Source organism: Triturus cristatus, chromosome 12 (assembly GCF_964204655.1).
Source record: "Triturus cristatus chromosome 12, aTriCri1.1, whole genome shotgun sequence".
In the NCBI taxonomy this organism is placed as follows: Eukaryota; Metazoa; Chordata; class Amphibia; order Caudata; family Salamandridae; genus Triturus; species Triturus cristatus.
In genome coordinates this window covers 585,807,359-586,095,716 of record NC_140595.1, presented here as the reverse complement: position 1 = coordinate 586,095,716, position 288,358 = coordinate 585,807,359, and the positions used below count along the sequence as shown (strand labels likewise).

The 288,358-nt window shown below is 47.0% G+C and overlaps 1 protein-coding gene across 3 annotated transcripts; it reads right to left on the bottom strand.

Moving 5' to 3' along the window:
- Positions 1-61,228: 61,228 nt before the first annotated feature.
- On the bottom strand, positions 61,229-273,634 carry DHODH (dihydroorotate dehydrogenase (quinone)). 3 transcript variants are annotated; one of them, XM_085637375.1, is made up of 9 exons: positions 273,482-273,634; positions 240,505-240,717; positions 218,744-218,943; positions 214,389-214,471; positions 214,039-214,226; positions 213,603-213,716; positions 178,885-179,038; positions 122,298-122,457; positions 61,229-61,639 (listed from the first exon to the last, which is right to left on the bottom strand). In XM_085637375.1, exons 1-9 carry the CDS (start codon positions 273,518-273,520, stop codon positions 61,585-61,587), a joined length of 1,206 nt encoding a protein of 401 aa, XP_085493501.1. In that variant the 5' UTR covers positions 273,521-273,634; the 3' UTR covers positions 61,229-61,584. The 3 variants fall into 3 exon arrangements, with proteins under 3 accessions (XP_085493501.1, XP_085493503.1, XP_085493502.1); XM_085637377.1 differs by lacking the exon at positions 240,505-240,717; XM_085637376.1 differs by lacking the exons at positions 61,229-61,639; positions 122,298-122,457 and adding an exon at positions 135,336-135,512.
- Positions 273,635-288,358: the final 14,724 nt, after the last annotated feature.

The following is a 288,358-nucleotide window of genomic DNA, read 5'->3' as shown; positions in this document are numbered from 1 at the left end:
GTGTTCCACTCCTCTCTGATTGGATGTTCATTTGTTCTCTATTGGAATCCTATTGTTTGCTTGTGAGTCCAGTGTCAGATGGCTCTGCCTGGGCTCAATGGCTGTATTTGACTTCTTTCTGTGCACTGTTAAACTACTATTTACAACCTAAAGATGCTGTGTCATCGTGTTGCCTGACTTTACATTTGTCAACGAGTTGTTGAAGGGTTTTATGGACCTATAAGGATGGAAGTAAAGAAGGTAAAGTCCAGGTACTGTGTTTAAATATTTTGTTGCGGAAGAACATTGGAAGTTTATTCTAAAGGTGTTGTAGATACTCAGGAATCTGATTTGTTGCATGCAAGACAAGACTGAGACAAAAAGCATGGGGATTGTGGAACACTAGACAGTAGCAGCAGGGTTTTCCAGGTCAAGCAGAAAATCAGTACAACATAAGTACTGCATCTCGTCCAATTTAAGCTGCCAGGTAGCAGGAACAAGTTGTCTCGCAACTATTTGTGTGGTTCCCATACGCTCAGTTTGCTCACCATATTTTGCCTTCCCTGCACCTTTGTTTTGTTTCCTCTCTTTCCCTCATGTTTTATTACACACTTCACTTGGGTAAAATGCTCCTGCTTCCACCTCAGAACTTCATCTCTTGAATTCCTCTGTCCCCTTCAGTTACTTCGGTGTCTTCTGGTGCTCCTTAGCTAGAGGAAAGTCTCCAGTTACTTAAGGGGTTCGTTAACCGCTGTATCTTCTGGAGCGTAAGGCGAGTTACATGAGAAGGGGTACAATTGTATCTATCACTCTTTCTAAAGTCTAAATTTGTCATTCTAGTTAGACTAGCTGTACCACTGGCCTGTGCAGTCCATCATCATCATAATCTTCGGTTTAGCAAACCATAAAAGATACAATTTACATACTTAAAACATACCAATTAAATAGGATAACATGTGAATACATTGCCATAGATAAAATGATTGACATCTAAAAACATCTGATCATACTATAAAACCAGTTTACAAATAAGGTACAAATGTAAGCCATAAGGTTCGCAGGGAGAAAAACAGATACAGCTGGTGCAATATTAAATTCTGATTTAACGAATAGGGTACATATGTGATTCATAATAAAATGAAGCGTTTGCACATATCTCCGAGCGGACAGAATATCCAGAGAAAGTGCAATAGTGCCAGTTCAATTATAAATATAGTGCCGATTTTGACCGCTAAGGATACTAAAGTGCAGATGCAGCAACGCATGTCGAAAGGAAAATGCATCCAAAGAATGCGCTATAATGTCAATTCAATTACAAATTAAATGCAAATTTCAACCACTAAGACTACTAAAGTGCGAGTGCAACAGCCACAGCATTCTCTTCCCGATATAATAAATCCGATGCTTATAAAAGAGCAGGATGCAGGGGTTACAAGCTCTTCAGTTCCATTCTGCTCAATCTGGCATACATATCGTAACCCTAAGGACATCAAAATTACAGACCCTTTCCCTTACGTATAAGGTTCGCTGCAAATAAATATCTGCTTAAACTGAAGACTATTCTCTGGGATGTATCAGCTTTCAAAGTTTTCAATGCTTCTAAATATGACCCAAATCCCATGTTCCGACATATTGGTTTGTTCCACTTTTTCCTAGAGATGGTATAAGCAAGACAGAAAAATACTATATGGGAATCGTTTTCAACAGCATTTAGGGAACACAGGGAACAACAACCGTCCCTGTCATCTGTTTTGCTACCCGTCCACTTTGATGTACTGTGTTTTATCCGTAGAACATCGAAGCAAAACTTCATATATAACGATTTGGCCAACGGGGGTTGTATTTCATCTAGATATTACTCAAAGGCAGAAAAGGGTTTTATGGATAGAAACTGCAAGGTCAACCTTCCTATTTTTGAAGAGTGCTGTATACTGTTTCCTATGTACATCCAATATGTACTTTTTAAAACTGTTTTTGACAATTGTGTAAGTGAATGGGGAGCATCCCAACCACTATTCAAGCCTAGCTTATAAAACCAGGTTCGAATATATCGGACCCAAGGGAGCACAATACTTTGATCGAGTTTCAATAGCTCGATTAGCCCATCTTTATAATGTTTAAGTTCCTGCGTGGTACACAAGCCGACTCAGAACAACACAGGTCTTAACGTGGCTTGATGTTCAATTCGCCTGTTTATGTCAAGTAAGATGGGAATCATTGGTGTACATATTCGTAATTTCAGTAGCATTCTGAAAAATGTGTTTTCCTCTCTAGCAAGCATAATCTGGCTATTGACCCCCCAAGGCTCCGAGTCTGCACCATAAAGGGATGCAGATTGTGCCCTGTACTTATAAACTTCTAGGGCACGTGACACTGCCTTTGATATACTGCTCTGTTGTTTTTTTCACAATTGCTATGGCAGATTGTAACAAAACTAACTTAGATTTTTGTATATGTGCTCTCCATGACAACTTTGTGTCGAGTGTGATACCCAAATAATTAAAATTGGCCACATATTCCAATTTTTGTTTCTGTACAATGATATTTTCTTAAAGGATTTATGTGGATTAACAGCCATGTATTTGGTTTTATTTGAGTTTATTTCGAAGCCCTTTGACATACCAAAATCGTTAAAAGTATCTAGGAGGATTGTAAACCCTTAGGTGTTTGCGAAATTAGGATCGTGTCATCGGCAAAAGTAATGCTGGGACTGGCACCCCTCCCAGCTTCGGAGAGTCATGGTTACAACCCTGAAGATATTGCACAACATTATTCACATATAAGGAGAAAAGGGTTGGCACCAACACACATCTCTGCTTTACTCCTCTTTTATGGGAATTGCATCTGTCAATTCGCCCCTGGGTCCCCATCTAACTTTTGCATAATTATCTTTGTGAAGCCTTACGATCTGTATCCTTACGATCTGTATCAGGGGATCGTCGGGGACTCCCTCGGTTTTTAAGCAGTTCCACAAGGAACTTCTCGGAATGAGATCAAAGGCGGCCTTCAAATCTATAAAAGCTATATACAAATGTCCTCCCTTTAAGATATTGTATTGCAAGGCTATGCACCGTAATCTTAAAACCTGGTCTATTGTGCTAGTTTTTGTTCTGAATCCAGCTTGATATTGTGATAGGATATTATTTTCCTCCAACCTATCAGTTAGTTTTACTAAAATCGGTTTTGCATAGACCTTTTGCAAGGTATCTATTAAGCTTATTGTCCTATAGTTTAGAGGGTCTTGACGATTACCTTTCTTTAAAAATAGGAACTATTTCGGCCCCGTTCCACGAATCAGGTATTGGTGCCCTTGCGGCCAAGGCATTGCAAAGTAAATTTACATATGGTGCCCAAATTGTTTTGTCATGTCTTAGGAGGTCCCCTGGGATCTTATCAGGACCTGATGCCTTCCCTGGCCTAACACTTCCTATTGCTGCCACTGTCATCTAGTGTGAAGAATGGGATACTATTTGAGCCATGCCAAGCACTTTCCTGAAGATTTGTTCCCATAGTAAAGGTCCAGTTGACTACCGGATCTGCAGCTCCAGAATACAAAGTTGAAAAATGATTGCGCCATGTACCCGGATCCAAATAGTTGTCCATGCCATGATTTCCAATTTTGTTTCCTTGAGCTATTGCATTACCGAAACCAGCATGATTCTTCTTTTTTGCTTCTATGATCAGGTCATTCCAATTACAATCTTCCCAATCTTTTTTTGCTTGTGCAACAACTTTCTTATACTTTGCCCTATTACCTCTTATTTTTAATGTATTACTGGATCTGATTGACTCTAGCAATTGGAGCTTTGCTTCTCGACAGTTCTTGATGAACCAAGAGTTGTGAGAGTGATTTTTTGTTGGCTTCGACCGTTCATGCTTTTTGAAGTTTTTGCTCAGAAGCAATTTCAATTTTTCTTCCATAGTACAATGGATCTGTATGATTGGGATCTTACCTAAGGTAGTGTTTATATATGGCAAGAGGACATCAGAAAAGGTATTATAGATCTTTGTTATAATTTTGTGATTGCCTACAATAGCTGCCAATTTTAATGCTCTACGGTTATTGCTGACAATTGGTTGCAGTTGGTTCCAAAAATTGGGATCACCCCCTAGTTCCCAAGTTGCAAGAAAGGTTCCTTCCAGTGATAAACATAATGGGTAGTGATCACTGTCTTCTCTTGACTCAACTTTTTGGTCTGTTAGGCTACTCCACATGTTAACACTAGCCAATATATAATCAATTTTGCTCCTAGTGATACCTCTTTTAAAAGTGTACGCACTTGGGCTGTCTGACGGTAGCCTGCCATTGCAGGCCCTCAGTCCTTGCCCTGACACAAAACGAACTAACTGAATTGCTGCAGTTGTGCAAGGGACAGAGGTACCAGCCTCCAGCAACGAGATTCCTCTTGCCATGTTCTCCTCTTCTAAGATATTCTCCAGGCCCACAACAGGCTCGAACTTACAGTTGAAGTCTCCTCTTATGATTACTGATATGATGGGATCAGTGGAGCTCAAGAAATTATCCAATTGCTCTGTATCTGGCAATTCTATGCTGGATACTCTCGGTGTGTTGTAAACATTGAACAAGTAATCATCTGCTCTATTAGGATTCTTAATTTTTATGCCAATAAAATCTCGCAATTGTAAATCTAATTTCTCAATTTCTATCTTTAGCGATTTCTTAACCCATATCGCTAACCCCCTGATGGCCTGCTTCTAGTTGATGCAACTGCATTGGCACTAAACGTTTTATAACACATCTTATGTGGAGGTTCCAAAGCCCAAGTTTCTTGTAGTAGGCATATATCATATTGGTTCATGTACTCCTGCCAATCAGGGTCTATTAACTTTTTTTTTAGTCCTGCTATGTTCCATGATATTAAGCGCTTTCTTACGTGCTGAGATTCTTCTCCACTATGGAATGTGCTTGTCAGTATAGCATCAGGCTCTGTAACTACAGGGCTTGGTTCAGGCAGCTTTTGGGATTTTGGGTGGCAATTTTCTATTAAAGGTCTCCCTTCAGCTTTTCCCAGCAAATGTATGGGTATGTGGGAAAGCCTATCACTGCTGCCATTTGTGATTTTCTGCATCATTAGTCAATCGACTGCCTCAAGGTCATTTTGTGTCTGGACAGGCTTATGTATTTTTGTTTTGGACATATAGGCATCAGTTGTCTATTTCCTTCCTCTATGGTAAGTCTATTTAACTTAAATCTCACCATAGAGCTCGAGTTTAGGGGTGCTCTTAGTTCCAGTGAAATTAAATTGTCAATCAGCCTTTGAGATTGAAAGACAAGTAATACTGTGTCAAGAGGGTCACTTGTGCTCGATAATCTTTCCGCTCTTATTATCACTGAAAGGTACGCAAGTTTGCATCTGATCCGATGTATGACCTTATTTTTCAATGAGTTCTCATCTTCCTTATAAGAGGAGAGAGTTCACTTAGGTACATTGATCATAAAGATTTTATGGTCCGATGGTCTTGATCTGGGTTTGATGCTGATGGTGTTCTGCCTAAAATCAGTGTATCGGGGTTTGAGTATTGTGTAATTTGCGTTATCTGACGCGTATCTTCTCTGTTTCTATTTATGATAATCCCTGATGGAGGATTAAAATGTCAGAATTCGTTTTGTTATTATCAGCATGATTTTGTCCACCCTTCTCTCTTTTCCTATGTATGTCCCCACTCTCTAATTTCGCTCTCTCCATGTCTGGTTTTCTCCTCTCCCAGCTATTGTTGGCAATGGTTCCCCTTTCATACGGTGTCTCTTTGACATTCCCTGCCAAGTTCTCAATATGACTATAGAGTTGTGGCCGTTGTTTTACTGTTTTAGGATCGTGGAGATCATCCATTAACATCCTATTATGACCAAGAACCCCCTCCATGTTTCCATTAGAGGTAAGGTTCCCAATTATTATTTTTAAATTTACATCCTCTTCTGTTAGAACATCTAGCCTCTGCATTAACACTGCTATCAACTGGGCCTTGTTATTTTCGTGTGCCTCATCAGCCAGTTTTTTTTCTCAATTGAGGAAATAGGATTTATTTTTGTTTGAGTTTGCTGATTAGCTTGATGTGGGCACAGTGGTTGGTTGAGGTTTTGGAATGTAGATGTGGTAATGCCATCGTCTAACAATGTTAGTGTTAAGTACCTATTAGAACATACTCTTGTCGGAGTGCCCTCCTTACCCCCATTGCTACAGTATGAACTCTCAGCAGCTAAGTGATTTGTGTCCTGTGGCACTTGTGTGTCTCTATCAATGGGCTGTGTTAAATCTAACTGAGGAGTGATTGTTTTGGAGGGTGCAATTTCAATAGTTGCACATGTTTCACCTAATCTGAGAGTGTTATTTTTCTGGGGATAATCTTGGCTTTTCCTATAGAAGGCTATGATCTTAGATTTATGTTTGCTGGCTGGCTTGCATTTACTATTCAGTAGAGTCTCGACGACTTCTATCAAGTCATCAATTTTTTCTACGGTGCAATTCTCCCCTGCGTTTTTTCTAATTTTTTTGATTTCCCCTTATCTAAACCCTCTGTAGCTTTTTGCTTTCCCATGTTAACGGCTCTATAGCCAAAATTTAAGGGTACTAGACGTACTTCCCTTTTTTAAAACACTATCTATCTAACCCGTTTAAAACAATCTTAGACAACAAGAATTAATTACAATGGAAAAAAAATGTTTAAACAATCTTGGTAGCTATAATGGTTCGGTGCGGGCTCTTGTCAGAGAAAAAGGAAAGTTAAATATTCCTTGTTGATGGCGTGTTGGAAAGTTTACAAAATTCAATTAAAATCAACGGCCACCTCCAATCAAAGTCAAAGTCAACAGAAACAAATAGGAAGGGTGTAGGTAGGCTTACTGGTTAGCAACCAAAGCGTGCAACAAAAAATATCTAAGCCGGGGGGGGGGCCTACCCTGCCTCTTCCTGGCGTTGATGGGCGCAGGACTGGCCTACCCTTGGCCTTGGCTTCACCCGCGCTGCGGGAGTGTGAGGCGCCGTGTGAGGCGCCTTATGAGGCGTGAACAAGAGGCTCCACCTGTGTTAGCTGCAAGGGCTTTTAGGACATGTAGCCCTCAGCAGTGGCAGTCTCACCCACGACGGCTCCCCCTGTGAAGGCGGGATCCAGGAAACACCTCCTCACGCGTTGGGGCAAGCTAACAGAATACTTTGCCCTAAGGGACCACGGCATGCCTCCCAGATAGTCAAACAGTTGCTCCCGCACTGCGGGAGTGCAAGGCGCCTTATGAGTCGTGAACAAGCGGCACCACCTATGTTAGCTGCAAGGGCTTGTGGGACATGTAGCCCCCAGCGGTGGCAGTCTCACCCGTGACGGTTCTTCTCTGTGCAGGCTGGGTCCAGAAAACACCTCCTCACACACTGGGGCAAGCTAACAGACTACTTTGCCCTACAGGTCCATGGCAGGCCTCCCAGAAGGTCGCATACTCTGTGTCTCTACCGCTGTATGCAGATATTACTGAAGGATCGCTATATAAGCCACTAGCGACTTTTTATTTTGGAGGAAGGAACTGAGAGGAAGGTTATCATCCAGAACTGCCTTCCGCTCTCCACGAGAGCCTTGAAGGGACTGGAATCATCTAGTGTCATCCAGTTTTACTGGGTTTCTCTTCAGAAGGCTGATGGAGATTCCTGTGGCATTCGTGGCACAGGGAGACAAAGAAATTTTCCCTTCCTTGCATTAAGAAATGTTCCTATCGTGGACTATATATTTCTCTGGAATATTTTAAAGTGCATACCGGGATTTGAATTTTGGGAGCTGTTCTTTTCCTGAAGAAGGTGGTGGTTGAATAACAGTACCTACCGAAACGCGTCGATGCCTTGATAATAAAGCCCACCCTAGATCCTTGGGGACGACTGTTATTTGAGACAAATGATAAGAGAATATGCTATCTCTATATGTAACAAATGATTTGTGTCAGACTGGTGTGGTGCTTTTATGACTAGAAACAACTTTCTTGCTTGTTCTCCCAAATTGTATTGCTGCTGAAATATTGTGCTTTAGTAATTCTGAGTTTATGTTAATTTGGACGGTGTACTGAAATGTGTATGATCTTTTAACTGAACCTTTTTTTTTAAAAAGAACTGTAGAGTTAATTCTATTTTTTATACATATATATATATATATATATATATGTGATTTCACGTTTTTAAATCATTGAAAAATAAATATGTATTGTTCAATTGACCCATATTGAATCTCTGGGATTAGTGGGCTTAACGTTATTTATATTTTAGTGATAAAAGGTTCTTGTTCTGGTGACAAAAAGTTTTTATTTTAAGTATGGATGTGTTGGAATTGTAGCTACCCAAAGGGGATTGTTTTTTTGACTCCCAGAAGGTCAAACAGTTGCTCCTGCACTGCGGGAGTGCGAGGCGCCTTATGAGGCGTGAACAAGCGGCTCCACCTGTGTTAGCTGCAAGGGCTTGTGGGACATGTAGTCCCCAGCGGTCGCGGTCTCACCCGCAACGGCTCCCCCATGTGCAGGCGGGATCCAGGGAACACCTCCTCACGCAGTGGGGCAGGCTAACAGACTACTTTTCCCTACAGGCCTCCCAGAAGGTCAAACAGTTGCTCCCGCTGGTTTGTTCTAAGTATGGTACTCCATAATTAATTTAGTAATATTGTACTATTCTTTGTTACAGTGAGGGTAACAGGTGACTTAAAATGCCTGGTGACGTAAAATGTATTTTTTTTAAATATATTTATGTGGCGCAATTAATGGTGTTAGCTTTTAATGCAAACTGATACGTTTTATTTTCTGTTACAGGCTTGGTCATGACGTCCTCATTAGGAAGCATTTGTCTCAAGCGGGAGTGCTGCAAACAGGGAGACACTACCAGATAGCCAGGAAAACTGCTCAGTGCAACTGCACGTGCGACTTCCCATGTGCAGTCCCTTTAACACCTTTGTAAGAGTGAGAACATACACCAACCTGAAACACTGTGAGAGGAGTCAACAACCCCCAGTGTGTCTCTCTTCTCCTCCCTGTCCACATTTCCATCTAACAAGAACCTGTAGGCTGGAGTACCCTCACTTCTCAGTCTGCCGCTCTTATTAAGTTGAGAGTGGTGGATCTACAACAGAGCCCATTCAAATCATCTCAAACATGAGCCTCCCAGGTCCTGACACATGGGCATTGCGGTGTAAAGTGAGGCGTATGTTAGTAGATTCAATGAAACTCTCACTGATAACCTGTGGTGGAAATTATTAGGAAGCCTAAGTAATCCCTTGTCATCAGACAACGAATTAAAAGAAACAAGTTACCTACTTGTAAATACAGTTTTCCAGTGTTGGTATCAGTCATTCATTCACATGCTTGAATCATTCACGGTCTTTGAGCTGAGTCCCACAGTTATCTTCAAACAGCAGTCGTCTCTAAACAAGACATGAAAGGGCCAAAGACCAGGCCACCTTATTAGACAAATAGACTGAGAGAACGATTCAAACTTCATCCAATAAAGAGAAAGCATCCTACACACCACTCCCCCTAGAAGCCAATATTACACAAGCTTGATGGCAAAAGTGTGAAAGGATATATAGATGGGATGAGCCTCAGATGATGAGATGGGAACCCCAGATGGGCTGCGGCCACCCTTCTCTTAGTATGTGCCCACACTGTATTACCGAGGGTATGGCCACTCAGCAATTGTCCATGCGATCCACCATGCAAAGCCTTGCTTGGATAGAAGGCAACCCTTCTGTGTATGGCCAAAGGAGACAAACTATTTAATTTGATCAATGTAGAACTTGATGAATCTGCAGATATCCAAGGATACGAGTAACTGTTTGGCTGCTGTTGCTGGACTTTGAAAAAAATGTTTTCAAAATTAAGGATGAGCACTTCAAAACAGGATAAATAAGGTCATGAGCAACTGTTTATAGTGCCAGTTCTGCTGTACGCAGATGATGCTGTGCTTATAGCATGTACTCACAGGGTGCTGCAAGTCCTAATACATGCGTTTGTTTCTTTTATGAACGGGTCGGATTTGTACCCTAATTTCTCCAAATCATTTGTGATGGAGCTAGGTTGTCCTATATGGAAGGCACTTCTACCCTAGCCAAGGTCCCAGCATTTACATATCTTGGTGTCTTATTTGATGCCAAACTAAATTGGAACAATCTGAAGGAGGAGAAGCTAAGGGACTTGAAAAAATCCTTGGGAGCCATTGAAAATTATGCATATAGATTGGGCACATGGTCCCCAGGGGTGATTCTAAAATTATATCAGTCCTGTGGCATCTCCAAGGTCCTGTACCAGAGTGAGATTTGGGGGTACATGGCAGCCGCCAAATTACAGGCGGCGCTAAATAAATTTCTAATACGGATCTTGAAAGTCCCTCAGGGAACCCCCACTACTCTGTACATGAAGAACTTGGGACCAAGTACATTTCTGATTTAGTCACAGTTAAGCATTTGTTGTGTTGGGTGAATGTTTGGTCCAATGATAAGGCATCTTTTAATCAAGCAGTAATTTTGGATTGCCTCTCACTGGACCATGTTTTTTAAATCCCTTGGCTAAGATACTTAAGGAAACTTTCCTGGCCTTGGGAAGATCAGACATTTTAATTAAATATGACACAGTGAAGCGACAGGACGAAAAATTGATTAAAGATTTGTTTTGTTTTTAAAAAGCCATTGCAAAGCGTGAGGGCATGGAGCTCAGTAAACCCATGGTAAGAGCACATGCTCTATTCAAATCAGGGCAGGGCATGGAGCCTTAGCTCACTATTTTAACTAGTGCCCATGATAGATTTTTAATTACTAATTTTAGATTAAATATGTTCCATCACTTAGTGGCCTCTCCTTCAGGCTTTGTTCTATGAGTTGAGGATATGGGATCCTGTGGCTGCAACAATAGGTCTCCACAGGATATTTTCCTTTTTGTATTTTTATATAAATATTTTACTCATCCTAGGCGGTTGTATCTTAAACCATATTTAAAAGAATTGGGATCCAGGCATCCGAGTATAGCACTTTTTCACTTGTAACTTATGCAGAATGTTTCCACACTGTTTGTGGTTACGTATTTTTTAGGAGCAGTATTAAGATCAAGAAACTTGAGATAGATAGGGACCCCTGTGATTCTATATTCTTTTAATGGATTTGCTATTGAAATGTTAATCTATTGTATTTTTTATGGCTGTGAATACTGCTGAATAAAGATTATTATTATTATTAACTGGTATATATATCATTCTTGAGTGAAAAATTCACAGTTTAACACTGAGTTATGGTTCTGGCTCAAACATCAGTGAAATTTGCCAGTTATGGTTATGAACACACACAGCGTAACTCCTGATGCCTGCCATGATATTCTTCTGTGAACAGATTCTCTCTGTACCACAGGCAAATAGGTGTTTGTGCATTTGCAGATGGAGCGAGTTATGTTGTGTTGCGTGCATTCAAAACTGGTGAAATTCAGTAGTTTTACATGTTTGAGCCAGAACCATAACTATGTTTTTAATTGGATTTTGTTTCCAGTGAAATTCATAGGTTTTATTATGAAGTACTTAAATGTGATTGACTTGTGAATTTAAACAAATGAGATACATAAAGGTTTAAATGTAAATATCCCAAAAACTACTGAATTGATTTACACACAAAAATGTGGTTGGCTGTTTTGTGCAAATTCGACCACGGGTTCAAAAGCGATTGGCAAATCAAAAAGTTCCTTTTCAATGGAAAGTGTAGCATAACCATAACTACACAGTAACAACTACCGCTGTGTAAGAAATATATAAGCACACACTTTATTCATTCATACACAAATACGATTATTTATATTTTCATGTCTACATCATGATAGTTGACAGATGAGGACCATCAAATCCTACCCATTTCTGATGGATGGAATGCACAACACAGTAATTGGTGTAAAATGTTGAAATGTTGTCTTTGCTCTTATATTATGATGATCATACAGACATGTGAAAATATCCAACTCTCAACAGACGCTCTAACAGTGGAAAACACACTGCAAAGAATGTTGAAGTCACAGTGCAGCACTTTCTTTTTTCATACAGCATAACTTCTCTAACTATTCTACTTAAACAAGGAGTCTCAGGCTGGGCTGACCATTAATTCAATCCAGCTAACTGCAGCCCGTGTGGCCTGGCAGACATCACCGAGCCCGTATTCCCAATTGAACCCATCTGGTCCCCACAACAGAACAGATTAACACGCAGGAGAACAGAAGAGAACAAAACAAAATACAAACACCCACACCGCACTGTGGCTGACATGATCACCTTCCACCCTGCAGCAACACAGGACAAGCCACAGGTCACTCCCACTGCCACCGGTGCAACATGAGCCCCAAAATCAGGCTCAGACCCAAAGCAGAGGAGCAGTCATGCTCTGCCCTTCCCTCTAGTCGCATTCACATGAGAAAACAGCAAAAGGAAAGAAATCCAACAAAGATAGAGTGAGGGAAATGAGGTGGTCAGCCAAGGGGACCGCATGACGGGGACAAAGAAGCTCCATAAAGATGGGAACAGTAAGGAAGAGGGTCTTAGTGGAGAGAGATTTTATCGGCTTTATGTAAAGTGAGATTTAGGATGTGCCTTGATTGCATGTTTCTGCAAGAGGACAGACATTCCTTTCACCAAGATGGTCATCTGGTGCTTCGATGTTGTTGGGTTTGGTGGGGCAAGCAGTAATCTTGACTGGAAATGTAGGAAATATCCATGTATTACAATAGTCTGTACCCACTTGTCTGTTTTCCCCCCACTCTTTTAGACGATGCAATACCGCTCCCCTCTCAAGAGGGGAACAGAGTGGAGGTAGTAAAAAGACACAATGGCTATTGGATGAGGGTCTTCCAGCCGTGTTAGGCCATGCTTGTGTTGATTTCACCCAGAAAAAAATCCTCTGGTAGTGATAAGTCTGGTCTTGCTATTGATTTTGCTGATGTGGCCAGTGAGGGGAGTGAACCATCCATGGATAAGATCTATCTCTGACCTTGAACTGAGGCCTAAAGAACTTGCTTTCTTCAAGAACTAGTGTTTTTAGAGTCCCCCTCTTTTTAAATCCTCTGTATGTTGACCAAGCAAGACGTAGCATGAAAAGGGGAGGTTCAAAATTTTGAGAGGGGCGTCGGGCCTGAGAGTAGTCAGGAGCAATCAGGATGATCAACAGAGTGTTACTGCATGGCTATGACCAGCTGTGGCCCACTCAGCAGTATCTGCATCAAGGGGGCTTCCCTAACCATCTACTCAATTATTATTATTTTTTTACTTCATTGGCATTTTGCATTTAAAAACAGCAAATTACACAATAGGATTCATAATGTGTGGACCTCTTCCCCTCCCTCCTTCTATTATCCCCGTCCACAATCATACTCCTTCGTACCGTTACATTTATTGGTATTGCCATTTTCACTTTCATATCCTTGCTATAAGTTCCACGCCAACACAACAGTAGTAACTTCTCTCCCCTGTCCTGCCCTGTCCGTGTTGTGGTCTCAATTGTCAGTGTACGTGTCTTGGGGTGGATAAACTTTAGGGTGAATATTTTGCTCCCAATCATCTCTTCCACTCATCCTTCTCATCAGAAATCAACCATCATTCTATGTGCTCCCTCCTCCCTCTGCGCCAGAGGTATGTGGGTCGCGTAATTCCGCTATCATAGCTTCCCATGCTCGTACATCGTCTTTCAGTTTTTCATCTTTTCTGATCTGTTTCATACGGATTAATTCTGCTGTCGCCCATTCACACATATCTCTCAGCCATCTATCCATCTTCAGTGGAACTGGGCTTAGCCACAGGTTTGCCACCTGTCTCTTTGCCAATACTAGTCCTAGGAGCACAAACCTCTAGCTTATTATTTTTTCTTAGGAGTGGGCAGCAGACCCAACAGCAAGACTCATATATTCTTAGGGATTGTCCATCCCGTGGCTATTTGTAGTCGTTCTAATATACCCTCGCAGTATTGAGTTAGTGCCTGGCATGTCCACAGCATATGCACAAAGTGAGCCTCTGTCTCACCACATCTGGGACATGCGTCTGATCGTCCCTGGTATATTTTACTTAGAGTCTGCAGTGTTAGGTTTACTTGATGCACGATGTTATATTGTATTAATTTAAATCGCGCGTTAGAGCTCACCCTCCGTACCCCGTCATGAATCTTCGACCACTCATGGTTTGATATGGGTTCGTCCAGCACCTCCTCCCACCTTACCTGCACCGGGAGGGCTCCAGCGGGAAGGTCACCACGGAGTGCTCTATAAATGTGGGAAATTAGTCATCTTCCCCCTGCCATGTATAGCATTAACGTTAGCACTGATGTGGGAAGGAGCGCCACAGCTCCCGGGCAACAGCTGATATCTTCCCATACTGGAGAAACTGTCCGGTTCCCAGATGAAGGGCAGCCACAGCTTCCTCTCGTGATAGAAACTGCCCATTGCTATAAAGGTCTCCCATTGTAAGTCATCCACCGTCTTTCCATTTTCGGATTGACATAGAGTCCGCTATTCTTTGAAGGGTGTCACCATCCATAGTGGCATATCTGGGTTACAGAGTGCGTGCCGAATCCTTTTCCTGACTGCGGCCTCCCACACTGCAGCCACGTGTTTTATAATGTAAGGGTAATTTGGGGGAATTCCGGCTCCAAGCAGAAGTAGCTCTGGGAAGAAAACCCCACCATATGTGCCAGCCAAGAGTCGCTTTTTCCAGTAATCATTCTCATCTAACCAGTGGACTGCATGTTGGAGTTGTAAGGCCATATAGTACAACTCCAAGCGAGGTGCCTCCAAACCACCATCTTCCCACGTCCTTTGAATTGTTCCTAACCGTATATGTTTACGCTTATTTCCCCACAGAAGCTCCACCAGCAGACTGTCTAATGTTACAATATATCGTATGGGTACTCCATATCGGGGGTGCTGAAGGGTGTAAAGGCAACAACGCAAAATGATCATTTTTATAATCACCACCCTCCCTATTAGGGACAGAGGTAGGTCCTTCCAGAATCTTATAGAAGTACAGATACCCTCCACGCCTCTCCCTATATTATTCTCTAGATACGAAGGGGCTGTATACATCAGGCAAATTCCTAGGTACTTTATTCCATCAGACAGTTACCCATGGCAGGCCCACGTCAGGCAGATTGTCTCTTCTGCCAATTTCCCTACAGGGATTAGCTTGGATTTTCCTGGGTTAATACGGAGTCCAGAAAGTGCCCCAAATTTCTTCATCTCCGTGAGAAGGACCGGCACTGCCCGCTTGGTTGATGTAAGTACACCAATGGATCATCGTCATATAGGGAAACTACATGATTGCTGTCCCCCAAGGGAAAAGGAGCAGTGACAAGGGGCAGCCCTGTATGTTACCCCGTGTCAGTGTGAACTGTTACAACACCGTCCCCCGGAGCCGAACTCGGGCTGTTGGGTTTTAATACAACAGTTGAACCCATTGAATGAACCTCTGCCCCATACCAATTCTTCGGAGAACCGCCAAGACATATTCCCATTCCAATGAATCGAATGCTTGTTCAATATCAAGCACTGGGAACACGCATTCATCAGTCCTAAGGGACGGGGCATGCCAAACGTGCTATTCATCGCAAATTGTGTGTGGTGTTCCGCAGTAGTATAAATCCGGCTTGGTCCAGGTGTGTAAGTTGGGGCATATGGGGCAGTAGCCAGGACAACCAAAATCCCACTCAGAAGCTTAACATCTAAATTTAGGAGTGAGATCGGTCTGTAGGAGTCCATAAGCATAGTCACCACCGCCTCTTGCATGGATGCGGGCAGGGACTATCACTCTAAGGCCTCGTTATATACTTCTAATAGTCGATCTGTCAGCAACTGTGCGAACCGTTGGTAGAACGCCACCGGAAGTCCATCGCTTCCGGGGAATTTGGCCGGTTTAAGACGTCTGATGGCTGCTAATATTTCTTGTTTGGTAATAGGGGCCCCCAGCATTTCTACTGCATCGTGATCTGATCGCGCAGCTCTATCTGATATGGAACATTTTTGTATCACTTCTTGGGGTGGGGAGTGTTTGTTTTGGTAGACGGCAGCTAAGTGTTCGGCTAGTGTGTTAATCGCTCCTTGAGTGCATACTATGTCTCTGGTGCTAATTTGTAGTTGGAGTATCGGCATTGCTGAAGTCTCTGTATTAAAAAGTCTCACAAGGAGAGCTCCAGTTTTATCCCCCTCCATATGTAGGTGTTGTCGATACTCCATAAATGTTTTCAATCTGCCATTCTCCCATCCTCTGAGGAGTCGTGTGTAGGGCCGCCTCTAATTTATCCAGCTGCTGATCTTGTGTTTGGATATCTTGTTCTAGTTTGTGTCGTACCCCATATGATGTCTTAATACAAACCCCACTTATAACCACCTTCATGGACTCCCACTCCATTGACCTATTGGACGCTGTCCCCCAATAGTTCTCGAAGTACTGGGATAGGGCGTCTGAGATTGTAGCTGCATATAGAAGATCTGTCAGTGCCTCCAGCCAAAATCGCCACAAACGTATTGCCGGATAGCCCTTCAGGCTGAGCAGGGCCAGCGAATGGCCAGATAAGTAGAGGGACAAATAGGACACTCTTGTTACGTCAGTGGACAGTTCAGGTGAGAGACAACAGTAGTTCAGTCAACTAAAGGTATTAGTCGCAGGGGTGTGACAGGAGAATACCCGTTTCAAAGGGTTACGCGCCCTCTATTCGTCTCGGAGCTGCATGCCCTGCATAATGTCTAATAGTGTCGAAGTCATTCAGGGTTTAGTGTTTTGTTGAGGTGGCTCTCGGTCCAACGTTGCGCCGAAGACACAATTAAAGTTTCCTCCTAGGATAATCTCCGCACCCAGCTACGGGGTTGCTGTTTTCATGATTGCTGGAAAAAAGCCTGGACAGTCCGAATTAGAGGCCTAAACATTAATGAGGCTGTGGTCACGCAACAGAGGCTCCCAGACTTAAGGCTTATGGTAAGAGGATTTATTTATTTGTGTCGTTTGCTAGGCCGAGTGCGACAGGCCGTAATAACAAAAAGGCATCAAGGTTAGGGTAAAATGAGGAAGGGTGTTTGTTTCTGGCTCTTTGACTTAGTGTCCTTCTTGCCTCTTCTTTGCTTCTCTCTTGGAATCCCCTGGGGCGTTTTTCCTTCTGGTGTCACTCTACCCCTCTGTACAAAGAAGAACGCGTCAGTTCAGCCTCAGTATTCCTTGGTTTTACCCCTGTCACCACACCATGTGGTTTGTGCACTAGTCTCAAGCAATCAGTGTTTAGTGCCAGTTCCACCACAACAGCACTCGTGTTAGCCCTGAGGCAAATTTAACGGTCTCAGTGGTGCCTGCAATAGTAAGGAAGGGCCCAAAGGTTGCAATGTAGGTTCTTCAGGAGTAAGTCTCCACCTCTTCCTTGGTGTTGCAAATTTGGATGCCGTAGAGAATCTTGATGTCCATCTTGACAATATATAAAAATGGTGATTCCAGAGATGGAGCCTGCTGGGGCAACATTGTGAGAACTGATTGCATCAACAGCAAATGGGAGGGGGGCGTGGCTTGCAGGCTGATGGCAGCGGACGTGTGAGCTCGGAGCACCGCGTTGGCCCAATGAATTATCCGCTCTGACTACGGCCCTGGCATAGGGGGTGCTTCACGGAGACTTCCCGCCACGGAGTGAAGCCTTGGGGAGTTGATCGCAGCCCCTGCCTGTCCTAATTGGGGTATATAACTGCAGCGGCGGCCTCGGAATGTTTCCGGCTGAGGCACTCAAGATGGCGCCGAGGGGAGAGTCGAGCAATGGCAGCCCGTTGCGTTGCTGAAAGTTCCTGGGTGAGAAGCCCTGCAGCCCGACCGACGGAGACCAGGAGGTCGAGGCTGGCATTGCTCAGAGGAGGGCACACACCGGAGCGCTATGAGGTTCCTGCGGCGCTGACACCCATGGCGGATCCCTGGTGAGATCGGTGGGGGAGCTCAGAAGCGATCAGGCCATGTGACGCAGATTACTGGCACCGAGCTGTGGTGTTTTTTGGCTTGGATCGCGTCGGCCTAACCACCGTGCGGGAGGACCTTGAGCTGGACACTGGATCGCTGTTGGTGCTTGCGGGTGAGTGATATTCCACGCGCGCTGGGGAGAGCTGGATATTGAGTCTGGGGGGGGGGGGACGGGACTTCTCTCCTCACGTCTCCCGTAGACTGACTGTTGGCGCCGGCTGCTTGGGGAACATGCTCGGGCCCTGTGTTGCTGCGAACGGACCTGCCGGGAGCCAGAATTAGATTGTGCAGCAGGAGTGCGGGGTGACCTGGGACCCCCGGGCGCTCTCAATTACTGTCGGGCGGCTTGCCCGGAACTACCTGCACACTGGGACCGCTGTTAGTGCTGTTGAGGAGAGAGTACCCTGGGAGTCCTTGCAACCTGGGTAATGCGAGCTCCACAGGGTGCAGATGAACTTTTGCTGGTCACTGGCTTAGTGCCTGGGGCAAGGGGGAATGGTGCTGAGTGAAGTGAGTGGCCTGGACTTGAGGGGGTGTCATAGCCCCAAGCTGCACAATGGGGAAGCCCAGAGGGAAATAGAAGCTGGCTCCGCCGGATCAGGAAGATTTGGGGCAGGAGAAGCGGCAACCGGCTTCAACTGAATTGCCCGTCGAAGCAGGAGTGCAGCAGCAGCTGGCTCAAATACTCCAGGCTATCAAAGACACAAGGGAGGCCTTACACCAGGACATTGCTGCTGTGTTGGTGGGGTTGGGGCTGCTGCGGGCCGAGCATATCAAGCTGGCGGATAGAGTGGAGCAGGTCGAAACATCTCTGGAAATTCTGGGACCGGCACAGAAATCCCTTGCTGACCAGGTGGGAGACGTCTCCCATGGGCTCTTAGTGTTAGAGAAAATGGCTGAGGACGCTGAGGAGCACAACCAGAGGAACAACATCCGCGTCCTGGGTCTGCCGGAGGGAGTGGAAGGGGCCAATATGGTCCAGTATCTGGAGGACTGGCTCCGAGAAAAGGTGGCACCGGAGGGGCTGACCCAGTTCTTCACGCTGGAAAGGACTCACCGAGTTCCGGCTCGCCCGCTGGCACCGGGCGACCACCAAGGTCCGGTAGTGGCCAGACTCCTTCATTATAAGGACAGAGACCTTCTCCTGCAGACAGCATGCACCTCTGGGGCGTGTGCACCTTCAGAGCGGCTGCATCAGCGCCAGTGGAGGTCGCAACGGCACCGTGTCACTCTGAAGACACCCAGCTCTTCCCAGACGGAGAAGGAGAGGACTGAGGCGCTGCGGGCGGTGTCAGAACTACTCCGGGACCGTGAGAAGACATCGGGGGCTGGCACAGAGACGGATAAGACTCCTGAGGACATGGACACAGATGGGTCCCAAACTAATAGTGTACAGTTGTCACATGTCACACCAGGCACAGCTGACAAAATTGTTTGATGTTCTTAATTCATGCTTGCTTAATCCGCTTCCTATACAGGTCTTATTGAAAAGATACTTACCTCTTGTACTGTACAGTTTATTTTATTGCTGAGATATAGCTTACCGGTCGTGGGGGGGGGGGGGGGGGGGGGCGGTTATATAATTCTGATTGTGGGATGCCTCCCGGGGCTGGTTGATTACATGTTTTCTTGTTGAAGGTAACCGACAGGTTGCAGCCACTCTTCCCCATTGTTCCTCTGTAGCCGAGGGAAGTTAGCTTCAGCGTAGTTTGGATGAGGGCTAATTTCTTAGTACCTGTCCTGGGGTGGGGATGTTGGGGTTGTTATTTATATTGTATGGGAATGTTCAAGGGGTATTGGCGTAACTTTCTAGAACAAGCTGTTCATGACCAGAGTGGAACAATGTCATGGGGTCGATATCTGACTTAACATGTATATCTTGGAACGTCAGGGGTATGCATACCATGTTACGAAGGCATAAAATACATGTGTAATTAGTGCGTAGAGGAGTCCAACTGGCTTTCCTTTAGGAAACTCACATAGCGCCAAAAGAGGATGCGGCATTGCAGCGCAGATGTAGAGGGCAGGTTTTTTGCATGACTTATTCTGCCTTTGCGCGGGGCGTATTGATATGGGTCCGGGCGGGTGTCCCTTTCCAACCCACACGTCAATGGAAAGACCCAGAGGGATGATATATCCCAGTGGCAGGCCGGCTGAATGGCAGGGATGTGGTGCTGGGCAGTATACATGCTCCGAATACAGAACAATCGGCCTTTTTTTACACAATTGTCTGGGAAATTCGCTCCACTTTTGACCGGATCCGTACTCATGGGTGGGGATTTCAGTTCTGTTATGGATGTAATGATGGATAGATCTTATCCCCCTCTCCCTGATGCACCTATCCATAACCTCTCAAGGATCAGGCGGAATTGGCAGCATAGTTGGGAATTGATAGACACCTGGAGGGCGCACCACCCGACCTCTCTGGATTATTAGTTTTTCTCTGCACTACACGACCTCCATGTTTGGCTAGATGCGATGCTTTGCTCTCCTGACATACACGCCGATGTACAGCACAGCAAATATCTCACCAGAACCCTGTCAGACCATAACCGCTTTCTGTTACGCGTAAACTTGTTACCAGGGCGCTCCAAAATCCCAACATGGCGCTTAAGCCCAGAGCTGTTGGAGGATCAGGCATTTCGTGAGGTGGTGGGGACTGGCATTGCTAATTATTTTCGGGATAACACTGGTACCGTCTCGTCTATAGCGGTGGAATGGGATGCTTTTAAGAGTGTAATAAGAGGGCATTGCATCGCGCATAAGCTGGGAGTACATAGAGTATTATTCCAAGATTTAGAGAGGGCGGATCAGAGGCTGCGGGACGTGGAAAGAGAGAGGCCTGAACACCCAGATCGCAACAAGGTTTAACAGCAGCGCGGGAAGAGGTTGCCGTGCAGGTTGAGCTGCTGCGCTGCTTTGACTATAAAAAATATGTTACGCCGGCACATGCAGAGCGCGATATATCTAGGGCGTTATTGCGCTGGTTAGCTAACCCAGCACGAAGGGGGACGGTCATCCTGGAACTTCATGATCCTGATGGGGAAGTCCATTATTCGCAGCGGGGGATAAATGAGCTGTTCTTTGACTACCATACTGATTTATACCACAGCAAGGTGGCGCCTAGCGAGGAGGTCATTCAGGACTTCTTGGAGGCGGCAGATCTTACAGCGTTAGATAGGGAGTGGGCTGAGTTGTTAGGTCAGGACATCACCTTAGGAGAGGTCCACAGCGCGATTAAGCACATGGCCCGGAAAAAGACCCCCGGGGTGGACGGCCTGCCTGTAGAATTCTATAGCACGTATGTCGATCTCTTGGCCCCTAGGTTGGTAGCATTGTATAATACCGCAAGAAGGGCGCGCCTTTTGCCTGCTACCACTCGTGAGGCGGTAATAATACTATTGCTAAAGCCGGGGAAACCTCCTCATGACAGGACGGCCTATCGCCCGTTGTCAATGCTGACTAGGGATTAGAAGATTCTAAGCCGGATCTTGGCGACCCGATTGCTTTCATTTATGGTCCAACTGATACATAGATTTTAGTTGGGGAGATTTTTGGTTTCTTTGGCGCACAGCTTGGAATGACCTGTATATTCTTATATTATGCACGGTGTAATTGGTGGGGGGTGGTTGATTGCTCCTCAGGGATTATGCTGCTAAATATTGGGTGGGGATTTGTGGATGTTTGTATAAAAACTTAATAAAGTGCGTTTAAAAAAAAAAAATGGTCCAACTGATACATACGGATCAAGCGGGGTTTATACCGACCCGGAATATGGCCCAGAATGTACGGCGCCTTCTTAGTATTTTAGATGCCGATACCTACTACAAAGCCTCTGCTGCTGTATTGGCAATAGATATTGAGAAGGCCTTCGACAGCTTGGAGTGGCCATATCTGTTTCAAGTTATGTGGCAATTTGGCCTAGGGGATGGTTTCGTGGATTGGACGGCACTCTTGTATCGCTAGTCTACAGCGTGGTTAAAGACGGGTGGGATGATTTCGGATGCCTGCACCGATGGTCGGGGAACAAGACAAGGCTGCCCCCTTTCCCCATTGCTGTTCGCCATGGAGCCGCTGGCGGCCCGGGCCAGGACGGGCCTGCATTATTCGGGGTTACAAGTGCCCAAGCAAACTCATCATATCGTACTTTATGCCGGTGATCTCCTTATGTTTTTGTCTGAAATGGAGGGCGCCCTTCTTGGCGCGAAGACATTATTGGGGGACCTTAGCATGATTGCCGGCCTTTGGGTAAACTGGGCGTAGACTTGTCTTTTTCCTGGCGCGCTGACGTCCGAAGACCCATTAACTACGCAAGGCATACAATGGGAGCGTCAATGTATGACGTACCTCGGGACTCGTATTTACCATATCCAAACTGACCTACTGGAGGGCAATGTGGGCAGGGCCATTAGGGGGCTTAAAGGCTGTATCGCGTTTTGGGGCACGCTTCCACTCTCGGTAGCTGGGCGGTGGCCCTTCTTAAGATGATAGCACTCTCCAGACTGCTGTACTACTTTAGGACGCTGCCTATTTGGATTCCAGCCTCTGTTTTTAAGCAACTTCAGTCAATGGTGGTTGGGTTCCTTTGGGCCCAAGGAAGATGGAGAGTGGCACTTTACACACTGATGAGACCGAGATCGGAGGGCGGCTTAGCGGTCTCTGACTTTGAAACGTATTATTTAGCAGCGCAGCTGCAATGGCTTACTCAGACAGTAGCACAGACATTTCGGGGCCCTGACGGCGTAGAGGGGAATCAGGTTAATAGACAGACGCTCTCCAGGTTAATACTGCAGCTGTCGCTCTCGGCCTCCTCTCTCACTCGAGATATGGGGACGTTTAAACTCTGCTGGAACAGAAGTCAGCGGCGAGCACAAATAGCAAGGCCGTATGCCCCTGAGATCCCATTGGCGGTGTGCACTGTTCTGCCGCATGGTGGTAATTGGGTGGCACTGATTGACTGGGTGGAGAGGGGGTTGACCAACATGGGAGATCTCTATGAAGATGGTGTTGTAATTCCTTATGAGGTATTGCAAGACCGGTATGAGTTGGCCCGTGGGGATTACTTATTGCATTTGGCGCTTATAACGGCCATCCAAGAGCATTGGAAAGAGGGGCTCAGAGGACCACCACCTCAATGGCTTGTCAATACATAGTTCTGGCAGCTGGCACCATTAAGGCTTAGGTAAGGCGAGGACTCAGGCGAGGACATCCCTGAGCAATCGTGGGCGGGACTGGTGGAGTGCGCCTGGAAAAGCACCAGGAACGCGCGCTTTCAGTTGGTGCATTTTTTTATTCTTCACAGGGCTTATCTTACACCAGCAAAAATTCATAAATATTTTAATGTGAATTTGGCAATGTGTCCGCGCTGTAATACGGTGGGAGCAGATTTTTGTCACATGATGTGGGGTTGTCCTCAGCTTGGGACATATTGGGAGGAGGTGGTAACACTTTTGCAAGATGTCACAAATATAGATATAGAATCCACTGTAGGCCTCTGTTTGCTGCACTGGTTCCCCCACACCTCTAAGAATAAGATAACGAGTAAGTTAATAGACTTGCGGCTTTTGCTGGCTAAGAGGGCAATAACGGCTCACTGGAAGGCCAAGAAGGGTCCTAGTGCGCTCAGCCGCGACTCCCGCGTAATTGTGACATCAGGATAGCGACCGAAGGGTTTAAATATTTAGGCCTTTATATAACGTGCCAGGACACACATTTCATTGCAGAAAATCTCATGAAACCTCTGGAGCGATTTCGTAGGGATGTACAAAGCTGGCGTTCCCTGCCACTCACTTTGCTAGGCAGGGCAGCCCTCTTTAAAATGATGGCGCTCCCCAGGTTTTTGTATATCCTACAGAATACACCATTTCCGGTCCCTCCATCGTACTTCATAGCAGTCAATAATGAAGTAAACAAGCTGTTGTGGGATGGTAAGGCGACACGTATTGCTATGCACAAACTGGTGAAGGGCTGGTATGATGGAGGAATAGCACTCCCACACATCAAAGTATACTATTGGGCCTCCCAACTGGCGGTAATAAATCAATGGCTTCACGCTGACCAGGAAGACCCGGCGTATCGCATGGATAGATATCTCCTGGGAACAGACAGTATCATGGGAGAGCTCTACAACAGGAATAAAACTAAAAATCTTACAGGACCTACATCGCATACAATTAAGATCTGGCAGGAAGTGCAGAGGCACATGGGATGGGAGGGAGTCGTGACGCAGGCAACGCCACTATGGGACACAACAAAACTAGGTAGGCTAAGAAACACGAAAGGGTTCAGGCAATGGGACCTCATAGGCATCTCGAAGGTGGGGGACTTGTGGAAAAAGGGGAAGATTATCCTGTTCATACAATTGCAACAAAACTATGGCTTAGCAGACACAGAGACGTACAGATACCTGCAAATAAGACATGCACTGACGGCACTAAACCCGCAAGGCACGCAGTTGCCAGAATCATCACCCCTCGAGGACAGACTACTTAGCGATCATATGAAGGGAAAAGCCATCTCACTAACCTAAAAAAAAATTATAAATAACCAACCGGACCCGGCAGAAACCCTGAAAACTAGATGGGAGATGGACTTGGGCGAGCTAGATGAGGCGTGGCAGTGGCTTCCCCAAGGGAGGTAGCGATCCCAGCTAGATTCAAATTAATACAACTGAAGATGCTGCATCGCACATACTACACCAGGACACTACTATATAAATTGCACAGAGCAGATACACCGCTTTGCATCAGACAATGTGGGGACCCAGGCACATTCTGGCACATACTATGACAATGCGTAGAAATGAATAACTATTGGAAAGCAATCATGCGCACAATCTCGCAGGTAGAACGGTGGCGCCTGAACCAAAGCAATGCATACTAAAGATCTGGGAGCCCACAGACCTCAATCAGGCAGCGCAAACGTGGGTAACGCTTGGTATGGCATTAGCGAAAAGGGATATTGTGCAGCTGTGGGGAGCCAGGCAAGTTCCTACAATAAGAAAATGGAGTAATGGTATGGACGAATTAATGCTAACGGAAAAATCAGTATACGTCCATAGGAGATGCCCCAAAAAATGGGGGAGATTGTACGAGTATCGGGGTAACATTTACGATCCCCCACAGGAGGAAACGCTATTAGACGACTCCGACTAGCCAAGGTGTATACAGGAGATAGTAATAATTTGTATTTCGATGTGGGCAAAGAGATGGTTGCGAAATGTTATGACATAATTGTGAACAGGTCCTTGATGTACGAAAAATGGCTGAAATTATGAAGATGTTATGTATGTAATGATGAAATCATATGGTATTGCAGATATTGTTGAAATTGAAAATGTTAATAAAAATATTTTTTTTTTAAAAAGAAGGGTCCTAGTTTTCAGAGATGGTGAACCGAGTTTATTAAATGGGCGGCATGTGAGGGGACTACGAGATTGCAGTTGGCGACCCGCGCTAATAGTGACACGGCGCTAGAGATGGCGAGAGCCTGGGAGGCGCTCGTACAGTTATTAAAAATCCCAGATACGGACTCTGATGTGGAATCGGGCACGCCAGAATTCGATGTGCCACCTTGAGGGTCTATATCTCTCTAGGGGGATGAGCACGCTGGTTTTCTGTAATGGGAGCTACCTCTGACAGCAGAGAATTGTATCCTTACTTGATGTTTTGTATTTGTTTGATATCGACACAGCTGGCATTTGTTACCACCAATAATCGCGTACAGTTGTTACGCCAATGGGGAGGGGGGTGGGATAAGCGGGAGGGGAGGGAGATGGCATTTCGCAATGTCAGGTTCATGGCAAGAGAGTGAATATTTTTTATACGACATTGGCAGGCTTGTTTCTTGCAAATGGGTTAGCATCTTGTATTGCAGCGATTCATGTTTGGCAGCTCCTATGGAGTGTGGCTTTTATGATACAAATGCCTGTCAGATGTGTGAGATAATCCTCAAAATTACTTCAACCTCATGACATGTTACTCTGAATGCAACTATATCCTAATATTGCCTGCAATTGTGTTGTTTGCTTTTAAAACAATAAAAATATATTTAAAAAAAAAGAAATCAACAGCAAAGGGGAGATCGCCAAGCACTTGAAGCCCATCAGCGGCCACAGTGAAGGGGGTCACTGTGTCTTGAGAATCTCAACGTCAAGGATGTTGAAGATCTGTGGTTGGTGGGTCACTGTCGATATCAAACCAGCCTTTAACAAAAAGAACGTCAGGACTGAAGCCTTCAATAGGTGTCACGGTCTTCTATGCAGCCCAGGAATGTAGGGGAGAATAGTGAGGTCTGTGTCATCTTCCACCCTTGCTAGACCTTGTCTCTCTACATCTACCTCTGTGGGAGTCTTTATGAGCTGTTGGATCCCTCTCAATAGAGGCTGCATGGATGGAGGGCTTTTTCTCCTTTGCCCCTATGGTCTTCCAGCTTGCTTCCCAGTCTTATGCTCTCATGGTCTTTCAAAGTCCTCTTTGACATATTTGTGCAGAATTCACATACCTTTACTGTATGTGGAGATTAGGAAGCACACAACACACCTGATGTGGGCCTGAGCCACCTTCTTTCTCCCATGTGGGGTATCGGACAAAAAGGACTCCTGAAAATTCCAGAAGAAATCAGAAAAAATTGAATCACTCACTGGGAAGGTGTGAAATATTAAAAAATGAAATCCTGCGAAAAAATGCTTTAAAAAAAAAAAACAAGGTGTCGGACACCCAATGTGTTCTAGGATCCTTCTCAGATGAGCCGGAAAAAGTATTGACTTGGAGGCAAGTGACAGTACAAAGCATCAGTGGTAGGGAGAGCTCCTGGAGTCTTAAAAGCAAGTTTTTACTCCAGATTCTTCCCTGTAAACCTCTCAGGCTGGCTGTGCGTTTGCCTCTATGTTACACATGTACACAGCAATTTGGGCTGTAGATGGTGCAATGCAGTTCTGAAAGAATTAGTTAGAGTTTGGCAGTCTAAACCTGTCTTTGGAAAGCTCCTACAGGGTGCTTCACATCACATGGACATTTTGGACTTTGCACCCAATCTCTGGAAATATGAACAAGTAAATTGATATGTAGTGTTCCGCTGTCCATGCACACACCAGGGATATATTCTAACCTTCATGACTATCAACGAAGATCCTACACTATAAAATAATTGTTTTCTGACAGAATACCGGGTATGGATGAATTTAGTGCCAATTTTTTTCAAAGCTTATTTGCCTTTACTTTGCTTGCTTCAAAATGTGTGGGAACTTTCCAAGATGTTACTCCTCAAACTGGTAAATGGATCATATCGCCCCTTCCTGCTGTTTAGCACAGATACTAAGATACTGGCCACAATAACCACACACAGCCTAATTGTTGTATGTAGTTCCTCAACTGATCCATACCCATCGGGCTCGATTTTTGACTTGGCGCTCAACCACAAATACTTGAAAAAATAATAATTCAGAGGTCCGTTTAGTGCAATGAGTGGATGTGGCCCGACAAGCCGCCCTATGGCTACTCGCTAAACTTAGGAAAGGCCTTTCTTGAGCACAGCCATGGCAGGTACTAAGGCATTTTGGTTGTCGTCCAACGTTCATAAAAAAGGATCCATTTTATACAGATCCTGTGGCTAGAGTCCAGGTCAATGGTGTGCTTTCTTCCATCTTTAGACTGTGCAGTGGAACAGTGCAGGGGAGCCCACTATCGACCCTGCCTTTTACTGGCGCCTCAGCACCTCTTGTGTAGACTGCAGATAGTGGACACCGCAAATGTGGCTCACGGGGTGGAGTCACTCATATCTTTTCATGCTGATGTTATGCTCTATTTAACCGACCATAAAACATCACTGCACAGGGACCTGGTAATGGGCCAAAATGTTTGGTAAATAGCAAGGCTAAGAGTCCACAGTCACACACCTGAGGAGTTACTCCAGGCCATGTGTGTCCCAAGAGTAGAGGTGGGGAAGATGTAAGCAGTTATTAGCTTTTTGTACATCTTTGCTAACACCCCTTTCATCGCCAAGCATTTAATTTGTGAAAACTGTAAATCTTTGCTGAACAGATTGATTTGAGGTAGCAAAATCCCCACAGTGGCATACGAGAGGTTGACATACACACTCGGAATGCGGGAGAGATTAGGGCCCCAAATTGTTACTCATACTTCTTGGCTTCTCACTTGCATCAAATTCTTATCTTTTGATAAAAAAATGTATGTTGCCAGATGTGATGGTGAAAAGAGGACAATCCTGGTACTTAAGCTTTCTATCCCATCCCCTATCAGAATGTCTGTTGACTCCCCACTCTATGAGCACTAAGTATGTGGAAGATGGTGATCTAACCTTATGGATATTGTCAATTCTAATAGCCTTGCATTGAATTAAAGCGATAATCCATGGGATAAACCAACTAGAGATGTTTGGTGGTATTGTGCTTGGTCTGCCAAAGGGCTAGACATCATGGAGGACGTATTTTGGAACTCGAACTTAGAACTAGGGAATAACTTGAGCATACCCTTGGCTGCACTGCTAATTTTGTGTTTATCTATGGTTGTTTAAATTCACGGATGAAGGCATGATGTACAGATGTTCCCCAAGATCCTGCCACCAATGTGGTCTTCCACTGTTTACGAATGACGGTAGATGACACGGAGTGATAAATATTTACAAGCTATTAGGGCAAATTGTTACTTTATTAATACCCAACGAAACAATGTTTGCAAAAATTACAATTATGTATCAATTAGTATGCCCTTTAATCTAATACAATATGTATTTGCTTTTTTAACCAGGAGTTGTCATTATTATGTTTCAGCCCTAAGCAATTTTGCTTGCTCCAAGGTGTGGGACGTCTAAGGTGGATGTCAACTGCATTTTTGAGGCCTTGCTTCTCTTTAGAACTTTTCTGGTGCAGGGTATTGGATAACATACTTAAAATTACCAGTATCATGCTTTCCGGTGTAGGTTTGCTGAGAAGTCTAAAGTAGTTAAAAGCTTCACAGATTGTGTCACTTATTTTGGCCAAACATTGAACTGCAAACTGTTGGTTTTGCAATTTCATACCTAGGTGTGGGTGCAGGACTCAGCATTTTGAAGGCACATGAACAAACCTATAGTGGCTTTGCCCATCCTGCGCCCCGACGGCATTTGAGGGAATTAGCTGAACCATCCGACACAATCAGAAGGGGGCACAAGATCCTCAGGAGATGACGAGTCAGAGAGGTAATGGGCTACGCAGCAGTTGTAGTTGCCCTATCGGTTTTTGGAGGATGGGATGCTCTTACAGTCTATTTATGAGGTGCTTACTGCCTTGTACACTTGCATGTGCTGCTTAATTGTAGAGCTAGTTATGTTGCATTAAGTCTGTACGTGTTTATTCATTACTGTGTAGGTTATGAACAGATGAAGGTTTGCTTTTTAATTATTTTTCAAATTAAAACAAAATGAAAAAGATAAAGGGCTCACTGAGGGCAAAGATTGAAAGTACCAGCACATTTGCATGCAGAGGGAAATCTGAGAACACACACTTCCTCACTCAGCCTTTAATCCTACCATGCCATTGAAGGTTTGACAGGAATTGAAACAAGCATTGGCAAAGCCAATAGGTCTCGCTTTTGCCAGAATTAGAGCTATTGGTGTTGTAAATGACAATGTATTTTACCCATGTGTTATGGAGTGTAGTGGATGTATGTGGTGCGGAGTGGCATTATGTGGGTTGGATTGGAAAGCTTAGTTGTGGAATTGTGTGGTGGAGTTATGTGACATGGTGAGCAGTGGAATTATGTGGATAGGAATTATGTGGTACTTGGTATACTGGAATTAAGTGGGACTGTATGTCATGCAGTGTAATTATGTGGAATGGTATTTTGTGTTGTGGAGTAGTATGTAGTGGAGTTTAATTATGTGGTGTGCTGTTGAATTTTGTGGCGCGATATATAATTCTGTGGTGCGGATTGGATGTATGTGGTTGTTGTGCAATTGTGTTGTTAGGTTGAATTATGTGGTTTGTTGTCAAATAGCGTGGTGTGGAATCGAAAAGTGTAGATGTGAATTGAATGGCATAGAACTGTGTAGCGTTGAGTGAAATTATGCAGATTGGAAATATTTGTAAAAAGAACAACTGATGGACAGAATGTTGAACAATTTCAAACATTCACCCCAGTACAGAGATCTGGCCCTAAATCCATCGTTTTTTTGCTTCCCATGCCCCTCCAGTTTAAACCCAGCCATATGCAAATCAGTCTTGACCCTGCTCCCTATGGGAACAGACCAGCCCGAACTGCCAGGCCAGGTCCTCCCTGGACCGGAAACAAGCACCCTGGGACCGATTTCGGGGTTTTACCCCCCCCTCCCCCTCCCCTCCCCCCATCAGCCAGGCTAGCTTGACTCCAGTGGCATGGAGAGCACTGGACCCACGTCTGGGCATACCCATCCCACTCGGGGTGACAAATGCAAAAAGTACAATTGATGGACAGAATGTTGAACAATGTCATACATTCACCCCAGTCTGAATCTATTGTTTTTTTGCTCCCAAACTGGGGAGGCGTGGTGAGCAAAAGAACTATGGGTTAAACACAGATCTTTGTGACTGGGGGTGAATGTTTGCGTTCTGCACCACTCCGTCCATCTTTTGTTCCTTTTGCAATTGGAATTACGTGGTGTGGAGTGTACTTATGTGATTGTTGCTGTGTGGCATAGAGTGGTTTTATGTGGGGCGTATTTATGTGGTATTCGAGTAGAGTGTAATTATATTCAGTTGAATCCTGTTGCATTGAGTGTAGTTATGTTGGGTGGTGTGGAATTGTGTGGTGTTGTGTGTCACACTAAACACCCAGGTATGCCTGAGCGATTCTCTTCACTCCACATTTTCTTCACACTATTCAGAAAGGATTCACATTAATGAAGATTACAGGATTTGCCCAAGATTGCACAATGTCGTCAAGTGACAGACTCCGGATTAAAACCCAAGTCTACTGGCTCCACAGTCAACAATTTAAGCTCCAGATCTTTTCTAAGAAATCAAGCTTATATTTGTTTAGTAACTCATTTCTTGAGCAGTCTGTTTATTTTCAAAATTTGGATCTTTTTATTAGGTTTTATGAGACAAGCAAGCAAAAATAAAACAAAACATGGTAGACAAACTTGATACATCTTTATTTTACCAATATAACAGATCCTTATAGCACTGATGGGCGATGCGAACATCAGGTATAGCCCATTCTTCAATAACATTCTCTCTCATCGTGGTATAATGTCTCCTAAACCAAAAAGGCTATATCCACAGTAGTCAACAGCTGCTTGAGGGGAGAACAGAATTACCAGCAGAATAAATCTGAACATGTCCAACTGTGCTTGCATACCACAGCTCCCCAGTATGGGAGCTTGCGAGCTCCAGCAGTGGGTACAAGAGAGAAGCACATTTGTGTGCTTTTTAAGGTATCATTCTGCTGGAACATGATTTACTATGCTACATTCTTATTAAAGTGCACAGTCCACGTTTGTTTTGAATTTGTTACGGCGAACAATAATCCTATGTCTCTCAGGAGGTGGAGATTCGCTGCTAGAAATAGATTTCAGTTTCCAGATTTCTCATCTTCCTAATTGAGTTTGCTGCCTAATAAAGGAGTATTACTATGAGTGAGTGAAAAAAAAGCACATAGAGAAAATCCACAGCATGTGTGCATTTAGGAACATACATTTTAACATTCACTGCCTCCGCAGCAATGCTTCAGTGATCACCTCTCCAATACCTCCTCTCTAACCCCCAAACTAAAGGGTTTGTTAAAGAGGTACAAACATGCGCAGTTTCACAACGAGAGATTTTATGCCTGAAAGCTAGGAAGAAAAGCGCAGAACGGTTCGATCTAAAGGGAAATGCTTCCAGCAAAGCGCAATAGAGGGCTGTTTGGCATGACCATTGACGATCTGCAATATTTATTCTTATTGACCATCCCAAGATCAGATTAATACCCATGCCAACAACAAAAAAGCTAGAGACATGCAGATATTTAAAAAAAAAAAAAATGCTATGTGTGTTTGTAAACTAAAAATGGCATCAGTGGAGTGCATTTGTTTCAGAAAGACAAAATAATATAGCATTCCGAAAACACGAGCCGAGGCAATCAAATCAAATGCCGAAACTAACATAAATGACTAGCAGGGAAAGACTACATGCAATAGGGCTAGGCTCTATGGGAGGGAACAAAACAACAAAAGGAGGGACTCGTATAAACAATTCACCACAGAAAAGCAAGGATTTGCGAAGGGCACACAAAGGGACAAATGAAAAGTGATGGGTGTGCTCTAAACCCATAGAGTACATACAGCATGTCTCGAAGAGACAGCGCATGGACTGCCTAGGTGAGACCTTAAAAAATAAATAGGGAGACTCTGGTAATCCCCTAAAAACAAAGGAGAAATATAACACCAGTGATTCCAAAGGATTCTTTTACACAGAAGTCTTAAAATCGCTCTACCAAACATGCTATTCTATTCATATATATATCTGGCAGTCAGTGCAATAAACTATAGGTTACACAAGATGACAAGGCAACGAGAAGCCCCACAACATCACAGTTTCATAAATTAAGTTTGTTATATTCATATCATACGTGGCATGCATCAATACAGAAAATCTGGTTATAAATAGCGCTCATGGTGCAGTGCAACTTGAACAAAAGTGGGTAGGTATAAAAACTGCAACAAAGGTGAACAGCAGGCTGTCTGTAAAATCTCATTGAAATGAGTCTAATGAGTAGGTCATATTGAAATGAATAGAAAGCTATGTATTAGATTAGATAAGCATTAGAGTCTTGGTCCAGCACAAGCAGTGAAAAAGAGTAACTTAAAAACCGGAAATACAGCCAGTTCAGGTCTGAAAGTCCGATTTAATAGTCTGTGGAAAAATTGAAAAACCAGTAGTGGTGTGACTGTCACTTACAAAGAAGACAAGGGAATAAGTGGCAACTCCATCATCTTTCCCAAGCAGAGTAAAAGTCTGTCAAAAAGACCAGTGCGACTATAAATAATGAAGTTTATTTAATCGGTGACCCAAAGGGCAACAGAGTACTCTGCACAGTCAAAGGAGTCCTAAAACTAGAACTTGTCCTATTGGGCCAGATTTATGCTTATCATCAAAGGGGAGACCACCTCAACTTCAACACCATTCCCTAGGTTCACCCTTGTCCTGATGAGTTCCCGATATCTGAGAAAGGGTCAGAACGCCCTGGACACGAGAAAAAAAAAACCAGACCTTTTTCCTGTGTAAACTAACACTGGGACTTTACCCACTGTGTTTGAAATATATATGTATAGGAACCCCGAGGACCTGCCCTGCCTTCCACAAGAAAGACTTTGTTTCCTGTGAGCACCAGATTCACTCACTCACAGACTCTGACCAAATCCACGAGTCTGCACCACTCTGCACCCGACGCCTACGGGCCCAGTTCGAGTGGCCCAACACCACAAGGTCTCCCCGGCGATCCTGACCTGAGATCTGGTGATCTCTGACCTGCCTCGAATCTCCCAGCGAAGCCTGTAGCCTCTTTCTGGAGGAACCCCCTGACCGCGACCAGAGCTGGTAAGGAAAATCCAATGCCTTAAGACATCCCTGCACCCGAAGTCCCATGGCTTTGGGCGGCCCAACCAACGGTGTCCCAGCATCCCCAGGCATCCCAACTTACCTCTCCAACTGGTGGTCACCAGAAGATCTTAGTCTCCGAGCCTGCAGTCTTTGTTGAAACCGGAGAATTCCCATTTTAATCAACAGGGCACCCGACATCAAACCAGCACCCTGCACCCAGCCGCCCCTGCACCCTGCAGGTGTACTTTGGGTGCTAAATCGGATCCCCCTTGCCCTGAGCTACATTCCAGGAGCTTTGCTCCCCTAACCTTGTGGCCTGCTCGAGAGCAGCCACCAACCGGAGGCCCCCTATCCCCCATTGGATAACTTTGAGCCTCAACACTCTGCACCCGCCCAGCCGCCCTAGTACAGCTGAGGGTGTTTTGAGAGTGCATCCTTGACCCTAGGGGAACCCTGGTTCTAACCCCAGAATACCAACTCCCACAACAAAGTACTTACCTGTTAACCAATAACTTCATTCCTCTCCATAGGAATACACTGACTGTTTTTCCTTGGAAATATGTTCTAAGTGTGGAGTTGGTTTTGTATTGAACTTTGAAAAACTGCAAAGAACTAAAACTTGCTTACTTACCTTTTCACTAGGAAATGTCCCAGTGTGATATCTAGGTGTATCACACTGAGTAGAAAAAGTAATCCAGAAAATAATCTGCAAAGTAATCTAACAGTAATTTCCACTGTATTGAAAGCATTTACAAACCTGTAACAAAGTCATTTTCATTCAACTTGCTTGTATTGATCAACCTGCCTTGAAAATTATCAAATACACTTACCTGTGCCAGGCTTGCTTTGTTCTAGGAAATAAATACAACTAAATAATATTTGTATACAAATCAAACTGGACCGAGTTTATTCTTTGAGTGTGTGACATCATTTGCTCCCTGAGTGTGTACATCAAATGCTGAACACTACCCTCTGATAAAGCCTTACTGCTCGCCTACACTACCACAAATAGAGAATAAGGGGCTATCTACTTTTACCTTTGGGGTTTCACTGAACTCTGTGCACACTATACCTCATTTTGGTATAGTATATACAGAGCCAGCTTCGTACACCAACCCCATATCTGACAGCAGTGGGTGTAAAGTTCTCCCACACCTCTTCCAAGGGTGAGGAATAATGTGTTTTTAATTGCTCAGGATGTTTGCAATCACCTTGAGAGATTAAAACAAAAAGTTGCAAATGCAGTCATTTTTTAGGGACTCTGCAGCTTTGTCATCTAAGAACAGACAACTTACATTCGGTAACGCCTTAGTTGGTTAAGACTCTAGCTGCAGATTCCTCACCTTAGAATTATCCTGATTGGATCCAAGAAATCTTTTGTGAGCGGTACCCCTGTGCACCGGTAGGTGGCGTCGTTCGGCCCCGCGTGGAGTTGTCTGCGCCGGAAATGACAGACAAGTTACTTACCTTCGGTAACGCCTTATCTGGTAGAGGCATGATCTAGTCGCAGATTCCTTACCTTTGAACTCCCATGCATCAGGCTGGATCCGGAAGATTTTTGATAGCAGTAACCCAGCGCGCTGAAGGGTGGCGTCGGTTGACTCCGCATGACGCCGTAGGCGTTCGGATGTCTGTATCGTCTATATAGGCACCACCATGGCGCGCGGACGTCAGTTATTTTCTTTCTGCGCCAGGCAGCGGAGAGCCATCGAAGAAAGCTACCCCCTGTAATTTTTGTACAGACTTTTTTTCGACTTATGGTCAACTTCTTTTGGTGTGTAGGGATGTCTAGTAAAAAGACCTCAGGGCTCATGCGTGTGGCACCAGTCACTACATCATGTCGGCCACGGACCCCAATTTAGTGGGTCTCTGGTGCATGACCACAACACGAAGTCGTGCTCTGATTGTCGGGCCATGGCGCTGAAGGTTTTGAGGGAGTGGTCCCTAAAGCTGATCGTGGGCCAGCATCTGGCACCAAGGAGGTCGCCTCGTCGATCTCTTTCCCACTCGCGGTCTTGGTTGAGAGGAAGGTCCGAGCTTCGCGCCGGGGGGGTCGAAGTCTTCTTCCTCAAAGTCATTGAGGTCAGGTAAGAAGCATCATAAAAAGTACAAAAAATCAAAGCGTGCTTCGACTTCACCCCATCCATCACAGGACCAGACGGAGCGGCCTCAGCATTCAAGGCCTCACTCCGAGGAGCGGGGCTCTGTGTTTCCCACCATTTCTGGGGCAGGGAGCAACCCCCACCCAACAAAAATAAATTTATGATGCCATCTGTGTCAAATTTGGGTGGCCAGACTCGGCCGGGGTGCCTTTGGGCCCCACAGGCATGACTGAATGAGATCCCGGGGGTTCCACGCCTCGAGCTTTGGCCCCAGCACCACGGCCTCCTACTGGATCCATTCCTGGATCCAGACCAGCATCGGTCATAACCTTGCGGCCTTCCCCAGTGCTGCGTACAATGTCACTACCAGATATTCAAAGTACCTATATAGGCACCACCCAGGCGCGTGACATCAGTTACTTTTCCCGACCTTCCATGCCAGAAGCGCAGAGCCATGAAGTTCACGGACGACTGGTGTGGAAAACTAGAGCCCTAAAAGGAGAAAGCCCCGTCCCTCAAAATCCATTCGCAGAGCGGGGAGGATTGGTAAGAAATCTGAGGCTCAACAGATTCTCTACCATATAAGGCATTACCAAAGGTTAAGTAACTTTTTCATCTGATAGAGACTTCTAGCCCTAGATTCCTTACCTTAGAATAGACACCCAAGCAGTACCTCACCGGAGGTGGGTCTGCGGACCAATTTCACAGGAGAAAGTCCTGCAGGAACGAACGGGCAAACTGCCCATCCCTACAGACCGAACTGTCCTGGCAGTAGTGTTTGGTAAACATGTGCAGGGAAGCCGGCCTGGCAGATGTCTAGGGCTAGAACTCCAAGAGCTAAAGCAATGGCAGTAGTTTTAGCTCTGGTGGAATGAGCATGCAAACCCTCAGGGGGTTGCATCTTAGCCAATGCGTAGTAGATTTTGATACAGGGTATGATCCATCATGAGATGGTTTTCTTCTGTTCTGCCTGTCCTTTTTTCGCTATGAAACACCCCACAAAGAGTTGATCGTCCACCCGGAACTCTTTCATGTGGTCAGGGTAGAATAACAATGCTTTTTTGGGGTCCAGACTGTGAAGTTGCTCCTCTTCCTTGGAGGGATGAGGAAGAGCACTAAAAGTAGGCAAAGTGATGGTTTGGCCTATGTGAAATAAAGCAACCACTTTTGGAAGAAAGTAAGCTCTTGTACAAAGCACAGTGTTGGGTAGATGTTAAGATACGGAGGCTTGGAAGACAATGCCTGAAGCTCACTGACCCCTCCCCCCAGGCAGATGTTATAGCCAAAAGAAAGGCCGTCTTGCTGGTAAGGAACCTGAGTGGACAACTGTGCATAGGCTCAAAGGGAGCGCTCATATGTGAAGGGCAAAACTGAGGTCCCACTGGGGCATTACGAAAGGAGTGGGAGGAAACATATGTTGCAAACCTTTCAAAAACCTATGTACAATACGGGATTGGAAAAGGGAAGGTTGGTCAGACAACTGAAGAAAAGCAGAGACTTCAAAAGATATCCTTTAACAGTGCCCAAATCAGACCCCTGTTGGGCAAAGGAAAGAACAAACAGGAGAACCTGAGAAAGGGGGCAGAAAGGGGATCAAGGTGTCTCTGTACACCATGCCACAAAGTTTGCCCAATGGCAGGCGCAAACAGTCTTGGTAGAGGGACATCTGGCTGCCAAGATAACATTACAGACTTCGGGAGGAAGTTCGAAAGCTGTCAACTGTTGCCGCTCAATCTACACGCAAGAAGGCGTACGTTGACAGGTTTGTGTGGAGAACCCACACCTGCTGCTGCGACAGAAGAACCTCCGGAAGGGACAGCCTGATCCGAGGACCGATGGCCATGCTCAACAGCTCGGGACACCAGACAAGCCGTGCCCATTCAGGCACCACAAGGATGACTTGGGCCTGGTCAATCCTCATCTTCTTGAGAACTCTGGGCAGGAGTGGTATGGGCGGAAAGGCATACAGGAGGCCTGAGCACCACTCGAGACAAAAAGCTTTTCCGAGCCAGAGCCGCCTTGGAAATTCCAGCGCATAAAACTGTTGACATTGTGCTGGTGAACAGATCTAATCAAGGCTCCCCCACTGCTGAAAGAGATCTTGCACCACCTCTGGATGGAGACCGCATCGGTGATCTGCTAGGCAACTTCAACTAAGTTCGACCGCTCTGGAAACCTCCCAGATGTTGAACCACCAGGGATATTTCCTGCTGCTTTTCCAGCCATGTCCAGAGATGCGGGCCTCTTGACAAAGGATCCACAATCTCACCTTGCCATGCCCTGCTTGTTGCAGTACCACATGGCAGTGGTGTTGTCTGAACATGAGCACTAGCCTTCCCTGGATGGAGGTTAGAAAGGCTTTCAATAGCAATCAGAACGCTGAGCTCAGCTCGGTGCTCTTACAGGTTGATGCCACTGGAGACCAGAGTCCAGAGTCTTGTGATCTCCACCTCTCCCAGATGGCCGTACTATCCCAGGAGTGAAGTATCGCTACTGTCCGATCTGGTTGGGGAAGGGAGAGGGGTCTGCCACTGAACGAATCACAGTTCGTAAGCCACCACTGCAGGCTCTTTGCAGTACCCTCCGAGATCTGGACCATGTCTGAGAGATTCCCCTCATGCTGCGCCAACTGAAACTTCAGCTCCCACTGCAGAGCCCTCATATGCCAATGGGCATGTGTCACAAGCAGGATACAGAAGACCATGATACCCAGCAGCCAGTTTCACTGAAATCCAGGATAGAGGCTGAAACATTGGTATTATAGCCTGAATATCCTGGACTCGCCTTTTGGGAGGATAAGCCTCAAACTACACCATGTCCAGAACAGCTCCAATGAAAAGGAGCATCTGGAGAGGGAGTGTCTTTGGCACATTGATAGTGAACCCCCAGCAAATGCAGGTGGTCTGCTGTAGTCTGGAGTTGGTAAGACGAAAGCCTGGGCAAGCCAGCCTTCAAAAGTTAGTCATTGAGATAGGCGAAGACTGGCACCCCTGATCTCCGCAGATGAGCTGCAACCCCCATCATCACCTTAGTGAACACCCATGGGGCGATGGCAAGGCCAAAAGGGAGCACAGTGAACTGAAATTGCTCATGGTTCACTGGGAACGGCAAGTAACTCCTGTGGGCAGGCTGTATGGGAATGTAGAAATATGCTATTTGCAAGTCTAACGCTACCACCCAGTCTCCTGGATACAGGGCAGAGAGGACCTGAGCAAGAGTAAACATCTTGAATCTGTCCTTCTTGAGGAAGAAATTGAGAAAGCACATGTCGAGGATAGGATGATGGTCTCCTTCCTTCTTGTGAACCATAAAGTAGCAGGAATATCAACCACGACCTACTTCTGATGTTGGCACTCTGTCTGTCTCATTTGGCCAAAAAAGCTGTCACTTCCTGGCAGAGAAGAGAAAGGTGGTGCTCCATCAGCCTGTCATAAGTGGGTGGCATGGAGGGAGGGGTGACCTCGAAGGGGAGGGAGTAGCCCCTTGGGACAGTCTGCAAAACCCACCTGTCCGATATTATGGACTGCCAGCGAGACAGGTGACGGCGAATCCTGCCAACCACTGAGTACCCATGGCGGTAAACGGGCATAGTAGAAGGGTTTGGAGGTAGAAGCTGCTGCGGAAATGGTGGACTGACCCGACCGCTGGCTACCTGACCAAGGGGCTGGTAGGTACTACCTCATGAGAACGCAGTGGCTGGAAAGCTCCCCGCTGCAGTGGCTGGGCAGGTAAGAACGAGGCTCAATGTGGGTGACAAGGGGCCATAGAAGGGCCTAAAGACCTGACCGTAGCCCTGTACTTAAAGCACTCCAGCGCCAAATCCACCTTGTTTCAGAAGAGAGGGGAGCCATTCAAGGGCATGTCCATGTGTGAGGACTGGACATCTCCAGAAAAACCAGTAGTCCACAACCAAGCGTTGCATCGTAGGGCAACTGTCAACTAAACGGCTCTGCCTAGTGAGTCAGTGGTGTCTAGTCCACTGCGAATGGTGAACTTCGCTGCATCCCTCCCAACGGCAACAACTTGAGAAAGCACAGCCAGGGCCTACTCCGGGTCCATTGGCAGCACCTGCGCAACCATATCCTACAGGGTGTGGAAATAGCGTCCCAAAAGGCACAAGGTATTCATAGACTGTGGTGCTAGGCTGGCGAAAAAAAACATGTTTCCCAAACTGGCCAGTCTCTTGGATTCTCTGTCCGGGGGTGCGGTAAGGAATGCACCAGGATTTACATGGGATGTTGAGGCTTGGACCACCAAGTTCTCCGGAGTAGGTTGAGGAAGTTTGGGTCCCTTGGAGTGGGGCGGTGGTGGCGGGCAATCATCCTATTCACATAAGCCCCTATGTTGGGCTTGGACCAAGTCCCAAGTAGGATGCCTGGACTTTGTTGAATTGAAGTAGTGGTTCAGAGAGAGACACTTCCAATTGCAGTACCCCCGTCAAGACATTTGTCCAATGAGGGTAGACTAAGGTCAAGGGCCTCAGCTGCCTTCTGCACCACCATAGTGAAGGATGCTCTCTCATCCATAGCCGCGGTAAGGGGGGGGGGGAAGCATGTCAGTATCTGAAGAAAGGTCCAGTCCACTGGCTTCACCCAGAACCTCACCTCACACCAGTCCATATTTTCTTTCTCATAAGGCTGGTTATCCTCATGATCCAGCGACCCCTCCAATTCCTCCCAGAGTCCTGGCCCGTAAGAATAGGGCTCAGGTTCAGGCCTAGACTGCTCCCGTTGACGCCCCTCCAGCACCATGTCAGTCAGGGAGGAGGATGGGGCCGCCGCTGGCGCCAAGAGCGTTGGCCTCAGGACCAGGGACGGTTGGGATGATACAACTAGTGGGGGTCCAGATCCATCAATGAATCCCTGCGCCAGAGCCGCCAGTGTGAATCCAGAAGGGGCCCCTCCTAAACCTGTGGATCCTGAAGGCACGCCGGTGGGAAGGGCCACCCAAATATGAGGTGCATGGCCTCATATAATTCTGAGTTGGCCTGGGGTCGCTCCGGCTCCCAGAAACTCTGGGAGGAGTGGAGCTTGCCCAGGCATTGGCTCAACCACGAAGAATGACCATGCGAGGTGGCGCTCCCTCATCTCTTCAACAGAGGTGAATTTGAAGCACGTTTCTACGACTTCTTGTGGGACCTCAATTTAGCGGATTGGCTTGAGACTGAGTGCAACGACGACCTGGGGCTCTGCAACCGCTCCGGGGATTTTCTCCCTGACCAGGACCTTGTTCATCATGGCGTCATATGTCGAGCAGCCAGAAGCTTGAGGGATCGCTCCCTCAAGGCCCTCGGTGCATGATGTGGGAGTTGGGGCAGCCTTTGGGTTAATAGCCTCTGGTGCCTCGAGCGGGACAACAAGATGCGGGTCTGTCACAGACATCTAGGTGACAGGTGCTGCAGGGCTTGAATCCGGCCTTCTTGGATGACATTTCTGTAACCCAGGAGGCAAGACTTTAAAAGACGTACAAAATGTCGGAAAAACCTAGTTAAAAAATGACTGAGAGTTAGCTCTTCCTGAATCTGCACTGGCTGGGATGGAAAGAAAAGAACTGACGTCAGCACATCTGGGTGGCGCCTATATAGGCACCGCTGACGTCACTTCCATCGCAGATGACGTCAGGCGGTGCCGAACGACACATACTGGCAGGGGTACTACTCACAAAAAAAACATCCTGCATCCAGTCTAATGCCTGGAGATAATTCTAAGGTAAGGAATCTGCGGCTAGGAAGTCTCAATCAGATATGTTTTCTTCAATCTTATAATTTTGTCAAACGTGCTATAAGGGATGATTTATCTCTGTGCTCTGTCTTCGCTAATGGCTTGTGGGCAGTATTACTGACCTTATATCCAAACCTTGGTGACGATTGGGTGGGTAGTGTTAAATTACCTTGTACAATGACGTGGGGAAGGTATTATGGTTTGTAACCTCCACAAGTATTGCCCAAGGACAGAGACCATCCCAAGCAAGATAGCGACACAGGGGAGTGTGCTAACATTGGCAGTGGGCAGGACCTACTTAATTCTCCCAGCCACTTGCTGAGGCAAGGGTATATTTGTCATTATTCCTCCCACCACCACCAATCCAGTTTAGGTCAGATGCCCTCTGCCTGTATCGGAGAAGGAGCTTGACATTTTTGCCTGGTGATCATGTATAATTACAGATTTTATATATATATATATATATATATATATGGAAAATGTTACTTATCCTACTTGTAGTATTATAGTGCTCTATATACACCTACTTTGCATGCTCAAGTCGTCTTGTGTTGGACTCCGACATTACAAGTTTTTTTTTTTTTCCAAAGAAGCTTTGAGCCAGAGAATGTTGTGGGACTCTCCCTGTAGTCCAAAATGCGTATGGTCACCAACTGCACCTTCAATAGTTTTTTGCTCAGAGGGTGAAAGATGAGAGTGTATTGTAGAGTCAAAGTAAATATGTGCACCCTGTGCGTTATTTGGTACTTAATATGTACTTAGTAAAATAACAAACGTGTTAGGACTGCTGGCTCCCAGGAAGGAGGGTGGGTCCATGTGAATCTACAACACTACATGCTACAAACAAATGCTTACAAGGTAACATTTTCCAATCTTTGAAGGTGTGTGTGTAAACATGCTTTGCACAGACTGTAAAGTTTTGCTCTAGCTGTGGTTAGCAGGCAGATGAATGAAACAAACCTCTTAATAGAGTTTGACCAATCATAGCTTGTTGACAAGCTAGTATGTCCACACAGTAGTGCTTTGAAAAATGTGTGGTGTTGACAAAGTAGCTACTTTTTAGATACTGGGTAACAGGATGTTACCAAGGAAAGCCATAAGGGCTCCCTTTTTGTGTAGTGTGCGCCCTTGGAAGTGCGAGGAGTACACGTTTAGCCTTGGTGGAGCAAGTCTGAAAGCATTTGACAATCCACCTTGCAATGGCTGATTTAGAAATAAGGTGAACCTTACCAGCCTATTGTAGGAAGCTGTCTCTGTATATACTAGACCAAAATTAGGTATAGTGTGCAGAGTCCAGGGAGTCCCCAGAGGTACAGCAGCGGCTAAATTAGGTAAGTACTAACAGCTCTCTTTGCGGTAGTGTGAGCAAGCAGTTAGGCTTAGCCAGAGGGTGTATTAAGCACTTATTGTATTCAATCAAGGACTGATTATACACACACTCAGACAGAATCCAGATCAATTAGGTAAGTATAAAAAAGGTATATTTATGTTTTATTTTAGAACCAAGCAGGAATTGGCACGGGTAAGTAAATTATATACTCTCAAATGCAAGACTGTTCAAGGAAATGCAGTTGTGATTGAAGTTGCAATCGTTACAGGTTTGTATATGCTTTGGGAACAGTTCAAATTACACAGTAATTATTTTTAGATTACTTTTTAGTTAATTTTGGATACTTTGAGTACTGGGGTTGAATGCCTGGATACCACACCTTAGGATCTCACAATACAAGGTAAGACATTTCATACATTTACTGTTTAGTTCTCTTTAGCAGTTTCTCAGGTAAGTATGCGACTTACGAGCGGGAGTTTAGGGGTTTGGGACTAAGGTTCCCCGAGGTCTAGATGGGCACTCAAGTTGCAACACCAGCGGCATTGGGGCGGCCAGAGTGCAGGGGCCCAATGTTAGCCAATGAGGCTAAGGGGGCCTTCGGTTAGAGACTGCTGACGAGCAGGCCGCTCGGTAGTGGGAGCAAAGCTCTTGGGGTTTTGGTCAGCACTGCAGGAGCCAACGACCAGTGCAGAAGCTGCACCACCAGCGGCACTGGGGCAGCCGGGTGAAGGCGTTTGTGCGAAGACGCTTCAGGCTCAAGCAGGAGGACTTCCTGAAGGTGACCACCGGCTGGAGAGGTAAGCTGGGTTCTTGGTGGATTCCTGGCACCATCAGTTGGGCCACCCAACGCCATGTGGCGTCGGGTGCAGGGGTGTTTTTTTGGCATCGGGTTTTCTTACCAGCTCCAGTCATAGTCGAGGGACCCCTTCAGCTAGAGGCTGCATGCGCCATCTTGAAGCTTGAGGGAGGTTAGAGATCACCAGATCACAGGAGCGGATAGCGATCACAGGAGCGGATAGCTGGGGAGACCTCCTAGTGGTGTTGGGACACTCAAACTTGGGCCGTGGACGGAGTGGTGCAGAAACGCGGAGTTGCTGGAATCCAGATTATGTGGATGAGTCTTTGCTTGAGCAAATCCGGTGCTCACGGGAGACAGTCTATAAGAGGGTTGCAGGGCAGGTCCTAGGGCTCTGGGGGGTTGCTGCCTGCTGGGCTCGCTAGGGTTCTTGCTGTAGGCAGGTCATACATCAGACAGGCCGGTAGGGCTGGGGCCAAAGCAGTTGGTGTCCTCTTTTTCCTGGGTCAGGACGGCTCTTCGGTCCTTCTTTCTTCCTCGATTCTGCGATGGCAAGGTTCAGTGTTGCCCCAAATACTAAATTTAGGGGTGCTAAAGGGGTATGCAGGTCAGTACCAATGGGTCCCTTCCTTGGGGTGGGTACACCCCCCATTATGACACCCTAAAGTGGGAATGGGCCTGAGCCTCTCCCAAATTAGCAGAGTCCCATCTTCAAGATGCGGGGACTGAGATGTGTGCTTCACCTTGCCTCCCCCACCTGAGTGATGGGGTTGGCAAAGGTGGGCACACCTCTCTTCATAGTTTGGTTTTCCAACTGATTTCCCCCATTCAAAGTGGGGACCAGAACCGGTGGGAGCCAGTTGCTGGGGGTAGGAAAAGGCAGACACAGCTTCCAAAGGCGGTAGGCCTTTAAAGCTTCCCCTTTCGTGGACCCAGCCCATCCTGGGGAGGAAGCATGACACCTCTGCTCAGGATGGCCTATGTTTCTGGACCCAGAGAGCAGAGGCTCTCTGGTGGTGCCAAATGGCGACCAGCTATTCAGGAATCACACCAGAGCTGGTCAATTTTCAGAGGGCATCTCTAAGATGCCATCTGAGTGCATTTTACATTAAATCCAACGCTGCATCAGTGTGGGTTTAATGTGCGGAGAGGTTTTCTACCAAACTTCACAGTTTTTAGTAAAGCCATTATGGAGCTGTGGAGTTCTTAATGACCAACTCCTAGACCATATACTCTTTATGGCTTTACTACACTTACAATGTCTAAGAATGAGATCAGACACTGTAGGGGGTACAGGGCTCATGCCACTGTAAACTCACCTTAGGGCTAGGGCACCCTGCTAGAGGGGTGACAAACCTATTGTGCCTTAGGCAGTGGGTTGCAGGCATGGGACATAGGGATGTGTGCCATGTCGACTCTTCACTTTTCTCCGCACCCAAACACGCAGCCTGCAAAGGCAGTGTGTGGGCGTACAGGGCCTCTAAGGGTGGCACGACAGGTGCTGCAGCCCTTAGAAGCCTTCCCTGGTCACAGTGCCCTTGGTACCCATGGTACCTTCTTCAAGGGGCTTACCTGTGGCCAGAGATGTGCCAGTTGTGGGTAAAAAGGTATAGTCTTGGGGAAAAACACAGGCCCTGGGAACCTGATTGGCAGGGTCCCAGGGCACATCAAGTCAGGTTGCATCAGATGTCGGGCAAAAAGTGGGGGGTAACCATGCAAAAAGGGACACTTTCCTACACCCATCATTGTCAGTTTTATTGGCTTATGGTTCAGGTAATGTTTCACCCTTGTAGGGTTAAGCAAAAGCAACAAAAAGTTGGTTAGTCTTACGAAAAGGCTTAGTCCTGTCAAAAAGTAGGAGAGCCATTTTTCATCAAAAGTGCTTAGTGCCCTTTCCACTACAGAATCAGGTTGCGGAAAGACTACGGGCAGCTCAATAGGCTGGTTAAAGTGGAAAGGTGAGAATACCTTATGTGAGAATTGGTTCTAAGAACTACTCTGTCCTTGTGTACCTTAATCAATGGTTCTTTCATAGTAAAAGCTTGTAACTCTCTAATGCGCCTAAGTGAATTTATAGCTAAAAGGAAGGCCACCTCCAGGCGAGGAACTGTAAGTTGTATGAATGGAGAAACTTAGAAGGTGGCCCCATAGAGCCTTTTGGGAACCACATTGGAGGTGTTCGGGAGGGTATCACCCTTTTGAAGCTCTTCATTGACAACAGGAATTCTGAAAAGGAATGAGCATTCCCTGTTGTATTTGGTTACAGCTGCTAAATGGAGGTGTAGAAAGGTGTAAGCTAGACTTGCCTTTTGGAGAAGTTAAAGGTAGGAAATGACTTCCTGCGCCTTAACCTTGAAGGGATCAGATTGCTTGGATACAGTAGTAGTGGACACATCTTTTCCACTTCACTGCATAAGTGCATGACTGATAGGCCTACATGCCTCTTGGAGGATAACCATACACTCGCCTGGGAGGTTTAGGTATTCAAACTCTGAAGACGCCAGGAGGCAGATCACTAGGTTGAAATGCTTAGGGGCTGGGTGACTGATGTTGCCGTGTGAGATGGTCCTGTCCGCTCAGAAGCTCCTTGTGTGGCTGATGGACGTTTCTAGTGCTATTGAGTACCAGGGCTGTCTGGCCCACATTGGTGCCACTATTATGAGGTGTGATGTATATCACCGACCAGTTCATCCACGTTCAATGCCCATGGACTGTGGGTAACTGGAAGAGGAAGCTTGGGCATTTTGCTGGACTCAAAAATATTGATAGCTAGGCTCTCCTAGTGCTGAAAGTACATTATGAGGACTTGTGGGTGGAGGATCTCTCTCATGGACGTTTTGAGGAGTCCTGCTTAATGGGCTGCAAAGTCATTGTCAACCCCTGGAAGGTGCTCTGCCAAGAGATGACTATTCTGGCAGCTTGGCCAGTGCCAGATTTGTTGTGCCCAGGCAGACAGCGGAGGGTTGGTGGTTTAAGTGCTGCCCGTTTTGGTGTGCAATACATCGCTGTCTTGTTGGACTTTCCAAGACACTTTGAGGGCTAAGAGAATAGCCATCATCTTTAAGTCAAGTAGTTGATGTGCCTTCCCTGGTGAAGAGGCGTCCAGAAGCCTTGGTCAGTCATGTTGCCAAAATGTGCATCTATCCAATGAGCGATGCATCGGGGTAATGGTCCCATGCAGAAAAGGGTTCAATAAAGTCCTACCAAGCGATAGGTTGTTGCTGTTCCACCACTGCAGACACGGCAGAATGCTGGCCTTTATCAAAACTAGATCTTCATACTTACCCTCTGCTTCGGACCACTCACCAGGGAGGCACTGATGGAGTGGGTGAATGTAATCTTGCTATGCAAGAGGATATCATAACCAGTATCTTCATTACAGTTCTAACAGTTAACAGGCGAAAAAGAGGCTGCAGCTATTGAAAAGCCATCACCCTTTGCTGGTTGGGGTATGATGCCCCCATGACCATGTTTAAGATGGAGCATAAGAATGTTGGATTTGTTGAGATTCGAGGTTGTCTTACTTTGTATTTATGTTGAACTGTAAGCTGTGAAAAAGGGTTACAGTCATCAGAGCGTGTTAGACATTGCTGCCTGCTGCTACTGTTGAGAAGCCAGTCATCAGTGTGAGGGAAGATTTGCTCAGTCAGCATATATGAGCCTCCACAGCCCCCAGACCTTTAGTAAAGATCCTTGAAGCTGTGGGGACTCCAAAGTATAGTACTGTGAAGGGGTAGGAATGACCACTTACCACAAACCATTACCAGTACAAAGAGGTACTGGTGATGGGAAATCGGAATCATGGAGGTCCAACGTGATCATGAAGTTCATATATCAGAGCAGTGGGATGATGTACTGCAAGGCTGTCACAGGAAATGTTCTGACAGGATGTACCAACTGAGCAGCCTGAGATCAAGGATGGGCCGGAGGGTACCACCTTTTTGGGGGATTTTGAAATAAGTATGTACATTGAGTAAAAGCCCTACACCGTTGGTGATGAAGCACTGGCTAAAAAGTGCCCTTTTAAAGGAGTGCCTTGACCTACTTTTGCAAGGGAGTAAGGTGATGATGACTGAAGGCACACTGGAGTGGTGGTATGTTGGGCAGGGTGGTGTGGAATTCTCAGTAGTAACCCGGTTGGACTACCTCTAGCACCCACTGACTGGAGGCAATTTTCACCCAACAAAAGTGAAAATCCCTTAGTCTTCCCCCAACAGGTGTGTGACAGGTGAGGTAGCATGGGTGAGTCAGTTTTTCGGAGAAGAGGCTCCCTTCCCGGAGCCACCGCTACCACTTCCATTGCCAATGTTGCCCCTGTAATTTCCTCTTGAGTACCTACTACTGGACTGGGAGTCATGAAACACCTGCTACTGCTTATAGTATGTTTGGGGCGACTATCTAGTGTGGAGTTGCCCACCCCCTGGACAGTTGCCAATACAAATTGCACCTTGAGGTGTTAGACCGGAAGGCATCTATAGACTTAGCAATTCAGGTGTCTTTTTAATCTTCTCCAATATTGCATTCACTTGGGGTCCAAAAAGATGATCCTCATCAAATCAGTTGTGAAGGCGGTGTTCATTGGGCTCTGGTTTAAAGTCAGAGATGCTAAGTCATGCACATCTATGAAGGACATATTTATGCTGCAGAGGGGGTGCCCTCTGCGTCCATGGCACGTTGGATGTTTGCACTGGAGTTTAGTTTACCCTCCCTGCAGCCAGCTCTTTACTCCTTTTCTTGTAGGCATCAGGAGGGGTTGTACGAGTGCCTCAATCTCCTCCCAGAAAAACCTGCCACAGGTCAAAGGCAACTCCACCAAATTAGCAATGCATCATTGAGTGGATGGGTTGGCGGCTATTAGCTTGCCTGTGGCGATGAGACATTTACTGTCTTTGTCCGGGGGTGGGGAGTCTCCTGTTGCTTATGCTGAGGCTCTCTTTATGTCAATATGTACCGGGGAATCTGGGGGGACCAGACCTCTAATGTAGTGTTGTTGGGAGAAGCCTTGTACTTCTCCAAGCGTAGGGTTATGACTGAGTGGATCTTTAACATTACCAGGGCCGGACATGAGCATAGGTAAGAATTGCACACAGCAATCTGCCCTAGAAAGAGTCTCCACCAGGAAGTTTTCTTCGTCCTCTGCAACATGCATGGCCCCTTTATAGTGGTGAGCCCCTCTCTGAATGACGGTATAGTACACCTTATTATCATCCGGAGGAGATGGTTTGGCCTGGTAGGGCTCTAGATCTTGGTTATCAGGGGTTTGACACTGCAGTCAATCACTGCCCCCTGAACCAACGGACTGGCGGTATGAGTCTCCCTCCACTTATGGGCTGCCTGGGTCTGAAAAAGAATGTCCTGACCCTTCTGAGGATTCAGGTGGATATGGAGGCAGTGGCAAGATTGACTGTGGTGGTAGCAAGCAGGACTGTGGTGGTGGTGAAGGTGGTTTATGCTGGTGTGTGTGAGGTTGCAGAGGAAGACTTGTTGCTTGTATTTTCTCAGCACCTGGTTTCAAGGTGCCTCAAAGGCAAGCTCCTCCTCAAACGTTTGCCACCAAGGTAACGTATATTCCAAGGAGGCTTCATTTCTTTCCTCGCTCCATTAGTTTGCTGCCAGAATTTACTAAACCTGTTAAACACTCAAGTGTCCCAGAAATGGCAACAGGAGACACTTCTCCTCCGGTCTCCCTTTCTCACCCGAGTGCCAGTATTGCCAGAAAGCATCCATAGTTCTGCACGAGGGGCGAGCAGGACATGCTCCACAAATTTTAATCCAAACACAGTTCACCAATTTTGTTGGGAGCCCTCATCCCTTCAGCGGCTTTGTGCGGGCACGGAGAGCCCGCCATTCAAACACACAAGGAAGTATATATATATATATATATATATATATATATATATATATATACACACATACATACACACACACACACACCCACAGAGTGGCAGATATCCACAAAGCTTTTCAGAACTATTACTCGTAAAACATTAGTTGATGATGGAAAGTTTGGTCAAGAGGGTGCAAAGAAAAAAGGGCAGTCTTAAAATAGATTTGGACTCCAATACAAAAAATTTATGTAAAATGCATCGGACGTAGCGCCAATGCAGCAGCACAGATTACAATGAAAATTCATAGGGATGCAGCGTATACTGTGTAGATGATCCTTTTTTATATGGCACCTAAAATGTTTAAGTTATGGGTTAAAAAAAAAAAAAACCTTTGTGACATCTGTTGTTGTGCTAGTGCCGTGGTACATAGCACGGACATCACAAAATATGATTCACTACTGGGAGATTGCCTATAGTGGAAAGACAGTTATCTTGTATTTGAAACACAAGTTTGCTGTGTATTATTAAGAAAGATAGAGTTGGAGAGTTTAGAAATGTAGTATAAGTTGCCTTTAGAAAGTCTATATAACGTTAGTAGTGGTAGGACTACCGCAGTAGTTCCAAGGAAGTACTGCGTTACAAGTCAAATTAAAAAAAATATTTCACAATATTAAATTATATTATACATATTATAGGTGAGGCTCTTACAGGATCCTTTGGTTGTTTGAGAAATAAAAAAACTGTGATATGTTGGATAAGCCAGCATATCAGGTTTGAAAGGAAGATACGATTTCCATAGGTAGCAAAATGGATACCATTCGTGTCACTCCACTGTACGCCACTCCAGTGTATACTATTTCATTCTATGCCACTATACTCTACCACATTCCACAGTTTCAACTTCACTCAACAGAGAGGAGATCAAGGCTATGAAAGATAGAGAAAGAGAATACCAGGATAAGCTAGACACATTGGCAAACAGTCCCTTAAGAAAACTAAATGTACCGGAGGGAGCTGAAGGAAAGAATATTAAGGCATTTGTCATAGCTCTGTTCAAGTCCGGAGAAGTGTGAGAAGACAGGAAGGAAGATCTGGCCATGGGCATTCAAAGAATTCACAGAGATCCATTTAGAGAGAGCATAGTATAAACAAATCGCCAATGTTCCTACTGAATTTCCTCACATACTTAATAAAAGAACAGATCTCACCTAGGGCATTGAAACAGAAATTCCTGAAAGGAAGTGGCTCACTTTTGAGATCAGGTCTGATGTTTCTTGAGCCACCTTGAATAGGTAGTGGGAGCTGGGGAAACGGATGGAAGTGCTTAGGAAGCTAGCTGCCACTTCTCAGCTGAGATTCCCCACCACCCTCAATCAATCAGCATTTGTAAAGAGCAACACTATCACCCCTAAGGGTATATGGGCGTTGAGGGTGCTGTGTCTCTGTCAAAAAGCCAGGGCTTTAGCTTCTTTCTGAAATCCACTAGGGAGGGGGCTGTTCAGAGGTAGCGGGGGAGGTCGTTCTAATCTTGGCAGAGATGTAGGAGAAGGAGCGCCCCCTGCTGCCGCTGTGTTAGAAGCGGGGTGGTGTGCGGGGGCGAGTTAGGCAGAGCATACATGCCTTGAGGGCAGATGGAAGATCAGTTGGCGGTTGATGTAGGATGGTCCTTGGTTGTGAAGGGCTTTGTAGGCATGTATGAGAATCTTGAACTGGCATCTCTTCTGAATGCAGAGCCAGTGGAGGTTTCTGAGGTGTGGGGTGATGCAGGTTCATTTGGGAGGTGTAGTATAATGTATAATAATAAAATGCGTAATTTAAGGGAACATAAGGAGGCGGATGAACTGACAAAGCATACGGTAGGGCAACCCACCATCAGGATAAAAGCACACACCTTTTCCAAAAACATATTATGCTGTCACATAAGCGAATAAGGGCAGTGTAGACTGACAGTCAGTCTGGATTTGTTTTGCTTTATCTTTGCATTCCAACAAGCACTCATAGGGCTGGTAAGGTCATGAAGAAGCATGGGAAGGTTCACAAGGCGAAGGAAAGCTGTTTGCTCTCAAGAGGGGAGCACTGGGTGCAGAGCATTAAGGGGGAAAATAGAAAAAGGCCTCAGGAGTCTTGGTCAACGTTAATAGTTCTTCAGACCACTGTTTCGTCCAACAGCACGATCAATTCTATGTCAGGACTGGAGGCGAGGATTATGCCTTCTCTCTCCACTTATATTTTAACAGCAGCCACTATTAACACATAACAACTACATTTCCCATGAACCCTTGGGTAAAAAGTAGTAAGAAAACTGTCCAATCAGTAAGAGTCCTGTGGCTTCCAATCAGGGGCATTCCAACCCAACATATTCTGTCCCCACTGGCTCTCCATCCTCTTTCTTCGCAGCTGCGCAGCAGAGATAAGCGTTTCTTCTTTCATGCATAAAATGTGTGCTAGCTGATATTGCAATCGTGTGTAATACTTTTACTTTTGATATACTAGCGTATTGGTAAAGCGACCCTGTCGCGTGTACTTTTTCTGGGTTAGCAATTTAGTTTATTTTGTACAAAATTCCTGGTGTTGCACGTATCTGAACAAGCGGCCCTGCCACATGTATGCGTTTTTCTTAATCATAGTTTCCTTCGGTGACCGCAGGAGCATTTCCGCTCCTATGCGACCTTTCTCGGCTGGTTCTTTAGGTCAGAACGGACCTCCCGTCACCAGGGGGTGCCGGAGGACGAGTTTTATGATGCAGTAGATGCATCTATATATAAAGCTGCGGGGGAGGCCATGACCCCTCTGGAGGACAGACTGCGTATTCGCAAACCCCTGGGGAAAGAAGCCCGTAACTGCCTGAGAGCAGAATTTTTTCCAGGCCTGGACTTCCATTACAGGGGACTAATGGGTTCTTCAAAAGGTTCAGGGATTCCACATAGTATATGTCGGCGAACCCTTTCAAGAACTCAAACCCCGTCCCATCCACTTCTCTCAGCAAGAGACCATCTTGGTGGACTTGGAAGATACATCGCTTCTGGCCAAAAGTGCTTTCGCCCACTCAACTCCTCACCCCCAGGGGTTCATCAACAACATCTTTTTGGTGGACAAAACGGACGGGGACAAACAATCAACCTCAACGAGTTAAACGAGTGGCTGGTGTACCGCCACTTCAAAATGGAAGGAATTAATCTCCTCAGGGATGTCCTATGCCCTCTAGACTGGATGGTACAGCTGGATTTAAAAGACACCTACTTAGTTATTCCAGTCTTTCCTCCTCACCGCCTTTTCCTCCAATTCATTTGGAGGCATCAGATGCACAAGTTTACCACCCTTCACTTCGGCCTATCCTCGGCTCCCTGGTGCTTCACCTAGGTCCTCAGGCCAGCAGTAGAGTTCCTGAGAGCTCAAGGTATACGAATGATTGTATACCTGGATGACAAGCTCCTCATGGACGCATGCCCCCATCAACTTCTGAGCCACATCCTAACGGCGGTGGATCTTCTCCAGGGCCTGGGATTGGTGGTGAATGAGACTAAATCCGTCCTGACGCCTTCCCAGACCCTTACCTTTCTAGGCTTCGTGATAGACTCCACTTTCTCCACTCTCAGTCTTCCGACCAGGAAGGCTTCAAAGATTCGCCACAAATTGAGACGTTTCCACACCAAACGACAGGTGTCACTCAGGCAATTGGCCTGTATTGTGGGTCTCCTCTCCGCCTCCATCCAGGCCATCTTCCCAGGCCCTCTACATTATCGAGCGCTTCAACGCCTCAAAGTAACCTACTTACGCAGGGGTTTGTCTTTACTCTCACAAAGTGACTCTGCCCGAGAAGGCCTGGGAGGAGATCAAGTTGTGGTTGGAACACAGAGGCTTGGAACGGCCGGGGAATCTTCCCCCAGACCTGGTGATAGAACCCAATGCCAGCAGAGCAGGCTGGGGGGCCAGATGTGGAAAGTTTTCCATAGGAGGGTTGTGGTCTCTCGAAGAACAAAGATTACATATCAACTGCTTAGAGCTCCTGGCAGGTTCTTTTGCAGTCTGTTGTTGGACGAGTGACTCCATCCAGTCCTCTGTCCTTTTAAAGATGGACAACATCTCGGCAGTCCGATATATCAACCATCTAGAGGGCACGAGATCCAAAGCCCTCTCGGACTTGACCACCAGCTTTTGGCAATACTGCCTGGATCACCAAGTGTCGATCACGGCGGAGTATCTTCCTGGTTGGGAGAACCAGGTAGCAGACTTCCAAACCCGCAACTTCAGAGATTTCAGCCTCTGGAGGCTCGACCCGGAGGTCTTTCGGATCTTGAAATACCGTTGGGGTCCCTTTTCGATTGACCTCTATGCCTCGAGAATGGACAGTCATCTTCCACGTTTTTTCAGCTGGAGGCCGGACCCGTAGTCAGGGGCCACGGATGCCTTCTCCAAGACTGGAGTCTGGAGCAGGAGTACGCGTCCTCCCCCCCCCCCCCCTTCACAATGATCACGAGAACGAGGGCTCAGGTCAGGAGGTAACGTGTGGAGGTGGTAATGGTCACTCCCTTGTGGAGATCTCAAGTTTGGATTACAGAACTTTCTTGGGATTCTCCAATCCTACTCCCCCGGTTTCCGACTCTCCTCCCGAGCCCCGAATCCTCTGATTCTGGGGAACTCATTGTGGCTCATGGCATGGCGGATTATAGGAGACGATGGGAGGTCCCAGGCCTTTCGGAAAAAGCTGAAGTGTTCATGTCCAAGGCTTGGGCGGACAGTACAGTCAAGCGGTACAGGTCCGCATGGGCCAGAGGGTTCCATTGGTGTGTGCAACGGAATCTTAATACCCTGGATGCAGGTGTAGTCCATATTCTAAATTTTCTGGCTCATTTAGCCTCGGAAGGCCTTGCTTACAAGTCAATAAATACCTTTCAATCAGCCATCTCAGCCGGTCATGTGGCGCTTATCAATTCGGCAGTTGGGGAACATCCGCTTGTCTGCAGGCTTCTGCGAGGTATCAGACTGTCTCTGCCTCCGGAACCCCGGTACTCAGCCCTTTAGGATGTGAATCAGGTTCTCAACCTGTTCCTTTCCTGGCAACCTAATCACTTTTTTTTCCACGGAAGGAGTTGTCGGCTAAGCTAGCCATGCTGCTCTGCCTCATTTCCTGCCATAGCGTCTCAGACCTGAGAGCTTTGGATATCACGGGCAGGATGTTTACCCCTAATGGAGTGACTTTTACTCTACATAGGAGGACAAAGTACCACACAAGAGTAATCAGCTATCTGGAATTCCCGGACTTACTAAGCTATGTGTGGTCCGCTGCTTGAAAGCATATGAGTAAATGACTGAGAAATTCCGTCCCCCCGGAGAGCTGCAACTCCTTATTGCATTACGCAAGCCTTTTAAGGCGGTGTCTTCTCCCACGATAGCAAGATGGGTTATGCAAGAGGTAGGAATTAGCCTTAAAGATTTTGGGGCCCACTCAATGTAAGGGGCCATGACCTCTAAGGCTGACTGGTCCTCAGATTCTACTTTTAAGAGGTTCTACTTACAGCCAGTGCTGGCTATGGCTCACCTCGTGGTGAGCAAGCTTTAAACTAGCATAATCCTCGTTTCCAGGCCCAACATAGAATGAAAACTTTCCTAGCTAACGTAACAAAGTTTCAATTCTATTAAGGGCTTGGGGGTGAGGATTATCCCGCCCTAGGAATTTTAGATAAAGATTGCCCTCCCCTTATCAAAGTAGATCAGTTTTAACACTAAATTGTTTTGAGGCAATAGTGTGATGTGATTACTTAATGTCTGCTCTCACTGATTTTGTCCACAGGCTTTGACAGACGCAAACAAATAAGACTCATGAAAGTGATCCATCGGCTGACTTCACACTACAAAAGAGGATGGAGAGCCAGCGGGGACAGAATATGTTGGGCTGGAATGCCCCTGATTGGAAGCCACAGGACTCTTACTGATTGGACAGTTTTCCTACTACTTTTTTCCCAATGGTTCATGAGAAATGTAGTTATGTGTTAATATTGGCTGATGTTAAAATAAAGTGAAGCGAGAAGGTATAATCCTCGCCTCAGAGTCTTTAATAGAATTGAAACTTTCTGTTACATTAGCTAGGAAATTTTTCATTACATATGAGTCTTAAAATTACGGGTGAAGTAATACTGGTACAAATTCTGTCCTGGAATCTAAATGAACTCTGCATAAGAAGGCAATGAGCAAGAACATAGTACTTATGGGACTCAGCAGCTCAGATCATAGTCTTACAGGAAACACTTTTTGAGGAAAGAATGTTTGGAGCAGTGTAGTATGCAGAAGTGGGTTCAGCAGGTGGTATGCACGTATCAAAGTTGCCACACCAAAGGGGTGGCTATTTTGAATTAAAAAATAAAAGGCAGCGGCAATTATAAAAGAGAGTGTAATAGATAAGATGGGCAAATGTGTAACTGCTAATCTACAACGGACAGTAGGTACACTTTAGTGGGGTATTACAAATGTGAAAGATGTAAGGTCACTCAAAAAGATCTTTTTTAATTTGTTAGAATTTTCTTTGCCTATTATGGCAGATGATTTTAACTCCTTTATGGACAAAAACGTGGACAAGTCTGTCAACAGTATGGGACAACATGTCCACCAAAATACAATCATATATTTAAAACATGATGAGACTGTTAGGATTGTGTGACATTTGGAGAATAAGGGTGGGAAGGCCTGTGGATATACATTCCACAATAAAAAGTATGGCCACTCATCCAGGATTGACTACTTTTAGTCGATCAGGCTTTATGTAAAGATATTCAGGAGATTAAGCATGTAACTGCACACCTATTTAATCATGCATCGGTTATTTTAGAAATGAAACTCGTTAACAGGGAAGAGTTAAGGATGTGGACCTTAGATCATACTCTTATGTTAGACCAGGAGACAGTTGACAGCTTGAAGTCAGAGGAGTTAATGGAATTACATGTCGGTTCAACTTCCTTAAATATAGTCTGGGATGCCTTTAAGGCTTTTAAGAGCTGGAAGCTAATTAGTATATCTTCTCAGAAGCATAAGGCATTTTGAGGGGAATTGAGGGATTAGAGCTTGAGATGAATCAACTGGAAAGGCAACTACTAGATCAGAGGTTGTCAACTAACAACAACATATTTCATGAGAGTGAGTTACAAGAGTGGAGTGATGGGCTTATTTCAATATTGAAGAATAGAGTAAGATCCAGGTGGGAGGAGAGCAAGATGGCTCATTTTTAATATGGTGAGTATTCAGGTAAGTTGCTGGCATAGAGAACTAAAACAGAAAAAGCCAGGAACGTTGTGAGAGAGATAAAATGTGTGGGGACAGGATTCTTACCTAGCAAGCAGCTTCCATGTTAAAAATGCTTTTCTCAAATGTTTGGGAGATTTGTATACAGAAAACCTGGTAACCACAGAAGAGAAGGTTAATGAATGTTTATAGGCTGACCTATTAGACAAACTCTCAAATGCTAAGAAGGAATGTTTATATCAGGATATTATGCAAAGTGAAGTTTGACAGGCAGTCGGTTCCAGCAAGAGAGGGAAAGCAGCAGGCCTGGATGGCCTTTGCAACTAATTTTTGAAAATGTTGGTGGATTCAATTATACCTTTCTTGATTAGGTTGTTTGGGGAAATCTTTAGAGAAAAGGGCCCCCTTTGCCACACTCATGGTGGGAGGCTACGGTCACTCTAATCTTGAAACCAGATGAAGACCCCACCTACTGCGAGTCATATAGACGTATGTCACTTTTGATAGTCATTATAAAATCTTTGCTAATGGTCTAACTAAGAGGTTGAGTGAGGTGCTGGGAGATCTAATACATGAGGGTCAAAAAGGTTTCATGAGAGGAAGACCCCTGAGGTACTAAGTTCAACAGACCTAGCCATCAACGTTAAAGTTCCACTTGTCATCCTGACGCTGGATGCTAGTAAAGCCTTCAATAGGGTCAACTGGTCTTACTTGAAGACAGTTTTAAAACATTATAATTCAGGGGATACGTTTCAGAAGGTGTAATTCAGTTGATCTATAAGAACCCCTCGGCTAGAATTCTTTTAAATGGCAGGTTAACACCAGAGTTTCAAATAACAAGAGGCACGAGGCAGGGTTGCTCATTAACCACTCTTGTTTAATTTATATATTAAACCTCTGGCACATAAGCTTAGAAAGGAGAGAGCAATAAGCCCCTTTTGATATAATGTTAGGCAAAAAAAGTCTCTCTATGAAGATTACCTGATGATCTATGCTACAAACTTATGATCTGCTCTCTCTGTAATTGAGCGGCTGACTGCAGATTTTGGTGAAGTGTTGTGTTACGCAGCAAATCCCTCAAAAAACAAAATAATGGTGTGGAATGTAGAGGGGGAGACTAGACTAATAAAAAGGGAGATTAAATAGTTTGGAATTAAAATTACACAAGATTTAGACAGGATTCCAGAATCCAATTTCAAAAGCGTATTGGGGGAAACAAGCAAATTATTAACGAGTTGGTCTCATTTACCGTTAACAATTTTTGAAGAATTAGCATGATAAAAATGACCATCTAGCCAAAATGTACCTTTCTTTTTAACACAATACCCTACACATTAAGAAAGCGTGTTTGGAGAAGCTGCAAGAGAAAGTCAACTCCTTCATTTGGGAGTCATGGGAGCAAGGATCTCCCGGAAGAAACTTTATAGAAGATGAGACAAGGGAGGGGTAACATTGCCGGACTTCCAGCTTGACACATGGGCTTTTCAGATAAAAAATTGTAGGTGTTTACTTATCAATTCAGAGGATCCGGGAATCAGTTCCTTGCTCAAAGTAATGTTGAAGGGTGTAAGAAGGGGTGAATCCCATTTCCTGTAAAAGTTTGGGGACATGAAGTTTCACAAGAAGATGAAGGTAAAAGTCTTGCAGCTCCCAGGGGAACATTTCCAGCTACAAGTTTCTTCAACTAAAATATTGGTCACGAACCTTGAGGCGTAATGATAGAAACACCAAAAAGTTGGAAGAACCATTGTTGAAAATGCATCCGGGGAAGAAAGAGGACTCACTGTTACTTGCTGATGCTAGATATTATGGCCTACCATCCTGAGGAGTTATGGAGAGGATGCTTGCATAGGCTGCAGATCCAAGACTTATGGCAAGTTTCAATGCATACACTTTATAGCATGGTAAAGCCCGCCTATTTGAGAAGGTACCATCTTTTCTCCCGTCACAGAGCATTTTGGACACCCACAAAGTTTTTGAAACTGGGGAAAACTGATTCTCCATACTGTATGAAGTGTGGTTTAGAAAATGCTGACAACATTTACATGTTGATGGAATGCCCCAGGATCCAGCAATATTGGGATGGTGTGGGTAAGACTATAAGTAACATCCGCCAAGTAGACAGCAAGGTAAGCCTTGGATTGATTACTTTTGGACGCATGGCTGACACTGTGAAGCTCAGCAAGGACAACAGTAAAATGTTGTATCTGATATTTTTGTCAAGAAGAGAAATCTGTAGAAAATGGATATCTAAGGTACCCCCTACTAAATCAGAATGGTTGGATTCTGTAATGCATACTTTACAAATGCATGCACATACCACTTCTGCAAGAAGATCTAAGATATGGCTGCCTTTGGTCGAATGGAATGGGGTAGAACACCAGAGACAAACAACTAAGAGAATTATAATAAGGTTAAGAGCCACAAAGGACTGATGGTCTAATGTTCCCATGATTACCGCTGACTGCATCTTGAAAACTCTGCTTGGTATGGGTTAGATCTGAAAGGGTCGCTATAATCTTTCCAGGTTTCGTAAACTTATGGCTACCCTAACCAGATAAGAGAATGGAACCAGAGGTTGGCAGCCGGTGGTGAACGAGGACCACAAACAAAAAAAAAAACACAACAGCAAAAACTGTACTACAGTCTATGCCACTCTATGAGACTCTACTCCAGTCTATCCCGGGACACTCCACTGTACAACACTCTACTCCACTCTATGAGACTTTCCAACACAGCACTGTGTTCTCAGAAAGTTTGGGATTTGAGAAAAAGTGTTGTGATAAATACTATGATTTCAGTTGGTATAAGTGATGTAATATGAAAGGGTAAAAGCAGTGCATGATAGAGTGGAGAGTTCTAGTTATTGTTGTGTGGTTAGCGAACTGGAAACACTTTGTATGGCGGAGCACTAGTTATTATAATTAAAGGTGGTGCCTAAATTAATACATTTATGGTATGATGGTAACTGATATTTTTTAATGTTTGTGTAATTTGACTTTGGTTTGTGTAGAAAAAACAAATGAAGTTATAATAATTTAAATGTGATGCATACATTAGAAATGTAAGGTATAACTATGACTTTAGAATTTCTAATATTTGTGCAGTTTATATAGAAAGAATAAATAATTTTTCCAAACTAGAATTAACTTTTAACCTTTGCTTATATATATATATATATTTTTTTTTTTTGATGAACGAAGGCCAGCATGGCCGAAACGCATTGTCTGCCGATGGGAGCAGAATAAAATAATTTAAATACATTCCGAGAGTGTGCGCCACGCTTTGTTCTGCTTAGCGGTTGGAGAAATATATATCAAAATAAAATACACACATATCTAATTGGCATAAGTACTAATAGTCACATTTTCGCTTCTATCTCCAAAACAGCTGAAAAAGAATTAATTGCATCAAAAAGAGGCATTGGATGACGAAAAGACTGCTGTGCCATTAAACTTTGGCATATTTCTGTTCAATGGTTTCAGGGTTGAGTGCAGAGAATGTTTCCTTTGGAAAAAACCCAGGTCAGTTGCAAGTTCCACACATTTTGGGACACGTCTCCTAACTTTTGATCCATCTGAACAATGTGCGCCAAATAATGTGATCAGGGATTGTCTACTGAACAGTGTTTACCTAAGTTTTGTGCAAATTGCTAAAGGGACAAAATTATTAAGGGAGAGAATAATGTGATTTCTTATCATGTGAAGTGTCAACCATAACAGAAAAGGGACAACTGTGCCTCTGTAATATAAACATACACCCACACTGGGTGGCAGGAATCAGCAAAAACGAGGGGTCAACATAGAAATCTAAAATATACCTACAGAGAGAAGGGTTAGGTACAGAGATAAGAAGCCAAAGAGGTATGTCTGATTGAACCAGTACTGACAATAGAGGGGGTGGGGAGGGGCGGACAATAAAGAACCCAAAGTTATAGCACCTGTAGCTGGTAAAGGTGAGGAGTAAGAACTAGGGGGCATATGTATCAAAATCCGTTATTGCGATTCTCAAATAGCGATTTTTTGAGAATCGCTATTTGAGAATCGCAAAACGTGATGTATTTAAAAAATTCGCAAATATTTTGCGATTTCTTGTTATTCCTTAATTGCGATTAGCAAATTGCGAACTCGCAATTAAGGAATACCTTCCCATTCATTCCTATGGGCCAGGAGGCCGATAGGAATGAATGGGAAGTCATTCTCAATTTGTGATTCGCAATTAGAGAATCGCAAATTATGAATAATTTCAAGGGTGCAAGGGTGTCATAAGGACACCCTGATGCACCCCTGAAATGAGCATGTGTGCGCATATGGCGCACATACATGCCCTAAGGGCACTTTGAAAAATGCCAAAAAGTGCATTTTTCAAACAAATCGCAACTTACCACCAACTTGAAGTTGGTGGTAATTTGCGATTTCTTAAGGAGAAATCGCACAACTTGGGTGCTTGTTACATAGCATTTAAGGAATCGCAATTTGCGATTCCTTTCGTATAATTAAGGAATCGCAAAATTAGCGATTCCTTAATAATGCGATGCTAAAATGGCTCATACATCGCGTTTTGCGATTTTGTATTCGCAAACGCAGTTTTTTTGCGAATCGCAGCGTTTGCGACTACAAAATCGTTTGATACATATGCCCTCTGGTCATTCCTTTCCGTAGGGTGCCATCTAAAAACTGGAACTTTGACAAGGGCATCTCTGAACAAAGTATTTCACCACCATGTATAACAAAAAATACACCTTTATTAATTTTCATAGATTTATGTAGTAGTAAATTTTTGGTCCATCATTAAAATGACAAGAAACCTGCTTCTGAAAATTTCATACAATCAATTCTCTGGAGCTCCACTTCAATGGACATGATTATTGCAATGCTCAGTTCCCAAGGCTTTGTCTTTGAAGCACTGCTTGGCCGGATGTGGTCACTGAGGTAGCACAAGCAGCATTACCGAACCTGCTTGAAATGATGAGGAGAAAAAAAAAAAAAAGGAGGATGTGGAATAACCAAAGGCTTCCACAGAACACACCACAACAAATGGCCGGTTGAACATGAAGGCTCTCCTCAGCAGAATAAAGTGGTCATCTTCGGTGATCTGCTCCAATGGCTTCGGTCACATTACTAAAGCCTTGCTCCCTGCAAACAGAGAAGGAGAGAATCTCAGAATTCAACTTCCAGCTCTTCCAAAGTCAAAATCACTCAATAATGATAAGAAACCGATCACAAAATATTTGTATCCAATGTCACTATCCAGAAGATTGGCTACACACATCTATTATACAATGTCTCAGAGAAGCCTACAGGATACCAGGTGAATTTTCTAGGGATCAGAACCTAAGCTGAACTTAAACTGAAATGCCCTTAAAACCCTGGAAATTGAAGCTCAGCATGACCTGGCCATGTATACTAACCACAAAAAAGAAGATATAGCATTTGATATACATCATTAGGAGCTTCACTGTCACAAGCAAAGAACAGATTAGCCCCGAGTTAATTGTATGGTAGTTGCATTTTTATACAATTTATAACCCTGATGAAGCGCCAAAGTATGCTTGTAGATGGCTATCAATGTACTATGGGAAGTACTTATGTGGAAGAGTCTCCGTCTGTCAGGTGTTCTATGTAAGTGGTGTCACTGTTGGACATAAAGATCAGTGTTGTGAAGTTATCATATTTTTGTCAGTGCACTTTGTCGTGTAGGAAAGTGAAAGCAGGGAGAAACAGGATGCTTAAGTTTATAAACTGCTAGATTATGAATGAAGAGAACTGTGAGCAGTGCAGGGTATGTGGAAAGCATGTTGGTGTTGTGGGAGTAAGCAGACTAATAAATACAGTATCACTGTAAACGTACGTGTGCTTATGTATGGAGTGGAACAAAGGAGAGAAAAATAGCTAAGCATATGGTTAGACCTACCCTCCTTAGGGCTGTCTCTTCCAATTTGTGGCAGGAATCATCCTCAGCTCTGTAGTGTCCATTCTCTCCTACTGATGTCACTGTAGAATCATCTCGGAAAGAGCTAACTAAGTCTTCACTACCCTCCTCAATATCCAGGTCGTTTTAGATGTTTCTTCTGTTTTCCGGGAGAGAACCCCACATTTTTTTGGCTTGTACATAGAATGAGGTTTCAAATATCCATTCTTCTTGCAAGGAGGGATGGTCATGCAGAATGCTAGTCTAGGGAAGAGGTTTATTTACTAAGAACATCTTTGCAGCTTTCCTTGGATGAAGGAAGAGCCTTTAAAATTGATGTCGACCCTGTGTGTGATCCAGAGTGTCTACCAAGCACTGGCAATGCCAATAGGTCTGGTGTCTCTAAGGTTACTGATGAGTTTAAACCCGCTTTAAGTCATCACATGTTCACTCCATCACTCATCCCTGCACTCATACATCCCTTCATCCAGCCACGGACTCGTTCTTGCATTCACCTACTTACACGTCCGCAATAAAACAGACATAAAAACTCCTAAAAGCATATGGAAGATAAATTAAAGAATACAAGTAGAAAAAAGAAAACGTGCCGCCACCTAAACTTGACCGGCATATGCATAAACATTAGTGAGCAGCTGTTTTGCAGTGGTCTTCTTCATAGTGTATTCTTGCTTGAAAGTTCTAACCTAGCTGCTGCGTTCAGAAGCAGCCATCTTGGAACAGTAATACAATGAAACCCTATGGACAATACCATTCTCAGATAGCCACCCAGTTTCGAATTAGTGGAAACACAGGGTGCAGCAAACTGCAGATGAAATGAGCCACAAGCGAAAGACCCAGCAGGAGTGTCATGGGAACTGCAGAACTCTCTCAAAAGAACAAAGAAATCAGAGTGGGCTTAATAAACAAAAACATTGAAAACTAAAAGACTAGCCACCAGCCCAGACACTGAAACACACTCCTTTTAGGAGTATGTGCACATGTAATTAAGCAAAATTCATGTGTCTTTAGCTGTTCAAGAAAGGGACATTCTTTTTTTAAAACAAGAGGACGTTATAGAATTTAAGCCACTTAGCTCTGCTTTCTTCATAACCTAATTTTGTCACAAGCAAAACAGTTGATACTTATTATTTTAATAGGTTCCATGTCTCAGACTACATAAATATATTTTTCCACGTATTCTAAAAGCACAGAAAAAGTGCATCAATGGATTTTCCTATTGTTTCCCTCAAGAAAGTCTCATTAACAAGGACTGCCTCACCTACCTTGATCCTGCTAAAAAAAGATCCAAATCATTTGCTGTTTTTGTTGTCGATATTGAAGAGCTATTTACAGCATTATTCCTGGCTGGATCTGATGTCACTTGACAGACTGCCTACTAAAATACTAAATATATTTTAAAATCACACATGAAATCCTTCTTAATAAGAGCTGCCTTAACCACCTTGTGCCCCCAAAACCAGAACACATAGACATTGCCAACTAACTCCTGGAGTTACTCTGCAGCAATCTTGATTGTGTTCAACTGTCGGAGCACAGCACGACACTCGCATCACTCGACTGTTGTAATGACCACCAGACATCCCTTGTCAGGCATCAAAGAAGTGGTGCTGGAACAAATTTCAGAGTGGGGGTGCTGCCCTTAACCCCTTCAGTGCCACGCCCTTTCCCCCTCCTGTGCCGGGCGTTGCATTAGTGGATGGGGTTCATGACGAGATAGTCTCGTCATGGGCACAGCGCGACCGTGCTCCATGACGAGACTATCTCGTCATGGGCACAGAAGAGGTTAATGCTATATCCCTGAAGTCATAGGGATTGTGAAAGATCCAAGAGTCATACAAAAAACACATGTGTAGAAAATGTGCTATGTCCATTCAGCAGGAGAGTGGCATGGGTGTGTATGTATATGGTGCATTTTAGATAGGGTGACCAACCGTCCGTAAATATCACGGACCGTCCGTGATTTGGCCCGCAAGACCGTTGTCCATGACAATCCCTTTTACGGACGCCTTTTGTACACAATTTTGGGCATTAAGGAACAGCGCTGTTCCCCTGAGAGAAACCTCAGCTCCCTGATGGGGCCGCCTCGGAATCTTCATCTAAGCACATGAGAAGCCCCATCCCGCCCATTGTCATTCTGTATGAGGCTGATTACCGCATTCAGAATGACAATGGGCCAGTCTGGGCTATTACAGCATGTGGTGGTCCTCCTCTAGCCTCGGTCTAGGCCAGGGCATTCTGTCAGATGGAAGAAATATACAAAACAAATGTACAAAAACGCCCATCCTGCTATCTGCCAGTCCATGAAAAGAAGCTGGCGAAAGAAGTTTAAAAGAAGAGGTTATGGTTCTTTCACAGTCTCATCATTTCAGAGCTGAATCATTCTCAATATTATATACAACGAAGCCATAGTTGCTGCTTTTTTATTCTATGAAACTAACACCCATTGAAAAAGCCAATAGTCATGGCTTATTGTAGGTGTCATGTTACTGGATACAATGACAGAAACAGCAAAATACCAGTGAGGCAGCACACTATGTTAAGCACAAATGTTTAGCTTATGTGATTTAAGCCATGCCAAGAGTTACAATAGACAAGCCCCTTCGAGAGACCCCCCAGTTTTTGATCCCACTTAAAGCCCTGGAACCAACACCATGTCATAGTCACCTCACATCCTGGCACTGTGCATCATGCATGACTCATGACTTCCAAGGTTTCAGATTTCCTATATGCAGGGGCATAGTGAAGCCTCCCCCCACCCCTTGCTTTAGGAACTAGGAACTACAGCGGGGTGGAGTTCTTGATGGGCCTCTTCTGTCTGCAACTCTGCAGACAAACACTCAGCTCATAATTCATGAGAAAAGGTGGGTGTGTGAGTAAGTGAAGGAATGGGTGAATGGCTGAATGGATCGGGTTAGTGAAAGGGTGAATGGAGGATAATGAGAGAAAGGATGGATGAGGGTAAATAGATGGATGTATGGGTGGATGGATGGGTAAAAGGGTTGGATGGATTAGTGAAAGGATGGATGGATGTGTGAACGGGCGAATGATGGGCGAGTGAATGGGTGGATGGATGAGTGACATGATGGATTGATAAGTGAAAAAGGGGTGGATGTAAGCATGGATGAGTGAGTGAAAGGGAGGGTAGATGGACAAAAGGATGGATAGATGAGTGAAAGGGTGGATGGAAGAGAGAAAGGGTGGATGGAAGAGAGAAAGGGTGGATGGAAGAGAGAAAGGGTGGATGGAAGAGAGAAAGGTTGGATGGATGAGTGAAAGGATGGATGAGTGAAAGGATGGATGAGTGAAAGGATGGATGAGTGAAAGGATGGATGAGTGAAAGGATGGATGAGTGAAAGGATGGATGAGTGAAAGGATGGATGAGTGAAAGGATGGATGAGTGAAAGGATGGATGAGTGATGGGGTCAATGGATGATTCATGAGTAGATGAGTAGGTGGGTGGATGGAAGGATGAATGGCTAAGTGAAAGGAGAATGAAGAGAGAAAGGGAGGATGGATGGGTGAGTGAAAGTATGGCTGGATGACTGGCAGAATGGATGGGCGAACGGTTGCATGGATGAGTGAAAAGCAGAATGTAAATATGGATGAGTGAAAGAATGCATAAATGAGTGAAAGGAAGAGTTGAGATGGAAGGATGGATGAGTGGGTGGACGGATGAGTGAATGAGTGGGCGGATGAGTGAGTAAAAGGATGGCTGGATGGGTGAAAGGGTAAATGGTAGGATGGATGATGAATGGATGGGCGGAAGAGTGGATGGATGAGTAAAAGGATGGATTGGGTGAAAGGGTGGATGGATGATGGAACGGGTGGATGAGTGAAATGGTGGATGGAAGGATAGATAATGGTTAGGTTTGCAAATGATTGAATAGGTTTGGATATGGATGGGCACAGATGGAAGGACAGAATCAATAGTGGAAGCAATGATGGATGAAAGAATTAATGGATGACTGAAGGTAAATGTGAAATTGTGGATATCTGGGGTTGGATGGAAGGATGAATGGCTAGATCCTTGGATAAGAGAGCTCTTCTGGGGAGGGTTTGATGACTTACTTTGCTTTCTTGGTGCCATAAGAGCTTTAGCTCAAAGTGGGAGGTATTTTAATTTTCTGGCTACTCCCTTGCCTATGTGTGACTATTCTGTATTTGGTGTGTGCTTATGTGTGGGATCTATACATCATGCATGGGAGATTTTGAGTGACACCCAACTGCTACTTGAATGTTTCACTAGTAATTGTAAATGTTTGCATTTTTTGTTTTAAGTTTAAGGTTTTAGAAAGAGCCTCATAGTGCCATGACCTGTGCTTGGGATGTACATTATGTTTGTAACAATAGGCATGGCGTCAAAAATAAACTATGCAATAGTGTATCAACAGTGCCTTATTTAAGAAAGCTGCCGTGTAAAGCACCTTTGTGACTTGGGTCAACTAGTGCAGCTCTCTGCGAAGCCCTATAAGCAAAGTCAGATTCCATATTTTAAGTTCCACTTGATGAAACACCTATAATGCGTTCCCTATAGTGGGATAGTCACAGCAATCCTCCATTTAGTTCACCTATGCGTGCCGCCTTATATCTCACAATGGCACTCATATCTGAGGTGCTAGTAAGGCTGAGTTACTTACTTGTAATCCTAGTTCTCTTCCAGGGTATACTCAAAGTCATAAACACTGAATAGTCCTGCCCACGTGCCGGGACCCCGGAGCAATAACAAATGATATACATACATACATACATACATACATACATACACACACACACACACACACACACACACACACACACGCAGCCTAAAAACATATTACTAGGCTCAAATATGCCACAATTGCATTGTAAATCTTTTACATTTGAAATAATAAAGAAACATAAATCGTGATATTTTCATTATACAGAGAAAGAAAACTGCTTTCAGTTTGCTTTGAAAACACAGCCTTTATTTTCAAAGGTAAATAGGCAAGATCATAGAGGCAGATTAGCCTAGAGAGGCTGCATATAGAACAGTTGGAAAAAACTGGTGCCGTGCCTTTAAGACCTCCAGGAACCCCAAGGCTCCCATCATGCACCACAGGTGACAGTTAGGTCAGTTCTTTTTTCCGTCTCCTTCTGTGAGGATCCTGGAGCATTGAGCTCGTCAGTTAGTGGGTTTTTCTCACCAATTGTTGTTCTCAAGTGAATTTTCTTGTGTTTCACTCGACGTCTTTAGTACCTGGGGTACTAAATTTTGCTGTTTTTCTGAATTTGGTCAATTTTCCTGTCAAAATGCCGGCCTTATTTAATAAGTGCCTGGCCTGTGGAAAAAAGATGGCTAAATCAGACCCGCACTCTGTCTGTATTGCTTGTCTACTTTCATCTCACAGACCAGAAGAGTGCTACCACATTTTTCAAGAAGAACTCATGGAGAAAGGGAGAAAATTAAACTGCATGCTATGCAGCGGAGGAAAGGAGTCAGCAAGTGGGCGAGAAGAACATCTCCCGAAGAAGCCCTCCTCTCAAAAAAGGTTGGAGCGCAAAGACAAGGGTGAGAAGAGGAAACACTGGTCCCATACACCTTCGGGGGACAGATCGGCGTCGAAAGTACCATTGTGCTGTCCTTCAGCGTCGAAGTACCATTCGTCGGAGAAGCGAATAACTTCAGGTACGAAGTCCCATCACAAGCCGACGTCGACACCATATCTTAGGCGGTCTAGTTCTGGCTCGCCTACAACGGCGGGAGGCAGTCGCTCGATGTCGACTTTTCAACGTCGACAGAACAGCCCGCCCCCGAGAAGACCTGTGGCGACATCGAAGACACCGCCGACGTAGAGAGTGCCACAAGCATCGACGTAGAGCCGGACACGAGAAGCTCGAGGCCGGTAACACGCAGTCATTCACCGAGAAGTGCGACGTCGAAGCATCCGTCACCGAAAGTGCGACGTCGAAGCATCCGTCACCGAGAAGTGGATAGTGTCATGTATCATGTTATCCTAACAGCAAGCCAAGAGCTCATTCTACAAGGGGAAAAGCTGCTATGATAGCGATGCTTAGTAATATACCTATTCAGGAAATATGTAAAGCGGCGTTCGGTGCACACTTTAGCACGCTATTATTGCCTTGATTCTGACACTCAAGCTGATGCTAGGTTTGGACAAGCATCCTTGAGAAACTTGTTTGTGTAATATAGGTTTTGTTAGCAGGTTATGATATGCCTGTATTCGTCCGCAGGGTATGGGGATGGGCTTGCTACTCTATTCAGTGCTTATGACTATTGATGAGTATCCCCTGGAAGAGACGGCTTTTCCCCTTGTAGAATGAGCTCTCCTCGCTCGGGAGCTGTTTGTGTGCCAGCTGATAGGATAACATGATACATGACACTATCCATCTAGCAATGGACCTTTTAGAGGCAGAAAAAACAGTGTTCAATGGACCATAATTAACAAACAACCTGTCCGCATTTCATACACTCTTTGTTTTATCTAGATACAATTTTAACACTCTTTTCAGATCTAGAGAGTGGAAAGCTCTCTCAGCAGGAGTGACAGGGTTCTCAAAAAAAGTAGGAAGAGTGATTGACTGGTTGATGTGAAACTCCAAGACCGCCTTAGGAAGGAACCTCGGGTGATTTCTAAGCACCACTCTGTTCGCATGAAAAACGAGATAAGGTTCTAAAGAGCACAAGGCTTGGATCTCGCTCACCCTGCGAGCAGATGTGATTGCCACGAGAAATGCAGTCTTCCACGAAAGATGTTGCAGGGAGGCTTTGTGGATAGGTTCGAATGGGAGACCCATTAACTTAGAGAGGACCACATTAAGCTCCTAGGAAGGAGATGGAGACCTAACTGGTGGGTAGACCTTTTTTAGACCCTCCAGGAAGTCCTTAACAACAGGCATCTGAAAGAAAGAAGCCTGTGTGGGGGACTTTCTATATGCTGTTATCGCTGCCAGGTGAACCTTTATGGAGGAATATTGCAAACCTGCTTTGGCCAAATACAGTAAGTAGGGTACCAGTACCTGTTCCTGACCTCGAATATGGTCGCGACCCTCAGCAGTACACCACATATAAAAACGCTTCCACTTAAAAGCGTAAGACTTTCTCGTGCTTCTTCAAGATCTGCATGCAGTCTTGAGAGAGACCTAAATGTCCATATTAAATGAACTCAGGAACTCGGGGACGGCAGGTTGGGATGGAAAACCTTGCCGCCCGCCTTGGTCAGCAGATCCAGATGACATGGTAACCTCCTGTGTGGTACTTTGGACAGATGAAGGAGGTGCAGGTACCACCACTGGCAAGGCCACTCCGGCGCAACCTGGTTTGACTGGGATCTTCCCTGATGTTGTTGGGAAGACCACTGAGGGGTTTGAGCCCTCTGGTGGTATTGTCGTCGGTCATAGGGACGATAGCGTTGTCTGAAGTCTTTCCTCTTTTCCAGACCAACCTCCTTCACAGTGTCTAGTTCGGTCTTCATTCTAGACATGTTGTCAGCGTGAGTGCCGAAGAGCGATGTCCCATTGAAGGGGAGATTTAGGATCCGATGTTGATCCTCTGGCTTCAAACCAGTCAGTCTCAGCCAGGAAGAGCGGCAGGCACAGATCCCATGTGAATATCCATGGAGAGCGAGATCAGAGGCATCCGCTGCAGCACTGATGACCTGATTGGCCACCAGACCCCCTCCTGAAGGATCTCCTGGAAGTCCTGCCTGTCTTCCTTCGGGAGCTTCTCTGTAAAGCGTAACAGAGTTCCACAGAGAACGGTCATAACAGCCCAGTAAAGCTGAGGCGCTGGCCACTTTCATATAGTATGCTGATGTATTACACATCCTCTTGCTGATGGAGTCCATGGCCCTACTATCTTTATCTGGAGGTACCACAGATGATGCTGCCCCCCATCTGGTTCTTCCGTGCTGCTGATACGATGACCGAGTCAGGAGAAGGGTCAGCTCTCAGAAAGAGTGGGTCCTGCTCAGGAGCCTTGCACCTCTTGATGATCCGCGACGGAGCTGCTCCCACCGACACTGGAGTCAGGAATTTTTGAAGAGCAGGCTCTAGCAGACCCGGAACCAGGGGCAGCAGAGGCCTAGATGCAGACCTATGATGAAGGGTCTCGAAGATGTGGATGGGAGAGAGACAGGCATCTCAATATTGAGTTTTGCAGCCCCTCTATACAAGACCTCGTTGAAGGTCACAATGTCATCAATAGGCGACACTCTACTTGGCGGTGAAGAAGAGAGAGTTGGAGAGTAGTCTGCTTTCGAAGGTCTGGAGTCTAAGGACTACGAAGATGATCTGTGGCTTCGCCTTCTAGGAGAGCGGTGGCGAGTTCTTGAAGACAGACTCCTAGGCGATCTTGATCTATGCCTTCTCGAAGTTGGCGACCATTGAGGCGTGGCACGCCACTCGTGTCCCACAGACGAATGAACGGATTGTATGATCGGAGACCTTGACCTGCTAGTAGTATGATCCAGTTTGGAAATTCTCTGAATCTGCCACTCTCTTATGCTCCCCAGCCATCTCTGAGAGATGTTAGTTGGAGGGGATGCAGCCGTTGGCAAGGTTTCAGGAGTGACTTGTACTATCCGGAGAAGAAGAAACACTCCTGGAGGTTACCACCTGGACATCCTGCAGCGTCTATTTCTCCCTCGACGTCGCCCTAGGTCTCTTGGCAGGAGGAGACCCGTGACTGGACTGCGACTTCTTTGACATCGATCTCCTTGACATGGATCTGGACCGTAATGTTCTCCGCAGTGACCGTCTGTGCCCCGAGGGCGATCCATGTGGTCTCGACGTCAACCTTCCCGGTGACGGAAGCTTTGACGTCAACCTTCTCGGTGACGGAAGCTTTGACGTCAACCTTCTCGGTGACGGAAGCTTTGACGTCAACCTTCTCGGTGACGGAAGCTTTGACGTCAACCTTCTCGGTGACGGAAGCTTTGACGTCAACCTTCTCGGTGACGGAAGCTTTGACGTCGCACTTCTCGGTGACGGAAGCTTCGATGCAGAGTGCCTCGGCGGCAACTTCCTCATAGGCGACGTGGACCTCTTCAACGGCGATAGTCTGCTGTGACGCTCAGTTGGAAAATGACTGCGTCTTACCGGCATCGAGCTTCTCGGTGTCCGGCTCGACGTCGATGCTTGTGGCACTCTCGACGTCAGCGGTGTCTTAGACGTCGCCACAGGTCCTCTTGGAGGCGAGCTGTTCTGTCGACGTTGAAAAGTAGACATCGAGCGACTGCCTCCCGCCGTCAAAGGCGAGCCAGAACTGGACCGCCTATGATATGGTGTCGACGTCGGCCTGTGATGGGACTTCGTACCTGAAGTTATTCGCTTCTCCGGCGAATGGTGCCTGGACGTCGACGCTTAAGGACAGCACAAGGGTATTTCGACGCCGATCTGTCCCCCGAAGGTGTATGGGACCAGTGTTCCCTCTTCTCACCCATGTCTTTGCGCTCCAACCTTTTTTGAGAGGAGGGCTTCTTCGAGAGATGTTCTTCTCGACCACTTGCTGACTCATTTCCTCTCCTGCATAGCATGGTTTGATTTTCTCCCTTTCTCTAAGTGCAGGTCTGATTTAGCCATCTTTTTAACCACAGGCCGGGCACTTATTAAATAAGGAAAAAATTGACCAAATTCAGAAAAACAGCAACATTTTGTACCCCAGGTACTAAAGAAGTCGAGTGAAACACAAAAAATTCACTTGAGAACAACAATTAGTGAGAAAAACCCACTAACTGACTAGCTCAATGCTCCAGGATCCTCACAGAAGGAGCCGGAAAAAAGAACTGACCTAACTGTCACCTGTGGTGCATGGTGGGAGCCTGGGGGTTCCTGGAGGTCTTAAAGGTGCGGCGCCAGTTTTTCCCAACTGTTCTATATGCAACGTCTCTAGGCTAATCTGCCTCTATGATCTAGCCTATTTACCTTTGAAAATTAAGGCTGTGTTTTCAAAGCAAACTGAAAGCAGTTTTCTTTCTCTGTATCATGAAAATATCATGATTTATGTTTCTTTAATATTTCAAATGTAAAAGATTTACAATGCAATTGTGGCATATTTGAGCCTAGTAATATGTTTTTAGGCTGTATATATATATTATATATATATATGCATATTACCTATATATATGTGGATATATGTATATGTGTAGGTATATGCATATAATTTGTTATTGCTTCGGGGTCCTCGCACGTGGGGTGGGGACTATTCAGTGCTTAAGACTATTGATGAGTATCCCCTGGAAGAGAACAAAGTCTATCCGAGTAGATCTTCCCGACTACTTCTCTCACCAAACATGCCTGCTCAGGACCACGAATTGTAGACAGAATTTCAGAACAGACAACCCAGTGCAGCAACCATATAAATAGATTATCATATGAAATACCACAAAAAGACCTACACAGTTGCTCAAAGCTGCACGCATACTGAACAAGCATTTGCAATGCAATAGGTCTCGCACTATTAAAGTCTGAGCTATTGGCATTGCTATTAATAATGCAACACAAATAGCTCAAACATTCAGTAATGCGGGACCTATTGCATTGCAAATGCTTGTTTTCTTAAGACATGGTACGGGGCAGAGTCAGAAAGGGGGTAACAAAAACGAGCAACAACATCCTTCCAAACACTGCAGTTTGTTATTACAGTCTGGCTCCAAGGAAACATCTGAGATGTACCGAGGAAAAAGCCCTGAGCTGAATAAAAACATTGACACCTAGACGAGGTTTGTCCACTTATTGTCCGGGTGGAGGGCTCCGATCACCGCCCAAACCTGCCGCGAAGGCGACTTCTACGAGCCGCAGGCTCTCCGAGGGTGAAACATGTCAAATTCCAAAACCCTGGCCCATGTGGATTCGGAAACACTAGCCCATGTGGTCACAATGGACAACCTATCCGAGGGTAACACAGGCAGAATAGGAGACTGTGAGAACGAGTCAATTGGTGAACGAGTAGATGCATGCGCAGGTCACGTACGTACGAATGAATTAAAAAATGAATGACTGGGCACAAGGCTAAAGTATTAGTTAATGAGTACTGGCAGAGCGCAGGCACCTCTCACGAGTAGATGACACCACCCTACAACATCCTGGCCTCCCTCAGTCTTAAGCATTCATCCAGCCACACTGTCACTTGTTTTTCACTCATTCATGCACTCTCATTCATCCATTTGTGCATACATCATTCATCCATACATTCCCTTTTTCGTGCATTAATTCACACACAGCCCTCCATGACCTCTCTTTCACAGCGTTCGAGGCTCCCACCGTGCTAGTCGTCGCTGCCGCTCTCGTCGCTCATGAGCCCGTTGGAGGGGCTTTTGGCGCCGTTGGGTCGGGTCCTCCCCAGGAACTCAATCCCCTTGTCCATCATGCCAGGCATGGTGGGGCTGCGGTGTGTTAGGTGTGAGTAAGGGGCAGCCCCGCGCCTGGCCGGCTCTGGGTCTCTGGGAGGTGGGGAAAGTTAAACATGGAGTCGCGGTGGTGCTGCTGCAGGCGGCGCTCGGTTACGCTCATAAACGACGCCCCTTTACGCACAGCAGGAACGTTAGAGCAGAGGCGGGGTGGTGGCTGAGGTCCGTTTGCTTTCCGTTATGCTGTCTGAGTCTGAGGACAGTTACTGGGTGCCGCTTTTCAGTCCCTGGTTGTTCCTGTCCGTCGGTCTGTGCGCTGCTGTCGCTCATCGCAGGCAGCCGAGGAAAGGAGCTTTTGTCAGTAGTGCAGGAAACACCGAGGTTTGTTAGCCGCTTTCTATCTCCTAGGAGGAATCCCGCCCGCATGTGTGCTTGGACAGCAGCAGCCCTGCTCCAGGAGTGAGGGACACGGATGGGAGCGGTGGTGGGGGAAGCGGAGGGCACAGGGGTGTGGGGGTTTGGAGCAGGAGCACATAGTGGTTGCGCGGTGCCTAGGACGTGCGTGTTGAGAAACTGCATGCTGGCTTGCGAGGGAAGCGGGACAGGAGATGTGCACGCCGCGCGGCTGTAGGCGCGTACACCAACTCAAATCCGCCAAAAGCCTGCGCGTGCAAATCTGGGGGTTTGGAGCAGGAGCACATAGTGGTTGCGCGGTGCCTAGGACGTGCGTGTTGAGAAACTGCATGCTGGCTTGCGAGGGAAGCGGGGCAGGAGATGTGCACGCCGCGCGGCTGTAGGCGCGTACACCAACTCAAATCCGCCAAAAGCCTGCGCGTGCACATCTGGGAGTTTGGAGCAGGAGCACATAGTGGTTGCACGGTGCCTAGGACGTGCGTGTTGAGAAACTGCATGCTGGCTTGCGAGGGAAGCGGGACAGGAGATGTGCACGCCGCGCGGCTGTAGGCACGTACACCAACTCAAATCCGCCAAAAGCCTGCGCGTGCACATCTCCTGTCCCCCTTCCGAGGCAAGTCAGCAACAATAGATCTCGCTTGCGAGCAGCGCTTCGCGCTGCGTTCGCAGGCGAGACCTAAAAACTGTGAAGCGCACGATTGTATCAACCCAATATAAACTTATTTTGACTTGTACTTAAGTGGTTGTCTATTTACTTACTTATATACTATTCCACAACCACCTCTGATGGGTCTGTAAAACTTACCTTTTGTCTTAAAGTTTTGTCCTGAATTTTGACCTTCTGTCCTTAATTTTTGTCCTGAATTTTGACCCTTTGTCCTGAATTTTTACACTTACCGCCCTGAATTTGCATTCATGCCAGTTGGTCACCCTAATTTTGGAGCACTGGTGACGTAGCAAAATGTCATTTACAGATAGCAGATCTTCTTTTGATATGGCCACTAAATATGCACAAACATGCAGTTATACTGGCAAAAATATATAGCGGAAAAACAAACGTGAGGAAATCGGGTTTCAGTGAATATTTATCACTTGCGTATCACCAAGTAAAGTGTCTTGATTTCTTTTACTCCTAGTAAAATCTTGGTTTCCATCACACTTCTTTTTGACAAAAAGTGCTTCATTTATGGTTTCTCAAATGCTGATGTAATTTGAAATATTTGAAATATGTGTATAGTTCATGTTGCGGTATTTAAATGTGTTAGAAAAACTGAAATACTATTTTCTGCAGGACTGTCACCTATATCACTTTTACAAAAAAACTGAAATACTATTTTCTGCAGGACTGTCACCTATATGACTTTTACAAAAAAACTGAAGGAATATGCTACTTACCAGTATGCATCTGTTCTTGGCATGTAGAGCTGCAGATCTATACACTGTTCATAGATCGCCATCTGGTGTTGGGTCCGGATGTTTGCAGTTTGTTTATCCTCTTGGAAAGTCTTTGGAAGTCACTAGGTCGGTGACTCCTCCTTTGGATCGTATTGCGCATGGGCTTCGGCTCCATCCTCAGATTGTTTTTCGCCAGCAGGGAAAGATAGAGCGTAGTAACAACAGTGAAGAAACCCATGTGTGTTGTATCTAAATAAGATAGACTGGAACAGATACAGGTAGCCGGGGAGGCGGGTGGGCGTGTGTACATCTGCAGCTCTATATGCCAAGAACAGATGCATACTGGTAAGTAGCACATTCCGTTCAAGGCATATGAGCTGCAGATTACACACTTTTGCATAGACTATATAGCAGTTCCCAACCTTAGCGGCGACACCGGTATCTGTTGCAGTGGTTTGAAATAATGTTTTTAGCACAGCCTGGCCCACACTAGCTTATTGCTTGGTTTGCACATCTACACAATAGTGTTTAGTGAAAGTGTGCGGTGTTGACCATGTAGCTGCTTTGCAGATATCATCTAATGGGATGTTCCCTAGAAAAGCCATGGAAGCCCCTATCTTCCGTGTAGAATGGGCTTTAGGGGGAACGGATAGCGTTCGTTTTGCTTTGTGGTAGCAAATCTGGATGCATTTTACAATCCACCTAGCTATCCCTGATTTTGAGATGGGGTTGCCCTTGTGTGGTGGAGAGAAAGTGGCAAACAGTGGTTTGGTCTTTCTGAAAGGTTGTGTTCTTTGGATATAGTAAAGTAAGGCTCGTTTGACATCTAGCGTGTGTAGAGCCCTTTCTGCAACAGTCTGAGGTTGCGAGAAAAATACTGGTAATTCTACAGATTGGTTTAGGTGAAAAGGGGAAATGACTTTAGGTAGGAATTTTGGGTTGGTATGGAGAACAACCTTGTTCTGGTGCATTTGAAGAAAAGGTTCTTGTATGGTAAGTGCTTGTATCTCACTGACCCTTCTAAGGGAAGTGATGGCTACAAGGAAAGCTGCTTTCCATGTGAGGAATTGCAGTTCGCATTTATGCAAAGGTTCGAAGGGAGGCCCCATCAGCCTTGTGAGAACGATATTTAAGTTCCACACAGGTGAGGGTGGTACTCTGGGGGGAATTATTCTTTTGAGGCCTTCCATGAAGGCTGTTGGAAAACCACTTCCACACTAGAAGGGGTGGTGGTGGTCTTCCGGACACACTGTGGTAGCTTGGCTCGAGTGGTCAGGAATCAGGCTCCGTGCTAAGCATACAACATACCCAAACAATAACCATGCGTGCATCCGTTCCAAAAACGACTCTACACCGTAAAAATTATGAAAATAACTTTCTTTATCTGCTTTTTCTCTTAGTTGCTGATTGGAGAAAATAAATAACAATCACAATATACAAACTTTTTCGAAAGTGCAGGACAAATAAATACTGGCTTAATGATTCAATAAATAGGGGTGATCATAAATACTGAAGGCATAAATAAAAGTGCAATACAGACAGGCAATTAAATATTCTGAGGCAATAAATACTGTAACCAATAAATATTGTGCATCAATAAATACTGTGGACCAATAAATACAGTGGAACAATAAATAGATTAAATACAATAAATACAGTGCCCCTAATAAATACTTAAAAGCTGACAGTGACACTCATGGATTCAGATCACTTTTGAATTCCTAAGGGCTGATTTGGCCCAGGCACAGCTTGTGGGGATGTGGAAGGCTTGGGGGTGTCTACTCCCTGGCTTGGTCAAGGCTGAGGCCTAAACTGAGGTAGATAAAGGGGAAAAATACCAGAGACCTGGCTCTCTCTCTCCACACAACTTCTCTAGATTAGTCCCAGTTCACCCCTGGCACAGTCAGGTTGGTTCCAGCACCTCCCTAGCCCCTTAGAGCAGTCTCTCAGGTCTCCACAGGGCCTTAGGCGCCCTCTACTCCACTTACTGCCCTTTTTCTGATGCTCCGACGCCGCTGGAGTCGTATCGATGCCGTGAGGCGGTTCCGGTTCGATGTCGGCGGCCTCGGCACAATGTCAGTTCTTTGACGACGCCGGCAGGCAGATCCGGTCTCGATGTCAGCGGCCTCGGTTCGATCTCGACCTCCGATTCGATGGCGTCGGGCAGTCTTACTCGATGTCGACTTCGGGCGGCTCCGGTCCGATGGCGACCTCGGCTTCGATGACGTCGGCCGGCCTTGCCTCGATGTCGACTTCCGGCGGCTCCGGAGTGCGATCCTCACTCCCGACCTCCGGTGCTCCTCACAGGTTTCCGGCGACTCCGGAGTGCGACCTCCACTCCCGACCTCCGGCACGATTCTCACAGGTTCCGGCGACTCCGGAGTGCGATCCTCACTCCCGACCTCCGTTACCCTTCACCTCGGTCTCCGACGACTCCGGAGGGCGGACTTCACTCCTCCGATGACGCCGCTCACTCGACCTCGGGTGACTTCCTCCTCGACCTCTGGTATTCCTCACGACCTCTGACGGCGCCCTCTCTCGACCTCTGGCGGCTCCGGGTACGACGTCTGCTTTTCCAGTCAGCGCCGCTTCTCCACCTCGGGCTCCAGGTCTTAGGCTACTCGACGTCGGACTTCAGGGAAACCAGCTTCCAGGTCAGGTTCTTGCTGTTCTCTTGTTTCTAAGGCCTGTTCCTGCTGTCCAGGTCCTCAGGATGGTTTTTCTGACTTCTTCCCACACAGGGCTCTAGGCTGGGCTCCGTCAGTAGGGACTAGTATCAAGGGTGGGTTTATGGACCCCACTCCAGGCACAAGTTTCCACCCCTGCTGCTTCACTCCTTCCTCCTTCACGTTTTTGCTGCTCACTCCTCACCAGTCAGGTGCCAACTGCCAGCTCCAACTGCCAACTCTCTCTCTTAGCTTCCCAACATTCTAAACCGCCTCCAACTGTCACAGGGTTCTGGAATGTTCTGGAAGGTGCTGGTAGGTTCCAGTGGATGCTGGTGATGTCACAGGTGGCCACCATTTTGTGCTTCAGGCCCTCAGACAGAAGTTTCAGGGGTAGGTAAAATGGCTCCCTGAATCTGCAGCAACACTAAAAAGTCTGGTGGTTCCCAAAAAGGAAAAATTCAAACAGGGTTTGAGGCAAAAGTGGGACAAAATAAATAATGATGAGGAGGGACCACCCAAAGGGCTGACAGGTCTAACACGCGTCCCCCCCAGCTGAAAGTGGGGAGAGCTACCCAACCCCTTGGGAGTTCTCATCACTAAGGCGGAAATACCTTGAGAGACCGTCTGCATTGGCGTGGTCCACTCCAGGCCGATGTTCCACCTGAAAGTCCATTCCCTGTAGGGCAATAGACCACCTCAACAACTTGGGATTCTCCCCCTTCATTTGCATCAGCCAACGAAGGGGTCTGTGGTCGGTCTGAACTAGGAAGTGCGAGCCAAACAGGTATGGCCGCAACTTCTTCAGAGCCCATACCACTGCAAAGGCTTCACGCTCTATTGCACTCCACTTCTGTTCCCTGGGAAGTAGTCTCCGGGATAGGAAGACCACGGGTTGATCCAGACCCTCTTCGTTGAGTTGCGATAACACTGCCCCAATGCCATGTTCTGATGCATCTGTCTGGACAATGAACTCCTTGGAAAAGTCTGGGGCCCTTAAGACCGGGGCCTCGCACATGGCTTTCTTCAATCTCACAAAGGCCTGCTGACAAGCCTCCGTCCAGACTACCCGTCGAGGTTGTTTCTTGGACGTGAGCTCCGTGAGGGGGGCTACGATGGTACCGTACCCCTTCACGAAGCGGCGGTAGTATCCCGTGAGGCCCAAAAATGCTCGGACCTCAGTCTGTGTCTTGGGGGGTTCCCAGGCCATGATGGCCTCGATCTTCGCCTGGAGGGGTTGCACCGCTCCCCTACCCACCAAGTGTCCAAGGTACACTACCGACCCCTGCCCGATCTGGCACTTGCTGGCCTTGATCGTCAATCCAGCTTGTCTCAGGGCCTGGAGAACAGCTTGCAGGTGACGCACGTGATCCTCCCAGCTGTTACTGAAGACGGCTATGTCATCCAGATAAGCAGCAGAGAAACTCTCCATTCCGGTGAGGATCTGGTTTACCAGGCGCTGAAACGTGGCAGGTGCGTTCTTGAGCCCAAAGGGCATCACACAGAACTGGTAGTGGCCATTGGGCGTGGAGAAGGCTGACCTTTCCCTTGCTCCATCAGTCAAAGAGATCTGCCAGTACCCTGAAGTAAGGTCAAAGGTACTTAGATATTGGGCAGCTCCCAGCCGGTCAATCAATTCATCCGCCCTAGGGATCGGATGAGCATCAGTTTTGGTCACTGAATTCAGTCCCCGATAGTCAACACAGAACCTCAGTTCTGGTTGGGCACCCGGTGGTGCAGCTTTTGGTACTAACACCACCGGACTGGACCAGGGGCTGCTAGAAGGTTCGATCACTCCTAGCTCCAGCATCTTAGTGACTTCACTATGAATGCTGGCCTTCACCTTGTCTGACATCCGGTAGATCTTGGACTTCACAGGTGGGCTGTCTCCTGTGTCCACGTCATGGACGCACAGGTGAGTCCTACCCGGGACAAGGGAGAACAACGAGGAGTACTGCCCCAGGACCTGGCGACAGTCCTCCTGCTGTTCAGGAGTTAGAGATGGGGAGAGAATCACTCCCTCCACCGACCCATCCTTCTCTTGAGACGCAAACAGATCAGGGAGAGGCTCGCTTTCCACGTCCTCTCCTCCGTTAGTCACCATCATCAAGATGACTTCGGGCCTCTCGTGGTGGGGTTTGAGGCGGTTGGCATGCAGCACCCGCAGGGGCTGACGAGGGGTCTTCAGGTCCACCAAGTAGGTAGCCTTACCCTTCTTCTCCAACACCTCAAAGGGTCCTGACCAGCGATCCTGGAGGGCACTAAGCTCTCCCGGTTCGATCACCCACACCTTCTGGCCAGGCTCCAACTCCACCGGGTGAGCATTGTGGTCATACCACGCCTTCATCACTGCTTGGCTGGCTTCCAAGTTGTCAGAAGCTTGCTTCCACAACTTAGCCATTTGGCTCCGGAAGGCCAGCATGTAGCTCACCACATCCTGGGGAAGCTTTCTGGGAGTTCTTTCCCATCCGTCTCTCACCAGGTTGAGAGGTCCACGTACAGGATGCCCATACAGAAGCTCGAAGGGGCTGAAGCCCACTCCCTTCTGTGGCACTTCCCTGTAGGAAAAAAGTAAACAGGGTAGGAGGACGTCCCATTTCCTCCGCAGGCTTTCAGGCAGACTTCTGATCATGCCTTTCAAGGTTTTGTTAAACCTCTCCACCAGACCATTGGTCTGGGGGTGGTAAGGAGTGGTGAACCGGTATGTCACTCCACACTCCTTCCACATGGCCCGCATGTACGCTGACATGAAGTTGGTCCCCCTGTCGGACACAACTTCCTTGGGAAAACCCACTCGGGTAAAGATTCCCATCAGGGCCCTTGCCACCACAGGTGCTGTTATGGTCCTCAGAGGTATTGCCTCTGGGTACCGTGTGGCATGATCCACCAGAACCAGGATAAACCTGTGACCAGCTGTAGTCGGTGGATCTAACGGACCCACAATGTCGATGCCCACCCTTTCAAAGGGAGTGCTAACGACAGGAAGTGGTTCCAGGAGAGCTTTCAGCTTCACCCCTGTTTTCCCACTGGCTTGGCAAGACACACATGTCCGGCAGTAGGTATCGGACGACACTTTCATCTGAGGCCAATAAAAGTGTGGGACAAGACGGGCGAAGGTCTTGTCTTGCCCCAGGTGTCCTGCTAATGGTATCTCGTGAGCCAACTCCAGAAGGAAGGCTCGATAACGTTGAGGAACTACCAAGGCTCGTGACGATCCATGTAGGGGTGCCTTGGGTTCACTGTAGAGGAGGCCATCCTCCCAGTAAACACTGTAGTTCCCTTCAACGTTCCCTGCTGCCTGGGCTTCGGCCTGTCGCCTCAGCCCCTCAAGGGTAGGGCACTCCCTCTGGCCCTGGCAGAATTCCTCCCTGGACGGGCCTCCCTCCACGTGCCACTCGGCCGGGATGGGTAGGTCCTCCAGGTTGGTAACGTCCCCCACCGCAGACTCCTGGTCCACCACCTCCGGTGGCCTATCCGTCCTACGGGGTGGGGACGCCGAGGCAGGCTCCTTCTGTCCTCGGTTCTTCCCTTGACTGGCAGCTGGCTGGGCCTTTGTTCCAGGCTCCAGCCGAAATGAACTCCCTCTTCGGGTAGTCGCGGACCTTGTGCTAACACAGGCCCAATCAGGTGTACCCAGCATCTCGGTGTGAGTCCGGTATTCCACCTCCTTCCAAGCGTTGTGCTCCATGTCATTCCCCAGCAGACAATCGACTGGCACGGCAGGGCTTACGGCAACTCGAAGTGAACCTGCAACCCCCCCCCATTCAAAGGGAACCTCGGCCACGGGATAGTGGCCTGTTCTGCCGTCAGCCATCGCGGCTGGGTGGAGTACATCGGGAATTACCTGCTCTGGAGACACCAGTTGGCTACGCACCATAGTCATACTGGCTCCTGTGTCTCTCAGAGCCTCCCCTCTTTGGCCGTTGATGGTGACCCACTGCCCATACTTTGCGGTATTTGCGGGCACCTGGATCTTGGGAACCATCTCCCGTTCTCCCAGGGACACTAAAGTGACACCCGCCCACTCCCTTCCCTTAGTTAAGGGCATCTCCTCCCCGAGCACTACACTAGCTACTCCGGGGGTCTTTCCTCCAGTGGGAGGGGGTGGTCGTTTCAAGCACTTCGGATCTCCTTTATAGTGTCCAACGCCACCGCACTCATAGCAATGGACAACCCTTGGCTGCTGACTCTGGCCAGGATTAGGGTTTCTGGGTGGGTTAGCCTTAGGGGTGAATCCTGTTCCCTTCCCTTGGAAGTTATTTTGGGGGTCTTTGGAGAACTCCTTTTTCTTTTCCCCTCCCTCTTTCTTCTGGGGGGCGCCCTGTCCGGCCTTTTGAGTATCCCCTCCAGTCCCCCTTGTGGACACCCGGGTACTAGCCCAAATGTCCGCCTCCTCAGCAAGCTTCCGGGGACTGGTCAGCTTGCTATCCACCAGGTGTTGCCGCAGTTCAGGGAAACATTTCTCGAGCAGGTGTTCCTTCAGTACCAGGTCAAACAACCCCTCGTAGTTCCTCACTTCACTGCCCTGAATCCAACCTTCCATTGCCTTCTTCGCATAGTCCAGGAAGTCCACCCAATTCTGCGTGCCCAGTTTGTGACTACCCCTGAACTTCTGTCTGTACTTTTCAGGTGTTAGTCCAAACTTTCTGATGAGCGCCAGTTTCATGGTGGGGTAGTGGGTCTGCTCATCCTCCTCGAGGGCCAATAAAGCATCCCTACCCGCTGGAGGCATGTACTTGTACAATCCCCCTCCCCAGTACTTCTCTGGAACCCCATGGGCCCTCAATGAGACCTCATAGGCCGCTAGCCACTTGGCGATATCGTCGCCCACTCCATAGCTAGCTACTATGTCCTTTGGCAGGTATGGTTTAGGTTCCCTGGTGATCTCTTGGGTTTGGCTGCCACCATTAGGAACAGGTTGTGCCCCGATTCTCAAGATCTGAAGATCTATTTCTTTCAGTCGTAATTCATGGGCCATCCTCTGCTCCTCCTTCTCCTTTTCCAGCCTTGCTAAGTCCCATGTGAGCTGTCTTTTCTCCCTCCGGTCTGTTAGCTCCACTTCAGACAAGCCACCGCTAGAGGCACTGCTGCCCTTCCTAGAAATGGTTCTGGGCCCTGCTGACAGGTTCCCCACCTCAGGTTGGTACATCTCAGCCCCCTCGGGGTCAGGCTCTCCATCCCTGTCTTCCTCCTCAGCCTTGCTTTCTCGGCGTGCCTCCCCCCAAGCCCTTAAGCTGGTTTGGAGTGCACCCTTCTTTGCTCCTGGGGGACAGTACACCCCCTCCCGCTGGCAAAACTCCCTGAGTTGGGCCACAGTGTACGTTTCTAGATTTTCTAGTACAAACTCCATCTTGCCCACTCAGGTTAGAGGACAGGTTTTGTGCAGTAACTATGCAGGGGGGTACCTTTAATAATACCTCCTCCCACCACCAGAGTAAATTTGGAAAAAACAAAAACCCACAATTAGGAAGGCCGCTTTGAGAAAACTCCCGGTGTAGGCCTATGGACTACCCACAGTTATTGTTGAGTATACGTAGGCACAGCTCTATCCCACCACTGAACACCAATTTATGTTGGAAAACCACTTCCACACTAGAAGGGGTGGTGGTGGTCTTCCGGACACACTGTGGTAGCTTGGCTCGAGTGGTCAGGAATCAGGCTCCGTGCTAAGCATACAACATACCCAAACAATAACCATGCGTGCATCCGTTCCAAAAACGACTCTACACCGTAAAAATTATGAAAATAACTTTCTTTATCTGCTTTTTCTCTTAGTTGCTGATTGGAGAAAATAAATAACAATCACAATATACAAACTTTTTAGAAAGTGCAGGACAAATAAATACTGGCTTAATGATTCAATAAATAGGGGCGATCATAAATACTGAAGGCATAAATAAAAGTGCAATACAGACAGGCAATTAAATATTCTGAGGCAATAAATACTGTAACCAATAAATATTGTGCATCAATAAATACTGTGGACCAATAAATACAGTGGAACAATAAATAGGTTAAATACAATAAATACAGTGCCCCTAATAAATACTTAAAAGCTGACAGTGACACTCATGGATTCAGATCACTTTTGAATTCCTAAGGGCTGATTTGGCCCAGGCACAGCTTGTGGGGATGTGGAAGGCTTGGGGGTGTCTACTCCCTGGCTTGGTCAAGGCTGAGGCCTAAACTGAGGTAGATAAAGGGGGAAAATACCAGAGACCTGGCTCTCTCTCTCCACACAACTTCTCTAGATTAGTCCCAGTTCACCCCTGGCACAGTCAGGTTGGTTCCAGCACCTCCCTAGCCCCTTAGAGCAGTCTCTCAGGTCTCCACAGGGCCTTAGGCGCCCTCTACTCCACTTACTGCCCTTTTTCTGATGCTCCGACGCCGCTGGAGTCGTATCGATGCCGTGAGGCTGTTCCGGTTCGATGTCGGCGGCCTCGGCACAATGTCAGTTCTTTGACGACGCCGGCAGGCGGATCCGGTCTCGATGTCAGCGGCCTCGGTTCGATCTCGACCTCCGATTCGATGGCGTCGGGCAGTCTTACTCGATGTCGACTTCGGGCGGCTCCGGTCCGATGGCGACCTCGGCTTCCATGACGTCGGCCGGCCTTGCCTCGATGTCGACTTCCGGCGGCTCCGGAGTGCGATCCTCACTCCCGACCTCCGGTGCTCCTCACAGGTTTCCGGCGACTCCGGAGTGCGACCTCCACTCCCGACCTCCGGCACGATTCTCACAGGTTCCGGCGACTCCGGAGTGCGATCCTCACTCCCGACCTCCGTTACCCTTCACCTCGGTCTCCGACGACTCCGGAGGGCGGACTTCACTCCTCCGATGACGCCGCTCACTCGACCTCGGGTGACTTCCTCCTCGACCTCTGGTATTCCTCACGACCTCTGACGGCGCCCTCTCTCGACCTCTGGCGGCTCCGGGTACGACGTCTGCTTTTCCAGTCAGCGCCGCTTCTCCACCTCGGGCTCCAGGTCTTAGGCTACTCGACGTCGGACTTCAGGGAAACCAGCTTCCAGGTCAGGTTCTTGCTGTTCTCTTGTTTCTAAGGCCTGTTCCTGCTGTCCAGGTCCTCAGGATGGTTTTTCTGACTTCTTCCCACACAGGGCTCTAGGCTGGGCTCCGTCAGTAGGGACTAGTATCAAGGGTGGGTTTATGGACCCCACTCCAGGCACAAGTTTCCACCCCTGCTGCTTCACTCCTTCCTCCTTCACGTTTTTGCTGCTCACTCCTCACCAGTCAGGTGCCAACTGCCAGCTCCAACTGCCAACTCTCTCTCTTAGCTTCCCAACATTCTAAACCGCCTCCAACTGTCACAGGGTTCTGGAATGTTCTGGAAGGTGCTGGTAGGTTCCAGTGGATGCTGGTGATGTCACAGGTGGCCACCATTTTGTGCTTCAGGCCCTCAGACAGAAGTTTCAGGGGTAGGTAAAATGGCTCCCTGAATCTGCAGCAACACTAAAAAGTCTGGTGGTTCCCAAAAAGGAAAAATTCAAACAGGGTTTGAGGCAAAAGTGGGACAAAATAAATAATTATGAGGAGGGACCACCCAAAGGGCTGACAGGTCTAACAAAGGCTTTAATGGCAGGTACTCTGAAAAGTGATAGGTGCTGCCTGTTTTGTAGGTAAGCTGCAATTGCTGCAAGGTGTAGCCGAATGGAGGTATAGGCTAGATTACACCTTTGTAGGTGGAGTAAGTAGCATATGATGTGTTGTATAGACACGTCTAGAGGATAGATTGTGTTATGGCAATAAACAACAAATCTTTTCCACTTGGCAGCGTAGCAGGCTCTAGTGGTAGGGCGTCTAGCTTCTCTGATGACATTCATACAGTCTGGGGGAAGGTTTAGGTATCCGAATTCCAGGATTTCAGAAGCCAGATCGCAAGGTTGAGCTGAGCTGGGTCCGGGTGCCTGATCTCTCCATGGTTCTGGGTTAGGAGGCATGGTGAGAGGTGTAGCTTTTGGTGTGGTACTACCGAGAGTTCCAGCAGCGTGGTGTACCACGGTTGTCTGGCCCATGTTGGAGCTACTAGGATCAGTGTGAGGGAATGCTGTTGTAGCTTTCGCACCACTAATGGAATTAGTGGGAGAGGTGGAAAAGCGTACGCAAATTTGCCTGACCAGTTCATCCATATCGCATTTCATTTGGACAATGGGTGTGGGTATCTGGCGGCGAAGCTTGGGCATTTTTTGTTTTCGTGGGTGGCGAAGGTCTATCTGTGGATGCCCCCACATTTGAAAGAACGGGTGAAGAACCTGCGGGTGAAGTTCCCACTCCTGGATCTGTTGCGTCTGTCTACTGAGCAGATCTGCCATGGTGTTTTGGACTCCTGGGACATGTTGGGCTAGGAGAAAGATTTTGTGTGGAATTGCCCATCTCCATATGCTCTGTGCTAATTGAGAGAGCTGTGGAGAGTGTGTGCCGCCTTATTTTTGAATATAATACATGCCAGTCATGTTGTCTGTGCGAATGAAGACTGCCTTGCCTGAAATCCGTGGTTGAAAGGATTTTAGGGCTAGAAAGATTGCTAGTAACTCCAGATGGTTGATATGGAGCAACTTTTGTTGAGGCCTCCATGTGCCCTGCACTGTGAGGTGTAATAGGTGAGCTCCCCAGCCGGGGAGCGATGCGTCCGTTGTTAGTATTATCTGGGGAACCGGGTCCAGGAACGGTCGACCTTTGGAAAGGTTTGTGGTGTTCCACCACTGCAGAGAGCAATGGGTACGACCGTCTACCAACACCAGATCTGTCAGTTGCCCCTGGGCCTGGTTCCATTGTCGCGCTAAGCACTCTTGGAGTGGACGCATCTGGAGTCTTGCGTGAGGCACTATGAAAATGCAAGAGGCCATCATCCCGATCAGTTGCATAAACACCCTTGCTGGAAGGGCATGTTGAAGTACAAATTTTTGCCACAAAGCCTGAATGCTTGCAATCCTGGCTGGATTGGGGTAGGCTATTGCTTTTGGAGGTGTCTATGGTGGCACCGAGGTATTGTTTTATGTGGGATGGTGTTAGCTGGGACTTTTGGTGGTTCACCGTGAAGCCTAGTTGGTGAAGTAGTTGGATTATAGTGGCGGTGTGGTGTACACATTGGTTGCATGAAGTGGCTTTTATCAGCCAGTCGTCCAAGTATGGGAAGACGTGAATGTGCTGTCTTCTGAGGTGTGCCGCCACTGCCGCTAGGCACTTGGTGAATACCCCTGGTGCTGTTGTGACTCCGAATGGGAGCACCTTGAACTGGTAGTGTTGTCCGTCCACTACAAATTTGAGGTACTTTCTGTGAGCATGGTGTACTGGAATGTGGAAGTATGCGTCTTTCAAGTCCAGTGTGGTGAGAAAGTCGTTCTGGGAGAGGAGCGGAAGCACCTGCTTAAGCGTTACCATGTGAAAATGGTCTGAGTGTATGCATGTGTTTAGGGGTCGGAGATCTAGAATAGGTCGTAGAGTGTCGTCCCTTTTTGGTATTAGAAAATATAGGGAGTAGACCCCTAAATTTTGTTGATTGACGGGAACGTGTTCTATTGCCTGTTTTTGTAGGAGGGAGATTACCTCCTGCTTTAGTAATGTGGAATGTTCTTGTGACATTGGGCGTTGCCTGGGTGGAATGTTTGGGGGGGTAGATGTTAATTCCAGGCAGTATCCTGACCGAATAATTTGGGTCACCCATTTGTCTGAGGTGATGGTCTCCCAGACATGAAGGAAATTTTGAAGTCTGCCCCCGACCGGAGTGGGATGGTCTGGAGGGAGTGGGGGGGGGGGGGGGGGGGGGGGGTATGGGGGGGGGGAAGTCATTGGGTAGGCGGTGTGGAAGAGCGGGCGGTATTTGTTTTGCCTCTGCCTTTATTATTGTTGCCCCTATAACCGCCTCTTTGATAACCCGTTGTGAAGGTGGACTGAGTGGGGGATTTGTAGGAAGTGGACGCGTTATCCGAGGGTAGCATCTAGATGTACTCCGAAAGGAAGAGCGGCGAAAAGAGCGCCTAGGAGGGTGTGACTGTAGGGCTCCGATGGACTTCGCCGTATCCGTGTCCTTCTTCATTTTTTCGAGGGCCTCATCTACCTTTGGGCCGAATAGGTGTTCCTGGTCAAAGGGATGATTAAGGATGGAGGCTTGTACCTCTAGTTTAAATCCTGATATTCTTAGCCACGCATGGCGACGGAGGAGGACGCTAGTATTAATGGCCCTGGAGGCTGTGTCTGCTGCATCTAAGGCACAGCGTATAGAGGTGTTAGTGATTGTCTTACCCTCTTGAATTAATTCATTGGCCCTAGTTTTATATTTTTCAGGGAGGTGGTGCATTATGTTTTCCAATTCATCATAATGTGCCCTATCATATCTGGCGAATAGCGCTTGGGTGTTGGCGATACGCCATATATTGGCTGCCTGTGACGCAGTGCGCTTTCCAGATGCGTCCAGCAGCTTCGACTCTTTGTCAGGCGGTGGTGCTTCGCTTGACGCCTGGGAATTTGTTCTTTTTCGTGCAGTGGAAACCACTAGGGAATCTAGTGGCGCTGGCCCTTTGATATAGGCGGGATCTTTGGGGGCAGCTTTGCATTTTTTGTCTATGTGTGGGTTAATGACCCTGGCCCTAACTGGGTCTTTAAAAACCTCTGGCGCATGCTTTACCACCCCCTTAAGCATAGGTAGTATGGAGGTAGACCTATGTGTGGTATCAAATGTGTAGAGGAGGAAATCCTCCTCCACTGGGTCAGTGTGTAACTTTACCCCGTGACAGTGTGCCGCCCTTTTGAAGTAGATGGTGGAACCCTAATGAGTCTTCCGGTGGAGATGGCCTGGAAGGGTAAAGGTCATCTTGTGGGACGTCGGGGATATCTGGGTTATTGTAGTCGTCCCATGGGACTGGGGATCCTGTAGGGTCAGTGTGTAACTTTACCCCGTGACAGTGTGCCGCCCTTTTGAAGTAGATGGTGGAACCCTAATGAGTCTTCCGGTGGAGATGGCCTGGAAGGGTAAAGGTCATCTTGTGGGACGTCGGGGATATCTGGGTTATTGTAGTCGTCCCATGGGACTGGGGATCCTGTAGGGGTGGGGTCTTGGGGCACATCCCCTATATCGTGATATGGGTCCCCCTGATCATCATCATCTGGAGACGGGGTCGGAGAGCGATGATGTGGGGGTGGAGAAGGCGGAGGTGGAGAGGGTGGAGGAGGTGGGGAAGGTATTCTGAAAGGAGAGGTAGCAGAGTCCTTCCTCTTTGGAGGTGGAGGCGGCGCCAGTTTGCCCAAATGTCTCTTTTTGGAAGAGAGTGCCAGATGTCCAGTTTTTGGATCCCTGGTGAAAGTTTGCCAGGGATCCGGTGTAAATAGTTCCTGTGACAGGGTTTGGTCCGTCGGAACCGAAGGCTTCGGGGACGATGACTTTTTAGGCTTGTCCGTGCCAGTTTGCGTAGCACTGGGCTTGGGAACCTCCAATTTCTTGGTTGCCGTCGAGATGAGCTTCGGCTTGGAAGTGTCGGTGCCAAGGGCCTTATGGGGTTTGGTCGGTACCGAAGATGGCGTCGGTACGGAAGCGCCGGGTTTCGACCCCGAGGGCTTCGGTGCGGAGCTCGGTGTCAAGGTAGAGGCCGGTTTCTTTTTCAGTGCCGAAGTGTGTTTCTCGGCACCGCTGGCAAGCTGGCTTGAGCCAGAGCCGCCAGAAGGCTTACTTGGCTTCTTCACCGGGCCCGAAGGTGGGGTGTATGAAGCAGTGTCTCTGGTCTTGCCTAGGCCCGGAGGCAAAGGCGTGACCAAAGCCTTTTTGGGTGTTGGCGCTGGTGTGGGGGGGAGGTATGGTACTCCCGACCCTCTGCGCCGGAGTGATGTCTTCCACATCTGAGTCGTCGGTCTCGGAAGCACTGACGAGGTCTTCTTCGGTGCGCTGCTGTCCCGGATCTTCAATGTCTTCTCCGAAGATATCGACTGGAACGGAGGTCGAGGAGTGTGCCATGTTTCTTCTGGCTCTTCGGTCCCGAATAGTCTTTTTCGATCGGAAAGACTTACAGGCCGGACAGTCTCGAGCCTCGTGTTCAGGGGAGAGGCAGAGGTTGCATACCTCATGAAGATCGGGGAGGGGGAATTTGGACCCACATCGAGGGCACTTCTTGAATGGAGTTCTTTCCATCAGCCGGGACCGGAGCTTGAGTAGGCCCGAAGGCCGCCGTCGATGACTGGAACCGAAGATTTGTCGATGAAAAGGTGCGTTGATTGAGGAGATCGCGATCGAAACAATACCGTGATTTGAGGTGAGGATTCCGCTTCGATCGTCGACCTGGAAAATGTTCGGAACCGGAGCGCGAAGATTACATCCGAGCCCGATGGCGGAAAAAAACAATCTGAGGATGGAGCCAAAGCCCATGCGCAATACGATCCAAAGGAGGAGTCACCGACCTCGTGACTTCCAAAGACTTTCCAAGAGGAAAAACAAACTGCAAACATCCGGGCCCAACACCAGATGGCGATCTATGCAAAAGTGTGTAATCTGCAGCTCATATGCCTCGAACATACTATTTTCTGCAGGACTGTCACCTATTGAATATGCTACTTACCAGTATGCATCTGTTCTTGGCATGTAGGGCTGCTGACATTCATATCTGTGCATAGATCGCCGCCTAGTGTTGGGTCCGGATGTTTGCACGTTGTTGTCCTGGAAGAGTCTTCGAAGTATCTTGGGATAGGTGACTCCTCCCCTGGACTACAGTGCGCATGGGCATCCTCTCCATCCTCAGATTGTTTTTCGCCATTGTGGCAGTGATGGAGTAGATACAGAAAGTGATGACCATGCTTACAGTAATTCTGAGAGCTGCAGCTGCTACAGGCGCCGGGGAGGAGGGAGGGCGATATGAATGTCAGCAGCCCTACATGCCAAGAACAGATGCATACTGGTAAGTAGCATATTCAGTTCGAGGCATGTGGGCTGCTGAATTCATATCTGTGCATAGAATACATAGCAGTGCCCTCTATTAGCGGCGGCTACCAGTGCCAGCTGCAGCGGTCTGAAAAAGAGTTTTGAGAACAGCCTGTCCTACAGCTGCCTGCTGTTTTGATTGCACATCTACACAATAGTGTTTGGTAAATGTATGTGTAGTGGACCAGGTGGCTGCTCTACATATATCATGCAAAGGAATGTTTCCTAGGAAAGCAATGGAGGCCCCTAACTTACGTGTTGAGTGGGCTCGTGGGGAAATAGTTAATGTGCGTTTAGCCTTTTGATAGCAAATTTGAATACATTTAACGATCCATCTGGCTATACCTGCTTTGGAGATAGCCTTACCTTTGTGGTGTGGGGCAAAGGCAACGAAAAGTTGTTTTGTTTTCCTAAAGACTTTAGTCCTGTCGATATAGTACATGAGGGCCCTTTTTACATCTAGTGTATGGAGTGCTCTTTCTGCGACAGTTTGTGGGTTTTGAAAGAAAACAGGCAGTTCAATAGTTTGGTTCATGTGGAACTGCGATATCACCTTGGGCATGAATTTGGGGTTGGTACGTAGTACGACCCTGTTTGTGTGAACCTGTATGAATGGCTCTTGAACTGTTAGAGCCTGGAGTTCACCAACTCTTCTTAAACAAGTGATTGCTACTAGGAAAGCTACTTTCCAGGTGAGGAATTGAATCTCGCATGAGTGCAGAGGTTCGAAGGGTGGACCCATCAGGCGTGTGAGGACCAAGTTGAGGTTCCACATTGGAGCCGGTGGGTGGCTTGGAGGAATTACTCGTTTGAGTCCTTCCAAGAATGCTTTGATGGCAGGCACTCTGAATAAAGAGAGGTGCTGCCTGTTCTGGAGATAGGCTGATATTGCGGTGAAATGGACACGTATAGAGGTGTATGCCAGATTGCATCGGTATAGGTGTAAGAGGTAACAGATTATGTTTTGGATGGATGCGTCTAGCGGGTTAATGTCATTATTATTGCAATAAATGACGAATCTTTTCCATTTGGCTGCATAGCAAGCTCTGGTAGTGGGTCTCCTGGCCTCCTTAATGAAGTCCATACAGTCAGGTGGCAGGTTAAGGTAGCCAAATTCTAGGACTTCAGGAGCCAGATTGCCAGGTTCAGCTGTTGCGGATCTGGGTGCTGAATCTCTCCATGGTTCTGCGTCAAATGCGCGGGTTTGATCCGCAGCCTTTGATGCGGCACCACGGAAAGTTCGAGAAAGGTGGTGTACCATGGCTGGCGTGCCCACGTTGGAGCAACCAGGACGAGTGTCAGTGAGTGTTGTCTGAGTTTGCGTGCCAACAGCGGTATCAATGGTGCTGGGGGAAAAGCGTACGCAAATCTGCCGAACCAGTTCATCCATATCGCATTGCCCTGCGACTGCGGATGTGGGAACCTGGCGGCAAAGCTTTGGCATTTTGCGTTTTCGCTTGTGGCGAAGAGGTCTATCTCTGGATGACCCCACTGCTGAAAGTACGGTTGGAGTACTGATGGGTGCAACTCCCACTCGTGCATCTGGTGGCTGTGTCTGCTGAGCAGATCCGCCATCTGGTTGTCCTTGCCGGGGAGGTGTTCCGCCATGAGGAACATGTTCCTCTGAATGGCCCACTTCCACATGCTCTGAGCCAGATGAGACAACTGTGGAGAGTGTGTTCCTCCCTGTTTCTGTATGTAGTACATGGCGGTCATGTTGTCCGTCCGGATCAACACGACTTTGTTGCACAAGTGTACTTTGAATGCTTTCATAGCCAGGAAGATTGCCATCGGTTCTAGAAGGTTGATGTGCATCTTCTTTTGTTGTATTGTCCATAGTCGCTGCACTGTGTAGTTGAGTACATGAGCTCTCCATCCCTGGAGAGACGCGTCCGCTGTCAGTATTATTTGTGGAACTGGCTCTTGGAACGGTCAGCCCTTGCAAAGGTTTTGTGGATTCCACCAATGCAGAGAGTTGTATGCCCGACCGCTCACCAACACTAGGTCTTTTAGTTGCCCTTGAGCCTGATTCCATTGACCTGCTAAGCACTCCTGAAGCGGGCGCATATGTAGTCTCGCGTGTGGGACTATGAAAATGCAGGAGGCCATCATACCTATCAACTGCATGAACACTCGCGCCGGAAGGGAGTGTTGGGGTTTGAACTTGGAAATCAGCATTTGCATGCTGTTGATTCTCACTAAATTTGGCTGAGCTGTGGCCGCCAGAGTGTCTATGGTCGCACCTAGGTACTGTTGTACGTGTGCGGGTTGGAGATGTGATTTTGGGTAATTTAGTGAGAACCCCAGACTGTGAAGAAGGTGAATGGTGCGGGACATGTGGTTGGCACATTGCTGGGCTGACTTTGCCTGAACAAGCCAGTCGTCCAGGTAGGGGTAGACATGAATGTGTTGCCTCCGTAGATGTGCAGCCACAGTAGCTAGGCACTTTGTGAAAACCCTGGGCGCCGTTGTCACGCCGAAGGGAAGAACCTTGAATTGGTAGTGCTGCCCTTGAATAGTGAACCTGAGATATTTCCTGTGTGATGGGTGAATGGGTATGTGGAAATACGCATCTTTGAGGTCTAGTGTGGCCAGGAAGTCTCCCTGTTTGAGCAGTGGGAGGACTTGTTGCAGGGTGAGCATGTGGAAATGCTCCGAAAGAATATAGCGGTTGAGGGGTCTCAGGTCTAGTATAGGTCTGAGTGACCCGTCCTTTTTTGGTATTAAAAAGTACAGGGAGTACACCCCTGTACCTTGCTCGTGGACGGGTACGACCTCTATTGCGCCTTTTTGCAGCATACTTAGCACTTCCTGCTGTAATAGCGCTAAGTGCTCTGAGGACATAGGACGGTGTTTTGGGGGTATTGTGGGTGGAGTCGAGGTTAATTCTAGGCAGTAACCGTGTTTGATAATATCTTTGACCCACCTGTCCGTGGTGATGGAGTTCCACGTGGACAGGAACCTTTGCAACCTTCCCCCGACAGGTGTTGTGTGGTCGGGAGGAAGGGAGAGGGCGTCACTGTTTGTTATTGGGAGAGGATCTGGTATTGCCGTATCCGCGTCCTCTGCCCTTTGTGCTTGAACCACGATATCCACCCCTGGTGTTTTTATCGTAGGTACTTTGGGTGTTGCCCTTGTTGTAGGTTTGCTGTGACCCCTGTCCTCTACCTGCTCCTCTATTGCCGGGGCGACGAAAGGAGCCACTCCGAAAGGTCTGCGTTTGGAGAGCCCCCATGGACTTTGCAGTGTCTGTGTCCTTTTTTATTTTTTCTAGTGTGGTGTCAACCTCTGGCCCGAATAAGTAGTCTGGGTTGACCGGCTGGTTGAGGATGTTATTTTGCACCTCAGGTTTGAATCCGGAGATTCGTAACCAGGCGTGTCGTCGTAACATGACGCTAGTGTTTATGGCTCTGGCAGCTGTATCTGCGGCATCCAGTGCACACTTGATGGATGCGTTTGTGAGGAGTTGTCCCTCTCTGATGAGGATCTCTGCTCCCTCTTTGTATTGGTCAGGGAGATGTTGTAGTAAGGTTTCTAGTGTGTCATAATGCGCTCGGTCGTAGCGAGCCAGGAGCGCCTGAGTATTGGCAATACGCCATATGTTAGCTGCTTGGGCTGCAACCCGTTTGCCGGAGGTCTCTAACACCTTGGACTCTTTGTCCGGGGGAGGAGCATCCCCAGTCGTCTGCGAGTGCGCCCGTTTACGAGCATTCGCGACTACTATGGAATCCAGAGGCAACTGTCCTCTAATATAGGTAGGATCCCCAGGCGCTGACCTATATTTTTTGTCGATTCTGGGGTTTATTACTCTTGCCCTGGTGGGTTCTTTGAAAATGTCCTTTGCTGGTTTGAGGACACCTTTCAACATGGGTAGAGTTTTAATATGTCTTTCTGAGGATGCGAAAGTATCCATGAGAAAATCGTCCTCGATGGTGTCAGAGTGGAGTTGAACACCATGATTGGCCGCAGCACGTTCAATGAGGGCGTTGAATGCGGCAGTGTCCTCCGTGGGAGACGTTTTTGCACCATATAGCTGCGTGTCCTGCGTATCCATAGGTGCGTTTGAGTCTACAGGGTCATCCCAAGCTTGGTCAGGGTCCTGTTGGCCTTCAGGGTCCATTTCTCCGGGGTAGGGGACGTGGTCACCTATGTAGTCCTCCAAAACGTCGGTTTCGGAGTGTGTCGGAGAGAAGGACTGTGGATCTTGGTGAGAGGTATGGAGAGGCTCGTAAAGAATTGGTTCCGAATCCACTGGCAGCTTTTTCTTTAGTGGGATCCGGTAGGAGTCCAAAGCTGGCTCGGAAGTTATCTTCCTCTTGTGAAGCATCATTCTGCCTGGTGCGGCATCGATGATGTGTGATGGCGACGTCTCCGTAGGAGAGTGTTCTGCAGGTGTGATCCTGGTGTGGGTGACACGTGTTCTGATTTCGAACAGTTTTGGCGCCGTGGATGGTGGCAGGCCAAAAGTGATGTTGGCCGGTGCCGGAGAAGCTTTTTGAGCCTTTTTCGGCTCGGAGCCTGATGTGTCCTGGAGGGCCGCCTTATCTTTGATGCGTTGCAAGGATGCTGAAACTTGCCGCACCTGGAACGCCGACGGTTCTTTGGCGCCGACCGGTTCCGATGAGGCAGGCGTGGACTTCTTCGGTGCCACGGGGTCATCGAGTCGAGGAGAGGTAGTAGCTGTCGACGGCGTCGATGATTGTGCCTTTGGTGCTGCTTTCGAAGTGGTGTGAGGTCCAGCAGCCTTTTTGACCTTTGTGGTCGGAGCCGATTGTTTCGGTGCCGGGAGCCGAGGCGGTTTGGCGGTACCGATGGTCTTTTTCCTTGCGTCGGCGCCGACGTCGGCTGCTGCAAGCTCGGCACCGAAGTCCCGTTTGGTGCAGACGGGTTTGGCTGGCGTCGAAGGTGTGGTGGGCTTCGATCCGACCAGTGTGACTTTCAGTTTCGGTTTCTGCTGAACCGATACGGCTTTCGGTTTCGATGAAGGGAAACCAGCCGTTTTGGGTAGTAAAGGCTGCCGCTGAATGTCCGAGGCCGGGCCAGAGGGCGGGGCCGAATGGATGCGGGATAGGTCTTGGGTAAGGCCCGAAGGCGATCCCTCGACCGGAGCCATAGACTGACGCACTGGGATATCCACAGTCTGTACGGGTAGGCCTTGCTCGTCACCGGAGCTACTCTCTTCGGCCCCTAAGGCCTCATTGTAGTCTCCTACCTCGGTGTCGGCTTCGTCTCTGTGAAAGAGTTGTTCTTCGACGTCTTCCGATCCGGAGTCGTGTTCGGAAGCGGGGCTGGAGGGTAGGTTCTCCACGTCTTCCACATCTTCGTCCTCGGCGTTGAAGATGTCGGTCGGGGCCGGTGCCGCTTGCTGCGCTTCGAGCCTCGCTGCTCGACAATTCCGGAGAGTCTTCTTGGATCGGAATCGGGCACAGGCCATACATGTGGACTCGTCGTGATCCGGTGAAAGGCATTTGTTGCACACCGGGTGGACGTCGACATGGGGATATTTCGCATTGCATACAGGGCACCGCTTGAATGGCGTCCTCGATTCCATCGTCGATGTCGGGTCGATGGTCGGGTATGATGCGAAAAAGTTGGTCTGAAAGTTAGTAAACTAACAAATAACTATCGATACCGATCGGGAACAGTACCGACGCGAACTAAAGGCCTTTTGGCCTGTAAAAAGTTTTTCCTAACTTGAGTCAAGATAAGCACATCCGAACCCAATGGCGGAAAAAAACAATCTGAGGATGGAGAGGATGCCCATGCGCACTGTAGTCCAGGGGAGGAGTCACCTATCCCAGGATACTTCGAAGACTCTTCCAGGACAACAACGTGCAAACATCCGGACCCAACACTAGGCGGCGATCTATGCACAGATATGAATTCAGCAGCCCACATGCCTCGAACATCACTTTTACAAAATCCTCTTGCTTTGTAGTGAGAGAAATAAAGTACACTCCACTTTCTTAATAAAAAGCAATTTTGTCTTTGAACGAGCAGTAAGTGTGACAGGATATACACAAAATTTAAAGGCATCTTTATTGCTTACTCACCTTCTGAACTCTTGCATGATTATTTTCCCCCTTCCTCCCTCCTTCCAGCACCTATGCATCAAAGTATAGTGCAAGAAAGACGAATCCCTCCCTTTCTTTTTTGTAGTCATCCAGTGCCTTTTATTGGGCAATCTGTCTCACATCCCAAATAAGGAATAATAATGTGCCTAAAACCAGCAAGACTATATTCCATTCTCAAAATCACTCACAAATAAACCCTTCAGTCCCTCACCACACAGAATCAACACATCTAGCTAGCAAACAAAATCGGACTCACAAGAAACAAGAGTAAAGGTATTGGGTTCAGTAGCGGTCGCTCCACGACAGAGAGAAGGAGAAACTGTATAACATTATCTATGTTATATCTGAGTTACAAGGAGGTACCCTGGAGCACCGAAGGAATGTATCGAAAAGCACACGTGTTTGTAGGCAGGGATTCACAGAGAAGATCTGAAGATCCTAACGTTTAGGAGACACAGGTTTTGAGATTTCTGTTTAACCCCAAACACACACCATTGATGCAGCACATAAACCATGACAACCAGGGTCCTTATATATATATTTTTTTTAAGAAGGTGTTACTTGCTCCTGGAAATTTAAGAGAAAGGCGCAAGGAAGTCACACCTGGAACTGAAGAAAGGTTTTTGAGTCAGCCTGTAGATTTACCGCTTAGCCTAGCTAATTTCTAGGTTTCTTTCTGTTCTGAAATACCATGATATCTGCTTCATCTCCAGCTCAGTCTTTGCTCTTAGATTAAGATCACTCTAGTTTGTCTGCCCCGTACAAGAGGAAGCTGTACAATTAAGACTGATGAGAGCTGCCTAAATTTGAATTCTGTATATTTTGGAAGACGGTGAGAGCGCAGTCAAATGTGCAGTGGGTGGCAAACTGGTGGACAACTCCAAGCTCCCACTGGCACCCTGTGTGATACAGTGCAAATTTATTTGGCTCTGTAGCTGGCTCTCACAAGGCCCTTCACACTAAGGATCCCTTAAAGATCTGCTGCCTAACCTAGACCTTTTGTATCTTGTCCAGGTAATGGACTGCCTGATCAAATGTTCCTGAACTCAGTACAAGACATCTGGTTATTTCACTTTATGGGCCATTCAATCGAAAGCCTGAAAAATATTCCTGCAAACGCCTGGGTTTTGGTAAGTGAAAACTGCAAGATACAACACCGAACTGTGTTTGCTTGTTCACATTTCAGTTTTCTTGGACATATTTTATTTTCTGCTGGCTGATATAAATCAGTGGATCTCACATTAAAAGTGCTGAGAGGGCCAAAGCATCTCAATGTGTGTATGGTCAGACTTCTCTGGCTGATTCCCAGACACTAAATATCAACTGGGTTCGAGTTGATTAAAAATGATTTACGTGCAAAATCAGACGCTTTAGGGTCTGGTGCACTAAGTGAGAATGTTCAAAAAAGTGGTCGACATGTTTCAACCAACGTGTTCAATTTGAACCTTGTTTACTCTAGTACAGGATACCTTCAGGGACAGGAGGCTAGACCCCGCTCTTGCGCTGGGGCGTTTTCGACTGGTTCTGCCGCTGCCTCTCTTTCCCCGGGGAAATTGAACACGTTGGTTGGACGATTCACTCCACCCTCTTCAAGGAGTCCTATGAAATTTAGATTCCTCCATAAAAACACTAGGTCTTGATGAAAGCCCACCTGACCCTTAGGGGCACAAGATAGGGCTGAAACATGTCGACCACTTTTTTGAACATTTTCACTTAGTGCACCAGACCCTAAAGCGTCTGATTTTGCACGTAAATCATTTTTAATCAACTCGAACCCAGTTTTATTAAAACTATTGACTGGTTTTACGAGTATTTTAACCTACACTCACTGGGATTCTTTCACCACACACGGCTGTATATTCTCACTTCTATGATCACTACTGAAAAAACCAGAGGTAAGAACCTCCGGGTGGAGGAAGCACACAGTAACCCAATGATGATGCTGTCACGTTGTTAAGCACCAGCGGATAACCGAACATACCGCTACAACACCATCTTGCGATAAAACGTGATTGAGGGTTTCTTAACAGTTCATGAACTGTTGATGCTAACTTTGGTTCTTTCAGGACCAGTGATCCACTCTCAACTTGATATTTAGATACTTGTTAAAGAAGCAGAGTGGGTCGCAACTCCTTCTTTCTCCCTCCCCTTGATTTACACTGATTCCCAGACACAGCATGTGTGCAGTGATGTCCTCATAACAGGGTGGCCTCATGACAAGAGCCCACACTGCACAAAGAGGCTTGAGGTGTCTGCATTTGGCTGTGATCAAGAAATACAAAAGGCTGGTCCTCACCTAAAGGTCACCTACATCTAGCATAAACAGACTCTGCAGTCCCACCCTGCGCCCTACCATCTACCAAAGGGTGGTGCTCCAGGACACTTTATCAGCAGCCTATTGCCAACAGGGTCTTTATTTCCAAGGGGAGCCCAGTCACCATCCTCCAGACCTCTGTGTCTGGATCTTTACTCTTTAGCCACAGCAAAGAAAGCAATATACTTCCGCTTTCTAGGGACGTTGTGCTCGCCCTCCTATGCCATGCTACAATCAGGGGTATCCACTTTAGTTTTTATAATTAATACTGTGAGCCAAACGTGAGGAAGGCATCCACCCCAGCAGCTACACTCTCTCCTTTTCATTTATTTCCATTTCATTTATTTTCTCACATTGCAATGATTTTGAAGTTACTTCACTCTCTGAGCACAGCCTAAAACTCTTGATAACTCCCAGTTTTTACATCTAGTGATTACTTTATGCTTCCAACCTATGAACTGATCTGCTGTCCTTGCTGTAGCGGTGGTCTACTGGTAGCCTTGCAGCAGACAGACTGTTCGCCTCATTTTAGCGCCTGTCAAATGTACCTAAATTAACACTAGGTCACAAGCAAGCCTTGCTTCTTTCTACATTTTTGCATCTTCAAATGACATGCTATATCAAAAAGCATTCTCTAAGTTTCTAAATCAAGCATGATACACTGACCTTTATTTGCAACTTCTGAATGTCGCATCTTGTTTTTTTTTCTTTTTCAAAGTGACCCTTACCTTCCCTTCCATGTTCAGCAAGCTTCCTCCCTTGGCGTACAAACATCTCAAAGTCACATGCATGTTTGCCTTAATCTATAGAATTGAATTTCTGAAAATTGCCCAAAATTCATATTAAAGATCAGAACCTCTCCTTTGAAAGTCGCACCTCTGCAACCTAACAATACCAAATCGCCTCAAGTTCATCTACTAACCCCACCAACCATCTGCATAAACTCACATACCCACACCCTTCCATTAATGATCCCACTTAAACACCTATTAACTTAATCCACCAGAAAAGAATGCTGTAAATACATGAAATGGTTTGCTTGAGTATACAAGCCTATTCCTAATAGCCAACAATAACTATTACCACCAGACTACCCACTAACTTTGGATTCTGGAGCAGCATGCTGCCTGGCGTACAGCGATTCAATGCCTTTGGGTAGTTAGCGCTATGTAAGGATTACGTTACTTACCCTGTAAACATATGTTTGTCACATGTAGTGCTCTAGATTCACATGCTCTGCATACTCCTGTCATCTAGTGTTGGGCTCGGAATGCTGCAATTTCTTCTTCTTAAAAGAAGTCTTTTGAGCCATGAGGTATAAGGGACTCCTCCTCTACTAGTGAACATGCATGGCACTGAATTAGTTTTAGATTGTTTTCTGCACAGCGGGTGATAGCAGGTAATGAGTAATGAGTAGAATAGTATAGTGACTATGTGTGTTATGTAAATAATTACATAAACTGAAGATATCTGTAGCAAACACTGGCTTCAGAGGAGACGTGTGGGCCATGTGAATCTACAGCATTACATGCAACAATCAGATGCTTACAGGGTAAGTAACTTAATCTGTTCGTAGCCTGTTTAGCTGTAGATACACATGCTCTCAATCAACTGTAAAGCAGTACTCCCCTGAGCAGTGGCTAGCCAGCAGATGGTGCAAACTTTTAAAATAGAGTCCTCAAGCCAGTTTCACTAACTCTAGCCTGTTGCTTTGCAAGATTATCCACACAATGTTTTGTGAAGGTGTGTGGAGTTTCCCATGTGAAAGCTTTGCAAATGTCAGCTATGGGTAGGTTCCCAAGGGAGGCCTTAGTGGTGCCCTGTTTACAGGTAGAGTCAGGTCTGCGGGATGGGCGAGGTAGGGTTCTTTTGGTTTTAAGGTGGCAGGTTTGGATGAATTTGACGGTCTACCTGGCTATACCAGGTATGGTTTGACCTTTTTGAGGTTGTGTAAAGGCTAGGGGGTTGCTTTAGTGGCCTCTACCTAAAAAAAAAAAAAACACGAACAAAAAAAAACAAAAAAAACTCTTGCACCCAAAAACAAGGAATCAAAAGGACCCCATCCACAGAAAAAGTCCCTAGGTGCTCCACTTGTCACCAGTGTCTGGCTGAGTGACACAATTTAGTTACTGCTGTCCATATTCCAGTTGCTCAACTGAAACCTATGATGGGGACAATAGATGACTAGTGTGCCAGAGCATGCTCGGTGTCACTTTAGTGATGTTTTTGGTGTTGGACTTTTTAGCTCGGTATTCATTGGTTGCAATCAAGATTAATCACTGGCAGGGGCACCTATTGGTCAAGGGTATCCACAATTGACACCACTGGAGAGTCCAGTGGATGCTGCCTGGACAAAGGAGGTCTTGCTTGGTGCTTCAACTGGCAAAATCTCTGGAACCTTAGCAGCGAGAAAGCAGATTCTAAGAATTTCAGAACTATGCAACAGTCAACACAACTGGACTGCAAGCCAGGGATAGAAAACAAAGTGATTCCAAATTTCAAAGAGCAAGGGAAGCAGTGAGTAAAGGCACCCCATGGACAGAGAGGGTAGTGGGTTATTCAGCCTCATTCCCCCAACCCTCGATTGATGAAGGCAATGGAGCAGCAGCCCGATTAAGTCATCCATGTGCTCTACCCAGAGCCTACGTCAGTCATGTGCTCCCTATGCAGGTTCTTTGTTGTCCTCTGCACATTCAGCCAATTCTCCAAGCAGATGGAGTCCAACTCCTTTTCACAAGTATCAACATCAATGCCGTTCAACCCAGTTCTCGATTGTAGGGCTAGTATGGCTAGAGAGAGTGAAATACGTTATCCTCAGAGTCCTCTATCTGGATATGTGTGCCCTAGATCTCCTCAGTGAGATGTATCTTTGAACAGATTACTGAATGGTGAAACCAAACCATTAATTCTACTACTATAATGGCAAAATTGGATGCCCCAGCCATTCCTTCAATTCTGGAGGCACAGGTCTCCTGTGCTGCTGTGTCGAGATTTCACAGCCTCCATGTCCTGGTGGCCATCCTGAGAGTAGTTTAGCTATCTCATATAGTTATGTAATTGCCTGCTTGAACAGCCATTTCACAGAGGATATTAGTCACAAAAACAGAAAGGGGCAAAGGTGTTCCACCAAGGCAGGGGAAACTCTTCTCCATCAAAGGCCTGGGGTTGGCTACTGCCCATTCCCACAAAACGTATGCAGTTTCAGGAAGGGAGTTATGTAGGTTGGCCTGGCTTGTCTAAAGGCCAGTACCAGAGCTGCACAGTGAAGAACTCCATTGCACACTGTACAGAGTCCAATGGACTCCAGAATTCACCTGTCCAGTTACACCGAAAAACAGACAAAACTAAACCTCACTCACCAACCCTTCCTTTATGCATGTGGAGGAAGGCCAACAGGCAGTTTCCCTCCACCCCCCCCCCAACAAAAAGTGCTGGTGAAAGGGACCATGCACCCAACTAAAAATCACAGTGACCAGATTCAGTGGCTGTTTAATCTCTATTCACGGTTTGTTTTGTAATGATTGCCCATCTGGGCTCACTTTGGTTCTCCCTTAGTTTTGAGTCTTAGAGATTTTAGGCTGCCTCTGCGTAGCCACATTTATACATTTGTTTTTGAGACATCATTCTAGGAACACGCAGTAAAAGTTGTTTGTTATTCAGGGACTCTTTGTGGAAGTTAGTCATAACATTTTGTACAAGTTTGCTTGGAATACAAAACATAGTGTACTGTTTTCTTTGCTAGTTCAGCAACAGCTTCTAATGTTTTAGACAGAACATGGTAGCACATCTGCATCTTCAGCAGTGGTGGCTCCTCTGCTATGGCAGATGAGCGTCGCCCCACTGTGCAGTGAAAGAAAGAACAAATTACAATGATAATAACGCAAGGTTATTATCATTTTATTTGTTCCTGCTTGGAAGCTTTGCTGGTGGGCAGGTCTGCTCTGCTCTCAGAGAAGGAGAGGAGTGGTTTGGCCACTCGAAGAGCGCAATGACTGTTTGGCCAGCCCTCTGGGGCTGTCCAAAGATGTCATGCGTACTTCGCATGTTCTCCATGGGGGCTGCATTACAGCCTGCGAGGAGAATAAGCCCAGGCCCCCAATCACTGGCTGAGCGCCTATCCACAGCACTCAGACCAATCACAATGCTGCAATGCAGCGTTGTGATTGGCTTAGGGAAGGGAACCTGGCTGAGAGGAGAGGCTGAGATGACGTGCAGGAGAGCGGCAAGAAGGTAATTTTTATTTTACTTTAAAAAAGATAACTTTACTGATTTCCAGCACAATCGTTTTTATTATATAAATGTGCTCCGTCCGCTGGGAGGCCAGAGCGTAGAAGGACAGTAGTGGAAGGACAGTAGTGCCGGACATGTAGCCCTGCGTAAATTAAGTTGACACTCATGAGGCGGACCAGCTAACTGCATACACCAGGTATGAGGTCCAAGGCCAATCCCAGAGATCACAAATATGTTCCTGTGCTCGCATAGTAAGAATAGATCGAGATAGATCTTTGTGCTATGGATCGGATGTTTGTCCTATATAGCCTGTTAGTAATGCTAATTACTTTGTTTAGTTGTTGATCGCAGCACATTTGCTTCATAATCGACTACTATAATAAACGTATTGTAAACTTTCTTCGCGTCTTTCTTCCGTTTACTATGGACATGCATGTGTGAATAAGTGAGTAATGAAAGGGGGGGATCTGTTTCCACGTTTCCCCTGGGGACTAGAGGGTCATGCTTGAAGATGCCAAAATCACCTGTTACTCTGGGAAGGTTAGGAGTTAAGATGAGGCACTGTGAATTTGCGATGCTTGGGCTGACAGGCACCGACGTAGAAAAGAGGCTCAAGTCACTACGCTGTGACGTCCTGTCGTCCTAACACAGGATAAGGTTAAAACCAGCTGGACGTTGTCCATCTCTTACCTGCTTTTTAAGAATCCAGATTGGGCTGCATGCAATACCAGGGAACATACGTTTTGTACGCATGTTAATGTTTTTGAATAAATCTTAACATCAGTGTTCAAAAGAGATAGAAGTAAATAGGACCCACAATCTGTTGGGTCTTTGTAGGCTTTTAGGATCAAAATAGTTTTGGATTCCATTATAGTCTTTGTAACATTCCCCGTTTGCCCCAAATTAGTTGAATAAGCGAATGGCTCAGATAAGAGACTTTTTTTTTTTTTTTTAAACTTTATTGTGCAGAGAATCAAAATTACAGACATGGGCCTACAACCACCAGGGCCGGCCGCTAGTTTGTGCCAGTCAATCACAAAGCGTCGCAGAGCAGCAACTGATCTCCAAAGGCACAGCAGGAATATAGAATTATTCTCGGCAACTCAAAAATTAGACAGAATACAGACATTTTTAAATTTTGAAGAAAACAAAAAAAAAAAGAACAAACAAAAAACAAAACTCAAGGCGAGAACCAATCTAAATGGTGCCGAGCGCCGACGGGGGGACCCCACCATACCAAATGAAGAATCAGGAGGTCCATAAAGTCAACCCGGGGGGGAGGGGAGGCAGCGGGGAAGTCAGAACCATCCACATAACAAATACAATATTCCGGGAACCCCAGGATCAGGGGGAAGGAGGAATGTCAGCAGTTTCTTCAAAAGGGGGCGTACAAACGTTACCTCGGTAGGCGTTCCATTGACCCCAAATTTTACCCCACGCCCCAGGCTTGCCCCGAACCAGATATACCGTTTTCTCTCTGAACATGCACCAATCCATGTTCTCCTTCCACACCGACACGGCGGGAGGCCGTCGGGAACCCCAAATCTGCGCGATATCCCTCTTTGCAATCATGTTCCCAAGTGCCGCCCACCGGGCCTGGGCAACATTGAAATCATTAGGCTCCCATACATTCAGCAGACATCGACGAGCCTCAGGCAACAGAGCGACCCCAGTGACATCTGCCATCACCGCATGCACACGGCGCCAATAAACCGCGACCTCGCGACACTCCCAAAGGATATGAAAGAAGCTGGCACTCAATCCACAGCCGCGCTTACACAGCCCATCCGAAGAGAAACCCATCGCAACCAACCGGGGACCCGTCACATACACACGGTGAAGAATTTTCAGCTGAACAAGACGGAGACGGGCCGGAATGGCGACCTCCTTCGGGGAGGACAGTGCAGACTGCCAGTCCTCGTCGTCCAACTCCAACCCGTCTCCGGTCCAGGCCTCCCGAAGATGCACAAGGAGGTCTGCCCGATTATTAATTAACTTCTTATAAATTAAGGAAATCGTACTATCGGGCAGATGACCGTCAAGTATACGGTCCTCGAGTGGGGAAGCCGCGGGGATCGCGGTACCTGCCCCAAAGGCCGACTGCAGAGCGTGGCGAACCTGTACGTACCTGAAGAACTCCCTCTCACTCAACTCATACTCACTCTGAAGCACCGCAAAGGATTTGACCGCACCTTTCACCCAGAGGTCACCCACTCTGCTGATGCCAATCATATCCCAGTTCTCAAAGCCTTTCGTTGTCCAGAGGCATCCCAATCCATCCGACGCAAACAAGGGGGTCGCCCGGGTCAAGCGCTCATTCCAACCCATGGCAACATTAGCATCCCTCCACACACGTACTGCAATCTTGGTGGGTCCCGTTAGGTTCCTCCCAGCCGCCCGAGAATAGAGTGCTCTGTTGAAGTCGCCACCAGGCAACTGATATTTATCCATCTCGAAGGCCGGATTGGGACCCGGTGCGTAAGTATCATGGTTGATAGGGGACAGCTGGGAAGCCCAATAATACCTCCTGATATCCGGGAGCGCAATGCCCCCGTCGTACCAGAGGAGAGTCAGTTTTACGAGAGCTATACGAGCGCGACCATCCCAAATAAGTCTCCTCTGCAAACCTTCTACCTCCCGGAAATAAGCCGCCGGAATAATGTCAAAGGAGTTCTGGAGTGCGTAGAGAAATCGGGGCAGTGACATCATTTTAAAAAGCGCCGCTCGACCGAGTGGCGACAACGGCAACCTACGCCAGCGGGCCACATCCAACTACAAGCGCCGAAGAGGAGGAAGGAGATTCTGCTCATAGCGGACCGCCGGGTCCAACAATACATAGACCCCCAAGTACTTGAAACCGGATTGTGAAATTTGGATGGGAAACCTATCGCAGGGGGGGGGGAAGGCCACCGGAAATGACATACACACAAGATTTGGACCAATTAATAGTCAACCCGGAGTTTTTGCCGAAAGAAGTGAGGACATCAAAAAGGACATTAAGGGATTCACGCGGGGAGGTGAGGTACAAGAGAATATCGTCGGCATACAACGAGACTCGGTCCTCAAAGCCAGGGGCCCACTGAATACCCCTCATCGACGGTTCCCATCGGAGCCAGGCTGCGAGCGGTTCTAAAGCAAGAGCGAAGATCAGGGGGGACAGCGGACACCCCTGCCTAGTGCCCCTGCCGAGAGCGAAGGGCTGGGACACCCTCCCATTGACAACAACCTGGGCTAGCGGATCCGTATATAAAAGTCACCCAACCGATAAATCCCGCCCCGAAACCGAACTTCGCCAGTGCGGCCCAGAGGTATGGCCATTCAATCGTGTCAAAGGCCATCGTGGCGTCCAACGAAGCCAAGATGGCCGGCTCGGAAAGAAACTCCGCCCTGGCGAGAACGCCATGCAAACGCCGCAGGTTGAGAGCAGTGTTCCGGTGGGGAATGAAACCGGACTGATCCGGATGAATCAAGTCACAGATAACAGCGAGCAAGCGATTAGCGAGGACCTTGGCAAGAATCTTCGGTTCAGCGTTTAATAGAGAAATGGGCCTGTATGAGGCACAACGATCACGAGGCTTGCCCTCCTTAGGAATCACAACTATAGTAGCCAGACGTTGGTCACTAGGGAGGGAACCGAGCTCACGCGACTCCAAAAACATATCGCGGAGAAACGGCGCCACTTTATCAGGGCATAATTTGTACAATTCAATGGGCAAGCCATTGGGGCCCATAGCCTTACCAGTACGAAGGGAACGAATCGCGGCCGCGATCTCGTCGGCTGACAACGACGCATCCAGGCATTCCCGATCCTCTTCAGACAGGCAAGGCAGCGCAATATCCCTCAACAGGGAACAAGAGTCAGCCACATCTCTGTCGGACACCGGGGAGTAGATCGCACGAAAATAATCAGCAAAACACTCCACAATCTCGCCAGGGTCAGTCACACACGTCCCATCGGGGTTCTGAAGCACAGGGACCACGCGATTCACTCTCTCTTTCTTATCAAGCCAAGCAATCAGTTTACCCGCCTTATCCCCGACATCATACAGTCTACCCTGCTGTTCCCTGTACAATGTCTTGGCGGCATCAGTGACAAGGGATTTGTATTCAAACTGTTTCAAGCTAAGGGCATGAAGCCCCTCATGAGTAACACCCGAGTCTAGCCCAGCCTCCAACTCCAGTATTTCAGCCTCAAGCCCCGCGACCTCCCCAGTCCTAGCTTTCTTGGTCTCAGCTATTAAAGAGAGGGCCTGGCCCCGTATGACCGTTTTAAAGGCTTCCCACAAGGACACTGAGGACAAGACAGACCCCTCGTTCTCCAAGAAGTAGTGGTCGAGCGACTTCAGGAGGCTATCGCGAGTCTTAGGGCTACGGAGATGCCAAGGGTTAATGGGGGCAATCTGCCCCGTGGCCTGCATCCCTGTATCGAAATGCAGCCACACAGTGGAGTGGTCGGAGATGCCCCGGGCCAAGTGTCGAACCTCACCAATGTGGGAGGCCTGGGCCGCGGGCATAAGGAAGTAATCAAGCCTGGAGAGACTCCCGTGCGCCCCGGAGTGGAAGGTGTACTGACACTGCGTCGGGTGCATCAACCTCCAACAGTCCACCAGACCAAAAGTGTCCAAGAACCCACCAAGCCATGATTGGGAAACAGGAAGGGCCCTGGGGGGATGCCGATCCAGGTCGCCGGATAGCACCGAGTTAAGGTCACCACCCATGAGGAGAGGACTATCCGGGAGTTCCAGCAACATCCGACCAACATCAGAGAAAGTGGAGGTCTGGAGGCCCGGGGGGACATATATCGTAACTAAAGAAAGGGTCCTCCCTCCCAGTTAGGGCGGCATAACGCCCTCTGTCGTCCAGGATGACGTTGTCAATTTCTAGTGGGAGGGAAGACCGAACAAGAATACCGACCTCCCTGGAACCGGTGGTGAACCCGGAGTGTGCAACCAGTCGGTATCCCCACCTATTCATCGCATGACACACATTGCCAACCAAGTGCGTTTCCTGCAGGAGTACAACATCAGGCGCCAGACGACGCAAATATTGTAGTACAACACCCAGTTTGATACGATCCCCCAATCCATTGACGTTCCAAGTTAGCAACCTCAACCCACTACGCCCCCCCATCCCCACAAAAGTAGCAGGAGTCTCCCCACAGAAAGCAGGACACCGGAAACAAAGAAAGAACAAATATGCCGCCTTGAGAGAAAAAGAAACACCCCCAAACACAAACACCCCCACCAAAACCCGGTACAACTCGCCCCTCCCTGCACCCCTGCAAACTGTAAAACCACCCCAAAATGCAGTGTGCCTGTCGCCCTAGCAATCCCATTCTACAAAAAGACCCCGGAGGAGGAGGAAGGCCAGCCACCACCCGCCACCCAGACGAGAGCTACTATAAGACAAGATATACAAGAGAGGTAGAACCCAACTGAGTAATGTCCGAGTATCAAGGTTAGGGACCGAAAAGTCAATTCTGTAGAGGCTCACCACCCTCGGCACCGCCAGAGTGCCCCGCTCGATCGTCCCGACCAGGCAGGGAATCCAACCAGTCACTCACATTGTCCGGTTGTTCAAAAAAGAAGGTCCGCTCCTCATGTTCCACACGAAGCCTGGCAGGGAAGAGCATCGCATACTTCAAGCCCAGGTCCCAAAGACGTCGCTTAACCCCCTGAAAGCCCATCCTCTGTCTCTGAACGAGTTGAGTGAAGTCCGGGAAAAAATTGACTGAGGAGTTTTCGAATTTCACCGGGCCGTGTACCCTAGAGGCCTGCAAGATTGCATCTCGGTCCCTGAAATGGAAAAGCTTGGCGATGATAGGCCTCGGGGGAGCACCAGGCCCAGGCTTACCGCCCGGGACACGATGTGCGCGCTCCACAGCAAAAAACTTGCTAAGTCAGACGGGGCAAGATGGGTGAGGATTAGCTCCTCAATCAGGAGGTCGACAGAACGAGTCTCGGGATTCTCCGGAACACCTACGACGCGGATGTTGTTGCGTCTTGCCAGGTTCTCAAAATCATCCAACCGATGGGACATCAAGTCGTTTGCCGATTTCAGGGCGCCAAGGTCTATTCGAAGTTCCGACACATCGGCCGTGATGCTGGAGGTCGTCAAATCCAACGACTACACCTTCTCGTTGGTTTTGGACAGGTCAGCCCTGATTAAAGTGACATCGATGGCGACCGTGTCAAGTTTACGAGCCAGGGCCTCATACTGCTGGCCGATGGTCTCCTTCATACCGGTAATGGCACCCATAATGTCCTGCAGGGACAAGTCGACAGGGACTGATGGGCCGTCTCTGACACCCTCCGGGGTATGGCTGGAAAGCCCTGGGGATCCCTTGGCTTGAGTGTAGCGGTCCATAACATTCGTCTGGAACTGCCCCCTGCGAAGAGACGTCTTGGTCTTCCGCTTCTCGGGTTCACCCCTTCCCGTCATGGTGGAAGATGCACCCCGGAAGGGCCCGCAGGACCGAGTGAAAATCGCCGCCGGTCGGCCGGGCACCAGCCGGCCGAGAAGCTGGGCAGTGGGGTCCGAAGAAAGTCCCGACTTGACTCAGTACTCCGTAGGGAGAAAGCAGTGATGACACCGGAATGGACTGGTCCCCGGCAGAGCGGAACAGACCCCCAATCAGACCGTGCCAGAAACCAAAAGCGAAACTGAAAGTGGGGGTACGCCCACTGGTGAGGTCCCAATGCCGTTGTTATTCAACTACGTCCCGGATCCACAGCTCGCCAAGTCCCCGGCACTGCCCCGAGATGGGCCTCGAAAGTTCAAAATGCTGTAATTTCGGTCCCCCAAGTCCGATTCAAATTCTGAAAGGAGTTATGGACTCAGTCTAGGCTCACCTTCAAAAGTCCGTCCAAGAAATCAGGATATCATCAGGATAAATTGCGAGGAGTGGCGAGGGTCCGGGGAGCCCTGTGCTCACGCGACCATCTTGGATGCGCGCTAAGCTCCTCCTCCCAGATAAGAGATTTTTAAATGTTTTGTAGAAGAAAGGTGAATAGCTAACTAGAACAGGAGCCATAATATTTGGAAGCTTTGCAGAGCTAGTGAAGACCTTTCGGGTGGTTGTTGGGTCCTCTAGAACCTCTGCACTTCAATCAGTATTTTCAGGACTCTAACATTTGCCACATAGTCTGTATGGATGGAGGTCTTGATGCAGCATATAGGGTAGCAAAATAATTGTCAAATTCTTGTGCTAGTCTGGTGATTAAGTAATCACTGTACAGTTGTTTCTAATAAGTTGGTTAATATAATTACAGTTTTATAATTCATTAGGACTGAGTGTAGTTTCATCTAGCAAAACTTGATCTAATTTTCCCCTTGACTTCAGTAGACTGCTGTATGTCACACAGTAACAAGTTAATGTGTGTTGCCCTTTCAGGAATGGTATGTGTTGCTCCAGGTCTATTTTATGGGCTTTGTCTCTATGGAAAAAAGTTGTGGGAAGCATCAATTTACTCCTATTTACTGTCGGTGCATTCCATCTATAGCTGGTTCAGTTTTTATCATTTTCCCTGAAACAATTTAAGGATCTCTCTGACTGTGTGCTTTACAAGTGGGTCACAAAATGTTATTTCATTCAATTACTACTGTCCAATGAGGCAGGTTACATCCTTTTCTAGCTCATAGTTTATTGTTATTTGGGCGTGATCTGATAATAGCGTTCCTATGGTGCTAGAGGTTGTTAAATGGATAGCAGGGCAATGCACCAGGAATAATATCTCACTATCTGGTTTCATTTCAGCAGCAGAAAAAATATCAAAACAGAGCAAGAACTAAAGTAACTTTGCCCTCAGTAACATAAAACGGAAACCCCAGTGTGGACTACAAGTAGTATTGCAGGGGAAAAATGTGTTCTATTTAAGACCATAACACGTCATCTCCTCCTCTTTTATGCTACTGTACAGCCAGAGAATTTCTATTTTCTTTTATAATTTCATAATGTTAAGCTGCTTGTGTTAAGGGTCCTTTGTTGTGCTTTTTAAAAAGAAATCTGTTTGCCGACTGCCACTTCATTTTTCAGAATGCAAAGGTTAGCTGGGGTTACTGTAGTCATACTGCAGCTCTGCACCAAGCTCACCTTCACACTGTAAGAACCTCACAAGGCGGTCTCTCAGAACTCCTCAGGTTCACCCTTGTTCTTTCGCGTCCACTGACTTAGACACTGCCTGTTTTTCAGTGACACTTAAGGGGGCATTACATTCAACTAATACTTGTAACTTTGATTTAATGACAGTGCCTAAGATATCTGGCATGGCAGATCAGGCCAAAGAGGGCACAGGCTCTACTGGTACAAATGAATTATCTAGCTTGATTCAGGGAGTGATAGGTTTTATCAGCAATTCTTTGCAACTTGCACTCATTTTAAGATGGCGACCATTCTCCATTTAATGGATTGCCTGCAACCACAAAACTGGATGGTCTGCTTGGACCTCAAAGATGTATTTCTAGCAGAACAAGTCGATCCTCTACAACATCTTTAGCTGTCAATTTTCTTCCTGGAAAGTCTGGGTTCGGTTTTAAACCAGCAGAAATCTTTCCTTTTCCCTGCTCAATCATTAGAGTTTGCAGGTTTTCAAGTCAATTCCCTTTCATTCATTCCCGAATTATCAGTTAATAATGATTCAGAGGGAATCTCATTTCTCAACACTGTCCCACATTTTTTGGTTCAGAAATATGGGTTTACTGGCGACTTCAGTCTAAGCCCTCTTCCCAGATTCCCTTTATTATCAAGCCTTGAAGGGCATAAAAGTTTGTAATCTGACACAAGGTCTTTCGAACAAAGACACCACAATTTGTTTGGATTTAGAAACAAAGCAAGAACCTTTATAGCGGCTGAAACCTCTCCATTACTGGAATGGCAGAGCCATCTGCAATTTTCCATAGATCTTCTCAAATTCTGATGATGCAAGTTTGTCTGGTTGGGGGGCATGTAAGTGCAGCAAGATACAGGAACCATCTAAGAGGCACTTGCTCAAAGGTTTTATCAGAACTAGCAAAATAGATGTCTCCAACACCACTTCGTTGTCACAGCAGAGTACAATTCTCAAAAACGTGAAGCAGATTGGTTCTGACATCATCGAAAAGACGAGTAAAAGGTAACTTCACACCCCTATTTTTCACTACAAGACCTGTGGGAACCATTCTTACAGTTAGAGACCTAATGTAATGTCCTGGGAAAATGTGTTTCTTCATCTTTACAATCAGTGTCTGCTTAAGCATTTTCTCCTTTCATACTGATCTACTGTTGTCTTTCCAAACTCAGGAAGGAATTGAGGTTGCTGGTCATCTCAATAGCTTTCTGGCCTACTCAAATATGGTATCTGGATCTCCTCTAGATGTCCACAGATACTCCTGTTCTTCTTATCCTCTTCAATCATCATCTTATTAGCCCAGAAGGCCGGCCTTACGAACCAGTCCTGTCGGGAAGCCTCAGACTAGTAGCCTGGAAGTTCCAAGCCACTTTTTAACGGGCCCAGGTGTTTCACAGATTCCATTAGATCCTTCAAGGGTTACTGGGCACCTGGCACCAAGAGAGCCAACAAATCTGCATGGGTTTCCTGGGACTGCTGGTATATAGAATTACATATCAATGCCATTTTAGCACGTCTCGGTTGTGACAAGTTTCCTAAGATCAACAGCAGCTGCAGGTAAGTGCTATAGGACAGGAAACACTCAGATTGTCTCTTTCCCTGCAACATAACTTGTCTGCCTGCAAAAGGTAATAATGATTTTGTGCTTATTTCTTAGACAAGGGTGTCTGAAGTGAAAGTTCTGGATTTGTCTGCTAGACCGTTTGCTTCCTCTGGGGTTCTTTTCTCCATTTCTAGAAGTACAAAAATCTAATTTCTTCAATTATATATTTAGCTTTTCCAGATCATCCAAAGCTTTGCGTTGTTCGCTGACTAAAATAGTATGCGGATCATATGTCAACTCTCAGATCATTTGCCCTGCAACTATTAACTTCCTTTAGACAGCCTCATTTATTGGTTTCTTCTGCAACTCCTGCTGGATGGGTCAAATGGAAAAATGAAGCAAGCTAGTATTGATATTTCAGTGTTCAGGGGTCACTCTTCCAGAAGAAAGCGTTTCGCCTGGGTTTTAAAATTGGAGGACATTCTGGGAGTGGCCGATGAGTCTTCGGTTTCAATATTCAAAACATTATATTAAATGCCGGTAGCAAAAGTAAGATGTATGCTTTCAACCAGCATAATTGGAGACTCTGGTCTTATAATAAAATCTGGATTTTCCATGATGTTCATGTGGGAAAGCTCCAATTTTCTTAAAGTCATAAAATAAATACCAGTATTTGTAAAGCGCCACAATTACCCTTAAGGGTGTCAAGGCGCTGGGGGCCGTCAGGGAGATTAAGCGAACAATTGCCCAGAGTCACATGGTGCTGGGCTAACCTGCCGCCGGCGCTGGGGATCGAACCGTGAGCCCAGGTGTTCCGGAGTCAGCCGCCCTGGCCGCTGCGCCACACCTCGGAATATAAAACCACAGCTATGTTATTATATCACAGAGGAATTCCAAGACTTGAGTTTACTTTTTTCCAGGCTCTACAGCTGCTGCTCTGCTTTAAGAAACAGGAGGACCTAACACGCTATGGTCTTAAAAGGGACTAATTGTTCACCTGAGATATTGCTTGTAGTCCACACGTAAAGGGCTCTGGAAACTGTTGTGTTTTATGATACTGAGGACAAAGCTTTGTAGTCCTTTCTCGGTTTTAATATTTTTTCTCTGGCTGCACTTTAAATAAAGCAAGAAAATTAAGCATAACACTCACCTCTGTGTCTGCTAAAAAACTAGACTTCCTAGATTAACAACTTTTAAAATATGGATTCTACAGTGGAAGGTTAATTTAATTTTTATTAGGACCGGTCGTCTATTCAACTACTAGTTCCCTTGGCCCTTTTAATTGGAAAAAAATAAATGCTCACCAGTTCAACCTCCGGGAAGGCTGCCATCCCTAATGTGAATCTTCACAGACAAATGGTATTGAAATAGATGATAGGCCTGAGGAGAGATACACCGGTGCATTGATGTATGTCATTCTCTAACAATTAGGCTTCTCATAGATGGAAGAGCGAAGTAGTAGATAGACTGAATTGGGACTGAAGGGAAAACACACTGCAAGGCAAAGAAAGCAATCGGAGGGAGCTCAGGTCCACTTTCGTCTATTTGTCTTTGGACACTAACTAGTTACAAACCTGGAACCCGTTTCTTGGTTGATGACAGTAAAAGGAGTTATACCTGCCCGGAAAAAATAAACAGCAGGCAAAGTCACGTTTAAAATGCACATATGTAACTTAGGTTACTTTTTCTAGAAACTGTGATGAAATACTTTTAATGTGACTTTAATACATTTTAGAGGACAAAATAATTAACACTGATATTTCATGCAAATTAATACTTTATTTTACTGTACAATTACTCGGCGAGTTACTCACTTGATTGCAGAAGACTAGAGCATGACATATTCCTGACTGCTGTATGTTTGTGTTTTATCACTGGGGCAAAATAGCAGAGCATTTTTGTCATTTAATGGAATTTGCTTCATTGCTACTTTTTGAGATAATTTCAACTGATAATATCCATATTATTGGCTAATTAACAACAAGGGAAGGCCTACGGTTTCTTCCTGATTTTGCAAGGAACCTAGAGGCTCATGAAGCAACACACTAAAAGAAAGGGAATCTGATGATTGTTGGCGAGGGATCAATCAATCAATCAATCAATCAATCAATCAATCAATCAATCATTTATATCGCGCACTACTCACCCGGAAGGGTCTCAAGGCGCTTGGGGGAAGGGGTCTGCTACTGCTCGAACAGCCAGGTCTTGAGCTGTTTCCTGAAGGCAAGGTGGTCCTGGGTCAGCCGCAGGTGGATGGGCAGGGAGTTCCATGTCTTAGCCGCCAGGTAGGAGAAGGATCTTCCACCGGCGGTGGCTCTCTGGACGCGAGGAACGGCTGCGAGGGCGAGGTACGCGGATCGTAGCTGGCGGGTGGGCGTGTAGAAGGTCAGGCAGTCGTTGAGGTACCTTGGGCCCAGGTCGTGGAGGGATTTGTGTGCGTGGGTGAGGAGTCTGAACGTGATCCTCTTGTCGACAGGGAGCCAGTGCAGGTCTCTCAGGTGGCCCGAGATGTGGCTGCGTCGGGGGACGTCCAGGATGCGTCGGGCCGAGGCGTTCTGGATACGCTGAAGTCTTTTCTGAAGCTTGGCTGTTGTTCCGGCGTAGAGGGTATTTCCGTAGTCCAGTCTGCTGGTGACGAGGGCCTGGGTGACAGTTTTCCTGGTTTCGGTCGGGATCCATCGGAAGATTTTGCGGAGCATGCGGAGGGTGTGGAGCATGATGAGGACACGGCGTTGACTTGTCTGGTCATCGATAGGGAGGAGTCCAGGATGAAGCCCAAGTTGCGTGCGTGGTCCGTTGGCTTGGGTGCGGTGCCTAGAGCCGGGGGCCACCAGGAGTCGTCCCATGCGGAGGGTGATGGTCCAAGGATGAGGACTTCTGTCTTGTCCGTGTTCAGTTTCAGGAGGCTGATGTTCATCCATTCGGCGACGTCTTTCATCCCTTCGTGTAGGCTGGCTTTGGCGGTGTCGGGGTCTCTGGTGAGGGAGAGGATCAGCTGGGTGTCGTCGGCGTAGGAGAGGATGTTGAGGTTGTGTTGGCGTGCGATGGCAGCGAGGGGTTTCATGTAGACGTTGAAGAGGGTGGGGCTGAGCGACGATCCTTGCGGGACGCCGCAGATGACTTCGGTGGCCTCAGAACAGAACGGAGGGAGGCGTACTCTCTGAGTTCTGCCGGCGAGGTATGAGGTGATCCATTCCAGAGCCTTCCCTTGGATGCCGGTGTCATTGAGGCGTTGGACTAGGGTGCGGTGGCAGACAGTGTCAAATGCTGCGGAGAGGTCTAGGAGGATGAGTGCCGCTGTTTCACCGTTGTTGAGCAGGGCCCGGATGTCGTCGGTGGCTGCGATGAGGGCGGTCTCGGTGCTGTGGTTGGTTCTGATGGGTCGAGGGATCCGTATGTCTCGAGGAAGGCGGCCAGTTGCTTGTTGACTACCTTCTCGATGACTTTGGCAGGGAAAGGAAGGAGCGAGATGGGGCGGAAGTTCTTGAGGTCGGTCGGGTCCGCTGTTGGTTTCTTCAGCAGTGCGCTGAGCTCGGCATGCTTCCAGCTTTCCGGGAAGGTGGCTGTGTCGAAGGAGGTGTTGATGATGTCTCGGAGGTGGGGTGCGATGGTGGAGGTTGCCTTGTTGAAGACATGGTGGGGGCACGGGTCGGTCGGAGATCCGGAGTGGATGGTGTTCATCATACGGGCCGTGTCTTCGGGGGTCACCTTGGCCAATGTCTGGAGGGTGGCGGCGGGGTGCGTAGGTTCGACCGATGGGTGCGGGGGTGGAGCGCCGAAACTGCTGTGGATGTCGGCAATCTTGCGGTGGAAGTACGAGGCGAGGGAGTCGCAGAGGTCCTGTGAAGGAGTGATGTCGTTGTTGCCGGTGCTGGGGTTGGAGAACTCCTTGACGATGTTGAAGAGCTCCTTGCTGTCATGGGCGTTGTTGTCTAGTCGTTCCTTCAGAGATTTCTTCTTGGTGGTGCGGATGAGCTGGTGATGTCTGCGGGTGGCGAGTTTGAGTGCGGTCATGTTGTCGGCGGTCTTGTCGAGGAGCCAGGCTTTCGAGGGTGCGGCAGGCCTTCTTGGAGTCCTTGAGTTCGTCGGTGAACCAGGGGGCCTTCTTGCTTCTGGGTCTGGTGAGTGGGTTCTTCAGTGGGGCGAGGCCGTCGGCGCAGGAGGTCAGCCACTGCATGAGGTTGCGGGCTGCTGTGTTGGGGTCCGTTGTCCTGACAGGTGGGCTCTGGCCGAGGGAGGTGGCGAGCTGGTCGGCGGTGATCTTGCTCCAGTTTCTGTGGGGAACCTGCTTAGGGTGGTGGTGGATCGTGTTCTTTCTGAAGCTGAACTGGACGCAGCTGTGGTCAGTCCAGTGAAGTCCGGTGGAGTGGCTGAAGGTGATGTGCTTGCTGGATGAGAAGACGGGATCGAGCGTGTGGCCGGCGTAGTGGGTGGGGGTGTTGACCAGTTGCTTGAGTCCGAGGTTGGCGAGGTTGTCCAGCAGGGCGGTGGTGTTGCGGTCGTGGTTGTTCTCCAGGTGGAAGTTTAGGTCCTCGAGGAGGATGTAGTCGGTGGAGGGGAGGGCGTGTGGGCTGATGAAGTCCGTGATGTCTTCGCAGAACTGTGTGCGCGGTCCCGGGGGTCTGTAGATGAGGGTGCCTCTGAGGGTAGTCTTGGGGTCGGTGTGGATCTGGAAGTGCAGGTACTCGGCGGCGTTGAATGCGTCGATGGAGTCAGTCGAGATGCGAATGGTGCTTTTGTGTACGATGGCGATGCCTCCTCCGGTCTGGTTGATGCGATCCCTCCTGATGATCTTGTAGCCGTCCGGGATGGCTATGGCGATGTCGGGGGCTGAGGAGGCGTTCATCCAGGTTTCCGTGAGGAAGGCGACGTCTGGAGATGCGGTGTCGAGGAGGTTCCAGAGTTCCACAGCGTGTCTGTGGACGGAGCGGGTGTTGAGCAAGATGCACTTGAGGTGGTTGCTGTTGTCCGTCTTGGTGGGCGCGGTGCCGGGTCGGAGGCAGGAGAAGTTGCAGGATCGGCAGACGAAGGGTCCATGGGTGCGTCGCGGGGATGCTCGGTAGCATCCGGTGGTTCGGCCGGTGTTGAGTGCGTTGAGTGTGGCGGCATTGTAGGTCCTACGGGGGGGGGGGGGGGGCGGCGGACGCGGGGGCCTGGCGCTGGGCACGGTCCAGGCGCAGACGGGCTTACATTTGGCGCTCCTTCGGCGCACATAAGGCGCTCCCGCTGCGCGCGTCCGCTGCGCGGTCGCTCAGGGGGCGTCATAAGTAAGGAGCCGGGAGGGAGGGTCAGCTGGGAGGCGGGGTGGCCAATGGGTAGCGAGGGGAGGCGGGTCTGTGGGTCAGCGGCAGGAAACGAACTGACCAGGGGCAGCGGCGGTGGAAAAAGGGCGAGAAGGAGGGGCAGCGGCACCTACCAGGAGCAGGAGACGGCACCTACTGGGAGGCGAGGGCAACGGCGGTGAGGCGGTATGCGGCGTCAGGCAGGAAGCGGCAGGCAGCAGGAGGCGGCAGAGCAGGGGTGAGGAGCGACCGGCTGTGGGGGCACAGGGGGTCACACTGACCAGCCCACCGCGGTCCCCTTAAGTAAGCCGGGAGGGAGGGTCAGCTGGGAGGCGGGAGGCCAAAGGGTAGCGAGGGGAGGCGGGTCTATGGGTCAGCGGCGGGAAACGAACTTACCAGGGGCAGCGGCGGTGGAAAAAGGGCGAGAAGGAGGGGCAGCGGCACCTACCGGGAGCAGGAGACGGCACCTACTGGGAGGCGAGGGCAACGGCGGTATGCGGCGTCGGGCAGGAAGCGGCAGGCAGCAGGAGGCGGCAGAGCAGGGGTGAGGAGCGACCGGCTGTGGGGGCACAGGGGGTCACACTGACCAGCCCACCGCGGTCACCTTAAGTAAGGAGCCGGGAGGGAGGGTCAGCTGGGAGGCGGGGTGGCCAATGGGTAGCGAGGGGAGGCGGGTCTGTGGGTCAGCGGCGGGAAACGAACTGACCAGGGGCAGCGGCGGTGGAAAAAGGGCGAGAAGGAGGGGCAGCGGCACCTACCGGGAGCAGGAGACGGTACCTACTGGGAGGCGAGGGCAACGGCGGTGAGGCGGTATGCGGAGTCAGGCAGCAGGAGGCGGCAGAGCAGGGGTGAGGAGCGACCGGCTGTGGGGGCACAGGGGGTCACACTGACCAGCCCACCGCGGTCCCCTTAAGTAAGGAGCCGGGAGGGAGGGTCAGCTGGGAGGCGGGAGGCGGGGTGGCCAATGGGTAGCGAGGGGAGGCGGGTCTGTGGGTCAGCGGCGGGAAACGAACTGACCAGGGGCAGCGGCGGTGGACAAAGGGCGAGAAGGAGGGGCAGCGGCACCTACCGGGAGCAGGAGACAGCACCTACTGGGAGGCGAGGGCAACGGCGGTGAGGCGGTATGCGGCGTCAGGCAGGAAGCGGCAGGCAGCAGGAGGCGGCAGAGCAGGGGTGAGGAGCGACCGGCTGTGGGGGCACAGGGGGTCACACTGACCAGCCCACCGCGGTCCCCTTAAGTAAGGAGCCGGGAGGGAGGGTCAGCTGGGAGGCGGGAGGCGGGGTGGCCAATCGGTAGCGAGGGGAGGCGGGTCTGTGGGTCAACGGCGGGAAACGAACTGACCAGGGGCAGCGGCAGTGGAAAAAGGGCGAGAAGGAGGGGCAGCGGCACCTACCGGGAGCAGGAGACGGCACCTACTGGGAGGCGAGGGCAACGGCGGTGAGGCGGCGTCAGGCAGGTAGCGGCAGGCGGCAGGTAGCGGCAGGCAGCAGGAGGCGGCAGAGCAGGGGTGAGGAGCGACCGGCTGTGGGGGCACAGGGGGTCACACTGACCAGCCCACCGCGGTCCCCTTGAGCGAATGAGCATTGAGGGACCAGTGGTTAAAAAATATAAGTGATAGACTATGAAGTTAGCAAGTCAATACATAGAGCTTGGAGATATAAGTATATGTACTGTATGATACATGCAAAACAAAAGAACCTGAGGGATGCAACCTCCAAGTATAATATATTTGGCAGGAGATAAGTATTGTGGATGTAATACGTGTTTGTCATTATGGGATTATTAACTCAAACCAGGAAATAGACATGGTATCTAGATTACCACTACTGTTGCATTATTATTACACAGAGCGAGTTTGGCTACATAAGAGGTAAATCAGTTGATTCTCTGGAATTAATTAGTCTAGGCCGGGACTATATTTTGTAGTACATTGTTGAGTATTTTATAAAATATAAAATGAACAATGCATAGATAAAACATTAATTCCTGTTTACCAAAGTGTGTTTTTATACTTATTCAATTGTTTAATAATTCTTTCATTAGGTGACCTTTAGGGTGGCTAAGATGGCTGCTGACTTAGATTGCTTCTACCCAGGCCGCTCTTATCCTGACCCACCGTCCTATAATGAGGCATTTAACTATCTTTAACGTGGTTGTCTGCATTCCTCTGTGCTTTTAAGCAGGCTGATGGGTCCAAGAACCAGACATTCTGGAGTTAATTTTGATGGTGCAGCAGACACAGATTGCCAACAAAATCCAAAGTGTGGTGATATATCAGTTGCTGCAATACAGTCCTCTAATATTTTACAGCCTTTTTATACACATCCAGGAAAAAAAGAAAAAGACACCTGATAGGAATTTGGAATGGAAACCTATGATTACATCCATGGACAGAGACTCTTACACTGCTGCTTTCTATGAAAGACAGCTTTGTAAAAAGGTGTTCCGTGGTCCACGAAACATGGCAGAGAATATTCTACTGTTTACGCCCATCAAAGATCCTACAACGCAGTACTGACATTTAAGGAATATTATACCAAGCATGTTATTAATGGTATATATTTTGCCAAATTATATATTTAAAAATTTGGAGACAAAGTAAATGAAGATGGAGAAAGGGTTCTCACAATGAGACCATGGATTATAATTGGAATGAACAACCTAATAAAAGGAGGAAAGTTCTAGATCATCTAAGCTGACTCAAGGCTGGTGTGTCTTTTGTACAGGAGACCCACTTTTTAGATATATAAGCAACAAAAATAAAATGTTTTGTGAAAGAAATACATACCTGCTTCACATCCAGTGTTACAGAACTGAAAATCTTTTTGGAAGGTTTTTAGAGATCCTGAAAGGAGGATACAGGACTACTGAATTTGGTCTGAATGATGTGCATGGTTTGTTGTTCATATAAGGGGAGGAGACCCAATTAAATTAAGACATGGGAGGTGAAATTAAAATAGTTGGAAGGCCAGTGCTCTCAAACTAATACAACTAGTTCTGAAGCAATATAGAGGGTGTTAATCGAAGCAAACTTTGGCATACAGAAGTTCATTAGGCAACTTCTAAAAGCAGATGACATGCTTATATTGATTTCAAATGGAGATAATCAGTGGCAAATATCCTTGATATGATTCAACTCTTTGGAAAAATGTCTGGCTAATCAAATCGACAATCTACCTGGGAATTGTGATATATAAAGACGACTACAAATCAACATCCCCTAATATCACTAGTGATACAGAAACTGAACACTGGTAATTATTATGAATGAAATAGAATCAGTTAGAGATGTTTACTATACTATGCTTTAATTGTTCTTACACACGTGTATTGTTGGTATACAGAAGGTACAATGGTGTTTGAGATTATGTACTGTATAAATATATCCTACACTCATGTTATGGATATCACTACTGAGTCAATACTATTTGTACATATGAACTGTGATCTTGTTATATATAATAAACAATTGCAAAGATTTAAAATAAAATTAAAAAAATGAAATTGATGCAACTAATTTACCTCTATGGTAATTGGTACTAACTATGTGTTTAAATTCTCCCTATCAGAAATGTTATCCCAGCTCACACTTACTTCAGCAAGTCCTCCAACTCCCGTTTCACTCTACTCACAAGTGGAGGACCTTCATATGTGAGGGCGGTGTATAACTGGACCAGTGATGCTCCAGCTCTTATCTTTTCTAAGGCATCCTGGCCACTGCGGACTCCACCAACGCCAATTATAGGCACCTTTCCTGAAAGCAATGCACAAACACAACGAAAGGAGTGAACTAATCACAATTAAGCACTTACGAAAAAGACTAAAATTAAATGAATGACAAACGGTAAGCATTAAATTAGTTGGCTGTCTACATACCTGTATCCCTCACTTATTCAAAGAGAATTGGCAAAGTCAATAGGTTTGACGTTTCCATGGTGAATATTGAACTAACGTTGCAAGTGATAATTCCGAAAAGGGTGGAGAACAGCAGCTTTGTCACTGCAATTCTCATTTAAACACCCTGATGCAAAGTCCGAGGGTTATGTAATGAATTTTTGAGTTTTTAAACATGGTTAGCTATTTCAGGCTTTTTGCTACTTAGGAGCATGGAAATCATAAGCACAGATCATGCGAACTACTTCCTATTGGTTGCTGGCAGATTACTTGCTAATCCAGAAAACGTCCTGAATTAAGAGCATCTGATCTATGTAGCCACTCAACCCTCTAGTGACAAGTCTTGCATAGGGAGTTGAAATCACCCTATGACAAGTGTAGGAGCAAAAATAAAAAAAAAGAAACTGACGGGGGGGTGGGGGGGGGGGGGGGTTAATAATACCCTACAGGACTATTTAAAATTGATTTTTTTTTGCAATCAACAACATGCAGTGCGCTTTGTACCATACTTATTACTTCCACATTAAGTGCATTCAAGTCTCTTGTATGTGCTCGAAGGAATGAATGGAAGCTCTAGGGTGATGTACAGGGCTAGGAAGAGTTAGGATTTTTACAAACCTGCCCCATGTACTCATAGGTGAGGTCTGTCTCTTTGTGAACAAGGTAGCTAGGCAGGTCCCATAGCTGCCATATTTACACTGTCCTACAGGCTTGCAGAATGAGTACAGCATACTGTTTAAATGGCACCTTTGTCCTTGCAAATTTCCAAATAATCTCACTTAATAGGTGAGCAACTTTAGAAGGAGGTGTATGCTGCTTTGCGCAATACAGAGCACGTCTAGCAGGCTTGAAAGACATTTTTAAAACTACTGTTCAGTCCCAGTACAGCATAGAAAGAAGCAGCGGACGATTCTCTCACAATACAGTTACAGCACAAAAAGCATCAGTGCAGATATATCTCTCTCCCTCTCCATGGGCAGGCACAGTGCAGGCTCCCTCGCTCAGAAAAAACAACAGCACAGCTAGCTGCAGTGTGCACTTTGGTTAACTGCATATGTGGAAGTAAAGTAACTCGCTTATAATCCTTGCTTCTCCCTTTGACCACATTATGTGACATGGTGTAAGTCACGTCGCTGGTTAGAGAATGTCCTCTGCATAGTCAACATGTGTTTACCTCTGGCCTGAGTGACCAGGCAGCGTGTGAAACTGGTATCCAGACTTTCTTCTTTTGCCCATCTAGCACACAAATCTAGTTTTAGTGCTGAGGCCTAGGCTTGTCCAGGAACATTCGGAGGCCCAGAACCCATTCTGTAACCTGGAGTGACACATCAACCATGCCCTTTAGCTTGACATGGAACTACTGCCTATGCCCTAGGCTGCTGACATAAAGGTGTGGTGGCAGGATAATAGTTTTGTAGATTACAGCATTTAACAGACTTTTTTCCTGGTTCGGGTGGAGTATGAGGACAACTGCCCCACTTCAATAAAGTTCTGCTCATATGTGATACACAGACCCTTGCATGGACATCCAGTGTGCATGTCAAGTGAGCTTTTGTGAGGTATGGAGGGTTTTGGTTGATATTGGGGTGAGTATGGTTGCTGGGACCAGCAGTATCCACTATGGAGCACCCCTGATTAGAAGTGGTTGAAGATGTACATTGGAGTAGAGTTTCACCACAAAGTGGAAGTGCATAATGGAGGAAAGGCTACCTTTAGGAGTTCTAGGACAAACTTGTAGCAGGACTGGGATTAGTCCTTCCTCTGCACTGCTATTTTTCCGACGTAGGAGAATGACATAATCAGCAGATTAGGTTGCTAGAGGGAGCGATGATTCTAGGCAAGGCCTGACCTTTTGCCTTTTACTCAGGGCTACTTCAGGAATGCTGGTGACAGCCAGGTACTAAGTGTTTGCACTCTAGTTTTTGTTTTTTAGATATCCCTGCTTGGAATCGGCATCATCACTACCTGACATGAGACCCATCACCTGACAAAAATGCTATATCCTCACTGCATTCAAAAGGTAAATTTGAAAACAAACTGACCCAAACCGGTCCACACAGTGGAACATCATCCCCTGTGTGGCAAATTAATATAAGGGTCGAAGTTCATGCTTATCAATGAAAGGAGTGCTCTGCAAAGTGCTTAATTGGCTACTGTGATCCAGGGCTGGCGTTCATCTGATAGCCACTTTCCCAGAGGTTAGGAGTCGCCTTATTTTGGCGCAACTTGCTGGAGATTTTTGGTTCTGCCTAGCGCCAAGAAACGTAATGGCTGTTCATGGAGGGATGGATAGTACCTTGCCCTGAAGAAGGAGAGACCATCCAAGAAAAGACTCCTAGACAGATTTCTGCAGTGCGGAGAACCCAGAAGAGTGGATTTCTTATAGGAAGTGTAAGTAACGTCAAACCAGCTGCGAGGGTTGCCCCAGCCTCCGTGTGTGCTCACGCAGAACACGGTATCGAGAACCCCATCAAGTGGCATTGTGCTGTCTGGGATCATAATACCAGATGGACCTGTTTTGCCACTGTCCCGATATGCTGAGAAACCTGCGAGGCCTGCTAAAACCTCTGTAGCGAAGAGTCCCTAAAGGCTGAAACTACCGAAGACCTGTGACCACTGCCGAAGCCATCCTTGCTGTTCTTCCCTAGTGACAAGATCTAAGTGGGAGCTGCTGCCTGCGATTACATGCCTATTAGTTGAGGTGCTGACTGTGTAATCATGAGGGGCACACCAACAATCTCTGCGATGAACTGCATTTCAGCAAACAAATAACACAAGACCTGAAATGAAAGACTAAGACTGTGTTGTGGACTCAAAGATAATCCTGAACACTAGGAAGATCAAGAACTATGATCCGTTTATTGCTACTAGATCTCCGTTGTTGATGTGTAAACTGTACAGCTAGGCTAGGATCTCACAGGTGTACACCGTAGAACAATGTGCCATTAATATGTGTAAGATTTTGTTCTGCGGTGTACTTTTGTTTTACTAAGACAAGCATTGGGCTGGATACTGGGTTACTGTGTATGATGGTGGACTGTTAACTTCTGCATCTCTACAGAACACACCACCCTCTCTAAGAAGCCCCTGACTGCTAACCCTTTCTACCCTAAGAGTCAAGTGCGCAAGATATGTATTTTTCCCAGTTTCCAGAGCCACAGTATGAAAGAACCCTAGGACACAGGAGGCAAATAACACAAACATCGACAGTTGATGCCTAATAGACCATGCCTGCCCTTGGTCCCTCTCGAATGTGGTCTGTTAGTACCCCTCTGTTTCAGTTCAGCTATCTACTAAAATTAGGAACAATGAGAAGCAGGTTAACACCCACCCAGTATTAAGGGAAAATTGTGATATAAATGGAGATGGACAGCAAAAATTGAGACCCTGTGCTGCACTATATAGTGTTTTTGAGAATAGTATCAACTTCATTTGTTTTAATGGATATCCTAAAAGTGATGCCGCTCTCAAGAGTGATGCCAAGCAATCAAAATGATGGACTTTTCAGATGGTACAATCAGTTTCTAGGAGACAGTCCCCATTGAACTGCCTTTCACTTATTTGCTACACCATTAAATAAATTGCGATTGTGCCCTCCTAGTTTTAGAACCGTTTTATGAGAGTAAATGGTTAAGTGGAAACCCAGGAAATCAGAGTTCCTATGCAATTGACCACTTTGTGAAATCTTGAGGAAATAAAACCTCACTGAGCCTCCCAGGCACTTTCTCTTTTCTGTTTTTCTGCCGCCCTTTCTGCCTCAGCTGGTATGTCCCAAAGTAGAAGCTTGTTTTCGCAATAGCCACATTGGATAGTAGAATCCAAATTCGTTCTATATACCATAAAGTTGAATACACCAACGCAGATGTACACATACTAACTTTAGCCAAAAGAAAGGGATGAGAGTGATCCCAAAAAAATGAATCTGAGGAAGTAAATCTCCCCATTAGTATACAATGAAGTGGAGAAGTTTTAAGGAGACCTCTCAAATAAAGCATGCTTTTAGCTTTAAAAACCAGGACTACTCCTAAATCAAGTGTGCTGGCCTTTGTTTTAAGGATACAAATATGCAATATTACTGTTTTAGAGGATTGTGCATGAATGGGTTACGCTGGTTATAAAACAAATGGCGTATGTCGGCCGGCCGGGTGTAAAGGCCCTTTAAAACAAACTACATTAAAAACCAACCTTAAGAGTTACTGATCACACTCTCTTTTCCTATCAGCTAGATACATAACAGGAAAGGAGGAGATCGACCTTAAGCTTCCTGAGGAGCAGGTTCTGTTCATTAGAAAACGAGATCTATGTGCAAAGTCCCCCCCACCGCTTGTTGAGGTAATACATGGAAGTCGTGTTGTCCATTTGAACAAGCAGGGAGTTGGTCTTGAAATATGGGTGAAACACTTTCACAGCAAGGTTGACTGCTTGGAGCTCGAGGAGATTGATGTGATATGACATCTCCTTCAGAGACCATATGCCTTAGATCTGGAGACGATCCATGTTGGCTTCCCACTCCAGTAACGACGGGTCCGTTACTAATGTTTGTGAGGGAGCCTGTTAGTGGAAAGGCATCCCTTGAAGTAGAGTGGTCGACCAGCACCCCTTGCCAGAGATTGCTTCACATGAGGTGGGAGAATGATCTGGTCTTCCCAGTTGCCTGTCGTTTGGTCCCACTGGTCCTCGAGACATTCCTGAAGGGGACGCATTTGGAGGCATGCATTCGGAGAGAGGAAAATACATGAGGCCATGGAGCAGAGAAGGGAGGACACTGGCCTCACCGTGGGATACAATACTTTCATTAGAGAGCGTCATTTCTGACAGATTGATGAAAATCTCTCCCCCAAAGGACACACTTTTGCTTGTTGTGTGTCGATGGTTGCCCTCAAGTATTGCAGAGTCTGAACCGAAGTGGAGATTGACTTGGTGTGGTTGATGTGAGGACCCAACCATTGAAGGACATCACATGGCCAGTTGAAATGTTGTTGAGCTTCCTGAGACGTTGATGCCTTTATTAACTACTCATCTAGATCGGGATAGACGAATATTCGGTGCCCCCTAAGTTATGCAGCAAGTACAGCCATGCACTTCGAGAAGGTTCTGGGAGGAGACTTGTGGCCGAAAGAAAAGACCTAGAATTGGTAAGGGTCTTGCCCCACTACAAACCTTAGAAACTGGAGATGTTTCTGGCAATGGGCACATGGAAATATGCGTCCTGAAGGTCCATGGAGCAAAGCCAATCCCTCTGGTGTAGCTGGGGGATAGATTTGATGTAATGCCAGCATCTGAAACTTTTCTCGCCGAATCCATTTGATGGTTATTTTTAGGTCAAGAATGGGTCTGAATCCGTCCTTGTCTTTTTTTCTTCACCAGAAAGTATTTTGAATAGATGCCTGTGCACGGTTGTTTGTGGCAAGATGTCTACTTCCTCTTGAAGCATATGCAGATGATGGTTGGATGGTTTTGGTGGAATGGTCGTAGGTGGTCTGGTGAATCTGAGAGTATAGCCATTTTGAACAATATTCAGAACCCTGGAGTTTTTTGTGCCACTCTGCCAGAAAATGAGTAATGCTTCCCTCTCACTGAGTGAGGGGGGAAGTGAAGATTCAGGGTTTGGCACCAGTAGTGGGTTTAACCCCTTGTGTGGGCTGCTGGAAAGAGCACCCCCGGGATTATGGTCACTCCTGTTGTTGATATGGCCGCTGTTGTTGTGACTGGTCATGACTCCGATTGAGGGGGTTTGAACTCTCTCAGGGAAATACAGTCGCTGATAAGACCTGAAGGAGCACGCTTGATCTTTAGGTCTTTCCATGCAGACTGCTTTAAGGGTCTCCATTTCAGCTTTCATTGGAGCCATCTCATTGTCAGTGTGGCTGCGGAAGAGGGTAGAACCTGAGAAAGGAAGATTTAAAGTCCTTTGTTGTAACTTTGGTCTCAATTACATGAGACGGTGTCAGGAACACAGTCTTAAAGTGATACCATGGCAATACTTGTGCTTTTAAGAGAGGAGTCAGCTGCGATGCGGATTGCTGGATTAGAAACCATAAGACCTTCATTCATAATCTCTAGGAAATCTTTTCTTTTGTCTCTATGAAGATCATCTCCAAAATGTTGGATAGAGCTCCAGTTCCCTCCATCATATCTACTCAGGAGGGCCGTAGCACTGGCTGCTTTCCTAGAAGTGGAGGCAGAGTTACAAACCTTGCGGCCCATGGAGTAATCAAGTTGTTGTTGCTCTCTTCATCTGGAGGGCCTGAGGAACCTGGTGTTGTAGCATGTGGTTTCTTGGCCACCAGAATGACCACGGAATGAGGTGGTGGATCAGATCTGAGGAAAAGAGGATCCTGCTCATGCGGTCTATATTTTTAGTAGCCTCCGAAGGAGCTGGTTTAGTTAAGGTCAGGGTCAGTAAAAGTTCCACTGATGGCTCCAAAAGACCAGAGATAGAACCAGAGGACTTGAGAAGGGCCGCTGGTGTAGAGTTTAGAAGATTACAGATGTGGTAGGTGTGGCAAACGGCATCTGAATGTAAAAAACTTTGCAGCCCCTCTTGAAACGTGGTAATATCATCCACCGAGGGGATGCGAGGTGGTGGGGAGATGAGAGGTGGTGGGGAATCAGACAGTGTAGGAGAGTATTGTCCAATATAGACGAGGATCTTATGTGCCTAGAGCGATGTCTGGATGACGTCCGAGTTCTGGACCATGATCTATGGCTGGGTGAGTGCGGCTAGATGAATGCCTCGAATGACAACTGTGATGTTTTGATCTATGGTGCATTTTGGAGCATGATCTAGGCCTTGGCGGTGCTGCAGGTGGCACTGGCGCTGAAAGAGGAGCCGCAGGTGGGAGAGGATGAGGAGGCGGCAGCAGCAGCGTTGGGAGGTGGTGAAGGAAGAGATGAAGAATCTGGGAGTACTATCTTAGAGGAAGGAGAGTGCCCTCAAGCACCCTGGAATCTGGTGAGGAATAGATTTGCATATTCTTTCTCTTCTTTTCTTGAGTCCTCATGTCAAGATGGATTTTTGATGACGACTACCATCAACGACTGGACTTTCTCCTCGACGGTAATCTGTTAGCCGCCTCAACGTTGACGTGCTCCACAACGTCGATCTTGCAGAGTGTGTCAACAGTGTAAGTCTACCTTGCCTCGAAGTTGATCTGCGTCTCTTCCTCGACGGTGACCCAGTCCTAGATGATGTTCAACTCTGTGCAGTACCTAGTCTCAACGTTACAGGAAACGTGCTGTTTTCTGGATGCCACTCTTTTTGGACCTTGCATGATCCGCAGAGGCAGATGAAAGAGCCCTGGTACAGGACTGACCCTCTCCTCACGCTGAGGCCTCAACCTGAGACTGGACATGCTACCTGTGCCGTTCTTCCATGCTATGAAGGCACATTTTCTCTCTCTCTCCCTCAGGGTATGGCAGGAAAACTTCTTGCAGTGTTGGCACTGCTCAGGAACATGTGTAGGTGGAAGGCAGAGAATGCAGACGTTTTGAGGGTCTGATTTGGCCTTCTTCCTGCCACAGGCAGGGCACTCATCAAACGAAGAGTTTGATAAGAATTCTTAAGAAAATGCCTCAAAATTCTTGTCAGGAATAGGCTTAAAACCTTAGAGGATGATGAGACGTTCAGTGAAACAAAGAAAACAAAATATCCACTAGTGAATTTTGAAGAAAAAAAGCCTAAAAGGCCGAGCTCAATGCTCCAGGATCCTGTCACCAGGTGCCGGAAAAAAAAACTGAGGCAACTGCCACCTTTTTAGCATTATGAAATACTGGTGGTCTCAGAATCTTTAAAGAGCAGGCGCCGTTTTAAAACTCACATAATGGCAGCCTATGGGGCTACACTGGCCTTCATTTTCTACCTTCACAAAAAGAGTTTGTGAAAGATTTCAACTGGATTGAATATATTTTTATCATCATAAATGCCATTGCTAGAGGTGCGTCGATTCCAGAAACTTGGCGTGGGGCCGAAATCATCCCCATATACAAAAAGGGGGACCGTGCCAGACCAGGGAACCACAGGCCGATAAGCCTAATTGATACCCTACAGAAAATAGTTGCCAGACTTGTGCAAGGTAGAGTAAATGAATGGATATTAGATCAGAACGTATTATCTACCTACCAAGTGGGTTTTTTCGACCCCATGTCAGTACCATCGACCAAGTTTTTAGATTTATGATGACATATTGGAGCACAGTGATCCTAGCAGGGGGAACCCTATATGCAGAATTTGTAGATTTAAAATCAGCTTTTGACTTAGTCCCCCGCCACAAGCTATGGGACACACTAAGAGAGGCCGGGATGCCCATAGAAATTTTAAGTTTTATCATTAAATTGCATGAGGCTAATTATGCTCAGGTTAGGTGGGGACAGCAGGGTGAACTAACAGACCGCTTCGCAGTTAACAAGGGAGTGCGGCAAGGATGTGTCCTTGCTCCTACCCTATTCTCCTTGTTTATAAACAAGGTTATTTCGTATTATACTAACTTTCCAACTGATGCTCCAACTCTTGCCGGCTCAAGGGTTCCGCTTCTAATGTTTGCAGACGACACTCTAATTTTATCTAAAACTCAATGTGGTCTGCAACGAGCCTTTGATAGATTTATAGAGTTTTGCAACGACCATGAACTTGTAGTAAACGTTGACAAAAGTAAGTTCATGGTGTTGCATAAACAAACTTATTAAGGGGAGAGTTGAAATGAATCAAGCACCTTTGGAACAAACTAACACCTTCACCTATTTAGGAGTGACAATGGGTAGGAAGATGAACTGGACTCCCCCAGCTAGATGTTTAAGTCCTTAGGCACAACCAGTTAGCAGGTGCCCTACTTAAAGAACATCGACTCTCAAACACTAAACCGGTGGGGCCCGCTTTATCGATCTATAATGGGAAAATCAGAGCTTCCATAATTTATGGTGCAGAACTCTTGGGGATTTGAAAATTTATCACCCCTAGTTCTTGCACAAAACAAGTTTCTGAGAACATTGACTGCCCTTCCCCAATCAACTCCCATCAAGTCCCTGTTGTCTGATCTGGGATGCACCTCCTTCGATGAGGTTGCAGGATTTAGACCCCAAGCATACTGGAGGAGGCTTTGGACTACTCCTGAATGGACGTCTTATGCCAATGCACTAATGCATATCAGGAATGCCGATCTGTCCTCTAAAATCAAATGGCTCCAGAAACTCAAGGGTAATATATTTGAAATGGGGCTTCGCCATTTGTGGGAAGATCCTATAGGGAACTTATTTCCCAATAAAAATGAGTACAAAGAACTCTACTGGGCTATGATTACTAAAAAGACACTGTCAGGGGTGAGCAGTAGTTCGCTCACAGGTATCTTTCTGGAGCATAAGCCTGTAATGGAAGCAGAAGCTTACTGGAATCTGATTACAAAACCTGGTGATAGGAAACTATATCACCAATTCAGAGTGGGCACTCTTCCTATAAGATCATTCACAGCAAAGTGGAATAAGGTTTATGATACCAATTGCCCATCGTTTCCATCCCAGGTTGAGTCGATAACTCATGTACTGTTTGTGTGCCCTGCCTATAATGGCCCCCGTCGAAGGTGGCTTAAGCCACTGTGTTCCAATCTAGGTACCAGATCGTGTATGACAGCTCTGCGTATCTTGGTAACAAATACAAGTCCAGATATTGTGATCGCGATGGCGAAATTTCTGAGCTGGCTTTGGGCACCGAGAAGGAAAAATCTGGAGGCCGGTCTGGTATCTGTACATACTATCTGATTACCTTATTGGTATGCAGGCATCCCCTGGTCAAAATGTGTAGGAATTGGTTCTATGGATGTACTTGCATTTTTCACTTAGTCAATGATGTTAGAAAATTCGATATAGTAGTTATTTAATTCTCTTTAAGGAATGTAAGTTCTTAGGGGGTCATCGCTTTTATGATATTTTATGACACTTATGTTTGTATTGTGTCTTTTATGGTTGTAAATGATCGAATAAAGACTAATTGATGATGATGATTTAAGCTGGTTTATGACATTTTCACTTCAAAATTATTCATACTCCGGGGTATTCTAACCCTGAAATCTAAACTATTCCTCCAATGTAGCCTGTTTCCTAGGCTGCACATTACGCTCTTTCTTAAGTGTTTCTGCAGACCTTCCTGAAGAACGTAGGCAGAACTTTTCAAATGCTTATGACTATCAATGGAGATCCCCTAAGAGAGAACAATGTGATTACTTAACTGGATGCTTTAGCCGATGTATTTTCCAGGGACCGTTATTAGTCGTGGCCGTGTGCCACCTACTTGGATTTTGGGAAGGAGGCGCAGCAGGAGCTCCGACAAGAGCAGATCTAACCAAGATTCTCCCCAATCTCTGAAGAGACCTTGCACCACTGCCGGATGGAGATGCCCTTCATGATCCACGAGTCACTGACGGCTGAGTTTATCTGCTCTGACATTCAGAGAGCGCCCAAGGTGTTGAACCACAAGGAAAATGTCCTGATGTTCTAGCCATGTTCAGAGACACAAGGCCTGTTGACACAGGGTCCATGACCCCCACCCCACCCTGCATGTTGCAATACCACATGGAAGCGTTGTCCTTGAACACCTAACCTAGCCTTCCCTTGATGAAAGGAAGAAAGGCTTTCAATGTCAGGAGAATAGCTCTCAGTTCCAACACGTTCATATGGATTTCATACTCGGTCAAAAACCATAGCCCTCTGATCGCCACCTCTCGCAGATGGCAGCCATAAACCAAATAGGACAGGTCTGTCACTAAGGAGATCTCTGAAGGGGGAGAAAGAGGTCTGCTGATAAGCCACCACTGCAGATCTTTTGCAGTTCCCTCCGATATCTAGATCAAGTCGGAGAGACTGCCCTGATGCTGTGCCCACTGGGATTTCCATCCCACTGCAGAGCATGCATATGCCAATGTGCATGTTTTACCAGCAGGGTGCAGGAGGCTTTGAGACCCAGCAGCTTCAGAGTCAGTCTAACTGAAATCAATGACAGAGGTTGAAACATCAGAATCATAGCCAGAGTCTGAAACTGAACTGTATACAGAATAGCTCTGATGAAAGGGAGTATTTTGAGAGGGAGTCAGTTGTGACTTCAACACGTTGGTAGTGAACTCCAGTGAATGCAGTAGATCTGCCATAGTCTGGGGGTGGGAGACAACTGCAAGTAGTCAAGGTTGGGGGAAGACTGGTACCCCTGACATCCGCAGATCTGCTGCAACCTTTGCCATCACCTTGGTGAACACCAGAGGGGTGCTGGTAAGGCAAAAGGGGAGCACAGTGAACTGATAATGCTCTTGGCCTCCTGTAGGAGGCTGGCTTAGTATATGGAGCACACTTATGTAAGTGAAGCACCCTGCACTAATCCAGACAGCTTTAATGGGGATTTTAGTGGTTTTAGACAACCTAAGACAGCTTTCTAAGTGGTAGCTGTGGAGAATCGCCTTCAGGCTTAGTTCAGAAGGAGTGCTAAGCAGCTTGTTTTACCAGTACTAATCATATAGTGTAGGTAAAGTGAAAAAGAACCACACAGCGTAGTTATAAAAATATGTATTTATTATAAACACTTACTAACACATTGCAATATCTCCTCCCAGGAGATATAATCACAATACACACAATACTTCAATAATAGAACACAGAAGTAGCACAAATACATAGTAGTCTCCAGGGGAAGACCAAACCATATACTAATAAAGGGGAATGCGAACCACAACCTAAGTCGAGACTGGTCCCAGAAGACTTGAAAGAGCTGGGGACCCAAGGAACCACCCATGGTAAGTACCCAGGAACCCCACGGAGGCAGTGTGCAGAGTGGGAACACGACCGCGTACTCAATATAAGTCAATGGGTAAGTAGTGGTTGCAGTTTCTAAGAAGAAGGACCCTTCCCAGAGGACCCTAAAGAAACCCCCTGGAAGATGGAAGGTTGGAGAGTCACCCCACCCATGCATACCCCGGGAACCAGGATACCTACACCAGGGAAGCCAGGTGCGTAGGTGCAAAGTGACGTCGGAAACCGCCGCAGACCACAATGGAGGACATCAGTGAACATGCCACTGGCGAAGAAGGCGAAAGAGTCCGGTGGAGCCCAAGGGTGGATTCAGGAAGAGAGGTAACTGCAAGCAGAGGGGACAGAGTCTATGCCACTCAGGAGTGACCAGGAGGCATGGAAGACGAATGCCCACCTATGTCGGAAGGTGCAGGAGAGTGGACGATGACTATGGCGCTGCACCTGTGCAGGCGACGCTGTGGAAGATCAGGAGAGCTGTTCACGAGCTGTCCCACATCGGATGTCAAGAGCCGTTGGGGAGGGGGGGGGGGGGGGGAAGGAGGTGTCCGGTGGGAGCACCAACAAGCCTTGGCAGCAGCAACAAACATGGCACACGAAAAGGGTACAGTGTCGGGACCAGCAAGGTCTAAGGGACTCACCTTGAGCAGGTAAGTCAGAGTAGGCCCTGCGCAAACAGTGGAGCCCCACTGGAGGCCAAGAAGACCGCAGGCACAGAAGTCGCAAGAGGGCCTCGAGCAGCTCACCAATGATGCAGCACACGGTGCAGAGGATGCGGTGAGGACGAAGATCTTGTTAGCAAGAGATGCTGGAGGCTGGAGCTTTGCGGAGCCAGAAGATCTCTGGAGGAGACAGTCAACAAGCCTTGGCAATGGTAAGTCAACGCAGTGCACACGGGTACTGCTCCAGCGGTTCGGACAAGGGATACAGGCTTCAAACTTGCTAAGAAGACAGTGCAGGCCTCGAGGGAGTTGCAGAACCACACCTGTGTTGCTGAACCTTTGGGAGTTCGCGGGAGCTCAAACGGCAGACCGGTCAGCTTTGTTGCGGTGCCTGCAGATGCAGGGGAGTGACTCCTTTACTCAAATGGAGATTCCATTGGTGTCTTGGATGCCCACAGGCCTGGAGAAGAACCTGTATGGAGCACAGGCAGACAATGCATTAAAATGACAGGAAGGCGAGACAAGGGGCAACAGCAGTCTTCACAGATAGTCTTAGCTCCCAAAGCAAAGTCCAAAGTGCCCAGACAGTTGAAGATGGAAGTAGTTTTGGATCTGGATCTTGTTCCACGATGAATCTGAAGAGACACCCATAGATCAGCCCTTAAGTACCCCAAGGGAAGGGTTTGGACAATTCAGGTGTCCCTCCCAGGAGGGGTTGGACAGTGGGGAGGATACGCCCATGTCCTTTGCCCAGTTTTGCACCAGAGCAGGAGCCAACGGCTCTCCGAACTGGTTCTAGGTGGAGTATACAAGGAGGGAACCAAATGTACCCATCAAAGCAGTCTACTGGGGCTGGCAAGCGCCCCCGCCCCCCCCCCCCCAGCCCAACACACTAAATCCTGTCTGGAAGGTGGTCACACCTCCCTGAGACAGGAAACCTACTGCCTTACCTTCCACTGCTGAGCCATGCTCAAGGAGGGCAGAATCGCGTCTGTGGTCGGCAGCAGACATAGCTTGCTGTCACTCTGGAAGACTGGTACAGAGCGCATGGAGGGCTTTTCCGAGGAGCCCCACAGTGCATGAAATCATACCTCCAACACCGTTTACAGTGTTGAAGTAGGATTCCAACATGTTTAATACCAAACATGCCAGGGTTCGTTACAGCCAGTTGAGAGTTAGACATCGCGTAATGATGCATGACCACTCTCTGTATTGTAATGGCTGACAAACTTATAACGCCTGGAGCATGGACTCCGGGGTTTGTAGAAGTGTCTTGCTCATGCAGAGACACCCACACACTTATAACCAAGTACCCTGCCTTTGGGGTTGAAAGGCCTGCCTTAGGGTGACTTCTAGGTTTTAAATGTAGTGACCTTGGATACAAGTAAACTTATATCTGTCGCAAGTGATGCTAGCACCAGCTTACACAGGTTGCAATGGCAGACCTGTAGTCACAATTTGAGTGTTAACACGGGGTTTGAGAGGCAACATGTGATAAGTCAAAAGAATGAGATACAAAACACATAAGAGTTAGGTACAAAATGAGTCCACGATGTTGCTTGTAATTTCTAACGCGATCTTTATTCAAGATGATGCCAAAGTTCAGTACAGCCAACGCGTTACGCCCAAGCATGGGCTTCTTCAGGGCAAAGTACTAAAGAGGTCTTTGTGGCCAATGGTAGATCCAATAAAGTTCACTCAGTAAGTAACGTGGATGAACGAAAGTTCTCCCAAGAAAAATAGTAAAACTTATCTGGGTGAATGAAGGAGTATACGTAATTATTCTCCTACGATGTTGTTCTCAGTGGTAGATTAAATACTTTGGTACGGTGATCCGTGTTCGGATAGGGTGCCAGTTCTCCCTTATTCGGTTTGTGTTTGAGTGGTCTCCCATGGGTGGCATAATACATGCTTCAGCCCATGGGGGATCCCTGGGGTACCTATACCCTGGGTAACTTCGTACCATATACTAAGTACTTACAAGAGTACACCAGTAGCCAATCTGGGGGGTATCCAAGTACTCACCATGGTCTAGTTTAGGAAGGAAGCATAGAGACTGGGGTGCCTATTGGCAGGATCCCAGTCAGACTAGTCAGAAAAAACACGACACCAGCGAAAAGTGGGGGTAACCATGAAAGCAGATCCTATTTTTCTACACCTACCATGAACCACAGGTAATGCCTGTGGGCAGGCAGGACGGGGATGTGGAAATAGGCGTTCAGCAAGTCTAGCGCTACCATCTAGTCTTCGGGGTCAAGGGCAGACAGAACCTGAACCAAAGTAAGCATCTTGAATTTTTCTTTCTTCAGGAAGTAGTTGAGAGGGTGTAGGTAGATGACAGGGAGGAGGCCTCCATCCTTTTTCAGCACCAAAAAGTACTGCGAATAGCAACCAAAACCTACTTCTGATGCTGGCACCCTCTCAATGGCTCCTTTAGCCTGAAGAGCAAGTACTTCCTGTTGTAAGAGCTAGAGGTGGTCCTCCTTCAGTTGATTGTTGGGCAGTGGCAAAGGTAGAGCATAGCCCTGCTGGACAATTGGAAGGACCCATTTGTCAGAAGTGATTTCCTGCCACTTGGGCAGGTATTGCCGAATACTGCCACCAACTGGATGCCCATGATGGTGAGAGGGCAAATTAAAGCGGCTTTGAGGCTGCAGATGCCTTGAGGGTGGATTGGGTTGACCTCTGGCTCTGGTTCGCACAAGGCTTGTGGGAGCTACAGTCACAAATGTAATGTGATGTCTGCTGGCCCTGGTGCCTGGAGGGTAACGGACGCATCCGATAGCCCCAACCATAGCCAGCTAAAGGGGCAGAAGGTGGAATGGGGCTGTCGAGGGGCCATGGTGTGCTCCAACAACCCAGCCGTGGCCCTACTGCTTTGAAACGCTCAAGCGCAAAATTTGCCTTGTTGCCAAAAAGGCAAATCCCATCGAAGGGCATCTCCTTAAGAGATGCCTGGACATCCCCCAAAAACTCATTACTCCTTAGCCATGCATGATGTCCGAGCAGCACCATAGAAGCAATGGCTCCGCTCAACAAGTCGGTCATATCCAATTCGCATCTTATGGTGAACTTTGCTGCATTTCGCCCATCAGCAACAGCCTGGGAGAGTATGGCCCGTGCATCTTCTGAGACCATAGGCAGCACTTGCGGAACCGTATCTCACACAGTGTGGGAATAACAGCCCAATGAGTATGCGATGTTCACAGACCACAATGCCAGGCTTCGGGAAGAGAAAATCCTCTTTCCAAAGATATCCAGCCTCTTCAATTCCATATCCGGTGGTGTGGTAGGGAATGCACGAGAATTTATCCTGGAGGTTGAGTCCTGGACCACCAGGCTCTGAGTGCGATGCTGAAAGAGAAAGGCAGTCCCCAGGAGCCTGGTCAAGGCAGAGTGAGATAGTCCTGTGCACAGCAGTGCCTGTGCAGGGCTTGGCCCAAGCCCTGAGCAGGCCATCAGTGAGGACTTCATTAAAGGGGAATAGGGGTTCTGAAGAGGATACACTGGGTTGAAGCCCCTTTGTCAAGACATTGGTCTTGACCTCAACCGTATGCAGTTGAAGGTTCAGGATCTCAGCTACCCTTCGGACCACCATCACAAATTAAACCCCTTCCACCGCAGCCACTTTGAGGGGAAAGAGGAAGACAGAGACTGGATTGGCATCCAGAGCAGTGTTCCCTGTAAAGTGCGTGTGTACCTCTGTGACCCCGAGCGTGCAGTGCCCTGTGTGAAGCACGCGCACACACAGCACATCTTGTGAGAGCGTTCGCACTGCTACTTTCAAAACGTGAGCAGCGCGAAAAACTCATTTCCTGGTTGCAGGAAGCGGTAGTAAAGTGGAAGAGGAGAACACGATGGAGCGGCAGGTAAGTGTACTTTTGTACGCCAGCCTGTGCACGCGGTCAGCAGCAAGTGGCTCCTGCACTTGCTGCATTTATTTTCCTAATGGAGTGCGGCTGCGGTTTATTTGTGGGCCTTTGTGAAAATAATTATGCTAATTGCAGCGAATGACAGTGCTGAGATTAACAAAAATACTTTCACATATGCACACAATCAGCCCACAGTCGTGCACTATCAAGAAAAGAAAGCAGAAAGTTCAAAAGCACAACGTGTGCTTTACACGTCGTGTTTTTGGATTTGATGTATGTCTTTTCTTAATGGAGCACGGCTGCGGGCTTATTGTAGGCCATTGTGAAAATATTCGTTAATTGGAGCGTAGGACGGTGCTGTGATTATCAGGAATACTTTCACAAATGCCCACAATCAGCAGGCAGCCACGCTCTATTAAGAAAAGAAATGCATCAAGTCCAAAAGCACAACATGTGCTTTACAATGCAGAGACAGAAAGAAGCACCAAAATACCAGCCGGGCGGCACACTAAGCAGAGATTTCTTAACTTAGGTAAATGAAGTCCAAAAGCACAATATGTGCTTTGCACGTCTTGCTTTTGGACTGGTTGCATTTGTTTTGATTAACACAAGCTATGCTGACAAACATCTCACTCATTTGGTACAGTCAAAGTCCTTTGCAGAGCAGAACGAAGCTTCTGGGGTGAGGGATGGTGTTTTCTGAATAGGCCTTAGAAAACAGATGGAATCATCTGAAAGTACATGTCGTGCTTCTACACTTTCTGAATGCCTTTTGTTAATAGGGGCACAGCTGCGGTGCAGATTGTGTTCCTTTTTAATAGTATTCATGTGCAGCGCCGTGTAGAAGTATGACAGGCGATGCGATTAACATACATACTTTTAAAAAGGCACACAATCTGCCCCCAGCCATGCTCCTATTACCAAAAGGAAGGCAGGCAGTCCAGAACCACGACAGGGGCCCTGGGTCAAATGTATTTTGGGGGGCCCTGTTCGAAACCACTTTGATTTTATGATCCAGTTTCAGCTCTATCATGCCCTTTCTGGTCAAATCCTAAATGGGTGTATATCTGATATAAATCATATTTTTTGTAGGTCACTTGCTGCATCATTTCTATGTGGGATCTTTTGACGGCTTGTATGCGGCTCAGTCCTGAATTTCCTAGTTCACCTTTTTTCTTTTGCAGGTTTGTGAGACCGTACTTTCGATATAACTGCACAGGCAGACGTGAGTACAGGCAGAACTAACAGGTAAATGTTTGGTAGAGTAAAACTGTGGTGCATCCTGTACATTGTAGTATAATAACATACCTAACCTATGTTTTCTTCTGTTGCAGGTTTTGCAGACAGTACCACATGCACACTTGAACGGGCATACGTGAGTACAAGCACAACAACAGGTAATTGTTTTAGTAGAGTTGCCTTGTGGTGCAAATGGTATATTGCTATATCACAATGTGCCATAACAATCTTTACTTCTATTGCAGGCTGTACGTACAGTGCTAGATATAGGTCTAGAAGGGAAGGGCAGAGAACAGAAAAATCCAGGTAATTACACTCTACGTTTTTCAGGCAATGCCTCACTACTGTGGGACAGATTGCATTCATGAGCATAGACACCAACTTTAGCAATGTTCCTTTTCTTTTGCAGGGTTTGTGGCATAGCAGGCTAAAACTGGTAGGCACAAAAATGTTCAAGAGCAAAACAAACTTTTGCAGAGTGCGGTGCTTCACAATAAAGGAAGAAATGTTGCCTTGTATTCAAGGAAGAGTGTATAAAAGAAATGGTGAAGGCTGAGACACAGAAATCACAAAGCAAGGTTCATGTGCAACTCGGGGAATTATTTCAATACAGCCCAGACCTGGGCTTGATTTGCAAAGCATATGCCGAAGCCAAGATTGTTGGGGACCTTTCTACAGGGAAGAAATGGAATGATGGCTGGAAACTGGATTACATGAAACGCCATCTAATTAGCAAAGTTCACAAGTCAGCTTTGGTGATTTTGAGAAACAAAAGTGCTGCTGCCAGGTTTGGTTATGGAGTGCAAGCAATGCTGACAAACTGCCACCGACAAAGCAAACAGAATCGAAGTGGATGAATGACAAAGATCCCTGCCTGAGGAGATAAAGATTCTCATCAACGTGTTGCTGGCTGTCAAGTTGTATACTTCAATGTTGTCTGTCCAAGACATCTATGACCACCGAGCTTTGTATGTGAAGATACCAGACAGCTGGAGGAGCCTATGCCTTTGAGTTGCTTGAGGCCATCAATAGCGTGATACACTGCAAAGCAATGGCAGAACTTCGAAACGCTCTATCACAAATTGATAATTGATGAGAGCACAGATATTTCTGTTACAAAAATGCTCATCCAGTACTTCAAGTTCCGACCTGTAACATCAACAGAGCACAAAACACTGTTAGGGCATAGTGAATCGGACTAGTTGTAATGCTGAGGCTATCACTACTGCTGTGAAAGAATTCTACACTGCCAATGAACTGGACCTTATGAGAATAGTCATGTTGGCATCTGATGGTGCATCTGTGATGCTGGGCAAGAAGAATGGTGTTGCTGCTTGCCTTAAACAATCAATTCCTCATCTAGTTGAGCAGCATTGTGTCACCCATCGGGAATATTTTGGAGTGGATGATGCCTGGAAAAGGGTTCAGTTGATTAAAGAGATGGAGACATTATTGAGGACTGTCTATACTGTGTTCTCCAGATCTCCTGCAAGGAACTCCAAGTTGAATAAAATCGCATCGGTCACTGAATGTGAAGTGGTCGCCTTTTGACCATTGAATGAAGTCCGGTGGCTTTCAAGGCATTTTGCATTTGGTGCACTAGTTCTGAATTACGAGGCTGTTCTTAAGTACTTTGAGCATGAGAAAGTGGAGGAGAATGATCCAGTTGCTAAACATGGTTACAAAAAGCTATCAGACTCAAACTACCATATTTCCCTTGCAGTACTTAATGACATTCTGGGTGAATTTGCATCTTTGTGCAAATTGTTCCAAAAAAGTTATTTGACTACTGTTGAAGCTGTACAGTATGCAAGAGCAAAGATTGGCTAAATTAAGGAACAGTACTTGGGAGACACTGTCTTTATGAGCAGCACGGTAATAGATCTGATGGTGTTGTACAAGGAAGGACAAGAGTTTGACAGTGGGCCTATTTTGTCTTTTGTTTCCCTTCTTTGTGAGCACATGCAAAAAAGGTTCCCTGAAAGTGAACTGAAAGAATGGGCAAGTTTTGAATTCCGGACAACAGCAACACAATCACATTTTGATTTTGGGACTGAGAATGTACAAAGACTTGCTGAAAAGTATAAAAATATCTTGGTCATGGGTGATTGTGAAACACCGGAAGATGTTGTTCGACAATACAGAGAATATAAATATGTGGTGGTAGAACATGTAAAGGGTGGGTTATTTACCACCTTTCAAGACATGGTCAATTTCACTGTAGGCAATGCTGCTCAGTACAGTGTGGTGTATCAGCTTGCTGATGTCTGCGCAACATTTCAAGCATCTAGTACAGATTGTGAACAGGGATTCAGCCCCATGAACACTATCAAGAGTAAATTGAGAAAGACTAGAGCAGATGCGTTTGGAAATGCGGAAGAGGACAACGGCCTACCTCCTGAATGGGACAGTTGACCTCAATAGAGTTTATCAGCACTGGAAAAATGTCAAGGATCGACGTGAGAAGCAACCAGGTCACCCATCTAGTGATGGCACTTGACTTGTGTGAACGGCCCTCTGTCACAGTCCATATTTGCCTGCATGTCACACATTTCACAAACTATCTCCGACGGGATAGCCCAATATTACTCACATGCACATCAAACTGTAAATATGTTATGTAATTGTGTAACTTACTGTGTATATGTGATCCTGTATAGGCTCCCAACATTTCCACACCCTAAGAACAGTGCTCCAGTTGAGAAACTTTAGTAAAATCTCATGATGGTACCACCGTTGGGAGTCTTGTGCTTTTCTAAACCCGAAGTGTACTTGCCTGTGTAACCAATTCATGTCATGGCATGTGCATTCAAATTGCAAACCTGCCTTAAGACCTTTAACGTTGTACTCTATGTGTGGAAATGCACTGTCTTATCACTTTTTTAAGCATGAGTTTGGAGTGGTATTTTGTGCTGCTACACATGAGCGGTCTAGTTCCTGGCGCACATAGCCGTGGCTACAGCGCATAGCGACCCTACACTGCCACACACAGAAAAAAAGAAATAGAGGGGACATTGATCCAGATCACTGGAGTCAGCTAGGTCATCATACCAGATGTCACCAGCCATGGACTAGGGGGTCTGAGTAGCCATAAGTATCCTAAGAACCCCTCCATTCAAGTTCCTCAAAGGGCCCTTCAGGGAAATAGGTCTTCGCTTTAATTCAGGACTTGTGGGCCTGGTTGATGCTGGTCCGGCTCTATATCTGAGTCAGGAATCATAATGTGGTCAGCGGTGCCAGGAACGGCGCCACTGGATTGGTCACCAGATAGATTGCAAAGCCACGCCGGGGCCGATCCAGTTCAACTAACGGATCATGAGAGCCTGACTGGCATTGAGGGCAGACCCACCAGTCAGAATCCCTTCCAAACCCATGGGACCTAAGGTGCTCCAGAGGGGGTTAAACCGCCCACAAATGAGGCTCACGACCTCAAAACTCCAACAGTTAGGCAGGACCCGTTCTAGCAAACTTGGGGAAGCGCAGAGCAGACCCTGTGTCAGACACCAGCTCCACAGGAACAACCTGGTAGCAAGGTCTGGATTTGTGGCATTGTTCCCTCGCATCATCCGATGAATAACCGACACGAAGAACTCGAAGAGTGCTTCGACTTCTTGTGGGACTTAGCAGAAGACGTCCAGGATTGCGACGATGACCAGTGTGAATGACTCTGGGAGCAACCCAGAGACTTCCCTCGCGAACTGGACCTGGCGCAGTTGGTGGCAGGAGGCTAGACGCTTCATGGTCCGTTTGCAGATGGCCTTCATGTTTATGGTCCTGCAATCAACGCAGGCTGAGGAGTCGTGGACCCATTCTAGGTACCACAGACACACCAAGTGGGGTCTGTCACAAACATCTGCCTCTGACGGGCATTACAAGACTTCAGCCCGGTTGCTTTTTTCCCCAGGGACATTTCTCAGGAAAAAAGGCACACTAATCCAGTTTGAAAAAAGGGTTGAAAAAATTCAGTCAAAATGTAACTAAGGGGAGCATGTCCAGATCCAGAAGGAACTGAGGTCCGGGAGCTGGGGTGGCACCTATTTTTAAAATCTTTTTTATCTTTATTGGGTTTTTAAACAAACAAAACCATAAAGCACAGGTACAGTTGACAAATGAATTCAGTGAGAGCTTAGTTCATATGCCGGAAGGAATAAACCTAAGAGATTCCTCAGGCGAGTACAGCAAGGATCATATGGTTCATTACTCATGTTTGTGTACTTGCAGGAGAGCTTGTCAAGTGTACACGACAAGAGGGAGGGTAAATAATCTCAGAAAGTGTGGGGGGGGGGGGGGGGGGGGGGAGGGAAACGGATAGGGTTGGGGTGGTATGTTGTGAAGAAACGGCATGACTGACCTAGACAGTATGAATGGGGTAGTATAACATTTTGTAGATGAGCGAAGAGGAGAGGGGGAACAGCAGGTGCTGCTTGACGCAAAGGCAGCCACTACGGGGGAGAGCTGATCATTTCTAGAGCAGAGCAAAAACACTTAGGGAAGGGTGAACCAGTGAGAAGAAATGGGCTGTTTGCGGAGACTCCGGACTTCCTCATAGCGAAGGGCGTCTTTCTCTGTCACACCCCACTTGTGGACTGCGCCTTGCCAGGCGTCGACAGGGGGTCGCTAATGAACACCAGTGCAGGGTTAGAGTACGCTTGGTGAGGAGAAGCGAGCGCACACCTTGTGGGACTTGTGATGCCTGAAGATGCAGCGTGAACACGCCTCCCCAGTGTGGATATCAGTGAGCTCCAAGACTTGTTGCAATGTGTATTGCACTTTTTTCCAGAAGTAGTGTAGAGCTGGGCAGGACCCTATCCTGTGCTCTAGGTCAGTTCCTGGAGCCTGAAAGTGCAGGCAATGACCAGTTGCTTGTGGGAAGAAGCGATTAATTTGGGCTGGGGTGAAGTAGGCGCGCTGTAGCATGAAGAGTTGAAGGTTTCTGAAACGCGAGTTACGGGATACTTTTTGTGGAAACTCGAGGGCAGTCTCCCACTCCTCATCGTGCAGTGTTCGCCCAAACTCCTCCTCCCATTTGTGCGATGCGATATCTAGGGAGTGTATCTTCAGCTCACGGATAGCTTTATACAGCCAAGTGATAAGGTGACGGCCAAGACCCATCAAGAGGATCACTTGCAGCACAAGGTGTGTTAACGGTTCTGATTCTGTTGTCTTCTATAAGGTATGGCACGTGTGAGTGAGTTGCCTGTGGATGAGGAATTGCCCTGTAGGCAGACCATAGTCTGCTACTAACTGGTCGAATGTGAGGAGCAGCCATCAAGAAACAGGTCCCCAGATGTGAGGATTGAGTGTTCAGTCCAGGGGGCTAAGCCACATTAGGTGAAAGTACCCGGAAATTTGGGGAGTCCAACTAGGTGCAGTGCAGGAGCATATACCGGGGACAAAAGATGTATTCTAGCCATGCAAGCCCATGTCACTGCCACCTGAAGGGGTGGTGGGGGAGGGGGATGCTATTTTTGAAAGGAGTCTGTGTATCCCTGGAGAGGGCAGGGTACCGCCCACACCAGGGGTCTCTGCGACGTGCCCCTCAGATGTCTAGCGCAACAACCATTGTAGTTGTGTGCAGGAGCGGATCGTGCACGTAAGAGCGGTGTGGAAGGGACTCAACAGATGACGAGGGGAAAAAGTATTACTTATTTATTTCTTTGTCAGTCTGATAAGGACCCCCACCAGCCCCACCGCCCTTACCTGCACAAGCCGCTCCTGGTTGTGTGCTCACTAAATATGCCACGAATGGTGGGGTGCACATTCCACCCTGGTACATCAGGAGCTGAAGTTAGGGAGGCACCTATATAGGCACTGCGCATGTCACTTCTAGCGCAGATAACGTCCTGTGGAGTCAAACTACGCCAGCTACCGGCATGTAAAGAGATTGTTAAAAAATTTCTGAATCCAGTCTGACTCTGGGAAATATTCTAAGGTAAGTAATCTGCGCTTACAAGTCTATCAGATATTCAAGTACCTTAGACTCAAAGCCGAGAAAATGTGATCCTTCGAACTACAACACTGATGTTTAGGGAGCTTCTTTCAAGGTTGATCATTGGCAGCTCAAGGTATTAATTAGAAGTGAAGGGCAGGGAGTTTATGAAAGTCAGTAATTTCATTTTGCATTTACTGACAGAAACCAGAAACTGAGAAAACAAGGCCACCTGGGAGCTACATCTTCTGACAGTTGCATAATGGTCAATTCTAAAACACTTGTTAGCAAGCCAAATCATTTGGCAGCATACTAGCTTGCCTTCTCACAAAAAGGTTTAAGCCTATTTAATGTTGTCACCTGACAGAAAAGTCCAAGATCCAGAACATACTGTGCTATGTCCCATAGCTGCCTGCGACACAACATTACTGCCACGTAGTCATCCGTGCTAAGACCTGGGGCGTACATGGAACATAAAAGACAAATTGTCTTTTACAATGCCAAGAAGCCAAGTCATGGACAAACATAACGCCTTATAAATACCACCCAACAAAAAGAACCAAATAAGCTGGCCTATACCCATCTCTGGACACAATAACGGAAATGTCGGATTAGTGCATCTCAATGACAGTATAATCCGAGACTGGCAGTTTATTCTGCTTCTCTGGATGACAGCAACATTTTAAATCAGGAGGAAGCAAAGATCACCCCAAGGGGTCAAAAACGGACCCTATTATAGAGACTGTTTCTAAACTAGAAAAAGTATCAAGTGTCTGAAAACAGAAAAATTCGACTTGCGTAGTTTCAAATTTTCGTTTCCCTTAGCAGTTGCAAGAGGTTTGAAAAAGGCACTGCATTATCCAAGCTCAGGCTGTGGATAGAGCAGGCGAAGAAATTATTTTTAAATGAATAGAGTGATTATGGGGTCGCTCCCTTTTTCAGGATTATTATTCACCCCATATTTACCAGACGAAAATTAGCATTAAAAACAGAATGGAAAGAACGGCTCAGCTCTCAGACATCAACCTAAAATGTGCACTTAATTTTCCCAGCATTAAGATGCCTCTCAAATAATCTGTCTCTTTGGTAAGCCTCCATATGTCTATATGTCAAACGGTGAGTTAAAATAAAAACACGAATAGAGTAAGGACTGCACTCAGCTACTTAAAATAAATTCCTGAAGTAACTGAAAGCCGGAGTACTTTTCTTTGATTTTTTCTTTTTTCTTTACACGTGATTGAGGAATCCATGTTCGTTCTACTCCTTGAGGCAGATGTCTAAAAGTACTTAGAGAAAATGTTTTTTTTTCCTTGCATTTTGTTTTCGTTGAGGAGCCTCTGGTGATTTGTAACATGTGAAAATGTTATTGCATTAGGCATTTGGGTAGAGGAGTTGAGGCAGCAGCTTGAGGGCCTCTGATAGGCAACATTTTCCTTTTCTTGCATTTTGCTTTCCTTGACAAGAGTCTGACTCTTGAAGATGTCATACATTACCAGAGGCAAACATGAATTATAGGAGGAAGCATTTCAACATGGAAGTCAGGGTGCCCTCCTCACCCTATACTATTCATGAGCACAAGCCACTTCATCTTTCGCAGCCACAACCTGGATTCCCCTCTCACTTGGGAATCTAGGCTTCAATGACATGAGGTATAAGCAACTGACAGAAGATTGAACAATGGCATTGGCAGACAACACCTCATGACCATCTCCATCTTCAAAATACATCTAGGGCAAAACTTGTCGAGTACGAGTTCCATAGCTAAACAAGGAAAAAAACATTTGGTTTTACAAAGAAGCACTGAGAAAGGAAACATTTCAAAACAGCGTCTTGGTTACAACCAGTCAAAGAGAGGCACGATAGGAGATTTAAGATGTATTAAACGTTCTTTAAGGAAAACAAATAGGTACCTAAAAAGAAACACATCAATGTTGTTTGATCTTAACAGTGGGAATTAACCTGCTTAGGAAATTGGAAATCACTACCTTAAACATAAAACATGGCTGTTGGGGATTATGATTAAGAACTGGTCAGTCGAGCGTATTGGGATTCCATGGATACTCCTGAACATATACATAAGCCCTCAGGAAGCAACAACAACAAAAAAGATGGTTCTTAATATGCTTGAAGATACCAGAACTAAATTAAAATAGTTATGTCCAGAAGCTTTCTGGCTTCTAACTGGCGACTAAAATCTAAATTTATTGTCTGCCAAAATATGTAACAAAACAAAACCAGTTGTGGAGTATACCTTCATCCATCTATTCCTTACAAACCAAGAAATAAGATCACGTAGGCAAGCTACTCCTTGGCCTGTAACAGGCGGCAGATTTGAGAGTATTAAATGGCCAATTTGAAGAAGCTCAACCTGCAGCCACTCTATTAACTCCTTGTACAGCATCCTCTATAGATTATACCCCAACAAGTTTACATTAGTTAAGGGATTTAACATTTTTTAGTATTAATTCTAAATAGTGAGAACTCGCTTGACTCAGCAGATCTTGACAAATTAATCCTTTGTTAGTTCTAGAACAATTGGACGTTACTTACTTTTGGTAACACCTTATCTGGTAGAGACATAATCTAGCCGCAGATTTCTTACCTTTGAACTTCCAGGCGTCAGGCTGGATCTGGAAGATTTTTAAATAGCAGTACCCCTATGCGCCGGTAGATGGTGTTGGTCGACTCCGCGTGACGTCGTTAGCGTCATGTCAGCCGTCGTGGTGACGTCCACGTCATCAAAATAACCGCCACTCTGGCGTGCTGAAGTCAGTACTTTTAACGACTTTCCACGCCAGGAGCCATGAAGTGATTGACCATGGTGTGTTAAAAAGAAGACAGCTAGGGCCCTGAAGGATAAACAGCCCTGACACTAAATACAATTCAGCAGTGGGTGGAGGATGAGTGCGTTGGTAAGGAATCTGCAGCTAGATCATGTCTCTACCAGATAAGGAGTTACTGAAGGTAAGTAAATTGTCCATCTGATAGAGACATCTAGCCGCAGATTCTTTACCTTTGAACAGATACGCAATAGTGTCTGGCAAACGTGAGCAGAGATGCCCATGTGGCCGCTTGGCAGATATCAGATATGGGGACACCACGGTGGAGAGCTGTGGTGGCTGCTTTTGCCCTGGTGGAATGGGCTCGAACCCCTTCAGGAGGATCTTTTTTTACCAAGGAGTAAAAAACTTTGATACAGAGGATAACCCAGCAGGATATAGTCCCCTTTTGGACAGCTTGCCCCTTCTTTGCACCCACACAGCCTATAAAGAGTCGGTCTTCCACCTGGAACTCTTTGGTTCGATCGAGGTAGAACGATAACGCTCTTTTTGGGTCCAGAGGATGGAGACGCTCCGCTTCCTTGAAGGGGTGCATTGAAAGTGAGCAGAGTAACAGACTGTCCCAAATGAAAGGGTGTTACCACCATAGGCAGAAAAGATGCCCTTGTACAGAGCCCTGCTTCAGACGAAAGACTACCAGGTAAGGAGACTGATGACAGTGCTTGCAGTATGCTCACCCTCCTAGCAGAGGTTCTTGCCACTAAAAAATGGTTTTGAGCAAGCAACCATAGAGGGGAGTTGTGCAGCGGCTCAAATGGTGCGCACATCAGAAAGGTGAGGACCAAATTAAGGTCCTACTGTTGCATGATAAAAGAGGAAGGGGAAAACAAATGGGTTAACCCCTTCAAGAATCTCTGCAACAGAGGGGATTTGAAAAGGGAAGGCTGATCAGGCAGCCAAAGAAAAGAGGAAAGGACTAATAAGTAGCCTTTCAGAGTGCCCAGAGCAGATCCCCGCTGAGTCACAGAGAGAATAAACATGAGAATGTCTGACAGGGAGGCAGTAAGGGGGACCACAGACTGCTCTGTACAATATTTACAAAACTTGCTCCATCGGCAGGTGTAGTCCGACTTTGTGGAGGGATACTTGGCTGCCTGAATAACCTCACAGACGGGAGGAAGGTCGAAAGCGGTCAACTGTCACTGCTCAATCTCCATGCAAGGAGGCGTAAAGTGGACAGATTCGGGTGGAGGACCCTTCCCTGCTGCAGCAACAGAAGATCCTCTCTAAGGGGCAGCCTGATCAGAGGATCAATGCTCATTGCCAAAAGCTTGGGATACCAGACTCTCCATGCAGAGACCAAAGCCACAAGAAAAACTTGTGCCCGGTCGCTCCTGATCTTCTGGATCACTCTTGGCAGGAGTGGTATGGGCAGAAAGGTGTACAGGAGACTGTGTTGTCCGTGAACACCTGAACTAGCCTTCCCTTGATGGGCGGCAAGAAGGCTTTTTGTGTCACTACTGCGAGGTCTGGATGGGAAGGGAGAGGGGCCTGCACTTGATCCATTTGTGGTTCAACAGCCACCACTCCAGGTCTTTTGCAGTGCCCTCCGAGATCTGAACTAGGTCGGTGAGATTTCCCTGATGCTGCGCCCATTGGAACATCAGGCCACATAGCAGTGCCTGCAAGTGCCATTTGGCATGGTCAACAAGTAGGATGCAGGAGGCCACGAGGCCCAACAGCCTCAGAGCCATTTTCACCAAAATCCAGGATAGAGGCTGAAACATCGATATCGTAGCCGGAATATCCTGGACTCACCGCTCGTAATAAGGCAAAAACTGCACCGCATCCAGAACTGCTTCAATGAAAGGGAGCATCTGGGAAGGAATCAGGTGTATATGGCATGTTGATAGTGAACCCCAACGAACCCAAGAGGCTTGCTGTAGTAAGGAGGTGGGAGATGACTGCTTGGGATGAGCCCACCTTCAGCAACCAGTTGTGGAGATAGGGGAAGACTGGAAGCCCTAATCTCCGCAGATGAGTTGCGACCACCGCCATCACCTTGGTGAACACCTGAGGGGCACTCGTGAGGTCAAAGGGGAGCCCAGCAAACTGGAAGTGCTCTTGGCCCACAGTAAACTACAGGTAGCAGCGATGGGCGGCAGGACGGGAATGTGGTAGGAGTCTTGCAAGTCCAAAGCTACCATCCAGTCTCCTGGGTCCAGAACAGATCGAACCTGAGCAAGGGTGAACATCTTGAATTTTTCCTTCTTGAGGAAGTAGATGAGGGCTCGAAGGTCGAGGATAGGACAGAGGCCTCTGTCTTTCTTTGGAGCCAGGAAATAGCTGGAATAGCAACCACAGCCTATTTCTGGCCCAGGAATCCTCTCTATAGCTCCCTTAGCAGAGAGAACCTTGACTTCATCGCGGAGTAGCATGAGATTATCCTCAGTCAACTAATCATGAATTGGAGGCATAGAGGGAGGAGTAGTCTCGAAGGGGAGGGAGAATATATATATTTTTTTATACTTTATTTACCATTTTAGCACATTATGGCAATACAAGCATAGTTGTGCACTGTCATTATCATAGAATTTGAAAAAGAAGAGAGGGATGAAATGCATCAATGCAGGAGTCGACATGCCATGTATCTAGTAAACGAAGAGACCCAGCAACACATGAAAATACAGTCCCGAAGGCCAGTCCCCTTCCCCGGAGTGTAGACATACGCCGTCCCGATGCCGATCACCTGGCCCACCCGTACCCAGACAGTCGCAGGTGCAACAGCATAATCAAAGAGTCACGAACACTGTAGGGCTCAGTGGAGCATCGGTAAACAAACATTTGAAAGTAACAAACAGATTACCCCACCCCTTTGGGGACCTGTGCCCCAATCTAGTTGTGAGTCCGAGGCTTGTCGCACAGATTCCACATAAGTTTTGAATGGCCCCCAAATATCTTTGGGATGGAAGGAGCAAGGCAGTGGGCTGGAGTATACTTCGCTGTTAGTGTTACAGAATGCCATACTATTCAGCGAACCTTGCAAAGTGGGAACGGTCTTGCAGCCCCAGTAAATAGCTATTTCTCGTTTGGCAAGCAGCAAACTGAGGAAGACAAATTTCCTAACGCTTCTGGGGAAGTTTACCATGTAACCCAAAAGTGTCACTTCAGGTGTGGGGATGAGAGACAGATTAGGTCATGTCACCCAGTGTTCTCTGTACCATCTCCCAATAGGGCTGTAGTTTGGACAAGACCATGTTAAGTGTGCAAAATTGGCGTGTGGGGCATCACATTTACAACAAGTATAAGGTCTGGACGGGTCAAGCCTGTGGGCTCTGGCAGGGGTGATGTATATTCTACGCAGGAATTTAAAATGGAGTAATTTAGGTCTGCGGTTTAGGGAGACTTCTTTCGTCACTGCGCAGCATTTAGCCCACTGATCGTCTGTAATGGGGCGGCCTAAGTCATCCTACCAATCTTTGCGAACCCTGTCATCGTTGACCGGTATAATCCCAGAGCATGCCTTGTACAGTTTAGATAACAGGTGTACCCATTTCTCACTCTCTATGATCAGGGAGAGTGGAATGAACGAGACCGGTTCAAATGGGAAAAGCAGGCAGGGTGGCTCGTAGAGCCGAACGAATCTGACCTAGAACGAAGCGATCCATGAAGGTGGCGTTGTGAAAGCAGACGTCGTCCGTCACAGAGAAGGTATGCCCATCAGGGTACAAATCTCCCAATTTAGTGACTTCGAACTTGGCCAGTGTGCGCTGCACTACTCTTTCACCAGTAACAGGCAACTAGTGCACGTTGGGGATCGGTAGAGCCGAGGAATACAGTGTGGCTGTGCCAGTGACACGTCTCAGCTTCTCCCAGGCCCAGCTGGTAGTGGAAACTGTCTTTATATCCTTTGGGTCTGGGAACGCCCTTGGGTAATACTGTGGATAACTGCTCAGGAAGAACGAAATCCACCTTGGGACGGAGAAATGGGATCCTGGTGTCGGGATGCAACCAAGAAAAAGCGAAGCTGCATTGGGCCACTAGATAGTACAAGTGTAGGTCCGGTACCCCATACCCTCCCCTTTCATACGGTAGTGTAAGCACTTGCCAACGCACGTGCGCCTGTTTGCCCCCCCAGACCTGTCTGATAAGATGTTTGGAAGGGGTATGAGAATGGAGTATCCCCTTCGGACTATTTGCAATGCCCACCTCCGAGGTGATGGCGCACTAGTGGTGGAAGTGATGGCATATCCTGCCGCCCACTAGACGCTCGTGATCCCGGAGGACCAGACTAGGAGGGTTTTGCAGTGGAGGAGGGGATGGTGGCTTGGCTAGACTCTGGCCTCTTGACCCCCGAGGGCAGGGTAAACCGCTACCAAGGCCCCGCAGAGGTTGCTGAACTTGCGGTGCCCACTGGGTGGAATAGAGTTGGCGCAGTTGGAAGCCCCTTCCGTAGCCACGAAAGGAGCGAAAAGCAGACACAGGCCAGGGTGTGGAAATGAGGCACAAAGATTTGGCCTTAGCCTGCGAATCCTTAATGGGCTCAAGCGCTGCGTCAGCCTGGTATGCAAAGATACGCGAGCCATGAAACGGCATGCCCATGAGGTCTGCCTAGACATCTCCTGAAAATTCAGACGTACTTAGCCAGGCAAGGCACCTGATGGCCACCGTTGAGGAAATCGACCTGCCTAGCGCGTCCATCGTGTTCAAGTTACAATGAATGGCAAACTTTACCGCATCTTTACCGTCTAAAATTGTTTGGGAGAGCAGGATCTGGTCCTCCTCCGGGACTCTAGGCAGAACTTGCGCAACCATGTCCCATATAGAATGGGAATTACGGCTCAAAAGGCATGCAGTGTTCAGACTGCAATGCGTGGCTGGTGGAAGAGAAAATCTAATTACCAAAGGTCTCCAGCCGTTTGGATTCCCTGTCCGGTGGGGCGGAAGGAAACCCACCACGGGAAGTGGAAGCCTGGACCACCAAGTTCTGTGGGGTGGGATGGGTAGTAAGGAAAGCTGGGTTGGCCGGTGCAAGGCGATGGCGGCGGGCAATCGTTCTGTTCACAGGAGCCCCTGTGTTAGGCTTGGAGCAGATGCCCAGAAGAACATCTGTTAAGGCCTAATTAAAGGGAATCAAGGGTTCCGATGAGTAGACACCGGGCTGCAGGACCTCACCCTACGCACCACCATTCCAAACAACGCCCCCTCCTCCGTAGCCATGTTAGGGGGAAGACAGCATGGCAGAATCTGGGGAGGTGTCCAGGCCTCTGGCATCACCCAGTTCCTCATACCAGTCCATGTTTTTTGAGGTTGCGGGATTTCGAATGGATCCTGCTCCCGTTCTCAATCCTCTTTGTCTAATCCTAGCCCTTCAGAATACGGATGGTTTGACGGCTTTGTCGGCGCCGGCCTCGGTGGACGCCAGACCGGCTCTGTGACATCTGGGATTAGACTAGGGACAGTGGCAACAGACACTTCGGCGTCGGACAATGCCGCAGTGACGGTGCGACCGACGCCAGTCCAGACCTGGGAACAGGTCCGGCAGGAAGCTGTGGCGCCGGAGCCGCCGGCACGGGACCCATGGGATCGCCTTCTCCCAGCTGGACCTGGAGGCCCGAAGGTGCGTCGGCAGGATCAGGCAGCCCAAATACGGTGCACATGGCGTTGTAAAAGTTCTCGAGCTGGGCGGGGGTAGCTACCGGAAAGGGATGGAGACGCAGAGTCGACCCAGGTGTCGCTCCACAGAGCAGGCCTAGAAAGCAGAGGCTCCTCCGTCTCGCCACACGGTGGATGGGGATAGGCTGAAGCATACTTCGACTTCTTGCGCTTTTTGTTGTGCCTCTTACAGGACGACTTCGATGAAGAGTACTCCGAGCCCCCAGAGCGGTGCTTGGACCTTCCTCTCGACCAACAGCGAAATAAATGAGGCAACCTTGTGAGAAAGTGCCCTCTTTCTGCATGGTTAACCCCACTTTTTGCTGAACAGCTGATGTGCTTTGACTGAGTGTGCCCTGGGCTCCTGCTAATCAGGTACCCAGGGCCTATGTTCTTTCCCTAAAACTGCAATGAAACCCAAACCTAATTGGCATCTCTGGCCACAGGTCAGCCCCAGGGCACTGTGACCAGGGAAGGCCTCTAAGGGCTGCAGCACTTATTGTGCCACTCTTAGAGATCCTGTACCTTTACACTCACACACTGCCGTTGCAGGCTGCATATCTTGGTGCAGAACAAAGTGAAGAGTCAACATGGCAAACACATCCCTGTGTGCCATGCCTACAACCCACTACCTTGGCATAGATCAGTCACCCCTTTAGCTGGGTGCCCTATACCAGTGGTGAGGGTACAGGTGCATGAGCCCTCTACCCCTACAGTGTCTAAGCTCATTCTTAGACATTGTAAATGCAATGTTGCCATTAAGAGTATATGGCGCTGGGAGTTTATTACGAACTCCACAGCACCATATTAGCTACACTGAAAACTGAGAAGTTTGGTATCAAACTTCACAACACATTAAACGCAGACTGATGCCAGTGTGGGATTTAATGAAAAATGCACACAGAGGGCATCTTAGAGATGCCCCCAGAAAAACGACCTACCACTAGTGTCCAGGCTGGGTGGCTGCTTTCAGCTGCCACCACCAGACATGTTTCTGGACCCCTGGGTTGAGAGCCTGCTGCTCTCGGGGGCCTGAAACAATGCATATCCTAGGACGAGGTGCCAAGCCTCTCCCCCAGGATGGGCAGGGTCCACGAAGGGGAAGCTTTAAAGGCTTGCCGCCTTTGTGACCTTCCCCAGGCCACTTGCTGCATTCAACAACTGGTCCCCACTGGTTCTGACCCCCACTTTGGGCGGGAGAACTGGCCGGAAAAACAAGTGAGGAAGAGAGGTGCGCCCACTTCTGCCAACCCCACCCCTCAGGTGGGGGAGGTGAGGTGAAGCACAACTCTTAGTACCCGCCATCTTGCAGATGGGAGGACCCAGCCAAGGGGGGTGTGGCCTGACGCCGATGTAGAAGGTCGAGGATCCCGAAGCTTCTCCGTGGCCTCCCTCCGTTCGCATAGATCCTGCGGACTCATGGGGGTCCCTAACCCCCACAATCCTGACTGGGCATACCTGGTGGCCCGGTGGGTGCTTCCTCAACAACGGGGGCACTTTGGCGACAGAGAACAGCTTCCTTCTTTCACCCGCCGTGTGTCTGACTGCGGCACCCCAAGACGGCGACTGCGATCTGCTGGTGAGAGCGCTGCGGCCTGCTGCTCTCTGTGGGCTGACCATCGGTCTGAGAGGTGTTGGGGGGCCATGGCGCGGGCCCTGCTACGGAGACTGGCGGTGGCTTGGTTGGCCCAGAGGAGACCGGAGAGAGCGAGGTGCCAAGATCGGGCGCTGTTGCCTGGCCCCAAGATGGCAGCCCGGTGATAGCCTGGAGAGGCGGCCTACCTGACACTGTGCCCGATGTGAGGACGCTGCTGGGGGGCCGGCGGAGCGGACCTGCTGCCTGCCTCCTGCTACGGCCTGGTGTGCTGGTGGACCCCTTCTGGTGCGGTGAGGGCTACGGACTGGCGGTGAAGAGGCCTCGACGGCGGTGAGTGGCTGCCCCCTCTGACATCGGGCCCTGCTGCTGGTGGCGGAGCTTGGCCGTGCGTCCACCGGGGCTGCTCGCCCTTGCCTTGGTGTCTCGCTGTCCCCATGGATTGCCTCTCCTCCTTGACCCCTGTACTGCATTTGCCATTTTCACGTGCTAAACTGCATGTTGACTTCGATTCCATGTGATGCTCTGATCCTCCATTTTGTTGCACTGCATTTCCATTTTGTGCTGCTTTGACCTGTAGTTACACTTCAGCAGTAACATAAACATGTTTTTCACGTAAACCAGTACGAGCTGGTGCAAGACATACCTCGTGAGGTTATTTTGTACCTTGAGCTGCTTATTTTGGTGCATTCTATGCTAATCTCTAGGACAGAGGGAGGATGCGCTGTGCAAGGCTCTCCAAGGCCGGAGACAGGGAAAGGAATGTCTTTTGCCTCGGCGCACCCAAGCAGAATCTGGCCAGGTCTGTATGGGTGGATCTGACGAAGAGATGCGGCCAGCACCTATGTTGGATAGATGGGCGAGAACGCCTGCTAGAGTGTTCTCGAACGTGTTGATTTAACTATAAAAAGCGGTTTCTGTGGGGTGGAGCTCAGGAACTCAGTCTTGGAGTGGACGCACTCGCGGGACAACTTTGGGGCCCGGAGAGATTACTTCCTGTGCCCCAATCTCTACAGGGTTCCCGACTTGGTGTTTTCGGTGTTTGGCCAGGGATGTTGAAGACTCCGGTGCAGATGCATCTGGTGAGGTGCTTTGTACATTAACTGTTTATATATCTATATTCAAGATCTCATATTTGTCTGTGTGTGTATATATAACATGGAAATCGACGAACTTGATTACCGGACAAGAATTCAAATTCCTAAAAAACGACTTTCCTGTGGTACCTACCATCTACTTTATACCCAAAATCCACAAAGACCCCATCAACCCGCCGGGCAGACCCATCATCTCAGCGAGAAATGGTTGTCTGGAACACACATCACAATATGTGGATTTCTTTTTACAAAGTATAGTGAAGGCTTTGCCTTCATATGTGCGGGACACAAGTGACTTCCTACGCAAAATTGATAACGTAGTTTGGAAACCCAGCTTTGTACTAATTGCCCTTGATGTAAGCTCACTATACACTAGTATCCAGCATGCAGATGGCCTAAGGGCAATGGAATACTTTTTGGATAAATCAATGGGTAATCTGGTTGGTCACAAATTGATGTTGATAGAAATGGTTAAGTTCTGTTTGTTCAACAACATCTTCATGTTTAACAATCTTCTGTACAGGCAGTTAAGAGGAGTTGCGATGGGGGCCAGCTTCTCCCCAAGCTACGCATGTTTACACATGGGCTGGTGGGAGGAGCTGGTCCTCATGACAGAACACATTGAGGCTATGGAAAATAATGTTAAGCTATGGCTACGCTACATAGACGACCTTTTTATCATATGGGATGGTAGTCTTAGCAGCGCACAGGATTTCCTACAGGCCATTAACATAAACAATCTAAACCTACAATTCACTGCTAACATTAGTGCCACCTCAGTGAATTTCCTGGATACGGAAGTGTACGTCAGCAATCATAAAATCAAAACCAAACTCCACCGTAAGGAAACTGCTGGAAACTCAACACTACATGCTAGTAGCTCGCATGTTAAACATTTAATAAACAGCATTCCCTACGGTGAGATGCTCAGACTCAGAAGAATTCACAGTGAGGACAGTGACCTACAAATAGCCCAAATAGACTGCAAACAAAGATTCTTAGAAAGAGGCTATTCTGATAAAATTGTAACCAATGCCATCACAAAATCTATGTGCATGAACAGAGCGGAACTTCTCAATAAGACAGAAACAACAACCACGACCAACACCTCAGTGACTAGTACAGGAACCAACACTAGGATAAATGTAAAGGAATTCAGAATCATCATCCAATATAGTCTACAACACAAAAAGGTTGAGTCTATCATAACCCGCAATTGGCCTCTAATTTTAAGTGACCCAGTGATAGGCCCAACTTTGCCGAAAAGGCCCTCAATCACATACAGCCGGGGTCGCTCAATGAGAGACGAACTGGTTAAAACCAGTCCGGAAACTATAGAATCCACAAATTGGCTACAAACACATACTGGCTTTTTCCACTGCAAAACATGCAAGGCTTGTCAGCAGGGTGAAAATAAAACCACATACATCACCCCACTTGACCAAAAAAAGCACAAAATAGATAAACTTCTTACATGTAAAACTGAATATGCGGTTTATGTTTTGTCTTGCCCGTGCAATCTACAATATGTAGGAAGCACAAAACTCCAAGTACACAAGAGGGTTTTACAACATCTAAGGGCGATAAACAATCAAGACAACACATACCCAGTGGCCCGGCATTTTAAAGCCAAACATGATTCTAGTAGTAAAGAACTTAAATACTTTGTCATTGACTCTGTTCCGGCGAGTAGGAGGGGTGGTAACAGGGAACAAAAACTACGCTCCATGGAAACGAGGTACATCCTTGAGCTTAACACCAAACAACCTTTCGGCCTTAATATCACTGAGGACCTGTACACATGCCTCTAAATATGTCTCCTATACCTTATGTCCTGAAGACAACAAATTTTCATACACCTTTTAGCCCTTTTATGTGGGATTTTAGAAATGGGAGATTTTATCGTATTTATTAAAATTGTTATAATAAGATAGATGGTAATAACACTATTTGCCTTTTATACATATTTATAAGACGCATAATTTATTTTTATAAGCATATATACATATTTTATCTATTTTAGATTGAATTCTTAGCTTATTTAATATTTATATGCTGTCATTTCATCTATTTGTATAAGCCTCTGACTTGCTTATAAATATAAGTATGATATTGTCACTCCCTTCTATTTTGCATTCCCCACATGTGGCTATTTTGAAAATATCCCCCCGGGAATGACTAGTGAAACCATGTTTTCAAATCACCGATGATGTGAATTATTAGCCTAGTCACCATTTGACATCTTACAATCTATGTGTGTTGACAAACATAGAGAAAGGGAATTGCAGGGGCTCCTAGCAATTAATTAAAAAACCCCCGGCTCAAATTGTTTTGAGTACATATCTCTAATACTATTGCAGTATAAGTTTCAATATTTGTTATGTCCACACACTCTGTTTCATGGTATTTTAACTTGAATTGATTATGCCCCCATAATATTTTTGGCATCAAAAATGTGTCGAATACTTGTCATAAAATATAAAAAATGAAAAAATAAGAAAAAAAGATAAGCAACTAGCTCTCTTGAATTTTATCATTCACTTTTGCACTAATTTTGCACTTTATCTTGTGTGGTTTTTAAACATGAAAACTTGCAGTATACATGTCACTCTTGAAGGACTTGAACTTGTTAAGAACTCGGTTATTTGACATATAATGTGCAGTTATTTTACACTACGTGCCTAGACTAGTCATAGATTTATCTTGTTATATTTAGGCATTACATGTATGTTTTACAGCAATTTTGTTATGTAATTATCTTTTAACCGACGATTTTGTAGTTCTTTTACCAGTCTTTCTTCTATGTCATTTGCTGTTGTAGGCTTACATGCTCCAATGACTACGTCTGCAAGTGTATGCTATATAAACCAATGCAAATTCACACACTGTGTCATGTGATCAAGGCCCGTGGAAAGGGCTGAAACGCGTCATGGCGACCTCTTACACCGAATAAATTCTATTGCACCGATTTGTGGTCCGTATCCGTTTGTTTGCCTGAAGGAGTACGCAGTACGAACAGAGCATCTAAATATTTAAAGCCGGCGAAGTCTCTTTCCAGCGTTCTACGGACCCCCTCTCGTCTTGGGCCACAGCACTTGGAGAGACGTGCCTTCTACTTGGAAGCTACAAGTGTGTTCCTGAAGGAGCTGCGCTGTGGAACCCCCGGAGACCGCGAAAAAACAACGAGCCCAGAGTGGACTGGGGACTGACCGTCTCGGAGGAAGCGGCCGTCCTTATCGTCAGCTCAGGTACGTGTCAGTAGCGGTTAAGGGGTGAGAGGAGTGCTACTACGGAGCTGGGACTGAATTGTCAGTTTACAACCCCCGTAGTTTGAATTCAATATACACGGTGCAATGTCGGCTGACACAGTGAAGGAAAGGGAAGCGGCAGCATTATCCATGTTCAAAGACAACAGAGCCGCAACTGATAAGGAAAGTAATACGAACACACAAGCAAAGGAGACAAGTACGACACTGAGGGACAAATTCAAAATCTTAGAAAAGAAAAGTCGATCGGAACAGAGCAAGTGGTGGGAGTCGCGCTCCCTACAGATGTATTTAGACGTGGACAGAGTACCACGAGGTCTGAGAATACTGTTGGCACCGAGTTACGAAGCACCAAACCCACTCATGATGAGAGAGTGGGCCGAGTGTAACCTGGACTCTTCCAAACGCTTGATGCAAATTCTAATAAAATATGCAGACATTGACCGCACTGCCCTACTAGAAGAAATAGCTAAAATTAACGAGGAAATCGATGCAATGGACCAACCGGAGGAAAAAACCAAACTGCGGCAAGAAATGTCAATAAGACTCAAGAAAGAAGAAGACAAAATAAAGGAAAGGAAAACGTACAAGTTTTTCCGTGACAAAACGGATTATGAGGTCGGACAAATCTTCACCTTTTCCAAAAAATATGAAATGCTCAGGTCCAACAGTGACAACAGAAAAGCTGGAAATGCCAGAGCCAAAATGACTAGAACAGACGCAGCATCCTCAAGCACATCGAACTCCGAGTTAAGCTCAGCACCAGAAAGCGATTCCGAACGCGAATCTGTATCCAACCAAGGCAGACAAAAACGCACATTAGACGAGGAACTGTCTTTTTTATGCGAGGACAGACGACAAACTCTTCGTCCCAGAACTCAGAAAAACTACGGCCAAGCAAAAACTGGAAGCGACGACAACGTCGCAAGGCAAAACGCAACAAGTACGTTTCGGAAAAAAAGAGGAGGGTGGAGGAAATAAAAGAGAGTATACCATCATGCACGAATAAAACAATTGTGAACCTTTCTGAAGTAACACTGACTGACAATGAAATAACAACATTAAGCTTGGGTTTAACGTATTGTCCTGCCAACAATTTCAACTACGTAAAAACACGATTAGACATTTTCAAGAGTACTCGAAAATTAAAACTCAAGAAATTTCATTTACTTAATCCAAAGCTTAACATGAACAACTCCAATGCAGCCACTATGACCACGACCTCAACAGATGCTACTCAATCAGATGACACTTTTCTTCATGAAATGCAGGAACTATGGGATCCTCAACAGAATGAAAATTCGCAAATCCCCTCGCAGGCTGACTTGAACACTCTCTCTACCGAACTGAACATGATGATACTACCAAACAAATGTCCTCTAACGCAATTCAAGCCAAAATCAACATTCAATCCCATCATGGTAAAGGATTCAATAGATTTGTTCCACGAACAAATAACGGACCAATTGAAGGAGTTAAAAACGAGGACATTTGCTGGAAAACCCAAATTCAACAAAAACAGGTCTGATTACACGACTTTGATGTCCAAACTGAAGAAGAACAATCAAATTGTAATACGAGCCTCGGACAAAGGTGGCAATATTGTATTGATGACCAAAGAAAATTACATGAAGGAAGCTTACAATCAGCTCAATGACAGAACTTGCTACATTAGATGCAATGGAACTGATCTAAAAACAATGTATACGACTTTTAACAAGAAATTGGCAACATGGAAATCGACGAACTTGATTACCGGACAAGAATTCAAATTCCTAAAAAACGACTTTCCTGTGGTACCTACCATCTACGTTATACCCAAAATCCACAAAGACCCCATCAACCCGCCGGGCAGACCCATCATCTCAGCGAGAAATGGTTGTCTGGAACACACATCACAATATGTGGATTTCTTTTTACAAAGTATAGTGAAGGCTTTGCCTTCATATGTGCGGGACACAAGTGACTTCCTACGCAAAATTGATAACGTAGTTTGGAAACCCAGCTTTGTACTAATTGCCCTTGATGTAAGCTCACTATACACTAGTATCCAGCATGCAGATGGCCTAAGGGCAATGGAATACTTTTTGGATAAATCAATGGGTAATCTGGTTGGTCACAAATTGATGTTGATAGAAATGGTTAAGTTCTGTTTGTTCAACAACATCTTCATGTTTAACAATCTTCTGTACAGGCAGTTAAGAGGAGTTGCGATGGGGGCCAGCTTCTCCCCAAGCTACGCATGTTTACACATGGGCTGGTGGGAGGAGCTGGTCCTCATGACAGAACACATTGAGGCTATGGAAAATAATGTTAAGCTATGGCTACGCTACATAGACGACCTTTTTATCATATGGGATGGTAGTCTTAGCAGCGCACAGGATTTCCTACAGGCCATTAACATAAACAATCTAAACCTACAATTCACTGCTAACATTAGTGCCACCTCAGTGAATTTCCTGGATACGGAAGTGTACGTCAGCAATCATAAAATCAAAACCAAACTCCACCGAAAGGAAACTGCTGGAAACTCAACACTACATGCTAGTAGCTCGCATGTTAAACATTTAATAAACAGCATTCCCTACGGTGAGATGCTCAGACTCAGAAGAATTCACAGTGAGGACAGTGACCTACAAATAGCCCAAATAGACTGCAAACAAAGATTCTTAGAAAGAGGCTATTCTGATAAAATTGTAACCAATGCCATCACAAAATCTATGTGCATGAACAGAGCGGAACTTCACAATAAGACAGAAACAACAACCACGACCAACACCTCAGTGACTAGTACAGGAACCAACACTAGGATAAATGTAAAGGAATTCAGAATCATCATCCAATATAGTCTACAACACAAAAAGGTTGAGTCTATCATAACCCGCAATTGGCCTCTAATTTTAAGTGACCCAGTGATAGGCCCAACTTTGCCGAAAAGGCCCTCAATCACATACAGCCGGGGTCGCTCAATGAGAGACGAACTGGTTAAAACCAGTCCGGAAACTATAGAATCCACAAATTGGCTACAAACACATACTGGCTTTTTCCACTGCAAAACATGCAAGGCTTGTCAGCAGGGTGAAAATAAAACCACATACATCACCCCACTTGACCAAAAAAAGCACAAAATAGATAAACTTCTTACATGTAAAACTGAATATGCGGTTTATGTTTTGTCTTGCCCGTGCAATCTACAATATGTAGGAAGCACAAAACTCCAAGTACACAAGAGGGTTTTACAACATCTAAGGGCGATAAACAATCAAGACAACACATACCCAGTGGACCGGCATTTTAAAGCCAAACATGATTCTAGTAGTAAAGAACTTAAATACTTTGTCATTGACTCTGTTCCGGCGAGTAGGAGGGGTGGTAACAGGGAACAAAAACTACGCTCCATGGAAACGAGGTACATCCTTGAGCTTAACACCAAACAACCTTTCGGCCTTAATATCACTGAGGACCTGTACACATGCCTCTAAATATGTCTCCTATACCTTATGTCCTGAAGACAACAAATTTTCATACACCTTTTAGCCCTTTTATGTGGGATTTTAGAAATGGGAGATTTTATCGTATTTATTAAAATTGTTATAATAAGATAGATGGTAATAACACTATTTGCCTTTTATACATATTTATAAGACGCATAATTTATTTTTATAAGCATATATACATATTTTATCTATTTTAGATTGAATTCTTAGCTTATTTAATATTTAATATTTATATGCTGTCATTTCATCTATTTGTATAAGCCTCTGACTTGCTTATAAATATAAGTATGATATTGTCACTCCCTTCTATTTTGCATTCCCCACATGTGGCTATTTTGAAAATATCCCCCCGGGAATGACTAGTGAAACCATGTTTTCAAATCACCGATGATGTGAATTATTAGCCTAGTCACCATTTGACATCTTACAATCTATGTGTGTTGACAAACATAGAGAAAGGGAATTGCAGGGGCTCCTAGCAATTAATTAAAAAACCCCCGGCTCAAATTGTTTTGAGTACATATCTCTAATACTATTGCAGTATAAGTTTCAATATTTGTTATGTCCACACACTCTGTTTCATGGTATTTTAACTTGAATTGATTATGCCCCCATAATATTTTTGGCATCAAAAATGTGTCGAATACTTGTCATAAAATATAAAAAATGAAAAAATAAGAAAAAAAGATAAGCAACTAGCTCTCTTGAATTTTATCATTCACTTTTGCACTAATTTTGCACTTTATCTTGTGTGGTTTTTAAACATGAAAACTTGCAGTATACATGTCACTCTTGAAGGACTTGAACTTGTTAAGAACTCGGTTATTTGACATATAATGTGCAGTTATTTTACACTACGTGCCTAGACTAGTCATAGATTTATCTTGTTATATTTAGGCATTACATGTATGTTTTACAGCAATTTTGTTATGTAATTATCTTTTAACCGACGATTTTGTAGTTCTTTTACCAGTCTTTCTTCTATGTCATTTGCTGTTGTAGGCTTACATGCTCCAATGACTACGTCTGCAAGTGTATGCTATATAAACCAATGCAAATTCACACACTGTGTCATGTGATCAAGGCCCGTGGAAAGGGCTGAAACGCGTCATGGCGACCTCTTACACCGAATAAATTCTATTGCACCGATTTGTGGTCCGTATCCGTTTGTTTGCCTGAAGGAGTACGCAGTACGAACAGAGCATCTAAATATATATATATATATATATATATATATATATATATATATATATATATATATATATATATACATAAAGTCCAATGCTCACTCGTCACCACAAATGAGCCCGACATATGCTGGAGTTAACAACAGGATTTATTTCACATTTAACAGCACGGGTTATGCCTTCAAACTGAAAACATTGTGGCAGACGCGTTTCAGCGGTAGTGCTTTCCTCAGTGCCGGTTCCCAAGTCGAATTTCTCACCTGGCGGTCTTTAAATACATCTTGTGACGCTGTCATAGCCACACCCAATGAAATGCTGGTGCCCCGCCTCGACTTGTACTCTGTGGTTCCCTCGCGCTCACCGGGGCCAATTGCATGCTGGTTGTTGGAGTTCGCTGCGAAGACCCGTAAAGTGAAGGGCCTCCAAACACCCGGTGGTGTCTCAGCAATGTGGCTTGCCGAGCTCCGCAAACTTGCAGCTTCCGGTCCCAATGTAAAATTGTTGATGTTGCTGGAACCTGGTGTAACTCCTGTAGCTAATGCTACATCCTCACTCCCAATGCGGTCACAGTCAGTACTAATGATCCTCAAAGGGGGGCACCGCGCTGTACTGAATCTACAGAGTCCAAAGGTTTTGCTGAAAGCGCGTTGCACCTGACCGTGAGGGCATGCCGGTAGCCAGTGTCAGCAATACTGGCTTCACATAAAGTCCAATGCTCACTCGTCACCACAAATGAGCCCGACATATGCTGGAGTTAACAACAGGATTTATTCCACATTTAACAGCACGGGTTATGCCTTCAAACTGGAAACATTGTGGCAGACGCGTTTCAGCGGTAGTGCTTTCCTCAGTGCCGGTTCCCAAGTCGAATTTCTCACCTGGCGGTCTTTAAATACATCTTGTGACGCTGTCATAGCCACACCCAATGAAATGCTGGTGCCCCGCCTCGACTTGTACTCTGTGGTTCCCTCGCGCTCACCGGGGCCAATTGCATGCTGGTTGTTGGAGTTCGCTGCGAAGACCCGTAAAGTGAAGGGCCTCCAAACACCCGGTGGTGTCCCAGCAATGTGGCTTGCCGAGCTCCGCAAACTTGCAGCTTCCGGTCCCAATGTAAAATTGTCGATGTTGCTGGAACCTGGTGTAACTCCTGTAGCTAATGCTACATCCTCACTCCCAATGCGGTCACAGTCAGTACTAATGATCCTATATACATACATACATACATACATACATATATACATATATATATTGGTGCATTCATTGTTTCACTTGGTGCCCAAGAACTTACTAGCTTCAGTGACTTATTGCCCTTGTCTACAATACTAATAAAGCTCATTTTACCTCCAGAGGAGAGTTGGAGTTTCTGTGCAAGTAAGGGGTGTGCGTAAGTTTAGATTACGCAAGTGGGCAAGGCAACCCCCGAGGAGAGACGGATTGCTTGGTGGGGAGTGCGGGGCCAGCGTGTGGGGGCTAGTGAAGACGGTGGGCGCTGGAGGAGTGGCCGCGTGCTTCTCGCCTATGGACTGGAGATACTTACCTGGGGCGGTTGTGACCTGGAGGTCTGCCCGTGGGCCGCTGGTTCCCTGAAGCGCGCCACTGCACTGTGGGGACTCGTGGAGGTGTGGAGGACCGGAGAGCATTGGCATGTTATTGACTATCCCCTGTGAGGTGCTGGTTGTACGGAACTCCCCCGTCCATCCTTCTCGCTGTGACCGTGGAGATACGGGGCCCAGCCCCCGGACTCCTCTGGCCTGTTTGGCACGAAGGTAGCTGACCTCCCTACTTGCGCTTCCCTGAGGTTGCCTCTGACTATCACTTGGGAGCTGCTGGAGTGGAAGGCGCCTTGAGGCTGGGGGTACTGGGTGTGCACCCGAGATGGGGCGAACGTCGCGGAGGCGGGGATTTGCTGTCCTCCAGGACGAAGATGGGGGCACCAATCTGAAGACTAGGACGTCGCGACGAGCACCCCCGGGGCGGAGACTCCGAGAAGCCCTACCTTGGTGGATATAATGCAGGCCATCACAACGTCCCGGAAGGCCCGCGAAACAAAGAGGCACTATAGGAGTGGACCTTGCTTTATTAAAAGATGATCACAAGAAGTTGAAGGAGCGGGTGAAGGCGACTGAGAGGACACTAGAGGAGGTACCGGACAAGGTGACCACCTTGCAGCATTCCTTGGAACAGATGGAGAAAAGGGTGCGGGTACTGGAGCTGAGAGCAGAAGACAGCGAGGGGCGCTCTCGCCGGAATAACCTCCGCATAGTGGGTGTTCCAGAACGTGCAGAGGGGAATGATGCAGTCCTGTACTTGGAAGGCTGGCTCCGGTCGGAGGTTGCGCCGGAGGGGTTATCCCCATTTTACGCCCTCGAGAGGGCCCACAGGGTCCCGGCTAGGCCTCCTAAGCCGGGAGCGCCACCGCAACCCATGGTGGCCGGTTTGCTGCACTACCAGGACAGAGACCACCTTCTGCAGCAGGCTCGAAAGAAGCAACACCTACAGATTGATAACTCCAGGGTGATGCTCTTTCTGGATTATACCCGGGAGGTCCAGAAACAGCGCGCCTCCTTCATTGCTCTCAAGCGGAAATTGCACCAACTCCACATTTCCTATGCGATGCTTTCCCGGCACGGCTGCAGGTGGTGGATGGCCCCAGTACCCTCTTTTTCACCACCCGCAGGACACGTTGCACTGGCTGGAGACACGACAGGCAGGGTCGGTGCGGAGTTTGCCGGCGAGCGCTGCGGAGAGGCGATCCCCCTACTGCTGTGAGTCCGCCGGGGGCTCTACCGCTGCCGGACTATCGACTTGAGCGAGACAGAGCTGTACAGGCGGTGGTAGCGATCAGTCAAGGTGGCTCCAGCCCGGCTTCTGCTTCTTCTAGCTGAGTGTTGGAGGGCTCTGGGTCTTCTCTGGCTGCCAGCACGAATGGGGACTCCAACGCTGAACTTCAGGAGGTCACTCTGCAACGGTGGACTTGTTTGGCTGATCTGGGCCTGGATTGCAGAGTAGGACGTGCTTGTACTGCCACCCAGGTTTGACTATTGGAGGGGCTGTGTCCTGTGGGGAGTTGATCTCACTTGAATGTCATTATAGGGGCTCCCGGAGGGCGGGGCGAGTGCCGGGAGGGCCTTGGGTCCCTTTGTGTCGGCACACGTCTCACTATCCATGTTGGCAAGGTTGATGGTTCTTTTTGTTTGGATGGGGACTAGTTTTAGGGTGCCTATCCTGGGGTGGGGGAGTTGGGATGCTGGGGTGAGGGGAGGGTCATTAGGGATATGCACACCATGGCTCACCGTCACACGATTCATGCTTATCTTCGAAGACAGGGGGTGCAGATAGCACTATTGCAGGAAACGCACTTAAACAAACAAGAGGGGCTGGCACTGCAACGGAGGTTGCGGGGGCAGGTGTTCTGTACCACATACTCGGCATGTGCACGGGGTGTGTTGGTTTGGATTTGTGCGGGGGTACCGTTTCAGAGCACTGGGCAGGTGATCGACCCGGATGGTCGCTATGTGGTGGTGACGGGGCGACTAGATGGCAGGGACATTGTTTTAGGGAGTGTCTATGCTCCGAACACAGATCAGGCTTCCTTTTTTGCGCACCTTTCTGGGAAACTAGCCCCCTTGTTGACTGGCTCGGTGCTTCTGGGTGGCGACTTGAATTGCATCACTGATGTCTCCCTAGATCGATCTCATCCCCCCTTGCAGATTCTCCGGTCCATCGGTTGGCTAGGGTGTGGCAGGACTGGCAGCTACAGTGGGAGCGGACTGATACCTGGAGGGTGCATCACCCGGTTGACAGGGATTATTCTTACTTTTCGTCGTTACACGACCTACATGTTCGGCTGGACTCGATCCTTAGCTCCCCAGATGTCCACGGGGCGATGGTCCATAGCGAATATTTAGCTAAGATATCGTCTGATCATAACCCCCTGTTGACAATCTTGCATTAGCTGCGGGATTGCCCCACCATCCCCACGTGGCGACTTCGTCCCAACACGTTAGAGGATCCAGTGTTCAGGCTACTATTGGGTCGGCCATTGATGAATATTGTCAACTTAACACCAGCACGGCATCGTCTCGGGTGGTTGAATGGGATGCGTTTAAGTCAGTAGTTCGGGGGCGCTGTATAGGCGAGGTAGTGGGAGCACACAGAGTGTTGCTGCATGACGTCCAGAAGGCAGAACAGCAGTTACGCGTGGCAGAGAGGGAGCGCCCGGAACGCCTGGACAGGCACGCAGGGTTACTTGAGGCACGCGAGGATCTTGCAGTCCAAATTGAGAGACTGCGTTGCTTTGACTTCAAGGCCTACACAGATAAGGCGCATGTGGAGGGGCATTGCTAGCTTGGCTGGCAAATCTGGCGCGCAGGGGAACCCTGATAATGGAGCTGAGGGGGCAAGGGATGAGGTATTTCACACCCAAAAGCGCATTAATGATTGTTTCTTGCAGTATTACGCTGAGTTATACCGGAGCAGGTTGGGTCCCAGGCGATGAGGAATTTTTGCCTAAGGCGGAGTTGCCACAGCTTGAGACCGACGACGCCGAGGCTCTGGGCCGGGATATTGAAGTCAGAGAGGTACGCAGCGCCATAAAGCACATGGCCAGGAACAAAACGCCGGGGGACCAACGGGCTCCCTGTTGAATTTTATGCAGCTTACACGGATGTTCTAGCTCCCTATCTGGTGGCACTCTAACACGGCGCGTCGAGAGGGTGCCCTCACTACCTCCACGCGTGAGGCCCTCATAGTCCCCCTTCTCAAGCAGGGCAAACCTGCTTGGGATCGTTCCTCGTACAGACCCTTAGCGATGCTCAATCTTGATTACAAGATCTTAAGCCGCATCTTGGCCAGTCGTTTGATGCCATATATGACGACATTGATCCATACGGACCAAGCCGGGTTTATTCCCTCCCGCAACACTGCGATGAATGTACGCAGACTCCTGCGAATTTTGGGGTCCAACTCCTATGACAAGGAGGAAGCCTGCATTTTCACGGTCGATATCGAAAAAGCATTCGATAGTCTGGAGTGGCCCTACCTTTTTAATGTACTGCGAGAGTTCGGACTGGGGGAAAGCTTTGTACAGTGGACGGCGCTGCTCTACAGTGCTTCTACTGCACTGGTAAGGACGGGGGCTTGATATCTGATGCCTGCATGGTCACTCGGGGAACGAGGCAGGAATGCCCGTTATCCCCTTTATTATTTGCCCTGGCAATGGAGCCCATGGCTGCTCACGCCAGGTCAGGGCTGTTTTTCCCAGGGCTCTTAGTGGAGGGAAGAGTGCAGCACATAGCATTGTATGCAGACGATCTCCTCATGTTCCTGACGGACGCTGGGGATGCCCTACGAGGAGCACGAGACTTGCTGGACCTTGGGGAGGGTGGCGGGCCTTAAGGTGAATTGGACCAAGTCATGTCTGTTCCCCACCAGGCCGGGCGAGATGGATCAATCGAGGCAGGGGATGTCCCGTGGGAGTGCCGATGTTTGCCATACTTGGGGACTCAGATTTATCATGATCCCGCTGATCTTCTGGAGGGCAATGTGGGGCGGGCAGTGTGCGGAGCGAAATCCTGTTTCGATTTCTGGGGGACCCTCCCGCTATCGGTGGCCGGTAGGGTTGCCTTGGTGAAGATGATCATCTTGCCTAGGTTTCTCTATTATTTTGGACCCTCCCCGTCTGGATTCCGAGTAGACTCTTCACACAGCTGAACACCTTGATTACGGGGTTTCTTTGGGGAACTGGGAGACGGAGGGTGGCGTTAAACACCCTGTAGAGGCCCAGGGCAGAGGGGGGCCTTGCGTTGCCAGACTTGGAGGCCTACTATCATGCCGCGCAGCTTCAATGGTTTACAAAGTGGGTGGCAGGTCACATTAGGCGTCCGGAGGACCAGGATGGGTCGGATCCGAGTTGGCACCTCCTGTCCTGTGTGCTGCTACGAGTCCCGCTGAGAGGCGACTCACTACCGCTGGATTTGGGGACGATTAGACAAGGCTGGGCACGTCTGGCCAGGACGACGCATGTGGGGACGCCTTATGCTCCTGAGATCCCGCTGCGGATGTGCAAGGTGTTGCCTCATGGGGGAGACTGGAATCAGTTGTTGGCCTGGGAGGAGGCAGGAGTCACGGCCATAGGTGATCTCTATGAGGACGGTAGTCTTCTCCCCTTTCATGACCTCCGTGAGCGCCATGATCTCCCGCGGGGGGGATTTTCTCTTGCATGCTGCCCTGAGTGCGGCCATAAGGAAGCACTGGTGAAAGGGACTGGTGGAACCGGATAAGTCTCTCGCTTGCCAATATGTAGTGATGGCGGCGGGTACTTTTAAAGCGGTGACCTGCCTTTATCGACAGATCACTAGCGACATGCGCCAACCACTGACGGCGCTGTGTCTCAAGTGGGAGGCGGACCTGGGAGAACCCATTGCAGAGAAGCCTTGGGAGGCGAACGTGGAGCGGCCGTGGAAATGTTCTCGAAACGCGTGCTTCCAGCTCATCCAATTGTATATCTTCCATAGGGCCTAACTCACCCCTAGTAAAATCGCTGAGTACTTTGGGGGGGGTCGGGCAATTGCCCCCACTGTGACCAGGGTGGGGCGAATTTCCTCCACATGCTCTGGGGACTGCCCGCGGGTGGGAGACTTCTGGCGGGAGGGGATGACTGCCCTGCTGACTGACAGAGAGGGAGCTAACGGTGTCGCCCGGACTCTACTTGTTGCATTGGTTCCCACACACTACCAAGACTAAGGTCACCAGCCGGTTTATAGATCTGGGGTTGATCTTGGCTAAACGAGAACTTACTTCCCACTGGAAGGCGAGGCAGGGCCCTAGTCTACTGCGATGGAATAGGGAGAAATGGGCAGAGAGCGAAGGGAACTACAGACTGCGGTTGGCGCGGCGTAGTGGCAGCGAGAAATCACAGGCAATGGCACGAGCATGGGTGGCATTCCTGGAGCTGCTCAAGCATCCCCCTGTAGACGACGAGGAGGCCCTTGAGGAGGGGGACATGGCAGGGGGCCCTTGAGAAACCCTTCCCCCAGGTGGGAGTACAGGGCGGGGAGGAGGCCAATGGGACCATGTTAGGCAACTTCCCCCGATGTTCCTGATCCACTCACTACTGCGTCCTGTGGGATGGGGAGTATGATAGGTGGTATGAGAGTCGTATCTGCTCTCTTGCACAACTTAGTGGCTGATGATGTGCTTGGGAGGGGTGGTTGGGGGGGGCTCTGTTGGGGAAGTTTTTGAGCAGGAGGGGGGGGGGGGGGATCTTCTTGCTCCACATCATTGAACTGGATCGACCATGTAAGACGGACTGCAGGGTATCGTGGACACCTTATGGGACATTGGATGTGGGTCTATATTGAGATTGGCGGGATGTCTGTGTTATTTCCTCCTGGCTTTCGCTGTTGCCCAGTCAGTGGGCTGTGGGGTTGAATGTGTATTTTCATGAAAATTAATAAAAGTCTGTTTAAAAAAAACAATAAAATGGGAGGACCCAGCCAACCAGAGTGAGGCATATGCACCCCCTCCCACTGAAGGGTGGCATAACAGGAGGTGCACCCACCGCAAGGAAGGGACCCATTGGTACCAACCTTTACTAACCTGTAACGTCCCTAAATCTAGTATTTAGGGGGCTCCCCGAACCTTGCCTCCTCAGACAAGAAACCAGAAGAAGAAAAGAAGGAGGACCGAACAGCCATGCCAAAGCTATCAAGAGTAGGACACCCACTGACTTGGCCCTGGCCCTACCGGCCAGTCCCCACCATTTGCGAGTCTGCACCACTTTGCACCCAAAGCCCACAGCCCGAGTTCCAGTGGCCCAACACCACGAGGAGGTCTCCCTGGCGATCCTGACCCTAGATCTGTTGGCCCCTGACCTGCCTCAAGCCTCCAGTCGACGCCTGCAGCCTCAAATGGTAAGGTTCCCCCAACTGCGACCAGGAGCTGGTAAGAAGTTCCGATACTAAAAGGCACCCCTGCACCCAACGTCCCACGGCCTTGGGTGGCCCAACCGACTGTCCCTAACCAACCCCTAACATACCTCTCCAAGTGGTGGTCGCACCCAGAAGACCTCCGTCCCCTAGCCTGCAGTGTGTTTGCAAACCGGAGACTCCCCATTGAAAGCTACAGGGCGCCCGCCAAAACAGCACTCTGCAACCGGCCGCCCCAGTGCCACTGAGAGTGCACCTTTTGTGCTGGCTTGTACCCCCATTTGCCCTGCGCTTAAGTCCAGGAGCTTTGCTACCACAACCCAGTGGCCTGCTCGTAAGCAGCCACCAACCGGAGGCCCTCTATCCCCTATTGAATAACATTGGGCCTCAGCAAAGTGCACCCAGCTGCCCTAGTGCCACTGAGGGTGTAACAAGAGTGCATCCTTGACCCTGGGGGACCCTTGAGTCTAGCCCCAGAATACCAACTCCCACAACCAAATACTTACCTTTGAACCGATAACTCTATTTTCTCCGTAGGATAACATTGACTGTTTTTCTGTGAAAAGTTTCTAAGGGTAGAGTTGGAAAATCTAAGAAACCCTTTAAAAATGTAACTAAATAACAAAAACCCTTTTACTTACCTGTTTACAAGAAATGTCCCAGTGCAGTATCCAGGTATACTGCATTGTGTAAGAAAAGTAATCTGTAAAGACATTCTACTAAAAAGCCAATGCAAAGTATATGTACAGTAAATCAAAAGCATTGCATTACAAGTAGCTCTACTGTAATCAAATCAAAGTGCATATACAATTGCAATTCAAACGGTTTACAAACTGCATTACCACTGTAAAGTATTTATTGCGTACCTGTGCCAGGCTTGCTTGTTTCTAAAAAATAAAATAACTGAAAGAATATTCTTAAACAAAACAAAACCAATTGGCTTGAAGTTCAGTCTGAGTGTGTGAAATAATTTGCTCATTGAGTGTGTACAACAAATGCTTAACACTACGCTCCGATACCGCCATACTGCCCGACCACACTACCACAAATGGAGAGTAAGGTGCTACCTACTTTTACCTCAGCCTACAATTGGGGTTCCACTGGACTCTGTGCACACTATACCTCACTTTGCTATAGTATATACAGAGCCAGCTTCCCACAGACCTCCGCTGCTCCTGCCAGGCCACAAGCAGCTTTATGGACCGCTCCCTCAAAGTATTCAGCACCAGGCCCGGCAATCTGAGCACGACTTTGTGCCGTGGTTAAGCTCAATACACCAGTGACACACAAGGTAGGGGGTCCGTTACGGACATGTCGCGGTGGCAGGACCCGCATGGCTTGAACCCCGACATCTTTCTACTGGACATCCTATCACGCCAAAAGGAGTTGACAAAAGTCGAAAAAGTCTGTCAAAAAATGACAGGAGGTAGCTCTCTTCAACAGATCAGCGCTGGCTGGGGGGGGGGGGGGGGAGGGGGGGGGTTGAAGAAAAGAACAGACGTCAGCACACTGGAGTGGCGGGGGTGATTCAGGTGCTCTATAAGTTACAAATAATAATCTCTTCCCCTTCCCAACTGTTGCACCTAATAATATGGACAACGCGGACGTCACGGCAGCGGCGGATATGACATCTACGTCATCACGCAGAGTCTAGCCTAGAAGTTTAAAGGTAAGGAATCTTTGGCTAGATATGTCTATTAGATACAGAGGATTGGTGAATCAATCACTTTTAATAAAAAAAATAAAGGTGGCAAGGGTCTACTCCGGAACAAATCAGACTGTACTCATTTTTTTCCCCACTGGGGATGCTTTTAAAAAAGAATGCAAAAGATCGCAAATAGACCAAGTTAATATTGTGACCTGGTCTAATTTTACAAATTCTCTATTGGCAAAGTTTAGTAACTCACATAAGACCAGTACTCTACATATAATACCCTATGCAACGAATAGTCTGTGGTTCTCAAAATCATTGATCCTTCAAAAGAGGAAACTGAACGCTAAGATAAGACTTAATAAACTCTTCTTACAAGGAAGGCTGGACCAACTTAGACGAATTCCAGACCTAAAAGCCTCCTATAAAAAAAAAATTAAAAACTATTTGGGAGGTGAAACATGCTGCACTAAATTAAAAGTAGTTCTTATTGTCCTTTTATTGCACCTCAAATAAATCTTTAAAAAGTATGGAGTCTTGTGACCATAGCATTTGGAATCAAAAGGGTGAATAATTCAAATACTCGAGAGAAAGACTGGATCAATCATGCATACAACCAAGTCTGTATGGTTATGAAGATAACAAAACAAGATGTTGCTGCTGGTCAAATGACTTGCCTGCATCCTCTTTAAGGAAGACCCAACATTTGGGAAGAGCTCTGACTTCACTATATAACCACTGCCTTCTTTTAAATTATATACCCGATTCTCGGAGAGTTGCAGTATTACATCCAATTTTAAAGACCAGTTATGTAGGAGATCCAGCGAACTTCAGGCGAATTGCCTTGACAGACCGAAGCAAAAATGTTAGCATCCCTCTTACTGAAGCATTTACATGCTTAGTCAGAACAGCCGAATTTTATCCGGATGAACCAGCTGGGTTTCCAAAAGGGGTGTGGTACAATTTGATTGCTTTAGCCATCCAAACTGGAAAGTTTCACAGTGAAAAACCTGCCCTTCATGCCTCTTTTACAAACTTAAATACATCCTTTCATAAGGTCCCAATACAAAGGCTGTTGTCAAAGCTTAAAGATTGTAACATCCTGCCAGCATTGCTTTGGGCAATTGAAATGTTATACGTAGATACATGGCGTGTTGTAACGTTGGGCTACGGAGCTACAGTAACAAAGAAAATGAAGAGGGACTTTGGTCTTAAACAGGGATGCATTTTGGCGCTCTTATTATTTAATTTGTGCATTAATGATTTAACTGGTGCACTTGCTGATCACCCTTTTAACCCGCCACAACTTAATTCTTAACCACTTTCAAATCTTCAATAAGCAGATAATAGTGTACTTGTAAGTAAGACCCCCAAGTGGGACTTCAGAGAATAACCTCTTTTGCCGCATATTTAAAAAACAAAAATAAAATAAAATTTAAAAACAAAGAAAAAAAAACAAAACACAAAGTTTTGACTTTTGCAAGTTAATTTAATAAGCCAGCTACTCGTCACCGGGAAGAGAAGCTGGAAACAGTTGTAAAATATATTTAGGAATCATATTTGACAGTTGGGGTACCTTCAAGCCCTATATGCAAGGAATTAAGATGAAGTTAAAATCCTTATTCTTTGCATTGATCACCCTACAAAAAAAACGTAAGCTGCTTCTCACCAGATCCCATTTTTAAAGTTATTAGTACCAAATTCCTTTCATCATTGATTTACGGTTCTCAAAACTTGTAGAGGTAAAGATGCAAAATTATTGCATTCCATACACATTCATATATTTAACAACTGTTCAGACTACCAAGGACAACAATACCAGCCCAGGGTATGCCTGGAGTTTGGCCTTGTGTCGCAACAATTAGGCGTGCATATCAACACTTGAAAAGGATGAAGGAAGCTTCAGAAAGTACATTAAATTATCACATATGGCAGGAAGTTGGGCATTCCAGACTTGATAATCCATGGTGGAAATATTTAGAATCCTTATTGATTAAATTGAGTTTTAACAGGTTGTGGCCTACAGCAATTTCAACTGCCATTTTTTTAATGCTTGGTGAACAAGAGTATAAAAATCAGTCTCGCAATTATCTGACAAGATAGCTTTAATCCAAAAAGCACAAGACTGGATTGTTTTAAATTCACAAATCTCGTTTTCTTCTCAACAACATCTTAAAATTAATTTCTCTCTAAATTAAAAGCAGAAGTCTTTTTTTACTCAGAATGGGTAACTTACCAACAAAACATTTTGTTCAGAGTTGGAAATCAATTTGGTTTGATGCAAAATGTAGACTTTGTGGTTTTAAAGAAGAGACATTGCAGCATATTGTATGTATATGCCCAGCTTTGCTGGAGTGTTGTAGGAAATGGTTAAGACCAGGTTTTAATCAATCAATTTCATAGAAGGAAATGCAGGTAGGCCCTAATTCCGAGCTTAAATGGTCATCACTTTAAACTAAGCTGTAACTTGGTTATTTTATTTTTTTAACTGTTAAAATAACTGATTTTAGACTTGGATTGTATTGTTGCTTCTATTGTTTTTGTACAATGTTTTTTGCATGTACTTTTTAATTAATGTGAGAGTGTTTTGTACCATATATTGTAAGGTTTTTAATTGACCACATGCCATAAAATTCACTTGAATGCACTTCCTTAGCCAAATGATTTTTGGAAGTTCTAACACAAACTAACAGGGAGGATAGTTGGTGAATTTGAATCAGTACAAAGGTAAACAACTACTCTTAAGCTGTCTGGTACCATTGGTTGACATTGATTATTCAAAAAGAAAAATGTACTTACCTTTGCAACACTCTTTCTTGAGGATACTCTCCATCACCATTGTCAACCCGAAAAGCTGGTTGTCCCTTACAGAGTCTGAACCGAAAAGTTATTGGAGCACAGCTTGGCCGGGTACATCTGTATGGCATCAAGACATGAACTCGGTCGGGTCGAGAAGGATTAAACACAAAGTCAGAGAGGGCTATAAGAACAGAGTCCCATGCTGGCTCCAGTGGTGTTGGTGACAGCATCGATGTTGTAGGGACTAGTGTAGATTTTAGTGCCAAGATGGAAGTTAGCTCCAGTGTTGAGTGGAACCAGAGTCAAGTTCGGGAGGCATAGACTGCGCCGGGGGCATACCCACTTGCAGCATTCTGCCTGGGGGAACGCGGATCCCTGGGACCCAAAGGAATGCCAAAAGGAACATGAAGGGTGCCGTAAATTTGCAACACAGCCAATCTATTGAAATGTAGGATGGACCCGGAAACTCAGGGTGCATAAGAATCAGTTGTGGAACTAGCTCCTTGGTAGGAGACTTGGAGTAAGGCACCTAGAAGTCCTTTTAATTTTTTAGGATTAGAGTAGTGGGACTGGGGCAAACATGCTTGGTTTTCTTGTGCTTCCGCTTTGATTTTGACTTACCAAAAGACTTGTATCTTGAGGATGATCTGATGCAGGAATGCCCTTCCGGAGCAGACATGGGCCTGCATCCTCAACTTTGAGTAGGACTGCCGAGGTTTCTTTCAGTTTTTGGCAACGTACAGTTTGCGTTCCCTGACTGCCTTCAGCTTCTTAAGGGGGTGCACTTTGCAGGACTTGGAACCCACACACCAGATGCAGACCTCATGGGTATCTGTTATAGACATCGGTTTGCGTCAGTCTATAGGACTTAAACCCTGTAGTTTTAGGAGGGGGACAGTTTTCTTGCACAATGGAAAAAAGGATTTCAAAGAAAAATGTCAACTAACGGGGAAAAAGTTGCGAGTTCCAGATCTGCATAAGAAGACGTGGAAAGAAAGTAACTGATGTCAGCACAGAGGGGTGGCTATTATATGCATCACCATTCGTGACTTCCTGGGGAACAAAGTTTGCACAGAGTTGAAAAGTGCCACCTACTTGTGCATGACCAAAATGCTGTTTAAACCTTTCGATACAGTCTGACACCTGGGAATATTCTAATAGAGAGGATGCAGTTAGAAGTAACCATCAGAAAAGTTGCACACATGATCCCATGCTGGATAACAAATCATCTAGCTATTTACAGTACAGACAGCAAAGAGTAATATCAATGCCATACTGTAAGGCATCACTGACTGGCAGATTTGAACAGGTGCTTGTCTGAGCTTGTAGCTATTCTGAGTAACGAGTTACCTTTGGTGAGTGAGTACATCTCCCGGACTGTCTGAGTAGCCATGTTCCGGAGCGGGACCCCACTGAGTCCTCCAATCTCTTCCCGATGGGCACTCTGTAGGCTTGGTGGCCGACTGATGGTCGTGTTCGTGATAACCATGCCGTCAATGCCTAACTGAGGAAGAGAGACAGGAATTGGATTAAGTCTGCATTGGCAAGCACATATGAATATGCATGTAGAAAATCTAAACCATTCATTCAGTGCCAAATGCACATCAAATGCAGGCTTGCTGTGCAGCACAAGGGTAGTTTGGAGAACAGGAGTGCAATCCACAGTTTGGTACATAAGGAAACACAAAATTTGAATAGCAAATCCTGCGCAAAATAGAAACTAGGTTAGATAGTTCAAGCAAGAGCTCTAAACAGGATCTTTTTGATCAGGCATGGTTAGCAACTAATCATTCATACACAACAGCAAAGGCAAGTGAGTTGGACATGCCCTCTAATTGTGGTTCATTCTCTAGATACAGAAAGACAGCAAATGACCAGCCCTAGTTTGCATTGCATGCGGCAGGAGGGGTCTGTGCTTGAAGTGTTGCTACACAATGCTCCCACTTCTGGGCATTCGAGACATGGTGTTATCCCAAACGTTCTCTAAAAGATTTATTTCTTACATACAGTCCAATAAAGTTTGTTTGCTTTCTTCAACTCACAAAATGTCCTGTACACAATTGAGACCTGCTGTTATTGAAACTTGGCTGTGGGAGTTATGTCAGCCCAATTACTTAAAGCATATAAGGATCTTTATATGAACTATAAGCATTTTAGTTTCCACCTGGTCTAGATAGCATATAAACATATTTTTTTATGGAATTTGGGTTAGGGAGTGGGTGCATTGTTGAAAATGGCTGTGCATAATTTCTACCTCCTTTTACTGTGCCTTTCCTTCTTTGACAATGAGCAGGATGTGCGTCAGAGTACCATGCAGGACACAAGCATGTGACAAAATGTACCCAAAAATAATAAAAACATTTGTGCTAAAATTGCTCAATGCATGAGCGTATATTGTTGAACTATAAGCGGTAGAGAACATTTAGAAAGTTCAGATAGGAGGTGTGGGAGGCTGGCTCTTTATATAGTATATCAAAAAGAGCTATGCTGTGTAAAGAGTTCTGGTATCCCTTGAGAGTGCACAGGGGCTCCAAGGTGCTCTATCTTGCGTAGTTTCTTCTTTTTAAGTCAGTGGAATCTCCAGTCCTGGATTCAGGCAGCCCCCTAAATACTAAGTTTAAGGATATTAGGGGAGTGGAGAGTATTAGCCAATAGGCTACCTACTCTTGGGGTAAATACGCCCCATATATGACCACTTCCTGTGGGAAGTGGGTATAACCCTGGCCCAGTTTCCTAAATTCTGTCATCATCAAGATTGTGGAATTTTCCTAGAGTGGGGCACATCAGGCAGCTCACCTCAGGGGTGGGAAAGACCTGGGGGTGCTCCACCCCTCCTTCACATACTAAATGCCCACCTGTCCTGGTGCAAAATGGGCCTAAGGGCAGGGGGTGGCATGGTTTGCGGTCAGCCTTTGGTGTAATCGCTGTGGGGGTTTGTTATACACAGTCCTGGTTAACCTGCTACTAGTTAAGCTAGGATAGTTAAGCCTTACCACCCTGAAGGTGTCCGACCTCGGAAGCTAGGCAGGGTCAGGCCTGGTTAGTACTTGGATGGTGATGGTCTGGGAATACCAGGTGCAGCAATTTGGTAGTACAGTGGCAGTTCACAAGGACTACGAGTACTTTTTAAAGAGTCACCCTGGCCTAATGGTTAAGGTCTTACTCTCTTACTCTGAAGGTTAGGCATTCAATCCCTGGTCTTGCAATGTCACTGTTTGCTCAGTCTAAAGTGTAGGCAATGGTATTTCCTTCAGTAAGGTCGGGAAATATTTTGGCGTCAGCGGCATTAAGTGAAAGCTCTTCAATATCAGACACATGCCCAGTGCTGCGTATTTTCCCCAGGCGACCAACAACCTGTGACAAAGCCATGAAGCCTGACAGGTGCAGGTTGATGCTCTGGCTTTATCAATATAACTGGAATGCAAGGGTGGAAACAGCATCACTTGGTGTGCGACACCACTGCCATGCAAAGAATTTTGCTTGCACGGGTTAGCCATACCCTTTACCCTCGTTACGGAGGAGAGAAAGTTGCGGTAACTGCTTCCGAGGGGCTTTTGATGTTTAGTTATCGTATCACAGCAGATGTTATGGGCGGCTGGGGAAACAGACGTGCCTGGGGTTGCCGGGGGGCACATTGGTTGATTAACACCTCCTCCCTGTGGGCATTGCACCGCCTTCTTCAGGATGCGTGGGGGCCTATGGCGCGCTAAAACGGCTCGTGCACAACAGCACATGCGGTAGTAGCAGCTGCCCTTGGTAGAAACTTATCTGGGGTCTCCTGTTTGGAACAGCATTGTATTTGATACAGTCCAGCTTTTTATGCCCACACGGTGACTTGTGTTCAACACGGTACCACAGCAGCAGCTATTATTACCATAATAGTAGGCCACTCCACCTCTTAGCAGATGAGAGGTTCGGCTCTGATCACTAGAACCCCCTTTTAGTGACTTTGTAAGTGGGGAACAGGCGAAGGCAGCGTATGATGAAGCTGTGCAGGTAGGCATACCGGGGTCGGTTACTGGAGTGCTGTGGGTCGGTAGTGCGACCATTGCTGTTAGTTTTGCACCCACCGTTTGAGAGGATCAAAAAGGAACTAGTTCTTGGTTGGCACCAACTTGATAGGGACTGTGTTCTTTGCAAACACATGGAGTTGGCTAACCGGTGGGTGGCTAACATACAAGCTAGGGACCATTCCCAAGGTGGGCAATTGCAAAGGTGGTCTAAGCAGCCTTATGCAGCATAGGTTTAAAGCATTCAAGAAGGATATTAAGGGATCATTTGGACAGGCTCTGGTATCCAGACGTGTCGTGTCCCATGACTCCAGCTTGCGAGTATAAACTCCTGAGGTGTTACCTCGGTCACTGGCTTCAGTTAATTAGCTTTCATGGCTGCAGTTTCAGAGTTTTCATTTCCTGTTAGGTTCAAGGATAGCTCTTCACCAGTCAAGGTCACATGAACGCAGATTATGCGTAGGCAGGTAAAGAAAGCACCTTACTTGTGGTTTCCTTGTATAGCAAGAGCCTTTGCAGCGCGGGGAGCTGTTACAGTGTTATGCCTTCTTTAAGTCACCTGGCATGCGGTTAATGGTATCGAGCTTCAGATAGAAGGGACAGGTTGTCTAGTATCGGCTGCGTCCCCAATGCCCCAGGTAAACTGCTGCCTTGGTTTCGTCTGGTGGCTGGGTCCACACACACCACCGGTTTACAGTAGGGTATGGTTGATTTCCGTTGATAGGTGGTGTTGCTTAGTGTAATGGTCCCACTTGCGCTTGCTATTTGATGAAGGTGCCTTGGTGAGTGACTTGCGCAGGGGGTTGGGGGCCTTTCCTTTAGAATCGGGTTGTTCGTTGTAAACCTCGGTGTCCTGCCGGCACCTGGGTGGCGTGCGCCGTATTATAGCATTTAGTGATGATTTCGCTGCTTGGCCAACAAGGTCCTTTGGCCACCAGGAGTTATGCATGTGGCCCTTAGCAATGTCTTATTGAGTTATGTGCTACCGTTGACTAAGGGTAAAAGGGTTGTCGGTTTTGGCAGAGGATCGGCAATCATGGTTTCTTCTTTCTCTCTGAACGTCCGGTGCATTATCGGCCTAGAACCCAAGTACACTTCCCGGGGCTCTGGTCACACCAAGGTGGGCCAATATCATACAAAGCACAGGGGGAAGAGTGCGTTAATGACATCACAGACTTGATCAGTGATATTATCTTGGTTCTTCCTTTGCCCATTATAGACCAAAGTTACGGACTGGCTCTCTGTTGGCAAAGGATAGTTATGTTGTCTCCGCATGCACGTCTCTCGCAGTTCAATGAGGGCAATATTGTCTCCAACGCGGGGATTGCGTGCCACTATTCCTTTTCCAAAGGGCTCCCGCTTTCCGCTCCTGGACCATGGGCAGGTGACCTGCCTGGCTGTTGCGGAAGCTGATTAGTGGGTTGGTCCCATTTGCGGCTGAGCTCACTATTCTTAGAAGCGAGACATTTGAGGAATGTTCAACACGTTAGGTGACAGTCCCACGAAATCAGAAGGGAAGCATCCTCAATATGCTAAGCAGGGAAGCCAGAATTTTGGCTTCAGCTATCTTATACAACCAACAAGCATTGTTTAAGTGAAGGGTACTGGCATGTAGTGAGGTACGGTGGGTGGTATATACCCGGAGGCAATGTCAGGAGTTGCTAAATAACAGCCATCCTCTTGTTGACAGGGAGCCAGTGCAGGTCTCTAAGGTGGGGTGTGATGTGGCTGCGGCGAGGGATGTCGAGGATCAGGCGTGCGGAGGCGTTCTGGATGCGTTGGAGCCATTTCAGGAGTTTGGCCGAGGCTCCTGCATAGAGGGCGTTTCCATAGTCCAGTCTGCTGCTGACAAGGGCCTGGGTGACCGTCCTTCTCGTGTCAGAACAAATGTGGCCTTTTATTATGCATGCCCTTCCCTAATGCCAAACAGTAAATGTGGAAGAAGGTGAGTTTGGGGATGTAGCCTAACCGTTCCTAGCTACTTGGAGTGTGGGGAAAGGGTACAATGTGCTCTAGGAGTCCTAAGGTGGCAAAAAGAAGTATTCAGAACGAAGAAACTGCCTGGAGATTAAAAGAGATGCTGCAGTTGGTGGCAAACATTGTGCTGAGCTAACAGAGACTAAAGAAAAACTCTTTCAGTTACCAGCTGCAGAGGACTACCGACAAGTTCCTGCTTTCCAACCGGTTACACTACCAACAAATAACCAAGGAACCGGTCTCTTCACCAAGGTTTAGGGGGTGGGGAGGGTCCCTATTAACAGTGGCCAGAGACAGCAGCATTTACCCAGGGCTGTGAGCCCGATAAACACTATTAGAAGTATGGCAGGTGCTGGCTCTACTAATTTAAACTTGCTTGCTGAATTAACAGATACACACTTCCTATTGAGACTATATTCTTTCTACTAATCACTGGAAAACAGGGATGTACGCCAAATTCCCCCAGGCAACCTTGTTTTAACCTCTCACTCTTCAGCATTGGGCTCTACAAGTTAGACTCCAAGGACTCAAATAAAAGAATCATGCACTTCCCAGTCGTTCATCTATTGCCTATGGACCCAGTCTTTTGGAACCTTCCTTTTCCAGAGTGCATATGTCTACTAGCATGCTTTTCCACTGTTGCGAGGTAGACGTTTCAGGACTCTGGTAGCTTTCCTACGTAGAAGAAAGCATTGCATCAATTAAATGTAGTAGGAAGCTCTATTTCTAACAATGGCATTCATAATAGATCACAATTTATGGTGCTACTGGTATATGTTTCTGAATTGCTTTGTGGATAATTCGAGTAAATTTCAAAATTTGAGTTTCCGCACATGATAATGCAAGCAGACTCATTGCTTGTGATCATGAGTGAGGCTACCACGAAAACAACTTGCTGAGGAGACCAGGACTACTGCATGTAACTTAACCATTGGGACATATTAGCCAAGCAGTAGCTTATACTACATCTCCCGATTTTGGGCACTTAAAGAAAAATCAAAGATCCTATCCTAGTAAGACACCAGATTGCAGCTTCAACTTGAACGATGAGACAGGGAATCGTACACATTTATTAATTTGTATGGTTACATTCAACTTAAGAGAAAACATACTTGAGAGCAAACATACTTTTGCAAATCCGTTCTTAGTTTCGTTGTTTCCACTTCGACTGTCTACTTTTTTGGTGAGGGGCATGCTGGTGAGGAACTCGTTATGCAATGGTGTGCTACGCAGACGGCACAGCATGTTGAAAGTGACGTTCAGTCTTGTTTTATTTGATTTCACTGCCCTTCCCAGTTACTTCTCAAATGGCGAGAATACTTAACTCACCATTGGGCAAAGCAGTCATTTAATTTAACTGCTTCCTGGTGTTGGAAAACACTGTGAGACTAGAATATCCCTCAAGATCTTTTTTGTACTACAATCAGCATCTAGATAATAATCACTTCAATAGGTCTCCACTTATCTCTTTCTCTTCAATGCGGCATGCCATCCGCTCAGCCACGCCGCTCCCCTGCCGGACTGTGATTGCTCAAGGCGGCGCAGCAGGATCAAGAGTAACTGCTACTGGTGAGTGGAGAGAAACACCACGATTCAGCACCACCTCTCCCTTTGAGCAGCATACTAGGCGGCCAATGACGTGCTACACTGCTTGAGGAGCAGACTCAGGTTACGTACCAAAGCAGACATTTTTGCACATGCGGCAGAGATCGGCATAAGTGACACAGAATGGGTTGGACAAATGCAGTAGCATCAAGTAACGAATTAACGAATCACGCAGTGCGCCTGGCTTGGGGTGTTAAGGACACCCCATTTAAGTGTTGATGTTGTCAGTGTCACCAGGGTGAGGCACTATGCCAGTTCACGCACGCACTTTTGGAGGACTAATGAGAATATAGCAATCAGGACTAAACACGGTGTGCATCCCGTTCATATAACCATTAACCATGAATCTTCACCCTAATTACGGTTTGCACCCACCATTGACATTGAGAAGATGATGAACAGATTTATGAAGCTTGATCCACACTTGGCAATTTACATCGTGTTCTTTTGAATAACAGGGGTATTGTCGTAAATGATGTGGATTTTTCATTACAGAACATTTTTAGAGCATTTGCGTACAGCAACGAACAACGCACTGATGTTAAATTAGATTGGTTTTGTCTGTTGTATACAATATGTACATGCATATTTATGTTTAATTCAGAGAGCGGGTTTTAGAAACATAAGGTATGCTGGGAGTTGTAGTAGAGATTAGGTTTACAGCAGTGTAATTACAATCAGGTGTTCAATCTTAACTCGTGACTATGAGGGAGGGCTTACGTGCCTGGTTTAAAAACCGAGCTCGGTTATGGGCGGGTGAACTTTCTTTCCGCAACAAGGATGTGGACTTGATTAAGCTCTTGGGCAGGTATGTGTTGAAGGCATTAAAAGACGTTTGTTTGTTAAAAGATCAATACGCTTAACCCAGTTGTGACGGGAGGGCAGGAAAGAAAATGACGATTACTAGCACTTCAGGTTACGTGGGTGGTTTTTTTATGTAACAACAAGGAGTTTAGAAGGGTGATAACTTGCAAGGGCCAGGTCTTGGGGAGTGAAAGACAGAAGGGGACTTAGTTATTAAGCGTAACCATGCATATCGTTTAGGATAATAGTGTACCAGTACATAGTCCAGCAGTGCAGTCGACTAAAATATTCAATTCTGTTGAAAACTTGAAAGCATCATGAGATTGTACGAAGTGGTAATTAATTGTACAATGTTTTAATTGTAGTTACCCCCGAAGAAGGACTCATGTAGTCCGAAATGCATTGGGTTTCCAATAAAGAACTTGCCTGAGAAGAATTATGCGTCTTTCGTATTTATGACAGAAGTCCGGATGGTCGCATCATAAGTATAAGAAATTTGGCAAATGGCATCATTCTTTGTGTGGATCAAACGGCGTTAAGCAGAGACAAGATTACCTGTGATTAATTGTGCAAGATTGGACAAATGCAGTAGCATCAAGTAACGAATTAACGAATCACGCAGTGCGCCTGGCTTGGGGTGTTAAGGACACCCCATTTAAGTGTTGACAGAATGGGTTGTCACCACGCAACAACAACAAAAGAAAAACAACAACAATGGAGGAGTCTAACCATCTGTAATTAGCAGCACCCATTAAAAACAAAATACAAAAATATTTACTCGAAGTACTGTAGGGGTAGTACACAATATGAGCATACTACTGTACTTGAATATTTTTGATGTAGCTATTTTTCATACACAGATTTTCTTTAAAAAGTAAAAATATCGACAAGCATCATTGTTCACAGTTATACTTAGTTAGATCATACTTTCAGTAAACATTTGATTGTTGTCCATGTGTTGCTTCTGGAGGTCGGGGGGGGGGGGGGGGGGGGCGGGAAGAGTTCATTTGGAAAATACTTGCAAGTTCACAAAATAGTAACAGGTATGCTGAAAAGAATGCATTTCATGCATTGCAACTGAACCACTACTAGGAACAGTAATAATCATAATAATAAACCCAATTGAAGGACAGAGAGAATTACTCATCTGCGTGATTGGCATGGTCTCAAAGAAACATCTGAAGCGAGGCAATATACAGAAATAAATGGATGAAGAGACTTACACAAAGCTCAGTCTCTGTACATTTTTTTCCTTAAAACAAAATGCCTTTGACTTTCACATACGGTTAAAAAAAAAAAAAAAAAAATACAGAAGACCACAACACAGATGTGGTCTACATGAATAAGAAGCTGAAATGCAAGGCATGTCAGATGAACTGGTGGCTGGGAGATATGACCATTTTCCTTGGATTTGTTTGCCACTTCTTAGGATTTCAGATTTGCCTTAATGAATATTTATTCAAATGAACTGCACGAGATTCTCGGACAATGCACAAATTGCTGACATACTGATAATCACTCTAAGATTTAAGAATTACTCATGGAAATGAAGGGGAATCTCATGTTGAACTCACGGACTACCCTTGAGAGACATTTGCAATCATCCTACGAGCTGCTATCTATTTTGTTGAGTTTGCTTTAAGTGTCAATCTGAATACAAATACACACCGTGCATTCTGTGAAGTGTTTATACTTCGGGTTACAACTTAGCAGACCCGGCCTGGTAATAAGGAGAGCAGTCTGCCGGTAACCTGTGCATGCTTCGGGGTGGATCCTGAGGGCATTTATTATTGGGTCTGTATCCAGCACTTTCTTTGGTCAGCTTCCCTTCCTCTAAGGTTACCATATAGAGCTCAACTCAGGCTGCCTATCACCAGTGTACTTCTGTAGGTCGCGCCTCGGTAGTACCTAAGGAGCACTTATTATAGCTATATTTCCACTGATTATGCTGGTGAGCTACCCTTGATGGATGGATTACGGTTGGATGTATACAGTGGATGCCCACTGACTGCTCACAAGTCGCTGTGGGGGTTAGCGAGGCCATCTGCCAAGACTGCTTGTATTTAGTACATGGTCTCTCCTGGATGAACTGCACAGACCAGCTCCATCAGACACAACTTTAAGTTAATTTGAAGTGCTTGGGTTTTCCTCTTTTCGCCATTACAAGCCTTGGAACAGAGACCCAAGACAGACAAGACCTCAACTCTCTGCACTCAAGCGTGACACAAAAACACCTTCTACAGGGGCCACGCTGCTGTAATTCAACACGGTCTCCATGAAACTAGTCAGAATGCAACAGGTCTACTAAATAAAGCGGGTTGATTAACTGTTAAAACCAAACAGGAGAATTGGTGTGTTCTACAAAGTGAACATCAATGGAGGGCAATATATTCAGACCCAGACTTACTCCTATATTTATACCCAGACCCACACAATAGATAAATTCCACTTTCCGAGTACCCAAATTTAAGAAGCCATGAGCTCCTTTAGGCAGTGGTTAACTATACTGAGAAAGTTTCTTAACCTTCCAAGCCTTTTTAGTGCTATGCCCGTGTTAGACCTGTCAGCCCTAGGGTGGTCTCCCCCTCTATTTTTGATTGTGCCTCATTTTTTCCACCCTCATTTTTATGTAGGACTTATGTCTCGCCTTTTCATTGCCAATCAATGTTAAGGTGCAGGTGCTCCCTTCTCCCAAGATGGCTTTCACAGGTGCCTGCTACTGCAGAGTGGCCTTTCTAGTAGCACCCTAGCTGCCAGGACCTGGCTGGAACCCCACAACAATGTTGCGACACCAGCCCGCCTTTTTTGTCCCAAAGGTAGGATGGGGAAGCTCCTGGAATGTGCTGGAACCTTCTAGAAGGGAGGTGTGGTTAACTTTTTGCCGCCTTGGATAGTGGTCACCTGACCTAGGGCTACTTAACAGAGGGAAGGAACTTTTTCTAGTTAGTTGGCCAGTTGGAGTAAAGCAGACCTGGAGGATCCACGCAGGAGTTGTAGGCGGGAGGGCCTAGCCAGGGACTTATGCCTCTGAAAGTGACAGGACTTAGGTACTGCCTTTTAAGTGAGTGAGGGATCCTGTACAGCCCCCTGATCTAGCCCAGCGATAGGAGAATCCAGGGGCCATCTGCCAAGCTTGACTAGGAGGGAGCTAGTCACCAACTCAATCCCTTTCCCCAAGGAACAGAACCCCCAAGGGCGCCAGAGACATCTGCGCCATTAAGACTGCTAAACCTGCAAGCTGAAACTGAATGCTGAAACTTCATGCTAAAACGGAATGCTAAAACGGAATGCTGAAATCGAATGCTGAACCTTCAAGCTGATACTGAACGCTGAAATTGAATACTGAAACCCAAGCTGAAAGTGACTGCTGGGGATCAACCAGGTACTAGCGCTGTGACCTCTGCGCTCCTCGACCTTGCCTGGGATCCCCTGAGCCAGTCCCCCGTGTAGCGCTGAGCGCTCCTTCATTCCGCTTAATTCGTCACCCCCCCCTGGTGCGGGGACCAGAAGCCTGCCCCCATCGATCCGGGGCCCGCGGTGAAGCCCGGGGCCCCGTCGCTGCGTCTGCAGGAGTCGTGAGAGGCCGTGAAGCCGCCCCCCGGCACCCATGTGACGAGGGCGGACTGCGCGTCGCCGCCCCCGCCGCTGAGCGCACTGACTGCGGGACCCGAAGAGGTGAAGAACACCCGAGCGACTGCCCGACCCCAAGGACGCCGAGATCAAGGTAACCCCCGGGGGCTGGGAGGTAGCGTGGCCGTGGAGGAGGCCTGGGACTCACCCCCCTGCTCCCCGGGAGGCTGGGGAGAACCCGGTGCGCCCCCTGTCGATCGGGAGTGGCACCACACTCCGAGACGCTGGTTCCCCTCCGTGGGATTCCCCCCTTGCATCGGAGACTCTGATTCCCCAGCGCTGTGTTCTCAAGTTCTGCTCAGAAGTGGTTAATGCTTTATGATTACAAGTATCGCTATGTTCTCAAGTTCTGCTCAGAAGTGCTTAATGCTTTATGATTACGAGTAGCGCTGTGTTCTCAAGTTCTGCTCAGAAGGGATTAATGCTTTATGGTTACGAGTAGCGCCGTGTTCTCCAGTTCTGCTCCAAAGTGTGGAATGCCTTATGACTGCGAGTAGCGCTGTGTTCGCAGGTTCTGCTCCGAAGCGCTAGTAATGCCCAGGGTAACGATATGATTGCAAGCCCTGCCTTGAAGCACTATTAGTTTTCTGAGGTGGCGCTACGTTCCCAGCCCTATTTCGCAGCGCTGATCATTGCTGGATACCGCGCGTGGTACCCACGGCAGAGGGAAACGCTAGTGGTGGGAGGGGCGCAGCGCTCTGGTTAACCGCTGTGTTTACCGCTCCCCCAGATTCGCCAGGTATTGCCACTGGAGCTGTGGTGAAGAGCTTTTGAATCTAACGCTAAGGTATACAGGAGTGGCCTACTGCATAGTAATGAAGTACTGGCGAATCGGACGCTAAGGTATTCAGGTACTGCCTATGTGACCATAATGAAATGCTGGTGAATCCACTGCTAATGTGTTCAAGTGATGCCCATTGCCATCTAAGGAACTGTGCTTGCCTATCATTTGATTAGATAAAACTTGATTGATTTGCATTGATCCTACTGTGTGGCGTCCCTTATTGTGTGTGTTTCCTGCTTCAGGGGATGTGTGTGTTGTATGGTCGCTTTACACATAAGACTTCGGGTGCCCAGCCGCTCGAGTCACGTTACCCCCTTAGGGCCCGGTGACCCCAGGTCTTACATTGTTGGCGAGCGGTGGGATTAGGACCCGTGACCATACAGCACCCTTCCGTGAAGCGGAGGGCGCCACAATTAAACGCCTATTGTATTTAAGCTCTGCAACTGTTTATTGCTGCATTTATAACATTCCACTGTCCAGACTGAGGGTGTAAAAATCCTGGTTAGCTTGCAACTGTCACCCGTATCCTAGAATTTTTTTTTCTTCCTTGGTATCTAGGGCCTCACCTGTCACGATGGAGTTCCGGTTAGCCGACCTCGAGGGGTACACTGTAAGGCAGCTGAGAGAATTCGGGCAGGGGATGGGGGTGCCTGGGGTGCGGAGGGCCAAAGGACCGGAACTCCGTACCGCCTTAAGGGCATGGGTAGAGGCCCACCCAGAGGGGAGAGAGGATGAGGGACAGGAGGCGCCAGATGCACCTCAGGAGGAGAGCGCCCAGGAAGTACTAGACATACTAAATGTAGATGCGTCTGAAAATGTGCCCCCAGGGAGACGTTCTGGGGCCAGCAGTAGGACAGGGTCTAGGAGGAGCGCGTCTCCAGAGGAGTATGAGGACCGGAGGGAGGAGAGGCAGTTAAAGTGGGAGCTGGCCAAGTTGGAACAAGAGAGAGAAAGGGAATTGGCCAAATTGGAACAAGAGAGAGAAAACAAGAGATGGGCAATGGAGGAAAAGAAGCTGGCGCACAAGCTTCAGCTGAAGGAGTTGGAGCTGCGCGCCTTCCAGTTATATGCGTCCAATAAAGACAATGGTGGCAGCGTACCAAGAGATCCCCAAGAGTCAAAATGTTATTTGCCCAAAGAAGTCATTGCCAATTACACAGTGGGGGATGATATTGCCAAGTGGTTGGAGGCATACGAGGTGGCCTTGACAGCCCATGGGGTACCCGAGAGCAATTGGGGAGGTGGCCTGTATCGCTATATACCTCCCAATGTCAGGGACACCCTATTATACTTAGCCAAGGCGGATCAGGTCAGGTATGCCCCCATGAAAGAGGCCTTACTAAAGAAATTTGGTCTCAACCCCGAGAGGTATAGGCAGAAGTTTTGTGGCAGCCATAAGCTGTCCACACAGAATTGTGTGGATTTTTTTGACTATGCCCGTAAGGCACTAGATGGTTGGGTGCGTGGCAGCGAGGTGCAGGACTACCAAGGGTTGTACAATCTTTTTTAAAGGGAGCACCTCTTGGATAAGTGCTTTCCGGAGCTGCGCCAACATCTGGTGGACCGCAAGTTAACGGATCCCCGTGAGCTTGCGGAGGAGGCGGATATTTGGGTGAGCACCCGGGTGTTTCACAAGGGCCCCGGGGGAGATGGCTCGAAAGGCGGACAGGGTTTCCCCCAGAAGAAAGAGGGGGGAGATAAAAGGTGGAGTTCTCGAAAGGCCCCCAAAATAAGTTTGGGAAGGGAGTAGGAACCCCACCCCCGTCCAATTCCACAAAGCCCACTTACCCTGACAGGAGTCAGCAGCCAAGGATTGTGAGGTGCTACGAATGTGGGGAAATTGGACACTACAAAGGAGATCCCAAGTGTCGCAAGAGACCCCCAGCCCCAACGGGCGGGAAGAGCCCCGGGGTAAGTAGTGTAGCGCTTGGGGTGGAGCTGCCCTTAGATAGGGAAGGGGAGTGGACAGGCCTGACCCTGGTTTCACTCGGAGATAGAGAGATGGTCCCCGTAGTGTCCCTGCCCCCGAACACTGCTAAATATCAGCAGAGGGTGAGAGTTAACGGGGAGGAGGTGGAGGCTCTGAGGGACACAGGTGCCAGCATGACCACCGTAGTGAGGCGGCTGGTGTCCCCAGAGCAAGTAGTCCCCGAGGAGTTCCATCCGGCCGTATTGGCTGACGGCAGTGAGAGTCACTATCCAGTGGCTCGTGTTCCATTTGAGTGGGGAGGAGTCAAAGGCCTACTGAGAGTTGCGGTGAGCCCTGCCTTGCCTGTGGGGTGCTTGCTAGGGAACGACCTGGAGCACACCAAGTGGAAAGATGTCGAGTTTCGAGCTCATACCGAGATGATGAGATTACCAAGGTGGACTTGTGTAGTCACGCGGTCCATGGCTGCCCTGCATGGAACTCAACCCGGGTTGGAGCCTGGAATCATGGCCCAACCCAACGCCAAGTGTGGAGAGGAGAAGGTGGTAGAGGACACGCCCCGTGAGGTGGATGGGGAATCCGCAGAGGTGCCCCCGGAGGTGGATGTTGTTCCCGTGGGGGACTTGCCGACCCTTGCTGACTGGCATGGGAAAGGAGGACCTACCCGGGAGGAATTTTGTCAGGCACAAAGGGCGTGCCCCACGCTTGAAGGCATGTGGCGACAGGCCGAAGCCCAAGTGGCCAGTCAGGAGACGGGCGGGTATCATGTGTATTGGGAGGATGGCCTCCTGTACAGTGAGCCTAAGGTACCGGTGCATGGATCTTCGAGGGCCATAGTGGTCCCCCAATGCTACCGGGCCTTCCTGCTGGAGTTAGCGCACGAGATACCCTTAGCCGGACAGCTGGGTCAGGACAAACCCTTTGCGCGGTTGGTCCCACATTTTTATTGGCCCAGGATGAGAATTGCCTCAGACACCTTTTGTAAGACCTGTAAGTCTTGCCAGGCAAGTGGCAAGCCTGGGACCAAATTGAAGGTCCCTTTGGAACCGCTCCCAGTGGTCGGGACCCCTTTTGAGAGGGTCGGCATAGACATTGTTGGGCCGTTGGACCCTCCGACCTCTGCGGGACACCGGTTCATTCTGATATTGGTGGACCACGCCACTCGGTACCCAGAGGCTATTCCTCTGAGGACCATCACTGCAACGGTGGTGGCGCGGGCACTGTTGGGGATTTTTACCCGAGTGGGATTCCCCAAGGTCGTGGTGTCGGACAGGGGCACGAATTTTATGTCGGCCTATATGCAGGCCATGTGGAAGGAGTGTGGAGTGACCTACCGGTTCTCCACTCCTTACCACCCCCAGACTAACAGGCTCGTAGAGCGCTTCAACAAAACCTTGAAGGGAATGATCCGGAGCCTGCCAGAGGGCTTGAGGCGTAAATGGGACGTCCTCCTCCCCTGCTTGTTGTTCTCCTACCGGGAGGTACTGCAGAAGGGAGTCGGGTTCAGCCCGTTTGAGTTGCTCTATGGCCATCCCGTTAGGGGGCCCCTCAGCTTAGTGAAGGAGGGGTGGGATAGGACTTCGCAGAAGCTTCCCCGTGACATTGTCAGCTACATGCTGGCATTCCGCAGCCAGATGGCCAAGCTGTGGAAGGCGGCCTCAGAGAACCTAGAGGCTAGCCAGACCGTTATGAAGGAGTGGTATGACCGCAACGCTCGGACGGTAGAGTTGGACGTTGGACAGAAGGTGTGGGTCATGGAACCTGGGGAGCTTTGTGCCCTCCAGGACCGGTGGACTGGTCCGTACGAGATTGTGGAGCGACGAGGCCAGACCACATACGTTGTTGATCTGAAGACCCCCCCCCGACAGACCCACAGGGTGTTCCACGTCAACCGCCTGAAGCCGCACCATGAGCGATCAGAGCTTGCTCTCCTTATGGTGACGGCTGGGAGCGAAGAGGAAGAGAGTGAAGCTCGTCCTGACCTTCTAGCGGTACAGGAGAAGGATGGGTCAGTGGAAGGTGAAGTCCTTTCCCCATCCTTGACCCCAGAGCAACAGAGGGACTGCCGCCATGTTCTGGGACAGTACGCCTCGTTGTTCTCCCTCACGCCTGGAATCACTCATCTGTGTACCCATGATGTGAACACAGGGGACAGCCCACCGGTGAAGAACAAGTCTTACCGGCTCTCTGACCGAGTGAAGGATAGCATCCAGCGTGAGGTAGCCAAGATGTTGGAGCTGGGGGTGATAGAACCTTCCAGCAGCCCGTGGGCTAGTCCGGTGGTGTTGGTGCCGAAAGCGGCCCCACCGGGCACCACACCAGAACTTCGGTTCTGTGTGAATGTGAGAAGTTGGCCTGGTATATGATGCTCACTAGTTAAAGTGATCACCTTGTACCATGCCAAGCAACCCTTATGGTGTGGTTGTAAGTCAACCTTTTCGGACTAGCTGCCCTAGTGGTAGCGTAGGCTAAGCAGTCTTTGAGGCTAAACTCGTGAAGCGTGTTAAGCCTGCTGTTCTACCAAATGCAACCCCCTTTTATACCAATGAAAGGACACCACACAGATATATATTCAAAATATATATGTATTTATTTCTCAAAGTAACCCCTAGTCTCTTTATGAGCACAGGAGCACAAATCGTCAAACAAGATTACAGTAGAATACACAGAAGTTGCACTTTATATGGATAGGCCCTGGTGGCCACTCAAACCATATACTAAAATAGTGGTATAAGTACCACGAACAGAAAAGGGAAAAGGCCTAGGGCCTCTAGAATCGCTGGGCCTACAAGGAGCTAACTTCAGTTAGTGACCAGGAGGTCCACGGGTGGCGTGTGCAGAGCAAATAGTCACACGCGTGCTCCCATAGGTTTCAATGGGTGCGTAAAAAGTACAAAGTTACTGCAAAGAGGATCTTCCGGATGGACTAGGAACTCAAGATTTGGAACACAGGCACTAGAGATGTAATACTACACTTGGGCACAGGAGTGCCAGCTTTACCTCACCCACAGGAAGCGGGTGCATAGGCCTCGAAGTGCGTCGGGTTTCTTCTATCTGTTCCGTGGAGCCTGAAGACAAAGATGCTGCAGGCGGTCGGTCCGGGAGAGATGCGGTGGATCAAAGAGTGGATCGGGGATGTTGAAGACCTGTAAGCAGAGGGGACAGTGTTCACAGTCACTAGCCAGTGACCAGCGTGGCACCAGGTGGGTACCAGGCAATGTCGGGTGCAAACAGGAAGAAAGGTGTAGCTTGTCTCTGCAGCCACGTGGTCCCTGGAGGTCGACGACGTCCAGGAGTCGGTTCACGAGCTGTCCCACGCAGGCTTTCGCTGTCGGCGGTGTCGGCGACTTGATCGAAGCAACCAAGCCTTGGCAAAAGCAATTGTTGTAGGAGATGAAATAAGCTGATGGTTCTGACCAGCAAGGTCAGAGGGACTGCTCCTTTGGAGGGGAGCAAGGGCCAGTCTGGAGCAACCAGACCAGCGGTGTATTTCGTGAAGTTCGTCGCCAAGATGGCTACTAGCCAGCGGGCCAGCAACCGGTTAGGCGCGTCGAGTGGCAAAATGCAGAAGGGCCCCACGCAGATCGTGGAGATGCTGGAGGGCTCACCTTTGGTGCAGATGCTGCTCGGGTGTTGGGCTTCTCAGATCCCAAAGCACAACTTGGAGGGAGCCTCGGTTGTTGCACTTGCAGCTTGTCGTTGTCGTTTCCAAGATGGCTGGCTCCACGTGTCTCGTTGCCTCCACGGGTCTCCTCTTTTCAGGGACTGTGGATCGGGCGGTGAGAGGTCTGGAGGTCCAGGTCTTGTCAGTCTCTGGGCTCGGGGGGAGGCGGCGGCAAAGCAGACGTTGATTCGCTGGATGGTGCTTGCATTAGCAAGGTGGTCACTCCCTGACCACAGGGGAGATTTCCTTCAGTCTTCTGTGCAGCAGAATGTCGAAGTTCCTGTCTTCTTCTTAGTTTCAAGTTGATTCCAGGATGTCTGAAGTCTTAGGACACAGCTCCTACCTTTAAGCGGATTCTAGGGGCCGGACTACCTGCTAGGTCCCTCCCTATGGGTGGGACCAGGAAGGGGAGTGGTTACCCCCCCAATCCTTTGTCCAGCTCACCCCAGGCCCGGGACTGGTGTGCCCCAGGACCGGTTTGAACTGGCATATGCACCGAGGCTCCTTGTGAGCCACAGGCATGTCTGGTTTCTTTCAAGCCCTACCTGACCAATACACAAAATCCTGTCTGGGGTGGTGCATGCACCTCCCCTGGCAGGAAACCCTTTGTCCACACCTCCCAAGCTGGAAGGACTCCCAGCAGCAGGAGGGCAGACTTGTGTCTGTGGTGGCAGCATCCATTTTGTGGAGCTGAGGCTATGTCTGATTTTACCCGGGTTTCAGGTACTGTACATGTCGTGTCCCTCTAGAAGGGTGGAATGCTAACCCCGTCGCCAGAATTGGCGAGGGGTTAGTATTCCAATTCGTATGACACCTTACTCGACATGTTTTGATAAAGCCAAACCAAAGATAGCATTTAACCGCGAGGTTCATAATGCACTTAAGAGTATATGGTATGACGATATCTGGAAACAGTAGAAGGAAGTTGTTCCGACCACTGCAGACAGGCTCAGCTCATGCCAGAGCACCATCTCACATGGAACCAAGCACTCTGCCTTCAGGATTGTTAAGGCCTGCCATAGGAGTGACTTATAGGTTAACATGTGTCCCACTCAAGGTTAGGTATAGGCATACTACACCTAAGTAAGAGGTGATTACACCAACTTACCCCAGCTGAGTGATCAGCTAGTTGTGTCAGATTGTTAGGCCAAGCCTGGGGTGGCATAATACATGCTTCAGCCCCTGGCAGGCCTTGGGTACACCAATGCCCTGGGTACCTAGTGTACACTGGTACAGGGGCTGACAGGGTGATCCAACCAAATTGGGTATGTACCTAGGGTACATGGAGTCCATTTTAAAGAGAACAGCCAGGCTGAGATCCTGAATAGCAGGATCTCAGGCCAACTAAGTCGAAAAACCAGCTAGACACTAGGCAAAAATTTGGGGGTAACCATAGTCAGATATCCACCTCCCTACACAACCCCCCCCCCCAAACGAAGGGAGATAAGGCTGACCTTGACCAGGTAAGCCTATATTGCCCAAGTGGCCATATAAGGAGGAACCAGCACTGGCATGGTTACCCCCTGTCTCATGGTCCACTAAGCAATCCCTCACCCTAAGGGTATCAGAGGGTCTCCACCATAGGGAATCTCTACCTTTGGTGTGTCTTGGCAAAGTAAAAGGCTGGTGTTGAGATGGAGTACTGAAGTGAGTGTCCTCAAAGTGAGGCCTCAGCTTCCTCCAATCCCCCTCCACCATGGATGCCTTTCTTTCCTTAACTGAGTTGCACTGTGCTCTCAGGGTCAGCCTCTGGCTACCTAAAGCTGGAGGCTGGGTCCCTTTTGTGGGCTTACTGGAGGGACAGGTCAGGTCTGGGGCCCTAAGGTCCCATGTTTGCCTGTACCCAACAGAATCCCTCTGGGGGAGGTCCCTAACTACCTGTAAAGGAGATCCCTCAGGAATGTTTTTACCCATCACCTGACTAGGGCTACTAGCCAGGCAATCCTCATTCTTTTGATGGGGGGGTTCTTGTGGACAGGGGCCCTCTTGGGGTCCACTGGCCTCCCTGACCTCTGCAGCCCTGGGCTGACTGAGGCAGGGTAGAGAGAGGCAGGCTACCTGCACCAGACTGGGTCCCACCTTGGAAGGGGCCACTGACATCAGAGGCTCTGCCAGGCCAGGCCTGGCTACCTCTGGGGCAGTGCAGTTCCTTCACAAGGGGTGAGGTCAGCTCCCTGAGGAGGCTGACTTTTTCCTACTGTCTGGGGAGAGGGAGACTTTTCTTCCTCCCCACTACTCTCTGTTTGTGTGGAGTGATCCATAGTTTCAGGCTTCACTACACCTGTCAGTCTGAGTATAGGCTGAGACCATTACAGCCTTGCCAACCTTTTCAGGGGGGCACTCAGTTTGTTTTTGAGCTGTGACTGTCACAGCTCTGCCAGTCTCTACAGGGAAGTCTGTCTGTACCTGGGCTGTGGCTACCACTGCCCTTCCAACCTTTCCAGGGAGGAAATCTATTTGGACAGGGGTTGTGAATGACACAACCCCACTACCCTTTTGTGAAAGTCCTACCATTTTAGAATGGGTGTCTTGTTCAACTCCAGCCCACGCTGAGAGTTCTAAGTCATTCCCCAGTAAGCAGTCTACAGGCAAGGTTGGGGACACTGCCACCCTTTTAGGGCCAGTGACACCTCCCCAGCTGAGACATACCTCTGCTATGGGATGACTGTTCTGTTTGCCATCAATGTTGGTCACCTGGTAGGAGAAACCAGGCAAAAGCTGCTCAGAGGGAACTAGCCAATGGGCCACCATTGTGATGCTAGCTCCAGTGTCTCTGTAGGCCTCAGCTTTTGTACCATTGATGTAGGGCTCCTGTCTGTACCTACCCAAAGTGTTGGGACAGGCAGTGAAGTTGGCAAACCCCATGCCACCATCACAGACAAGAGTATCTGCTGTAGGGGAATTGGCTAAGCCAGGGTCCCCCTGTGTTCCCCAAGTAAACCCACCCAAATTTTTGGGGGCACTCCCACCACCTGGGGGATTACTGCTGACAGTAATAGGTGGTGTGACAGGAGTAATTGGAGGAACAGTTTTGTTGTAGCCCTTGGGCAACTGCTGTCAGTTTTCCAATGCCCAGGAGTTTTACACTCATGGCAGTAAGGCTTTTTACCTGTGGTAGAGGAGGGAGCTTGGGACCCACCACCCTGTGTGGAGTTTTGGGGCCCTGAGGAAGATTTCTCTTTTGCTTTATCCCCACCCTTCTCTTGAGGTTTGGTGGTATCTTTCTTTTGGTCACCACCCTGATTCTTAGGCCTGATCCTGGTCCTGACCCATTTATCTGCCCTCTTTCCCAATTCTTGGGGAGAGGTCAAATCTGAGTCTACCAGGTGTTGATGGAGGAGCCGGTTTTGACAGTTACTTAAAATCTGTTCTCTCATCATCAAATTGTACAATCCTGTATAATCAGATACCTTACTTCCCAGCAACCAACCCTCCAAAGCCTGAGTGGCACATTCAACATATTCAGACCAGTCCTGAGTCTGTGTCTTTTGGGTGTCTCTGAACATTAACCTGTACTGTTCAGTGGTTAAGCCTAACCCATCAACTAGGACACTCTTCAGGACTCTGTAATTTCTGACATCCTCCTCCCTAACAGTGAGGAGTCTGTCTCTGCCTCTTCCTTCAAAGGAGAGCCAGAGGATTGCTGCCCACTGGTCTTCAGGAACCTGCTGTACTTTGCAGGCTCTCTCAAGAGCAGTTATCCATTTGTGGATATCATCCCCACTTTTGTAGGGGGGCACAACCTTAGACAGGTTCCTATTATCAAAGACCCTATCTTTGTCCTTAGGGACAATGCTGCCACCAGTGGGTATAGACCCACTCTCTAGGTTGCCTAGCCTTACTCAGTTTTTCTTCCATCAGGGCTACTTCTAGCTCCTGCTTTCTGATACTCAGCTGGGCTTCCTGCATTCTGGCCTCATGTTCCCTCCTCTGAGGGGTGGTCATCCTTTTCCTGGAGTGACCTTGAGAGCCTCTAGAGGCATGAGAAGCATTAGAGTCACCCGAGCGATTCCTTTGCCTCCCAAGCCCCTGGTTAAGTCCACTGGGGAGATCCAATGGGATGATCCCATTGTCAGTCCCCAATAGCCTTAGTTTAGCTGGGCCAAGTATAACACTTGGCACTGGGCTAGTTCTCCCTTCATCATCACTACTCTCTGTATCCTCTACACTTTCCTCCTCTGTAGTATGGTTCTCATCTAAGGGATGGCTATTGGAAAGGGGTACTTCTGTAGCATCTTCAGAAGGGGGGCCTCCTGTTCCTGACCCTAAGGGGGCTAACTGGGAAGCTTTCTTGAGCTCTCTCTGATTTTCATCATTTTGCAAGAGTTCTCTGAGCTCAGCAGAGGTAGGGTTCTTGGGCTGTTTAAGGCCTCTAAGAGTTGCCAAATGCCGGAGCTCATTCTGGTTAAGGGTAGCAAAGATGGATGGTGCCCTCTGGGGGTCACTCTCAACAGAGATAGGTACAGTGGACCCCTCTGCCCCAGCCATTGCTCTTAAGTGTGGGTGGATGTGTTGCAATCTACCTACACTTGGGTTTACCTACTAAACCTATCTAGTAGTTGTAGTCAGGGTGTGCTACTCCCTTTGCTCTACAACAACTAAGTTCAGTAGAACTTAAGTATATCTAATCTTGTTTTATATGTACCTACAGGTACCTATGTGATCTTTCAATTGGTAACCAAGAGATTACAATGGTAAAACACAGCAAGCTCAAATCCAACCGCTGCTCACCAATGTGAGAAGTTGGCCTGGTATATGATGCTCACTAGTTAAAGTGATCACCTTGTACCATGCCAAGCAACCCTTATGGTGTGGTTGTAAGTCAACCTTTTCGGACTAGCTGCCCTAGTGGTAGCGTAGGCTAAGCAGTCTTTGAGGCTAAACTCGTGAAGCGTGTTAAGCCAGCTGTTTTACCAAATGCAACCCCCTTTTATACCAATGAAAGGACACCACACAGATATATATTCAAAATATATATGTATTTATTTCTCAAAGTAACCCCTAGTCTCTTTATGAGCACAGGAGCACAAATCGTCAAACAAGATTACAGTAGAATACACAGAAGTTGCACTTTATATGGATAGGCCCTGGTGGCCACTCAAACCATATACTAAAATAGTGGTATAAGTACCACGAACAGAAAAGGGAAAAGGCCTAGGGCCTCTAGAATCGCTGGGCCTACAAGGAGCTAACTTCAGTTAGTGACCAGGAGGTCCACGGGTGGCGTGTGCAGAGCAAATAGTCACACGCGTACTCCCATAGGTTTCAATGGGTGCGTAAAAAGTACAAAGTTACTGCAAAGAGGATCTTCCGGATGGACTAGGAACTCAAGATTTGGAACACAGGCACTAGAGATGTAATACTACACTTGGGCACAGGAGTGCCAGCTTTACCTCACCCACAGGAAGCGGGTGCATAGGCCTCGAAGTGCGTCGGGTTTCTTCTATCTGTTCCGTGGAGCCTGAAGACAAAGATGCTGCAGGCGGTCGGTCCGGGAGAGATGCGGTGGATCCAAGAGTGGATCGGGGATGTTGAAGACCTGTAAGCAGAGGGGACAGTGTTCACAGTCACTAGCCAGTGACCAGCGTGGCACCAGGTGGGTACTAGGCAATGTCGGGTGCAAACAGGAAGAAAGGTGTAGCTTGTCTCTGCAGCCACGTGGTCCCTGGAGGTCGACGACGTCCAGGAGTCGGTTCACGAGCTGTCCCACGCAGGCTCTCGCTGTCGGCGGTGTCGGCGACTTGATCGAAGCAACCAAGCCTTGGCAAAAGCAATTGTTGTAGGAGATGAAATAAGCTGATGGTTCTGACCAGCAAGGTCAGAGGGACTGCTCCTTTGGAGGGGAGCAAGGGCCAGTCTGGAGCAACCAGACCAGCGGTGTATTTCGTGAAGTTCGTCGCCAAGATGGCTACTAGCCAGCGGGCCAGCAACCGGTTAGGCGCGTCGAGTGGCAAAATGCAGAAGGGCCCCACGCAGATCGTGGAGATGCTGGAGGGCTCACCTTTGGTGCAGATGCTGCTCGGGTGTTGGGCTTCTCAGATCCCAAAGCACAACTTGGAGGGAGCCTCGGTTGTTGCACTTGCAGCTTGTCATTGTCGTTTCCAAGATGGCTGGCTCCACGTGTCTCGTTGCCTCCACGGGTCTCCTCTTTTCAGGGACTGTGGATCGGGCGGTGAGAGGTCTGGAGGTCCAGGTCTTGTCAGTCTCTGGGCTCGGGCTCCGGCGGGAGGCGGCGGCAAAGCAGACGTTGATTCGCTGGATGGTGCTTGCGTTAGCAAGGTGGTCACTCCCTGACCACAGGGGAGATTTCCTTCAGTCTTCTGTGCAGCAGAATGTCGAAGTTCCTGTCTTCTTCTTAGTTTCAAGTTGATTCCAGGATGTCTGAAGTCTTAGGACACAGCTCCTACCTTTAAGCGGATTCTAGGGGCCGGACTACCTGCTAGGTCCCTCCCTATGGGTGGGACCAGGAAAGGGGTGGTTACCCCCCCAATCCTTTGTCCAGCTCGCCCCAGGCCCGGGACTGGTGTGCCCCAGGACCGGTTTGAACTGGCATATGCACCGAGGCTCCTTGTGAGAGTGCCCCAGGACCGGTTTGAACTGGCATATGCACCGAGGCTCCTTGTGAGCCACAGGCATGTCTGGTTTCTTTCAAGCCCTACCTGACCAATACACAAAATCCTGTCTGGGGTGGTGCATGCACCTCCCCTGGCAGGAAACCCTTTGTCCACACCTTCCAAGCTGGAAGGACTCCCAGCAGCAGGAGGGCAGACTTGTGTCTGTGGTGGCAGCATCCATTTTGTGGAGCTGAGGCTATGTCTGATTTTACCCGGGTTTCAGGTACTGTACATGTCGTGTCCCTCTAGAAGGGTGGAATGCTAACCCCGTCGCCAGAATTGGCGAGGGGTTAGTATTCCAATTCGTATGACACCTTACTCGACAGGTTTTGATAAAGCCAAACCAAAGATAGCATTTAACCGCGAGGTTCATAATGCACTTAAGAGTATATGGTATGACGATATCTGGAAACAGTAGAAGGAAGTTGTTCCGACCACTGCAGACAGGCTCAGCTCATGCCAGAGCACCATCTCACATGGAACCAAGCACTCTGCCTTCAGGATTGTTAAGGCCTGCCATAGGAGTGACTTATAGGTTAACATGTGTCCCACTCAAGGTTAGGTATAGGTATACTACACCTAAGTAAGAGGTGATTACACCAACTTACCCCAGCTGAGTGATCAGCTAGTTGTGTCAGATTGTTAGGCCAAGCCTGGGGTGGCATAATACATGCTTCAGCCCCTGGCAGGCCTTGGGTACACCAATGCCCTGGGTACCTAGTGTACACTGGTACAGGGGCTGACAGGGTGATCCAACCAATTGGGTATGTACCTAGGGTACATGGAGTCCATTTTAAAGAGAGAACAGCCAGGCTGAGATCCTGAATAGCAGGATCTCAGGCCAACTAAGTCGAAAAACCAGCTAGACACTAGGCAAAAATTTGGGGGTAACCATAGTCAGATATCCACCTTCCTACAGTGGACTACCGAGGGTTGAACTCTGTCACGAAGACAGATGCTCACCCCATCCCACGAGCAGACGAGCTGGTGGACCGGCTGGGAGCAGCCCGGTACCTCAGCACCATTGATCTAACATCCGGATATTGGCAAATTGCCATGGCCGATGGAGCAAAGGAGAAGACAGCATTCTCCACCCCCGAGGGCCACTTCCAGTTCCCAGTGATGCCCTTTGGGCTCAAGAATGCTCCGGCCACATTCCAGCGGTTAGTGAATCAGGTACTATCTGGCCTGGAATCCTTCTCAGCGGCCTACCTGGATGACATAGCTGTCTTCAGCAGCACCTGGGAGGACCATCTGCAGCACCTCCAGGAGGTATTGCAGGCGCTGCAACGCGCTGGCCTAACCATTAAAGCCAGCAAGTGCCAGATTGGACAGGGATCTGTCGTGTACCTGGGACACCTGGTGGGCGGAGGTAAGGTGCAACCCCTCCAGGCCAAAATAGAGACCATCTTGGCTTGGGAGCCCCCCAAGACCCAAACAGAGGTCCAAGCTTTCCTCGGCCTCACTGGGTATTACCGCCCGTTTGTCAAGGGATATGGTACCATCGTAACCCCCTTGACAGAATTGACATCTAAGAAGCAACCTCGCAAGGTCATATGGACAGCTGCTTGCCAGGAGGCATTTGAAACGCTGAAACATGCGATGTGTACCGCTCCAGTACTCGCAACTCCAGATTTCAGTAAGGAATTCATTGTACATACGGACGCCTCAGAGCACGGCATAGGTGCGGTGCTCTCGCAACTCAACACCGAGGGCCAAGATCAACCTGTGGCCTTCATCTCCAGGAGACTCCTCCCTCGGGAACGGCGATGGAGCACCATCGAGCGAGAAGCTTTCGCGGTGGTCTGGGCGCTGAAGAAGTTGAGGCCATACCTCTTTGGAACTCACTTCCTAATTCAGACCGACCACCGCCCCCTTCGCTGGCTCATGCAGATGAGAGGCGAAAACCCCAAGTTGTTGAGGTGGTCCATTTCCCTACAGGGGATGGACTTTCGGGTGGAACATCGGCCCGTAGTTGACCACGCCAATGCTGACGGTCTCGCCAGGTTTTTCCGCCTTAGCGATGAGAACTCCCTAGAGGTTGGGTAGCTCTCCCCTCATTCGGCTGGGGGGGCGGGGACGCGTGTTAGACCTGTCAGCCCTAGGGTGGTCTCCCCCTCTATTTTTGATCGTGCCTCATTTTTTCCACCCTCATTTTTATGTAGGACTTAGGTCTCCGGGCGCCTTTTCATTGCCAATCAATGTTAAGGTGCAGGTGCTCCCTTCTCCCAAGATGGCTGCCACAGGCCCCTGCTACTGCAGAGTGGCCTTTCTAGTAGCACCCTAGCATCCAGGAGCTGGCTGGAACCCCACAACAATGTTGCGACACCAGCCCGCCTTTTTTGTCCCATAGGTAGAATGGGGAAGCTCCTGGAATGTGCTGGAACCTTCTAGAAGGGAGGTGTGGTTTACTTTTTGCCGCCTTGGATAGTGGTCACCTGACCTAGGGCTACTTAACAGAGGGAGGGAAATTTTTCTAGTTAGTTGGCCAGTTGGAGTAAAGCAGACCTGGAGGATCCACGCAGGAGTTGTAGGCGGGAGGGCCTAGCCAGGGACTTATGCCTCTGAAAGTGACAGGACTTGGGTACTGCCTTTTAAGTGAGTGAGGGATCTTGTACAGCCCCCTGATCTAGCCCAGCGATAGGAGAATCCAGGGGCCATCTGCCAAGCTTGACTAGGAGAGAGCTAGTCACCATCTCAATCCATTTGACCAAGGAACAGAATCCCCAAGGGCGCCAGAGACATCTGCGCCATTAAGACTGCTGAAACTTCATGCTGAAACTTCATGCTGAAACTTCATGCTGAAACTTCATGCTGAACCTTCATGCTGAAACTGAACGCTGAAATTGAATACTGAAACCCAAGCTGAAAGTGACTGCTGGACTGCTGGGGATCAACCAGGTACTAGCGCTGTGAGCCCTGCGCTCCCCGACCTTGCCAGGGATCCCCTGAGCCAGTCCCCCATGTAGCGCTGAGCGCTCCTTCATCCCGCTTAATTTGTCACCCCCCCTGGTGCGGGGACCAGAAGCCTGCCCCCATCGATCCGGGGTCCGCGGAGAAGCCCGAGGTCCCGTCGCTGCCGTCGCCGCGTCTGCAGGAGTCGTGAGAGGCCGTGAAGCCGCCCCCCGGCACCCACGTGACGAGGGCGGACTGCGCGTGGCCGCCCACGCCGCTGAGCGCACTGACTGCGGGACCCGAAGAGGTGAAGAACCCCCGAGCAACTGCCCGACCCCAAGGACGCCGAGATCAAGGTAACCCCCGGGGGCTGGGAGGTAGCGTGGCCGTGCGGAGGCCTGGGACTCACCCCCCTGCTCCCCGGGAGGCTGGTGGAGGACCCGGTGCGCCCCCTGTCGATCGGGAGCGGCACCGCACTCCGAGACACTGGTTCCCCTCCGTGGGATTCCCCCCTTGCATCGGAGACTCTGATTCCCCTCCGTGGGATTGCCCCCTTGCCTTGAGACTGCCGCGTATAAGGGGACCGCTTGCTGAGGGCCTGTTGATTACGAGTAGCGCTGTGTTCTCAAGTTCTGCTCAGAAGTGATTAATGCTTTATGATTACGAGTATCGCTATGTTCTCAAGTTCTGCTCAGAAGTGCTTAATGCTTTATGATTACGAGTAGCGCTGTGTTCTCCAGTTCTGCTCCGAAGTGTGGAATGCCTTATGACTGCGAGTAGCGCTGTGTTCGCAGGTTCTGCTCCGAAGCGCTAGTAATGCCCAGGGTAACGATATGATTGCAAGCCCTGCCTTGAAGCGCTATTAGTTTTCTGAGGTGGCGCTACGTTCCCAGCCCTATTTCGTAGCGCTGATCATTGCTGGATACCGCGCGTGGTACCCACGGCAGAGGGAAACGCTAGTGGTGGGAGGGGCGCAGCGCTCTGGTTAACCGCTGTGTTTACCGCTCCCCCAGATTCGCCAGGTATTGCCACTGGAGCTGTGGTGAAGAGCTTTTGAATCTAACGCTAAGGTATACAGGAGTGGCCTACTGCATAGTAATGAAGTACTGGCGAATCTGACGCTAAGGTATTCAGGTACTGCCTATGTGACCATAATGAAATGCTGGTGAATCCACTGCTAATGTGTTCAAGTGATGCCCATTGCCATCTACGGAACTGTGCTTGCCTATCATTTGATTAGATAAAACTTGATTGATTTGCATTGATCCTACTGTGTGGCGTCCCTTATTGTGTGTGTTTCCTGCTTCAGGGGATGTGTATGTTATGTTGTATGGTCGCTTTACACATAAGCCTTCGGGTGCCCAGCCGCTCGAGTCACGTTACCCCCTTAGGGCCCGGTGACCCCAGGTCTTACAGTCCGTTAATTAGAATCTCTGTAATCAGCTAGCAAAATATTTTTTTCATAAAAATCAAACTATCTATGTGGACATAAAAAGCAATCTAGCCACTACTGAAGGTAACCTTTATCCTACCATGCAGAATGCCCACCGGTTTGGATGGGAAGGTATCAGAATGTTAATCAATGACGAGGGAACCCTGATGTTTATCTTAAACCAGATCGGGATCAGCAGATGACGCTTACCCACCAGCAGTGCTTCATGATTTACCAGTGCACTTGTTGAAAACACATTACACAGCTACCTTGCGTATGTCAAGAGTTACCATTCCTTAACACTGCTCTTGAAAAGCTGGTGGCCACCAACTATGGGACAACATGGCATAGGGAATACTGATGGACAACTGGCAGATGGGTTTCCATCCCGGCAGAGATACAGAGACTGCTCTGGCCACTACGAATGCTGACATCAGAGCTAACCTAGATAAAAATTACGCAGTGGGAGTGATACTTTTGGATCTCACCACTGCACCTGATACAGCTGACCATCAGGCACTGCTGAACAGGTTAGCAGAGTTGGTGAGGCGATGTCAAGGTGATTGTGTGGAACATGTTAACGTTGTTTCTACCTGATCCTTCACAAGATTAAAAACTGACCACTTTCAGACTGCCAAATGCAGTGCCACAAGGTTCCTCACAGTCTACTTGTTTAATCAACCTCCATGTCCAACTTCCGATATGCATCATTTATTATTCCTGGAGCTGTGCATACTACTATGCACTCATAGTGGAGTGACTGATTTAGCCAGCACCTAATTTCACATCTAATCTCCAGGACTGCTTTGGGATAGTCCAGCATTGGATGAGGCACAACAAAGCTCTTAGTTCTTGGTGGAACAACTCTGTGGCCTGTTTCCATGGGGTAACACCTAGCATTTGGTACTAAAGTTAAATCTTTGGGAGTGACTTTCAAACAGACCCTTACCTTTGACAATCATATTTTGTCTATTGCACCTACCTCTTTTGGACTTTTGAAATATAGGACGAAAAGTCTTACCTCCCATGAGGTGATTGTGCCGCCCCATATTATGTCTGACTGAATTGGATTACTGTAATTCCTTGTGCTTAGGCTTTCAACTAGCACAACTTAATAGGTTTCATTTTATTCAGAACTACACAGTGACACTGGTGTCTGCAAAATAAAAAGCAATCAAGTACCAGAGGCAAGAAAGAAGCTGCATTGGCCCTCTGTTGACCAAAGGATCAAGTTTAAAATCATATGCCTGATGCAAACTTTTCCCTAACAAATTCCTGCGAGGAGCAACTGACAATTATGCACCACTGCCTACTGAGACATCGGAGGTCATAAGACCAACCTTTGATATTAAAAGAATATAGAAATCACGATGCAAATGCATGGACTTCCACTTACCATAAAACAAACACGCAATCAACTACCCTTTACAAAAAGCAAACATTTGTTTAACTAAGGGCAGAAAAACTATTTTATTGACCCTTTTTAAGCCGGACCTCTTGAGTTTTTATTTTGGATTTGCGACTAGAAGCCCCTTCAGTGCTGTATGTGCACTGTACAAATGAATATTTAAACAAAGCAATCCAAAACAGAACAGCACATTACTCATTTGCTAATGTCATTCAGCGTCTCATTAGAGATACGAAGTGCTATACAACTGCAATACAATATAACAAGTAACAACTTGAAGTGTATTTGAGCGCGCAGGCTTGAGTAGAACATCAGCACAAACTAGAAGTAAAGGTCTGAAGGAAAAGAAACATGCCTTAATGTAACTATCATTTAAAATAAACATTTATCACCAATTTATAGACATATGAAAATATGAAAAAGAAGATAGCGATATGGTATTGGTCCCTGATAACTATCCTCTAACTCGACCAAGAAGACAGCACAGTAAAAGCCCATCAATTGACGAAACTGAATATGGAATAAAACAAAAATTCAACCAAATACATCATTTAAGTGTACGGCTCTGTATAGCTGACAACAATTATAATGTTAATCTGCATACACCAGTAGACCCACCTAATAAATGCAACTCATTGCGTTTCACTTTTCTGTTCTGAATAATTAAAGAATATGTTGATTTGTTGGCAAACAGGAGTACCTCAACCAGGTGCTCCTTGCTGCCACGTGTTCATGTCATATAAATAAAAAAGTTCAAAGACAAAAACCATGGGAAATTAATATTTAAAAACAAAAATAAATACTTACTATAACTCAGGGCATCAGTCTTCACCCCTTGTTGTAGTTCAATTTCTAAAGGATTATCCTTTAATAAATAGTACTTCAATGGGTGCCAATCGAAAAGGACTTGAAGGCTCAGCTAATTGAGAGGCACATTTTGAGCACCTCAGGATCCCCTAATCTTAGGAGTATCACAGCTGATTTAGAAAGGGCTTTTAATGTCTATACTATACTGTCTATTCTACCAACACGTTTGAACCTTCAGGTGACAGTAGCTTAAATTGAAGGATTATGGGGATTTGGTATCTTAAATATAAATTTCATAAAGCCAAAATTGGAAGAATGTGCTCAAATAACCACCTAGGAAGAAACAATGAGTATCATTTGGACCCTAGAAAGCGGTCTGCAAATTCTCTAGGGGTGCGAAGGCCCACTAGTCGACAGGAGTACTGGTCACTATATTTTACGTTCCATGGATGCTGGCAGTAAATTTTGGCGTAAAGTGCTCTCTCCAGCAACAACTCGAGCACTTTTGGCAAAAACGCAAGCAGAGTAACTCCTGATGCCACCACGGTCCATTTGTCATGTTCCATTCCAATTCCGGAATAAACAGTTTTTGGCTCAATCCTTACTTGATGGCAATCTACCATCAACTACCTATTGATTTCAGGTGCTTACTGCTGGTTTAGCCTTTGAGCAAACAATACTCAAATTCTATTCTGAAGTAGAAAACAAATGCCTCTGAAGTGCTTTTTTCCTTCCCGGCTCCTCTTTCTCCTGCACAGCAAACCTGGTCAAGAAAATTACATTTGGAAGACCTTAAATATAGCAGGCTGTCTCACATTCACACACAAAGAAAATCATAATTTTGCACCTACGAGTGCAGATCAAAGGATTTTGAGAACCTGCCCCAATAAATATATTTATATATCATCACTACTTCAGGAAAAGGTTTTCTGTTACTTTTCGCAGATATGTGCCATGTACAGCACACCTTCAGACGCAGTTTTCCTAGCCTGGTCCAAGCTATAAAAACTGTATGAATTCGTAAAATAAAGTATCATCACAGAAACATTCTGGGATCTCTATTGTAAATAATTGGTGCAGTTTTCTTTGAATTCCTATGGATGTTTTACCTATCTATACAAAATCTTACTAGCAGTACATCGTAACAGATGCATCTTGATTAGCAATGCAAAAAAAAAAATTACATTCAAAGATGCACTTACTCCAGTTTTCAGAGCGACATACATAGATAGGGCTAGATTCACAAACTCAGAAATGCAAGAGAAAAGATGCCTAATCCAATCTCGTAATGTCAGCGGCTCTTACAAAGAGACTTCTTGGCCTCGGGATGAAGGTTTCTAACCACTTCACACATTTTTGGTACTTCTATACTTTTTTCTCCATTAATAGGTCCTGGAAGCCTACATTAGGTCTTGATTTATCATGAGCAAGCCTGGTACACCTCTACTTTTCACAATTTTCTGTCTTGAAAAATCCACTTCAGATGGTTATTAAAAAAGTGCACAGTGAATACGTAATACGACCAACATTTGTAGTTTGTAATGACTGCATTTTGTCTGTGAAACGATCTGCTAAGGTTCTCTGAAAACTCATAGGCGATGCAGATGCTACAGGCAGGGGCATCCCATCTTTTTCCAAGGGGAGGGAGGATGCAGAGAGAAATGCAGCAGTTCGAAGTGCGCCGAAAACAGTTGGAAAGCTAGATACTGCTTAACCCCTAATGTCATGTGTTTTCTACAGGGCCTTTTGTAGTTTTCCCTACGTTAGCCTCATTGACCACGACATAGGCCACATTAGCTTTACACACATTACTACATAATCACGTTGGCTTCTGTGCCACATCATATTTTCACACAGAACCTGTACTTGTTTTCTCGTTCTGTTCTTTTCTGGGATTTGACCTGAACAGTAGACAAGGTCAAACAACAATATCCCTTGTTATTTTGTTCTGATCAGGCACTCGCACCTAGACACAACACAGACATGCAGCTGTTGTTTACAAACATGTGAACCTTGTCATTTAGGTATCCACATCGCTGTAACACACAGAGACAGACCGATATTTCCTGAGAGAAGATCATGGCTGTATCTGAGATGTAATACATTCATCGGTGTATGCTAAGGTACAACGTTCGCTGATAAACCCAGAGATCTTTGCTGTATAATCAGTTTGCTTCTGTAGAAGGGAAGGGGGTATAGGTCTTTTCATAATATACGGTTTATTGACAATGCTGGTGTTATTTTTGCTAGGCAGTTGTTTTCCAATGGTGGCACGTATACTGCATTTCAGAACACGATAGTTTAAAGAAACATTTCAAACTTACTTTGTGTCTCTTTCATATCTTATTGTGGACGAGTACAAGTGTATGAGCGAAAGGGAGTGTCCCGTCACTGCGATCCGAGAGGGTCGGGAGGGTTGTGTTCTGGGATGTCAATTTACTTGTTCCTCAGGTTAGGAGTAGGAGGGCAAGTGAGACACTATAACTAGTCTGACTAGGGCTCATGGTACTGAGGTGGTATGGTGACTCATCCGCCGACTCCTGATGTTCTATGGTCCCAAGCATAGTTCTGTTCCTGAGCAGAATTCCTGCAACACTAAGTGCTAATGTCTTGCGAATCAAGTGAAAACTGGCAAGGCACCAAGTTAAACATTTCTAAAGCTATGGCAGGACACAGAAAGAAATTTGATTCTGGAAGAACACCAACTATATCCTGTTTGCTTCAGTCATTAAGAAATCCTTAATTTCCTACGGTGGTGTTAACGCCATAAGTTGACTTGAAGCAAGAAAGTGAAGTGACAATTAGCAAAAAATATAACTTGTAATACAGGAATGCACAGCCTCCTTGCCAGGAAAACTCGCAGATACAAGAACATGAGTTCTTTGGAGCAAGTTCATATTCAGCTATATTTTGAAGAAAATATGGTCACCAGGACAGTAGGCATTTAGGCTTCATATTGCAGTTCTGTGCCTCACCCACGAAGTAGGCGTCTTTAACGTCCAAGGAGGTTAGAATTAGTTTAACTTCAAGGTCTGATTGGGGAAATCAGAGACCACAACAGATGGAAAGAACAATATGTTGTTAAATTGGCCTCCCTGTGCAGGTTTCACGTGGGTATGGAGACAAAGCAGTTAACATATTAGCCTGTCTGATCCATCTGAAGTTCAGTTCTGGTAAAGTAGATGAAGAGGTGGACAGGGTCATGGAAAAGCCTGAAGGACTGACAACCAGATGAAGATTATTATGCACAACTGTATACAAAAAAAAAAAAATTAGGGCGACAATTGTACACATAACTGGTTGAGTGACCGTAGGGCCTGGGGTATGAATGGGAAGATGTTCACATTGCTAAGAGGAGACATCACTGAGCAAGAGTTGTGTTTAGCAATAAAAAGACAATGCAAGTGGGTTTATCCCATAAAGGGAAGTTCTGGAGGTCTTACAACCTGACGTTAGGTTCGATGTTAATTTAACTGCGGGTACCATTGCTTCATTTCTGCGATGACAGCCTGTAACATGGTACAGCAGTCCTGAAACCTGGTAAATACCTGACAAGAGGGACTATTCCACCTATAACTGTTTTTACAACTTTTGTTGAAGGATTTGCTCGTCCTCTCTCACTTATTGAGCAACACTAAAATAGTGATACAAGTAGTTGCAAACAGGCTAGAGAATCCTCCACCACGAGATGGCATTTTTCCCAAAGGAAAATCATACTCAAACACTTTGTAGCAATGGCCATAAAACAAGGCGGTAGCTAAAAAAAAGGGAACCTTAAACAACTGGACATTACCAACTCAAAACCAAATCCGGAGGAAGCTTACTATGGTCCCCGTGACCCCCTTCCCCCCCAAATATTAAGAAACAGCAGTGGGTATGCAAACTGTTGCCGTTTCCTGAACCAGAGATAGTTTAGAATCACCCACTCAATGGAGATCGAGAGGATTACCTCAGCTGGGGGGGGGGGGGGGGGGGGGGGATGGGGGAGGGCGACACAAGAAATGACCTAGAACTAGTGCTGTTGCTTTGGAGAGACCGTTGTCTTTTGAGGGGGATGGGACTGGCATGTCTGCAAGAATACCAGGGGATAGTGTGCCTGGATCAGCAGCATGGTGCAGGAACAAAGAATTGAATGGACTCCACACCAGATTAGTTTTCTTTGTTGCAGGACTCACAGCTCCAAGTGCAGCCATAGAGGACACAACATTCCAAACATTAAAATTCTTCTTTCACTGTCTGAACTTTTCCCTTCAACATCCTAATAAAGAGCCATAAATAGTGCTTTGGTGAGAAGACTCTAGAAAGCCCAGCTGCCTTGTATCTTGCATCAAGTACAACATAGCTCGGCCCACTAAACAGACCTAGATAAGCTGATCACTGCCAAACATACTGCATAACCTAACTAAGTACTCCAAGCAGAGCAGTCAGTTATGGAAAAGCCCCTTGTGGGGCACCAAGTTGATGACTTGCTGTAGCAGAAACTCTATGGTTCATACTGAAGTTTCACTAACCTCATTCACGACACTGGCGATATCCTGCTTATCTTGAGGTTTCAGATCTGGGGCAATCTTCACTAATAGGGCTGGTTTGGGCTCACACTTCAATGCATCTCTCTCCTTTTTCACCTGCAGCAAGAGACCCGGTTCATGAAGAAAGGTAAAGCACACGTTGGTGTCATTTCCGCCTATCCTGGAAATTTAGAGAGATACTGGTTTGTCAGAACAATTATTCACTTTCTTCAACTCATCGTCATTACCTCCAGCCATACCTCACACGGTCATCTCAGAATTCACCATTCCTTTCTCCTAAGCAACTCATCACTTACCACAAACTTCTACCATTTCCTCCCATACCTCCAAGGTTTATTCATACGCCCTCCATGTGAATCCACTCACCACAGCAACACCTCTAAATGTGCCCACCTTGCAGATGAAATTAAGGACAGACCTTCGCCAGCAGGTTGTGCAGTTCAGATTTCCCTTGGAGTTCTCGAAGTCCTGGCGTGTTGGGACTAGATACATTTACCACCAGATAATCTGCTAGCGGTCCCAAGGTCTTGATGCCCTCTGTGTAATCCACAATGGCATCTAGGGAGGTCTTGTTTTTCCCAAGATTTATTCCTAGAGGCATGCCATCTGAGAGTAAACGACATATATATAGTTTACAATACATTTCTGACCACCAAATTGTTGAAAGAATATATCCTTGCACATTGTGGTCAAAATTACATTATTGAAAGAACTAGGGGTATCAAAGGATGCCAAATGTTTTACAAACAAAGTTCTTTCAAGCGTTACCTTTCGTAAGATGGACTTGTGTTTCCTGTCTAGCTCGCAGCCTTTGTTCTACTGCTCTGTGGCCGTGACTGTTAAAGCCATACCTGGGATAAAACAAGATTAAAAAAAAAAGAAAACTGCCTTCAATTTGTTGCAGCTGTCATGATACCTAAAGGCCTCCCCTTACTTAAATAGCTCAAGAAGTGAAATATGTGCTGTGATGCCCAGACAGCAGTAAATGTGCATAAGCAACTGAGTGGGGACCATAAAGCTATGCAACAGCACAGTGCATACAGTAAAGGCACGCTACTAAGAGGAAGCATATACACAAATTCATTGATTATGTACGAAAAGATAGGATATACAGCTAGCAGTACTGCTTACAAGTAGAGAAGTAAGAAGGACAGGGAGAGAGTGGTAAAAAGCCTCTCGGGCAATAGAGCAGTAAAATATTGTAATACTACTGCTACCTTCACCCAGGTTGCGGAGCTAATAATTTGCATAGCAATACACCACTTCATCCTTCATGTATATTATTCCAGCTTCGCTTGTTTACCCACCCAGAAGACATTTGCCTTTTTTCCTCCTCAGGCCAGCTTCTTATAGAAAGATGTTTCAGTCAGAGAACAAGCATCAGCTATAAATCAATGGACATCACTATAAAACATTTAATACAGAAACTAAAGATTCTGGAAGAGCATCCAGACTCCAGAAACAATGAAAAAGTCAAACTGATTTGGAACAGAGGCATTTTGGGGCACCACAACACAGTGGCGTGGGTCCTTTGTCTTTATTCTGTCCCACCCAAGTCAAATTGTCTTCTTTCCCAACCGTTAACAAAATCGCCTCTGGACTGCATTAAGGCTCCGTTCCTTGTAAATATCTGTGATTCTTGTAAGCGGCACATAAAAGATAACAATGTAGGATTTTACAGGTGCTCCGATGATGCACAAATGCATAACTAGCAGCAAAAGGGATTTAGAAGTCCTCTGCACTCTACATATGCGATCCAATCTAATGGTGGTGCATCAGGTGTGCAAATGATGGCCTGTAGCAAATCCCAGGAGAAGCCCTGGATGTCATCACCTTCCATTCTCTTTGGCACCCCTCTGATCTGGACACAGTTATGCGGACTTCTGTTTTTCAAGTCTTCATGTTTAATTTGAAGCTCAATAATCTGATCTTACAGGGTCAATACTTTTTTCCATAGAAGCGCTTGGTGTGCGTTGGCACTGCACTCTAAATCATCAACTGTGGCACCTCTTTCCTCAATAAATGTGTTATGGTTCATCTTAATGAAGCCAATCCCAGTTCCACTCCCCAATGCCCTACCGCCTGTCGTCTTCTGTGGGCTGCCAGTGACTACGGTTGCTACCAAGTGCTCCATTTGGGAGTGGCCACAATTTTGGAGTCTGTCAGTAGGGCTATAGCACATGGTGAACCCCTCTCCATATCTTGGGCTCACAGGACCCACAGTAGGAGCACCTTTGGGGCAAACCTTATGGACATGGAAATCAGTCTTTGGGGTACTTTTGAATCAAGGTGGGAGGGTTATTACCCCTTACAGCTTATTCGAAGGGCCGACAATTCAGTGTGCTTGGAGTGCTCGAAATTATCTGTGCCTCAGTTAAGAGGAGGTCTGTTGAGTGGGTAGCATGTGGAAGCTCATATAGGCTAGGGAGATCCCTGACCCTGCCCCCCCAACCTACACCTAAAGGACTATCCTTGTGGGCACCAGATAACAAACGATTGGAAGTGGGCAGGACCTGGAATGGCCACATAGCATCTAAGGGGGTTGGGGGCACCCACCTCACCTCTGACCCTTATGCGCTTCTGTAAGGGACAGGTGGAGGCTCCACAAGCAACTGACTGGACTTGGCAGGCAGAGTCTTCCTGTACGATCCCCGGATCCCTGCCGGGCCTTCGTGCTCAGTGGAGGTGGGTCCCTCCCTAGATGAGACATGGCCCCCACAGATCTTAAGCTAGGGCCTGCACTTGAGTCTTCTATGGAGGGGCAGGGGGAGGGGCAGAAGAGTTACTCGGCCCAACCTTCATCTAAACCTTTGGAGCTCCAGGTGTTGGGTGTGACTTCAGGGGGACACATATCCGGCAGTTCTCAGACTGGAGCATACTCCGCACATAGGCAATCACTCTGGGGCCCCTTGCCAACCAGTCTACGACTTCTTTGCTGACAGGGAAGAGTGGACTTCTCAAACTCTTGGATGTGACCTCTGGGGGCAGCCGAGTCCTCCTGCTCAGTCACCTAAGCCTATCAGGAGGACTATGCTTTCTTTTGGGGAGTCTTCCAGATTCTGCGAAGGCAAGCCCAGCCTCAATCCTCAATGAAGGTTTTCACTGGAGCTCACCAGGGAGGGAAGTAGACACCCTGCCCTCGATCCAGCACCACCAAACCGACCACTTGGTGCTCCTATGCCCAGCTATTAGTCCGATTATTGAAGTTCAAGATGTGGCCGCAAATGCAAGATATGGGGCATTCAGCGGTTTCCAATCTGGATCACACTCTGTATGAGAGTTATCGCCCTGGGGCTCCTTGCCACACGGTCAGCAATTGTAGCGTGAAAGAAAGGAGACAGCTAATGGAGATACAGGGATGGAACACAGCAAAGGCACCCTACAACCTACTCTATTCCCAGCTTACCAAGCCCCAGTTTCTACATTTTTAAAGTACTTTAGGTATGTAGCAACCTTAGCTTCAGCTATGGCAGAGGATCTCATTGGATCAGGTCTTATTTGAACTATTATTAAAGGTTGAGCATGCAACAATCTTCAAACATGCCTTTCTCCTGGATTACTTTGGTGAATGTGTGTAACAAATGATTGCATTAGGGGAATGGAGTTAAGCTCGTTTTCAAATTCAGCTTCTTGATTCTTCTTTAATCTTTGGCCAGATTACCATGCTCTGCATAAAGGCACTTCTGCTTTGGGTGAGAAAGCAATTGCCATGGACAAAAAAGTGAGAGGATGAGAGTCAAAATTAAAAATAAAGTTAGAACCCTGGTTTGCTGAGATATCTAAGCTTGCAACTGTGGAAAGGGAATTGTTCCAAACACATGCAATGGATGATGCTTTGAAAAACCCATAGATGTTTTCCCTTTCAATTGTATGAATAAAGACCTTTATGTTGGGTTGACTGCATTTAGTTGTAATAAAATGATCAACACTTCACTGGGCTGTTTTTTTGTACGATTCTTAAGTTATTGGCTAAAACACAAGATGTAAATTGCAGATTCCATTTCTTTAAAAAAAAAAAAAGTACAACATTTATTTTATAAAATGGCAAAATTAAAAAATATGACATGTATATATTGGTAAAAGAATGCAACAGAAACAAAATAATGAATGGATACATTGTTGTGCACAATTATCGAGGGTTCCTATGAAGCAGCGGGCGAATAGGGAAAGTGAGAGAGATCTTTATCAATTTAAATGGCTGGTCAATAGGACGAATGGGAGCTGACACGACTAAGGCGACATCTTAAGACAAGCAGGGTGATAATATCCAAGTGACTTTTATAGAAAGAGAACATCTCAGGTTATACAGTAGAGAAAAACTTGAATGAAATAGGTATCCCCTAGGACACACCTACTGCGGGATAGTCAACCAATGCGAGTGGTTGATGGACATATAAAAATTTATGATGATAACCCACTCACTTGAAATGGCATGGACAAAGACATATGGATGTCGAAACACATCTGTCTGTGACTTTGGACCAATAAATTGGATTTGTGTAACCCCAAGAGTGCTTCATGTTGCCTGGGAGCTTTGGTGGTAGAGGTTATGACGGGCAGTCACTAGCACGTATGGATGCACCCACGCTTTAAAAAGTGCTCCGCTGCTATTTAGTGACATTTGATGGAACTAGATAGACAGACAGACGCAAGTTGCAGAACAAGAAAGACTAAAATGCCACTATGAAATGAGGATACAGGCATATAAGGGAGACATAGAAATAAGGTGAAAGGTAAGCATTGATGAGAAAACACTGAATGATATCAGTTGGAGATGTAAACATAGATCAGTTCACACTTTACAGGATGAGGAGCACATAAAAGATAAAGACCCAAGTGGGCAACAAACATAGCAGATCAGAAGTGGTAAAAGATGCTATCTGTGGCTACTACTGGGCATGCTACAAAAACCATTGTGTGGACATGGGGGCTTTGGTATGAAATGAAAAGGTGAGGCAAAATAGAATATACAGGAAGCATAAATATGGATTCTCCTGGGTTGTAAGACAGTATGGGCACAGAAGTTCTCAATGATAAAATTAGATAAAATATCTGGGTCGATTCCATGCATGTACACAGGTACTACCCAGGCTGGAGAAAAGCACTGAAAGGAACTTAGCTACCTGTTAATGACAGCTTGATCTTCTGTCAATCGAAAGACTCTAGGTTTGGGGTTTCCATCTTGAGGTTTTGGAGTGATACTGCCAATCTCTACAAAGCCAAAGCCAACTTTGAATAGCCCATCCACTGCTTCGCCATGTTTATCAAACCCAGCAGCCATGCCCACTGGATTACGAAACTTCTTACCCAGGACCTGCACCTCCTAGAGAGAAACAGAAGATAAGTGATTGTAAGGATACTGGCATTAAAAACCTTTCTTCTCTGTGGGCCTTCAGAAAGCCAATAGTTGGACCCCTGCTGCAGACCATTCTAGCTGCCTTCTTCTACCTTTAAGATTTCTATTTACACCCAGGATAGTCAAAATATGCACCCTACTGCTACCACCCTAACCAATGTACTAACATGCCTCAGAAAGACTGTGACCTCTTGCACTCTATTAAGTCTCACATTCCTGCAATGTAGACAGACAACACAGAAATCTGAGAACCAATATAAAACATTTCAAGAGCCAATGACCACTGTCACAAAGTAATCGTTAATTGTTGTAACTTTTTTTTCCCCTTCCATTTAGCACTTACGTAGTATAAAATATAACAGGATACTCTACATGTTGGCGTACCCGAAAACAAATTAATAGTCTGGTACAGCCATCAGTTAAAATAGAACAAATTAAACAGTGGTCTATCAATTAGGTGGACACACAACCATGTGTGTTGGATTTATATCATATGACTCCACATATGTGTTGTGGTGCGAGATTATGCTACCTAAGCAAATTAGAAAACAGTTAATGCATTAACCCTGGAGAACTCAAAGAAATGAAAAACACAAAGTAATAGTTGACTGAAATATCAAGGACTTTACTACCCCCAAAAGACCAGCTGCCAGACATTACCTCCTCCTTTATTCCTCACCCAAGTGAATGGTTAATGAAGGCCTCCGCCTCAGTACGTAGGCCTTGATTACTCCCTAAAAAGTTGAAGAAATACTTGCAAGAACACGGTGACCACAGCACCATCCCAGATCATTGATAAAAATAAAGGACCCAACTTCCCTTTTTTTTCTTTGTCTCAGACAGACCCTGTCTCCTGCTAAGTGTCTTTAGATATGAAGTGGCAGTGCTGAACCAACATGCTTCTTTTGTTTTAATATAATCATCAGAGTGCAGTCGTGCAGAGGCAGTGTGCTCTACTTATCTTTAACTCAGACAGCTTCAGCGCTGTATTAAAATGTCCGTGACATATCGGGTAAATGTGTTTCTTTAGTGAGCCAGCACGCTTTCACAATATGGCCCAGAGAGGTGCTGCAGTACGGAGCCGGCGCACCTTCTCTTCTTAAGTCCCTAATCGTTTTTAAGAGGGTAAGCACGGTAGGAAATGACAGTACTTTGTTTACTTAGTAATGCACCACATTACACAACCCCTTTAGCATTTAAACTGTGGTATGGAAAGAAGAAGACGAAAAACAAAAAAGACATACCCTTATCAGTTATCCTCCCACTAAGCATTGGGGAGAAAAGGCAGCATTCCAAGTCTTGCAGGCCTTTCAATCACTGCTCTTATTATTAGAGGTGTTGTAAGATTCTCTCTAGCTCAAGACTTGGTTGACTGGAAACAGGGGGAAGGAGTAGGTGCTCCCCTGTTGACATTGTCAAACAGATTGTGATGCTGGCAGGAAAGTTACTGCGAAGAAAAGACACCAGAGTAGGACCTAGGCTTGGTGAACATGGATCAGTGAGAATCCTCCTCAGTCTCCTATCCCATGCAACAGGAGATACAGGTCAAAATCAACAAAATTGTGGCAGCAGTCTTAAGAATCAAGAGCCCTCATATAAGCAGGCCGCCTGTGGCTGGGTAGGCCTCGCAAGGATCTATAATTTCAAAAGCACCACCCTCACAAAGCAGTGGGGAGAGTTTATGCCCCTACAACCTTTACTGTAAGAACCTCTGCTTATGCCTCTTATGTAGTGCAGTCGCTGCTATGAGATTTTCAGAGCTTCGCAAAAGAATCAAGAAAGAACCAACTGTACGGCAAGACTATGAGCAATGGAGCAGCAGGTTAAATTCCAGGATAATTTTTTTTTTACTGTCTTTGTGCATCAGCTTCCATTTCAGGGCCTACTACATCAGCTAGAAGGTACATATGGATGCGTTCGTGGAATGTGGACACAGCACAAATATAAATGCTGAGTCGTGCCTTTTGCAGGTGTAAAACTGCTTGGTCTTTAGTTTGTGGTATTGGTGAAGAAGTACAAGGACAATAGAAACTTGATGGCACTATCCTCCACCTAGGAGCTTTGGTTTTACAAATAAAATAAGTTTTTGCGTTCAGAAGTCAACAAAAGGTGTTGTTCAGCCCTTTTGTGGAAGGAGATGCGGAGCCAGGGTGCCCCTTCGACAGTCAAATCCTGGTCTCAGCCCAGCAGAAGCAAGTCAGCTTTCCAACCCGTGCAGAAGTTAGAACTTCCTGGGATAAATTCCTCTTGCTGCCCAGTGTTGATTTTTGGTGAGGTTGGTTGTCTACTTTGGGAGGTCAACAGGCTGCTGTTAGAACCTTTAGAGAAAAGAATGCACAGGATTTGGAATTCCTTGCTTTCAGACTTTTAAAGAGCTTTTCCCACAGAAAACTAGTCATCCATTCTGCTTTTCTCTTATTGGATGTCTTCGTTCACTCTACAAAGCCTGGACATGTTCAACATCACATGTTCAACATCACATGTCTGGATTTATGAAGGGCTATAAAATAGAATTCCAAACCAAGCCAGAAAATCCTTAGTAATGATCCCAGCTCCAAGAAAACTCTTTGAAGAAAAGTGAAATTCTTCGGGGCAATCAAACCAGGACATATTGCACAAGAACGCCATAGCTCTAGTTCCGCACTCTAAGTTGGGAAAAGAGGAAGACTTTGGGAAACTACAGGCCTATTCAAGATCTAAAGAACCTAAATCCATTCTTCCAACGCAACACATTCAAGATGATGATGCTGCAGACAATCCTTCCTTTGATTTGTCAAGGGGACTACCTTACACCTTTGGACTTACTAAATGCTTTTCTGCATATACCCTATCCACTTCTGCATATACCCTATCCACAATCAATACAATAAATTCCTACTTCTACACATCTGGGGAACACCTGAGCCGTTCAGAGTCTTGCCATTTAGCCTCTTCCTGATTCAAAGGGTCTTCACAAATTTCTGCCACCACTAGTGGGTAGCCCGCATGATCAAGGTATAAATTTGTTTCCTTACCTACGCGGCCTATTAATTAGCCCATCTTCTTTTTTGAAGGCACAAGATTATGTTCAGACTGGAAGCAGGTTTCTAGAAGATCATGGTTTCCTTTTCAACCTGAAGAAGTCCAGTCTTTAGCCGCCTCAGATATTGCTGTACAAATGGCCATTTTTTCAAACGTACATTTGTAAGATCTTGGGGGCATATGTATCAAACGATGTTGTATTCGCAAACGCTGCGAATCGCAAAATAACAGCGTTTGCGAATACAAAATCGCAAAATGAGATGTATGAGGCATTTCAGCCTCGCAATCTTAAGGAATCGCTAATTTTGCGATTTCTTAAGTTTGCGTAAGCATTTAAGAAATTGCAAATTGCGAATTCTTAAATGCAATGTAATACGCACCCAAGTTGTGCGATTTCTCCATAAGAAATCGCAAATTACCACCAACTTCAAGTTGGTGGTAATTTGCGATTTCTTTGAAATATGCACTTTTTGGCATATTTCAAAGTGCCATGTGGCGCACATACATGCCCTTAGGGCATGTATGTGCGCCATATGTGCACACATGCTGATTTCAGGGGTGCATCAGGGTGTCATCATGACACCCTTGCACCTTTGAAAATATTCTCAATTTGTGATTAGCAAATAGCGATTCGCAATTTGAGAAGGACTTCCCATTCATTGCTATAGGCCTCCTGGCCCATAGGAATGAATGGGAAGGTATTCCTTAATTGCGATTTCGCAATTTGCTAATCGCAATTAAGGAATTTTAAGAATTCGCAAAAACTTGTGCGAATTTTTAGATACATCCTCAAAAAAAAAAAACACTATTTGAGAATCGCAAATGGAGATGTTGATACATATGCCCCTTACTTCCCAATCTGAGAATGCTGAAACGGAGGGAAAGACTACTGAAGCTCCTGGAGAAGGAAAGTGAAGCAGCCTAAGAATGGTTGGTAGTCCAGGTGGAGTTCGCTTCTTGTCTGTCATCCTGTGGTCTCATTTCCATCTTCATCACTTGTGCAACATCTTTTTTCTAAACATTGAAATTTCTGGTCACAAGACTGAGGGAAGAGTATTCCAGTGACTCCGGTAATAAGCTAGAACTGAGCTGGTGGATAAACACAATCAACCTGGACGGGAGTATCTTTCAATTTTCCAGCCCCAAAAAGTATAACTACTGACGCCAATCATGAGAGTTGGAAGTAGAAACACCTTTGCATCCAGTATCTTTGGTATCGGACAGAAAAACAAAGCTCATCGAATTGGAGAGCATTGGCTGAAATCTTAAAAGTTCTCCAAATCTTCCTTCCTTTTATACAGAACTAGGCTGCAAGGGAGGGCGGAACTTGCCGGCACCGTAGATGGGCACCTAACAGAAGTGCTCCGCACATCTAACGCACTATCCTGCATCTACTTAAGGCATCGATCCCGTCAAAACCAGAGCTCTGTATGGCTAGGGTGACCAGATTCTCAAAACAAAAAACGGGGACAGGTCATAGACATAGAAGTAGGACTACGGTTTGCAGTAACTATCGACATAAAAGTAGGACTATTTGACAGCTGTCATAGACATAGAAAAAGGACTACAATTACAGCTCCCTCCACAGACCGAGATGAAGCATTACAGACAACAAATCCGCTGTGTTTTATTGGCAACCCTCTCCTTCACAGAGCAGCATTAGTACTTTTTATTACATTTACACTTTTAAGGACTATAGCATATATTTGCCAAAAATCAATAAAACATCACAGGCTAGCAAACGCCAGATTTACTAGCTTTATCAATGCTCGTTTCTATAGCTGCACGTCAGCACCACATAAAGTACAACTCACCAATGTTGCTTAGTTGCTCATGACAGAAAAGCATGGGAGGTAAACTGCGGAATGCTAAATTGCCAAATGGCAGCCATGGACCAATGTACAAAACTTTTCTCCAGGTATTACTGCCTTAGGGTCTTAAGGGTGGCAAAGGCTGGCCGACCACACAGTCCTCCTACATTTGCATGGTCACTGCTGGGATGTCATGTTACCTTACTAGGGTATGTATAGTGCACTCTAGCCATTGGTATCATCTCATAGTGCAATAGTGTGAAGACCTGAGCAAAAAGCTCGAGCAGCGCTGCTCGCCTCTCCCACAGGCGTTAACCCTGCTCCTTTAAGTCCTTTCCAGCTGAACAGTTTGCCGTGATCTGAAAGGTCAGTCAAAAGGTCAAGTCATAGCTTTGATATGGAGAACACAAAGCATGCATCAATTGGTTATGAATAAAACATGCAATGAGCAATGCATTAATCCTTGCACGGTATGCATAAGGGCTACTGAAAAGTTTGTATGACTATGAATACAAGCTACAGGATGAAGAAATATTGTTTTATCCAAAGTAGAAACTTTGGCTGGCACGATGACGTAGGTGGCGCTGCGGGTAAAATGTCTCTCTTCAAAGGATTTCCCTTCTTGCTACAGCGCTCACCTCAGTGACGACACATGCCGTAAGCAGTGCAAAGAGAGCATGCGCGCGCATGCTCAACCTGAACAATGAAAAACAGGGACATTTCTGTGTTTAACGGGGACACTGTTTGAAAACAGGGACATTGGAGTCACTTGGAGAAAAGTGTCGGGACACTTCGCCAAAAACGGGGACCGACCTGGGAAAACGGGGACGTCTGGTCACCCTATGTATGGCTGAAAGGATCCGCTTTCGAACGAGCCGTCCCACCCGTGCTGAAGAGACGTGTGCTCGGAAAGACAGGTGTGACGGTTTGGCGTGTGCCCTGGGCCGCGAATCCCCACACCAGATTTGATTTCCTGCCGGCCGGAAGTGAGGCCTGACTGGGCGACTGTGCCCCCGGGTGCAGGTCGGGACCCTGTGGCGGCGCATATCACCCGCGAACGTGGCCACTGACCGCGTAAGGTGAAGTGCGAAACGCGACACCGTGACCCAGAGAGAAACGACGAGCGGAGGTGCGGCGACGCGACCGCCCATTTGGTCGCGGTCGTAGGTGTGAGCCCCACGTTTGAAGTTCGCTGGCTGAACTGGAGCGAAAGCGCGATGATAGAGATAGAAAGAGAAAAAGAGAAAAAGAGAAAAGGAGAAAGAAAAAGAGAAAAGGAGAAAAAGAGAAAAGGAGAAAGAAAAAGAGAAAGAGGAAAAGAGAAAGAGGAAAAGAGAAAGAGGAAAAGAGAAAGAGGAAAAGAGAAAGAGGAAAAGAGAAAGAGGAAAAGAGAAAGAGGAAAAGAGATAAAAAGAGATAAAGAGAGATAAAGAGAGATAAAGAGAGAGATAAAGAGAGAGAGATAAAAAGAGATAAAAAGAGATAAAGAGAGAGAGAGAGAGAGATAAAAAGAGAGATAAAAAGAGAGATAAAGAGAGAGATAAAGAGAGAGATAAAGAGAGAGAGAGATAAAGAGAGAGAGAGATAAAGAGAGAGAGAGATAAAGAGAGAGAGAGATAAAGAGAGAGAGATAAAGAGAGAGAGAGATAAAGAGAGAGAGAGAGAGATAAAGAGAGATAAAGAGAGATAGAGAGAGATAAAGAGAGATAAAGAGAGATAGAGAGAGATAGAGAGAGATAGAGAGAGATAGAGAGAGATAGAGAGATAGAGAGATAGAGAGATAGAGAGATAGAGAGATAGAGAGATAGAGAGATAGAGACCGCCATTTACACCCTCGCCAAACATCCTGCTGCGACGCATGCTGCTCGGAGGAGCTAGTTCTGCTCCCTGCTATGCCCCGCTGCTTGCAGTCTCCTTGCTCCCGGTACTGCTGCTGCTACTCAGTACCCCTGCTACCAAGGATATCCCAATGGATACTTGCAGGCGCGGGCGTTCTCCTAACCCACTGCGGCGCTGAAGGGCTGGGTGCCCTCAGAGTGTCTGCGTGCGCTGTGCAGCTATCCTTGTGCAAAGTGCGACAGGCTGCGATTGGCCACTAATCCCTTCTGTTGGCATACACCAGACACATCACGTACAATCGCTGATCTATAATGTGTTGCACTATCCTGACCTGGTGAGTTCTACTGTGTCATTCCGCTATGGGCAGAACGGACAAGACGCAACAGACTGACTTTCGAGCAGCGCAAATCTAGAGACCGCGCACTTTCTAGATGTGGCCCTTCTACAAGAAACACATCTCCCACTAAATTCCCCCATGTTGCACAGCAGAGGCCTGCAAGGTAACATCCATGCTGCAGGTTTCACCACACATGCACGAGGTGTACTCACTTGGGTCAACCCTAAATCAACATTCACTTTTGTCCCATTATATACCGATACCGAAGGCAGATACGTCATTACTAGGTGTTATGGGAAGAGCATGGATTTACTTATTGTGAATAGATATGGCCCAAATTTTGATAGCCCTGAGTTTTTTACAACGCTCGCAGATAGAGTGGGTGGTCGTGGCGAGAGCCTCCAGTTATGGGGGGGTGACTTCAACCTGGTTCAGAACCCTAGTTTAGACAGATCGGGGGGACCTGAGAGGCACGCCACTGCCGCTGTGAGGGAGGTTGAGTGTGCGTTAATTAGATTTGTCTTAAACGACGTGTGGCGTCTGAAACACTGAAACATGGGAGGCTATGCACACTACTCTGCGTATCATAGCTTACACACTCGCATTGACTACTGGCTGGCAGCTAGGTCACTTTGCGACAGGGTCCGCTCATGCCAGGTGCTACCCCATAAAACTCTGACCACTCGCCGATCCTGTTGGTGATAGACACACCTAGCGGGCTTATTCCCCAGTTTACTTGGCGGTTTCCTCCCTATTCCCTACTTGATTCAGTATTCAAGGATGAACTGGCCGAGGCTATTGAGACCTTTTTTGATAAGAATGTTGGCTCCGTAGAGGACTATCAAGTTGTCTGGGAGGCTTTCAAACTCCACATGAGGGGGGTTACTATATCAAAACACTCAGGGGTACTCCGATCTATACGTAATCCCTTAACAGACTGAGAGGGGAATATCAAGCTTCTAGAGCACCGCCTGTTGACAGATGCAGACGACTCGGTTAGGAGGGAGCTTGCAGAGTTTTGGGGGGACATATCATATAACAGCCGACAACGAGATCAAGCATCTGGGTAAATATGCCACTACCAGGGCGTATGGTGAGAGTGAAAGACCGGGTTCAGTTTTAGCACAATTACTTAAGAAACGCAGGGAAATGTTGCAAACGGTGGAGGTCAGCTGAGGGGGAGCTTTTGACTGATGCCACAGAGGTGGCGGATAGATTCCGACAATATTATACCGAACTATATGCCTCTAGAAACGTTGCCACAGATGACGATATCATTGATTACTTGGCACACATACGACTCTCATGGCTCTCTAATACACATCGGGAATTCCTCATGAGACCCATCGAGAAAGATTAAATACTTCTCGCCTTAACTAGTATGAGGACAGAGTGCGCTCCGGGATCAGACGGCCTCACGGTTACATTCTATAGGGCATTCCTAGATCTATTGCTTCCGCAATTGGTTACGCTATTTGATGACGTGTGTTACGGGACGTATGCCACCCTCAATGTCTGAAGCAGCGATTGTAGCTCTTCTCAAGCCTGGTAAGTCTTCGGAGGACTGTGCGTCGTACTGCCCTTTATCTCTGCTTAATGTAGACGAAAAGATATTCACAAAAATCCTCGCTAACCGACTGGTCCCCCTAGTTCCGATCTTTTTTTAAAAACTTTATTGTGCAACATAGCATCATTACAAATATGGGCCTACAACCACCAGGGCTGGCCGCTAGTATATGCATGTCAATTGCGTGACATCACGAAGCAGCGACTGATTCCCAGAGGCTCAGCAGGGTTACAGGAAATATTCTCGGCAACTCAGAAGCTAGGCAGGATACAAATATTTTAAATTTTAAAAGAAAGCACAAACAAAGAAACAGTAAAACAAAACTCAAGGCGAGAAACAGTCTAGACGGTGTCAAGCGCCGATGGGGGGATCCCACCACACCAGGCCGAGAATCAGGAGGACAATATAGAGATGACCAGGGGGGGGGGTAGCGGCGAAGTCAGAAGAATCAGCCAAAAGGGTACAGTATTCCAAGAACCTCAGGATCAGGGGGACAGAGAAATGTCCGGGGTATCTACAAAAGGGGGCATACAGATGTTACCTCGGTAGGTGTTCCACTGACCCCAAATTCTACCCCACGCCCCAGGCTTACCCCGAACCAGGTACACCGTCTTCTCTCTGAACATGCACCAGTCCATGTTCTCCTTCCACACTGACACGGTGGGAGGCCGTCGGGAACCCCAAAGCTGCGCAATATCCCTCTTTGCAATCATGTTCCCAAGCGCCGCCCACCGAGCCTGGGCGACGTTGTAGTCATTCGGCTCCCATACATTCAACAAACATCGACGAGCCTCAGGCAACAAGGCGACCCCAGTGACACACTCCATTACAGCATGCACACGGTGCCAATACGCCGCAACCTCGCGGCACTCCCAAAGGATATGAAGGAAGGTGGCGCTCATTTCACAGCCGCGCTTACACAACCCGTCCGAAGAAAAACCCATCACAACCAGACGAGGACTCATCACATAAACACGGTGAAGAATTTTGAGCTGGACGAGACGGAGACGGGCAGGAATGGCAACCTCTTTCGGGGAGGACAGTGCGGACTGCCAGTCTTCGTCATCCAACTCCAACCCGTCTCCGGTCCAGGCCGCCCTAAGACGCACAAGGAGGTCCGCCCAATTGTTGATTAATTTCTTATAGATCAAAGAAATCGTACTATCGGGCAGATGACCATCAAGTATACGGTCCTCGAGTGGTGAAGATGCAGGGACTGTGGTACCGGCCTCGAAGACCGACAGCAAAGCGTGGCGAACCTGTACATATCTGAAGAACTCCCTCTCACTCAACTCATACTCACTCTGAAGAACCGCAAAGGATTTGACCGCACCTTTCACCCAGAGATCACCCACTCTGCTAATGCCAATCGTATCCCAGTTCTCAAAACCTTTTGTCGTCCAGAGGCATCCCAATCTGTCCGATGCAAACAAGGGGGTCGCTCGAGTCAGGCGATCCTTCCATCCCACAGCCACATTGGCATCCTTCCACACACGTACTGCGATCTTAGTGGGTCCCGTTAGGTTTCTCCCCGCCGTCCGAGAGTAGAGCGCTCTGTTGAAGTTGCCACCAGGCAACTGATATTTATCCATCTCGAAAGCCGGATTTGGACCGGGTGCATACGTAGCATGGTTGATGGCGGACAACTGGGAGGCCCAATAATACCTCCTGATGTCCGGGAGCGCAATGCCCCCGTCATACCAGGGGAGAGTCAGTTTTGCGAGAGCGATGCGTGCGCGGCCGTCCCAAACAAGCCTCCTCTGTAAACCCTCCACCTCCCGAAAGTAGGCCGCCGGAATAACATCAAAGGAGTTCTGGAGTGCGTAGAGAAATCGGGGCAGGGACACCATTTTAAAAAGTGCCGCTCGACCGAGTGGCGACAACGGCAATCTACGCCACCGAGCCACGTCCAACTTCAATCGCCGGAGAGGGGGAAGGAGATTACGCTTGTGACGGACCGCCGGGTCCATCGATACGTAGACCCCCAAGTACTTGAAACCGGAGTGCGAAATTTGAATGGGGAACCTATTCAGTAAGGGGGGGGGGGGGGGTGGGGGGGGAAGGCCACCGGAGATAACATACACACACGATTTAGACCAATTAATGATCAATCCGGAGTTTTTAACGAAAGAAGTGAGGACGTCAAATAGGACGTTAAGGGATTCACGCGGGGAGGTGAGGTACAAAAGAATATCGTCGGCGTACAATGAAACCCGGTCTTCAAATTCAGGGGTCCACTGAATGCCCTTTATCGATGGTTCCCATCGGAGCCAGGCTGCAAGTGGTTCTAGAGCAAGAGCAAAGAGCAGGGGGGACAACGGACACCCCGGCCTAGTACCCCTCCTGAGAGCGAAGGGCTGGGACACCCTACCATTGACAACAACCTGAGCTAGCGGATCCGTATATAGAAGTCTCACCCAACTAATAAATCCCGCACCGAAACCAAACTTCGCCAGCGTGGCCCAAAGATATGGCCATTCTATCGTATCAAAGGCCATCGTGACGTCCAAGGAGGCCAAGATGGCCGGCTCGGAGAGAAGCTCCGCCCTGGCGAGAACGCCGTTTAGGCGCCGCAAGTTGAGAGCAGTGTTCCGGTGCGGAATGAAACCAGATTGATCCAGATTAATCAGGTCACAGATGACAGCGAGTAAGCGATTAGCAAGGACCTTGGCGAGAATCTTCGGTTCAGCATTCAATAGGGAAATAGGCCTGTATGAGGCACAACGATCACGAGGCTTGCCCTCCTTCGGAATCACAACTATAGTGGCCAGACACTGGTCGCAAGGGAGGGAGCCAACCTCACGCAACTCCAGAAACATATCACGAAGAAACGGTGTGACTTTATCCGGGCGCAATTTATACAATTCAATAGGCAATCCATTGGGGCCCATAGCTTTGCCAGAACGAAGGGAACGAATCGCAGTAGCAATCTCGTCGGCCGACAACGACGCCTCCATACGCTCTCGATCCTCTTCAGACAGGCAGGGCAGCGCAATATCCCTCAACAAGAAACGAGAGTCATCCTCATCGGACACCGGGGAGTAGATCACACGAAAATAGTCAGCAAAACACTCCACAATCTCGCCAGGGTCAGTCACCTGCACACCGACAGAATTCTGAAGCACAGGGACCACACGGTTCGCTCTCTCCTTCTTTTCAAGCCATGCAATCAATTGACCCGCCTTATCCCCGACATCATACAGTCTACCTTGCTGTTCCCTGTACATTGTCTTGGCAGCATCCGTAACAAGGGATTTATATTCAAACTGTTTCAAGCTAAGGGCGTGGAGCCTATCCTGGGTGACACCTAAGTCTAGATCAGCCTCCAACTCCAGTATTTCGGCCTCCAGCTGCACGACCTCCCCATTCCTAGCTTTCTTGGTCTCGACTATTAATGATAGGGCCTGTCCACGAATAACAGTTTTGAAGGCTTCCCACAGGGACACCGAGGACAAAACAGACCCCTCGTTCTCCAGGAAGTAGTGGTCGAGCGACTTAATGAGGCTGTTGCGAGTCTTGGGGTTGCGCAGATGCCGAGGGTTAATAGGGGCGATCCGCCCCGCGGCTTGCGTCCCCGCGTCGAAAAGAAGCCACGCAGGGGAGTGATCTGAAATGCCCCGGGCCAAGTGTCTTACCTCCCCAATGTGGGGGGACTGGGCCGCGGGCATGAGGAAGTGATCAAGCCTGGAGAGACTCCCATGAGCCCCGAAGTGGAAGGTGTATTGACATTGCGTCGGATGCATTAACCTCCAGCAATCCACCAAACCAAAGGTGTCCAAGAACCCACCAAGCCATGATTGGGAAACGGGAAGGGCCCTGGGGGGGTGGCGATCCAGATCGCCGGACAGTACGGAGTTGAAGTCCCCACCCATGAGGAGAAGACTATCGGGGAGTTCCAGCAACATCCGACCAACATCAGAGAAAGTGGAGGTCTGGAGGCCTGGGGGAACATATATCGTGGCTAAGGAAAGAGTCTTACCCTCCCACCTACCGGTTAGGGCGGCATAACGCCCTCTGTCGTCAAGGATGACATTATCAATGTCTAGTGGGAGGGAAGACCGGACCAGAATACCAACCCCTCTGGAACCAGTGGTGAACCCGGAGTGTGCAACCAATCGGTACCCCCACCTATTCATAGCATGACACACATTGCCGACCAAATGCGTCTCCTGCAGGAGCACTACATCAGGAGTCAGACGACGCAAATAAATCAGTACAACACCCAGTTTAATACGATCCCCCAATCCATTTACGTTCCAAGATATCAACCTCAACCCACTACCCCCCATCCCCACAAGAGTCGCATGAGTCCCCCCACAGAGAGCAGGACACCTGAAACAGAGAAAGAGCCAATATGCCGCCTTGAGAAAAGAAAACCCAAACACAAACACCCCCTCCCACCCCCCAACCAAAACCCGTTACAACTCCCCCCTCCCTGCAGACTAAAAAGCCACCCCAAAATGCAGTGTGCCTGTCGCCCTAACAATCCCATTCTACAAAAAGACCCCGGAGGAGGAGAGAGGCCCGTCTCCACCCGCCACCCGGACGCGAACTACTATAAGGCAAAATATACAAAAGGAGTAGAACCCAACTGAGCAATGTCCGATTGTCAGGGTTAGGGACCAAAAGGTCACTTCGGTGTAGTCTCACCACCCTCGGCACCGCCAGGGTGCCCCGTCCGATCTCCCCGACCAGGCAGGGAATCCAACCAGTCACTCACATTGTCCGGTCGCTCGAAAAAGAAGGTCCGTTGCTCGTATTCCACTCGAAGTCTGGTAGGGAAAAGCATAGCATACTTCAATCCCAGGTCCCGGAGACGTCGCTTAACCCCCTGAAAGCCCATCCTCTGTCTCTGGACAAGTTGAGTGAAGTCCGGGAAAAAATTGACAGAGGAGTTTTCAAAGTTCACCGGGCCGTGTAGTCTCGAAGCCTGCAAAATCGCATCACGGTCTCTGAAATGAAAAAGTTTTGCGAGGATAGGCCTCGGAGGTGCGCCAGGCTTGGGCTTACCGCCCGGGACACGATGTGCACGCTCCACAGCGAATAACTTGCTCAGTCCAGAAGGGGCAAGATGGGTGAGGATTAAATCTTCGACCAGGAGGTCAACCGAACGAGTCTCGGGGTTCTCCGGAACACCTATGACGCGAATGTTGTTACGTCTCGCCCTGTTCTCAAAATCCTCCAGCCGATGGGACATCAGGTCGTTGGCCGATTTCAGAGTGCCAAAGTCTGTCTGAAGTTCCGACACATCGGCCGTGAGGCTGGAAGTCTTCAAATCCAATGACTGCACCTTCTCGTTAGTCTTAGACAGGTCGGCCCTGATTAGAGTGACATCAATGGCGACAGTGTCAATTTTACGAGCCAGAGCCTCATATTGCTGGCCGATGGTCTCCTTCATGCCGGTGATAGCGCCCATAATGTCCTGCAGGGACAGGTCCACCGGGGCAGAAGGGTCGTCTCTGGCGTCCTCCGGGGTACTGCTGGAGAGCCCGGGGGATCCTTTGGCTTGAGTGTAACGGTCCATAACATTTGTCTGGAACGGTCCCCCACGAAGAGACGTCTTGGTCTTCCGCTTCTCGGGTTCACCCCTGCCCGTCATGTTGGAAGATGCACCCCGGAGGGGCCCGCAAGACCTGGTGAAAATGGCCGCCGGCAGGTCGGGCACCAACAGGCCAAGAAACTGGCTCGTACGGTCCAGAGAAAGTCACGACTTGACCAAAGAGGCTATAATGAGGAGGCAGCGATGACACTAAATGGGGGGTGGATTGGTCCACGGCCGAGCGAAACTGTCTCTCAATCAGACCATGTCAGGATCCGGAAACGAAACCAAAAGTGGGGGTACGGCCACCGATGAGGTGCCAATGCCGTTGTTGTTCAACTACGTCCCGGCTCCACGAATCACCAAGTCCCCGGCACGGCCTTCAGGTGGGCCTCAAAAGTTCAAAGTGCTACAATTCTGCTCGCCCAAGTCCGATTCAAATTCTGGAAAGAGTTATGGACTCAGTCGAGGTTCACCTTCAAGAGTCCGTCCGCGAAATCAGGATATCATCAGGATAAATTGCGACGAGTGGCGAGGGTCCGGGGAGCCCTGTGCTCACGCGACCATCTTGGATGCGCGCTAAGCTCCTCCTCCCCTAGTTCCGATCTTGGTTGCGCCGGAACAGGCCGGGTTTGTGCCTGGTAGAAATTTAACTTACAACCTACGCACGGTCTTCGGTGCATTGCAACACATCAAGCCAGAAACTCCAGCGGTAGCGGTCTTCCTAGATATAGCTAAGGCATTTGATTCTGTGGAGTGGCCGTTCATGACGCACGTACTAACTAGGATGGGAGTGAGCCCAGTTTTCCTACAACTAGTCAGCACACTTTATAGCAGACCCACGGACAGAATTAAAATAGGCAACATAGTGACAGACTATTCGCATATCACAGGGCACCAGACAAGGCTGCCCATTATCTCCGCTGCTTTACGCACTAGTGGCAGAACCTCTAGCCTGCCTGCTCCGGGAATATCATCAGAATCGGGGTATATGTTTTCCACGCTACAAAATTATAGTATCCACATATGCGGACGATACACTTTTGTACGTCAGACAACCTGAATCGAACCTCTCTGCAGTTCTCCGTGAGGTGGTACGCTTTGGAGTTCTCTCAGGTCTACATGTTAACTGGCTGAAGTCCATCATCTTTCCGCTCACCCCGAACACCCCTCAGTTTGACCCACACTATCCCCTACAGTGGACCACAGAGGCGGTAAGGTAATTGGGTATTAAAATACACACGGAGTCCGACAGTCTTCAGGGAAAATTTTGGGACGACCTTTAGCAAGTTGGAAGATGATGTTGAGAAGTGGATAAAGCTTCCGTTGTCTCTTCTCAGCAGAATATCCATCATGAAAATGGTGGTGCTACCACGACTACTGTTTTTATTCACCAATATTCCTATGGTTCTCCCGCGCGTCTTCTTTGATCGCCTCACCTCACTGATGGTCCGGTAGGCTTGGGCGGGTAAGCAACAGCGAGTGAAGTGGCAGATACTGGTACTGCCTTACTCTATGGGCGGACTTGGCGTGCCAGATTTTAATTTATATTAAAGGGCTGCACAGGGTGCGCATGCATATTACTGGATGCACGGCTCCCCAGACATACCACACCTACGTATCGAACCTGCAGTTGCTGACCCACTTTCCCTCCCAGCAATGTTGTTTCAGCCTGCTGATCGTAGTACATGCATCTTAGATTCTATCAATGCCACGACGCACGCCTGGCACTACCTACTGCAGTTACAGGCTGGTGCGATACTTTACTCACCGTCAACACTGCTAGACTGGTGCACATGGCTATCACCCTGCAGGGAGAGGGGGGTCACACAGGCACTTCTCACACTGGGTATAGGCACTGTAGGGGAGCAGTTTGATAGGGGGGGTGGCCAAAAAGCTGGGAGGATTTTAGTTCCAATGAACAGGAACCTACTATATTGACGAAATTTCAATTCCATAGAACGAAGCACGCACTGAGGGAGCTACTGGGGGACGAATACCTAGAAACACCAGAACTCGTTTCTTTAACACTCATTATACGGGCGAAATCCCCAAAGAGCATAGTAGCGACTATTTATAACTCATCTATGATATACAGAGTGAACCACTACACCAAGGCACACTTGGCAGGGCAGCGAGACTTGAACATGGAAATGGCTGACACTATGTGGACCTATTGCTGCACCAGTACAAAGCGGACCTCACTTAACGGCAGGCACCGACTGATACACTTTAAATATCTAAACAGGGTTTACTACACGCCGGAGAGGCTACATAGGTATGGATTGCAAGAGAGCACGACATGTGATCGCTGCCATGCACAATTAGCTGATTTCCTCCACCTGGCCTGGTCATGCCCTGGCATAGCGGCATTTTGGGTCTCAGTCTTTAAGGAAATCGGGCACATCACGAATCTAACCCATGACCGCGACCCAGCGCTGGCACTATTAGGCGACTCCAAGCTAATCCCAAAAGGGGTATATCGGCTGGTTGATATGGGAATGCTGATGGCCAAACGTAGGGATGATATTAACTGGTCTCGTGGTCCTCTCCCTATGATCTCTCAGTGGAAGAACAACATGATATTCTGCAGTACACAGACTGAGCTTTTCAGTGTGCTTCTCCCCCCACGTAATAGGCCCAAAAACTTCTGGGAGTTATACAATACTTATCAGCACACCTCCACTAGTGGTATGAGTGATTCGCCCGTCCAAACACATAGTTAGTACACTTACGCCACGGGAACACCATTGCTCACTTTGCAGAAGGGACCGTCCTCTACCCTCTGTTGGGACAAAATTCCAATATGCTGGATCACCAGTGGGTCATTTGAAATACATGATCATACGTGGGAATTCTATGTGTTTTTTTCTTTTATTGTGTCTGATTATCTGTATTATCACCAACTGATATCACTTGATGCAGGTTACATCTGTATGAACTATGTAATGTGCCATTGCAATGTTGAGTCTCGCAGTTGAATGTTCTATGAAAAACAATCGAAATAAATACATTAAAAAAAACTAGGCTTCAAGGATAGGAAGCCAGTCAAGCAGCTCAAGCGTATGCTAACCAGCAGAGGGTGACCAGTCTAGCGCTCCTAGCTCAGGAATTGGATGCTTGGGTGGAGTCCAATTTGTCAATGGAAGCAATTTCTTCTTCCTGGGAAGGAGAATCAGCAAGTAGACCAGTTTTGTCCAGTATCTTCCTTTCTGAAACTCAATGCATCTGAGCCAACTAGACTTACAGGAAATCCACTAGAGGTTTGGTCAACCCTGGATCGGTTTGCCACAGAAAAGAAAGCTTTACTTCCAGCTTTTCATTCAGTGACACAAGGGAATGCCCAAAGAGGTACAGGGTCAAGACCGCGGGGCAACAGCACTGGCTGAGACAAAGGAACAGGCACTTACTGGGCACAGGTCGCTAAGAGCTGGGCTGAGACCGAGAGTGGGGGCGACGAGTCCAAAGGACATCTACATTGTGATATATCCACTAACGAGTTTGTAGACGACATGGTTCTTCACTGCCAGAAGGAGCGGACCGCTACCCAGGGTATAGGAGAGGGGCAGCAACTCAAATCTCCTATGCATGACTCACCCTCACTGGCTGCTATTTACGACCTCTTGGGCACTCATAGGAATGAATACAAAAAGGGTTCAGCCTCGCTAAAAATATCTCATTTGAAGACTCAAGCTTCACTGCAGAGAGTATCTAAACAGCTGAGTCCAATGAATGCAAGAGAACCCGAAGCTGAACAAAGGATTTCAGAGCTCGAGAAAAGGCCAAGGTGGTGGAGGAGCATTTGGAACACCATAAGAATTTCATACTTCCAGCTGTTTATTCAATGATTTAGTCTCAAAAGGTACGATGCTAGGAAGCTTTGTCCATTACTTGACCGGTTTATTAGCTCTATGCATTCCCCTCCATCTCCTTCTGACCAGGGTACTCAAAAAGATAATTCAAGAGAAAGTTCAGGTTCTTTTGGTAACTCCTTGCTGGCCTCGGAAAAAACACTATCCTGTACTCCTCAGGTTAGCGGTTTCCGACCCCCTAATTTTTTCCAACTGTACCCTTCCCTCATCTGGCGCTCACCTTACAGTCTCTTCTCTTCTAAAACTCTGGATTGGGGGAGAATTGAGGAGACGATTAACAGAGTTGGGATTTTCTGAGGAATTGCCCTTATCGATCCATTCTAGAACAACAGCTATCTAGTCAGTGGAAACATTTTGTGCCTTGGTGTGTATCAAATGGAGACATTCCTCTCCCGGTCCCCTACGTTGATTTTTGTTAGGTCTCGCCTGACCCAGCGCATGCGCTGGTCTGGCGAGACTTATTGAGAGGGCTCCAAAAAGTGCTACCAGGCCAGCCTAAAGCTAGAGTGCATGTGCGCGGGCGACTTTTACCGCGATTACTTTCACGTTAGCGGCCGCACGGCTGCTTGGATAGCCAATAGGTCTCGCTTTTGGGACCTTATAAGTGTTTAGTTATGCAACTGTTGCATGGCTAAACACTTATAAGGTCCCAAAGGCGAGACCTATTAGCTATGCCAATGCTTGTTGGGGTTGGCGGTCTCTACTTTGGGAGGTCAATGAGCTGGTATTAGAACCTTTAGAGCAAAGAATGCTCACGATTTGGAATCCCTTGCTTTCAGACTTTTAAAGAGCTTTTCCAACAGAAAACTGGTCATCTATTCTTCACTTCTCCCACTGGATCTTCTGATAATACGGAGAGCTTTACAAAGCTCTTTTAAACCTCTGGTCACAGTGACTCCTAAATTTCTAACCTTCAAAGTATTGTCCATGGCGCAATAACATCAAGCATGCATCTAGGTGGGACTTGCGCTCTTTGATTCATGACCCTTTTTTGAATTGTGTTTTTCTGACAATACTATCTTCAGAACAGACCTAGCTATTGGTTTTAAACGTAAAATACCTATTTTTATATAGATGAGGACATTGGTTACCAGTTTTTCCCTCTTCAAATTCAGATTATGAAGAACGATTGCCTTTATTAGATGTGTATAGAGTACTTTTAATAACTTGAAATTTTAGGAAACTTACATTTGTGTGTCACTTTTGGTACGCTCAGTAAGTGATTGGGACTCCTACGAGCAGGTGGATAAGACAGACAGTTTGCTTGGCTTAGGAGTTAAGCAGATCTTTTTGGGACAGGTCAGGGAATGTCAACTAAAGGTATTTTTTACTTTTGGGCAGCCTTCAAGGGTAGTCACAAAGCCGTGTACAGTGCTGCTTCCTGGGCTTCACCAAATATATTTGTGTCTCATTCCAGAATACACATACGGGGGTTACAAAGTCAGACACTTTTGGCTCAGGGGTGCCTTCTACAGTAAGTGAATAAATTGCCTTGTTTGTGACTCTCATATAATAAAGCACAGGGTGTAGCATTATTGATTGGTCTACGTTGTTCTTCCTTGTGGTCTTAGAATGTCACCTTCATTTAGCAGGATAAAATGAGTGTAGCTTGGGTACATCAAAATTATTCGAAAACTGGGACGAGGAAGACATAGGAGGAGGTAGTCTTCAGATTAATTACCGTTAATATTCATTACTTTGAGTCACTGTCTTCCTAGTCACAGTCCTACATACTCAGCCTCCTTGCCCATCACAATTCTATACAGTTATTCAATCAATTTACTTTATTTCGGTTAATTAAAACCATAGAGATAAAAAGCATAAAAACACAGACGGTGCAAGTAAAAACATGACTTTACTAACAAATATTATATAGACAATTTCTCTTTTAATCTAAGCGCACCAATATTACTAAAATACTGAGGACTCCTTGGCTCCAACTGTAACTTCTAAAGAGGGAGTAGCGACATCTTAGAGAAAAGGAGTATTTACAGCCTTCCAGAAGGCACTACAGTCCATTAAAATGCTGGCAGCATGCAATTTGTCCCATGCCTTCTTCCTTAAGGTTTTTTTCCTCATAAAGATGAATTATAATTAGACCTACAGGCTAAAACCTCTTATACATTCAAGAGATCTTTTTTAAAGACTGCATAACTTCACGATGGGCAACAATGCAAGAGGCATCAAACCAGTGCTCACATTTACACGGTTTCTTTGAAAATGGGATCATTAGCAAACCTTTTGCTGACAGATTAATGCAGCCCGTCTTCCTTAAAGAAAACGGGACAGTAGTTAAAAAAGACAAGTTTATTTTGTTTAACAGGAGGCAGTGGTCCTTTGGTCCTCTTGAACTTTTTTTTACGTTCACAAAGGGGGAGGATCCATTCCATTTGAAAATTGGTTACCACCTCCTCTGATGTGTTGGTAAAATATTGGATTTTAGTTGCAAAGCAGTGATACATAGCATAGTGATTTAGTAATTGGAAGGAGTGCCTACAACAAGCCGCTTCCAAATACCAATCAATATCAATTTCTAAAAACACACTTAGTGATTCAGAAACACCTTTTTGAATCGCTAAAAGCATTCAGTCGATGACAAAAAAAAGTTTTAAGATTTGCAAACCATCTGATTTATCGATTTCGAGGATTTGCAAATGCTAAAAACCCTTTGTACATCTAGCCCTAGGTTGCCAAACAGAACAGACATTTTACTCAGGCCAAATCACAGGCCACTTTCCCTGCCGGTAAAGGCAAAAAATCCTCACCTGCTTCTAGAATTCAACACTGCAACAACTGTTAATCTAGAGCAATACAGTGAGATGACAGTATTCCTGCTCACTATGGAAGGTAAGCATGGTGCCCCCCTCCGGACCACAGATCCTCACTATAGACGGCAACCCATTATTACAATGGACCTCAGTGCACATGCAAAATCTTGGTTCATGTCCAGGACCAAAAAAATGTTCAGAAATACCAGAGATTTGCTTTGTGGGTAACTAAGAGCCATGGTAAATATTTGCAAAACCACACGCTTAATCTTCTAGTCCCAACCATTAACACCCTCTTAATATAACCAGTTAAAACCAATATCTAATTAAAGAAAACAAGTAACCTCCTCCTCTGTATTTTAATCACCCAATAGTTTGCTCTGAAAATGCAATAAAATAAGGACTCCATATGCCTATGGTTAAATTCCATATTTTCTTTGTGTTTATATTTTGAGACTTCCTAAAGTTCCACTACTGTCAGAACTCCTGATTTTCTCTAATGTTTTTCCCCCCAAAATAAAGTATGGCGAGTCTCCCGTTCCAAAGCATTTTAACCCTTTGGGAACCTGGTTGCTTTTCTGGGAATGCCCACCAACAAAACCACAAAGCCATCAATGTCAAATCCAATTGTCAGTGCTTTTGAGCACCTTTTCATGAGTATTACACAAACATGTTATAACACAACACTAGACGAGAACATCTTTAAGAAATTCACAGTTCTATATGTGTTGATGCAGAGGGACCGCTGTTTAGTCTTTCCATTCAGCTACATACCAGTGCACTGGAGTCCTTGTGTCTGGAGCGGGGAACTAATCCCCAGGAGAACATGTGCACTGAGAGTGTGTGTGCTAGCTCAGGATTCACTAGCTTCTGCAGTGTAGGCATCAGGAGATTAGAGTAGAATTGTTCGTCCCCGACTGCCGTCAAGTAGGAAGTAAAGAGTAAGCTCCCTCCGCCAAGGATTATCAATGCATCTTTCAGTTGCTTCTGGAAAATAAAATCAGCCTGTGAGGATTCTAAAACGTGTTTTGAAAATCCTGCAAAACTGTGTGGGAAAGAATCCTTATAATATACAAAATTCCATCATTATCATGCAGAGGGGAACAAATGTAGCTGCATCAAGGATTTATTCCTGCTATCCGAGACGGAGGGCTAACCTATAGTCTTTTTAAGGATTCTGTTGGGATGTCAAAAGTACCGGGAGAGGAGGGGTTCGCTAGGGTGGACATTACACTAAACAGTCTACTGTACTCAGACAAAGATCTGCAATATGACTGAGAATTACCTTTACATTTTTTTTCTGCAAGACTGAGATGAATTTCACCAACTTCCCAATTAAAATTGGCCATTAGGATTCAACGAGTTTGAACATTGTTCAGAAAGGACTGTCCTTTGCAAGGATTTCACTAAAGAAGATTTGTGAAGTCAAGGGATGTAGAGGGGAGAACATGCAGTGAATTTGCGGAAACAACCACTCACTCAACAAGCATTTGCAATGCAATAGGTCTCGCATTAGTAAAAGTTTGAGCTTTTGGCGTTGCAAATAATAATGCAACACCAATAGCTCTAATTTTTAGTAATGCGAGGCCTATTGCCAACAGACAGCTACACAAAAATAACGATGAACACAAAAATCACTCTCAATAGAAAGCAACAAGCTCCAGACTCCAATGCCAAACAATTGCTTAACCTCAGGGTGACGGGGTGCCAGGTCGAACATTCGCAAAATGTTTCAGTTACTCTCTCCATCTCGACGGCAGGATACAGTATTGTTGCATAGTAACAAAATAATTAATCATAAATAATTTGTAAAACGTGAAAACTTGTGCCGTGGTTGCGTTGAAAGGTGGGCCAGGCGTTCCTCCAGTGATTGCGGCCTTCAAATGCACAGGATGTCTTTTTAATTCAACTGCTGATTAATATATTTAAATTCAATTAAAGAAACGAAACAAAAAGCTAAATGCTGGCAGTACTGACCCAGCCTGAATCACCCGGGGACGCGTGTAGGTTTCCAAGAAATTTTTGTTCCATTTACTGCTGCGCTGTGAAAGGCGTTAACGAAGGGGTTGTGTGGTGCCCGAGGCGGATTCTTAGATCTTAATCATAAAAGCCTTACGCACGCACACCCAGATCGACTTAGATAGAGTGGCACAGACATCCATGCCCATGCACTTTTAAAGAAATACACAAACCCGCACACTCAGCTAGAAGGGAATTCACACACAAAGGCGGCCAAAAAGATTACATTATGGACTTGGCCCATTTAGAGGTGCTGGCAATGGTAAAATCGACCGAAAATTATGTTTTTACTAAATGTAAATGCAGGTACGTAGCTTCAGATGGGCTGTTTGGGCGGGACACCCCCTTATGATTTCTCAGTCCGGTCATGCTGCGAATTGCCATGCCAGGGTGCAAGGCGGGCGATCAATGGGCAGGTACCGCCGCCATGGCACCTCATTTACGAAGAGTCAAGAGAACAGTTAATGCTATTTACAACCAGCTCTGATAATATGAAAAGACAAGCGTGACCAAGGCGGACCGCACTGAAAGCGGACCACGCTGAAAATAAAGATACACAATACCATCACAAAACACATGCCAGCAGGGGGAGGAGAGGCTGTCAGGCCGGGGGCACCCACCTTCCTGCGCAGCCGCAGCTGGCCGGTAAGGATCGCCAGCAGGGTGGGGTCAGGCTCCTTCACACTCACGCACACATGCCAGCACGGGGTGTCAGGCCGATCACGTGCACATGCCAGCAGGGGGTATCAGGCTTGTCCACACTCACTCACACATGCCAGCAGGGGGGGTGTCAGGCTCGTTCCAACTCACTCACACATGCCAGCAGGGGGGTGCCAGGCTTGTTCACACTCACACATGCCAGCAGGGGGTGTCCGGCCGATCACTCTCACATGCCAGGAGGGGGTGGGGAGGGTGTCTGCCGGGGGCACCCACCTTCCTGCGCAGCCTCAGCTGGCCGGTAAGGATCGCCAGCAGGAGCATCTTGAGCAGCAGTGTGTTCTCCATCCTCGTGGCCGTGCGAGGGCTGCTCTCTGCCGAGGGCCACCGAGCAGTGCGTGGCTGCGCTGGGAAGAGGCACTAGGTAGTCAAAGGGGGGAGAAAGGTGACTCAAAGGGCAGGGAGTAAGACAAAAGGGGGTCGAAGAGGAGGCAGGGAGAGGAGGGGAGAGAGCTGCGAGGGAGGAAGAGAGGGGGCCTCAACGGGCGGGAGAACCTGAGCGTGGGCTGAAACGCCGGAGGGAGGGAAAGCGAAAGCACGCCATGCGCGCGTTGAGGGATACGCATGCACTGGCTGAGGGCGGCTGGTGCGTGTGTGTTTGTTGGCGCAGAACTCGGCGAAGCAGGCGCTGCAGGAGTTCAGCAGGTGAGAGCAGGCAGAGTCGGAGTACAAGATGACCAGCGGGTCTTCCCGGGAGTACATGCCGGCCCAGCGACTGCGAAATATTCGTTGTTGCTCTGAATTGCGCTTGCATTAGTGGTTTGCCTACCAGGCACTAGGACCGGGGGCTCATGCCGATATGTTTAGCTGCCCAGGGACTGCCCCAGGGTAGCCAGCGATGGGGGTGGCTGGCCCGCTTTGGATTACACTCGGGCAAGACTGCCCGCGAGTTCTCTCCTCGCTTCCCCCTTCAGCCAGACCGGGTTTCCTGACAGCCGGGATCACAGATCCTTTATCCTGTCCCTAGGGGGGGTGATAGCACGACGGCCTAGGGGTGCAAGGCACACAACACGCGTTGTGTAGAGCAACCCAACATAATGGCTAGAGCGTGGGACTTTGAAGCTGGGGAATCCAGTTCGAGTCTCGGCACCGACCCTCAAACATCCGGTGATTCTGGGCAAATCGCCTAGCTCCCAGCGCTAAAAAGGAATGGGCCCGCTTGAATGAAGGCGGCAGTATAGGGCGCCCTGAGCACCAACCCTCCCGTTCGCTATTAGCGGATGTAGCGCGGCATGTAGTATGACGGAGCGCGCATAAGGCTCGAACCTGTTAATATGTACACATTGAAATGGCGCAAGGGGCGCGAGCACTGGAGTTCGAGGGCTAGGTAATTACCGCAGCATGTGGGTACCAAGGTACAGGTGGCGCAGGTCCATCGTACCTCTCTGGTGTGGTTCTTGTATTTTTACCGCTGCGCCATAGCCATAGTTCAGGAATTTTTGCTTTTTGCTTCACTGGTTTTTGACATATTGAGGCTGTGGGCCTGCCAATCAGACCCCCAGCCTGCTGTTCTCTCTACTAAATTAAAACTATGCACCCTAGGTGCATAACCAATTGGAAGTGGATCACCCTGTCAGCCCCTGTACCAGTGTACACTAGGTACCCAGGGCATTGGTGTACCCAAGGCCTGCCAGGGGCTGCAGCATGTATTATGCCACCCCAGGCTTGGCCTAACAATCTGACACAACTGGCTGATCACTCAGCTGGGGTAAGTTGGTGTAATCACCTCTTACTTAGGTGTAGTATACCTATACCTAACCTTAAATGGGACACCTGGTAACCTATGAGTCACTCCTATGGCAGGCCTTAACAATCCTGAAGGCAGAGTGCTTGGTTCCATGTGAGATGGTGCTCTGGCATGAGCTGAGCCTGTCTGCAGTGGTCGGAACGACTTCCTTCTACTGTTTCCAGATATCGTCATACCATATACTCTTAAGTGCATTATGAACCTCGCGGTTAAATGCTAACTTTGGTTTGGCTTTATCAAAACATGTCGAGTAAGGTGTCATACGAATTGGAATACTAACCCCTCGCCAATTCTGGCGACGGGGTTAGCATTCCACCCTTCTAGAGGGACACGACATGTACAGTACCTAAAACCCGGGTAAAATCAGACATAGCCTCAGCTCCACAAAATGGATGCTGCCACCACAGACACAAGTCTGCCCTCCTGCTGCTGGGAGTCCTTCCAGCTTGGGAGGTGTGGACAAAGGGTTTCCTGCCAGGGGAGGTGCGTGCACCACCCCAGACAGGATTTTGTGTATTGGTCAGGTAGGGCTTGAAAGAAACCAGACATGCCTGTGGCTCACAAGGAGCCTCGGTGCATATGCCAGTTCAAACCGGTCCTGGGGCACACCAGTCCCGGGCCTGGGGCGAGCTGGACAAAGGATTGGGGGTGTAACCACCCCCCTTCCTGGTCCCACCCATAGGGAGGGACCTAGCAGGTAGTCCGGCCCCTAGAATCCGAATAAAGGTAGGAGCTGTGTCCTAAGACTTCAGACATCCTGGAATCAACTTGAAACTAAGAAGAAGACGGGAACTTCGACGCTCTGCCGCACAGAGGACTGAAGCCAATCTCCCCTGTGGTCAGGGAGTGACCACCTTGCTAACGCAAGCACCATCCAGCGAATCAACGTCTGCTTTGCCGCCGCCTCCCGCCGGAGCCCGAGCCCAGAGACTGACAAGACCTGGACCTCCAGACCTCTCACCGCCCGATCCACAGTCCCTGCAAAGAGGAGACCCGTGGAGGCACCGAGACACGTGGAGCCAGCCATCTTGAAACGACTACGACAAGCTGACCAGTGCAACAACCGAGGCTCCCTCCAAGTTGTGCTTTGGGTCCTGAGAAGCCCAACCCTCGAGCAGCATCTGCACCAAAGGTGAGCCCTCCAGCATCTCCACGATCTGCGTGGGGCCCTTCTGCATTTTGCCACTCGACGCGCCTAACCGGTTGCTGGCCCGCTGGCTAGTGGCCATCTTGGCGACGAAATCTACGACAAACACCGCTGGTCTGGTTGCTCCAGACTGGCCCTTGCTCCCCTCCAAAGGAGCAATCCCTCTGACCTTGCCGGTCAGAACCAACAGCTGATTTCCGAATCCTCCTACAATTGCTTTTGCCAAGGCTTGTTTGCTTCGATCAAGTCGCCGACACCGCCGACAGCGAGAGCCTGCGTGGGACAGCTCGTGAGCCGACTCCTGGACGTCGTCGACCTTCAGGGACCACGTGGCTGCGGAGACAAGCTACCCCTCATCACCTGTTTGCACCCGACATCGCCTGGTACCCACCTGGTGCCACGCTGGTCACTGGCTAGTGACTGTGAACACTGTCCCCTCTGCTTACAGGTCTTCAACATCTCCGATCCACTCTTGGATCCACTGCATCTCTCCCGGACCGACCGCCTGCAGCATCTTTGTCTTCAAGCTCCACGGAACAGATAGAAGAAACCCGACGCACTTCGAGGCCTATGCACCCGCTTCCTGTGGGTGAGGTAAAGCTGGCACACCTGTGCCCAAGTGTAGTATTACATCTCTAGTGCCTGTGTTCCAAATCTTAAGTTCCTAGTCAACCCGGAAGATCTTCTTTGCAGTAACTTTGTACTTTTTACGCACCCATTGAAACCTATGGGAGCACGCGTGTGACTATTTGCTCTGCACACGCCACCCGTGGACCTCCTGGTCACTAACTGACGTTAGCTCCTTGTAGGCCCAGCGATTCTAGAGGCCCTAGGCCTTTTCCCTTTCCTGTTCGTGGTACTTATACCACTATTTTAGTATATGGTTCGAGTGGCCACCAGGGCCTATCCATATAAAGTGCAACTTCTGTGTATTCTGTGATAATCTTGTTTGACGATTTGTGCTCCTGTGCTCATAAAGAGACTAGGGGTTACTTTGAGAAATAAATACATATATATTTTGAATATATATCTGTGTGGTGTCCTTTCATTGGTATAAAAGGGGGTTGCATTTGGTAAAACAGCTGGCTTAACACGCTTCACGAGTTTAGCCTCAAAGACTGCTTAGCCTACGCTACCACTAGGGCAGCTAGTCCGAAAAGGTTGACTTACAACCACACCATAAGGGTTGCTTGGCATGGTACAAGGTGATCACTTTAACTAGTGAGCATCATATACCAGGCCAACTTCTCACACTGGGGCACACAAGCTGTTCCTTGCATAGTCCAGTTCAAACCGGCGCTGGGGCACTCCAGCCCCAGCTCTGGCGCGAAACTGGACAAAGGGAAGTGGGTGTAACCACCCCCTCCCAGGTCCCACCCATAAGGCGTGACCTAGCAGGTATCCCAGCCCCCCAGATTAGTATAAGAGTGGGAGTTGGGCCTCAAGACTTTAGATTATCCTGAACCTGCAAAACTGAACAGAAACTCTGGACCTTCGACATTCGACGAAAGAAGAAGACTGAAGAATCTCCCTTGTAGCCAAGGAGTGGCTACCCTGTGCAAACAGGCACCATCAAGAGACTACCCTTTGCTTTGCCCACGTTCTACGAGGAACCGACTGCAGAGCCTGACCAGAGCCTTGACTTCCAGACTTCTCCGACCCTGATCCACATCTACAGCAGAGCTGATATCCGTGGAGGCGACGAGCAACGTGGGACCGGCTACCTGGAAAAAGTGGCTAGTAACTTAAAGCGCAGCTTCTGAGGTACCCTCGAAGTTGTGCACCGGGGATTGAGAAGCCCCAACCCCAAGCACCATCTGCACCGAAGATCAGCCCCCCACACTCCACGAGTCCTGCGTGGGGCCCTTCAGCATTTTCCTGCTTGCCGCGTCTGTCCGGTTGCTTGCCCGCTGGCTAGTGGCCTTTGTGACGACGCACCCTGAAATCTTCTGCGCTGGTTTGGCTCCTCCAGACTGGCTCCCGCTTCTCTGCAACGAAGAAGCACCCCAGACCTTCCTGGTCTGCACCAGAAGCAAGTCCTTCGTTCTTCGTGGGTTCCGCTTGCCAAGGCTTGGTGAGTCCTAGTCCAACTTCGACGCCGCCGACAGCAAGAGCCTTCGTGGGACAGCTCGCCTCCTGGTCCTGGTCGTCCTCGACGCTTCCTGGTCCTCCTGGCTGCAGCGACAAGCTTCACCTTCACCTGCAATCTTCACGACATCGCCTGGTTCCTTCCTGGTTCCACGTGGTCACTGGCTAGTGACCTTGACTCTGTCCCTTCTGCTTGCAGGTTTCTTCTCTTCTTGATCCCAGCCTTGGGATCCACCGGACACTCTTCACTGACTGCCTGTCAGCATCTTTCTTCAGGCATCCATAGGAGTCGACGACGAAAACGACGCATCTTCACCCCTATGCACCCGCAGCCTGTGGGCTAGGTAACTTGGGTACTCCGGTGCTCATCAGGATAGTGACTATCCTAGTGTCTAGTTTTCAAGTCTCAACTTCCTAGCTACTCCGGAAGTGTCCTAAATCTACCGTTTTCTAAACTGTACTATTGCTATTGACTTTTACGCATTACGCGTGAGTGTTTCCACTCTGCACACGAATCCCGTGGGCCTCCCACTTCCTAACTAACGCTAGTGTAGTGTAGCCCCAGCGATTCCCTAGGCCTAGGCCTATTCTATTTCCGTGACAGTGGTCCTTATACCACTTACTTAGTATATGGTTTGCGTGGCCCCTAGGGCCTAACTGTATTACTTACCTGTGTGACTTAATGTATGCTTAAATAAGACTGTGTTGTACTTACCTCGAATCTCATAAAGAGTGCTGAGGGTTTGACTAGAATAAATACACTTTATTTTATATATATATATATCTGTTGTGGTGTCCTTTCATTTGGTATTCAAGGGATTATATATGGTATCACAGCTGGCTTCACATGCCATTCAGAGTTTAGCCTAAGACTGCTCTTGTCCATGCTACCACTAGGATAGCTGGTCTATAAGGTTGACTTTACAACCAATCACCATAAGGGTATTTGGACTGATATAAGGTGTACACTAGAACTAGTGACATCATACATCAGGCCAACTTCTCACATACACATTACATGCAAGCGCCAAAAGCCCTGCGGATGCCCAAATGCTGCGTTTTTAACGAGTGAATGTTCACGAAAGTGAAACTGCATGCTGACTTGCGAGGGAAGGGGGACAGGAGATGTGCACGCCGCGTGGCTGTAAGCGCGTACACCAACTCAAATCCGCCAAGAGCCTGCGCGTGCCCATCTCCTGTCCCACTTCCGAGGCAAGTCAGCAACAATAGATCTCGCTGGCGACAGCGCTTCGCGCTGCGTTCGCCAGGCGAGACCTAAAAACCAGTGATTAAAATGAAATCCATTGGTCAAGTGGCTAATAAACTACAAAAGGACATTCAAAGTGGTCAGCTAGCCCATATTATATGGGGGACTTTCAGCTAGTCTTGGCTTTTCAGTCAACAACATTACACGTGCTAATTCATGTAATTTAACTTTATTCAAAATAAATATAACCTGCTGTATTCTTAGTGCTGAATGGCTGAAAAACACACTGCTGGAGTTAGTTGGTAGTATGGTTAGTGACTCTGCAGTTTCCTTTGCTTTTAAAACCACAATTTTTTTTTTTTTAAAAGACAAAAATTGTGAACTTTGTGTCCCCTCGGGTCGTAAATTCTGTTCACTGCATCCTATCTAACACCTAGTTTTAGGCACCATACTTTGGGAAAAACAAAGTTGGTTATGCTCTACGTTGGACGGCTGCCAAGAAGAAAATTATTTATAATTCAATATGCAGGAATATAGTCATTATGCATCTATAAATGAAACCATAAAGGTTATTAAAGCAAATAAGTTACTGGTTTTCTAATATTATGGATCAGCAGTCTGAAAGATAACAACATTCATAATTTGCACAGAACTAGGATGGCCAGATGCAAAGGTAACCAAAGCTGCAAAGCTTGCAGGACCCTGACCTTTGGGAGACAGACTTCACCAAAATCAAAAATTAATTTAAAAAAATATAATATATTTTTAAGTCAACAGTCTACATTGAAAGTTGATGAGTAAGAGTGACACATGAAAGAATGAATGAAATAATATCAAGTGTGGTTATTTAACACAATATCCATGCAGGGTCTATAGTACAGGCGTTTGTGAACTCAGTGAATTTGAGAAGCAAGACAGCCTACCAAAATAATACTCAAACAGAATGTATGGGTACTAAACGGATAATGGCAGATAAGACGTTGGAAGGCTGGGCACGAAATGCAAGTGAGCGGGGGAACGGAAGAAAGAACAAATGTGTGGAGCGCAAGGCATGCGGTTGTGGAAAGAATGAAGTATACGAGGCAAGTGAAAGTCAGAGACTGGAGAAGAATTCAGATTGAAAATGGAATGGGTGATAAAAAAAATTAAAAATACAGACTCACAGCACTTTGGCGGTGGCTTCCAGCTAGCTTTTTATATCAAGACTAGTTAACAGAAGTATAAAACAATTTTTTATATCATTATACAGTATTCCTTAATCTACGGGACTAAGGACTTGCAGCCACATTGCCAAGCCTAGTGTGAAAGCATTTAGGAATCATGACACAATAAGAAACAACAAATTATGGTATAGATGTCAACACCTATAGCAAGCAAAGGGGTGACAGAAAACTGAAGTGTAAGATAATACAGCAAGTATTAGTCAGTAGGTCTTGTCTTTATAATACGAGTGCCATGCTACAATTATTGTTTAAAAAAGGCAAGTGGGGGGGCAGGAGTGGAATCAAAATCCTAGAGTAAAAGCAAACACATATTAAGATATCACAAACCTGTACTTTGAGCTCATAATTCTTTTATATAACTCGCAGACAGGAGGAGCCAGTTGATCAATCATGCCACTGAGGGCAAATTCAAAATTGGGTTTCTGCCACCAAGGTATCATACCTCAGTGGTAGAAGTCCCCTTATTGTTTTTACAGTGTACTTTTGTGATATATGACTGAAGGAGAAGAGACATCTTCCTGTTTGGGTTCTGGAGTAGCGTGCTACCTGCCGAAAAGTGCTTGGACACCTCACAGGGGTAGCAAGCACTATATAAATGCAAACCCTTTCCTTTTCTATCCCTCGACTATTCTTTTTCAATCCAAATAAACTCACATGTCCATGGCGTAAATTAATTTTGTATCTCCCTATAATAATTCACCACTAATCCGCAGGGTTCTGGAGTAGCATGCTACTCGCCAAAAAAATCGCTTTGAAGCCTCGTCAGGTGTAGTAAGCGCTAAATAAATGCAATAATAATTACAATCTTGTTTTCAGCCATAAGTACACCTTCTGACTCAAATGCCAGCCGAGTGAGTGCAGCAGGCCTCTTCTCCAGCAGCATAAAAGCCTCTGTGTGCCATGGCTTGTGCTTTTGTGACGTATGCAGATGATTAAACAAGAACAACCCTTTTAGTCATATCCTGGCAAAATAAACCGGCTGCTGTGATTTTACAGACACACCGGGAGGGGTGGGAAGCAACAATATGAGCACACGGGCAGACATTTGAAGGTGGGAAGTATTATACAAGGAGTAAGGAACAGAGTAGAAGGGAGGGAAGAAGGAGGAAAAGAAAGAAGAAAAAGAAGAACACATGCACTCTCTCAAGAGAGCTGAATGAAAAATTGAAAAGGAAAGATCCCTGAATGTGAACCATAGAATGATACAGGCCATCCTGTAACAAAGCTATTATCCAAGGAAGAACAAAGAAAAGTAGAGTAAGGGAAGCCTTTGAATGAGAAGCAAACAAATAGATAAAGCTAACCATTGGTAAGCAATGATCTGGCTTAAAGTCTTTTATACATTTTTGGTATGGGCCACAAAAGGTCTTTCGACAACAGCTCAGGCATGACCTAAAAAAGGAACCATGACCCGAGAGATATAGCGTTCAAGAGGAGCTGCTAAGACAAACCATATCGCACATGACACTTTAGCATGCTTAACAACATTGGCCTCCTAGTCAGAACAGCGATCACCAACTCCTTAACGACACAATTTTTTCAGAGACTTTAAAAATGTCATACTGTCACTGGGGCGTAGTCAACCCCGAAATAGCAAAGGATGAACAAATCCAGAGAACTCGCCCAAGCCACGACAAAACAAGCACTCCTCTGCACTTCCCCTTCCCCCACAGAGGCCTTGTCTTCTCGCTGGGGTAAGGACCCGACTAGAGGAGCTGCCCCATGTATGCTACCAGTGGTGAGTGCCCGTGGGAGCAGTGGCTGACAGTCTGCTAGGCACACCCACCGTGCCCCCTCCACACAAGATGGCCTCACCCTGAATCGGTTCTGGCCGAGCATGAGCCCAGCCTTGCAGCGACCAGCTCCTCACCCCTAAGGGAATAGACTTGGTGGAACGTTGAGACCTGGCCAGTGCTATTGGGCAGGGTTGCGCCTCCTGCTGGTTGGCAGTCCTCATTGGCAAATCAAGCACCCTGCTTGGCCCCTTGAGGCCGTATCTCCACACTTGGGGAGGATCTGAAGAGAGGGGGCTACCCAAGTATGCTTGCAGTGGCGAGCCCCTGCAGGACCAGCGACTGGGGTGCGGCGTCACAGCATCCCGTATAGGATGGCGACCTCCCCTGAACCGGCAGAGTGTACCCACCCAACGTACATGGCTGGCAGCAGGCTTATCCCTGCAGCGGTCTGTTCCCCTCCCCTGATTAAAGAGGCTTAGCGAGCCATGAGTGGCTCAGAACACAGACCGAATGGTGCTTTTGGGGGTGGCAGCAACCTGATAGACAACAGCTTCTCACTGGGCCTTTTTACAGCACTATTGGCAGACCACCTGGGTTACGAAAGGAGGGTGTTAGTGTGCAGCTCTCACACTGGAGAGAAGACCGGAGGGTGGATTTTACAGCACCTTGGCACAGGCAAGCTGCCTTTGGAGGAGTGACAGCAATTCAGCCCGGTGGTGAACATTCTGGCCTCGACAGATTCAACCACAGACTATACTGGTGCCTCCTGGGAAACTGCACTAGGTAGGTGATGTGCCTTGCAGAACTGAGGCATCTACAGAGATGGAGGCTCACACTCCCCTGGCAACTAAGTTTACACTAACCACCTACAGCATTAGACTCATGAACGCAAGTCTCCTGTAGTCTGCGCCTCCTTTTGGAGCCCTTGATTTTCAGCCCAGGATGGAGGGGGGGGCATCATGGGTCAGGTAAACACACAACTAGCTCAGTATATACATGAACCATGCAGGGAGGGGTGGATTGGTAGACAGAGCGTGCACCTGCCCCCCGCCCCCACTGGGGGTACCCAGCCACACCGAAGAGGAGGCCACCACAGTTGGAGAGATAGGCGATATAGCAGGTACATGGCCCAAGTGTGTAGCAGCCATCGAAGACATCCTCTAGATGACATCAACAAAAAAGGAGGAGCCAGGCAATTAACCACCCATGCAGAAAGGAACAGATCCAGAGCGAGAACCAGCTGCCTTACTGGACAACACAGAAGCCCCACTAAAAGCTTCATGATGTACTAATTCACAGAGATTAAGAATTAAATTGGTGCCATCCGCTTGGAACTTAAACAAAATCTCTCAGAGATACAACTGGATATAGAGGATTTTATGGCTCTCACCTGGTGGACATAAATCAACAATTGTTCCCACTCCAGGAAAAAAGGAAGTTTTGGAAAATTGATCATTTTGAGGAGGAGGCGTGTATGTATATATACATACACCCAGTGTGGTGAGCGAAACGCGTCATCCTGTCATGAAATAAATCAGTGGTGAGCGAAACGCGTCATCCTGTCATGAAATAAATCAGTCATCAGCACTAATTTTGAAGTCTGTGTCCCGTTTGAGCGAACAAGCGCCTTGGGATATGGATATATATATTACCTACTGGCAGTCGCCAGTAGGTAGTTATAGTTAAGACCTATTTTCCATAGGAAATTCGCAACACTCTATTTGGAATAACGTTGGCATCGATTGATGAATCTTCGCGAAATTTTCCAAACTTTTGGCCAGCTCCAGTTGATTAGTCAAGCGGGGGCCGAGAAAAAAGGGGGGTCCCAAAACGCGTTTTCCCCATGCATTTTCCCATAGGACCTGTTGACGCAGCTACAGCCCGAAGTGCTGAACGGAATTACACCAAAGTTGGCAAAGAGGTAGTCCTCAGTTCAGACTCGTGCCTTTTGCTTAAATCCGTACAGTAGTTCCTGAAAAAATCAAAAGTAAAATCACATATATATCTGGGCGGAGCCTAACCACACGTCTCATCGTGAGATCGAGTGGCTGTCAGCACTTCATCCAAGAAGTGTTGGCAGCCATCATGGGACCAATATACATGATAGCACCTCATTAAAAAGCATTGCAGTTAATAGAAGGTTTTAAGACTTTAGTTACATTATAAATCATTTGTTGATGGTACCATACTCATTTTAGGAATTGTGGTGTGTTCTAAGGTGATTTTACCATGTGAAAAAGCCTTCTGCTGTGATATCATGAATCATGTTTGAGAGAAAACTATTTTCTCATGCTTTTCCCACAGAGGTTTGGAAGGTAATCTATAAGCTAAACTGAGAGCATATTTTCTGTAAATTCACATTATCTTTCTCAGTCATGTGAGAATGAAGTCTGACATTCTCAGTAAAACATGTACATCCAACAAGGGCAGAGACTGTCAGTGGATTCCTTTGTGTTCTACTGCAGCTTCCCAGAGTGTTCTAAAGAACAACTAGAGCGCTAACAGTCCTACTTATGACAAACGTATTGCACACCCGAAACCATCTTGATTGGAATAAAGTGGTAACTTTAACAAGCATTGGCATAGCCAATAGGTCTCGCCTTTGGGACCTTATAAGTGTTTAGCCATGCAACAGTTGCATAACTAAATACTTATAAAGTCCCAAAAGCGAGACCTATTGGCTATGCAAAGCGGCCGTGCGGCCCCGAAAGTGATCGCGATCACGATCAAACATCAAAGCGGCTGTGCGGCCGCGAAACCGAAAGTAATGGCGGTAAAACGCGGCGCGCGCACATGCACTGTGGCTCTAGTCTGGCCTGGTAGCACTTTTTGGAGCCCTCTCAATAAGTCTCGCCAGACCAGCGCATGCGCTGGGTCAGGCGAGACCTAAAAAGGAACAAAATGAGGGGGTTCATTTTGCCATAGAAAGTATGATTAGTGCTGCAGAAAGAAAAATTAGGGCACATATTGAGTGACTTCTCAAATCCTCTTCTATTTCATAAAAAAATCCTGACATGCAGACTGAAACATGCACTTTGAATACCAGCAGCAGACTTCCCTGGTGAGCAGTAGTTTTACTACAGTTATCTAATGAGCAACTAGAGTGCTAACATTCAGAATTTATGGCAAATGTGTGACACATCTGAACGCCTTCTTGATGGAACCAAAATAAAAAACTGAAAGTATTCCCACTGAGGAGACTGCAGTAAATGAGGAAATTAGGAAACTTCATAACAAATAAATCTCCCAAGATGGCCACCAGAGACAAAAGAGCCCAAATGTAGCCCAAATATCACCCAGATGTAGGCCAAGTATAGCCCAATGACAGAATGTCCCAGAGTGTTCTTAAGAACAACTAGAGCGCTTACTGTCTTACTTATGACAAAAGTATGGCACACCTGAAGCCATTTTGATTGGAATAAACTGGTAACACTTAAAACATTTAATTTAAAAAGGAACACAATGAGGGGGTTCATTTTGCCATAGAAATTATAATTAGTGCTGAAGAAAGTAAAATTAGGGCACATTTTTTGAGTGACTTCTCAAATCCTCTTCTATTTCATCAAAAAATTCTGATATGCAGACTGAAACATGCACTTTTAATACCAGCAGCAGACTTCCGTGGTGAGCAGTAGCTTTTCTACAGTGATCTAATGAGCAACTAGAGTGCTAACATTCAGAATTTATGGCAAATGTGTGACATATCTGAATACCTTCTTGATGGAATCAAAGTAAAAAACTGAAAGCATTTCCTAATGAGAAGACTGCAGCAAATGAGGAAATTAGGAAACTTCATAACAAATAAATCTCCCAAGATGGCCACCAGAGACAAAAGAGCCCAAATGCAGCACAAATATCACCCAGATGTAGCCCACATGTAGCCCAATGACAGAAGTGTGCAAAACACTTATTTTTTGTGCATTTGTAGTTTTATATAGTGCAGACTTGTCAGGTATTGGGAGTGCTTTACATGAGCATTGGTTACATCACACAAGATCAAATTCATTTTGGTTGTAGACATGGGGAGATTAAGTGATTTGACCAGAATCACAGAATGTTGAGCTGAAGCAGAAACTCCAACCTGGTTCCCCAGTTGCAAAGTCTGCAGCTCTGGAAGTAACACCACATCCTCTCCCCTAGGTACAACATTTAATCAAGTGGTCAACTGGATAAAAAAACAAAGATTACAAATAATTTAAAAGTTCTTTGTCGCTATTTGAAAACTCAGAAAATATGTCCTCATTTTAGTTTTTTAGAGCACTAACCATAATTTTGATGCAAATAAGACCCTCTCATATATGTAATTTCCAAAGGAAATACTCTAGGTATTACAGTTTTGATTACATCAAGATGACGTCAGGCGTTCCACACTTTTGTAATAAATATAGAATGTTAGCAATCTAGTTGTTCATTGGGATACTGTTGAGAGGCAGAGGCCAGGGGCACGGACTCTGAAAATTGAAGGCAGGTAGGAGAGAGCAGAGGCAACAATTTGACCACACTGGGCAGGCAGGAAGGGCAGTGGCAGCACAACAGACTATGGAGGGCAGTGGAAAGGGGGGCAGGGGCAACAAACCAACAATACAGGACTGGCAAGAGAGGCTGTGGCAATATAATAGACCATTGTGGGCAGAAGGAAGAGGCAGTGGTAGTACAACCATACATGCCAACAGACCCGTTTCAGCCAGGAAACGTCCAATGTTTTTAAGCTCAAATGGGCTTTATTTGATCTGTCTCCGGTCTACAATCTCCTCTTTTTCAATGTAACTCAAAGGGGAATATCAATACCCCAGTTTTTTTTCAAAATCTCCCTCTTACCAAGTTCAAAATGTTCGCAAGTATGGTACATTGGATCATGGTAGGCAGGAGGAATTGGGGTAGGGACATGGACTTGGATAACAGAGGACAGGAGGGACATGGAGAGGTGCACCAAACTGACCCTACAGGGCAGGCATCAGGGTTTGCAGCAGCACAATACACCACACAGCGCATGCGGGACGGGAGTGCAGCACAACAATCCATAGCTAGCAATAGGGAGGGGACAGGACCATGCACATGGACACTAGAGAACAGAGGGGAAAGAGGCAATGGTAGCTAGCTGACCATAATGGACAGACAGGAGAGAAAGTTGCAGCATAACAGACCATAAAGGGCAGGAGGGACGGATCAGGGGCATTACAATGGAACAGACAAGCCAGGAGAGAGGGAGTAGGGGTCTGCACATGGAAACCGAGGGCTGGGGGCAAGGGGGCAGGGCAGGAGCAGCAAGATGACCTTGGCATTCAGGCAGGATGGGCACTAGAAACAAGACACACCATGGAGAGCAACAATGAGACTATGATGGCATACACACAGACCATGGAGAGAAGGTGGGAGGGGGTCAGGGGCAGCTAGCTGACCACACAGGGAAGGTGGGAGGGGCCATGGCATCACAGAAGACCATGCATGGCAAGCGGGAGGGTTAGTGGCAGCACAATGGCTATGATGGGCAAGAAGGAGGGTGCAGGGGCATGCACAAAGGACCATGGAGCATAGAAGGGAGGGTCAGGACCTGGTCACAGACAAGAGAGTTCAGGGGAAGGGGCCTCACAACAGACCGCGCAGGGCAGGCAGGAGGAGCAGTTGCAGCACAACAGACCAGGGAGGCCAGAAGGGTGTTGCAGTAAAATGGACCACGGAGGACAGGAGGAAGGGGATAGGGGCATGGCATGCGGACAGGCAGGGTGGAGGTGGCAGGGACAGGTTACAGTCATCTGACAACGCTAGGCAGGTGGGAGGGGAGTGGCAGCTCAACAGAACACTCAGAGTAGATAGGAGTGGCAGGTCCATGGAACATGGTGGGCAAAAAGGATGGAGCAGGGGCATGCACAAAGACATCGGAGGGCAGGGGGAAGTAGGGCAGGAAGCTATGCACAGAGGCTAAGCAGGAGGTCAATGATGGGCCATAGAATTGGGCAATGGAGGGCAGGAGGAGTGGACTGGTACATCATGCTAAATGGAGGGCAGTAGCAGCACATCAGACCATGCATGGCAGGAGGGAGGAGGCTAGTCCATGGATTCAGACAACAGAGGATAGGGAGGAGGTGGATGGGGCAGCAAGCTAACTGTTCAGAGAGGTGGGTATTAGGAACTTTATTGTTTTTAAAATGTGTGTCTGTGCGAACTACTTAAAATATGAACAAGTATGCAGCATAATCTCACTTTTATTCAGGAAGAAGAGGACGTTTGTGACTGTGACTCCGGGCTCACTTGGCAGAAACACCCCCTGACCCTCCACCCCCTATCGCAAAATGTAATGCCCATGAAAAGGGTAGGTGGACGCAGTGTTATATAGAACATAGTCCTGAGAGCACGATTGAAAATGAAAACTAGATATAGTATATGGTATAAACTATGCACCAAAAAGTGTGATATAAGATGAACCGGGCGTGAAATATAATATGCAATACATGGTGCGCAATGACAGATTCATTGGAGAGTGCGAGATAGCACAGGCACTAGCGCGTGCTATGCGATATGCGCCTTGGAGAGTAATATGCACAGGGCAGTGTTGTGTAACCTAACTAGTCTCTAAAGTTGTAATACAAAATATGTGCTGGGGAGTGTAACGTTGCATATGCACTGTGACAAAGATATGGATCCCAGATTGTAATATGTATGGCATAGCGCTGTGCGTTATAACATAGGCATCGAGGAAGGCACGTTAGATGGGGCAAAATAACCCGTGCGAAGGCAAGTGTGGCATGACATATTCACGGGGTGGTGTTACAGTGCACATGGGCTAGAGAGTGTCATAGCATACGCACTAGCTGGTGGAATACAACACAGAGGTGTGAGGCAATCGGCGGGCACTGGTGGGTGTAACACAGCATTGGGCTCAACAAGGAGCACGCTGTGACTCTCAAGTGAGGTTTGTCTCCTTTCCAGAGTGTAAAATAAAAAGTATTACACATCTGGCGGTGGATGTGTGTTTTATTAACCGTGAGGGGGGTTTCTTGCATAGTTTGTTCGAATTTTTGTGGAATCCCCTTTGAATGGCTTGGTGTGCGTGTATATTAAATGTGCCCGTCAATAGCTACCCATGTTTGTATAAATAAACGACAAGGGTGTCTACTTGGAGAGTACCCACCGGCGGGGGCGTCGGGATTAGGCACGGTAGGGCGTCAGACACGTCAGAGCTTCACTAGCGGTGTAAATACATTCCATGTGGATTCATTCTATGCATAGTCTCCTTTTAATGAATATCATGCAAATCGTCATGGTGATAGGTACATATGGTTTGTCCTGCATGTCCTAGTTGTTTCTATAAATATATTTTGTAAAAAAATAATAAAAAATAAAGGCCGGCCCTGGGGGATGGGGTCCCCAGAGCCAGTAAATTAGAAAAAGAAGGGGGGGGCCACACAGCCCTCCTTCTTAAAAAAATAAAATAAATAAAAGACCGGCATCGCGCTGGAGGCCACGCCCCCTCCTTGCAGCACTCTGCAAACGCGCCCCCTGGCCAGTTGTAAGTTGGGGAATTAATTCCCCTCCAATACTGAGGGTCCCTGAGGGCCAACTAGCCCAACAGGTATCCCCATTATGCGTCAGGGAGCTGCGTTGCAGACAGGTGCTCTGAGGCCATGCCCCTTTTTACACCTCTATGCAACGCAGCTCTGTGGCGCTTACTGGAGGTACCTAGTGGGCTAGTTTGACCCTAGGGACCCTTAGGATTCAAGGGGACTTAATCTCTCAACTTAGAACAGCCACAGGGCGCGTTTACACAGTGGTGAAGGGAGGGGACGGGGCCTGCCGTGACTTGTGCAAACACACCCTGTGGCGCATTTTAAGTTGGGGAAATAATTCCCTTTCAATCCTGAGGGACCCTGGGGGCCAACTAGCCCACCAGGTGCTTCCAGTAAGCACCACTGCTCTGCGTTGCAGAGAGGTGGTGCAGGCCGTGCACCTTTTAACACCTCTCTGCAATGGCGCTTACTGGACGTATCAAGTGGGCTATTTTGCCCCTAGGGATCCTCAGGATTCAAGGGGACTTTATCTCCCAACTTAAAAAACGGCCACAGGGCGTGTTTACACAGTGGGGAAGGGAGGGGGACGGTGCCTGAGGCGACGTGTGCAAACACGCCCTATTTTTTTTTTGGTTTTGTTTTTTGAAGACCTTTATTGTGCACAGCTGTGTCATCATACAGTATACAATTGCCATCCATGGTGCCTAATCGAGTAGACATGAAGTTAATATTTCCAGAGAACATGACACAGCCATTCAGCCGGTAACCCGGGGGTCCGGCGGCATTGCACATGATGATATTGTTACAGACATTAGGTAACTATCTTAATAAAGGACAGGTCTATGCTTTTCCATTATCTTAGTGTCGAAAACAGAGAAAACGCAGTATTCCAGCTAGCATTGTGGCCATTGCCGTCGCCACCCAGGCCCTTATGGTGTGTTGCGCAAATCATCGCGATCAATCATCAGCGTAGGGGCCCCCGGGCGGTAGAGTGTCTGCACCGTGTTCGCAATGCTTGCCGGAGCATGGCAGTAGTGTTTCGGTACAGCTCACTGAGGCATAGAAGCCAACGCTGAAGTTCGGCGAGTCTAGTCCACAGCTTTACAGTGAGGGGCCAAGTGCGGGCTGCGCGGCGCGCATCTGTCCCCCCATCGCTACACCCCTGAAGCCGCTGGTTATCGGGAATATGTCTAGCATTCGTCTCAATGCGCCCTCGCCGAGATCCCACTGAGAGCACTGGACGCACCCATCCCTAGTAGGGCGCATTTGTCATCGCATCTCTGCTGCCAGAGAGCAGTGTGTGTGTAACAGGGTATCGCTTCGGGGAGTCCAGACGATGCGCCCATCGTCCGTTATCCGAGATAAGATAGGAGTTCGGCCAGGGAACTTGACCAGCAAACAAACTGTTCCCTACGCTTGTGCGGCAGTAGGGGGAATAGGGGTTAGGGTTGTAAGTACAGGTGGGGTCAAGGTGTGGGGGGGGCGGGGGGGTGGGAGATCATCATGTACTGCAGAGGGGGGGGGGGGGTCAGCAGCCGTCCAGTGGGGGCGCGGCGGGCCGTGCACTGTGCTCGGGAAGCAGCGGACGGGAGGGGGGGGGGGGGGGTGATCCCCAGTCAGGGTGTGAACCCGAAGCGTCGATGCCCACACCTAGTGTCTTGGTGCGCAAGGTGCTCTGCTGCGTCAGGGGGAGAAGGGCAGAGTGGGGTGAGGCGGTTATACCTTCTCGTCTGTGTTCCCAGCTAATTAATGTGTGATTAGCGTCAACTCGCGGCAGCAGCGTTAGTTTGGTGTTCTATCCGCATGGTGATGCATCCCTGGTGTCGGTCCCCTTTGGGGCGGGAGCTGAGGCTACCAGAGGCAAGGGGGGGAGGGAGTTAGCTCCGCTGCAGCATCAGGGCCGTCTCTGACTAACATCAAGAGATCGGTCAGATCTGTAGTCTCAGGTTATCCCTTGTTCCTGGCAGGCCATCTGAAATGCTTTAAGGAGGTCATCCCAGAGCTGGGCGATGGGGAATTTCCGGAGTCCCACGGTTTCCTCCCGAAGGAGCACCGTGCTCTTCGCTTGTGCCCAGTTGATGAAGGAGGCTTTCCAATGTCTAACGTGCAGGGGAATCGCGGCCTTCCAGTGTTTAGTAAGCAGGCGCTTGGCCGGAAGCGTGCCTGCACGTGGTTGTTTTTTGTGCGCTTATACAATCCTAATATGCATGTCTCCCATGTGTGTGGCAGTTGCTCGTCTGTGGCGCGCGCAAGTAGAGTCAATATTTCGTCCCAATATGCCCGTATAGCAGGGCAGTGCCACAGCATGTGTAGGAGGTCTGCCCCCGGTAGCGAGCAGCGCTGGCAAGTTGCATCCGTTAGTGAGAATTATCTATTTATCTTGTCGGGTGTGAGGTATGCACGCTGCAATATGTAGTATTGTATAATTTTGAAACGGGGATTACGCGGGATGTTGGTTGGGCCAGCCAGGATCAAGGCCCATTCTTTATCTGTCCAATCTCTTCCCCTGTCAGTCGCCCATCGTTCTCTCAGCGGTAGTGTGGATGGTTGCGAGTGTGCCTGTAAAGCTTGCGGTAGCCAGTGTATGATGTGCGAGCCATTGCCCATGACGTGCAGGTATTGTATGAAGCTGTGCATCGGGAGTTCTTCCGTGATGTCGCCCCAGGAAGCAGTAAGCGTGTGCAAGAGGGACGCGTGCAGCAGAAACTGCCCCACCGGGAGAGCTGCGCTATCAGCCAGGTTTGTGAAGGTGAGCAATTCCCCATCTGCGTATAAGTCGCTCAGCGTGTCCACCCCTGCACGCTCCCAGCTAGTTAAGTGGGTTGCAGTAAGCGGTCCCGTCGGGCCAGGTGTGCCTAAAAGTGGTAAGATCGGGGCATATGGCTTAGTGGCTCGTGTAAGACGAAGGCACCGCTGGAAACACCTGCGCGCCACCGCCAGGTATATCTGGGAGGGGCAGTGCGTGCGGGTGAGCGGATGGAACAGCGTGTGAATTTGCGTTCGTGTCCAGGCAGCTGTGTTCGAGGCGGTATCCTCGAGGTGATGGCCGCTCAGCCATCCCGCCACCCATTGCATCTGCGCCGAGAGGTAGTACAGCTCCATGTTAGGGACCGCTAAACCACCCGAGTCTGTGGGCATGTAGAGTTTGGTCAGCGCCACTCGTGGCCTCCCCTTGTTCCAGATGAGGCTGCGCAGCAGCACCTCTAGATCGCGGAATAGCTTGGTGGGAACATACGTGGGTATGTTTGCAAAATAATAGAGCAGTCTAGGCAGCACAATCATCTTAGTCAGCGCAATGCGGCTAGGCACATTGAGGGGTAAGCAAACACGCCCTATGGCGCGTTTAAGTTGGGGAAATAATTCCCCTTCAATCCCGAGGGACCCTGGGGGCCAACTAGCCCACCAGGTGCTTCCAGTAAGCGCCACTGCGCTGCGTTGCAGAGAGGTGGTCTAGGCCGTGACCCTTTTTACATCTCTCTGCAACGCAGCTCTGTGGCGCTTACTGGAGGTACCTAGTGATCTAGTTGGACCCTAGGGACCCTCAGGATTCAAGGGGACTTAATCTCCCAACTTAAAACGGCCACAGGGCGTGTTTACACAGTGGGGAAGTGAGGGGACGGGGCCTGAGGTGACGTGTGTAAACACGCCCTGTGGCGCGTTTTAAGAGGTAGTTTTAATCCTCTGACCTATTATATACTAGATGCTTACAAAGGAGGTCATGCTGATCACAGGGGGACACCAACGCATAGTGTTCCCTAGTGTATGTAGGTGTTTTCACTGTATTCTGAGTGTCTTTTAACATAGCACTGGCTCTAGGACTGGTTAGTCAGACTCAGTTACCACCAGTATCCGTCTGAAAAAGTTGAGGGTACAGGATGATTTTGCAACAAGGCTTCTTTCTGCCCTTCTGTTTGTTCTTTCTGCACGTTATCCTTCTTCCTGCACTTTTCTTAGTCTTTGAGGACTTCTGTTGCTTCTTTCTGCATTTCTTTTTTTTCTTTCTGTGCGTTTTTTCTTCTTTCTTCACATGTCCTATCTCTGTAGGCATAGTTAGAAATTAGCATTTAAAAAACCTTTGAAATTCACTGAAAAAAACCATAGGTTTCAGGGGCGTTATAGTTAGCTGGACTTTTCACTCGTACAAAACCATTGAAATTCCCCCGTTATAGTTAGTTCAGCTAACTATAACTCACGCGCGCGCAATGCACTGCTGATTGCTTGTTAATGTTGCTCTTTTCACTTTCGCACCCTCCCAGGGCAGGATAACAATGTCTTGTAAATTGTGATGTGCTGCTTTGGTAGTTTCTTCTCTTTCTCTCATGGGGTTAGCTTGTTCTTGCCCAAATCCTGGCTACAATGTTAATTATTCAAGTTTCTGTTGTTTCAGGGGTTATGGGGTATTGGGAAGGGTTAGCCATTCGTCACCAGAACCTCTCCTGTATCACATTCAACAGATTGGGCAGGAAAGCACACTACCCGTATACCTCACACACCTATGACTACCACTACAAATAGGTTTACTCTTATTACTTACAATTTGAATGGTCTCAATAACCCATTTAATTGGCGCTATATCTTCCATAAACGGACTTTACTACATGATTGTATCTGGCGTAATGAGGAAATCCACCTTTTAAAACTCAACCACTCCTGTCTGAAATTGAGGGACCTCCATGGCTAAAATTTCTTGCTGTTGGGCAAGGTGCCGCCAGAATGGGAATCCTGGTACACCACCAATGCCCACAGGTAGTTGAAGAGGTCATTAGAGACCACAGTGGACACAGACTTCACTCTGCAACCCCAAGGGACAGGAGATGTTTCTATCTGATACGATTCACACGCTCACGGCTTGGTTAACTGCGCCACTGATCAGAGGTGACTTTCTGTAAGACCCCATGCCTATCAAGAATATAAAGGAGGACATCAAGGACTACATTGCAAATAACACCAGGAAGGGAAGTGCAACCACCCTCTGGTACGCACTAAAAGCCAAACTTCATGGCACCTTTATAACTGAGGCAGCTCGCTTGCGCAGAATGAGAGCCCAGTAAGGATCCCAGTGAGTGCAGATCATACCACCCAATTTCCCTGCTCAACATAGATGCCTAAATACTAGCAAAAATTGGTACTGTGCTGTTGCAGCCTTTGATGGGAGATCTAATACATCCCAGTCAATCGAGCTTTATCCAAGAACGTCAAGCTGGTGATAACACGAAGGAAGTCATACACCTTCTAGATATAGGCACCACAGGATCTAAAACATCTATCATGGTCACCCTCAAAGCCGAAAAAGCATTCAACAGGGTGGACTTTCTGATTGAGGTTCTGCAGACTTTTGGGTTGAGAGATGTTTTATATCCTGGCTCCTAGCAGGCTACCATACTAGTAAAGCAGAGAGAACCGGTTGGAGGCAAAGAACACTACAACCACGCCGGGGGGGGGGGGGGGGGGGGGGGGACTGCGAATTCCAGATCTTTCCTACTACTTTGCAGCTCACCTCTGCTTCCTGATATTCTGGACCAGGAGGGAAATTGAAAATGGATGGTGTATGAATGGACTGACCACATGATGGTGGCGGGACCGCGAGGAAAGTCTGATGGCAGCATAAACCTGAGCAAACGAATTCGCTCGACGTGTCCCCAGTCGTGAGCGCAACCTTGGATATTTGGGTCAAATTGCACCATATCTCCTTTCCATCCCAGTTTACATCCTTGCGGTCAATCGTGAGTTTACCCTGGACAGAGTCCCCCAACATCAATGGTGGGGGGGGAGAGGGGGCTGTAAAACATCGGGAGACATGTTTGACCTGGGATCGATAAAGTCTTCTGAGCAGCTGAAGGAGCATGCTCTTTCTGAGAGCAAAAGGTACCACCGCTACATAAGGCTGCACAACTGGCTACTTGACCCTAGAAACAAATAGGGAGGTACTAGAGCCCCCACCGCTTTTGAAAAATATATCCTAAATTGCGCAGGAGATAAACATGAAACGTCAATCATGTACAATATGCTCAAAGTCAAGCAGGGAAATGACAACCACATATCAGTGAACCTGGGAGAGGGAATTGCCCATCACATTAGATCATGACCAATGGGAGGAAATCACGAAATGGACTAACAACTTTGCATCCCACGCAATGGGAAGAGAAACAATGCTTACGTTTCTCTACAGATGGCACTGTTGCCAACACATCTGGCCAAAATGAAGTGGGGGGGAGATTTCTTTGTCGGAGGGGGGAAACGAAGGAGGGAACACTGACCCATATACTCTTATACCCCAGGTTCCGACCCTTTTTGGTCCTAGGTGCTGACCACTATCAACAACCACTGTGTCAGAATTGGCTAGATGCCCTAAGGTGGTTTTACTGGCCCCAGTAACAGATAGTTACATGCTCAGTGGCACCCTTGGTAGGGTCTTTTCACAGATGCTCTTGGTGACCAAGCACTATACTTAGGCTGCAGGGACAACAGTTGTCTCCTTCAACATAAGTGGATCAAGAGACTGTGGTGATCTTGGGCATGGAAAACATTACATAATTAGCACAGTGTAAAGAAAAAGACTTCACCACACAGTGGGCTTGCCTCTTCGAATATTTTAGTAGAAACTTCAAGGACCTTTTCTATCCTAAGCGGCTTTGATTAATAGAAACTCTTAGACACTTCTAAACTGGATGACTATTATGCCAATATACGCACATAGCCCAACAATATCCAGCTGGGTTGAGTGAAGACTGAATGGGGGGAGGGGGGGGGGGGGGGGGGCTGGGGAGTGTGATGCGCAACCGTACCATCACTGGATGGCACTAGAGGGTAAGACGGTTGGGGGAGGCCGAGGGAGGGAACAAAGTGGATTCTGTTTGCAGTTTGTTCTGGCTTCTACTAGATTTCTTCTTATTTGACTGTGGAATGTCGAGAATCTATTTCAAAATGTAAATAAAAAGATTTTTAACCTAATAAGGTATATATAAGAGGCATGGACTTAGTCCTAATCTCCATCTGAGAAAACCTTAAAAACACAGTAGTCCAGAATGGGGTAGCTGCGTTGATTTTTTGGGACCTTTCAGCTGCCTTTGACATAGTCAATTATGACACCCTAACCCCAAGACTCAACGAAGCTGCATAGAGGGTATCGCTCTCACTTGAATCTCATCTTAACTAAATAAATGAACAAATGTAGTCTACACTTCTCCTTTCTCTTCGCAGCCCTACAGCATAAAAGCAGGAGTCCCTCAAGGCTCTATCATCTCACCTCTCCTTTTTAACATCTTCATGAAATCCTAAACAGAACTTAAACATGTTTTAGACCACTTCCTATAACTATGTAGACAACACAAAAAGACTTCTTAATTTGGATAGCCCCAGACACACTGGAAACTCAAATCTTCAGTTGCCTGCGGGCCGTTGACCAGTGGATGACATGGAGCCACCTCAAAGTGAAATTATCCAAAATTGAGATACTTATCTCTGGTGACTGGAAAATGTATAACCCTTTCTGAGCCTGGCCTAAAAATCTAGGACCACCACTAAAAATATCCAAGGAGGTAAGAAACGTTGGAATTATCAAAGACTCCAAGCTGTCCATGAAAACCCAAGTAGATAAGCTATCCAAATCAAGCTTTCTTGCCATAAAATTGCTACACTACACATTCCCACATCTAAGATTTCCCTACAAGGTCAAAGCAACTATCCTTTCTTGTCCTATTAAAACAAGATTACAATAATGGTCTCCATCACAGCTTACCTTTATCAACCATGAGAAGTTTAGAGAGAATTCAGAACTCAGCTGCGAGACTACTCATATCATACCACATCTCACCTAACTCGAAGGCCCGCCAATGGTAACCAGAATGTCCTCCTTCAAGCTGCTTTATAACACCCTCTAGGCAATAAATAGGAAAGGACCACTTTTCATCAGTATGAAAAATCACAAAATACTTCTAACATAGGAACCTACAATCTAGTCTGGCACCCCATCTAAGAATCCCATCATAAAAGAAAAACAGGTTATGTTTCACACAGTAAGATGACAGATTTAATACACCTCCCACTGTAAACTATGCACTGACTTTACAAAAGTCCAATTGTTTAAGCAGTGCATGAACCTTGATATATGTGAGTTCAGGCTGTCTCAGAAGCACCAGGCTAGTAGTGATCTGTTCATGGATTGCCACCCTTTACTGTGCTGTTTTGCAGTAGCAAAAATAATTTGAGTTTAATACCCTACCTCCACTTCAAAAGAGGACTTGTGATGTTTAACTAAAATGTGACTCCCATGACTCCCTCCCCGCCCTTCTCACAAATACTCTTCACTTTCTAAACATGGACAAGGTCAGGAATGAAGAGAGAGGGTAGAGTGGCAGGCATAGGATGCAGCCTTGCGGGCAGGGCTGCGGATGTATGTTTGAATCCCTGTGTCAGTGCAACACCTAATCTACCCATGCCTACAAAAATTAATGTTAACTTGTATAATGTAATCGGTGCCCAATCAAAAGCGCAACTATGTTCCTGGGGCCCGAATTTTCACTACACAAACAACAGGGATGTGGAATTCCTATAACGTGACGCCCAGGACATATTGTCTGGGGTCAAGGGCAACTAGTGTTCATGTGTATTTTGTCCTTGGGACAAGCAGGCCCAACCCCCTGCAGCACAAACCCCTTGGCTGACAGTTTGCAGTACCACATAATGTGAATCAGGGAAGGGCACTGTCTGCAGTTAAGGTAATATTTTTGCCCATATGTTAATGCTGTTCAAACTTGTTTTTATGGTTCATTAATTGAAAGCCTTTATTATTAGGGTGAGCGCTTTAAGTAAATGTTGTAAGCTCCGACTGCACTACTAATAGTGGTTCCAGTATAGAAATGTGAACACACGTTTTCAAAGTTTAGCAATATGAGGCTATGTATGATACTCCCAGAATGCACTCCGATTTCATGCAAATATTTGCAGAAGCTTGAAAGCAATATTGATGATTCTTTGCTTTCAAAATAAAATGTTCATTAAAAAAATGAAAGCAGGAAAAAAACATTTTGCTAAACTGCTGTATAATTTCAGGTACCATTTCTTTGCAGGATCATTTAGTAACATGCATTGATGCATGTTAGTATTTCCCAAAAATATTCATAACGGAAAATCAGTGTAACCAGTTTCAATAAGATTATGAGAAACAAATAAACAAGCATTGGCAATGCCAGAAGGTCTGAAAATGGTGGTCAGATTTTTAGTTTTGTTAATGTGTGACTTGTTTTGGCATAGTTTTTGCAAAACCTTATTGGTGTGGGAGCTGCCGGGCCCTCACCATTATAACAAACATTGGCAAAAGCAACAAAAAAAATGTTTGGTCTCAAAAAGCAAACACTGCCACAGTAGTTACAGGCACTGAATAAAACTACTTTGTGGGCAGATATGCTCCTTGTGAAAGAGCAGAATGCTGTCACTCATAGTGAAGCCATCCGATACAGAGAGAAGGGCAGAATTGTAGTAAACACAAAAGGTCACGGTCAACGCCAGACCAAATTAGGGGCCCAATTATTAAAGAAAGTCTCAATAACAGCACCCATGGTATGTGTCCTTGCATTAAGTGCAGCTATACGGCTGTCGTAAATTCCCAAGAATTACATAAGTAGGACAAGAAATAGTATTCCTAGAAAATATACATGAACTGCATTTTAGCATTAGTAAATATGCATGTGTAGATTTGCTTATGTAAAAATCTGAGTGTTTGCAAGTTCACTTTTTCACCAACCACTATTTATCCCCAACTCTGAAAGAAGTTTTACATCTGCCATTGTCGGGACTAAATTTCCAACATTTCTCAGAATGGGAAACGATTAGAGAAGTGTTGTTGAAAACCCTTAAAACATGCAAGTTAGTAGGTTTACACAGACTCAAAAGGGCATTCTAACCCTGGAACTATTGCTTACCACTACCTTCAGCCCCAGTATGTAAAACTATGGAAACGTGGCAACATAAGGGGATTGTAAGTATTCAAACACTACTATGGTATGAGCCCTGTCATAATCAGAGATGCTATATCAGAGCGCTTATATAATGAGATTGCTGCCATAATGTGTCGCTTCACTACATGGCACCAAAGGGGCAAGTGGATTTTGTTACAGGACAAGTAGATTTATGAAGCAACCTGCCCCATGGACAAGTAGATATTTTATTAAATTCCACACCCCTGGTAACTTCTGTGCATCAATATGGCATTAGGCTTTGTATAGGGATGCACCTGCAAAGGTGTGTATGTACATATGAAAATGTGATGTCATATCTAAGGATAGAAGCATTATATATGTAAGAAAAATAAACTGAAACAATTAAAAATGTGTTTGTGAAAAGAATTGGATTTTTATGCAATGTGTGTGTGTATCAGTATGTAGATAACTACATTGATGTGTATATACTGGTTTTTACTTGCTTGTGTGAGATATATATCATAGTATGTAAATAGAATTATAGGGTAGGTACCTGTACATATGAATAGGTTTATAATTTTTGTAAGTGAACAATATAATTAGATATTAAAAAACAAAAAACAAATTGTCACTATGTATTTAAACATTACAAAAATGTGCATAAAAGGGTAAGTAGAGGAGGCTGTCTACATACATGTGCTTCTGCTTTCACTTATAAGGACATACATATACAGAAATTAAAAACTACAGAAGAGAATTTAACAGCCTGTGTATATTTGTGCACAATGTGTTGATCTGGCCATGTAAATTTTACATATACCCAATATTTATACATACACCCGTACACCATGCACCAAAACTAAAGGACGTCAGCCAAGTGGAGTCCACTTACTCCACCTACACTGTATAATATAAACTAACATAAGTGGTGACACAGGTAATCAAGTATTGACTTTTAGAATTATTGTGCTGCTAGGGTGCCGTAGAGCAAGGTCTGATTCAATACTAGCCCACATGGACACAAGAATGAATAAACAATGGCAAAGTGAAATGAGAAGACTTAATATAATATCAAATGTAGATCTCAAAGACGAGATGCTGGAAATAAATTTGAGACAATAAGAAGCGTATTGCTGTTGTGTACAGAATTAAGAACTAATTAATTCCTCATCCTCCAAAACTCATCATAAGAAAGGTTTTTAAAGTCGCACTACAAAGTAGAAAAGATTGAATCTGTGTACATGGCATAAACTGAACTGAAGTATGCTTCCTATGCTCACTAAAAGTGCATTGCATGTAGGTACTTTAAAAAGCTCTGGCAATATGGTGCTCCTTCAAGTTAGCAAGGAGGTGTATTGAAATTGAAATTACATTTATTGGTATAGACCTCCACCGAGATCCACAATATGATAAACTAGTATATATAAAATAGTATATACAGATTTCCAATTCCATAGTAACACGATATATCCCGAAATACCTTATAAAGAAAAGAGATTATTATTCTTATTTTAAACATCTGTAAAGTAGCGGGAAAAACGCTTTAAAAAGTTGAAAACGTTGTAACATAGAAATTCATCAGGTGGGGGTCCCTTTAAGCTCAAGCAGATCCATAGTTCTAAAAATATATTTTGTGCAAATCGGTTTTAAGAATCGAGAGAGCGTATCAACCAAGCTACTATTTGGACAGACAAACAGGACATGTACCAAATCTTGGATTCCTCCACTTTACAAATCACATTGGCCAGTTTTATCAAAGTTACTGCCTCAATTTTTAGCTATATCTTTTAGCGGTAATGTCCTCAGTCTTAGCATCATGAAGCAACGCCTAACCTTATGGTCCAATTTAAACTCAAATATTTGGTATCTCTTTAGACTCCACCCTAGCTAGTGCGAGCTTAAAATGCAATAACTGTTGACAATAAAGTTTATCCATATCATAGCTCAATCTCAGTGTAGATGTTTTCAGAAACAACTTCAGGAGTACTGGAGACCAACTTTGCAAAATGTTCTTGGAGCATTGGAAGTGCTCCAAAGCAATCTCTAAATTTCTTTTAAACGTATTTATTCCTGGATCAGCCTTAAAGGTTTCTTGACATACAATTGCTCTCAATGTACCTTCAGGTGCATGCAGTATGTTATAAGCCCACCTAACAAAGTTTGCCATAACTCTTGTACATGCACTCACTACTCCTAATTCCAGTCGGAGTGCATGAAAGGGAGTGGCTTGACTTGTAGTGGTAGGAATACGTAAGAGTTTTCCCTCATTGATATTTAAAAAACCCCCATCAATTTATAGGAATATATTCTAAACCATAAATTAAAATAGGGGTAATCTGTGTTCGATAAATTTCCAGGAGGGCTGGAAAATGTCGCCTCCCAGTAGATAAGTGAAACTTTTTTATAGCACTAGCATGTGATACTATTTTTTATTCAGTACGTTGAAAATGCGAAGCAGTTCCAATAGATTGGGAGAAACTGCTCCCTAAATAAATGTAAGTGGGTGCTATATCTACTGGAGTTCCTCCTAATTTCCAGGTAAAAGGTATAGCATTTTTCCTGCCCCTAAATGGTACCATTTTTGAAATATTTATTCTTAAAAAATGTTTCTCTATGTAATTAAAAAGAGCCTCCATATTGCGCTGCAGCCCAATTGGGGTAAATCAAATATAACCACGTCATCAACATACATTAAAAGGCAAGGCAGTGTAAAGCAGCCAAAACGTGTCGTAGCAGACAAAGTCTACAATCACTTTGAAATAACCCATAGGCTGTCTGCACACTTTCTTGCTAGACGAACTGTTTGTGATTATATATTTTTTTTTTCCTCGGTCCCCGCTTAATGAATCACCCCAAAACTTTCAGGATAGAAGCGGACCGGTGCGCCCCACGAGTTTTGAAAATACGTCAACCGGCGCCAAAGTTATTGGAAATAGAATGATGTGAATTTCCTATGGAATGGAAAATAGGTCCTAACTAGAACTACCTACTGGCGACTGCCAGTAGGTAAAATAAATAAATATATGATATATATATATATATATATATATGTTTTGAGTCCCAACAGGTTCTCGAGGATATATATATATTTATAAAAATCACAAGCCGTTTGTCTAGCAAGAAAGAGTGCACACACAGATTGGGTTTATGCACTGTATAGAAATGACATATATATATATATTTATATATATATATATATATATATATATATATATATATGCTTAAGTATACATAAAGGTATATATTTTAACTTGTGTGTGTCTCTGTAAACGTTTATAGTATTGTTTTATATAAAAAAAAAGTTTTAAAACACACACAAAAATCCTGTCACCTCTACGTTTCCCTCCACTCTTAACTCAACCCAAAAAGGTCAACAATAATGGACGCCCAAAAATGCGTTCATATTCTTCTATCGTCCCTTCTAATTCATCCAACTAACAAGCACATGTCGACCACACCCAATAACATTGAATAACCAATCTTCTGTTTAGTAGTCCACTTTGATTAATCTATTCCTATTCAAAACCCCGGAGTAAATGTATGAGATCTCAAGAGTACAAACTTAACACAACTAATACTACAAGGAGAGGAAAACACTTATTGCTAAATGATCACCCATTTACTTATAACTTTGGGTTCAAGAGTAGCGTGCTACACACAGCAAAGCACTTCAACGCAGTGTCTGGGGTAGTAAGCACTATATAAATATAATTATTGATTTACTTATTTTTATTTGGCCGTCGACAGTACGACCTCGCATTAATTATATTTTAAATTTAATATAACTAATTGGAACGCTTTGATTACTTTAATTCTTTTTCCACTGGAAGAATTTATTTGCTATAATGTTTGTACATTTTTAACTCGTTTTTGAAACTTTTCTGGACTGCATAGAGGTTATAAAACAATGTTTTAAGTACTATATTATACTAATTGTTGATCTCAGTAGAGGTCTTAATAAAAATGAAATGTTTAAAAAATAAAAATACAGTTTACAACGACACTGCGTGCATGTGCTCGAAAATCCTACAATACAGCGGGTTTTACCCAAAAAGGGACTGTCCGAAGAGTGTTCAACAGTCTTACAGAGCACCTACGGTCCAAGGTGAGAGCGCAAACAGAGACAAACAGTGAACAGCGGTGGTAAGGGGTAGCGGGGGATCAATACAGAAAGGGGCAGCTGGGTGGAGAGAAGATATAAATGCAAGAAGAAGCAGGTGCAGAACGGGATTATCAGAAACAGTGGTAAGGGGAGCAGCGCTGTGAGGAGATTGTAAAGGTCAGAGGCGGGGTGGAGGATGTTTTGAACAAGGGTGTGGAGGTTAAAGAGGCAAAATGCACAAAGAAAAGGGCGGCAGAGTAGGAACGCGTGTGTATCGGACGGTGACTTCAAGAGTTTATTTGGACATACGGTTTAGGGACGTCCCCTCCCTACTACTGTTCACCTTCAGGCTCTTGCCGGCCCCCGCCATCCGCCCCTGCATCTCGACTCCTCTGACACAGGAACTGGAGTCTTTCACGAGATCTGCCTGTCAGCAGCACAGTAAACCTTAACCAGAGCCCTGCCAACAGATCGCTTCCCTGTACCGGAACTACTGCTGTCGCCATATTGGTATTCTTTCTGTTACTGTTGGTGCTCTTGAAGCTACCGGAAGCGCGAAATCTAAGTACGCGGTTGAATGTAGGGCTCCGCTGTCCGTGGGAAGTGACTTGGACCTTTCTTGTTCGCAGTGCTCCCAAGAGTCGTTCCCCTAAGGATGGCTTCAGACTATGGAGCGTCAAAGTCTCCAGCGCCGGCCCCAACGAAAACGCATCAATACAACTTCTCCCTTCGAGACTTTCGCCCACCTACCTTGAAACTGGCTTCACTGTGACTGCCGCATATGGTCGCAATGGACGGGGCACCAGGACTGGCACAACCTTTGCCTTAGCAACGACCCACATATTGCTCGCGCCCCCTACCACGCACACAGGTTTTAGCATCGTTATTTCCTCACATAGCCTGACAGTCCTTTAAAAACAAGCATTGGCATAGCCAATAGGTCTCGCTTTTGGGACCTTATAAGTGTTTACCCATGCAACAGTTGATGTTGTCGCACCAAGGATATTGTGCAACATAACTAAATACTTATAAGGTCCCAAAAGCGAGACCTATTGGCTATGCCAATGCTTGTTTTATAAGGTGATGATAAAATGTGCAATATATACAGAGATGGGGTATGCACACTGCACAGTCACATTTCCTTTTTTACCTCCAAAACTCCTGAAGGAAAAGTCACCCATCCAAGCAGAGGCACCGAATAGCGTAAAGGAAAATCGGAGCAGTTTCCTTCATCATGTTATTCGTTGAGAAAGAAAACTGTAGTGAAACGCACATTACTTAAACAAAATCGTACATTTTGGGCACCTCTTTGTAACTTCAGAGCACTTCAACCAATTACTTTATCAGACAGCTCTAAAATATATATTTTACTGCCGTTAACTTCCGATTTGGTGAAAAATGGTCAAAGAGACCAAATTCATTGACGGGATAAATTGGCATTTTCTTAATGGCAGAGGTGCAAATGCCCTTATGTAATGTTACCAACCGAATGTAAATGTCCTATTGGGGGCCAGGAGGGCTTCAAAGGAGACTGCTTCCAATGCACAGCCTTTTTGGTGTCCCACCTCACTACAGCTTCCACTGTCGAATAATTATGAACCATAATGTGATAGTATAAAGCAGATCACACAAACGAGGAGCCATAATTGTATTAAAAAGTAAACATCTGGTCTGAATGGTCTCTCGGTAGAAGGATAACAAGGACATTAGAGGTGTGCGGGTTTCTCCGCAGTCTGTACGTGCAGGAGAGAGCTTGCATGACATCTCCAAGAAAGGCACAGGAAATGGCTTTAATAGATCGGAAATCAATGCTATAATTCATGGTTTGCTAAAAGGTCAGCCATCGCTACCCACCGTGGCCTGTCCAACACGGTCTGGATCCTCGGCAAAGAGGCTGGCGGGATGCACTGGCACAGAGGTAGACCTCGAAATCACGGCAAATTGAGAAACACACACGTTCCCAAGCTGCTGCAAAGGCGCAAGCCAACAACAGCGCCTTTGAACCCGGAGCGCAGCACTCTGACGGGAACTGGCTGTAAAGCCCACGAACCACAATCACTTACAGAGCTATGAGCAAATGTCAGGAGCTCGATTTTATAAAATAGCCTATTGCAGAATTTTTGAAGAATGTCAGTTCCACAAGATAATACGAATCTATTAAAAAGAAGTCAAGCACAATGTAACATATATATTAAAAGTATCAGCAACATGTATTGTGGAATGAAATGACGTGATATTCTAAGTGCTTATCCACAGCCGTGCTCGAATCAGCAAAACAAAAATAGGAGTCCTGCAAGTATATGAACTGCTAAATGCTTCTTTAGCACTGGATGCAACACACGTTAGGGGAGGGCGTAGAAGTACACGACCTACCTATACATCTATGCATCTGGGCAGCAGTAAACGCTTTAGAATATTAAAACTGTAACACCACATCCTAAACTCTGAAAACGAACCCAAAAAAGGTCAACTACTTATCAGCTGAGAAGTATACTTTTAGATTAATCTGATCTGCCCGTGATGACTTTACTGAAAAATATTATTTTCATCACAGCCGTGACCCATAGAATTAAGAGAGTCCATAACCAATAGAAATTGCTAAGAAGATATTCATGTCAATGCAAATAATAGACCCACCATGAATGTGTGAAATGCTAATGTGAAGACGAGTGGTGCGCAAGAGCGCACCACAGCGAGCCAATTGGTTTCAATTATCTCGCCTGTTTCTGGGCACGATAATTGAAACCGCATGGCGGCCGTGCAGGTAACCGCCACCAATAGGCCATGGGTGGAGCAATGCGCCCGCCTTTGGCTAATTGCGTGCTGTGTTTGTTAAAAAGACGCACGCAAAGGCCAAAAGCGTGGGACAAAAGGAAAAGCCCACGCACAAGCGAGTGTGAGGGCAGATTTCAAAAGCCCCTACATAAAGTCTTGGCCAGAACAGCGCATGCGCGCTGTTACAGGCTCGACCTAAAAAGTAGTACCCGTTTATGGGAGCTGGGGAAGGACATAAATACTTGGACCTTTCGCCAGGGGAGGAACAAACACAAGAAGCAGAAGTGATTACCGCGCGCGCCAATTGTTTTTTTTGTTTTGAGAGTGACAATGAAGCCAACCAATGATAAGCATTGAGTGGCCTTCAAGGCCCCTGCAAGTAAACACAATATCTCACAGGTGACTGCGCTGTCTCAGGTGAGACCTAAAAAATAGAAGCAACAGTTTGTATCCTATGGGACCCTCCCAGGGCGTGCAGCAGCCTGGACAACACAGCCTTCCCTGCAGATGCATCTCAAAAGGCAGCTAAAGAGTTAAACATGGGTCTGCAGGGCCCTGAGAGCATTTTGGAAATATTTTGATTCATTATTTCAGGGGCCAGAGGGCAGGATACCTTGGCCAGACACCTCATTTGTTTTAGCTGCTGAAGTAACTGCAGCAGAGCGAAGTTGGCGAGCTGCTGTCAGTCCACGGGGAGCATGTATCTCCTCAGCAGACAGAGCATCCCGCAGGAAAAACACCAAAAACTCACTTCTTCGGAGTGATATTGATTTAATGGGAGAGGAAGAAAAAGCGTCGCGGTCAGGAGGTCAAAAGCCCAACTTCCCTGATTTAGTCCAAGTACCTCAAACGAGGCCGTTCACTAGGAATGGCTACTTTCAGCCGTTACAGGGTTTACTGATTGCAAAATAAATCACTGCAAAGCTTTTGAACAGCAGAGCGCTGGCAAATACTAAAGTATTGGTAAACTAATTATAAAGCAACGCCACAGTCGAAATGCGTGTATTTTCAAGACAAACAAGCGGCCAAAAGTGATCACGATCAAACATCAAAGCGGCTGTGCGGCTGTGAAAGTGAAAGTAATCGCGGTGCGCGCGCCCGCTCACATGCACGGCCTGGTAGCACTTTTTGGAGCCCTCTCAAAAAGTCTCGCCAGACCAGCGCATGCGCTGGGTCAGGCGAGACCTAAAAATGGTGGTTTACTATTATAAATCAGTACCACAAAACCCATAGAAAAGTGAAAAATATACATCAGGGTTATTAATCAAAAATGGTTCCGGGAGGAAATTATTCTGCATTGTCCAACTCTGTTTTTAATATTTGTACTGGTTTGCTGAAAAACAGGAAACAATTATAGTGTGATTCCGTATCAAAGCTAGGTGTGGGGTTGAAATCACAAAAGAGGACATGGGGTAGCCACTCAATAGTGAGACTTCATGCATAATATTGTCATGGTGACAGTGAGGAGAGGGGAAAGGGCCAAGATTTGTGATGACAGACAGAGAAAGAGGTAGCCGACCCGTTCCTTGGCTCTGGCTCAGCTGGAGGTCCTGTTGGAACCACGAATCCATAGCGAGTCGGGCTCTCGTGGCTTCTGCTTGCCACCCTTGATTTTACATTGTGCACAAAGAGGTAACAAAGCATAAATGCTCTTAGAATTTGTAAAAGAGATTCTACATAAGTGATAGTGATCACTGTATCCAAATTTCTCTTTGCGGCCTAATATATTAGACCTAGCTAGTCCGCTTGACTACCAAAGATCTCGGGGATTGTTTTTGCACTTGCCTTAATGAAGGAAATTAAATTTCTATAGCGCGTAGCTACCCTGAGGCCTCCTAGTGCTTACGGAGCGGGCAGACAGATAGGCACGTCATGTTAGTGCGAAGTACTGAAAAGATGGGTTTTGAGAAGTTTACGGAAGGCCAGTATGTTTGGTTCCCCTCGGAGAGTAGAGGGGAGAGAATTCCAGAAACTGGAAACATTCAGGGAGAAAGAGCGTCCACCCCATCTAGATCTTCGTACTTTCCTTGGGGTGGCGAGAAAAGCAGAGCTAGAACGAAGACTCTTGAAAGGTTGGTATGGGGTGACCAGGGACTGGGTGATGGCTGGGCCTGATTTCCAAATAGATCTATGAGCCAGGCACATGGCCTTAAAATGTATCCTAGCCCGAATTGGGAGACAGTGAAGATTCCTCAGTGCACGTTTCGCTGATTGTCTCCGAGGAATCTGGAGAAGTTGGCGAGCCGCACAATTCTGGATCACTTGAAGTTTCTGGATTGTGGACTGAGGGGCACCCAGATACAGCCCATTCCCGTAATCCAGGCGGGACAGTATAAGGACTTGCACCATAATCCTTCTCACCTGGAAAGGGAGCAGGGAAAGGATCTTTCTCAGCATTCTCATTAGGCGAAAACATGAGCTTAATGGCTTGATGATTAAAACAGAGAGAGCTGTCGAGCCACATGCCCAGGCTCTTAATCTGCTGCTTTGGGGCTGGAATAGGGCCAAGACAAGTCGGTCATATAAGTGCTGAGGAGGGTGATGGAGGTTTGCCCAAAAACATCAATTTGGTCTTGTCCCCATTTAGCTTGAGGTGAGAGAGTTCCATCCATTCGGCTACCGACTCTAGGCAAGTACCTAGAGCGCAAGATGACCCCTCAGGGTGGTTTAATGCCACAACCAATTGAGTATCATCTGCGTAGGTGATCATATTTATGCCGAATGGAAGGACTATCTCTGCCAATGGAGCCATTTAGGTGTTAAAAAGCATGGGGCTCAGGGAGGAACCCTGGGGAACCTCACAGCTAAGAGGCCACCGGTTTGATGTGGCATTTCCCTCAAAGACTTGAAAGAACCGATCCTTTAGGAAGGACTGGAACCAGGTAAGTGCCAAGTTTGTCACTCCAAGATTTTTTAGTCGCTCAAGCAGGATGTTATGATCAACAGTGTCAAAAGCGGCACTGAGATCTAAAAGAATGATAGCTGCTGAGCCGCCCTGGTCCAGAAGTCTCCTTGCCTCCTCTGTTACAGCCAGAAGGACCGTCTCTGTCCCGAGATGAGGACGGAATCCTGTTTGAGAGACATGGAGCAGGTTGTTGGATTCCAAGTACTGTATTAACGTGGAATTTATGTGTCTCTCAATCAGCTTGCTCAGCCAGGGAAGGAGAGAGATGGGTCGATAATTGGCCATGTTGGAGTGATCTAAATTGGGGTTTTTCGGAAGGGCTCTAACCTGAGCACATTTCCAGGCCAGGGGTACCGTGCCAGAAGTAATGGAGGAGTTTAGGGTATCCAAGATAACTGGGCAAATGGCATTAGTGACTAGTGAGAGATACCGCGGAGGAGCGGGGTCCACAGGAGAGCCCGAGGTTATCCTAGAAATAAGTGTATCCAGGGAATCAGCGTCTAACAGAGGAAACTCTCCTAGCGAGCACTGTAGTTCGGGGTGCAAACTTCTGGTGCTGAGAGCTGTAGACTCAGTCTGATGGGGAGGAAAAGGCAGGCATATCAAACGAATTTTTTGATGAAAATATTCTGCCAGGTTGTTACAACGATCTGGTGCTTCCTCCGTTTTGGGAGGTTTGTGTGGCATGGTGGAGAGGGATTTAGCGATACGAAAAATCTCTTTAGGTGAGTTGGCAGCTGCACTGATCCTCTCCTCATAAAAGGTGGTTTGGGCAGTTTTGATTTCTGCCTTATAACTCCTGATTGCCTCTCTGTAATCATTTTTCCTCTCTTCTGCAAAATTCTGTCTCCACCTCACCTTAATGTAATTTCTATTGTTTTATTTGTGTTTTAAGTATTCAGTATTTAATTATTGAAACTGCTGGATTTGTATATATATTTTTTACTGCTTCTACTGATTTGTTTTATGGTTAATTTTATATGTTTTAGTTATGTGTTGAAATATTTAATGTTTGATCTGTCAAACTTGAAACAACGCATTAACATTTGAGGTAAAAGCGAGGGGCAAATAGATACACTTTTTAGAGGCTAATTTGTCCAAAGTGAAACCAGAAAACCTTCACTAAGAGCAGTTTCCCCTCTTAACCAAATTGTACGATCTTAGGCTAAGATTGTATTTTACTGATCCTCTTTTTTCTTCACTTACCTAGTATGTTAAGGTTCATCAGGGGGTTCCACATCTAACACTGCCAGCATGTTCACTGGTGTTTCAGTCTCGCAATTACGTGTTTCCTAGTTTTGGTATGGTTATATTCCTTATGTTGATATGTATGTTCTCTCTTTGTTAAACTCAGACCTATAATAACATTTCTGTGGCTGAGCTAAAATGCATTTTACTTTTGTCACCCTGCCACAAGATAACAAACAGAGGGTAGAGCAAGTGTCTTTGCTTCACTTTTTCTTTTCCATCAACGTGTTTTGCGCTCAAATACTGCTGCTATAGGGACACGGACTACCTCAGGACTACCGAGTATCTCACATCAAATATTGTAGAAAAGTCCTTGTTCATATGGTTTGCAATGCAAGTGCATTTTATGTATTTGTTTTTCTTCATAAGCAGCCAAAACACTTTGATTCATCAGTGGAAACACCCCTTCATGCAACAGGTACACCATGGACAGAAACCATGCAAGAGTTCCTCCTTCAGAGTACAGACACGGGTAGGACAGCAGAAAGGCAATCTTTCCCCATCATTGGACACAAGCAAAAACTGAGCAACAGCAGCGCAAGTTTTGCTTTGTCACAGAAATGATACAAGATGGAAGTAGCAAAGCAAGCTTCCCACACTTACAGAAGACAGCAAGTGCAGTCTTCCTTTCCCACACTTACAGAAGACAGCAAGTGCAGTCTTCCTTTCCCAGCAGAAGCTATCCAACAGGACAGACTAGCACAAGTTTTCACCGGTCATAGAACATTACCTAGTAGGCCATTGTTATTTGGAGCAGCCCATCCACAGCCTAAGTAATTCTGCTCTATTCATGAAGACATGGGGCAACCTCTTCAAAAAGGTTTTGAAAGCACATGCAAACCAGGTGCTAGGCAATCAGAACCACAGCGCCCCACCTGTTCAAAATGGTTAGGGCCACCAGCAGCAGAAATGTTTGTTATGTTAATTAATTTGATAAAACGCGAACAGCTGCCTGGAGGCGTCAAGGCGCTACTGAGTTTCGGAGCATGTGAGCAGATTTAATAGGAGAAAAGCCATGTTTTCAGTGACTTATGGAAAGAAAGTAAGTTTGTCTGAGAGTTAATATGAAGTGGCAGGGAGATCTAAATTTTAGAAGCCCCGTCACAAAACATATGTCGCCCAGGAGGCGTGTCTAAACTTAGAGATCCTAATATTTCTTGCTGCACTTGAGTGGAGGGGCCTCTGTGGTGGATACCATTTAAGCTTGTCCATAAGGAAATTTGGACCAAGATCATGCAAAGCTCTAAAGGTGATGCATAGGGCTTTAAAAATTACCTTTGTTTGAGCGGGAGCCACTGAAGCACCCGTAAAGCTGGTTTAGCGGATTGGAATTTGGAGATTTTGAACAATATCCTAACAGCAGTATTCTGGAGAGACTGCAATTTATTTAGGTTAAGACAGTGATGAGGCTCTGGAACTACTAGAGGGCTCCCTGTCCAAAGCCTTGGACTTGATCGCTCTAATTAAACTCTGTAAGACCTGGGTAAAGCCAGCTCCAGCACCCTGGTACAATGACAATCTCAAGAAGGAAAAAGCTGGCTGTAGGAAAACGGAAAGGATATGGAGAAAATCTAAACAGAAGGCAGATAAACTAGTATATAGAATGGCTGTCAGACAATACCTAAAGAACTGCAACAGTGGGAGAAGGTCTTACTTGGGGACTAAAATTACTGAAGCAAAGAACTCGTCCAAAGAAGTGTTTAAAATCTTGAAAGACTTCACTAACCCCAGGGTTAATAATAATCCCATCATCCCTGCAGACTCAACAGCTCTGTGATGATTTGGCAAATCATTTCAAGCTAAAGATAGATACAATCTATAGCTCCTTTAACCCACAGGTAGACCCTAGTTAGGTATTAGATAACCATGAGGATTGCATTGATGCCTCTTTGGAAACCTTTGAGGTTATAACTGTGGACCAAGTCCACTCGTTATTGGCTTATTTAAAATCTGGCTCCCCCCTTGACTTGGTCCCCCCTTTCATTACCACCGCGTTGGCCCCAGCTCTTGCAGCTCCGATCACGGAATTATGTAATCTATCCTTATCCACTGCCACTTTCCCTCAGAAATGGAAGCGGGCGCAAATTAGACCTATACTAAAAAAAGCTACGGCTGATCCATCGGACCTTCAAAATTATAGACCGATCTCTCTTCACCTTCTGCTCTCAAAAGTCATGGAAGCCTTAGTGAATAAGCAGTTAGTTCAATATTTGGAATCACATAATCTGCTTGATCCCTCCCAGTCAGGTTTCCGTGCATCACACAGTACAGGGCCTGTATTAACTGAAGTCACAGATACAATCAAGCTAGCTCTGGACAATGGGGCCCCTACCATGCTGATTATTCTTGATCTGTCAGCTGCATTCGACACCATCTCTCATCAAACCTTAGTGTATAGACTACGAGAGATTGGTGTCGGAGGAATGGCACTTAGTGGGTTTAAAAGCTTCCTTGCCGACAGAACACAGCAAGTTCTGCTGGAGTCGTTTACCTCCCAGACTTCGGCTGTGGATAAAGGGGTCCCACAGGGCTCCATATTAAGCCCCACGCTATTTAACATCTATGTATCTTCTCTGGCCTCCATTATCAGATCTTGTGGTTTTGACACCATATCGTATGCGGATGATACACAACTGAATATTACCATCGTTTCAGATCCCGCATTGACCAGAGAAAGATTCAAAAAGTACATGCTGATGAAGGCAGCCTGGATGATAGCTAACTTTTTGCAGTTGATCACCACCAAAACTGAGATTGTACTGCTTGGGCCTCCCGAGCTAGGTGAATCCCCCACACCAAAAAAATGGGCGAGAAACTTAGGTGTCATCGTGGATAATAAACTTTCCATGGAACAACACATGAACAGAATCTCGGGCACTTGCTTTAGCCTGATGCGTATGCTTAGAAAGATCTTCCCATGGATTCCCCTTTTTGCAAGAAAGTCGCTCATTCAGGCACTACTAGTGAGCAGGCTGGATTACGGCAACTCTTTACTGGTAGGGATCAGGGAAGATCTTCTTTCTAGACTGCAGATCATGCAGAATACCGCTGGACGTCTTGCTCTTAACCAGCCATCCCGCTCTGCTTCAGAACCTCTTCTGCGCCTACTTCATTGGCTGCCCATTAGGAAGCGAGCTCTGTTTAAGCTTCTGTGTTTGGTATTTAAAACGCTACAGGGGCAAGGTCCAGCCTACCTTAGGAAAAAACTGATACCCTATTTACCTTGCCGGCAATTAAGGTCAAGCAATCGCGTCTGTTGTGTCCAATGAGGATTAACAAAACTACGATGGGAGGGCGCTCCTTTTCTTAACTTGCGCCCTACCACTGGAACAGGCTGCCAGATGACGTTCGTGCCAGCCCTACTTTTGGGCTGTTTAAAAAATGTCTGAAAACATTTTTGTTTAGTCACTAATTCAGCCTCTTTTTTTTCCTTTCTGCCTCCGACTTTGTGGCGCCGAGAGATCCCTGTGGGATTGATTCGTACTGCGTCTAACAAATGTTTAAAATAGATAAATAAACTTGTAAGTTTAAATACAGCCCATTGCAGTAATCTAATTTAGACAATATTAATGCTGTTTCTACTGTTCTTTGTAGAGAAGGTGGAATATATGGAAGAAACTTTTTGATTAACTTAAGAGTATAGAAAGTGGTCGAAATAGTGGCATTGGCCCGGTCACCAAAGGTAAGTTTATTGTCCATGAGGACGCCCAGATTTTTAACCTTTTTGACAGGAGCTGGTAACAACCCTAGATTCAGAGGCCAGCAGGAGCGTGTCCAGCAGATGGTTTCTTTGCCAAAAAGGGGAACCTCCATCTAACTGGAATTCAGTTAAAGACAGTTTCTGCCCATCTACTCTTCTACTGCCGACATGCAATCATGGAGACTAAGGGGGTCATTACGATGGCGGTCGGACTTTTGTCTGACCTCCATCGTTGCGGTAGTGGGACTGACCGCCTACGAGGCGGCCACCTACCTACCGCATTACAATGCAACCGCCACCACGGCAGTCGCAGGCCCTATCCCTAACAATGCGGCGGTGATGCAGTCAGCAGCCCCCGCCGCAATGCCCAGAAAAAGGCACTTGCATATCCTTGCACTACGTGGCAGGCACCATGCTGTGCCTGCCACATGGTGCAGCGAAATGTAGGGGGGCACCATCATGCCCTTGCCCCAGGCCCAGAGAGGAAGGGGGCCTGCTACGGGCCCCCAAATCCGTTTCCGCCATTCATTTTGCTGCAGATTGACCGCCACAAGATGAATGGCGGAAAGGGATATCATAATCCATACGGCGGTGCCTGCAAGGCACCGCCGCAATGGTTTAGTTCCGACAGGTGGTAAAGAAAAGACTGCCTGTTGGAACCGTGGCGGGCGGTCTGTACGACCGCCGCGCTGAACCAAAGGTACCCCCCGCCTTTATAATTTGGCAGGGGGGAAAGAGCAACACGATGGCAGAAGGCCCCCCACCGACAGGCTGTCGGTGGTGGGACTTCTGCCATCATAATGAGGTTCTAAGTGCCGTTACGTCCGAGGGATTGGAGAAGGACACCAATCTGGGTATCGTCCGCATATGATACCAGGGAAAAAACAAATGATCTTATCAGGTTCGCAAGGGGCGTGACGTAAATAGTGTGGGGCTCAATATGGACCCTTGCAGTACTCTGCAGGGCAATCAGAAGGGCTTGTATTCTAACTCTTTTCAAGATACTGTCTGTTCACGATCACTCAGAAAAGATTCTAAAAGGGAGGTAGCAACTCCTCTGATTCCGATATGAGCCAAACGGTCAACCAGGAGAGCTTGATTAACAGTGTCAAATGCTGCGGAAAGATCTAATAAGATAAGTGCAGCATGTCTTCCATTTTCCATAATACATCTGATCTCTTCTGTGGCCGTTATAAGAGCAGTTTCAGTACTATGACAGCTTCTAAACCCGAAGTGGGTATGATCTAGGAGATCATGCTGTTGAATAAAACTAGTTAGTTGGATATTAAGGGCTTTATGCCAGAAAGGGAAGGCAAGAGATGGGACGATAACTAATAGGATCTGTTGGATCTAGGCTGGGCTTCTTCAAGAGGGGTAGTTTCGATGCTTTCTTGTCCATAATACATCTGATTTCTTCTGTGGCCATTATTAGAGCAGTTTCAGGGCTATGACAGCTTTTAAACCCGAAGTGGGAATGATCTAGAAGATGATGCTGTTGAGTGAAACTAGCCAGTTGGATATTAAGGGCTTTTTCAAAGATTTTTTACGGAAAGGGCAGTCTAGAGATGGGACGATAACTATTCGGATCGGATGGATCCAGACTGGGCTTCTTTAGGAGGGGGAGTTCTGATGCTTTCTTTCAGTCACTCGAGAAAAACCATGTGATGAACATTTTATTTAAAATGATCGTAAGGTTACTTGCAATGATTTCAGGGGCCAGTTGCATGATTTTTACGGGGCATGGGTCATAGGGGAAACCCAATTTCGTGTTTTGATCAGATCTGAAACTTGGTCGTAGGGGGGAGAAGGCAGTAAGTTGCTATACTGAAATTGGGCTGATCGACCGTTCTCCATAGAAGTACACAAGGCAGTGATTTTATTAAACATGAGTTCTACTTTTGACTGAAAGAATAACGCCAGGGAATTACAGAAGGAACTACTATTCTCCTGTGAATCAATTGATGGGATTTTGGAGAGCTTTTTTACTGTTAAAAAGAATTCTTTCGTAGAGTTCTTTGCAAACTCTATTTTCTGCATTAAAAAAGACAGAGTTTTTTTTTCCTTTCAAATACTTTATTCGACAATTAAGTCGCAAAAGTGACATATAATAGCCATTTATAAAAGCAAAAACATCAGCATATAGTAATCAATACAAAATAGCAAGGAATTATAAACCGTCATTACACATAAATGCAACAATAAACAGTCCAAATTTTAAAACAGACTAATCAAACCTAACCTAATCTGACCTAATCTAATCGGGCGCCTAATCGCAGGTCACTATAGCATTGATCAGTCTAGACCGAATTACCCAGGCCCACTTTATATATTTTGACATTGCTATTGAGATTGTCGGGCTTGGGTCTGTAGACAATATTCTCATAGCCTCTACATATCTTCGGGTTCCCATTAGTCGACAAACAGGTAGTACCCATTTTTTACGTGGGATGATATAAAGAGGACAAAAAAGCACAAAGTGACTCATGGATTCATTCTTATCACAACACTTTGGGCATTTGTCTTGGGACCCTGTCGCCCATTTAGATGTGAATGATCGTATCGGGAGGGTACCTATCCTGAACTGAAAAAAAAGTTTACGATCAGACGGTACTTCAATTAAACCCCAATACGATTCCAGTCTGGCGCAAATCTTGAATTCCAGAAATCTACCTGAAATAAGGGATGAACACCCCTTGGTAAATAGTTCCGCTCCAATCATCTCCCAGTATCTGGTTTTCACAAGTTGTTTTGAAGGGAAGACCGCATTGTGAGGGTCGTCCCAAAGGTCTTTCAATCCCATGCGATAGAGTAACAGTTTTACAGACCTCAAACAGTCTATTTTGTGGAATAAATCCTTTTCTATAATTTCCTTTAAACCCGAGGCGTAGTGGCTAAGCTCCTTAGTTGACCAAATCCTACACCAGTACAACAATAAGCTGTATCTTGTAAGGATTTCAGGCCAAGGTCCCAAAAAAGGGGTAACAAGGGAGTGCTTTGCGGGACGCCAACGACTTTCCGAATAAACTCGTTCTCCATGACATTCAGTCTTTGTGGGTTTTTGCCATGCCCCCATAGCTCAGACCCATACAGAGACGAGCTACGGATCTTCATCGTATAGATTTCTAAAAGTGGCTCTATTGGCTGGGATTGCAAATTTTTAAATCGTTTCAATAGGATGCCAGTCTGTTGTTGATATTTCAGTAAAGCGAGATCTATATGGCTATTCCAACGCATATTTTTTTGTAAGGTAACTCCTAGATATGTGAATGCATCTACCTGTTCTAGGGGAGATCCATTCATAAGAATTGTACCCTTGAAAGGTCTGTAGATTTTATTAGGTCTGGGGCCATTAAGGACCATGAACTTTGTCTTGGCGACATTAATTTCTAGTCCACGCAATAGGCAAAACTCCTCAAAGCGCCGCAGGGTAAGCTGGAGGCCACTCGAAGTTTTCGAAATCAGCAGAGTGTCATCCGCAAACATGAGGACTGGAACACGAGCTCCAGCCATAGCTGGAGCATCCGTGGGGACCCGGGAGAGGAACTCGGCCACCCCGTTGACGAAGAGCGAGAACAGGGTAGGTGCCAAGACACAGCCCTGTCTCACTCCCCGCTCCACGGGGAAGGTATCCGTAACCTCTCCCGGCCGACCCCAACACACCCGAGCAAAATTGTCCTCATGTAAGCGGATAACCAATGCCAACAACTCCGGTGTCATTCCCAGTCCCTGGAGTACTCGCCACAGCTTGCCACGCGGGACTAGATCCAATGCCGCTCGCAGGTCAACAAACACTGCGTATAAAACGCCTTTTTCTAATACCACTGTCCTCCAATAAAGTATCAGAAACCTAAAGACCTGATCAATGGTGCTGGTCTTGGGACGAAACCCAGCCTGCAGAGGGCTCAAGATGTTACCATCCTCCATCCAAGACTGGATTTTGCCCAAGAGCAGTCGACCCATTACTTTTTGGATAGCATCGATTAGGCTGATAGGTCTATAGTTGCTAGCCAAAGATTTGTCCCCTTTTTTGTATATCGGGACAATTTCTGCGCCTTTCCAGGACTGGGGGATTACCATTCCTTGTGCGATAACATTTGCTAAGTGGGTGATATTTAGGCACCATCTTTGTCTATCATAAACAAATACATCAGCAGGAATAGAGTCCATTCCAGGTGCACGGCCCTGGGTTACCGTGTCAAGCGCCCTGTCGACCTCCTTACTGCTAAAAGCTGGCTCTTTATAAAAGCCCCATTCATGATAGGGCAAACTAATATCCTCTGCGTCTTTTGCATATTGACTCCTGAAGAACTCTATCCAGGAGTCCTGGGGAACGCAATTGTGTGGGCTTTCAGTTATTTCTCCCCTTTTCCATTTAAAAATATCCCAGAAGTTTTTCTGGTTTTTGCCCCTACATGCTGCCTTGAGATCTTGCCACTCGCTCTCTTCCCATTCCTTCTTGGCTTTCCATTGTATCTTTTTATAATCATTACGGGCTAACTTTATCTTAGTCGAATCTTTGGACTTAAGTGCAGATCCTAGCTCTTCCCGAGCTTGTTTGCAGGAGACATTAAACCAATTCTCCTGCTTCCTTC

Bases quoted from the DNA above. Each gene is read 5' to 3' on its own strand.
- DHODH (XM_085637375.1), bottom strand. From the start codon at position 273,520: ATGCAGGGGCGGATGGCGGGGGCCGGCAAGAGCCTGAAG. The intron at 214,472-218,743 runs GTAGCTAAGTTC...GTTTTATCCCAG, and splicing joins GATCAAGCTGTCATTAACAG to GTATGGCTTTAACAGTCACG. The intron at 213,717-214,038 runs GTCTGTCCTTAA...CTCTTGCTGCAG, and splicing joins TGCACAACCTGCTGGCGAAG to GTGAAAAAGGAGAGAGATGC.